Source organism: Vulpes lagopus, chromosome 17, assembly GCF_018345385.1.
Source record: "Vulpes lagopus strain Blue_001 chromosome 17, ASM1834538v1, whole genome shotgun sequence".
Classification (NCBI taxonomy): Eukaryota; Metazoa; Chordata; class Mammalia; order Carnivora; family Canidae; genus Vulpes; species Vulpes lagopus.
In genome coordinates this window covers 15,545,026-15,833,383 of record NC_054840.1, presented here as the reverse complement: position 1 = coordinate 15,833,383, position 288,358 = coordinate 15,545,026, and the positions used below count along the sequence as shown (strand labels likewise).

The 288,358-nt window shown below is 38.4% G+C and overlaps 4 protein-coding genes, 1 long non-coding RNA gene and 1 pseudogene across 18 annotated transcripts in view; 3 read left to right on the top strand and 3 right to left on the bottom strand.

Annotated features, from left to right (window-relative positions):
- The window catches only part of LOC121477517, a 67,956-nt gene extending 24,306 nt beyond the window's left edge, over nucleotides 1–43,650 (top strand). The window contains exons 3-5 of one of the 5 annotated variants that reach the window (XR_005984261.1): nucleotides 10,819–10,914; nucleotides 21,547–21,686; nucleotides 41,484–43,650. This is a non-coding gene — a long non-coding RNA (uncharacterized LOC121477517). Of the gene's footprint in view, nucleotides 1–783; nucleotides 2,831–10,818; nucleotides 10,915–13,873; nucleotides 13,925–21,546; nucleotides 24,156–41,483 lie in introns of those variants that run through there. The other 4 variants (XR_005984267.1, XR_005984264.1, XR_005984263.1 and 1 more) reach the window with 4 other exon arrangements.
- A 2,711-nt stretch (nucleotides 43,651–46,361) lies between these two features.
- On the top strand, nucleotides 46,362–50,329 carry C17H3orf80 (chromosome 17 C3orf80 homolog). Its single transcript, XM_041731463.1, has one exon. It carries the CDS (start codon nucleotides 46,436–46,438, stop codon nucleotides 47,120–47,122), a length of 687 nt encoding a protein of 228 aa, XP_041587397.1. The 5' UTR covers nucleotides 46,362–46,435; the 3' UTR covers nucleotides 47,123–50,329.
- A 20,381-nt stretch (nucleotides 50,330–70,710) lies between these two features.
- Nucleotides 70,711–198,458, bottom strand: IFT80 (intraflagellar transport 80). Of its 4 annotated transcripts, none has more exons than XM_041731667.1 (20): nucleotides 198,106–198,458; nucleotides 183,407–183,489; nucleotides 180,549–180,770; nucleotides 171,724–171,834; nucleotides 170,193–170,261; nucleotides 160,966–161,075; nucleotides 148,803–148,892; nucleotides 147,941–148,078; nucleotides 118,896–119,075; nucleotides 110,038–110,156; nucleotides 105,867–105,941; nucleotides 103,187–103,350; nucleotides 89,974–90,038; nucleotides 87,751–87,886; nucleotides 87,192–87,339; nucleotides 85,549–85,720; nucleotides 84,218–84,307; nucleotides 83,946–84,118; nucleotides 79,718–79,841; nucleotides 70,711–71,169 (listed from the first exon to the last, which is right to left on the bottom strand). In XM_041731667.1, exons 2-20 carry the CDS (start codon nucleotides 183,441–183,443, stop codon nucleotides 71,059–71,061), a joined length of 2,334 nt encoding a protein of 777 aa, XP_041587601.1. In that variant the 5' UTR covers nucleotides 183,444–183,489; nucleotides 198,106–198,458; the 3' UTR covers nucleotides 70,711–71,058. The 4 variants fall into 4 exon arrangements, with proteins under 4 accessions (XP_041587601.1, XP_041587600.1, XP_041587602.1 ...); XM_041731666.1 differs by having other exon boundaries at nucleotides 198,333–198,454; XM_041731668.1 differs by lacking the exon at nucleotides 198,106–198,458 and adding an exon at nucleotides 185,974–186,021.
- On the bottom strand, nucleotides 111,945–112,255 carry LOC121477414 (annotated as a pseudogene).
- Nucleotides 198,459–198,577: 119 nt separating the features above from the next.
- SMC4 (structural maintenance of chromosomes 4) lies at nucleotides 198,578–234,772 on the top strand. The gene is made up of 24 exons (XM_041731665.1): nucleotides 198,578–198,951; nucleotides 200,124–200,267; nucleotides 201,147–201,325; nucleotides 201,808–201,999; nucleotides 203,533–203,709; nucleotides 210,613–210,777; nucleotides 211,024–211,151; nucleotides 214,280–214,420; nucleotides 215,381–215,531; nucleotides 216,962–217,126; nucleotides 219,071–219,304; nucleotides 220,963–221,148; nucleotides 222,413–222,574; nucleotides 225,307–225,532; nucleotides 225,617–225,696; nucleotides 226,587–226,739; nucleotides 228,240–228,366; nucleotides 230,166–230,355; nucleotides 231,262–231,406; nucleotides 231,892–232,065; nucleotides 232,506–232,688; nucleotides 232,846–233,078; nucleotides 233,769–233,952; nucleotides 234,412–234,772. The coding sequence occupies exons 2-24, from the start codon at nucleotides 200,129–200,131 to the stop codon at nucleotides 234,562–234,564; spliced, it is 3,867 nt and encodes a 1,288-aa protein (XP_041587599.1). The 5' UTR covers nucleotides 198,578–198,951; nucleotides 200,124–200,128; the 3' UTR covers nucleotides 234,565–234,772.
- Nucleotides 234,773–235,090: 318 nt separating this feature from the next.
- On the bottom strand, nucleotides 235,091–282,465 carry TRIM59 (tripartite motif containing 59). 7 transcript variants are annotated; one of them, XM_041731671.1, is made up of 5 exons: nucleotides 281,799–282,441; nucleotides 280,520–280,573; nucleotides 254,497–254,859; nucleotides 253,664–253,920; nucleotides 235,091–239,617 (listed from the first exon to the last, which is right to left on the bottom strand). In XM_041731671.1, exon 5 carries the CDS (start codon nucleotides 239,612–239,614, stop codon nucleotides 238,400–238,402), a length of 1,215 nt encoding a protein of 404 aa, XP_041587605.1. In that variant the 5' UTR covers nucleotides 239,615–239,617; nucleotides 253,664–253,920; nucleotides 254,497–254,859; nucleotides 280,520–280,573; nucleotides 281,799–282,441; the 3' UTR covers nucleotides 235,091–238,399. The 7 variants fall into 7 exon arrangements, with proteins under 7 accessions (XP_041587605.1, XP_041587608.1, XP_041587609.1 ...); XM_041731674.1 differs by having other exon boundaries at nucleotides 253,664–254,859; nucleotides 282,360–282,465; XM_041731675.1 differs by lacking the exons at nucleotides 280,520–280,573; nucleotides 281,799–282,441 and adding exons at nucleotides 255,372–255,454; nucleotides 257,047–257,295 and having other exon boundaries at nucleotides 253,664–254,859.
- Between the last annotated feature and the right edge of the window lie 5,893 nt (nucleotides 282,466–288,358).

Here is a 288,358-nt window from a genome sequence, read left to right as displayed (position 1 = left end):
TCTCTTTTCCCTCCATTCTATCTGCTCCTACACCCTTGATAGAACAATTCTAAAAATTTCCTGGCCAATTCATCTATTTTTTAAAATACATCTGCATTTTTTATGTATATATGAAGTAACTCCATATAAATTCATAAGATTTTCCTCATACTAGACATTGTGCTCTACGACCAAAGAGAACGTAAAAATGAATGAGATATGAACTGTGGGAGAGCAGGGAACAATGGTGAAAAGATGTGAAATGTATAACTTTCATAAAAATTTTTAAAAACTCTTTTTTTTAAAGCCTTATTTATTTATTTTAGAGAGAGTGTGTGTGCAAGCGAAGGGGAAGGGCAGGAAAAGGGACAGAGAGAATCTCAAGCCAACTCTACACTGTGTGCAGAGCCCAACGTGGCACCCAGTCTCACAACCCTGACGTCATGACCTGAGCCGAAATCAACCATCAGACATTTAACTGACTGAGCCACCAGGCATCCCCAAAATAAAAACTTTCTGATAAGACACCAAATAGGCTTGTAAAAATTCAGAGAAGTCTTTCACAAAGGAAGAAGTGATAAGCCATGTCCAGTGAGTCTGAGAGGTCACAGAAGAGGAGGGCCAAGAATTGACCAAGAGGTAGCCATTGGTGACTGCATGAGGATGGTTGTAGGGAATGATGGAGATGAAAGGGGAATTGAACTGGAGGGGATTAAAGAGGGACTGGGAGGTAAGGAAGTAAGACATCAGCACAGGCATGTCGTTTAAAGGCATTTCTTTCTTTCTTTCTATTTTAATTTAAAGGCATTTCAACAAAGCAGAACAGAGAAGTGGGGCTACAGCTAGATGCAAATGTGATGCAAGCCTTTTCTTTTTATAAGATGAAAGATATTATCTAAAACATGTTTGGGTGCTGATGGGAGTGCTCCAGTGGAGAGGGGAAGATCTGAAGTGTGAGAGAGAGAGAGAAAAGACAATTGCAAGAGCAAAGTCTTGAATGTACTGGAGGGGATAGGATCCAGTGCACGAATGAACTAGCATCTAGTAGAAGCTTAATAAAAATGTGTTGAGTGAAAAAGAAATGGTAAGGAATGGACTCTTTCCTCAAGCTGATCAAGTCCAGAGGTGGAAGACAGGTGAGTGAAGCACACACCAGAGCACAAACACCACGGGATGAACTGTGGCTTCATGAGAATGCAAGAACTTTGAGGAAGAAGCAGCACCTTCTCAATGATGAGGCTTCTCAGAGCAGGTGGCATCGGCTGACCCTCGAAGATAAGAAAGTGAAGCAAAGGATTGTGAGAGAGAGAAAGGGCGTCAGTTCAGCCTAAAGAAATGTCAACAAAACCAGGGAGAGATGAAGTACATAGCTTGTGCTTTTGCTTCATAAAACTTTTTTTTACCACAGCCAATATCAAACACAGATGGAGTTTTCTCATAAATAGTTGTGCCTACAGATGCCTGCGTGGCTCAGTGGTTGAGCATCTGCCTTTGGCTCAGGTCATGGGATCAAGTCCCGCATCAGGCTCCCCACAGGGAGCCTGCTTCTCCCTCTGCCTATGCCTCTGCCTCTCTCTCTGTGCCCCTCATGAATAGATGAATAAAATCTTTAAAAATGTAGATAAATTAATAAATAAATACTGTGGCTAATGTTTATTGATGGCACTCTTAGTCCACAGCTACTGGAGGAAGACGACAGTTTCGGCTCCTATCTGGGAATATATCTTTGGTCTGTCCTGAAGAATTTAGTGTCGAATCCTTTCTTGCTGCTCTCATACATAAGCCCTGATTTCCTGACCACACTACATGCAGGGAGTGTTCTCATCTACACTCATCTACACAATGAAGGGGTGCTCCTTCATTGACTAGTGGACAGTAACTAGCAAATTATTTAAACTTTTCTGTCTTGGTTTCCTCATCTGCAAAGTAGGGATGGTAATATCTAGCTCGTAGAGTTTTGTGAGGATTAAAATAGACAATCTATGTGAAGTGCCTCCTCTATGTGCAGAACAGAATATGAGCTCAATAAATGGTTTCCTATTTTTGGTATTAAACATAGTGATAGTTACCGTGTACTGAGTTCTTATGGCATATCCAGCGTAGCTACTAAGTGCTTAGTAGGTATTAATTCACTGAATCCCCACTGCATCTTCTGAGGTAGACACTATCATTGCTTCTGGTCCCATAAATGAGAACAGCAAGGTAAGCAAGCAGTAAGGCAGGGATGGGAAATGAGGCAGGCTGGCCTCAGAGAGCCTTGTCTCTGCTCTACTAGGCCACACTGACTCTCTACTAATGGAATCACAGCAGTTCCAGAACCAAATCAATCTGTTATCCCAGATCCATTTCCCTTTTTAACAAGGAATCCAAGAAATAAGCCAGGGGGATTAGGAATTGTTTATGCTTTTCACAACTGTGAGGGCTGGCAAGAAGCGTGGAAAATGATCCACACATTTTATTCACATGCTTTAGTCTGACCAACTGCGTTCACTCACCAGTTATTACCCAATAATAAAATGCAACATACTTTGTTTTATTTTGCAGTTAAAAATTTAACATTATTCAGGAATAGGCAGAAATGTCTAGGGACTTATCCAGCCAAAAAACACAGGCCTATAAAAAATAGAAACAAAAATATTCATTGCTGTACATTTTATAATACTGAAATATTAGAAGCCACCCTAATATCCTTCAGTAGGGGTCTAATTAAAGTGTGGTACATGCACAACTTTTAACAAGACTATGGTCGGGCACCTGATGGCTCAGTGATTGAGCATCTGCCTTTGGTTCAGGTCATGATCCCAGGGTCCTGGGATCGAGTCCCGCATCAGGCTCCCTGCAGGGAGCCTGCTTCTCCCTCTGTCTATGCCTCTGCCTCTCTCTCTCTCTCTCTGTGTGTCTCTCATGAATAAATGAAAAAAATCTTTTTTAAAAAAGATTTATCTTTTTTAAAAAGATAAATTTAAAGATAAAAAATTCTCCTATGTAATGGGAAGTGAAAGAACGAGGTGCAGAACTTTGTGTCTAATTTGATTCTACTTTTGAAAACTAATGCTGGTAGGTTGGTACATGCATTTTAAAAATCTAGAGAAATAATCAACAAACCCTCATAACAGTAGTTATGAGGAAGGAATAACAAATGACTTTTGACTTCCTACATCATATATTTCTGGATTGTTTGAATTATTCACAAGCACCTATTCACAGAAGAAAACAATATATGTTTAAGTAGGGAGGAACACAGCCCGAAGCAGGGCTCTAATCTCTCAGTCTGTTAACTGCTGCCTCATTTCCTGGCAACAGAGTTTTATGACTGGCTGGCTCTCAACACATCCTTCTGCCAACAGGACACTGGTGAGCAGGGTCCTTAGAAATCTTCCTTGAGAGAACTCTAACACAAGCCCAAGAGGCATTACAACTTGGAAATATGGCCAAAGGGAAAAAATCCATAAAAAAACATCCACCCCTGAGTCTCTATCCACAGTAGGAAATGTGGCCATTAAGCCAATGAAGGGAATTAGGATCATGATGAAATCACACCGGTTTGGCTGTGGAAAAAAACGAGAGACGTTAAGTGCAATTCATCTTTAAAGAACCCCATCCTTCCCATCAGGCCTCGGGACCTACCTCGCCATAAAAGCAACAGAGATAAGATAAATAATCACTAAAATTGCTGGCATTTTTACAATGAGCCACAAATTGCAGTCTTTCACATCCATTTTATGCCACATTGTGTGGCTTTCCTATCCAGAAACTTTGGGAAGCAGGTTTTTCAGAATAGGAGGCGCTTTAGTAAGACACAGAAGGACCAGACCCCAGAATGTCCCATGCTCACCAGCAAAAGTGGTCATCCTAGAATTAACTGGCATAATAATGAATACAATTCATTTTTAGGCCAACATGCTGCTTCCCAAACAACCAAATGATGTATCCATCAAAGAAGAAACAGTGGTAGCAGGTGAACAATGCAGAAAATAGAAAATGCAAGGGAAACTGAGCCTCTGAATGAAACCATAGATGAGGGGAATCAGTGGTCAGCCCAGCTTTCTCCAAATCTTAGAGAGGGGTGTGGAGTACAATGATCAGGAGGGTCTTGGGTCTGTGGGCATGTAGTATGGTCCCCTCTCCATTCTGTCACCACCAAAGTGGTCCCGATACACAGTGAGGACAATGAGGATGCAGGGAAAGCAGCCCCTCCCCTGCCAGTCTGATTGAGGGGCCGCACCCTCCTCCCCTGGGAGCTAAGAAGCCATGGCTGGGCCTCTGGGATGGCCAGTGTTTGTTTCACAAAGGCAAAAATTGAAATGCAAAATCACTATGTAAATTTTTCAAGGTGATTGAGTGACAAAAATAAGAATAAAACTTACCTTTTCTCAACTCCAACTTCAGTGCCAGACCTCAAAATGGAGAGACATGAGGACTTGAATACAGCCCACAACCTCATTTTAATTCTCATCATATATACAAGCACAAACCTTACCATTGCTCTTTTTCTTATTGGCCACCTTTGCCTCCTTCCTGCTGCCACACTGAGCTGAATTCATTGCTCTATTAATTAAGCTAAAGAAGGAAGAGGAATAGATTGATAAAGTAAGGTAGATAAAGAGATGACTTAAATAGTTTCTAGGGGCTCTTGGGTGGTTAAGTTAGTTAAGCTAATTACTCTTGGTTTTGGCTCAAGGTATGATCTCAGGATTGTGAGATCAGGCTCCGAGTTGGGCTCCAAGCTCAGCGCAGAGTCCGCTTGGGACTCTCTCTCTCTCTCCCTCTGCCTCTCCCCACTGTGTGGACTCTCTTCTCCTCTCAAATAAATAAATAAGTAGTTTCTAAAATGGCTAGATATCATATTTTAAGACAGTTTGTTCTAATAGCTTTGGAACACATTATAGATACAAAACTAGTCTTTAAAAATTAGAAGAATAAAAAGAAACCTAGAAGAATATGTTTTCTTCTCAGTCTTTAGCAGGCCCTCTATGAAGGAAAGCCTCTCCCTTATCCACATTCCCAAGTAAGGCTTTAATAAATGGACATGCAGTTTGGAAATAAGAATGAAAAATATGGGATCCCTGGGTGGCGCAGCGGTTTAGCACCTGCCTTTGGCCCAGGGCACGATCCTGGAGACCTGGGATCCAATCCCACATCGGGCTCCTGGTGCATGGAGCCTGCTTCTCCTTCTGCCTATGTCTCTGCCTCTCTCTCTCTCTCTCTCTGTGACTATCATAAAAAAAAAAATAAAAAAAAAAGAATGAAAAATATTCTGAGTCTACTTATTCAAAGTGAATCCAGGTGTTCTTAGTGCTTTCTTTCTGCCAGCAAATGACACAGCCTGAAAACAGATCTGCAGAAACATGCGGTCTTTACAAATGAGGACTAGATTCTACAATAGGTAAAATCCATTATTCTTCCCTTAACCATGCAAGAACCATGGATTGACAAAATGTATGTGTACATTTATACAATGGAATACTACTCAGCAGTAAAAAGGAACCAAAATACTATTAACACTACAACATGAATGAACCTCCAAAGCATTATGTTAAGTGAAAGAAGACATTCACAAAAGACCACATCACATTATGCTTCCATTATATTAAATGTCTAAAATAAACAGATTCTAGAAATGGGAGGCAGATTAATGGCTGCCTGGAGCTGGGGTAAGCTGGAAATGAACAGTAAGCAGGCTCAAGAGATCTTCCTGCGGTGATGAAAATGATCTAAAACCAGAATGATGATGGCCACACACTTGCTAAACTTACTAACAGTCATTAAAATACTTAAGTGGGCATATTTTACACTATGTAAATTACATCTCAATAAAGTTGCTTTAAAAAATGCAAGAGTCCCCTGCAAGTCTCAGGTTGCCAGATTTAACTTAGCATTCTTGCTAGTGTTTGAACCACAAAATGACACACACAGTATCATTTTTGTAAAATTGTCCTGAAACTTACCACAGAAGAGCCCCAGAAGCAAATCCAAATAACAAAATCTCACTTTTTTTTTTCATTTAGCAAAGCTGATGATTATCTTCTTTATGCTTCCCCTTTGCTTGCTAAAGATGACTTTGGTTTGTTTACTTTTTATGAGAAGTTTCCTATTGCCTAAACACTAGTTTCACGTGAACTTGGCTGCAGAATCATTTCCTTTAGGTGGTCAGATGTGACATCCAAATGTTAGTCAGCATGGTGTCAAATCTATTTTAACTACGCCACTCAATCCTGTTTTTCTCATTTGGCTAAAAAGCAACTCAGAGGTTTTTCCAGTCTTAAAAAATTTATGGATAATTCTTCATTTTTATTTTACTTATATTTGTACTTCATGAAATCTAAGAGTATCAATTCATTCTTTCCTTTAAAAATATTATGCAGATGGAAGTATGTACAGGATTTCAGCTTTGGTAGCAGCAAAATATTGTTCACAAATAGGAAACTAGCTAAATTATTATACATCCAAACATGAAATAAATTACTATGTAGCTATTACAAATATGGATCAAAATCTATAGGTACTACGTCCTAGGTCTGGAATTACCTCCAAGATGTATTGTTAAGTAAAAAAAAAAAAGATGTGGAATAGCATGCTTATTATGCTACCCTTTATATTTTGTTTTTAAAATAATATATCTAAGCATAGATACACCAGATTGGTAAGAGTATGTTCTTGTAAGAAAGGGAATTGAATACGTGGGGGTTTGTCCTGATAGGGCCACTAACTTTTCAGTATATATTCTTTAATATTGTTGGAACATTTACTACGTATATTATTATCCACTGAAAAATTTTTTCATGGGACGGCCTGGGTGGCTCAGCGGTTGACCGTCTGCCTTTGGCTCAGGGCATGATCCTGGCGTCCTGGGATCGAGTCCCACATCGGGCTCCCTGCATGGAGCCTGCTTCTCCCTATGCCTGTATCTCTGCCTCTCTCTCTCTCTCTCTCTCTCTCTGTCTCTCATGAATAAATACATAAAATCTTTTTAAATTTTTTTGTGTGTTTTATGCCGTTACCCGTACATTTGATAAACCATAACAAGATGCAATTCAAATACTCTAACAACTTCTGTCCACATATAGTAGTAATGACATTTAATAAGAACTCTGTCCAGATTTTAATACATAAGTTGCTAAGAAATTTATTTAAAGACTTCAATTTCTCCCTCTATAAAACAGATATATTATTATGAAGTTAAGGGAATAACATTTGTAAGAGTTTATAAGATGCAAAGTCATCAAGATGGAGCTTTGCAGGGGCAGCTTACCCTTGGATATAAGTAAATTGAGTTCATCTATAGAAGCAATAGATCTCTCTGTACCGGACATTTGTTTCTTATTCATCATTGGATCATTCAAGTTGAATTGGACTTGACTTATGGTGATCAATTATGGCTTTTTGTATTACAGGACCAAATTCATTATCGGATCCTTGGAGACTAAGTTTAGCATTAAATATGTTTGCAGTGGCAGACAAATTCATAATCTGCCTGTCAATTCACTCCACTGCCTGGTCATTCTTCTGCCTATACAATTAATTTCACTGAAGAAACAGTAATAAACATATCTTAAAATCACGATGGCATATTATAGTTTGGAAAACACTTTTACATATTTTATTGTATTTGACAGTCTTAATAACCCTATAGGGGAGGTGAGACAGACATTATTATGTCTGTTTCGCAGACGGTTATAGATTAGCTAATCATTCAGGAAGCAGAGAGCTAATATCGGAAGCTGGGTTTCCCCCATCCCATTCCATCTAGCTATATGTATTTTATTGTATGTGTGTAAGAGTTCAGAAATGGATGTGTTTGTGTATAAATTCCATGCTTTATATTTGAACATATAGACAATCTTTCAATTTCATAGTTTCTGGGTTTTGTGAATGGAATTCATATAGACATTGTTTCACTTGCAGTTTGAACTTACCCTGACAATTATATCATTTAAATTCACACGGGTAGCCAGAGTGTTCTTGTGCGACAGTGACCATTCATTTTCATAGTCTCATTTATGACTCATGGATTTGTGTGGGTGTTGAAAAGACAAATCCAAAGAAAGAGGAATGGGAGAAGATTTCTTTCTATATTTAAATATAAATAATAGAAAGAGGCTGAGCTAAGTTATAAATAACGATGAAGTGAAATGTTCTCCGGAAAATCCATGGCAATAACATTAACTGCTGCCTGAGAAATGTGACTGCTTAAAACTCTGGTTTGGAAAACCTATTCATTGTAAAATAAATGCCTTTTTATTGCTATTATTACATCAGGTCATTCTTCTGAATTTTTTCCAGGCTTACAAATGTAATAATTGGTTTTATACATTTCAATGATTTAAGATATATGGTTTTTAATGTTTCATGTATTAGGAAAAGCAACTTGGGCTATCATCGGGTTATTGCTCTGGACTGAGGTGGCTTTTCAGTATTTTTTGCAGTGAAGTGTAAAGACATGTTTATTATTTTAAACATTAGCCAGTTATTGTATGACAAAAAAGTATTATTAGGTTCAGATAATCATTATTATTCTTACACACACCCACACACATTGATAAATACACTGAATAATAGTATACCCAAGGCCAGAATCTGGAAACTTACAATATCCATGGAATTGATGTGATTTTGTTGCAGTATTTTTCAAGATTTAATGAAGTTAAGTAATTTAGCTTGCTCTTGGATACTACTATCTTTAACTTGTTGGAAGAAATCACTAATCTGAGAAGGAAAGTATCACAATCTTGTGGAAGTGCTGAATCTGCCTTTCTTTGTAGCTTAAAAGGAAATAACTTGGTTGCAGCAGAATGTTTCACATCCCTTTTGTTTGGTTCCAATTTGCAGAGTCATCTTGCTTCTAAAATGGTTTCATAGCCAGAGATGAGAGGTTTCTAAGCCAGAAAGAAACTCCCCTCATCTTTGAATATGTGCCTTTATGTGAATCTCAAGGGCCAACTATGTAACTGAGATCTGATTTTTTTTTTTAAATTTCCATCAGATATTTTTAGCAAGACTTAAGCATCCATTTGAAGACTTGACAGGAACTATTCCAATAATCATGCTCCATATAAATAAATAACTTCTACCTCTTCCTACAGATGTTCTGATAGGGCTGCAGGGGAGGGACGGCTTAGGAAGACCCATTAAAGTACACATGGACTTCTGGATCTGTTTTTATTCTTCAAGACTGATTTAGCTAATCTAAGCTAAAGGAAAGCTGATTACCTTGTGTTTGAGTTAATGTGAGAGTTTACATTGTATTCTGAAATGTTAACCAGTCTCTGAGATAACCCTTTATTAGCCTGTTATTAAACATTTACATGTAGATGTACACATACATATCATTGTATCCAGCTTTTATCCTGAGTAAGGGTTATAGTGAGCAGGACTACTCTAGAGAAACGTTAACAATGAAAAAAAATAGGTAATATTAATGAAAATATAAATTATCATAGTCACAACATGCAAGAGATGAAAGTACACAAGCTTAAAAGGACATGCTGTTTTAAAAGGCCAGGTAACAGAAGAGATCAGAAATCCAGGCAGTTAATTCATAGAGAAGAGAAGTCAGGCGCTGAAGGTCTGAGAACCAGGGCAGGTAAGGATGAGCCAAGGCCCATGAGAATGGAGCAAGGACTACAGATATGATTCTGAGGCAAGGTCTCCTTCACACTCTCCAGGAAGATGAAAAATCTTCCACTCAAAGTCTGTGATCCTTTGACTGCCAAGTAGACTTATGATCACCTAAATGAATTTTGTTAACAAGATGGACTGAGTTACATATTATGGCTGTTCTCCTATGGCTTCCAAAGCTCAGTTCTCCTTAGCTAGAAACAAGTGGGAAAATTGAAAAACGCATGGGGACAGCTGATAGTTGTTTAAAAGTCAGAAGATAAGCACTCCATCCCACACCTCAGAGGTGGAATCAAGGTGCCTGAGTGCTTGACTCACAGGAATGCTGAAGAGGTTGCTATAGAAATGTTATCAAATTGCTGGAATCAGCTATGTATCTAACAGAACTTAAATTTCAAAGTCCACAGGAAGCATAGTTGAAAAGGACTTTCCTTGGCTGCTGTGTGTTTACAAGGCAGTTACTTAAAAGATCAAATTGCATGTGGCTAGCCATCTCTGAGAACCTGGGTAGGGAGGATAACATTACCACCCCTGCCATGCTTGCTCATTAACAAGGAGGGGACTGGAGATCCTAATAGTTAAGATAAGAGGAATTCAAGGGGGCACTTGCAGACACAGATCTTGGCCTCTATATAAGTGCAATACAATTTTTTCCAACTGTCATCTCAATAACCAGGGACTGTGGTTAGAACAGGGCTCACCCTGCAGATTTCAGGTTGAGAAATGTTGAACACTAAGGAAAGGGGAGGGGTTATCAGAGGTGGGGGAAAAACGGTTTGGGGGTAGGAGGGTGAGCAGAGCAGGACAAATCCAAGGTACGGAAATCCAAAACATGGGGGAAGTTCCCAAACTCAGGTTGTTGGATAACTTAAATATCAAATATGAGGCAAGCAAAGGGCAGAACAGAACAGATATTAGGATCGCAGTTCTGAGATGGAACCCTGTGTCTGATCCAAGGATTGCCTCAACCCACGTCTCCTCATTATTCTTTGATAAAAAACTACTGCCCCAGCATGAAGAGAGAGTTATACTTCACCAACAAGAGTGGATTCTGACAACGTATGTTGGAATTTACTGACGTCAAAATATGCCAGATACCTAGAGGTCAGCTTAAAATAAAAGGAAAAGGAAACATCTTTGTGTCTACTTCCATCAGCATCCATAGGAATTAGAGCTAAAAGAGACCTTGGAGATGTCCTAATCCAGAACTTCATTTTGCAGATGTGCAGCTGAGGTCCAGTGTGGCCAAGTGACTTGCTGGAGCACACACAGTGAGTGGCAGTGCTAGGACTGGAACTCGCACCTCCTGACATTCTGGTCAGTGTTCTTCCCATCGCCAGGTTTTTAACATTCACAGATACTCTGGATGAAAGGCTAAGTCTCCAGAACATCAGCAACCATCACATCATAAATTCAAAATCCCACGGAAGGAAGGAAGTGGAATACATCACCACCACCACCCGCCCCCACTGACAGTAGGAAGTTAAGTGAGAAAGAAGAGTCCTAGAAGTTTAGCAAAGACAATTTATATTTGCCCTGGAAAAACAGATGTATGATCTGGGATGTATTAGGAAAGCATGACCCCATTTGCTCTCCCTGATTATTTTCTGCTTTCACAGCAACTCCAAGGTATGACAGAAAAGCTCTTTTAATAAAGATAATAACAGGGTTTAAAACATCCAAATTGGGGATCCCTGGGTGGCGCAGCGGTTTGGCGCCTGCCTTTGGCCCAGGGCGCGATCCCGGAGACCCGGGATCGAATCCCACATCAGGCTCCTGGTGCATGGAGCCTGCTTCTCCCTCCGCCTGTGTCTCTGCCTCTCTCTCTCTCTCTGTGACTATCATAAATAAATAAAAAATTAAAAAAAAAAAAAACATCCAAATTGTAGACACATAGAAAGAGCTGAGATGGTCTTTAGTCCTGACTTTATTTTACAGTTCAAGAAACCGAAGGCCAGAGTGGTTAGGAGTCTTGATCGTGGTTAAACAACAAGCCAGTTGAATGTGGTCCCTTTCTAATTAGTTACTTTGGAGAGGCTTTATACTTATTCTAATGTTGCTGACACTACTCAAAACATCTCTACTCAAAAAATTCCTCAGATTTTCTCTTATTTTAGTAAAGGGGCTGCTAACACTAGAAAATTGAGCTCCTTTACTTTATAGCTGCCTTCTGTCTTCCTCCCTATACTCTACCCCTAACAAATAGCACTGTCCAGCTCACTCACTCATTAATTCAGTACAAATTCATTGAGCATGAGTACCCCAGATCTAGTGTATGACTTGGCTCCAGTGACTCCACATTATGTTGGAAAATCCAAATACACTCTTAGCTCCTTACATTCAGCTAACCATCCTTCACCTTGAACCACCCTCCCTCAATCATACTCAGGTTGGTTTATGAAACAAGCTGCCTATTACAGGTGGTTGTTCTAGAGTCAATGCAGTCCAATAGAACTTTTTGTAGTAATGTAAATATTCTATAATCTGTGCCATCCAAAACAGGAGTCACTAGCCACCTGTGGTTATTTAGCACTTACAATGTGGCCAGTGTGACTGAGAAACTGAATCTTTAAAAATTTATTTTAACTAATTTAAATTTAAATAGCCACATGTAGCTAATAGCTACCATATTGGATGGCACAGTTCTAGACTCTTCCTCCATTTCCTCCCCAACTCATTCCTCCTTATCTCTCAGGTACCAGGCTCAATCAAAATTTTGGTTTTTTTTTTTCAATCAAAATTTTGATGCATAGTTCTTTCCTCTTCTCTGCAATCCCATGTGGTTGCCTGGATCTCCTCTCTTCTCTGGCTCAACATTACTTTCTCTTCTTGGCAACTCCACAATTCAGAGGGATAAGCTCTGCTTTAGCCCTAGCTTCATAGACCCTCATGGATACCTTCCCCCTGCCTGATCACCACATGCAGGAGGGCCAGCAGATTCAGACATCTGCAGTCCCACTGAAGACATTCACGATAATGTTCTGAGGGCTCTTTGTCCTTTTGCCAAAAGAGAGTCACAAAATTAGAAAATTGCCCTCGGATGCCTTTATTCTTGAGGTAAAGTTTAGAGGCACTGCCACAAGTAGTCTGTGGGAACTCTTCCCTTCTGTGAGCATGCACCACTGAGAAAACAAGCCTGGATAATAATTCTTATTTTTGACACTCTAAAGCACCTCAATAATCAGTCATTCACTAGAATGAAGTATTTTCATGGAATAGTGATCCCATCCTTGGTGCTTTTAGTGGATATGCACTGGTTTGGAGAGGAAGGGTTCTTTCCCCTGTCACTGTTGGAATGTGAAATGCCAAAGGCTGGAGGCAGCATGTGGGCTCCTAAGGACAGGTTGCGCTTTCCAAAGATGACCACAATAGCTCCCTTCTCATAGTCATCTACCCTTGAATCTTGGAAGGCTTATGACTTAGGAAAGCAAGTGACTCACACTTGGAGCTCTAATCTACCATGTAACAAATCCAGCTTATTTCTGTGAGACTGCCATGCCATGAGGATGTGCAAGCCAAGAAGAGGCATGTAGATGTCCCGTTAGGAGTTAGTCTTCAAGTCCTTCCACTTAGGTATCAGACATGTGAGTGGGAGTTTCAGAACACCCTAGCCTTTCAATCCTCCCATCTAAGGCCCCAGACATGTGGAGCAGAAAAAAATCCATCAACGTTGTGCCAGTTTCACATTCTTACAGAATCTGTAAGCATAACAAAATGGCCATTGTTTTATGCCACTAAATCTGGGGCAATAATATCCACAATTGTTCTATAAGTCGCAAGAAATGAACAACCAACCATCAATTCCCACCTCCCCACCAGCAGTTCCCAAACAGAAAGCACTCATCACCCTTACCATGATTAACTCTGTCAACGACTGCCCTGGGGCAAGGTAAAGTGGGTCTGGAAGGACTTTTCTGACATGTCAAATCTCCAGGAGGGCTGACTTTTCTTAAGCCATGCAGCATGATAGGAGGTATATTAAAAGGAAGAAAATCATGATTGGATTGTTTGTTTCTTTGGTGTTGAGTTTAATAAGTTCTTTATAGATCTTGGAAACTAGCCCTTTATCTGATAGGTCATTTGCAAATATCTTCTCCCATTCTGTAGGTTGTCTTTTAGTTTTGTTGACTGTATCCTTTGCTGTGCAAAAGCTTCTTATCTTGATGAAGTCCCAATAGTTCATTTTTGCTTTTGTTTCTTTTGCCTTCATGGATGTATCTTGCAAGAAGTTACTGGGGCCGAGTTCAAAAAGGGTGTTGCCTGTGTTCTCCTCTAGGATTTTGCTGCTGGGGATTTACCCCAAAGATACAGATGCAATGAAACGCCGGGACACCTGCACCCCAATGTTTATAGCAGCAATGTCCAAAATAGCCAAACTGTGGAAGGAGCCTCGGTGTCCGTCGAAAGATGAATGGATAAAGAAGATGTGGTCTATGTATACAATGGAATATTACTCAGCCATTAGAAATGACAAATACCCACCATTTGCTTCAACGTGGATGGAACTGGAGGGTATTATGCTGAGTAAAATAAGTCAGTCGGAGAAGGACAAACATTATATGGTCTCATTCATTTGGGGACTATAAATAATAGTGAAAGGGAATAGAAGGGAAGGGAGAAGAAATGGGTAGGAAATATCAGGGAGGGAGACAGAACATGAAGACTCCTAACTCTGGGAAACGAACTAGGGGTGGTGGAAGGGGAGAAGGGTGGGAGGTGGGGGTGAATGGGTGACGGGCACTGAGGGGGGCACTTGATGGGATGAGCACTGGATGTTATTCTGTATGTTGGCAAATTGAATACCAATAAAAAAATAAATTAATTATTTAAAAAAATAAAAAATAAAAGGAAGAAAATCACTTTACTGCCTCAGACAGGAACATAGGCTCCCACAAAGAGGGTTTTCAGTGGCAAACTTATGATTATAAGCTGGTGAGAATTTAGACTGAAATGTTTTCCTGCCCCTGAAGCTTACTCAGTACTTCAGACATTACCCTTCAGGTAGAGGCCTCATTGATAAAATTACTAAATTCTCCAGGATTTAGCTCAAAGAAGCCTCCCTTCTAGGCAAAAGACACCCCAGGTTTGGACTTTCATCATAGAGATATCATGGACAGAAGGATTGGGAGTGAGGAGGAGGCTGCCTTTGGAGGGAGAATTGTGTTCATGAAGAGAAGTCACTCTCCTCCCCACCCTAGAGAGGAGAGGGAGTAGGTGCTGTTTTGTTCCTTTGGGATTGCTGATTGAGAGCTGAAGTTTAGAAAGGAGGTTCTCAAAAGACTTGCTCATAAAGTTTTATTCCAGAAAGAAAGACTGATGTCTTGCCCTTTGTCTGGTTATTTGCTTGGCCACTGAACTCCTATCCAAGGGCTTGCAAATTGGGCAAGGAGCACTGGGGAGAGGTGGCATGGTAGATGGGCTAGCAGGAGGGGTGCAAGGGGACCTCTCACATTCCCAGGCCTCAGAGAGCTAAAGGAGGGCTCTGATAGCTCTGCCAGTTTTGGAGTCTAGGCAAGGAAGAGGAGATTGAGGCTACTGGGTTACCAGATTGCTGAGCTTGGAAGAAAGATCCGTAGAGCTGAGGAGCCTGGGGAAAGGAATGTCTTGGAGATGCCACCAAGCCATAGATCGAGTGCCACGGGGGTGAGATGCTGCCGGCAGTGAAACTGGATCACTGTGACAACAATCAGAAAGGCGACCAAACTTCGAGGCAGGCTCTTGCTTAAGGAGACTTTCTTCTGTGCAGAAGTGTGGCAAGAGAAAATAGGTGGTGAAGGGAGAGGACCACACCTGGCCCCCACTCTAGGCCCTTGGAGCCACAAGCTTAGACTGAACTTAGGAAAGAAGGAAAGATTTGAATCAAATATGAGGTTGAGGGGCACCTGGGTAGCTCAGTGGTTGAGCATCTGCCTTTGACTCAGTTCGTGATCCCAGGACTCTGGGATCAAGTCTCGCATCAGGCTCCCTACAGGGAACCTGCTTCTCCCTCTGCCTATGTCCCTGCTTCTCTCTCTGTCTTTCATGAATAAATAAATAAAATCTTAAAAAAATATATAAGTTTGAAGTTCTAAAACAAGCAGAACTGAATTTTAACAACTAGGTCTCACTATTTTAGTAACTGAAATAATGCAGAATTACAGAAGTGGACTGAGATGGCATTAAAGAAAGCCCTCAATCCAGCTGCAGAGCATAGCTGGGGACAGGCTTTGGAAAAATAAAGCTCCTTAATAAATGCACCCCCATGGGTTCAATAACCAGCAGTCAAACTGGTTACACACTCAGGTGACTCCCAGGCAGAGACTACAGTGGGTAGGGTGCGTGTCCAGGATCTCACAGCCGGGGGTGAATGCTGCACTTTGCAGCTTGGTGAGCTTCAGCACATCAAGAGAAGTCCCTGAGCTCTCAGTTTCCTGTTTATGAAGGGCTAACAAATCCTATGCCCCAGATTTACGAGGTTTAAGTGAAATAATGTCTGTACACATCCAAGAATAAAAAGGAGTTGCTTTTTGCTATTTGCCCCTCTGTGTGTCAGCTTCCCAGTAAGGTGACCTCCTTAACTTTTCAGTTCTGTGGGTCACTGCTCCTCGCCTATCCATGGCTGAGCAGGTTTTCCTGTTCGCATGTCACTGACCACTGGTGAAGTAAGGTTCTTTTTTTTCTTTTTTTCTTTTTTTAAAGATTTTTTCATTTATTTATTAGAGAAAGAGAGAGAAACAGGCAGAGGGAGAAGCAGGCTCCATGCAGGGAGCCTGACGTGGGACTTGATCCCGGGTCTCCAGGATGGCGCCCTGGGCTGAAGGCAGGTGCTAAACTGCTAAGCACCTGCTTACAGGCCCAGGGCGCCAGGCTCACTGGGGCTGCCCTTTTTTTTTTTTTTTTTTAAGATTTTATTTATTTATTCATGAGAGACAGAGGGAGAGAGAGAGAGAGAAAGACAGAGACGAGACAGAGACACAGGCAGAGGGAGAACAGGCTCCATGCAGGGAGCCCGATGTGGGACTCGATCCCAGGACTCCGGGATCACACCCTGAGTGAAAGGCAAACGCTCAACCACTGAGCCACCCAGGAGTCCCAGTAAGGTTCTTTCCTACCCAGGGGTCCTCTCAGATCCCCCTCCATTCCACGATGGATAAGTTTCCCTTGCAGGCCCTCAGTGGTGACTACCAGACGCATCTTCTTTCTGCCTCAACAACAATCCTCTGTCCCTTTGAGAACCTGGGACCCCAGAGCTAGCGCTGCCCCCAGGGACTACCCATTCCCCTCTAAGAGGAGCTGATCCGGACCCTCTTCCAAGCTACTGACTCTTCTCAGCAATGTCAGCCTGGAACAGCTGGGCCCAGGTCACAGCACAGAGCCTTGCTAGCAGACATTTTTAAAAAATCAACACATAACTTATCTATGGTAAAGTGTACAGATCTTAAGTGTACAGCTTGATGAATTCTTACATATGGATACAGCCACGGAAGTACTTACCTGGTCAAAAACTTTAAAAAGTATATCACCCCAAAAGGCTTCCCATGCTCCTTCCCAGTCAATCACCACCTCTGCCAGAGGCAACCAACATTCTGACATTTAAGCCACAAATGTGTTCCGCCTGTGTCTGAACTCCTCCCTAGAATTGTACTGTATGTAGTCTCTACTCCCTGACTTACTTTGCTCCGCATGTCTTTGAGAGTCATCCATGGTGTAGCATGTATCCATAGCTTGTTCCTTTTCTTTTTTTTTAAAGATTTTATTTATTCATTCATGAGAGACACATAGAGAGAGGCAGAGACATAGGCGGAGGGAGAAGCAGGCTCCCTGTGGGGAGCCCGATGTGGGACTCGATCCTGGGATTGACCTGAGCCAAAGGCAGACACTCAATCACTGAGCCACCCAGGTGCCCCCATAGCTTATTCCTTTTCATTGCTGAGTGATATTCCATTGTATGAAGATAACTACAATTTGTCTATCCGTTCACCTTGATGGTCATTTGAGTTTGTTTTCAATTTGGGGCAATTGTGAATAAAGCTGCCATAAACATGCACCTAATATGTTTCCATAAACATATGCACTCACTTCTCTGGAGGAAACACCTAGGAGTGAAATTATGAGTAATGGGGTAGGTGTATGTTTAGCTTAAATAGATATAGTGGGCATTTAATGAATGCTGCCTGTTAGAATAAATGAGTGAATGAAAGGATGACACTCCAATGCTACTCTCAGATACTAAGAGAGGAATGTATGAATTTGGGGTAAAGAGGGCTTTGGGACGCCTGGGTGGCTCAGCAGTTTTGTACCTGGAGTCACAGGATCAAGTCCCAATCGGGCTCCCTGCATGGAGCCTGCTTCTCCCTCTGCCCGTGTCTGTGCCTCTCTCTCTCTCTCTCTCTCTGTGTGTGTGTGTGTGTCTCTCATGAATAAATAAAGAAAATCTTTAAAAAATCAAATTAAGTCCTTTGGCTGACAACGGTTTTAGGAATGAGCAGGAGGGGAGAGGGACTGCATGAGACCCCCTGGAAGAGCTAAGTCAGAGCTGGAGTGAGATGCGGGCTGGCAGGGGGTTCCCCTCAGTGCTGAGAGCATGGGCCCAGGACGGACACAGGATCCACACACAGCCGTGCCCACGAGGAGAGCAGTAGAATAAGCTTCTGCGGATTCTCCGTCATGGTCCCTAATTGGTTGCCTTCACCGTGGGAGTCTTTAGTCATAAAACATTTAGCTGCCAAAGCATTATCAATTCAGCCTATGGATAATGTATCAGCAATGGAATCCACAATTAGTGCAGCTGTCAGTCAAAGCCCCTCTGGGGAAGAGTAGGCCCAGAGGCCTGCCCCTCCCTTCCTATTCCAGCTTCCCCTCCATGCTGAGACCCTGGTGCCACCCAGCTTCTCCAAGCACCAGGGGGTCTGCTCTTAAAGCTTCACTCAGCCTTAGCTGCCATCACGTCAGAATCGGCAGCCCTCCCCTACTCCCAGGAGTACTGGAGTACCTCCTGCACCTCAACAGGGAATTATGGGAGAGGAAAAAGACTGCAATTAATGGTGAAATTTCAGACATGGGAAGGGGAATTGAGGAAAGAGCAATGGAGACATCCCAATCTCCCAAAGTCTCACCTGGTTTACCTTTACATGTGATGGGTCCTGCTGATAATACTTCTCTGCACTTCTGGCTTTACTATTAGGCTCAAATTAAAGATCCTTAATCTGCCTTAGGTGGCCCTTACTTAACTCCAGGCCTTTGCCCCCCTCCTACTTCCTTCATTCTGGCAACTCCAGCCCTCTCTCTGCCCTCCACACTCCACATTCTTGTTCTCAGAGACTCTGCAAACATGGCCCCAGCCTACTTGCACCCTCTTCCTATCTCCTACTTCTTGCCAATTCCCTTTATTCCTCCATCTCGACAGACCGTCATTCCTGGTCCTCCGTTCTATGGAAGGTCCCCCTCAGAGACTCAAGGACCCCTCAGAGACACAGGTGTCCTGCTTAACTCTTATGACTCTTGAGATTTTGAAAGTTACTTGTATGGTACTTGGTTGACATCTACCCACCCAGGCCCCCCAGGAACATAAACCACATTCACACATGGGTTTTCACTGCCTAACTCAAAGGCTGACACATATACGCTTAATCTAAACCTATGGCATTAAGGAAGGGAACAAATGGTCTTTATTCGTCTCCATGTCTTCAATTATAACTATCACCTTAAAGTAAAGTGGAACATCATTATCATTACTATCATTAATGGACCAAAGTCTTCAGTTATATGATCTCAATTGTACAAATTTGCTGGGGAACAAAAAAATGCTAGGTTTGTCTCCTCCCTTCGGAAAACAAACATTCTTTAAGATGATCTTGCCCAAGCACTGGAATCCAGTTAAAATTAGCCATTTAACCTTCAGGCTCAACTACCATTTCTGATATTGGAACCAGCAGGAGACTCTTGCCCGGTAGTTCTCAGTAGTGACTGTTCTGAATTAGCCTAAGTATCCAGTCTGTTGATCACTCAGCTCCTGGGCTTTCCTTTCTTCTCTCATCTTCTGTCTCTGGGTGACACTTGTTAAAACTCCCCCCACAGGGGCAGCCTGGGTGATGACCATAGAACTCTCAGTTGCCTAAGTGCTCAAGCCCCTCACAATACATCCAGGCATGAAGGAAGGAACCCCATGAAAATGACTCTGGCACTCCCTAACCAGGTTTTCCCACTCTGGGCACTGAAATATGGACTGGGGGCTCTCTGTTGAGGTGGCTCAAATCTATAGACAGATAAACCGTAGCTTTAGTCCCTGCTCTGGCACTTACTGGTCAGGTGCCCTTGATAAGATGCTTCATGTCACCCAGCCTTAGCTGACCCCTCTGAGTGACAGATGTTTATTTTAAAAACTATCTATCTCCAAGCAATGAGACTTAATTTGTTTAAAAGTTCTGTACCCTAGTTTCCTTATCTGCAAAATGAGGATAACAGTACTATCTATATCATGGAGTTAATCTGCAAAACTCTGCTTTAAAAAATGGGGTTGATTCTGGTGATGATGATGTTGTTACTAGTGATGGTTCTGGTGGTGGTTTCATAGCACTGTGATTAAGTATTACTTTGGAGTCAAACTTAAGTTCAAATCCCAGGTGTACAACCTTGAGGAAGTTACTCAATCTCTTTAAGTTTCCATTTCCTCTGTAAAATGGGATAATAAATCTGTAAAGTGGGATAATAATGAGATCCTCCCTTGTAGAGTGGTTGTGAAATTAGGGTTCAGCGCAGGTCCTGGCACATAGTAAGAGGTCAACAAATGGTAGCTATGGTCATTGTTGAAATCATTGCTATTACATCACACCTCAAGGGCATCTTTAACTTGAGACCTTGTAGAGATAGCAAAAGGATCTTTTGGAAATGTCTGAGCTAACAGTCTGTACTGATAATAGATAACTCACAAGACAAAGCCTAGGCGATGACCTATAAAAGAAACACAAGGATCTAATATTGATCTCTGGTTCCTCTTTGCTAAGCAGCGTCCTTAGCCAGGAGCAGTTGGGCTAACAGCCTCAGTGCTGGTCCTGGCCAGTCAGCGATTGGTGGGCCCATGCTGCCCTTGTGCCAAGCTGGCTGTTGACATCTGGAGCTGAGTCATTGCTTACGCTCCTAGCCAGGGAATGTTCTGAGGGAGGTTGGGTTTTACTTGTTGACAGGAGAAGAAGGACGGCAAAAGAGCTACTTTGTCCAGACTGTTTGTTCCATAGCACGTAGGGCATCCTCTGCTCTCTGCCAGGATACACAGCACATGAGGTGGGCTTCAAAGCCCATCTGAGAGTGGAGGTAGGAAGGTGGCCTTGAGTCTGCCTGAAAATCAATCCCCCATTTAAGCCACAACAAGATACTTCCTGTGACTATCAAACATTTCCCAGCAACAAGCCCCTGGAACAGCTTAGGTGAGCTTATCCCTGCTCATCACTGCTTAGTTACTTAGTGTCTAATATGTGGAGCAGCAGCTTCCCATCTGGTCCTCCTGCAATGCTCTGATGGAGACAGGATCTTGAGTTTACAGGTAAAATGATGGAGGCCAGGAGACAGGCTTTGCTCAGGGGCAGCCAATGATTAAGCAGAGAACCCATGCCTCCGTCTGTTTTTCTAAGTGTTAGCCCGTGTTTCTTTCCTCTTGGGGATGGCATGTCCCCTGCTGACCTCCACAAACACAGCTTATCTCCCACTGCTGCCACCCCTGGCCACCTTCCTGTTCTTCAGACAAATTAGCTCTTTCCTGCCTCTGGGCCTTTGCACTCCCTATGCTCCCTTGGCTTAGAAAGCACTTCTGTCACATTGGAAGTAGATGTTCCTTCAGTGTGCATGTCATTGCCTCTAAGAAGTCTTCCCTGGTTACTCTAAAGGAGCATTCACCAGTCACTCTGTATCTCATCATCCAGCTCAATGCCTTCACATTCCTTACCTCAGTCATTTTATTTTTGTTTCTTTCTTTAGGCAAAAGCCTCAGGAATTGTGTTTGCTACTGTCTCCCAGAACTTGGCACACAGTACCATCCTCAGACTCAGCAGCTAAGACCCTTGAACTGGCCCCAGAGGACCTGCCTTGGGCCCTTGAAGCTGTGCCCTCCCTGTGGGGTAAGGAGTTCACAGGGCCAAGCCCATCCAGAGCTACTGCCTCCCCTTCTAGACTACACCCTGGGGAACTCCAGAGCTGGGAGTTTCCTGGCCACGTGGCCCTAAAGTACTTCTAGGGCTTGTGTGAGATTCATCTTTTCAAGGGCAAATCACACCACTGGTATGAGACCTTGAAGCCTGAGGAGTGGCTAAGAAGAAGCATATGCAACTGAGGTTCCTCAAACCCTGAGGCAAACAGGGCAGGATGATGGGGGAAAAAGAGGGATTTCCAGCTAAGGGCTGGGGATATGGAGATGGTGAGGAAGCTCTCTGTGCCACCGAGTTTTAATGCAGAACTCCAGGAAGCCCTAGAACTGTACATTTGAACCTGGTCTTCCTGGTCATTATAAGGGTCTATTATTGAACGGTGTATTATTTTGATTTATAGCTTTGGGGGCTTCCAATTATTCTCTCACTCAGAGCCTGACAAATGTTAGGGATAGGCCTGTTAATATACAGCAGACAACCATTAAGCATTGGCTAACTAAATATGTAAGTGAATGATCAAATGAATGAATAAAGTTTAGGCCCCTACACCAAAGTTTCCATAGTGGCAGTTGGGTGAAGTTTCTAGAAAGAATGAAGCCGACCCTCTCATGGATATGCTTGCTCCTAACTAAGGAGCTTGTGCCAGAGTGGGTCAAATCAGTCTGCCTTGGTGATTGCTGTAGGACAGAGTCAGCCTCACTAATGAGATCAAATTAGAACCGTAGCCAAAATAACCAATTTCTAAGGTGGTCCAGAAGGCAGCTTTGAGTTTTTCTGTGGATTTAATTCCCCCCACTATGCCTTCCTTCAACCACTGACTGCATGTGTGGCATACAGCCAGCCCCATCCTATTTTTCTAGAAACTATGAAGTTTGTGGATAACTCCCACTAAGATAAGAGATTAACAAAAGAAGAAAGAAGAGTTAATTCTATAAAATGCAATAACTGCTAAGTCAACTCCTTTTAAAACATTTTAGAGATTTTAAGGTCAAGAATTAATGGTCCGCTTACTTCAAAGGAATCAATTTATTTCTTCAGTGTTCATTTTCAGAATCAATCATTTTGCGTCACCTAGAGAACTTAAGAAATTGAACTTGAGAGCACATTACCGTAAAACACTCATCGGTCTATGTATGACTTCCAGCTACTCCAAGTCTTTTTCACATAAATCCCAAAGATAGTTGATTTCTTGTTGCTTTGCTTTCAGTGTAATAGCTAGTAATAATGTAGTTCTGCAGCGGTGTTCTAAATAATGGGTAGCAAAGCGAAGGGCTTGCAGGGATCAATTCAAACCAATAAACATGCGGAGCAAACCTACACAGGCCAAGGATGTGCTAGGTTCTGAAAAGGGCTTCCAGTGTCATTGAGCAGCACCAGCAACCAATCCAGGAAATGCATATAGAAATATGTGTTTGCTTTGCCCTCCACTTAACTGAGTTAATCCCGCAAAATGGGATTAACTTGTTTGGGGTCCTGAATTACTTAACAATTTATACTGAAAACTTAGAGGGCAATAATTAGACGTCAATGTATCTTTGGTCACATTTGTTAGGTTTCTGCTGTATAAAAAAACATCCAATCAATTAAACCTAAAGGCAACTGCTATTTTCACAATGCTGGAGGTGAATCCCTCCACCTCCCCAAGCTTCAGCATGAATGGATGATCTGTAAGTCTGCCTCCAATACTAACAGTCTAGAAAATCCTGTGTTAATCAACATCACTACAGGTTCAGACATACCAGCTGTTGGGCTTTGGAAGATGGAACCTCCAGATGAATGAGGGGCATTTACTTTGGACTTTTTGGCAGTTGCACACCCAGTGAACATTGCTGAGAGCAGATTAGTAAGGGAGGCTGGCATAGAAAAGTCTTAATAATTCAAGCCCCTAAGCATCCTCTTTACTGAGAAGTGGCTCTGGATTAAACACACATTGAAATTACACACTCATACCAAATTAGATTTCAGGCTGAGTGTCATTACTGAAGTGGAGAAGAGACAGCTGCAGCCCAAGGTCACCTGCTCTCCTCAACCTTTAGTGCTAATTGGATCAAGGTTAAATTCTCCCAAACTGCCACACAGCTCACCCTGCATTTGTCTGGATATAATGAGAAACTTGGACGTGGTATAGGAGATACTGCTAGCTGGAGGGGTAGAGGGTGGGGTTGAGAACACCCAAACTGTTGACCAACTACATATTTGACCTTGAGAAAATTTTATTCTGTGATCACTAAGGTCCTGCCCACTTCTAACATTTTACAATCTATCACTCTTTTTTCATGAGAATCATGTCAAAAATTGATGCTTCGGACCTCCTTTCAAGTCCTCAGGTAAAAATGTAGCAGTGATTTCAGACATTGGCCACACTTTGAAATCACCTGAGAAGCTTTAACAATTAATGATGTTTAGTCCCACCCAGAGATTATAATTTAACTGGTCTGAGGGTAGGCTTTCTTTCTTTCTTTTTCTTTTATTCATTCACTCATGAGAGACACAGAGATATAGGCAGAGGGAGAAGCAGGCCCCATGCAGGGAGCCCAATGTGGGACTTGATCCCAGGACCCTGGGATCATGCCCTGAGCCGAAGGCAGATGCTCAACAACTGAGCCACACAGGCATCCCGGCTGGGCTTTAATTTTAGAAGCCCCCTAGGAATACTAAGGCACATCTAGACTGAGAACCCCTGGTTTGGGAGAAAACTTTTCTTTTCCTGCTCTACCATCTTAGTGTCTGCCACACACTGTTAGCTACCCAAAAGTCACCCATAGATCAATTTTCCCTTGTCTTCTTCTCATAAAAAGGCTAAAAAACTAAAATACTTTCCCTCCTGGGGGCATTTGATGGGATGAGCACTGGGTGTTATGCCATATGTTGGCAAATCGAACTCCAAATAAATAAATAAATAAATAAATAAATAAATAAATAAATAAAATAAAATAAAATACTTTCCCTCCTAGACTCCCTTGCAGCTAAGAGGCCCACACAACATAGGTCTGACCAATGAGATATAAGTGGAATTCCCTGGGTGGAGATCCCAGGAAAGCTTTTTAAAGGAAATTTATATGGCTGGTATACCCTTTGGTATGGTGGGAGTTGACCTTTGGGACAAGGAGAGGCACTTCCTCAACTGAAACAGGAGAGGAGGAAGGCTTATGTCAATAGATTTGTAAGTTTGGCTTCTATTTTCCTAATAAAATAGAAAATAAAGAGGTGCTTGGATGGCTCAGTCAGTTGAGTATCTGACTCTTGATTTTGGCTCAGGTCATGATCTCAGGGTCATGGTATTGAGCCCTAAGTCAGGTTCCATGCTGGACGTGGAGTCTTCCTGAGATTCTCCTCCTCTTCCTCTGCCCCTCACTCACTCATGCATGTGCATGCGCTCTCTCCCTCTCTCTCTGTCTCTCTCTTTAAAAAAAAAAAAGAAAAAAAGAAAATGAAATCCTCAGCTGAAAATATCAGTAGCAATAAGGGTATAGAAGGTTGAGAAAAAGGAGCTAGTTTCTGATATCCAATCAATCCACTCAGCCCATCAAACTGTCTTGTCTAATACCAACTCATGCAGAGATGGACATAGAGTTATTTTCTCACACTAGGTCAAAGTAAGTTCCTGCAATTCTTTTCTTTTTTTTTTTTTTTTTAAGATTTTATTTATTTATTCATGAGAGACACACACAGAGAGAGAGGCAGAGACACAGGCAGAGGGAGAAGCAGGCCCCCTGCTGGGAGCCCGATGTGGGACTTGCTCTCAGGACTCCAGGATCACGCTCTGAGCCAAAGGCAGGCGCCAAACCGCTGAGCCACCCAGGCATCCCTCTGCAATTATTTTCTATTCAGCATCACCCTTCCTACCTTTTTCCTGGCGATGGCAAGGGAAGGAGAGGCAGAGGGTCTAATTTGGGCTATAGGTGGTAAAATTTGAGAAATTCAGTGAAGTTAAAATGAGGCCTCCTAGAATCTAGAACATGGTAACTACGAGAAGCAAAGATTTAATAAGTAGTTCTGAGGTCTCTAGACATTCTTTGGCAAAGCTTCCAATGCTTATAGAAATAAAACTTACAGTAGAAACAAAAAATCTTAACATCCCAAGACTTTAGTAATTTTACCTTAGTCAGCCTCAAGCCATTCTACACAATGACATTAATAGAGATGTCCTAAAATATGGGGGTAGGAATATAGGAAGTAAGGAAGAAACTATGGGACAGTTTTCCCTTGAGATCCCACAAAATCTCTAGGAATACCTTCTGGCACACTGTTAGGAATCCTTCACCAGGCAGGGAAGAAGAGCATCTCCATAAAGGGGGTAGGTAGGAATTGGTTCCGGCCCAGAACCAGGAATGGGGAGGGACCTGAACTCCCATCTGATCCCAGGGAAACATGATTCTTAGCTTCACTTGTACACAAAGAGAAGGGTATGAGGCCCACGACTTGTATGCAGAACTGAGGAAAATATATTGACCAATATTATTTAGGATTTAGGAGAGTCCCATGCCTAGTCCCTGCTAATTCAGCAGCCACTATAATTCCCATCCTTTGTCTCCTTTGTGCTTCTTCCAGGCAGAACTTCTACATCTTCTTCCTTTTGTTCAAAGAGATCCCAGGGGAAAACAATCTAGATAATTCTGAATCTCAACACAAGTTTCAAATATTTTTTTAAAAGATTTTATTTAAGTTCAAGTTAATTAACATACAGTGCATTATCAGTTTCAGGGGTAGAATTTAGTGATTCATCAGTTGCATATAGCACCCTGTGTTCATTCCATCATGTGACCTCCTTAATGCCCATCACCCAATAACCCCATCCTCCCACCCACCTCCCCTCCAGCAACCCTCAGTTTGTTTCCTATAGTTAAAGAGTATCTTATGGTTTGCCTCCCTCTCTGTTTTTATCTTATTTCCCCCCTTTTCTTCCCCAATGTTTATCTCTTTTGTTTCTTAAATTCCACATATGAGTGAAATACTTTGGTACTTGTCTTTCTCTGACTTATTTCACTTAGCATACTACACTCTAGTTCCATCCATGTCTTTGCAAATGGCAAGATTTCATCCTTTTTGGTGGCTGATTGATAGTCCACTATATATATGTATACCACATCTTCACCCATTCATCTGTCAATGGACATCTGGGCTCTTTTCATATTTTGGCTATTGTGGACATTGCTGCTATAAACATTGGGGGGCATGTGTCCCTTTGAATCACTATGTTTGTGTCTTTTGGATAAATACCCAGGAGTGCAATTGCTGGGTCTTAGGGTAGTTCTATTTTTACCTTTTTGAGAACCTCTGTACTGTTTTCCAGAGTGGCTGCACCAGTTTGCATTCCCCCCAGTAGTATAAGAGGGTTCCCCTTTCCCTGTGTCTTTGTTTCCTGAGTTGTTCATTTTAGCCATTCTGACTGGTGTGACATGATATCCCATTGTGGTTTTGATTTGTAGTTCTCTGATAAATTGCAAATATTTGACCATGTCTCTTCTCCTGTCAAAGTGACTAACACTCATGACACTAGAAATTTGGTGTTTCTGTGGAACTAGAGTCTAATGGTGTCTTTGTAAAGCACTGACTTTAACATTGTGGAATTTTACCCGCTTAAAAGGACTGCTATTAGAAGCATTAAGATTAATGAGTTGACATGCTTTTACAATGGGAAAGGAGTTAGATAATTTTGAAATCCATAGTCAGCCTTCTTCTATTAAAATATAAAATCACATGGCAGAGCATCTAGATGGTCTCAAAGCAGTGATTGGCCAGAGTCTATGGGATTCAGTGACTTTTAGAAGTACACATTTATTTTTAAAGGAAAAAAATTTTTAAAGAATGTTAAACTGTAGGGGTGGTTATGCTGAGAAAATCTGCCTAGAGTGACCTGACATCATGGGAAACATCCTAGTTTATTAGAGGAAATCCAGTGCTTCCACCCAGGGTGGTAGGAGATAATTCTAAGGAACTTACACATATTTAAAAAAAAAAAAAAGTAAGAGAAGGCAAAAGTAGAGAGAAAACAACAAAGGATGTTGAGACCCCAAATCAGTATGCCCTTGGATCACAATTTTCTCTGCCACTGGGCATCTAACCACCCCTCTCTCATATCTATCAATTCACCCTTGACTCTCCAGTGATATCTATTGGATTGTGGTTAGAATCCTAACAGACCTTGTATGATGGTCTTCAATCAGGATCACAGTGAAAGACAAGCCAAGAACCTCATTTGCTCTTACTCTGTTTGGAATACCTCCACATTAACTCAACTTTCCCTTAATGACACTGACTTTGGACTTTTGGATAATGAATATAAGAAATTGGTTTTGTTAATCAAGCATCCTAAATAGCTCCTTGTGATCATCACCAAGATCTGAAGTTATGCGTTGTCTCTTTTGTGAGCTCATTAATCTCCATTTTCCAGGGAACCACACAATCCCAAAGAACTACTCAGTGGAGGTCTGTCACACCTGTCCAATTGCAGTGCCACCAGGCTGCAGGCACACTTGCCTGAGTGGACCAGGAATGCATAGTAAGGGCAGGCAGCTGGGGGTTTGAGCTAATCAAAGTACAAGGCTTGTTTAGAATTTATTGATGTTAAATGTGTTGCAGCTTTTCCTAGTATGATGGCTGTTTATTTATTGATTTTTCAAAAGAGCTTTCAATATTGTGGTTTGCTTATCATGGAGGTTTGAGCTGTTGAAAGTTGACCTCAAAATTGATATAATTAACTGGTTTCATTTGCTCTGTTTAATTGATGTTGAATTGCAGACAAAAAAGTGTGTGTGGGGTGAAGTGTCATTTTCTAGTTAGTTTGATGTTGTTTTTGGCTTTTAGAGTCTTCTGGTTACTTAACAATAACTTTCGAAATATTAGCTCCACTCTTATTATTAGCTTTATGATGATTACTTTGCCATTATGCCCAATCAACAGCTGTGCAGAAACTCATTTTAATCATATTTTTCCTGTTTAGAAATTAGCAGATGAAGGCTAATTACTACCAAAGAGCTCCACAGTTCTGACTGGCTGCCTCCTGTCTAACATTGTTGAAAATAAAAAATGAAAACAAACCTAAAGAAAATATAGAACTTTTATTTTTACTTCATAAATAATGTATGAACTCTTAGCTTTTTTTTTCCCCCATCTAGAGGCTGACAATAAGTTTCTTATTTCTCTATCCTGAAACCAACCATTTTTACCAGACTATGGTTATTTCATTAGCTAGATTAATTAAACTTAAGCAGCCACAGAGTTGTGAAGGATGGCAACATTTCTTAATTCCCTCTCCAGAATTTAAGAAACGAACTTTTTCTTTCTCCATGTTTTATAGAAGCCTCAGAACTTTGAACAAGACCAAGAATGGCTCAGAGAGACCATTTAATCCAGGGCTTGCTTATGGACCTGGGAGTGGATGTACCCCAGAGGGCTTCCAAAGATTCCCAAGGGGACCACGGCTCCAAAGAAGTTTAAGACTTACAGAACAAACCCAGCTCTTTCATTTTACAAAACTAGAAACCTAAAGAGTCTCAGAGTCAGTGGTGGCAGAGGTAGAACTGAGAAGCAAGGTCCTCAGGCTTCCTAAAGCTCCTGTGTCTCAGAAAAGCCACCTTCTCTAATTTTTAAAAAATATTTTATTTATTTATTCATGAGAGACAGAGAGAGAGAGAGGCAGAGGGAGAAGCATGCTCCATGCAGGGAGCCTAATGTGGGACTCCATCAGGGTCTCCAGGATCACGCCCTGGGCCAAAGGCAGGCGCTCAACCACTGAGCTACCCGGGGACCTCCCCGCCCCAGTACCACTAATTTTGAGTACAGGGAGGAATCTATGAGCCATGGCTTATAAAAATCCAGTTCTAAAATGAAAGAGCAAGTTTACATCGAGGACCAACCATGCAATTAAGTACTGGTCTTTAGATTTAAATGCTTTTGTGACCTCAAAGAACATCAGACTATTAACAATATCTGACTATTAACAATGGTTTGGAAACTGTTGAAAATATAATCCACATAACTGCATATAATTTCATTAGGTTTCAGAAATTATTGATATTTGATTATGAAATAATCCTACAACATTGGAACAAACACGGTAAGAATGGTGAAAACTTCATGGTCTAAAAAAAGAATATCTTTTTTTTAAAGATTTTATTTTTAAGTAATTTCTACACCCAGTGTGGGGCTCAAATTTACAACCCCAAGATCAAGAGTTACATGTTCCACCAGCTAAGCAAGCCAGGTGTCCCCATGGTTTAGGATATCCTACAGTCTGAACATCAAAACAAATAAAAAGCCTGCAGAACTGATATACTCCAAAACAATGGTTCTCAAACTTTGTGTTAGAATAACCTGGAGGGTTTGATAAAACACAGATTCCTGACCCCTACCCTGGAGGTTCTCATTCAGTAGATCTGACATAGGGCCAAGAATTTGCAAATGAGAATTTGCATTTGAAACTCTAACATGTTTCCAAATGAGCCTGATGCTGCTCATCCAGGGATTATACTTTAAGAGCCACATGTCTAAAGCTAATGATTATCAACCACTACTGGCTTTACAGCACCATCTTCACACTTACATAAACCATCGACACTTGAGTTAAATGCCTCTGAAATGCCCATCGCTTAGCAATCACCTGTCCACCTGCCTTACCTTCCATTATACATACGTCTGCCCCTTCCTCTTGTTGCCTCCCTGTCTCACGCCCCCCCACACCTTGCATTTCTTCAGGGCAGGGTCAAGGACAAGGGCAAAGTAGACTGAGTTCTTTTTTTGGGTCTCCCACAAATTTTAGCATAGTGTCTATAAAGCCTGTTGCCTTGATTTGCAATGGAACCAAATTTAAGATACGAGAGATGGTCTAAATAACTTTAAAAATCCATTCTAGCTCTAAGGTTTTATTATTCAAAGGTTACCTCTTCAACTTGGTATCTGTTTTTATCTCCATGGCAGGCACGAGCTAGCTGTTCACTAATTCCATTTTCCCCTGTTAATCTAGTGTAAGGACTCTCTCTCCCGGAGTAAGATATAGCCATGTGACTGATTTCTAGTCAATAGAAAGTGCATCACTTCTTGGCTTGACCCACAGTCCTGACCTACAAGAACCACCCACACAGGATCCTCCATGCTCTTCCCCCTCCACTAGCTCTAGGCAACTTAGCAGATAAAATGATGACGAAGGTCCCTAAGATGGATGCAGCCTGGGTTCTCAAATCACTGCTTGAAAAAGAACTGCTCCAATCAGAAGCTGTTTTGAACTTTTTGAGGGCTAGAAGTAAACATCTATTGTACAAGTCCACTGAGATTTCAGAGTGTCTGTCCATCCTAGCATTAGATAATTTCACAGCCACAGTTCTTATTTCACAGGTGCCTAGACCATGGAAATGGCATCAGTGGGGTCTTCTTGTTTCTGACTCTCTCCCTTTCTCTCTTCATTCATAAGCATCCATCTCATTGTGTCTTGATGTAAATGGCTTCATTATCATGATAAGAAACTCATCAAAGCCTTTAAGCCTGCCACCAACTGACAACCCTTACCCTGTATTCCATTACCCTGTATTCCATGTAGTTAACATTCTATGGCTAAGGAGACATGCTAACCATCTAAGTTAAGCACTTCTTTGAACACAGAACTGTTCATTAGGCATCCCCAATATGCCTACACAGTCCTGGACTTCTTCGGGAGAGGAGTCACAGAGAGGTCAGTGACCTGATGCCTGCAATCCTGCTGCATGAGTTTTATTTGTCTACCCTGGCATTTAGGGCCTCAAATTCCTTGGGGCCCTCATTCTGGCTGAGAACAAGGTTGGGACGTTTACTTCCTGCTTATTTATGCAAAAGAGTCTGGGAACTTTGCAGAGAATAAGTGGTCCCAACCCTGAAGATCCTAGCTAAGAGCCCTTGCAGACCCTTGTAAGAAAGAGGAACTAATTTTTTTGCAAGTATCTTATGTCCAGGTGTTGTACTGGACATTTTATGTGCATTTAAAAAATTTTTTTATTTATTTATGATAGTCACACAGAGAGAGAGAGAGGCAGAGACATAGGCAGAGGGAGAAGCAGGCTCCATGCACCGGGAGCCTGACATGGGATTCAATCCCGGGTCTCCAGGATCATGCCCTGGGCCAAAGGCAGGCGCTAAACCGCTGCGCCACCCAGGGATCCCCTTTAGGTGCATTTTTAAATTAACACAATACAACTCTTATAGTAGGGGATAATGAGACACAGAAAAGTGAGTCGTTTACCCATGTCACACAATAGTGCCTTGCCTGAGTTCTTCTAACTCCAAAGCTGGTGTTTTTTTTCTAGCATAGCATGTAGCCTCTCTAAAATCTGCCCAGGAATATGCCACACTGGGGACACTCCAAACTCCTTATAATAGACACTTTTTTTTTCCTGCAGATCCCAGTGTGATTTAGAATGTGCCCAACTACTAAACTACATATCCCAGATGCCTTGCAACTAGGGGGTGGATACACAATTCATCCTAGCCAATATGATATAAATAAAATTGTTTAGGTAGGGCTTAGCTCCTTAAGGCAGTAGCAGAAAACTATAATTTATTTTTTCTTTATTTGCATATGTTTTTTATATTTTATTGATCTCTCTTATTTTCTGCCTGAAACTCAGATGTCATCACATCTAGAGGTGGAGTTGATATATGGTAAGTCAACAAGATGACATCACAGAACTGCATACCAGCTCTGGGCTGCCTCCCTCTGGATTTCTTTTACATGGGAAAAAAATTAAAACACATACTTGTTTAAGCCACCATTTCTTCAGGTTTTCTGTTGCCTGCAGTCAGACAGGATTCTGATTGCTTCCCCCTTTGAACCAACCTACCATAGAAGTGGTAGGAGATCTCCTGGCTCTTCTTGCTAAAATCCGTACCAGGTCTTCTGGTTCCTCTTATTTCCCAAACCACATCCTCTAGAGTTTCTCTGGAGTGTCCCTAATGATGGGATCGTGGAGTATGCGGGCTGAGATCCCAGCACTGCATACGCACCAGCCAAAGGGGGATTGTCGCCTGTGGTTTGTACTGTGAATGGAACTTCACCCACACACTACAACTGGATCCTCCTACCCCAGGCTGAGCATGCGGCCAATTATGTATTCAAAAGGATACAGAACAGCACTGACATGCACGTGCCTAAACGACTAAATCATGGCATAGGTAATGGTCTTTCAGCTTCTTTCCAGCTTATTTCAAACAACTGTCAAGATTCTACAGCTATGTAGGAAGATTCTGCAGCTACATAGGAAGTTTCCTAAACTGGTTCTAGTCACACAAGAGCCCTTGCAATAGTGACAGTAGTGAGGTATTGTGCTTTGTATGGCTTCAACAGCAACCATTGCACAGGAAACAGACACGGACAGCATGAGAAGACTGCTCATGAGACACATTTGAAACGCCCCCAGGGATTCACAGAAATAACTGGGGAGAGACACTTGCTGTGATTACTATGGCTGTGTAGAAAGCCACCCAAAAACTTAAGAGACTTAGGACAACAAAAAGAATTCAGTTCCAGGAATTCAAATGGGGCACAGAAGGCTGGCTTGGCTCTGTTCCTCAGTGGCCATGGCCTCAGCTGGCAGACTCAAAGGCAGGAAGCTGGAATCATTGGAAGACTCATTCATTTACATGTCTGGTGGTTGATGCTGGCTATTGGCTGGGGGCCTAGGTTGGGCTGTCAGCTGGGGCATCCACATGAGGGCTCACCATGTGGCCTGAGTTTTCTCATAAAATGGTTCTAAGGGCAAGTGTCCCAAGGGAGAGCACCATGCTACCTTTCACAACCTAGCCTTGGAAGTCATCCTGAAGTCACGTCTGCTGCATTCTATTGGTTCAAAGGGAGGGATCTCCAGCTCTTGAAGGAGGCACGTTAATGTCACATTGTAAGAGCATATGAGATGGGATACACACATATACATATCAGTACAGTTATCTTTGGAAAATACAATCTGCCACAATGTTGAAGGAATTTGGATGCCCCACTTTTACACTGGGGGTGGGAGTTGGAAAAGACAGGCAAGAGGCACAGATATATGGTTATTGCCTAAGACCAAGGGAGACGTGAATTACCGATTCAATTTTATAGTCATACGTATTGTCAGGCCCTTGCTTTCTTAGTCAGCTCAGGCTGTTATAACAAAGTACCATAGACTTTGACTTATAAACAATAGAAATTTATTCATCACAGTTCTAGAAGCTGGAAAATCCAAGATCAGGGTGCCAGCACAGTCAGGTTTTGAGGAGGGCTTTCTTTGGGGTTGCTGACTGCCAACTTCTCATTTTATCCTCACGTGATGGAAGGAGTAAGAGAGCTCTCTGGGGTCCCTTTTATGAAAGCAGTTATCCCACCTATGAGAGCTCCACCCTTATGACCTAATCACCTCCTGAAGGGCTTATCTCCTAATCTTTTCACATTTTGGGTTGGAATCTCAAAACATTAATTTTGGGGTGGCACCAACATTTAATCCATTTCATGTGCATTTGCTTCATTCTTTAGACTGTAAGATCTGTTGTACACACTTTTTATTTTTATGGCTCACAGTTCTCAGTGTCTTCCTGTCCCAACTCCTCCTTCAAGCTCCAGCTCACATTTCCCTTCTTTGGTAGAGTTGTCCCCCACTCCCCTGGGAAGTGGGGGACAACTGCTCTTTGCCTTCCTCACCAGGCTCACAAAATTCAAGATATCATTTTTGTAACACTTAAATGCTTATATTACTCCCAATCAACGGTATAATATCAAACATCGATGGGGCATTACCCGACTTTTCCATTCTCTAGTGTTCTTTTAAGCATCTAATATTTAAGTGTAAATTTCCAATTATATCTAGGAGTATATATTGACTTACTGTAACTACAAACCCAAGACATGCTCGGAAGAGCTTGCCAAAATGTTACTTTTAAGAGCCTATTAAGGAGCTTTAATATTTTATTTTGGATTATGCAGATAAAGTTTATAAACAAGGTTGTTAAAAAATAATGGGGATGAGAAAGCCTTTCTATCTCTTTCTTTATATCTGGGTAGAGGGAATAAAATACAAATCTAACTCTCCACCCCACCGGGCAAAAACTAGGGCAATTCCTGTTCTCTCCAAATTGAGATGGAGGAGGTCTCCTAATCCCACATCACATCTCAACAATGACCAGCATCTGGGGCCCCTGAGTGGCTCAGTCGGTTGAGCCTCTGCCTTTGGCTCAGGTCATGATCCCAGGGTCCTCGGATTGGATTGGGTTCCGCATCAGGCTCCCTGTACCACAGGGAGCCTGCCCCTCCCTGTGCCTCCCTCTCCCTCTGTCTCTCATGAATAAATAAAATCTTTAAAACAAAACAAAACAAAACAATACAAAAAAATGACCAGCATCTAACAAGAGCTTATTGTGTACCAGCCACTTTAAGTATATCATCTCTCTGAATTTTGACAATGATCCTGAAAAGATACCATTATCCCAATTTCACAGAGCTAATAGATGGCACCACTTGGATATGAACTCACATCTGCCTAATTCTAAAGCTCTGTACTGTAGACTACCCTGCATACCCTCTCTATTGATGCTAGGGCAGGTCACATGCTAGAGCCTTGTTAGGTGGGGTCAGCAGGGAGTTCACCAGGTAGGCAGGGGATCTCCCAAGCTCTACTAGAAATATCAAGATCAGAGTTCAAATCTTAGCTTTTCTTTTCCTGCAACTTTGAACAAATCACTCGAGTTCATCTTCTTCTACATCCTCTAAAATTACTTACTGAACATTTACTATGCATCAAACACTTTGAATTATCTCCTTTAATCCTCACATAAGCTTATAAATTAGATTTCAGTATTACTCCCCCTTATAGGGAAGGAAACTGAGGTTTGGGATGGTTAGGTGACCTGCCCAAGGCTGTAGAACTAATGGTAGAGCCAGATAAGCCCAGGTCCATCTGATTCCATGGCTTGAACTCCTAACCACCCAGCATAATTATCCCTGTTAACACTTTACTCACCCATCTTGTTGTAACAAGTATGATATATATGTGTAAGCATTTTGTAAATGTTAAGTATGAAACAAGTGTTAGCTGATAAAATTCCCATTATGATAGGAAAACTGTGCTGGAAGAGAAAATAAATGTTCAAATAAACAGAAAAATCTGAAATTCTGAAGCCAGTACCCTCTGGAACCAAACAAAGACCAGCAGCCAGAATGCTGTATTATTAGATAGTTCCACTTAGCAGTATCCATTTGTTCAGCTTCAAGAAAGAGTAAATCACTGTATATGTCTTCCCAAACTACTTTAATTATAGATTAGCCTCATCAATCTTAATAAAATTGTGCCTCATGTTTGAGGTTTATATATGGAAAAGTGCTCAAAAGCAATTACTTTTATTTCCCACGTCTGTCATTTTAAAAATTCTTATATTCACAGCTTTATCCCCTTAACTTTATTCTTAGACTCATTTTTAATCTGCCTCTGTCTAAAACTAAATCATGGCCCCATGGTATCGAACAGCTTAAATGTCACATCAGTAACATGGTCATTGATTTTATATTTCTGTCCAGACTAGTAGACTTCAAGCAGAAAGCAGTGAGGACCGAGCACTAAAAATGTGCATTTCTTTCCAAATAGTCCAACTTTATTATTAAAATAGGATGAAGTTTTAAAATTAAGAAATCTTCCAGATTTGTGATTCTAAGGAATGCTCTTAATTGATGGTGGACAGCCCTTTCAGATTTGTGTGTGGACTTAATGAAAAAGTGGTACTTGCTTTGTTGCCGTGGCAAAACCCAGTCTATGGGGAAATTAGCCTATATTAAAGAACCCCATTTCTTAAAATATTAACTAGAGTTTCAGGTAAGAAAAAAAGTGGCTGTAGAGGAGTGTGGAGGATGTTCCTTGGTCACATAAGTTAGAAAAATGCTACCTTGGGGCACCTGGATGGCTCAATCGATTAAGCATCTGCCTTCAGCTCAGGTCGCGATCTCTGGGTCCTGGGATCAAACTCCACATTAGACTCCCTGCTCGGTGGGGAGCCTGCTTCTCCCTCTCCCTCTGACCCTCTTCCCCACTGTGCTCGCTCTCTGTCTCAAATAACTAAATAAAATCTTTTTAAGAATGCTACCTTATATTGTTCCCTCTTAGAGAATCACAATGTACCTTTACAAATTAAAGGCTCTGAAAAATCCTGAGGTAGTGAAGCTCACATAACTTTCTGTAACTGGTCATTTCCCAAACTTACTTGACCACGTTATTTTTCAAAATAACAATAGCATCACATAGAACTCTTCCTCTGTGAGACTTTGGTAAAGACTATTATAATTGGTTCTGAGTTTAAAAATGTCTGAGGCATGTAACCAAACCACTTGAACTTCCCAAGACATATTGTAGCTAAGAGAATAATTTTTTACAATGAGATTATATTCTAAAGGAATTCGGTGGTGCCTGCCGAGTAACATTGGAAAGCTCACAACATGCTCTAAAAACCCTACAAATTTAGCATTACTTATTTACATCGCAAATTTATTCCAGAAAGATTTGCTATAATTTATTATATAAATAGAAATAGCAAAATATGAATAAGACTCAGGCAAAAATAAAATTAATTAGAAAATCAAGGCTATATTGAAGAAGATACATTAATACAGAGGGAGAAAAGGAGGGACCAGCACACATGTCGCTAAACTTTAAATTTAGTTCTGAGCTCCCCAGCAACCACAGCAAAAGGGGATTTGTGACGATTTGCATAATTATCATGATGAAAAAGAGTAAAGTTTTGACAGGTCCAGTCCATAAGGAGAACAAGGCTTTTTTGGAATGATTTCCAAAAGTAATCATTCGAAGGGAGAATTTCATAGGAGACATAATGCTTCCAGCCATTTTCCAAATGCAGTAACAAATTTATGTGGCTAATTCTTATAGCATTGCCAATGATAAAGCTCAGGGCCAAATATTAAATTCTACAAAGTTAATGGGCTCCATTTGTCTTTGGCTGATTCAGGAAGACAAGTTACAAATCTAATAAAATCATGATAGCCCTAAGACAAATTAGCTTTGTACTTCACCATTTTCAGAATCAAACTAACAGGCAAGAAAAGATAATGCACTCTTTTTGGTTAAATAAGAATAGCTGGCACTTATATAGACCTCACTATATGCCAAGCACTGTTCTAAGCACTTTATATGTATCCATTCATCTAATCTTCATAGCTACTCCATAAGGTAGCTATTATATCCTTTAATTTACAGATGAGGATAAACAGACTCAGAGATCTGGTGCTCAAGGTCACAGAGCAGTACTAACTAACACTGTGTAGCAATTGAGGCCAACTTTTCTAGGCAGATGGGTGGGATAAATGTGATTAGTCTTAGGCAACAGAGGGGGAAATACTCCTCCCTTCAATCTATAGAATCAGAGGAATCATGTCATTTGTTATCGCTGCATCCCTTGAGCTATAGAAGGTGGTTCAGGGCCACTGTATTAATCAAGGTCCAACCAGAAAAAGAAATCATTCTGAATATTTAAAACAGAGGGAATTAAATTAAATACAAGAAATTGGGGTAGCCCCAGTGGCCCAGTGGTTTAGTGCCACCACCTTCAGCCTGGGGTGTGATCCTGGAGACCTGGGATTGAGTCCCATGTTGGGCTCCCTGCATGGAGCCTGCTTCTCCCTCTGCCTGTGTCTCTGCCTCTCTCTCTCTCTCTCTCTCTCTCTCTGTGTGTGTCTCATGAGTGAATAAATAAAATCTTTAAAAATAAATAAATACATGCATACATACATACATACATACAAGAAATTGGTTAAGCAGAAAGAGCTAAGAAACCCCCAGGAGAGTGTGAAGCAGCCCAGAGATTAATAACAATGGCAGGGAAGAAGTGGTTTTACAGGAGCCTGGGGGCTGGGGGACAGCAAACCTGTCCAGGGGAGCCATAGAAGAGCTCCAGGGCTCCCACCCCGGCTCCCACCTCCATTCCAATCTTCCACTGGCTGAACCCTGTCAGAATCCTGATACCCTCAAGGGATCAGCCCTTCTATAACAGGTTAGACCTTGGAAGGTTGAGCAGTGATCTAAAGCAAAAACGTTCTTGAGCACCTGCACAATTTTAAATAATAGAAATGTAGCTATCACAGATTTCCGTCTCCACCCTCAAAGGTAAATTGCAGGACAGATTGGTCAATCTGAAACACAATTGAGAATCAGAAAATAAAGTTTCTGTGTTGTTCAAATGTCATTAAAACCATGTTATTGCACACTAAAACCGTAAGAATGCAATTCCTCCATCCACTCCTTCAGGGGATAATGGTGAGGAAGTAAGGCTGGCTGTTAAGCTTGAATTTATATTATTTCATAATTATATAATGTTACATAATTTCAATAAACTTAAAATCTGGAAAAAAAATAAAGCAAAAACGTCCCAGACTGGCCCAGGTGCTAACAGTATAAATGTGAAATTCTATCTTCCAGTAGCTGGAGCATATGGGCCTCAGGAGACAAATTGCCAGTAAATAATGGCTTATTTTGCAAGGTAAAATACTTTATTCTGTAAAACCATGGAATAGTTACTTAGGAGAGGGGTACATGTTGAAAATACAAGCAGATTCATAAACTTAGGTAAATTAATTCCATAAAAATGCATTCAGCATCTATTGTCTACAAGTTGCCAAGGCAGAGTTTCCTGCATGGCATGGCCAACAGCCTTCTGAAGTTCTGGAAGTTCTTCATGGATGCACTCCCAACATTAACCAGTTCATGCTGTCTCAAGTGAGACCAATACATGGATGGAGATGCTTGTCTCACAGAGTGTTGAATGGAGTGGGTCCTGTGTGACTTGGGTGCAGCAGGATAAACTTTGCTAAATGACCTAACAGTAAATCGGGACTATAGAAAGATGGTGCGCTGTCAGGAACATTTGAGAACTTTGCCTCATGAATTTCTAATAGAGCACAGGCAGGCAGGGAGGAATTGCATTCAAATAACAGTGTGGCAATGGACAGGGAGGTAATGTGGGTGCAGGGCAACCCTTCAGGTGAACCTCCCAAAGTTGTCAAAAGGATGCCAGTATGCAGAAAAAAAACAGAAACCCACTGTTCTACAGAAGCACAGATCAAAGCCTAGTGCCGTGAACTGATTTCTAGAAACCTGACAATTAAGATAGCTACACAGCCTCCTGAAGTAGAGGTAGAAAATGAGAATTACCACGAATGGGAGATGGTGTTAAGGGGAGTCCTAGAAGAAAGAGACAACTTGTAAATGAGGCAGGTGGCTTTGGGGGTCAGTAGTGTAAAACATGAAGAGTAGGAGATATTGAAGCTACATCTTATATGGTTTTGACCCTGTGGAGATGGGAAAAGAGAATTCCTGGTGGAGGGCACAACCAAAGGGAAGGGACAACATCTCAAGCAGGGAGTCGAAGATCTATGTCAGGTAGTCATTTATTGAAGCAAAGGGTGCAGGGAAGGGAAGGAGTAGAAAATAAAAATGAAAAGGAAGATTAAGATCATATTCAAAAGGCCCTTTTAAAATTCATTTTTGGATAAATCTACAATGGAAATTGTTAACCCCAAATTTGGATATTTGGTCTATTTTCAGTCTTTCATCCATGTCAATTAACATTAGAAGCAGGAAGCCCTGTCCTGGGACTAATGGCTGGCTCAGAGTCATGCTACTTGACCCGACGCCCTGTAACTCTACAATCATGGGCAGGGTGCCAAGCAAGAACAAGCACTCCACACTCAATCCAGGTGTACAGAGAATATTCAGAAGAAAGAATTAACAACCAATTTTTCCTTGTAATGAAAGAGAGGTGAAGGGTATATTACTAGTTACAAGTTAAAATAATGGAGTGTAAAAATGTTTCACCTTATTCATTTCATGCTATATGATTTTTCTGCCAATGGAGCATTTGACTGGTATATCAGCCTACTGACAAATATATTCTAACTTCAACAATCTGACCATTTAAAAAAAGAATGAGTGAGAATGAATTCATTCAGCTGATATAACTGGAATTCTAATTTCAGATCTTCTTGGTTTCACTAAATATATCTCATCATATTTATGGTTTAGTTTTTATATCTCAAGCAAAAAAAGAGAAAGTTTGCCATGAGAAATTAACTGATAAACTGTTATAAAGCAAAATTTAAATCTAGAAGGCAAGTCTCTCATAAATAATATTGTTTCAGGACCCAATATATCCTTATTTTCCCAAGCATATAACTTAGCATACTGATGAGCATTGGATGGCTTAGTTCATGTATAAAGAATGGAACATAATGAAGGAAGGGAATTTATCTACTGTTTACAGAAATGAGTACAAAAATAGCTGGCCTGTCATTTTATTATCTAAATCATTATTAACGTGTTATGGAAAATGGCCACAAAAGTGACAGAAATTATTTCCTCAGAGGAATCTTGTATTCCTGGTCTAGAACACAGTCCAGCTCGACTCTCATTTTCCTTGTAAGTTGGCTGGTCTCTCAATGTGTCAGAAATTGTCAGCGAGAAGACAAGTGCCTCCCCCACAAGGGCCCCTTAAGCCAGGCCAAGTAGTGAGGGAGTAAGATGCTTACTCACACTTTTGAAAAAGCCTTAGATCCCATTTTCAGCACTGCCACCCTTTTGCTCTGGGATTCAGGTGCTTTTTAAACTGTCTTCACCTGGGAAAAGGGTAAGAATAACTTCAGCCCTTCTCACAGGAACGTAGTGAGGAGAAAACAAAACGATGCATGCAGAAGTGCTCTGAAAAGCTAAAAGAGCAAATACAAATGTAGGTATTATTTTCATAAGGTCCTGGATGTACTCAACCTTTTGTTTCTAATTTCAGGTCAGGAAGAAAGATTTCTATTTCCTTTTGCGCCTAATTTGAACAAAAGATAAAAACATCTCACTTTGACTTTTCTCCTACTTCAAGCATTTGGCTTGAAGAAGCTTTTGTCAGCAAGCTGCCAACTAATAGAGTTGAAAGGAAATCCAAACTCCACTCCAAGCCAGGGGTGTGGAGATGGAGAGAACAGGAAACATCGCTGGAACTTTCTTGGTCTCCAAGAAGAAACTGAACAGGACTGGAGAGGTAACTATAAATCACAAAACCTGTTACAGACCCTGCAGAGAACCAGATTTGGTTTAAAAATTGAACAACAGCAGAAGATGGCTTGACTCTAAAGCTAATCTAGGAGAGAAGTTCAAGTGTTGAGGCAGAAATGGCATAGGCTTTGCTCCAAGCATAAGAGATGACGAGTGAAGGGTCTTCCCACCTTGGGAATTTATCCCCATGCACTTTCCTCCACCTGGAACACCCCTTTCCTCTTCACCTTGTCTTTTCTTAGGGAACTGCTTCTTAGAGAAGCCTCTCCTGTTGAAACCCCCATCATACCCCATTCCAGATCATATCTGGTGTAAAAAATGTGAACAAGCTAAACTTCTTTATAATTGCTTATCATCGTTGGAATTAGTAATTCATCTGTGTAGCAGATTAGTGTCTGTTCTCCCTTCCTCAGTAAGCTCCCTGAGGACAGGGAAGAGTTTGATTTTTATAGAATCCCCAGGACAGAATTATAGTGTCCCCTAGCTCAAAGTGAGTCATTAAATATTTATTAAATAAGTGATGAAAGAAATACAATCTGAAAAGCACTTCAAAGCAGATTGTTTGAGATGGCAAATTACTTCTATTGAGGCACATTTATGTAAATACGAGGCACATTTATGTAAATACATGCTATTTACAATAAAACACTTACTTTACTGTTGCTTAGAGAGAACATATTGCAAATGGAGGGAAACCATAAAATGAGAAGGTTAATGAATCAATTTTAATGAAAAGTTAATAGTAGGGAAATAGGCTGCACACCCTGAATAAAGAGTTCTTACAGACTGGATGGTTTACAAGGTCCCAACTGCCCAGGTTTAGATGTTCTGAAGGAGGGATGTGAAAAATGGGCAGAACTATTGCTTCCCAGTCTTGAAGGCACAGCTCACAGTCAGTGGACATCAGAGAAAAATTCCCTTCTGGACCAGGCATCATGTGAAAGAACAAAAAGTCGCATGATGGGGCCATCCAGTCTTTCTCAAGCTACAAGGATGGCTCCCAGAAGCAAAAGTGAAACAGTAGCTGGTTTTGTTGCATTTTATTTACTTTCTTCTGTTCTAAAACTGTTGAAAAGTGTGGCTAATTTGGCATTCATTCATATGTGTGTAAATGAGGAAGATAAAATTCTCAAAAAATATTATTCAAGCTCTATGGCAAGTTAAAGCAATTAATAGTTTTTTTTTTTTTAAGATTTTATTTATTTGAGAGAGAGAGAGAGAGAGCATGCATGAGGTGGGGGGAGAGGCACAGAGAGAGGGAGAAGCAGGTTCCCCACTAAGGAGGGAGCACAACCCCAGGATCCCAGGATCATGACCCCTGCCAAAGGCAGATACTTAACACAGACACCTTGTAATTAGTATTCTTAAGTTCTATCAAGCTCTCCTCCCAGGTGCCCTGCAATCAATATTCTTAATTTCTATCAATCTATACTCCAAGAGACCATGTTTTTTTTTTTTTTTGTATAAAAGTCAGTCCCCATCCCCCTTCCACCTGTTTTTATCTCTCGCACACACTTTTAGTGCCAATGTTCAATAAAACAAGATTTATTTTTTAATTTTTACATTGTGATCTTCCTTTATCTTTCATTTATTCTATGGAACATATAATCATTTTCTATCTTCCTCGCTAAGTTGAATTTATGACTTTCTGTGAGCTAAGTCTACCCCATTCGTTTGTGTGTTAAGCAAATATAAATAATAAGGATGCTGAGTAATAAAGCTCAGATCTTTTTCTGGAGCTTTTAAAGCTGTAGTGTTTCTTTCCTTCGAAAGGTTGTACACTATAAATTACATTACAAATAAAAATGAATTAAGTGAGACTGAGAGGTCAGAGAAGAAATACAGAGGCGCCAGTTTCTGCGGAGGGTCTTTAATGGATGATACTTTGAGGCTATCAATTTGGAAAGAAAAAAATCAAATAAAAATCCATTTCATACTCATTTTGCAGACTTCATCCTTTTCGTTGTTTTCATATAAGTAACTCTGCCAACGTTTTATTTCATATAAGATCTATGTTGTTGTTCTACTCTGTCCTAATATTATGCAAACAAATTCCAACTCCTTAAAGGCAGATAGAAATTAAACCATTCAAATGCTGTTCATTTAGTAGTTTCAAAATAACAATAAGCAAGGCACTTTCATCTATGTGTCACCAAACATGCCACTCCTCATTTATTTTTGCCACTGTTCCTACTTCCACTAACAGAAATCCTGAAAGATCAGATAATGAAAACCAAAGAGGTCTTTATGCTTTTTCCAACTTCATAGTCAAAGCCCATCTCAAGCTATGAACTGCCTTCATCCTTGAGATTGTTTGAAACTTGTTAGTTTATTTTTTCTTTGGGAAAGTGAGAATAAGTTTTGACCAAAGAGGAAACTGCCACTTGTTGCCTTTTGTGGAGTCTGTTCTTTACTCCATTTAGTGGCAGCTGGGAGTGCAGACCTGGGCATATTCCATGCTAGGAAAAGAATCTCCCCCTCCCACCCCCCATAATGATGAACATCCAGCAGAGTTCCTTGAATATAGAAAATGTTCAATGTAAATTTGCCAAAAGAATGGGTTTAATAAAAAAAAAATGAGACAGTTTTCATTGTTTAAAAATTAATCACTTCCACTCCTTTATTGGACTAAGTTTGAAACCCCTTGATAATCAAGCTTTACAAAATAGGTTTAAAGTGTCCCAAGAGAGAAACAGACCGTGGCACAGAAAAACGTGGTGGCTTCAGGAGAGCTTAGAAAGAGGGGCCCGTGCTCAACCAAATTTCACATGAAGTAAGACACTTCCAGGCTTCTCCAGAAGAAGAAAGGCCACCGCCCCTAACATTGGTCCATTAGGCTATTAAGGTGATACGGTGTGAGTTACTTTGCAAGAAATCTGCTTTTATCTGACCTACATTTGAATCCCGATTGTCTCCATATTTCTCCTTTGCTTTTACTTTTTCCCCTCAAAGACTATGGAATTTGCTGTTGATTTCTCTCCAGGGGTCCTAGTGTTTAAAGGGTGTGGGAATGAATCCATGTTAATCCTAAGTAGCTATTGCCTCTTCCAATCTGCCTTCATGACAGCGCAACTCCCGGCTTCTCCATGCACAGCGTCGCTCTGAGAGGCCGCAGAAGGCCACAGCACCCGGGCGAGCCCTGCGGGTCCGGGGCCGCGGGCACTGCCCTCCCTCCCGCCTGCGCGGTGCGCCGTGCCCGGGAGTGGTGACTGCAGGGACCTGCCTTCCGCCCCCCGTGCTGAGTGAGGGCGCGGACTCCCTTTAAAAGCAAACTTTGCAAACAAGAATAACCTTGAGAAAGACCCTTCACGTACGCAGATCGATGCTCGGGACCTGTGTCGCGCCAAAGAGGCCTCCTTGTACCCCAAATCCCTGCTTTGTGCGGCGGGCGCAGTGGGGGCTCACGGATGCGCCGCTGGGGACACAGGTGTCCCCCGACCTGTCCTGGGTCGCGCGGAGTCAGCTCCGCCGCCCGCCGGGGCCGCTGCGGTCGCGCCGAGGCCCGAGTCCCTCGGGGCATTACCCGCTCCGGGGGGGCTCCTGGGCGCCGACCCCAGCCCCCCTGCGCCCGGGCCGTCGGGCGGTCCCCAGCCCCCGAGCTCCGAGGCGGCGGAGGCTGCGCTGCCCCTTAATGGCCATCATCCATTTTTAATCAGAAAGATCGCAAGAAAGCTGGTAGGCGAATGCAGCCCGAGCGCGTTTAAGTACAGCCCCGGGGAATCCAATCACTTCAGACCGAGGCTGCTACGCGAGCGAGAGCCCCCGCGCCCGCCGGGCGGGGAAGAGCGTCGCGGCTCAGCTCGGGCTCGGGGCTGGGGGCTCGGGGCTCGGGGGCTCGGGGGTTCGGGGGTTCGGGGCTGGGGGCTCGGGGTTCGGGGTTCGGGGGTTCGGGGCTGGGGGCTCGGGGTTCGGGGTTCGGGGGTTCGGGGCTGGGGGCTCGGGGCTGGGGGCTCGGGGTTCGGGGCTGGGGGCTCGGGGTTCGGGGGTTCGGGGCTGGGGGCTCGGGGCTCGGGGGCTCGGGGCTCGGGGCTCGGGGGCTCGGGGATTCGGGGTTCGGGGGCTCGGGGGCTCGGGGTTCGGGGGCTCGGGGGCTCGGGGCTCGGGGGCTCGGGGGCTCGGGGCTCGGGGGCTCGGGGCTCGGGGGCTCGGGGCTCGGGGGTTCGGGGCTCGGGGCTCGGGGGCTCGGGGGCTCGGGGGCTCGGGGCTCGGGGGCTCGGGGGCTCGGGGCTCGGGGCTCGGGGGCTCGGGGTTCGGGGGCTCGGGGCTCGGGGCTCGGGGGCTCGGGGCCCCGCGCGGAGCCTTAACCCTTCCAGCCCCGGAGGGCGGGGGGGGCGGGGGGGGGCGCCGGGGGGGGGGCGGGGGGGCGCGGCCCGCGGGTCCACGATGCCCTCGGCGGCCGCGCGCGGGCTGCCTCGGCCACACTGGGCGGCTCCGCGGGCGCGGGGTTAAGGTCGGGAGCTCCCGAGGCCGCTCCGGCGCGAGCCGCCGCCGCGCACGGCAGCCCCGCGCCTCGGGCTCCTCCTCCCGCCCGAGCGGGGCCGCGGGAGGACGGCTCCGGCCGCAGGGGGCGGGGGCGCGGCGGGCGGCGCGCGGGGCCCGGCGGAGCCCCGGGGAGGGGCCGGCGGCCGCGCGGACGGACGGAGCCCCCAGCCCCCGGCCCCCGGCCCCCGGCCCCGGCCCGCGGCGCGGGCCATGTGGGCGCCCGGGGCCAGCGCCGAGGGCCTGCCGGGGGCGCCGCCGCCGCTGCCGCTGCTGCTCCTGCTGCTGGCGCTGGCGGCGCCCTCGCGGGGCGGCGGGGGCTGCGCGGAGCTGGCGTGCGGCGAGCGGGAGCGCTGCTGCGACGCGGCCAACGCCACGGCCGTGCGCTGCTGCAAGCCGCCGCTGCACGCCTTCCTCGACAGCGTGGGCTGGTTCGTCCGCAAGCTCTCGGGGCTGCTCATCCTGCTCGTGCTCTTCGCCATCGGCTACTTCCTGCAGCGCATCATCTGCCCCAGCCCGCGCAGGTACCCGCGCGCCCAGGCCCGGCCGGGGCCGCCGGGGGCCGCGGGGCCGCCCGACCGCGGCGGCGACGACGACGACTCGCCCGCGCTCCTGCGCGACGAGGCGGCCGCGGGCTCCCAGGACTCGCTGCTGGACAGCGGCGGCGGCGTCGGCCGGGCCCGGGGGGGCGGGCGCGCGGCCCCCGCCTGCGCCTCGGAGCACGAGCTGCGCGTGGTCCCGCCGGGCTTCCTGCAGCTGCCCAGCTACGAGGAGGTCAAGTACCTGCCCACCTACGAGGAGTCCATGCGGCTGCAGCAGCCCAGCCCCGGGGAGGTCGTGCTGCCCGTGTCGGTGCTCGCGGAGCCCGACGGCGCCCAGGGCCGCTTCCCGCGCATCTGAGCGCCCGCGGCCGCCCGAGGACCGCGCGGACTGAGCGGGGCCGGGGGGCAGGACGGCCTCGGACCCCGCGGGCCCCCCCGCCCGGAGCCCGGTCGGAGCCCCGGGACCTGGAAGTTTCCCTACGTTGCATTCGGTTCAAGGACACGCTAGGCGCGCGCGGCGGGGCGACGGCCCAGGCCGGGGCGCCCCTCGGACCCAGCCCCTCGTAAGTGGCGGGTCCCCGAACGGGCGGGCACACGGCGCCGCGCAGCGCGTGGGGAGAAGGGCTGTGACCTTCAGGGACGCGGGGGACGCGGGGAGGGGGCGCCGCGCACGCCCCCCGCCCGGCCCCCGGGAGCGGAGGGCGACGAGCCTCGGAGCCGGCTGCGCTGGGGGGGGGCAGCGCCCGGCTCGGCCCACCCCCTCCCTTGCGGGGCAGCCGGACCCCCCCGCCCCCGCCCCCGCCCCCGTATCTTCTCCGCCGAGCAGAGTCACAGCTGATGGCTCAGCCGCATGGGGAGGGACCCCCGCGGCCCCCAGGGAGGTGCTGCACCTGTTGGAAGACGCGGCGCTTAGGCCTATCGAAGACCGCACTCGTCATAAGAGGTACAGGTGGACTTTTGATTTCTCAATAACCGAGAAGACGTTTATATTTAACTTGTCTTTTATTTTTATATTTTTGCCATGTATTGAACGTATCAGGAGTGTATTTGTGCAATCGATGACAAGATAATCGTCTTTTCCTCTTTTTTTTTTTTTTAAGGCCTTAATGGTCTGGAAATTGTCATTATTGTTTAATAAAATATTGGACATGATTTCATTTACCACTGGGGGGGGAAGGCATGGTCAAACAAGAAAACATGTGGCATAAAACACATGAAGGATATCTTATTTTCACTATTTGAGAAGAATATATTTTATTTTTAGTACTGTGGTATAATATATGACTTTTTGTAATAACTATAGGTTGTGTAGCCTAGGTCTTGATTGTATCATTCACCACATAGTTATATGTAGAAATGACTGATACATATATGCCATACCATGAAGCATGATGTCATGCACTTTCCCCTTTATTTTAAAGTACATTCCACAACATGATACAAAACAGAAGAACTTGTGACTTCTCTTCAAAGCCATAATTGTGCAAGCAATGTACTGTAGAAGGATTTAGTAAACCTCTCGAAAGAAAAAAATAAATGTCATTGTATCCGTTTTACCATTCTATGACATGGCCTTTAAGCAAATGGTAATATAAAATACCGTATTGAAATGCATTATGTATAATGTACATATGTGCATTGTCTATGTGCAAGATACACATTGTATACCATATAATTATTACAGTTTATGATTGCCATGAAAGGAAAAGAAAAGGTTTCTCTGCTTGGGGAAGGATGAGTGTTACATTAAGAAGGATTTTACACGTGAACCTCACCTATGTATCTAGAAACATTGTTCTTATGGTTGAAAAAGTTTGGCAGTCCTGAGATTATATTAGATGCAATGGATTTAATTAACTTGAGAAGTGATTTAATTGAGAAATTAATTTGAGAAAATGATTTAAACTTTTAAAAGTGAATATAAAAAGCCCGACAGTTCTAAGAAATCTTAAAATGTGTGAATAGTAATAGAAGAGAATGGTTTACTCTAAACTTCTAAAAGATAATGACCCTGTCATTAAAATCATTTGAAGTGTTATTAAAACATAGAAAAACATTAAAATATTTCTCTGTGCAAATTGTATCAGATGTGTGACTATGTGGCAATGTATTAAAATATGAAATGTGTATCTTTGTTACTTAAAAGCAATTGTAGGTTTTGAATGGCAAAACAATAAGGAAGTGAGACTTTAAATTGAGAATGGTACAAGATTTAATGAAATCATCATATTGAATAATTGCATATATTCATGTTATTCAAACACCATAAATTTTAGTTACATGTGACTGTTAATACCACCCACCAAACAAACAGGAGTATTGCCATAATCTTTCAAATTATTTATCCTTTGAGGGTGTACTGTTTTAGACACTTCTTAAAATTCACCCCTATCTGAAACATCAACATAAATATCCAAGTACCAGTATATAAAGTATATAGTCTATATGTTGTTGCTATTACTAGCATCTTGAGCTTTGCAACAAAAATCTTGTAAAAATACACTTATAAAGTGTATTTCCTTTGCATCAACTATGGAACATTTCTCTCCCTAAAATGCAGAATGTCTATAATGTAACACTTATCATTCAGTGAAGTTCTACTGAATTTTAAAGTTACCACAAATTTTACACTTGTTTTTTTCCTACACATCACTCAAGCTTTTATGCACATCTCTCATTTAATAAAAATGAGTTTGACTCTGGTTTTTTTTCTTATTTCTTTAAAAATTTTTTTTTTTTACTCTGGTTTTTTTCTTGCACTTCATTTACCAAGCACAAGTTTGTGGGGAAAAATTCTTAAAAACTATCCTTGTTATTGATAAGTGAACATGTTTCATGGTAACACACACACATATATAACACACTATGTTAATACACACAGAACCTATATATTCATAATGCTGGAATATCTGGATAGAAACATTTTTAAAATACTTAAGGGTGGTATCTAGGTGTATCAGTTTTATAAATTTCACCTGGAAGTTAACTATTACCTAGAACTAGTAGGAAACAGAAATGTAGAAAACATTAATATAGAAAAGTTATTCTCTCACCTAAAAATAATTCATGAAGAGATACAGATTTTACTTATTTTCAATATTTTTTATATTTAGGTGAGGGCACAGATTATATATATCTCTATATATAAAATCATCAGTTGCTTAAAAACATTCATATTTTTCAATTATAAATATTATATATGCATACACACACATATATAAAGTAATCTGTTGCATAAAAGCAGTTTGTTGGTGGTGTTCAATAACAAACAAGGGGAAAATGTCTTCTTGAGATAGAATGATAGTTTCAAGAGGCCATTAATTCAACCATGGAAAATGGCTCTGGCAATTATGCCAAAGGGCATGAGGTGTACTATATAAGGAAAACAAGATTCAATTGTAAAGGCTGAAGGGAATATTAAGGATATGGCCTCAACAGTTTAAAAGGCAGTATGCTAAGTACCTCAATGCTGTACTCGATGTATACAGTTTCAAGTGGAATTAATAAAGGAAAACAGTTCACAGCTGGAACTTATTACGTAATAAACATGAATACGGTGTTCAGATTTGCGGTGTTCAGATTTAAATAATGTTCTGCATTGATTTCTGTAAAAATTTCATAAACACAATTAATTTTAATTTCCAGATTGAAAGAAACAATAAGTTGTTTTATTTTGAATTAACCACCTTGCCAAACTGTAAGTTGCGGACAACCAACCAATCAGTAATAGAATATTTGGCAATTTGTATTTGACCTCACCAGTTTACAATTTACTTTTTCATTCTCCTTTCATTAGTTGGTAAAGAATAGTAGGCTAAGGGAAGGTATTTTATCAACAAAGAATGACCTAGCAATCAGCTAATTGTAAGAAATTAAGACATCCTTTCTTCCATAGAGATGGAAAGGATGTCTCTTTTTAAAATTTTTTGCCTGTAAAATAATCAAAAGTCGAATAAAACCAATACTTTGGTTGTATTTAAATACATATAGAACCTAATTTTATTTATTTTCTTTTACTTACAGAATTCGCTTTTAATTTTATGGCATAAATTATACGATGGAGGACATTTTGCTTGCCATCCAACTGAAGATTATCACTTTTATTTTCCTCTTCAGCTTCTTAGCTAAACACCTTCATTGTCTTGATCTCTTTTAGTTCTTATTTTCTTTGTATGTTGTTACCTTGCTTTGAATTGTATTAGTTTTCCCTAAAACACATCCCTCCCATCTGTCTCCAACTTGTTCTTTTCTGTGCTTTAATTAATCACTCTGGTTATGGCTTGGTCTTTTGAACAAAGTTTTTTCTTTTGGTAAACATTATTTTCCAAAGTGTGCTTTGTTTTCTGTTTGCATCTGCTTGTGTTGGTTTCCAGTTTTGAGCTTTTTTATCCACTCAGGGACTGTAAACGTATTTCTCGTTCTTAACCATAGAGATTTTCTATCTGAGCGAATAATCACTGAGCAAATGATCGTATCTTTGCAGCTCTCTAGCTAGAATTTTCATTTTTCTAGATCTCAAACAATAATTCTTGATTTGCCTTTTTATCTTTTTATTTCTTCACTTGAAATTCCTGGAGGGATTGTCAGCACTTTTCTCCCTACCTTTCCCTAAAAATGTGCTCTCTGCTGTGTTTATAAGGGCAAAGAATTAGACCCTTGCAACTTAGTAGTGACAGAGACCTTATTTTGTCTTCCAAACCTCAAGTATATTATTTTTCCATTGACTGCTGATCTTTAAGCTTCTAGATTTTTCTCACAGGCATCTTTGTAGTTTCCTCTGTGTCATTTTATCTGAGGAATGGTTAACTGTTCTCCTCTTATTCCTGCTCATAGATGTTCTATTTGTTATACTAGATAGGTGATCATATTCTTCTATCTTTATAGACAAGACCTTATTTGAGCCTCTAGACCTCAAGTATAGCTTGAGTTTCTACTGATCACTGTATCTTTGACATTCTTAAGAATTTTTGCATGGGCTCCTCCTCAACTTCTGTGTATTGTACCACTGTTTTACTGGGTACACTAGATGGCACCTCTAACTTTATGTTTCTTTTATTCTTGCTTCTAGATGAACTTGAAGAATTCCGTAGTGTATTGTTTAAAATTTTACCTGAGGACTGTGAGTAGTTTTATCTTCTGCCTCTTTGTTGGCTACATTTATTTTGTCACAGAAAGGACTGGAATCCTCCAGATTTATACCTCTTTTATTTTGGTTGGTGGGAGTTTTGTCTTCTGTATTGACACAAGATTTTACCAGATAAAAATTAATTTTTATTTTCCTGGGTCTTAAAAATATCTTTTCTTCATTTGTAGGTTTAGCTTTTTTCTTCCAAACTGTTCATTGGCTTGTCCCATTTCTCCATGTGCATAACCCCTGCTGAACTTGCCAAGTGATAGGATCCCTATAGATCTATACCAGTTTACCTCTTCCTCTAATGTTACAGTCTCTCTCTTTTTCCATAGTCCATCTTCTGAGTTTTTCTCTTGGAAGCTCTTCACAGTAATCTTTTCATTTTTTCTTCATTTGAGACTTTTCTGTTGATAGAAGCAATGAGACTCCTGAGTCCTAGATTATTTCAGTATTTGTGCCTGTGATATAGGGACAGTGCTGACTCAGCTCTGCTTGCAAATCAAGCTCATATTTCTTTACATTCATTTCTGCACATTATCTGTTGGACTAGGGAAATGTTTAGATTTTTGAAACTCGTATTTTTTAGAGTAGATCTTGTTCTTTGACTACCTCTATTTTGCATGTTCTTAGGCCACACCTCTTCAGGTTCAGAGGCATTAATTTGGGATTCATATTCACAAGGACTACAAGAGTTTTCTTGACTGAAATCTCCTGGCCTATCCTTATTTTTGTTCACTGAGTCAAACATTTCTTCAAATCCACTCTAGTCAACTTCCAAATATCATATCTTTTGTTTGAAGTCTTCAAATGAATTTTTCTTTTTTCCTGATGGTTTCAACAAAGTGCTAATAACTGCTGATTCTGGGTTTTCTTTTGGTGTTTTAAAAAAAATTGGGGGCAGCCCAGGTGGCTCAGCGGTTTAGTGCAGCCATCAGCCCAGGGTGTGATCCTGGAGACCCGGGATCAAGTCCCACGTCAGGCTCCCTGCATGGAGCCTGCTTCTCCCTCTGCCTGTGTCTCTGCCCCTCTTTCTCTGTGTGTGTGTGTGTTTCTCATGAATAAATAAATAAAATCTTTAAAAAAAATTTTTTTTTAGGGCAGTCCCGGTGGTGCAGTGGTTTGGCGCTGCCTACAGCCCCTGGGTGTGATCCTGGAGGCCCCGGGATGGAGTCCCACATTGGGCTCCCTGCATGGAGCCTGCTTCTCCCTCTGCTTGTGTCTCTGTCTCTCTGTCTCTCTCTCTCTCTCTCGGTGGGTCTCTATGAATAAATAAATAAAATCTTAAAAAAATTAAAATTAAAAAAATAAAAAATTTGCAAGGTCGTCTACATTTTCTTTTGATTGAAAAATATGTACATTCTGTATATTCTATTTTTTCTATTACTTGGTTTTCTGAGTAGTATTTTTCACATCTTTTATTATAAATATTTTAGGTTTTTCTTGTAATTTCTGTGATGCATCTTAATCCTTACTAAGTAAGGATGTGAGTAAGCTTTTAAAATTTGGAGTTGCTATACGTATTGTAATGTCTGCCAGATTTTCTCCTGGATGCACCTTAGCAGTTTTCCTAAGTTTTTTTTCATGCCTCTAGGGTTTTCTGTCAATTCCCATCTCTGCTTTGGAGGTGTCTGAGGTTCTTGACACTTGTCAAGTTCTTTTGCTAGGTGTTTTGTCTGTTGATGCCTGTTGCGTCTTCTCTGGGTTCAGTCTTTCCCACATAAGTTTTCAGAAGTTTCCCGATTGTTGTCAGTTCAGCAGATTCATATTTTTCCCTGGGAGCTGTCCTGAGCTGCTGCTTGATTGCCTTGTATTCTGGACTCCACCATTTGCTGTGTAGTTTTCATAAGGCCCTAGGTTCCTGTTGAATCTTCTACTGGGTCTAGTTATCTCTAGGCATTCCAAGGTGTCTCTATACCTGTGAGTGAGGTTTTCACCTTTTCTACATTTCCACTTGGGAGATAGGGAATTGATGTTACTTTCTGGTTGTAGTGCTTGCTTTGGGCGTTTCTGTAAGCTCTTTGATGCCTTTGGATCCTCTACAGACTCGACATTTGTCCCCAGCGAAAGAATCCTGAGTATTCTTACATTTTCTCATCATTCTGGTTTGTGCTTTGGACTGTTCTCAGCTTTTTTGTGGACATCACAACCATTTATTTATTTCTCTGGTTCTGTTGGTGTTTGCAGGAATTCTTTGATACCTGCCAGGTCTTCCAAGGGCTTTACTTTAGGTGTTTAGGTGTTTTCAGCAGCCTCCTGATTATGCCTGTTAGAATTTCTACTGGTTCTGGATTCTGCTTTCAAGTGTTCCTAAGCTTTTTGTGAACATTATCATCATTTGTTTGTTCCTCTGGATTTACAGGGGCTCTCTGATGGCTGCCAGGTCCTCCATGGGTTCTGGTTTTACTTTACGTGCTCTCAGCATTCCTGTGAGAATTCTTAATTTTTACTGAGTCTGGCTTGTGTTTTGGCATACTCCTGAAACTTAATCCCATTTATTTGTTCCTGTTTCTTTTAGTGGGAGCTCTCTGATACCAGTCAAGTCTTCCACAGGTTCTGCCTTTTTCTTAGTTTTTTTTTCAGCAGTTCCTTGAGTCTGAAAGTTTCTACAGGTTCTGGATTCTGTTTGGGGGTGCTCCTAAGCTTTTTGTGGGATACCTCGTTTTATTTTAGTCTTTTTAAAATTAATAATTTTGTAAGTTAATTCCTGAAATTTGTAGTACTGTGTGTGAGTTCTGGCAATTCGTTTTATACCTTAAATATAATTTCTAGTTCTGATTTAAAATTTGGCAGCAATTTCCATTGTAGCCGTCTTTCCAAAGAGTAAAATATAAATGTGCACAATTTTAGACGTAAGCTTGGCAGTTGCTGTGGAAGGTGGCACTCTTCACTTGCTACCATGATAATTATAACAATGATAACTATAATTCCTTGAATGCTTGCATATGCCAGGCACTGAACTAGGCATCTTACATTTAAAATTCATAACAGGAGGAGCTAAGGATTATTTTTTTAAAAGATTTTCTTTATTTACTTGAGAGAGTGCAAGAGCAAGCAGAGGGAGAAGCAAAGGGAGAGGGAGAGAATGAATCCTAAGCAGGTTCTGCAAAGTGTGGAGCCTGACCTTGAGTTTGATATTAAGACCCTGAGATCATGACCTGAGCCAAAATCAAGAGTCAGATGCCCAACCAACTGAGCCACCCAGGTGCCCCAAAAGGAACTAAGGATTATTAACCCCATTTTAAGATGAGAAAAAGTGCAGACAGGGAGGCTGAGTAGTGTGCCCAAAGTCACATGGGTGATAAGTAGAAGAGAAAGCAGATCCAGCTTGTTTGACTCCAGAGCTGGTACCCTTAACCACTAAACTTTCAACATGCAACAGATTTAACCTCACAGAATATCTTATCATTGGAGCTGTGGATGTAGCTCCATAGCATCACATTAGAATCACTTTTATTTTTCACAAGAAAAAATAAGGTAGCTATTATTTGTTACTTGCTGTTTATTATTTTTTTAAAGATTTTATTTATTTATTCATGAGATACACAGAGAGAGAGAGGCAGAGACACAGGCAGAGGGAGAAGCAGGCTCCATGCAGGGAGCCTGACATGGGACTCCATCCCAGGTCTCCAGCATCAGGCCCTGGACCGAAGGTGGCACTAAACCACTGAGCCACCCGGGCTGCCCGTTACTTGCTGTTTAAAGGAACTATTATTAAAAATATAATAGAATTTGGCCAGAAGTCTTTAATGACTCAAAAACTATTTGTGGAAATGCAGAAATTTTTTTTATAAAACCTGAAATGGTTAACAAAAGCAACACAAATAATTGTTTTGTTGTTGTTGTTGTTGGTTTGCATTTCATTCAGCCAATTCTTTCAACACCAATTGTGTCTCCTTCCTGGGTCTGACTTCATTAACTTTAAAAATTGAAAAACATTGCTTTAAAATAGTTGGTAAATTTTGTCCAACATCTTAAAAAACAATGGTTTTTGTATACTCAGCATAGAGAACCAAGAACTGTAGTGTCTAACACTATCACTAAATCCTCAGTGGCAGCTAATATAGAAATAGGGACAAAATAGCTTCCTAAATTAAGATTCTATTTAAATTCTTTTGGTAGAATATGAGTGTTTATTAAAACTTTATATAGAATAACATAATGATTTAGAGTTAGACTGCCCAAGTGAATCTCTAGATTTACTAGTTAAGACCTTAAGCAAGTTGTTTAACTTCTCTAAGGCTATTTTCTCTTTTGCAAAGTGGGGAGAGTATGTACTTCAGCTGGGCATAATATTAAGGTATGAATAGGAAGCACTTAACATTGTGGCTGGGACATAAAAATGTATCTCAAGTGCCAGTATACATACATTGGTCGACACTGGGTTCTTGGTATGAAATTCAGATAAATTTGTGGAAATTCAAAAACTTTACCAGTTAATCATGGACATTAATGATTCAAATTAAGAGTAGAAACACTTTTATAAAAAACAAAAAAATCTTCAGCTGGTTTCAATTGAGGTGATACACTCCGGGTTAAAGCTGGGGTAGGAAAGGAAAACTTAGATTTGGACAAACAAGGAGGGTATAGGAGTGGCAGACTAAATAAAATGGGAAGGGTTGAGAGTGTGGATATCTTGATGTCAAGGAGCAAGTGGAGTGGGAGACAGGTAAGAAGTGATAGAAAGCTAGGCCAGTAAAGTAGGAGATTGGAATCCTGGATCTTGAGAAGCTGTGGGTGAGAACAAAGTGGAAGCAGTGGTCTTGGAAGTGGGTCCTGGAGAGTGGACATGAGGGTTTTAGGAGTAGAGGAGGGTACAGGTTTGTGGGGGAACAAAAGGACAGGTAGAGAAAAGCAAGTCAATGAGAGCAAACACAGCCCAATGGACATTGAAACCGACCTCAGGTATAGTAGAACTGAGTCTGATATAAAAGTGTTTATATATATAGACTTTCCTCATTTTTAACCTGAAGAAGAGAAAGCCAAGGAATATAACTGTCATGAAATACTTAAAAGGCAAGTTAATAGGAGTTAATTGTTTTTTTTTTTTTAAACAGGGCTCCAGAAGGTAGAACCTAAAGGTTAAAAAAAAAAAATCAAACTACGAATACATTGATTTTCCCATCATCTGTCCACTCATCCATGTACTATTCATTGAGCCACCCACCAAAAAAACAGATTTTGGGTCATTTGTCAAAAAGGACACACACAAAACAAGATCCTCCAAAAATAAATGAAGGAACCAAGGCAAAGCTGCAAAAAAATGAGGTCATACCTTGGTTCTGAGCTTTATGACAGGAAATACAAAGAAGAGTTCAATTAAAGGATGTGGTGTTTATAAGTAAAAACCAGGCCAGGTGCTTGAGAGAAACACAGATCTTCCTGGTACTGAAATTTGGAAGAAGTTTCTCCTGGAAGAAACTTCTATAGAAAGAAAACACTATAGGGGCACCTGGTTGCTCAGTCAGAACTGAGGGACTCGATGTGGGGGGTCATAAGTTCACAGTGGGTATAGAGCTTAGTTAATAAAAAAAAAAGAAACTGTAATGTCAAGAATAAAATATTCAACCATTTTTACACTAAATATGTTCCATAGGGTTTATAAACATTAGATCCTCAGTATAGGTATAATATTATAGCTCAGTACAATTTTTCAAGGAGTCTAAATAATGCAGTACAGTAATTCTTAACTCCTAATCCTTTGGTCCAATCCCAAAATAGGTTATATTCTAGAGGAATGGATGACTATATAACTTTCAAATAATTCACCATAAATGTTATTTCCCTAAAGTGTTTTTTTAAAAAGATTTTATTTATATTCATGAGACACACACAGAGAGAGAAGCAGAGACATAGGTAGAGGAAGAAGCAGGCTCCAAACAGGGAGCCCAATGTGGGACTCGATCCTGGGACTCCAGGATCATGCCCTGAGCTGAAGGCAGGAGCTCAACCACTGAGCTATCTGGTGTCCCTCCCTAAAGTGCTTTAAAAGCCATTTTGTTGCTTTTTTTTAATGACAAAAATGATATTTAGACATACACATTGACCCTACAGACTCCACCAAAAAAACTGTTGGAACTGATAAATTCAGTAAAGTTGCAAGGCAGAAGATCAATATATAAAAATTATATGCACTAATAACAAACTATCAGAGAAATTAAGAAAACAGTCTCATAATTGAATCAAAAGAATAAAACAAATAAATTTAACCATAGAAGTGAAATATCTATACACTGAAAACTATAAGACATTGATGGAAGAAATTGAAAAAGACACAAATAAATGAAATGAATGATAGTCTGTGCTCATAGATTGGAAGAATTAATATTATTAAAATGTTAATTTTACCAAAGCAATGATTCAATGCAATTCCTATGAAATTCTAATGTCATTTTCACAGAAATAGGACAAAAAAAAATCCTAAAATTTTTATGGAATCACAGAAGACCTAAATAGCAAAAACAGTCTTAAGAAAGAAGAACAGGGATGCCTGGGTGGCTCAGTGGTTGAGCATCTGCCTTTGGCTCGGGGCGTGATCCTGGGGTCCCGGGATCGAGTACCGCATCGGGCTCCCCATAGGGAGCCTGCTTCTCCCTCTGCCTGTGTCTCTGCCTCTCTCTCTCTCTCTCTTTGTGTCTCTCATGAATAAATAAATAAAATCTTTAAAAAAAAAAAAAGAAAGAAGAACAAAGCTGGAGGTATCACACTTCCTGATTTCAAACTGTATTATAATAATAATCAAAACAGCTTGGTATTGGCATAAAAACAGACACATAGATCAATGCAACAAAATAGCCCAGAATAAAGCCATTAATTTATGATAAAGGAGCCAAAAATGTGCAATGGAGAAGGGCAGTCCCTTCAATAAAGGGTGTTGGGAAAACTGGACACATGCTACATGCAAAAGAATGAAACTGGACCACTATATTATAGCATACACAAATATAACTCCTATGGATTAAAGACTTGAACATACAACCTGAAACCATAAAACTTTTGGAAGAAAACACAGAGGTTAAACACCTAGACAGATTTAGGCAATGATATTTTTGGATTTGACACCAAAAGCAAAGTCAACAAAAGCAAAAATCAACAAGTAGAACTACATCAAACTAAAAAGCTTTCTGTACAGCAAAGAAAAACAATAAAATGAAAAGGCAACCTACAGAATGGGAAAAAAATATTGGCAAATCATATATCTGCTGAGGAGTTAATATCCAAAACATAAAAAGAACTCATACTAGTCAATAGAAAAAATATTCTATTTTAAAAATGGGCAGAGGACTTGAATAGACATTTTTCCAAAGAAGGCTTACAAACAGCCAACAGGTACCTGAAAAGGTGCTCAAGATCACTAATCATCAGGGAAATGCAAATCAAAACCATGAGATATCACCTCACACCTGTTAGAATACCTATTATCAAAATGACAAGAAATAAGAAGTGTTGGTGAGGAGCAGAAAAAAGAGAACACTTGAGCACTCATAGGAATGTAAATTGGTGCAGCCACTGCGGAAAACAGTATGGAGTCTCCTCAAAAAAATAAAAATAGAACAACCATATGATCAATTCCACTTAAGGGTATTTATCCAAGGGAAATGAAATCACTATTTTGAAAAAAATATCTTCACTCCCATGTTCATTGCAGCTTTATTTATAATAACCAAGACATGGAAACAACAGATGGATGGATGAGGAAATTGGGGTATATATATACACATATATATACACACACACACATATATATGATGGAATATTAATCAGTTACAAAGAAGAAGAAAATGCTACCATTTGTGATGGTACGGATAGACCTTTAGGGCATTATGCTAAATGAAATAGATGAGACAAAGATGAATACTGTATGATCTCACTTATATGCAAACCTAAAAAAAACAAACTCATAAATACGGAGAACAAAGTGGTGGTGGTCAGAGTTGAGGGGAGATGAAATGGGTAAAGTTGGTCAAAGGATACAAACTTCTAGTTATAAGATAAATAAGTCCTGATAATCTAAGGTACAGCATGGTGGCTATAGTTCATAACAGTGCATTGTATATTTGGAAGTTGCCAAGAGAGTAGATCTTAAAAATTTTCATTGAGAGAAAAAAAATTTTTTAACTATGTATGGTGATGGAGGTTAACTAGACCAATTGTGGTGATCAATTCACAACATTTTATGTCAATTATATCTCAATTAAAAAAAAAAAAAAACACTTCCAAAGAAGCAGTGGGCCAGGTTGTTGAGGCTTAAGACTCCAGATCCACTGCTTATTAGGGCTGTGATTTCAATTGAATTGTTTAACTTCTTTGTACCTCAATTTCTTCTTCTGAAAAGGAAGCTAAAGTAGTACGTCAGAGGGTGAAACTCTTAGAGCTTCACACCCAGTAAAATTTACCAAAGAGGGGATTGCATTATCCCTGCAAATGGATTTGAAAAACAAAGGGTCAAAGCTGACTTTGATGCAATGAAGGAGTTTTCTGTGTTGAGCTTTGAGGAATTCCAGAATTTGCCAGAAGCAGACTTTCAGTACTCACCAAAGTCTTAAAATATACATAACTTTGATTCAGCAGTTCCCCGCCTGAGAATCTATCCCATGGAAATAATCAAGGTCCTATGCAAAGATCTGATTACAAGAGATACCCTTTGAAGCACTGCTCTAATGGTGAAGAATTGAAAACTCCCTAATTATCCAAGAGTAGGACACTGATTAAATAAATTCTGCTCCATCATACAAAGACATTCTGCAGCTTTTTAAAAAAGATTTATTTATCTCAGTGAGAGAGAGAGAGTGCAGGGGGAGGGACAGAGGAAGAGGGAGAGAGAAAACCAAATAGACTCCATGCTGAGCTCAAAGCCTGATGCTGGGGGCTTGACTTCAGACCTGAACTAAAACCAAGAGTCAGAAGCTTAACCCACTGTGCCACCCAGAGACCCCCATTCTGCAACTTTTAAAATGAAGTGCCCAATCACCCAGTCACCCCCATCCCTCCACCCGCCTCCCCTTCCGCTACTCCTTGTTCGTTTCCCAGAGTTAGGAGTCTCTCATGTTTTGTCACCCTTTCTAATTTTCCCACTAATTTTCCCTTCTTTCCCCTATAATCCCTTTCACTATTTATTATATTCCCCGTATGAGTGAAACCATACAATTGTCCTTCTCCACTTGATGGGATGAGCACTGGGTATTATACTATATGTTGGCAAATCGAACTTCAATTTAAAAATAAATAAAATGAAGTGCTAAGACATCTATTAATATGGAAAAATGTCCATGATAAAATGTCATTAAATAAAAAAACCAGTAATATAATATATTACAAATAAACACACACGCAGACACATGGGAAAATTTTCTTGAGCAGCCCGAGTGGCTCAGCGGTTTAGCGCCACCTTCAGCCCAAGGCATGATCCTGGAGACCCAGGATCAAGTCCCACATCGGGCTTCCTGCATGGAGCCTGTGTCTCTGCCTCTCTCTGTCTCTGTGTCTCTCATGAATAAATAAAGTCTTTAAAAAAAGAGAAAATTTTCTTTTAAAACCTATATTCTATGCCACTACACTGAGATATTCCAACAAATGTATAGGATCTTTCATTCTTGTTTTGTTTAAATCTTCAATTACTCGGGTAATAACAAATATATCTTCCTTTAAAAAAAGAAAACATTACAACAAAATCCCCTCTAACACTCTTACCCTCAGTCCCTGGCCACTCCTTCAACTTGAGGTTTAACCACGGTGGGGTGGTTATATACAGAATATTCTCTATATATTTTTCCTACATGGATGTATTCATAGTAAATATATATTTTGTACCTACGGTTTTTGTTTCTATGCAATCTTATCATATGTGTAGCTTCGTGTGACCACCACCACAATCAAGATTCAGAATCTTTCCATTTTAACAGAGCTTCTCATGCCACTCTCTATAGTCTTATAACCACATGTACCCCCTCCAATTAATTCTTAACCCCTGGCATCCACTAGTCTGTTTTCCATCTCTATATTTGTTATTTTAAGAACATTATATAAATGGACTTGTACAGTAAATAACTTTTTGAGATTGGTGGGCATAATTCCCTAGAGATCTACTCAAGTTGTCGTGTGAAGCAATAGTTTTAACCACTGAATAGTATTTCATGATATGGATGTACCACAATTTGTTAAACCATTCACCGCATTCACCAGTGCAAAGATTGAAACATTTTGCATTGTTTTCAGTTCTTGGCTATTATGAATTCTGCTACTATGAACATCTGTGTACAGCTTTTTGCATGAACTTGTTTTCATTTCTCTCGGATAAACACCCAAGACTGTAATTGCTGGGTTATGTGGTATGTGCACGTTTAGTCTTGCAAGAAACTGCCAGTACTTCTGTTAGTGGCTGTAACATTTTACCTACCAGCAATATATGAGTGATCCAGTTTCTCTGCATCCTTGCCAGCATTTGGATTATCACCAGTTTTTGTTTTTGTTTTTAACCATTCTGATTTCTGGAGTTTCAATTAGCATTTTCCTAACGGCTAAGATGTTGAACACCTTTTCATGGGCCTAATTTGCCATCTGTATATCCTTTTTGGTAAAATGTCTTTCATGTCTTTTGCCCATTTTCTAATTGAATCCTTTGTTTTTTTACATTTAGATTTGAGAGTTCTTAGATTTCAGACTCTGGTGCAAGTCCTTTGTCAGATATGTTGTTTGCATACTTTCTCTTAAGCACTTTTTAAGAGTCTGTTTCTGTTTTTGTCAAAGTTTTTGCACATGGTAGGCAAATAGTTCTATGAGGCTGTGAAAAACAGCAGGACTAAGCTCCTTCTTCTCAATGTCCCTCTCTCTCCCCAGAAGCAGCCACTTCCAGGTCTTTTCACGGGCTCTTTTGCTATTTACTGCCACATCACTAAATAGCATGTTTATTATTTCCTGATTTTTTGTTTGAGGCATTATTTATTGCCTTTCCACTATGAAAAAAATGAACATTTTTTTTATCCTTCCCTTTATCCCCCTCCAGTATATGTTCCTAATTCCTCCAAAACAAACCCACAATCCTATATCCCCAATTCTAGATCCAAAATGTTGTTTCATAATTCACCCAACCTGAACTCATTTGGGAGTGAAATTGATGAATAACTACTAATTTTTATTGCTTAATGTAAATATTCATAATCAGCTGCAGAAATATTGATATGTTTGATTAGGGAGTGACAGCTAAGATCCTTCTGGAGATGTTCTATAATAAACTACCTATGTGCTATATTATAAAAAATTTTGAACATCCCTTGTATTCCTTAAACAAATTTGAATTCTGAAACATAGTTGGCCCAAGAGTTTCAGATATGGGATTATGGACCTGAATAATTATAATTTGGTTAGATAAATAATCAATGTTTACATTATTATGACTATATAAATAAATTCTATTCACAGATAAGCCATGTTATGTATGATTTATGATACTATTAATGTCAAAACCATGCGGAATTACTGTTATAGATTAGCACATTTTAAATTATGTTAGGATAAACACATAGAATAGGAATTTTATTTGATGGTTTTCCTATGTTATTCGGCAGAAATTTAAATTCAGCATCACTTTTAAGTGTTTGCTCATATTGTGCCTTCTCAGTGACACCTTCCCATTACTCTATTTTATATTTATTAATTAATTAATTAATTAATTATTTATTTATTTATTTATCAGAGTTAAAAATCTTTTTAATAACAAGGCAGGATCTGGGGTTAGTTTTTGTAGCTGTGGCTGGCCCTGAGTCCTCCAGCTAGCTCAAAAATGAAGATAAGCTTACAGCCACTTTATACTTGCCTTATTTCCATAGAATTATAAAGTGTTTCTACAATTAAACATTTTAATGTGAATGTTACTTTATAATAGAAGTTACTAGAAGAGCATTTTAGATCATCTAGAACATCTAGAAACATCTGAAAAGTTGAATTCCTCTAAATTGTTTTTAAATCATCTATTTTAGAAATCACTATATTTTAAAGATTATCCATAGTGCATGGTGAGCATAGATGTGATGTCCAGTAGCTCAAGCCAAGTTGTAGGGACAGAGTAGCTTTCGTGTAAAGCGGGCAGAATGAGAAAAAGGTATTACAGGCAATAGAAGGTGGTGAAAATCTACATTTTTTGGTTCAAAGATAACATTGAGCACTGAGTTGGAGATACTGATAATATACAGGGTGTGGCAAAGAAAAGGTAAAGGTGGGTCTTTTTAAAAGTATTGCTTCATCACCTTCTCTTTGACTTCTGCAGATGGTGTTTAAAGAAAGCTGACAACTGATTTTGCCACAATTCTATCTACAGATCAACAAATCTGCAGAACAAATAAAAATCCACATATTTTTACTATGGATATTACCTTTTTATACTGTATGCCTTGTAAATTCTGATGTTTTTTCAATGTTGGAATTCACAAGAAAAATATGTTTGAGATATTTATCTAAACAGGGTTTATATAATATACATTTTCAGAAATGAATGTATTTTCTGTGTGTACAAAATTACAGATATATGAATATATTCTTTCTTTGATACTCATAGTAACTGTTAAAGTAAACCATTTTCTAAAATATGTTTGCTTTAAAACTTGCTTGTTTTTTTTAATAACTTATGTTTCATATTATGTACCATACTCTCTGTGCCAAAGCATTTTTGGAGGATCAACATGCCCCCAACATGTCATTTGACTGCAATAGAGCCAGAACCCTAGGCATTCTCTGTAAACAATCTTCTTTATTTGATATTTATGAAATATACAAAATATTTATGCATACATAAAAAGCATTAAATTAGATCAAACCACCTAAAATGTATGAAATTATTAGTTTAAACCATTCAAGAATCTTCTATAATAGATATTTTTAATTTTTATTTATGTTTTAAAGATTTTAGCTATTTATTAGAGAGAGAACTAGCAGGGGGAGCAGCGAGAGAGGGAGGGAGAGCAACAGAGAGGGGGAGAAGCAGATTCCTCACTGAGCAGGGAGCCCAGTGTAGGACTCGATCCCATGACCCCGGGATCATGATCTGAGCTGAAGGCAGATGCCCAACCAGCTTAGCCACCCAGGTGCCCCTGATATTTTTTAAAGTGTAAGACAAAAGAACATAAATACACATTTGGTATGACTGTGAAAATGATATTGTGATATAATAAAGAATATCTTTGGTCTTTGGTCCTGGGTTTTGGGTACAGAGCTTCCAAAACCCTTGGAATTTCCTGAGAGATGGGCGTATGTTATACTAATAAAGTGACTCTAGGAGCCTTTAGTAGCTCGGGGTGTGGGGGGGCTTGGGGGGGTTGGGGTAGTCACTAGAAAGACTAGCCACGTGATTAGAGGGCTAGGCCTTTCAGCCACCTGACCTCTAGAGATGAATCATAAGATGAATCATCACAGTGATTCTATCAACATGCCTGTATAATGAAACTCTGATTTAAAACAACAACCAGTGTTATACTATATGTTGGCAAACTGAATTTAAATAAAAATTTTAAAATGATAAAAATAAAACAACCACAGCAAAACCTGGGACACTGAGACTAGGAGAACCTCCCTGGTTGGTAAGCACATTGATATGCTGGGAGAATGATGTGACCAGATTCCATGAGGCGAGGGAAGAGAAATGCAAGGGGTTGATGGGATTAAGGTGACAGTCTGGACAAAAACTGATAGATTTGAACAATCTTTATGTGAAGTGGTTATGACTCCTAATGAATTATGGTAAAGGATATTGTGTCTGATTGGGAAACATTACCTAGCATTGTGAAACAGAAGGCATGTAAATCCTTTTTTCAAGCCACAGTCATTAGATAAACTAAATGGGAATGACCAAGATCCCCCAGGCTTATGCAGTATAGAACAGAGAGGCTAGAGGGCTGGTATGGACAAATCCTCTGCACAACAGCCACATGTGGAGTATAAACTGGGGCTCGTGGCAAAAGCCCATAAGCACCTCCCAGCCATCCATGACTTATTGGTATTTTGGACTAGAGAATTTCCATTTGGAGGAGCAGTTACTAGCTTGCTATTAGACATTAATTGAAAGTCCCTCTGACTAAGGATATAAAATAATCTTGAAACCTGAAATACCCAGGATGTCTTGGGTGATGTCAGAGTAATTAGGAAGGCAGTGCCCAGAAAAATTCTATAATAAAACAGACATGGTGCGTGCAGAACACAACACCAAGGGAATGCATGGAGTTACACAGCATATCATGAGCAGTTAGACTCTCTTCCCCAGGAACGACCCTGGAACCGTGAGAAGAGCTGCAGGATTCTATCATGACTCGGGCAGAGCCTGTAAACAGCTCTCAACAGACCAACAAAACAGCTGCTTGGCTTATGGATGGCAGTTTCAACATGAACACACAGCATCCGGCTTGGAAGGCCACCACTCTGACTGAAAAAGGTAAACACAAATTGGCTCAGTGAGCTGCACTGCATGCTGTTTGTCCTCATGTTTGGATTTCTACCTACTCACAGGCAGTGGCCAATGGCTCGGCCACATGGTCAGGCAGAAGGGCAACGGAAGATTGGCTTATTAAAGGGGTGCCCTTCTGGGGCACGACCCTATGGAAATCACTATGGGAATCTGAAGGGTGCATTCAAGTAGGCCATGTCAGTGCCCGTGAGAAGAACCCCTTTCCAGCATCAGAAGATGCCTGGAATGGACGAGCAAGGGTGCTCACTTGAGGTAGCCACTTGGGTTAATGGAGTGAGTGGAACTGAAACAATGCAGAGAGACGTTGTATCTAGACATGCTCCTTTTGCACCCTCAGAGGCACAAAATGTCAACAGGAACTGTTTTGTCTGCCAACAAGAGAGATTTAGAGATTGCAGGTGGCTATGGGGAAGATTCCCTGGGGGGAGTCCTTGTACAGAGCTGGCAAGTCAGACTGATGCCGGTAGCCCTGCGGGGCTAAAAGTGGGTCCTGATGGGAGATAGACACTGGCTCTGAGTTGGGCTTTGCTTACCCAGTGGTAGATGCAAATGCTCAGAGTACTATCAAAGAACTGAAGCAGAAGATATTGCACTGATTTGGACCCTGAATAACATTTCTTCAGACCAAGGGACACACTTTACAGCCATCATGTCTTACAATGGGCAGAAAAGTACAGTAGGCCCCCTTTGTCCACACGGGTGTATGTTCTGGGACCCCAAGTGCATACCTAAAACTGCAGGTAGTATCAAACCTTATACTGCGTTCCCTCCTTTACATACATACCTATGATAAAGTTTATAACTTAAGCACAGTAAGAGATTAACAATAACTACTAATAAATATAACAATATACTACAATAAGAGGTGAATGTGGTGTCTCTCCCTCTCTTAAAATATCTTATTGTGCTGTACTCACCCTTCTTGCAATGATACGATAAAACGTCTATGTGATGAGATAAATGAGGTGAACGATGTGAGCATTGTGACATTAGGCTACTACTGACCTTCAGACAATAGATCAGAAGGGGGAATACTTGTTTCTGGACCTTGGTTGACCACATGTGACTGAAACTGTGGAAATCAACACCACAGATGAAAGGGGACTACTGTACCTTCCTCAGGGTAGTACTCTGGTAAGGAATTATGACAGGCAGACATTGGTTATCTAAGTGGTGGGGAGATGGAGGCAAGAAGGGCTGGCTTAAATGCCTTCATGAGTGTGTGCTCACACTCAACATGAGGCTAGGGGAGTGTTCCTACTACTCTGGATCTGGGGTGGAGGGGTTGGGGGAGGATGCTGGTATGCCAACTATACCTTTTTTTTTCCTTTTCCCACATCACCTTAACTTTCTTTTTCCTACCTGGCGCAGTGGCCCTTAGGCCAAGGCTGCAACTGTATTGCTGGAAGGAGGAGTGACTCCTAAGCAACAAACTATTATAAAATATTTATGTCAGAATTCCTAAGGGCCTGATGGGTGAGCTGTGCTTTCACTCTATCTGGTGATATTGAGGCTAACAATGAATGAATTATATTGCCTATTGGTAGAAATAGCCCACTAGGTTTGTACCTGCATAACCCTACCCTAGATGAATGGGAAGGGGAGGCACTTGCTAGACTCGTATTGTTGCTTGCAATCTAAACCAGCACAGTGGTTGAATCTAGGGTACCTTCCAAAGGTGAAAAGGTTTGGGTATAAATGCAGAGGAGGAATAGTGGTTAAGAATAAGGAACAAATAAATTTGTCATGCAATGAGAAAATTCCAGTATTAATCCTTAGAAAGAAGCTCAGAGCAAGACATGAGATTGTCTTTTAGCTCAATTATTCCAGATGCCTTCACGTGTGAAGCTGAGCCCACTCCTGCTTTGGGAACTTGACCAAATTAAATGGAAGGAAGCCTGCAAACCTATGTGCCCTCACTCTGTGTAACATTCTGGTCCTAGGATATAATGGACTAATTATTAGAGACTGGATGGGCTCTAGAAATGTGCCAGTGTCTTTTGACTCTTCTCTTACTTTTCGGGTTATGTCTGTCATAATGTGATATGCTATTACACACTGGCATTGTTAGAAAGATAATACTGATATTGATAATCAAATGTATTGGGGAATTGATCAATAGCTTCCTGTCCTTACCCCACACTGACTCTTGTTGCTATGTCTTTTATGCTCAGTCAGGTATGTACCTTGCCATAAAAGATCCCGTGGTCAAAGACCAGGGGATGACCTGTGACATAATAAAGGATATATCAGGTCTGAGGTGAGGTGTGTAGGGGGTAGCTGATACAGAGCTTCCAAAACTCTTTGAATTTCCTTAATGATAGGAGTATCTTTGTTATGCTAATGAGGTGTGTGTATGAGATGGGGACTAGATAGCCTCAGCATGAGGACTGGTCAGTGGGAAAACCACATGGTTGGAGGGCTAAAACTTTCAGCCACCTGATTTCCAGGGAGAGGAGGAGTTCAATCAAATGGTCAGTGATTTAATCAACTATACCCATGCAATAAAACCCATGGCCAGTGATTTAATCAATTATACCTATGTAATAAAACCCTGATAAAAAAAAATTCAGGACAGCAAGGCCTATGAGAGCTTCCTGCTTGGTGAGCACATCAATGTACCAAGAAGGTTGAAGACAGGGCATGGCAGCTCTATGCCTCCCCACTTTCCCCTCCAGACCTCTCCTTTCTCCTGGATCTGGCTCTATGCATCTCTTCGATTTGGCTGCTCCTGACTTGTATCTTTTATAATAAAACTGTAGTTGAAAGTAAAGCATTTCAGTGAACTCAGTGAGTCACTCTAATGAACTATCAAACCCAAAGGGGGCATGGTAGGAATCCCCAAATTTGCAGCCAAATTAGAAGTGTGGGTATCCTGGGGTCCCTGCATGTGGCTGGCACCTGAAATTAGAGCAGCCAAGTTGGGGATCTTGTCCTCTAATGTGTGAGACCTGACACTAACTCTGGGTAGTAGAACACCTTGTTATCAGAATTGTTAGAACGCAGACATATTTCATTATATTTTTTAAGTGTTTATTTTTTTTTATTTTTTTAACTGTTCAAATTGTAGTAAAATAAATATAAAATTTACCCTTTTAATCGTTTTTCTTTTTAAACTTTTTATTGAAATATAATATAAAACATATATAAATAAATACAATTTATAAGTAAACTGTTCAATCATATCTCCCAAACTGAATTCACTCTTATACCCAGCATCTGGGTGAAGAACAGAATATTTCAACATTCCAGAAAAGAAAAGAAGTATGTTGAAATGACAAACATTTTCATAAAAGAAACCTAAATATGTTAATTAAAATGGGAGTGAGAGAGGTAATCACTTTCCAATGCATATGCATATACCCAGTCTATTATCTACCTTTCCAAAATTTACTTCATGGAGGACTTTCTAAGTAGTATTTGTGTTACTATTATTATTATTTTTAATATTTTATTTATTTATTCATGAGAGACACAGAGAGAGGCAGAGACACAGAGGGAGAAGCAGGCTCCATCCAGGGAGCCCGATGTGGGACTCGATCCCAGGACTCCGAGATCATACCTTGAGCCAAAGGCAGACGCTCAACTGCTGAGCCACCCAGGCATCCCAGTATTTGTGTTATTAATGTTTGAAAGCTCCTGTGGCAATAATTTTAGGACATAACGAATCAAAGTAGTCCAACACGTTTATCATTTAAGTTTTTCATAAATTTAGACTCCAGGACCTAGTGCCTAAACATTCTCAAGTCAGGAGAGGAGTGAGAAGAATATTTCTTGCCCATTCTAGATATATTTCTAAAATAGTGGTAAGATATATATAACAAAAGTTACCATTTTAACCATTTTTAAGTGTATGATTTAGTGGCATTAAGTATATCACAATGCTGTGGAACCATCACCACTGTCCATTTCCAGACTCATTCATCTCAAACAGGAATTCTGTACTCATTAAAAAATAAAGCCCCATTTCCACCTCCCCACCTGCCTGGCAACCACTATTCCTTCTGGCTCAATGACCTTCCCTATTGCAGGCACCTCATATAAGTGGGGTACAATAGTCTGGCTTATTTCACTTAGCACAGTATTTTCAAGGTTCATCCATGTTGTAGTATGTGTCAGAATTTCCTTCCTTTTAAAGGCTGAATAATATTCCACTGTATTGTCTATACCACATTTTGTTTATCCATTCATCTGTTGACAGACATTTTTTGTCCATCTTTTTACTACTGTGAAATAATCCTGCTATGAACATTGATGTACAAATATATATACATTTCCATAAATCCATCCTCATGTATTTTTCTTGTATAAAAAAACTTTTGGAACATCTACAATTTAGAGGTCAAATAAAAACTAATGGTAACATATATTTTAAAGAGTCCAATGTTTTATTATCAGAGTTAGTATTTGTTCACGCTGAAGATTCAGGTATAAAATAATGGACAAAAAACTGGAACATAAGCAACACTACACAGGTGTGTCATAAACATATAAGGATATACTGCTAATTATTGGACTAAAATATATAAACGATGAAATTACATCAATTATTTTGTGGTTAGTCTTTCTGAATGTACTTTTAGTATTAAATACACAGCAAATGCTTATACTTAAAGATTCTGCTTTTTTTTTTTTTTAGCAATGAAAATATGATTATCCTTGGTTAATCAGAATTAGTTTCAAAAGGTAAAAAACTTCTTCAAGGTAAGCAAGAAATTTAGTGCCTTAGACCTACATTCTTGCTAGACTGGCTGCTTGATGAGCGCTCTCGTTCTTTAGTAATTTCCATCTCAATTTTGGCTCTGATTTTCTCCCAATCAATTTGGAGCTACAAAAGAAGAAAAGAATAAACATACTGATATAGTATAACATATTTTTGCTTAATTCAAGGTAACTAAGAGCAGAGAAAAATAGAATTGATGGCTTCTAAATCAGTAGGGAAAAGGAGAGCATGAAAGACAAATTAAGAAATAATGCTCCAACAAAAAAATACCTATAAGAATAAGACCAAATAGAACAATTACCACAATAAAAGGCAAAGACTCTCATTATGATTCAAAAGATCAAAATCTAGTTGTAGGTACATCTAAAGAGTCCCACAGAGTCTTAGGATTCTGCATGGGTGCCTCAGGGACAGGCGTGAGAAGGTGAAACAAGAGGAAAAATGGACAAGATTCTAGCCATGATGCCAGGTTTCAAATGGGTTAGTACTTCACCGCTTATATACTGAAGTTTCCATTAGATGCCTATGAGAAAAGATAGAGGAGCATTTTCTTCTCCTGAGCATTATCTGAAAAAGTGTTTTTTTCAACAATTTTTAAAGTAATATAGTTACGGTGATAGTTTAGACAATGATAGAAAGGTATTAAAGGTGGGTAGCAAGACCAAGACTGGTATTAAAGGTGGGTAGCAAGACATGCAAAAACAATCACTGAAAAGTGGTATCATTCTTGTTTCCCTTTTCTTTTTTTCTTTTTTTCGATTCCTATGCCTAACATGGGACTCAAACAAGATCAAGAGTCAACTGAGCACCCATGGTCCTTCCCTTTGATCCATTTGATTCATGATGCAATGCCCCCTGCCCTGCGTTTCTTTTCCCTAAACTCATTACACTTGGTGTTAGCAATGGACTCTGCTCTGAGTTCTATGAACAATTTCTTTAGGAAAAAGCATTCCATTGTTTCAAAAAAGTGTGGAGATCACTACTTTAGGAATGTGTGTTCTCTCAGGCAAGACATAGAAAAAGTGGGTCCTAGATTAAACCAACTCTGATTTACAATGAAATAAAACCAAAATGAAATAAACCCAAACTAAGACTGAGCCAAAGTGAATAGGTTTCACCTCCATATAGGGGAGCTGAGTGAAGTAAGTAGCACTACACCAGAATGAGGTACTACATTCTGCCTGAGCAGATTTATTTCCAGTAACTGGGAGATTAATTTAATCTTATCAGGACTTCATGCCTTTTTTTTTTTTTTTTTTTTTTTAAGATTTATTTGAGAAAGAGGGAGAAAGAGTACAGGGGCGAGGGGTAAAGGGAGAGAGAGAATCTCAAGCAGACTTCTCGCTGAGTGTGGAGCAAGAAGCAGGCCATTCCCGCAACCTTGAGATCATGACCTGAGCTGAAATCAAGAGCTAGAGCTTAAATGAGCCACACAGGCGCACTCATGCCTCTTTTATTTTGTGCTGGAAGTTGATGGCATTAAGCATGTGATTCTTTTTTATTCCAATATCCTTCAACTAAATTTCTGTACAGTAATTTGTGGATATTTTGGTCACTTTTTAAAAAATGATAATTCCACATACTTGTCTATAATATATAAAATAGATGAATTAAAAGAATCCCTCTTACTCATAGAAGATGAATGTCTATGGTAAGATGCAAGTGACAGTTCATTGCAAGGCAGAACAAATGTTAGATTATTTGAAAAACTAATTTTTCCATCGGGGCAGAACTTGATGTTTTTAAATGGCAAAATACTCATTTCTAGGTCTAACAAAACATTTGCAAAGAGAAAGACAAAACTTGATTAATGCCTTGGCGTTCTTCCAGCCTTAAATTGACTTATATGTTTCTCAAATCCATCAAAATAAAAATCATCTATTGACCATACACTAAACAACTGTTGCTCTGTTGCACCAGAAGTCCGTCAAGTAAATTGATGACGTCTATATTAGTCACTTGTTACAGTACAAATGAGAGTGTCAGTTGATAGCTATCCTATTGAAAATAAATGTTTCACTTTCATTTTGGCATTAATCCAGTTTTAGAATAGTGTTCTACTGATAATTTAGTTCTTAGAATATTTTTATGACTGGGTTTCAGATAAGGATGTACTCATGACAGCTTTCAAGTGACTGATTTCTACACTAAGACACATCTTTTTCTATTATAGGGAGTGTCAGTACTAGTTGGCACTTCTTATTCTAGTCCTTGGTAAATTCTTCTTATTCATGTAGAAGTCATTTCAAAATCATACCAAATAGCTTTCCATCCTCTCTTACACTCAGTTGAAAATCAGCTTCTTTACAGAAAATACAGTGGCTATCAGACATGAATTCATTTAATCCCCTTCTTCACACAAACTTACCTACATCCGTATCCATCTCTCTTTCCCTCTGTCCCAAGCCAACCTCTTCACATATGTCCCTGATCCCATCTTCCACTCACTGGGACATCTATCTGCAGTTATTACTTACATAATTCAACATCCGTCTCCTCACTGGCTGCTCATCATTCTTCCCCCTCAATTCTGTCTCCCTGCAAACTACCACCCTCTTTCTTCTTCTCATTCCTGACTCTTTCGCCCCAGAGCACTGTAATAATGACTGTGTTCCTACTATACTTCATAAACTTTTCACTCCTGCCACCATCAAGTGTCTTCATTTTTCATCCTATATATGATTCAATTATTCATTCAACAAATATCTGTGCTTATTATATGCCAAGGATTGTTCTAGGTGCAAGGATTCAGCGGTGAACAAAAAAATAAAAATCACTCTTCACAGAAAGATAAGCAAAGATAACAGTGGAGGATATAAAAATATATAAAATGTGAGAAATGGTAAGAGTTCTGAAAATATGGAAGGGTAATAGTGAGTGCCAGGGGTGGAGTGGGGGGGTGGGGAGAGAATGGATATTGTGTTTCAAATAGAGTGGTAAGAAAAGGCCTCCCTGAGAAGCTGACATGAAGACCTACAAGAGACAAGTAAGTCCATGGGTATCCAGGGAATAGCATGATGACAAAAGGGAAAAAAAAGGTCCTGATGTAGAAGCATTCTCTAGACCTTGTTGACCACAGCCCTTTGAAAAACCTCTCAGACTGTACAATACCATTCTCTTCTGGTTTGTGCTTTCCTTTCTAAATGTTCCTCCCAGTCATCTTTTTTTTCCCTCTTGTATCTTTTTCCCTAGACAACCTCTTAACTGTTAGTATTCACCAGGGTTCCAACCAGAACTTTTTTATACTTTCTCTAGGAGATCACATTAACTCACATAGCTTCAACTATGTGTACTTGGTCATGACCATAAATTTCTTTATCATGTCCTGATTCTTCCTTTGTCAATATCCTTCAGTGTTCACAATTATATTTCCAATTGCCCGTTAAGATAGCTCCATCTGGATACCCCACAGAGACTTCAACAAAAAATGTGTATTTTCATGTATTCCAACTCAAAAAAGTCTAAAACATGCATATTCTCATGTTATCTAGATTAATGGTACCCTTCCCATCTACCAGTCACTCACCCTAGAAATGTTCAAGCTGTTCTCAAATGTCTTGCCTAACCAATTTAACCACCTCTCCTCCCACCCCCAATCACAGTGTTCTCTTGATTTTACAACCAATTTTTTTCTTGCATAATAATTTAACCCCCTTTCCATCTCCTGGTGGAACTATTATAGTAACCTCCTGACTAGTCTCCTAGTCACTATTCTTACCTAAAATCCATCTTCTACATCAGAAGTTATCTTTCAAATCTTTCTCTGGATTGCAAAGTTCCAAGTCTTCCCTTGTCTACATTGTGAAGTCTACTCTCTTAACATAGTATTAAGACTCTTCAATGTCTGGTTGCAACCAATATTCCAACTACTCAGAACCCAAGATCCAGAGTGGTTACTAGGGACTCCTTTCCCATTCTTTCAACACTTCATGCATTTGCTCTTATTATCATATCCTTTCACTGACTGACAAAATCCTACTCAAGATAATTTTGTAGAAAACTCATTTTTCCATTTATTTTGAGGAATCAGGATTTTAAAAGGGAAAAGCAATCATGTTCCTTCATTTCAGTGATTTCATATATGTCTTAGGATAAAGACCAATATCCTTAATTTGCCCTATGAAACCCTTAAGTCAATCTCCCTTTGTTCTTTACTGTTTCTCACCTAAGATCCTTTCCTCTGCTTGGGACATGTCCACCCCTACTTTCTCTTCCCCTCTCACCCCAGTCAGCTTCTACTCTTTATTTTTGAGAGCTCAGTGCAAATATTGTTTGCCTTGCTTAGAAAGTCTTTGCTAGTCCCCACCAATCTAGGTCAGTTTCCCCACCCATAAAGTTTTATGGCACCTTCAAGGCAATTATCACAATTGAAATTAGCAACTGTATAATTATCACTTCCATTGCATATAAGCTTCCTAAGGCTGGGGTCAGTGTCTGCCATGTTTACTTTTATATTCAAAGTAGCAAGAGGAGTACATTATCTGCCAGAAGTGCTCAATAAATATTGAATGAATAAGAGGTAACTACCTAGCAGATGAGCTATCACCTAACAATTTCTCTTGGGTTTTGTGTCTCAGACCTCATAAGATTATAAGGCTGTAAAACCTGCAAAAGAGCTTAGATAGTAGCTATGCCTAGAGTGATTTGTCTGAACTAGAGTGTTGGCTCTTCTGGATCTTCTTCAAAATTCTATACTTTCTGAAATTCTGCTCCCAAGCAGTTGGTTTGTTATATTTCCACTATTTTCTTTCTACTAGAATAAAATTTTAAACATCTGGTTTTTCTACTTTTCTTCTTGTACAGAATATATTCAGTAGATTGAATATATTCAAGCATATTTTATTTGCCAGAATTGAAAATTATTTTACAAATTTTACTGAACACTATTGTAGGCCAGGTAGAATGACTCTGGTAGTTGGGGTGGGATCTCAGAAGACAGTCCATCTTGTATGAATCCCACGTTTCCATATTTGAAACTAGAAATGCCCAAATAACATTTCAGGGATCATTAATACAAATGTATATGAAACTTTTAACTTCTTATAAGCTTTCGCATTATGCCATGTGAGCCCACCAGAATTCATCACATATCTAGAATATCTCAGTTTTTAAAAAGATTTATTCATTTTGTGTGTGTGTGAGAGAGAGAGAGAGAGCATATGAGTGCAGGGGGAGGGGCAAAGGGAGAGGGAGAGAAAGAATCTCAAGCAGGCTCCATGTTCAGAGAGGAGCCTGAGGTGGGGCTCAATCTCACGACCCTGAGATCAGGACCTGAGCCAAAACCAAGAGTTGGATGCTCAACTGACTGAGCCACCCAGGCTCCCCTAATATCTCAGTTTTTAATAATGGTCTCTTTAAGTCTTAGTTCTCAACTAAAAAGTTTATATAATCAAAATTTTGGATTAGATAAATAGTGGGAAATTTTTAAGTAAAAAATAATTTTCTTCTTAAAATACTGCTTTGTAATTTCTAGATAGCTTTCAAATTATATTAATGAAGAAAGAAAGGAGGAAAGTCAAAGTAACCTATATAGTTTCAGGATTAAAAAAAAAAACCCTCAAATACCCCAAAAAGTATATGTTGTTCTGGTTATCCCATTTTGAAGATTTTTGCCACTCTTGTGATTGGTAACAGTTGAATACATAGTAAGAAAGAAGATAAAAATGTTAAGTTGTTGCTATCTAAAATATCATTTTAATTATAATATAAGATATAATTATAAATTTGAGGGTAAGAATTATACTTTCTTTTAAGATTTTATTTATTTAAAAGAGAGAGAAGAGCACAAGCAGGGGGAGGGGCAAAGGGAGAGGGAGAAGCAGGCTCCCCGTTGAGCAGCATATTTTCTCTGTGCTCCAAAGCACCTAATGTGAAAATAATGAAAAAAACATTGATGGCAAGGATGATGAAGAAACACAGTAGCATGAATCTGCTTAAAAATTATGCAATAAATAAATTTAATATGGTTGCTCAGTTTTAACATATATTTTCAAAACCATGATAAAAAAGATCAAGTAATCAGTGATTCTCTGGGCTGCTTAGCACTGTAGTGGTGGTGGCTGCTGTCATATTTTATGAATTAGAGTGTAATCCTCAGAGGTCTCAGTGACTCTGAGTTTGTCCCAATAGTAGAGCAAGCTCTTATAGCCCAAACTCTCAGAGGATTCATTTTCAGTACTGAACTTCCAAATGAAAAAAAAAAAAAAAAAAGTCTGCAGAGCATCTATAAAATGCACCCCTTCTTGGGGTACCTGGATGGCTCAGTCAGTTAAGTGTCTGCTTTTAGCTCAGGTCAGAATCTGGGGGTCCTAGGATCGAGCCCCGCATTGGGCTCCCTGCTCAGGGGGGAGTCTGCTTCTTCGTCTCCCTCTGCCCCTCCTCCTGCACATGCACACTCTCTCAAATAAATAAATAAAATCTTTTTAAAAAAACATACACCCCTTCCTATCAAGAAACAGACAACTTGTGTCTATCCTGGATCCAGATGTTGAAGTTGCACTGCAGAACTCATAAGAATGGCCCCAAAGGCTTTACTACCTCGAGAACTGTTTGAAGCCCAAACATGTAGATCACAACATTCAGTATTCTAAATATGGTGTGAGATAATAGAAAATATATATATTGGTTTCTGCTCCAAGTTCCTGGCACAGAACTCCTGAAATTCTTGTAATTTCCTAAGTGATAAGAAGACTAGGGGCATCTTTTGTTCTAATATTTGGTCTTTGACCTCAGTTACTGACACAGGGCTCCTGAAATCTTTATAATTTCCTGAGTGATAGGAGCATTTTTGTCTTAAAGAGACAACTACAGTTGAGTTCTTGGATGGCTCCTGGATGAGGGCTGGTCACCAGAAAGACCAAGCCATGATTAGAAGCTTGGAATTTTCAGTCCTGCCCCCCATCCTCTTGAGAAGGGAGATGTGCTGAAAATGGAGTTAATGATCTATCATACCTATGTAATGAAGCCTCCATAAAATTCCAAACCACAGGGTTCAGAGAGCTTCTGGGTTGATGAACATACTGGGAGGGTGACTCACACCAACCCCCCAAAAAACAAGAGCTCCTGAGGTTAGGGCCTTTCCAAACCTTGCCCTAAGTATATTTTCATCTGGTTGTTCATCTGTATTCTTTATCATATCCTTTAATAAACTTATGTTTTAAATAAACATAAGTAAATGTTTTCCCTTAGTTCTGTGAGCTACTCCAGCAAATTAAATCAAACCGGAAAGTGAACATGGGAACCTCTGATTTATAGTCAGTCAGTCAGTCAGTCAGTCAGTCAGAAGTATAGCTAACAACCTGGACTTGTGGCTAATAGCTGAAACCTAGGCCAGGGTTACTAGGATCTCTGATCTATATCTGGTCAGTCAGAAGCCCAGGTGATAACCTGGGCTTGCAACCACATCTGATGGGGGTGGGAAGCAATCCTGTGGGACTGAGCCCTTTATTTGTGGAATCTGATGCTATCTCTGGGTAGGTAGTATCAGAATTGAGTTAAATTATAGGACACCCAGCTGGTGTTAGAGAATTGGTTGGCATGGGGAAAAACCTCCACACAATAGGTGACCAGAAGCAAAGTATTCTGTGTGAATAATAAAGGAGACTCGTGAAAGACTCATAGTAGGGAAGAACTATGTTTTTCTCTATAAGGAGAAAGACTGAGTTTTTCAAGTCATCTGGTAAATGATAATGTTGGCTTTAGCAGAAACTGTAGGTACTTTCTTTCCTTTTCCCAGGTTTCCTCTAATTTACCCTGCCCTTTAGGACAGGTCAGGACATTCCATTTTATTCTATCTCCAAGGAGCAGCACTCCCATATAGTCTATAAGCTCCTCAAAAACAGAAACCATATCTGACTAGGCATCCAGCATAGTATCTGGCCCAGAGTGAGCACTCATAAACGTTTTTTGAATAAGTGAATGAATAAAAGGCTAAAAAAAAAATCAACTAGTTCACAGAGCTGGGAGCAAGGTTGCCCCTGTCTTGGGATTACAAGGCTCTTGGGTCTGCATGGCTAGAGGGGAACTCTGTTTCTGTTGTCTGAGCCTAGAAGGATCTAAGCAGGTGACTACAACAGTCCTGCTCTAGGCACTTGGGCAAACTGCTCCACCCTTCTTGTGGGCTGATATGTACTAGGATGACTTTCTTCTAAATATAAAGATAAAACCTGAGATTTTGGTAGGGATTTGAAAGGCAAAGGCTTAGCCTTCTTTGGTTCTAGGCAGTGAAGTCTCCCTGAGCTAGGCTCCTCTCCCTAGAATTTTGCGAAGTGACAAAGTATCTATTTTTCTGGCCAGTGCTCTATGTGTTTATGTATTTCCCCTGGAGCAGAAAGGGCAGCTGGTAGAAGACAAAATTCAGGAGTCAGAAACCTGTATCCCAGCCATTTATATTGTTTACATAAAAATATCAATTAGCACCCAACTTTAACACAAATTAAATATTATGAAAACAGACTTAATCAAAACATAGCTTTAAGATTCCAGAAAAGAAATCAGTAATAAAACTATATAGTCAAAATATAATATCATAAGGCAAAAAGTTATTTTTTGGAGATTATGGCAAGAGTTATTCCAGTTTTGTCTTGTTAAGATGAATATTACATATAACTTATAAAGCATAGACAATATCATAAAAATACTGTATAATACTTACACCTTCTGCATACTGCAAGTATCGTTTATTAGTTTCCTGTTTACCAAATGTCTCCAAAAACTTTTGACGGTAAGCAAGAACTGTATCAACATGTGTTTTGTATTTTACAGCCAATTCAAGTGCCCTATAATGAGAAACAAAACAGATTATCATCATTGCTTATATTAGCCTGTATATGCAGTAGAGTTTTGGGGTAAGGGAATGGAACAAATGGTCTATGTTGTTTCCTCTCTACTCATCTCTCAATACAGAACACCATTCCCTACCTCATTCATCTTGCAAATTCCTACTTATACTTCAAGGTTCAGATCAGATATGATCTCTTCTCTCTGACCAGCTCCCTTTATAGAAATAAATGACCATTATCTTATCTGTGTCCCATAACATTTTATGCTTACTATTATTACTATGAGCACTGCTTACAGTATATCATAATTATTATTTATGAGTCTGTCTCCTTCTTATCCTATAATTTATTGAAGGGAAATCTGGGTCTCATTTCTCTTTGGTGAGTACTCCCAGAGTGTGTGTATGGTAAATGTTCATTGAAAAATTCATTAAAATCATAATAAAATCCAAGTGAATGAACTCCCCCCCCCCTTGTAAGTGGTTCAACTATCTTGACCATTTTTTAGTCTATAATTTATTCTGCTCTAGAATTTATTTTTCTAAAGTCTAGAATTTATTGTGCTCAATATTCAATTAAATACTGATATCCTTTATAATACAGAAAATTTAAAATATTATAAAACTAAAATTTATGGGTAACAAAAATCTGACAAAATGCCCTTTGCCATTCAAGTCTTAGAAAAAGTTAATAGCCACTTAAATTTTATAATCCAATTAATATCTGTCAATATAACTAAGTTATTTTTAAGGTAATATTTTCTTTAAATATCAGGCAAGTACTAAATGAACTGCTGGTAGTATAACAGCAAAGACTTAAAATCTATATATTGGTAATTTGGAGGGAAATGAAAAGATTAACCCTCATTTTTTGGCCTATGTGTGTATATAGATTTTGGTCAGCATCTCAGCCCATGATCCTCTGCATAATTCATATTAGTTGAGTCAAGAACAATCCAGTACAGTATAGCTCTCCACTGTTCACTGTAATCCTGTTTTTAAGTTTGGGGTTAAAGCACATTCTTTTTTCAAGTTCCCTTGCTTTCTAATGACATATGACTGACTTCTGAATAGGCCAGTCATGATTTATTTATCAGAACCAGCTATTGTAAATCTGTTGTTTTAGAAAAAATCAACTACTACCTAGATTTTTTGAAACATGTGACCCTTCAGTAGGAAAATCTGTTTCATTCTTAGCATGCTTTGATTTGACCTAAATACTTTAAAAAGTATCTTAGATATACCATGTGTATTAATTGACAACTGAGAAATAAAGACAATATAAAAAATTACCAATGTAAGTCATGTGTAATACAAATGATAATGCCAAAATTAGCATAATTATTTCTTATAAAAATATATTTACATAAACCACATGGCTAACTCCAAGGATCAGTATTTGTTACTCATCACAAATTCCTCACAAAGTTCCCTCATTCCTCTGTGACTTTAAGTCTTTCAGATTTACACAGAAAAGAATGTAGAAGTACTGCAACAGAGAGGAACAAAAGTGAAATGTAAGAAGGCAAAAACTAATTCACAGAAACTCAAAAAATGAGAAATAGAAGTAAAGATGTTTTAATCCTTCTAATCCTCTCCCATATCACCCTTTCTATATCCCTAAGACTCTGATTCCAGTGTGGATGTGTGAGTGGAGATTCTGGTGAACCAGCTCTCTGGCACCTGAAATATGCCATTTTCTGTTTCTTTTTTATGACTGAACATCATTGTGGAAGGAATTCTTGATTGTGCAAAACTATAAGTATCCCAAGTGGAGAATACATAAGCATCTATTTTGGGTTGGACTTTTCAAAAAGAAAACTATCTCCAAAGAGATAATTTGTTATGGTACATCATACATTTATTTATGTAGAAAGGATAAAATATGGTATCTAATACTGCATTTAGATACTAGATGACAAGTATTAGCTACATGATAGTCATTATAAGATATGTATTAATTATCTGATTAAAGAGCAATAGCTAAAGGTAAACATTCAAGTTATATGTGCTACTTTAAATGTTCTCTAAAAGCACACACTGGGTAAAAAATGTTTTTTTATCATACAGAGGAGGGAATTCACTCCAATTATATAAAGGTTATGGGAACAGCATGTCTCTAGCTTTAAAATGGTTATTTGGCAACCAAACAAATGTGACATTAGATTATGGGGCTGGAATAAATCCATGTATCCTCTCTGATTTTAAATAGAAGGAAGTTATATAAAAAGATTTTATAACTTCAAAATATGATCTTTTACATAACTTGAATGAAGCAAAATCACTTTATATAACTGGTAGAAGTAGAGAAATTATTTTTTATTAGTACTTACATAAAGTTGCTAATTTCTATCTCTCTTAACTACAATTTTTGAGAACAGACTACCACCAAATGTCCAAAGTGAACAGCAAATAGGTGACTTGCTTACCTAAAACTCTTCCAGGGCTGTAACTTATTAGGTTGCAAGTAATTTTTAAATTCAAATATGAATGACAAAAGCACAAACCAGCAAGGCTGTGCTTCTCAAATGGAATAACACATATTATCAAAATGAAATCTATTCCCTTCTAAAGGATTTAAACAAATATAGAAATTTATTTTAGGGATCTTAAAAGCAATCTAATATATTTATCATCCAATAACTACATCCTATCTTTCTAGAATTCTAATTAATTAACGGATCTGGGCAATGAACACCAATGGCTACTAACATCACAAAAATATAGGCAACCAGTCATTGTGAAAATATATTAATCACCTCCTCTGATACAACCTTACCAAGAGGGGAAAAAAAAAGTTAAACATAAATCTAATCAAGTTTCTAGATTCAATACCAATTTATGGCGAATTCAAGGGGCAAAGGAATGTGTCAAACAACACCACAAAGATGTAATCAACAAAATCCAGACTATGGGAAACTCTATCGGCCTAGTTTCTGCAGTGGGAAAATTACAAGAAAACACAAGAAAGAGGAACCTACAGATTAAAAGAAATTTGAGAACATATCAACCAATCATCATGTACAGACCTTTTTTGGATCCTGAATCAAACAAACAAACCATAAAACAAAACAAAACAAAACATTATGAGATAATCAGAAAAATAACACTGAATAAAATTGTTAACTCTTTAAAGTGTGATCATATTACTGTGGCTAGATTTTTAAAAACCTTGATACAGAAACTGAAATATTTACAGATAAAATGGTATGATGACTAGGATCTGGTTTTAAAAATATGGTAGGGTATGAATAGAGAGACAAAGATTATGAAAGACACTTCAAACCTGGAAAAATCAGCATGCCAACTTTATAACATAGTAATTTTGGTGGGTATAAGCACTATAGCCTTTTTCACTGAGAAACATGTACCTGAGAGATTGAGGGGAAAAATCTAATATGTCATAGAGAAAAGTAGCATGCCACTCTCTCTCAGAAAGCACTCTGTGTCAAAGCCTAATATAGTGGAGAAGGCTACTACTGAGCACTCCTCATTTCAAATCCTGCAGCCTTTCTTCCTTAGCATCACAAATCTCTCATGGTTCTTTCTGTCTGACTGCTTTCTGCCAATCTTTCAGCAGATTTCTCTTCTTCCACCCATAAATGTAGTTGATGTATTCTCACTCCACACATTCCTCAACCAATTGGTTCCATTCTTCTAGCTTCAATTGCCATCTATTTGCTGATGACTCCTAAATCTACATCCCTAGCTCATATCTGTCTCATGAGCTCTGGGTTCATTTATCTACTATTATCATGTATCTGTTTCTTCACAAACATTTCAAATCTAACATGCCTAACACTGAACTCACTATATTCCCTTCCAAATCTGCTAATAGCATCGTCTATCCAGTTATTTAAATCAGAAATTCAGGAGACACCCTAGCTCTTTTCTTCTTCACTTGAACTTCTAATCAATCACAAGTTCAGAGAAGGCATAAATCTTCAAAGGCAAACTCCTCACAAATAGAAATGTGAACAAATTCTTCTGTGATGTTAGGAAACTATTAAGTACAGTGGAAAATGTAATTTACCAAGTGGTAGATAGAAGACTACATTAAGATCAGTAGGGTTTTAGAATTGATGAAAAACATTTTTATTACCTTTCCCAGTTATAGAGATTAATATTGATCTGGATCGCTTGATAAACAAGGCCAGCCTGAAGAAGTACCATTTCAGCCTCCTGTATGTTCCCACTGAACATTAATATGTGGGCCATTTTTGATTCTTTAGACGGAAGGTCTTTTATAGAATTGATGTATTGAACCTTATCAATCTAAAAAAAGAAAAAAATACATGAAGTGGATAGTGACAGAAATATAAAAAATTATGGTAAGAAAAACCACAAACGTATAGGTAAGTAAACATTATTTACTTCACCAATTGCTGCGTAGGCTATTTCTGCAGTAGTCATATCTCTGTTAGCAACTGCCATAGCAGCTAGGCAAGCCCACATAGTTTGTTCCTAAAGTGAAATAGGGGAACAATTATTTCAATTACAAGCAGAACTGCCTTAAAATAAGCAGTTATTTAAAATATAATAAAGTTATATTTTTAATGAAAAAATTAAACATTCCTGAGCATGGCACTGAAAAAAACTACTAATTTAATAAATTAATGATGTGGAAATTTCATGTGAATACTTTGTTAAAATATATTAATAACATATAAAGACTTCTTTTGAATAAAATTTATTTTTGAACTTCTGATATACTATTAAGGTAATTCAAAGTTATAAACCCTCCAGTCTTTTTGATCAGGTCAAAGAATGTAACTTACAAGGAACCAGAGAAATAGTGAGGTTCTCAGACAGTGCTATTATTGAAAGTTGCCATCAACTCATTGTAAGGGAAAGCAACTAAAAGTCACTTTAAAGGTGTATTTCAGGGACACCTGGTGGCTCAGTGGTTGAGCATCTGCCTAAGGCTCACGTCATGTTCTCCGTGTTCTGGGATTGAGTCTACATCAACCTCCCCTTGGGGAGCCTGCTTCTCCCTCTGCCTGTGTCTCTGCCTCTCTCTGTGTCTCTCATGAATAAATAGCTTTTTTTTTTTTTTTTTTTTAAAAAAGTGTATTCTAAGGGCTGCTAAGCCAGGTAAAGTTAAAAAGTTCTGTGGTCGGGACACCTGAATGGCTCAGTGGAGCCACCCAGAAGTCCTGGGATCGAGAACCACATTGGGCTTCCCGCAGGGATCCTGCTTTTTCCTCTGCCCATGTCTCTGCCTCTCATGAATAAATAAAACCCTTAAAAAATAAGTAAATAAAAAGTTCTGTGATCAAATATGCTTGGAGAAAGCTGGATTCAACCAACCTGGGAAATGCTGATCTAAAGTAAAGTATAACCTTAGGTGTATAAATCACCTGAGGAATTTTAAAAATAAGCCTAGGATTCATCCCAGATTGAATAAATTAGAATCTCTGTGGGAGTCAACTTGGGAATCTGACTTTTTAGAAAAAGCTCCAGAGAAGATTTTTATATGTGCCAGTATAGAGAAACTACTCATTTAAATTACAGCTTCTTCAAAAATAAATCACATAGCAATATCTATCTCCCTGCATGGCTTATGTCTTTACTTATTAAAAAGAGACATGATTTCATTTGCAATTTTTCCAGCCCTTAGTTGTTACCATTTCTTATCTTGCACAAAGATATGTGTCAACTAATACTCAATATATACACAACTATGGATCTGAAATGTAAAGTACCTTCACAAAGCGACAAAGTCTTACAGCATCTTCCCATTTTGAACCGCTTACATATTCATGGAGAATAGCAGGATATGGTGATATGCTGATGTGAACCAGCGAGCCATCAGCTCTTCTTATAGTTACTTGATTTCCGACAAAACTTACAATATGAGGATTTTTACTAAATTCACTGTTGAAAAAAAGCAAAATATAATTTATGCTCTGAGCAAAATCTTTCATACGTACTAAATGTGGGGAGTTGACCCTTGACACAGATATCAAGTCTCCAAGTGTCCAAAACTGACCCCCAAAAAAGTTAACTCCAGGGAGAAAGTATATATTTAAATAAACATTCAAATCTAATCTGCTATATGCTTGGAGCTTAATGTGACAAAAATTAACACATACTTGAGAGCTATGCCTAAAAGCATTTGAAATAATCTTTTTCACCTAAGTCTTAAGGTAAATTACACAAATGATTAAAAAACTCAGGGGCAGCCTGGGTGGCTCAGCGGTTTAGCACTGCCTTCAGTCCAGGGCCTGATCCCGAAAACCCAGGATCGAGTCCCACATCAGGCTCCCTGCATGGAGCCTGCTTCTCCCTCTGCCCGTGTCTCTGTTCTCTCTCTCTCTCTCTCTCTCTCTCTCTGTCTGTCTCTCATGAATAAATATAATCTTTAAAGAAAAAAAAATTTAGCATTAGCTTTTGAAAGTATAAACCAGTAAAAAATTAAGATGATTCCAAGACTATTTTCTCATAATAAAAAGAGGTGAACTTTAAGAGACTAACTTCTCTTTATTAGTTTAAATACTTTTAAAATGATGCCTCTTGGGATGCCTGGGTGGCTCAGTGGTTAAGCGTCTACCTTCAGCTCAGGGCGTGACACTGGGATCTGGAATCAAGTCCTGCATCAGGCTCCTTGTGGGAGGCCTGCTTCTCCCTGCTTCTCCTTCTGCCTGTATCTCTGCCTCTCTGTGTGTCTCTCATAAGTAAATAAATAAATCTTTTAAAAAAATGATGCCTCTCTGGTCTTGCAAGAGTTATGAATATTAAAGTGAACTCAAAATAGATTTGAAAGTTAAGGTTTGGAGTTAAGAAGCTTTGCATTCTTATTTTGTCAAGAGTGAGAGATCTTGTTATTTCTTAGAGAACTTAGGGATATACAATTATTTTCTAAAGCATGTAAAATTAAACTCTTCAGTTACCACATATTTTTAATCTTTAGTATTACTTTAAAAATTCAATTCTAGAGACCTATACGGTCCTATAAGTATAGTAATTAGTGATTTATGATAATTCGAGAAAGAATAAAGGTTGACACACATTGTATATCACTGAAAAAAATCTAAAAAATGTCCATATTAAAATCACTAAACCACACTGAAAAAAAGCTACCTGAGTTTCATTAAATAACATTAGGCTTAAAATTATATTCATATAAGGAAAATTATGTCCATAGAAGGAATAAATATAGTAGTATTATACGACACTTTCAATTTGACCCCAACACTTAAATCTAATCTCATTAAGCTAGCTTTAGCTGAACAATTTCGTTGACTGAGTAGAGTGAAAGGTACCTTGCAGGATTAAAATCAGAGGCAAAAACATGACACTTTAGAGTCATTTATTACAATAAACAATTCCAACAGTAAAATGTTACCTTGCATCCCTTTCGTATAATGTTTTAGGCAAAATGTCTCTGTCCACATAAACTGTATTAGGATAATACCACACTGTAAATCGAGTATCTTGAAGTCCACAAAGGATATTACATGTATCACTCCATGCCAAAGTATGCACCATTGTTCCTTATTTTAAAAAGAATGTTAATGTACTATTAGTTCCACTATAATAAGCATTAAAAATATTTTAATAATCAACATACAAGACCCCTTCTAAATTCTGGTAGGTGTGCCTCTGTTTTCTGATTGTATAATGGTGAAAACATGTACAAAAACTCATTTAAAAATATATGGAAATATTTGAGTATTTGACCTGGAGCCATTATGTTTTAATTTCTAAGTCTTTCAATGCTAATGTGGCTATAGCAGCTAAAGACTTGCTATTTAAGTGGTGTTAAATAATTAAGAAAAGTTATGAGACCGAAGCATGATTCGCAGATTAATTTGAGCAAGTATGCTATTTAGTATAATATATGACAGAGTAGATCTAAGAAAATTCAAAGTAATCAAATTTTAAATGTATTATAATTTTTTTACCAAGTTTGATAATCTGTTCTTCCTTCCCAAATCGTTTCACTGAAGTGATATAGAGATCTCTATTTTTATCAATGAACGCAATTTTTCTATCATTGGTAAGTCCCTTTTGATCCAGAGCAATTTCCAAGATTTCATTCTAAAATTTAGAAAAATGAAAATACTGCATTAGTTTTAGTGCTTGATATCAGATCACTTAAGTTATTTAATTACAAGAATATTTGTTTATTTAAAGATCAATTAAATATCACCCCCTACTTAGAACGATAAAATGTCTCTGTTAACTACTGATATAATTCAAAAGCTAAAGTACAGTTACCTTTTTTTTAATTTACAAGGGAAAGATGCCCTGTAAAACACTAAAATGTATATTTTTTTGAAACTTCATAAGCTAGGAAACATTCCTTTTTTTTTTTTTAAGATTTAGTTACTTATATGAGAGAGAGTATGTGTACAGTGGGAGAGGGGGCAGAGGGAGAGAATCATCAGGCAGATTTATGAAAATACCTTATGTTTTTAGAGTCTTAAATTTTATACATTATTTTCAGATTCAATTCCTATGAAACAGGAAACTATCTTGTGCTATCGGTATTACTATACTTGCTTTATAGACAAGAAGACTGAGCTGCATAGACATTAAGTGATTTTTGCTCAGAAAAAGCTGGTAACAAGCACATCTAAAATTTAAAGTCCGGATCTCTAACTTAAGATTAGTGTTCTGTCTATATAACAAAGCATTTCTGGCATACTGCATTAATCTATTATATTATTATAATAGCTTGTGAAATGAATTTCCTTATAACTTGGAAATGGTTTAGTGTGGATTCATTTCAACTCAATCAAAGAGTTGAAATACTATTTACTGCTTACTATCTTAAGACTTGCTAGGACTTTTTTTTTAGACTTGCTAGAATTTGCTTTATTTTTTGAAGGTGTCACAATAATACCTTAAATGTCCATCGTTTGGGCACAGGTTAAATAAATTCTGATATATCCATAAAATGTTATACTGTATGGGGGGGAAGAAAAGGATTGGGAAAGCACTTTATGTACTGATATAGAAAGATATCTAGGAATAGTGTTATGGAAGAAAAGCAATGTACAAAGTCATATGTTACATTTTTGTAAAAGGGGGAAAATAACATATATCTGTTTTATTTATATATATACATTAAAATATACATGTTATTTATATATAGAAGTATTTATATATATATATATATATATACACACATATATATACACATTAAAAAAATCTCTGGAAGGAAAAAGGAGTTTAATAATGGTGGTTATTTTTTGGTAGAACAGAATTGTACTGATAAGAAACAGATGTAGTAGGGAGACTTTTTCCTTGTATACTTTTTTATGCTTTTTCTGAATCTTATGAATGTATTTGTTATTCAAATTCAAACTAATAAACATATAAAGAAGAAAATAAAGTATAGAGTAGTGTTTTAGTAGTGGCATTGAGTGATAAAGTTAAAAACATCTTTAGACCTTAATATATCTCTATTAGAATAAATAAAATGTGCTCCTTTGCTTATTTTAATGCTAAAAATCAGAAACCAATAAACACTTCACAATTCAAGATCTTTTTGTACTTCTATATAATTTTTTTCAGTTTAACTAGTGTTAAAACCTAAAGAAAATGGTGGCTAAGGATAGGTCAATGGGAAAACTGCAAGATGTTTAGGAATACAAAACATTTTTATTTCCTGATAGGTGATAAAAGTTTAACCAAGATAGAACATTTTATTGAAAACCAGTAAACAGCCTGGATAATGACATGTAACTCAGATTCTTTTATCCAATTAATTAGTATATATAGCTTTCTATTACAGAGTTTACTAGTGCTTAGTCTTGATGACATTTTTAGGTAAAATACTCTATATAGAATGCACATTGGGTTTAAATATAAAACTAATTTCTAGGGGTGCCTGGCTGGCTCGGTCAGAAGGGGCATGTAACTCTTGATTTTGGAGTCATGAGTTCAAGTCACATGCTGGGTATAGGGATTACTTAAAATGAATAAATAAATTAAAACTTTAAAAAATAAAATAAAAATAAAGTGGAGGATTGAGATAACTATTGCAAAAAAGCCTATTTTTTTTGTTAAAAATCTAAACTAATTTCTGTTTTTTTTTACCTTAAAATGAGAACATTATTTTTAAAAAGGAAGTAAATAAATAGTGGCTATTTACATCAGAAATAGCTAAGGTCCATTACCTTATGAGAAAGAAGCTTCCCATCACCTAGTGGTTTTCCAGTTGATGCCTCAAAAAGGAAGATTACTTGAAAAAAAAAAGTAAAGCATTAGTTAATATGTTATATTAGAATTTTTATTGGTAAACTTCAATGGAATTATCATATCCTGATGAGAAATTATTTAACTCTTTGGACCACAGAATATCTATCAGCATAGAAGAGCAGCAGCATCAAATTCCTACTTATTAACGGGGTCATATTTCTTAGAAAATGGTGGAACTGAATCTTCTTCCTAAAACATATTCCCTAATTAGAATAGTTATTAATGGCATGGCTTCACTCCTCCATTGGATCTATAATGATAAACCCAAGTCCAGATGTAATTTGTAATTTTCAGAACTCTGATTTGGATGAATAACTTATGAGTGTTATACTCAAACAATCATATTTCACAAAAGAAAAATGGGCCAAGTGCCTACTATAATATCAGGCAATGTGTTATGTATTGTTCAGTTCTCTGGGGTCAGTACACAGCTCCCTATAGTATAATTAGTAATTTGTCTGGCTTTTGTCCTGAGTTCCTGGCAGGGAGCTTCAACAACCCTTGTAATTTCCTGAGTGATTAGGAGTATCTTAGTTATGCTAGTGGGGAGACTCTTGGTGGGCCCCTAGATAGTTTCAGAATGGGGGATGGTCACCAGCTCCTTGACCTCTGGGGATAGGGAGGTTGGGGGGGAGGGGGCTGGAAATTGAGTTCAATCATGTGGCCAATAATTTAGTTAATCATGCCCATGTAGTAAAAATCCCATAAAAACTTAGCATTGTTTCCTCATTGGTGAACATACTGGTATACCGGGAGAGTGACATGCCCTAATTTCATGAGAGGGCACCGAAGTTCTGCATTCTTTCCTAGGCTTCACCCTAATGTTTCCTTTATAATAAAATCATAATTCTGAGTATTGCACCTTCCTGAGATCTGTGAGTCATTCTAGCAAATTAACCAACTTGAGGGCGCCATAGGAGTCCCTGAATTTGTAGCCAGTCAGTCAGCAAAGTGGGTTGGCCTGGGGACTCCCTGAGACTTCCTTACAACTAGTGTCTAAAGTGAGGGCAGTCTTGAGGAGAATTTTGCTTTTAAGCCCTGGAGTCCATGCTAACTATAAGTTAATAGTATTAGAAACTAATTGCAGGGGATCCCTGGGTGGCGCAGCGGTTTAGCGCCTGCCTTTGGCCCAGGGCGCGATCCTGGAGACCCGGGATCGAATCCCACGTCGGGCTCCCGGTGCATGGAGCCTGCTTCTCCCTCTGCCTATGTCTCTGCCTCTCTCTCTCACTGTGTGCCTATCATAAATAAATAAAAATAAATAAAGTTGTTAAAAAAAAAAAAGAAACTAATTGCAATATACTGGTTAAGGTAAAAACGGAATAGTTGGTGTCAGAAAGGGTGAGATTCACTGGACCAACCATGACTCATTGAAACATGTGGTTTGGGAATAGAAAGGATGAGAGAACAGGGAATGAGGAACCTCTAACTCTTAGAGGCAACAGGGTCACTAACAGTAAGAAACAGCAGCTAACTGCAATCAGCTATAAGGTAAAAGTCACCTACAGAATTTTGAGATGACGGATCCATCTTCTGGGCAGTTGGTTTACTAGATGCATAAGAAAATGCAAATATGAAAAAGGAAAAATATACAATCCCGTGGTTATTATAATCGGTAATAGGTAAGATGAAAGTAAGAGATGGGCCAAATATAGATTCTAGCCAGTATCAATTACAGCCTCTAGGCCCAGGACCCCCACTGAAAGAATATGTTGGAGAATATCCTGATTCCGGTCAGCCTGAGGTACAGCTACTATCCTCAGAGCCATTACCCAAGGAAAATGTTATGTTAAAACAAATAATGAGAAAGACTAAAATAATTAGAGATAGACAGGCGAGGAGCATCAAGGCTTTCATTCCCGCAGATTGAAAATCTTAAGAAATGAGATGAATAAAGCAAATATTGATAGGGAAAAAAGTAGAAGTTGGATGGATCAATAGGAATCTCTGTTGGTCCCCCAACATTGAAGGTCTTTTTTTTTTTTTTTTTTCAACATTGAAGGTCTTTAAACAAATTTGCTTTATTCATCCTAGTTTGGAGGAATTTAGAAAGCTATACAGCAAGATAGCAAAAAGAAATCTCACCTCCAATTGCCTGGGATGATGGTTCCCCAATTTAATCAAGAGATGGACTGATAAAAGAGCCATGGTTCCTTGGCTCAACACTCTACTGGGGACCTAAGGCCTTATGCACAGGAGTGGATAAAATGGTCAGGGGGCTGAAGAGAGAAGTTTGTAGGACTTCTTGATATGAGAGTCCCATGCACTATGGTACCAAAGTCCATTGGTGAAGTTCTAATGAGGACTACAATTAAATTGAGAGAACACAGGAAAACAAGGGTTAATATGATTAAGGTGAAGTTTGAATGAAACTTGGAGTGTTTAAATGGGCTTTATGTCAAGAGGCTATGTCTCTACTTGAATGTTGAATGGGACTGGATATTATATCTGACTGAGGAAATACTAGCTAGTGCTTTAAAACTAAAACCCGTTGGCAAAGTCCTACTGATGATCAACTAGAATGAGAGGATAAAGAAATACAAGAATTAATGGGATTAAGGTGAACGTTTAAATGAAAATTAGTATACTTGAAGAAGCTTCATATGAAATGGTTGTGACTCTTATCTGAATGTATTACAGGGATGGATATTGTGCCTAGCTGGGGAATGTTTCCCTTATCAAGTACTGTAAAACAAAAGGCATGAAAAATCCACCCCTCAAATATTAATTGGACATACAAAGTGGGAATCAGTGAGACTGCTGGAACACACAGGTGTTCTATCAAATGCTGTGAAATAGAAGCTGGAGTGCTAATTAGGATACATTCTCTGTACAGCAGTCTTGTGTGGAATGTAGACTGGGGCTAATTGACAAAAGTCTGTGAGCACCTTCCAGTGATAGCTACTAGAACTCTAGATAAGACAACTTCCATTTGGAGGAGCAATTGCTAGCTTGCTATCAGATATTAATTGAAACTGCCTCTGTGGGCAGCCCCAGTGGCCCAGCAGTTTGGGGCCACCCTCAGCCTGGGGTGTGATCCTGGAGACCTGGGATCGAGTCCCGCATCAGGCTCCCTGCACGGAGCCTGCTTCTCCCTCTGCCTATGTCTCTGCCTCTCTCTCTATGTGTGTGTGTGTCTCTATGAATAAATAAATAAAATCTTAAAAAGAAAGAAGGAAAGAAACTGCCTCTGACTAAAAAGCATAAAATAAGGATGTCTTGGGTGATGTCAGAGAAATGCTCTAATGAGGAAGGCAGTGCCCAGAAAAGTTCTATAATAAAACAGACATGGTGCGTGCAGAACACACCACCAAGGGAATGCATGGAGTTACACAGCATATCATGAGCAGTTAGACTCTCTTCCCCAGGAACGACCCTGGAACCGTGAGAAGAGCTGCAGGATTCTATCATGACTCGGGCAGAACCTGTAAACAGCTCTCAACAGACCAACAAACAGCTGCTTGGCTTATGGATGGCAGTTTCAACATGAACACACAGCATCCGGCTTGGAAGGCCACCACTCTGACTGAAAAAGGTAAACACAAATTGGCTCAGTGAGCTGCACTGCATGCTGTTTGCCCTCATGTTTGGATTTTGACCTACTCACAGGCAGTGGCCAATGGCTCGGCCACATGGTCAGGCAGAAGGGCAACGGAAGATTGGCCTATTAAAGGGGTGCCCTTCTGGGGCACGACCCTATGGAAATCACTATGGGAATCTGAAGGGTGCATTCAAGTAGGCCATGTCAGTGCCCGTGAGAAGAACCCCTTTCCAGCATCAGAAGATGCCTGGAATGGACGAGCAAGGGTGCTCACTTGAGGTAGCCACTTGGGTTAATGGAGTGAGTGGAACTGAAACAATGCAGAGAGACGTTGTATCTAGACATGCTCCTTTTGCACCCTCAGAGGCACAAAATGTCAACAGGAACTGTTTTGTCTGCCAACAAGAGAGATTTAGAGATTGCAGGTGGCTATGGGGAAGATTCCCTGGGGGGAGTCCTTGTACAGAGCTGGCAAGTCAGACTGATGCCGGTAGCCCTGCGGGGCTAAAAGTGGGTCCTGATGGGAGATAGACACTGGCTCTGAGTTGGGCTTTGCTTACACAGTAGTAGATGCAAATGCCCAGAGTACTATCAAAGAACTGGAGCGGAAGATATTGCACTGATTTGGACCACTGAATCACATTTCTTCAGAACAAGGGACATACTTTACAGCCATCATGTCCAACAATGGCAGAGAGATGCTTTTTGGGAGTAATAGTTTGGTAAAGAATTAGAATGGGCAATGAAAATAATGATTGTTTAAAATGAGGAGAGAGGGAATACAGGCATGAAGAACCAGCTTACAAGCATTCATAAGTGTATACTGACATTCCATATAAAGGGAGCAAAGAGTGTGTCCACACTAGATAAATTCCCCTGCAATTTCACTGGAAATAGGAAATAAGGGCTAAAGAAGATGCTAGTACGACTGCAATTATTCTCACAATGGGAGAATCTGGTATGATGGCTATACTTTTCCCTTTCTCTCCCATATCACCTCAACTTTCTTCTTCTTACTAAATACAGTGGTCTCAGGGCCAAGGTTGCAACTACAATTATCAAAAGCAGAGATGATTCCTAGGCAAGAAACTATTAACTTTTAGGTCAGAATTTCTAAGGACCTGATGGAGTGGGTTGTACTTCACTCCAACTAGCAAATATGGGGTCAAATGTGAATGCAGTTATATTGCCCAGTGGTAGAAACAGCCCACCAGTTCTTTACAAATAGAGAAAAGGAGAAATATTACCTGAGAAAAACAATATAGGCCTACCTCAAGTAGCAAGAAAAAATCTCAAAACAACCTAACTTTATACCTAACAGCTAAAAAAAGAAAAGCAAAGCCCAAAGCCTGTAAAAGGAAGAAAATAATAAAGATTAGAGCACAAATATATGAAACAGAGACTAAAAAAACACAATAGAACAGATCAATGAAGTCAGGAGCTGGTTCTTTGAAAAGATCAACAAAATTGATAAACCTCTAGCCAGACTCATTAAAAAAAAAAAAAAAAACAGAGACAGAGAGGACTCATATAAATGAAAGCAGAAATGAAAAGAGAAATAACAACTGACACTACAGAAATACAAATAATTATAAGAGAATATTTTGAAAAATTATATATCAAAAATTGGACAACCTAGAAGAAATGCATCAATTCCTAGAAACATGTAACTTTCTAAAACTGAAGCAGGAAGAAATAGAAAACTTGGATAGACTGATTAATAGCCATGAAATTGAATCAGGAATATAAAACCTCCCCAAAACCAAAAGTTCAGGACCAGATGGCCTCACAGGTGATTTCTACATTTAAAGTGTTGTTAATACCTATTCTTCTCAAATTATTCCAAAAAATACAAGAGGAAGTAAAGATTCCAAATTCACTCTATGAGGTCAGCATTATCCTGATACCCAATACAGATAAAGACATTACCTAAAAGAGAACTACAGGCCAATATCTCTGATGAAGATAGATGCAAAATTCTTCAACTAAATATTAGCAAACCAAATCCAACAATACATTATAAACATTATTCACCACAATCAAATGGGATGTATTCCAGGGATGTAAGTGTGGCTCAATATTTGCAAATCAATCAATGTGATAAATCACATTAGTAAGAAAGAGAATAAAAACCATATGATCATTTTAATAGATGCAGAAAAAGCATTTGACAAACTACAACATTCATTCATTTAAACTCTCAATAAAGTAGGTTTATTTTTTTGTTTGTTTTTTTTTTTAATAAAGTAGGTTTGGAGGGAACATAACCCAACATAATAAAGGCCACATAGGAAAAAGCATGGCTAACATTATACTCAATGGTGAAAAACTGAGAGCTTTTCCTTCTAAAATCAGGAATACAAGGATGTACACTCCCATTACTATTATCCAACATAGTTCCGCAAGTCCTAGCTGTAGCAATCAGACAAGAAAAAGTAATAAAAGGCATCCAAATTGGTAAGGAAGAAGTAAAACTCACTATTTGCACATGACATGATATTAAATATAGAAAACCCTGAGGACCTCACCAAAAACTATCAGAACTGATAAGTGAATTCAATTCAGTAAAGCTACAGGAGACAAAATACACAGAACTCGGTTGCATTTCTATATATTAATAATGGAGTATCAGACAGAGAAATGAAGAAAACAATCTCACAACTGCCAAAAATAATAAAATACTAGGAATAAACTTAACCAAGGAGGTAAAGACCTATACTCTGAAAACTATAAAACACAAATTTAAGAAACTGAAGATGACACAAATGGGAAGATCCCTGCTCATGGATTAGAAGAACAAATATTATTAAAATGCCCATTCAACTCAAAGCAAGGTAGAGATTTAACGCAATCTCTATCAAAATGCCAATGGCATCTTTCACATAACTAGAATAATCTTAAAATTTGTATGGAACCACAAAATACCCCCAAATAGCCAAAGCAATCTTGAAAAAGAACAAAACTGGAGGTATCACAATCCCAGATATCTTTTTTTTTAAATTTTTTTATTGGAGTTCAATTTGCCAACATTTAGCAAAACACCCAGTGCTCATCCCGCCAAGTGCCCCCCTCAGTGTCCATCACCCAGGCACCCCAACCCCCCACCCACCTCCCCTTCTACTACCCCTTGTTCATTTCCCAGAGTTAGGTGTCTCTCATGTTTTGTCAACAATCCCAGATTTCAAGATATACCACAAAGCTGTAGTAATAAAAACTATGGTACTGGCACAAAAATAGATCAATGGAACAGAACAGAGTTCAAAAATAAATGCATGCTTTTATGATCAATATATGACAAAGGAGGCATGTATATACAATGGGAAGAATATAGTCTTTTCAATAAGTGGTGTTGGGAAACTGGCCATCTACATGCAAAAGAATGACACTGGACCACTTTCTTACTCTATGCACAAAAGATACATTTGAAATGGGTTAAAGACCTGGATGTGAGACCTGAGACCATTCAATTCCTAGAAGAAAACATAGGCGGTAATTTCTTTGACATCAGCCATAGAAACATTTTTCTAGATATGTCTCCTCTGGCAAGAAAAACAAAAGCAAAATTACACTATTGGGACTACACCAAAATAAGAAGCTTTTGCACAGTGAAGGAAACCATTAACAAAACAAAAAGACAACCTGCTAAATGGGAGAAAATATTTACAAATGATGTATTTGATAAGGGAAAGAGGTTAATATACAAAATTATATAAAGAATTTATACACCCCCTCCAAGATAATCCAATTAAAAATGGGCAGAGGACATGAATACACATTTTCCCAAATAAGACATACAGATGGCCAACAGACACATGAAAAGATGTTCAACCTCACTAATTGTCGGGGACACACAAATCAAAATTATACTTTTCAAAATGGCTAGAGTCAAAAACACAAGAAACAAGTGTTGCTGGGGCTGTGGAGAAAAAAACTTTCATGCACTGTTGGCGGAAATGCAAACTGATGCAGCCACTGTGGAAAACGGTATAAAGGTTCCTCAAAAAATTAAAACAGAATTGCCAAATGACCCAGTAAATTCCCCTACTGGGTATTTACCCAAAGAACATGAAAACACTAATTCAAAAAGGTGCATCCTTATGTTCACTACAGCATTATTTACACTAACCAAGATATGGAAGCAACTCAAGTGTCCACTCACAGATGAATGTAAAAAAAGGTGTGAGATTTATATATATATAATGGAATATTACTCAATCATTAAAAAGAATGAAATCTTACCATTTGCAACAACATGAATGGATGGAGACTGTATAAATGCTAAGTGAAATAAATCAGTCTGAGAAAGACAAATACCATATGATTTCACTCATGTGTGGAATTTAAAAAATAAAACAAATGAATTTTAAAAAGAGAGAGAGACAAAAAAAAAAGTCTTAAATATAGAGAACTGGTGGTGGCCAGAGAAGGAGTGGGTGGGGAGATGGCGGAGGGGGAAATAGGTGAAGGTGATTAAAAGTACACTTATGATGAGCACTGGGTAATGAACAGAATTGTTGAATCATTATATAGTATACCTGAAACTAATATAACACTGTATGTTAATTATACTTGGCTAAAAAAAGAAAAAAGAAAAAATGAAGCTATATATTGCTGAGAACCCACCTGCTTTTGCAACCTGACAAGATTAAATGGAATTCTATATACTTGGGTGGCTTTGCCTTGGAAGACATTTTGATTATACAACGTGATGATGGCATGGACTAATTACTAAGGACTAGAGTGACTCTAGGAAAGTAAGTGTCTTTTGACTCTTTCTTTTCAAGATTTATCTATTTTAGAGAGACAGAGCACTGGAGAGTGCGGAGGGGGCAGAGGGAGAGAGATAATCTCAAGCAGACTCTGAGATCTCAAGCAGATGCTGAGATTAGAGCCCCACTCAGGGCTTGAACTCACAACCCTGAGATCATGACCTAAGCTAAAATGAAGAGATGCTCAACCAAATGAGCCACCCAGGCACCCCTTGACTCATTTTTCAATATAGTAAACACTGGCATTGTTGGTGTGATTATAATAATACTGATATTGATGGTCAAATATATTGGAAATTTCTGAGTTAAAAGCCTCCTATCCCTGGTCTACACTGATTCCTCCAAATTTTAGGCATGTTCATACTATTTTGGGGGATGACCTTTTGCTATCAGGGATCCATAGTCAAAGACCAGGAATGGCCTGTGGTATAAAATATAATTTCTTTGGTCTTTGTACTGAATTCTTGGGACACAAAAGCCTTGGAATCTCCCAAATGATGGAAGTGTCACTGTTACACTAATGAGTGACTCTTGGTGGGCCCCTTAGATAGCTTCAGGAAGGGGCTGGTCACCAGAAAGTTCAATCATTAGGGGGTTGGGATTTTTAGCTCTCCCCCAACCCTGCCCTCTGGGGATGGAGACTGAGTTCAATCACATAGTCATTGATGTTAGTAATCATGCCTAATTAGCCATGTAATAAGCCAAAAATACTCTGGACACCAAAGCTCACTGGAGCTTCCTGGTTGGTGAACACGTGTATATTCTGGGAGGGTGACCACTTTAATTTCATGAGAAGAGGGCACAGAAGTTCCCAGGCATCATACTATGTGTATCCTTCATAATAAAACTGTAGTCATATATATAGAACTTTCCTGAGTTGAGGTCATTCTAACAAGTTATTGAACCTGAAAGGATCATGGAAACCCCTGTATATGTAGCCAATTGGTCAGAAGTACAGGTGGTCTGGGGATCCACCAAGACTTGTATTTGACATCTGAAGTCAAGGCAATCTTTTGGAGGACTCTCACCTTAACATCAGATTTGTAGTGTAGTATATCTCACTGAGGGGTAAGAACAGATTATCTACTAACAACTGAAAATCTCTTTAAGTAATCAATATTATTTTACACATTCATATTCATGACCTTACTATAGAATATTCAAAGTTCTATAGTATCAAAATTTTTGGTTTCCCTCAGAATTTTTTTTAAAAGTATGCTCTACATCCAACATGAATTATTCAACAAGAGTTGAATGCTCTACTGACTGAGCCAGCCAGGTGTCCCTCCCTCAGAACTATGTATTCGGAGTTGGAGAGGTCTCTTTAAGAACCTGTATTTGTCAAAAACATTTGATTTGGGAGTTCAGCTAACTTCCAGCCCGAGAATTTCCCTGAACTCCTGAGGAAAAGGTTCCAGAACTGTCTTCTCCATATCCCCAGAACACCCCTTAATTTTTAGAGTTATGTTAGGGGAATGAATACATGCAAATAAGATGCAGTCTGTAAAGTAATTATTTTTTAATTGTATCACCATTATTTTAGCATTAAATCTAAATTATTTTTCTTTTTGAGGGCTGTTAACAATGATTTGTCTTGCTAACCAATAGCTGAGGGAAATAAATATACTATCGAAACAGAGCAGATATTTTGAAATAAATGTTTTCCATAGGTTATCAAGAGTTGGTCTTAAGACAGACAAAACATTTGTTTGGAAACCACAAAATACATATGAAATATTCAAGGAGATAATGTAAAATTAAAATTTTTCTATATAGGGGCAGACCGGGTGGCTCAGCAGTTTAGCATCACCTTCTGCCCAGGGCCTGGTCCTGGAGACCAGGGATCGAGTCCCACGTCAGGCTCCCTGCATGGAGTCTGCTTCTCCCTCTGTCTGTGTCACTGTTCTCTCTCTCTCTCTCTCTCTCTCTCTCTCTCTCTCTCTGTGTCTCTCATGAATAAATGAATAAAATCTTAAAAAAAATTTTTGCTATATAAAAACGAAACCTTTGGTAACCTACAACAGTTGAATTTCCCTCCAAGTTATCTTCAACCCTTAGTCCTGGTCCTTATCTTACATGCTCTGATTTCAGGTGAATGGGTATCTAGTACTCATACTACTTCACCTTGACCACATTCTTTACCTATACATTGTCATTCTACCTTCCCAGCTTTCTCTAAGATACAATCCTATCAACTATTACCACTTTCTCCTGCACCTTTACCTGCACCTTTTCATCCGATTCATTCTTAGTACTACAAACATTTTGAAGTTGCCTTTGTTAAAAAAAAAAAATTCTTCCCCACTGGAATAATCTCTATTAATTCCTTGTCTCTCTTAATGCTAGACTTCCTGAAACAACAGGCTTTCAACTTTTACAACTCCTATCTATGTTCTACATGATGCAATGACTCCTGCATGGATCACCGATGACTGCTATGTTGCCCATTCAAAGAGTCTACTTTCCATTTTGACTTCCCAGCAGCACTGGGTGCTCCTCACCATTCTCTTTCTTGAAACTCTTACACAGGCTACATATAACAGTTTTCTCCTGATTCTCTCCTATTTTGGACCATCTCTCATTCACTTTTGCTAATTACTCTTCATCTGGTGACCCCTGTTCCTAAGCTTCTGTTTTAGGTCATCTTTTCACAGTACCTACTTTCTCTGATTTCATGTACTTTCATGACATCAAGCATTATCTAAATAATGATAATTCAAGTTCTGTATTTCCAACCCCAGCTTTCTCTGATGTTCTGAAGCAGACCAAGTTGTAAAAATTACAGGAGATATTGTATTGAAGCAGCCAAGAGGAAATTCTGCCTTTGTCCCCTTCTCTGTTTCACCAAAGAATTACTCTAGTCTCAAACATGACAGTGGTATAAAGAAAAGTGTTGTTTCTCTTTTAAAAAGATTGTTGCGGGGGTGCTGGAACAGTCAGTTAAGCGTCAGCCTTTGCTTGGGTCATGCTCTCAGGGTCATGGTATCCAGCCCCATGTTGGGCTCCCTGCTCAGCAAGGAATCTGCTTCTCTCTTCTCTCTGCCCCTCCCCATACCACTTGTGCTTTCTATCTCTCTCTCTCTAAAATAAATAAATAAAATCTTTTTAAAAATTAAAAATAAATAAATAAAAAGATTGTTAGGGGATGAGGGGAAGATTGTTGGAGTGTTTGCTTTGTTTTGGTTATTCTCTTTAAATAATTCCCAAATTACTCTACAATTCATCACAAATGGAGTAATTTTATATGACCAAACATGCACAAGGTTTACAAAAATGAAAAGAGAAATGGCATGAAAAGACAGTAGTGGCATATGTAGTCAGCCAAAAAGTTTGAATAATTTATACAGATCGTAAAAATGCTGAAATATGTATAACATGACATTTAAATTCCAGAGGATCACACTTCTAGTATATTGATTATTAGCTGTTATTAAACTTTAGGAATGTTAAGTCTGAGGTCAGTGGCTATATTCACAGAAGAAATAATATTGTAACAATAAATTATGCTTTAAAATTGGCAATTTTGCTCAGAAAAAATGAAAAAGAAAAACACTATAACAAAAGTTTTAATTAAGCATAGCAAGAAAAATTTCAAAAATTTGGCTTCTATTACAAAATGCTTTGGGCTTGGCCTAAACTCAGTTTTTTTTATAGTGATGCAAACTAATAACTTTTTTAAAAAAGATTTTATTTATCTTGAGAGTGAAAGTGTATGCGAACTGGGAGAGAGGCAGAGAGAGAGAGAATCTCAAGCAGACACTGCACTGAGCATGAAGCCTGATGTAGGGCTCAATATCATGACCTGAGCCAAAATAAAGAGTTGGATGCTTAACTGACTAAGCCACGCAGGTGCCCCCAGACTAATAACTTTTTAAAAAATAAAAGCATTCCATCCTTTTGCTGATTGTACATATTATAAAGAGATGGAGGTATATGGATGGACTTGTCTACTTCTTTCTACAACTGTAAGTGGCCATGAACTATGGGAGGCTGAACTTGTATTTTAGTGTTAGTATGTAGCAGAAACTGGTAGAAAGAACAACTAAGAAGCTGTGGACTATAAGAGTTGCTTCTAAACATAAGTAAATTGCTCTCTAATTTCTACTCTCCCCATACCCAGACATTTGTTTCAAATAGTCACCCACACTAATATCATAGGATACTCGTGCAAGTGTTTGAGGAGAAGAAGGAAGTCAAAAGCACTAGTACCTCTACTACTTAATCAGTCACTTAAAGTTGTAGATTACCGTACTTGGTGCAAGTATCCTGCTTATATGGGAGCGCCCAAATTAGGAAGAAACCAGTGGTTTCATATGGGCCCCCTTGAAGGAAAATTTCATAGGTTAGCAATTCTAGGTACTTCAATTGTGTTTTCTATTGTTAGCATATACCTCTATTTAACCATCAATGAATACTAGTTTCTTTTAAAAGGAACATAAGGAAAATATTTTCCAGCTCATTTTATATCAGTTTACAATAATAATTTTATTTTGGTTTTTCTGATTTTCTGTTTACAGCAAAACAGAATTGCATGATTATCTTGTTCAACAATCAAAACTTATGTAAGTAAAACAGATAATTTATTGGCAGATAAATCCACATTTCTGAAAATGCAGATAATTCTAACTCTAAAATTCTATGAATTACCAAAGAATTAAAGTTCTTTAATTCATGCTTAGGACAAATTAGGAAGCTCATAATTCTTTCATAGAAAGTTAACATATTAATGGATAAAAAAGTGAAATTTAATTTATGGAAACTTAATAGTGTTAACAAATTTCATGAAATTTGGAAAATGGAAAATTATAAAAATTCACTTACTTTTTTCATCAGCTTTGTCTTTTATTGCTATGGTATCATTACTCAGAGATACAGTCTGTGCATTCAGAATATCTGTTCTCATTCCAGGAAATTTTGGAGAAGAAATGAAGCGGCCTTCATAAGAATATAAATAGATACCACCACCATCTACAAGAAGAAAATGTCTAAAAAAAAAAAGAATAAAATTAAATTTTCAAATAGAAGCTTACTATATTTTCATTTTTATATTAGAGAATATTCTTTGGAAAAATCTAATTCTTTCCTTTGAAAGCTTATGGCATTTCAACAAATAATTCAAACAATAAAGAGAAAGCAAAATATCTTTTGCAATCCTATCTCTATAGATATAACTTAGGGCAAAGTATGGGTATATTGTTTATTTTTATTATTTTATTAACTCATTCCCAATAGACATTTATGTTAAATCATTCACTGTTTTAAACAATGTATACATACATCTCTGCATATCTACCTTACTTATTTCCTTAGTATAACTTCTAAAAATGCAATAATTGGATCAAAGGGCACATACTTACAAAATTTTAATATAGACTGTTAAACTGCCCTTTGAAAGGTTGTAATAATTTACATTCATACTACTGCTCTTTTGGAGTACTTGTTTCCTCAATGCTGAACACATAAACCCATAATATCCTTGATTCAGGAATTGCTAAGGGTTCTTTCTTGCCATGGAAACAAATATATACATTTTAATTAAATTAATACTTGAATATTGGTGTGTAGTTTAATTGAAGGGTTTGGCCCTTACACATTAGAGTATGAAAACAACAGTTGCTAATGTTGACAAAGTGACACATCATATTAGTATACGTTCTTTCTTTGTTTCAATACTAAAACCTTTTTCTTTCCTAAACAAGACACTATAAGCTTTTAACCTCCTTGTGAGTAAACATCGTGTTTCAGAGGGCAAATAATTCTAAGTGTAGAAATAGGACAAGCATTAGGAAGTAAATTATTCTTTAATTGCTTAATCAGTTATGCCATTAACATATGCCTTTATTAAGAGCATATTCAATACACTTATATGTATAAATAAATTTATTTGGTATTGTTCAAGTAAAAAGAATTCCAGAAATACAGTTTTTTAGATAGCTGAGATCTTATCTTTTAAGTGGCAAAGATGTCTTTTTGTATTAAAATTTATGATATAACAAAATAATACATTTCAGTTTTATTTAACAAATGATAAAAATTTGACACAATTTTCTCAATCACTCAAGGTCATCAATATGATGATCATACTCTTCAGTAACTGTTTAACTGACGGCTTTGGTACTGAGAATGGTAGATGAGAATCTGTTGGTGCATCAGAATAATTAAGCTATTCAGTTATACAGTTGGGTGCTTTTAGTTTTCTCTATGCTGCCTTGCCAGGCAGTTACTTTTCTTTCTGCCCTTGTGCCAGCCTTGAACAGCTCACCAGCATTCCTCTTCTGGTTTATTATTCATAAAAGGCTGTAGGTAAGAAAACCTAATAATAACACTACTAAAAGATTGCCTACGTGGTAAGTAAAGCAATAAAGAATAAAATACATGGTTTTAGTGCAAAGATTTCATGGGTAGCTATTTTAGGTAATTGTTGATTCTATTTTCAAACTTCATTCCTGGTTTTGTTGGGTTGTAGTTTTCTAAGACTGACCTCTGATTCAGTAGGATATCACTATACTTGACAGACTGATTGATGATAGTTTTCATGGAAAAGTGTGGGTTCCTGAGGAATAGCTATTCCCACTTTACTCCAGTTTGTTGGCCTGGAGTTTCATCATCCTGTATACACTGAAAGTGTGGATAAAGAATATTATTTTCCAAACTTCAGGTCACAGCCTAGCAGTGGCTCATAAAATCAATGTGTTTCAACCAATACTTAAAACCAAAAGCAAGAACAGAACAGAATAGAAAATAAAGGGCCCTGAGGTCAAAACGATCTCTTTGTAACTCCTCCATTCTTTTGGTTTTTTTTTTTTTTAAAAGATTTATTTATTTATTTATTTAAGAGAGAGAGAGAGAGAGAGAGAACATGAGCAAGAGGAAGGGCAAAGGGAGAAGGAGAAGCAGACTCCCCGCTGAGCACAGAGCCTAACCTGGTGCTTGATCCCAGGACCCCAGGACCATGACCTGAGCTGAAGTCAGAAGCTTAACCAACTGAGCCACTCAGGTGCCCCAACTCGCCCATTTCCTCAGATTACTACTTTGATCTTTGCTTGTAATAAATTTAGCCTCATCATTCTTAATAAATGAATATCTTTTACATTTCTCAGTTTAAATTTTTAGGATAGTAAATGCTGATATATATAATCTATATGTAACCCTCAAGAACTTTTTAAGAGTGTAGAGTGGGGTGCCTGGGTGACTTAGTCAGTTAACCGTCCAACTCAGGATCTGAGCTCAGGTCTTGATCTCAGGGTCACTGGTTCAAGCTCCATGTTGGGCTCCATGCTGGATGGAGACTACTTAAAAAAAAAAAAAAAAAAAAGAAAATTTGAGACCAAGAAGTTTCAGAACCGTTGACCTAACAGCTTATTCTTACTTTTTTTCTTTAAAGTAAATAGATTCCGAATGACAAGTGCACCACTCTAAATGGCATGCTTTAAAGAGTGCTTAACTGCAATCTGAAATATTTTAACCCCAAATTCAATAGTCAAATATGATACACAAATACCTTTCTGCCTGCAGTATTAAACTAACAGTTCCTTCTTTGAGATCAAATATAAGTGGCGTATTCCAGTTCTTCGTACTAAAAGACAAATAAAATGGATATTAACATTTAAAATACCAATAAGTACTCATTTTAAGTAGTGTCACCAGCTTCATAGTAACTGTATATATTTATATTATAGCACTTGGTACATTGTTCTAAAGTCATTCACTTACATGTCTGTATCCCTGACTAGAAATCAAACTCTGTATAAGTAATAAGTATTCAATAGTAAACATTCAACAAATGTTTATTCTAGATATCACAGTATATGAATTGAGGAATCCTAAGTCCAAGTTCTGTCATTTATTACCTCTGTGATTTGGGCAAGTCATTTTATGTTTCTTATCTGATAAATAGTAGCAGCATGGCATAGTGAAGAAAGGACACATTTTTGGCTAAACAAATCACAATTAGCAATCTGGTTTCACCACCTGTCAGTCATATGATCTTAATAAGTTTAACCTCCTAAGCAACAGTTTCCTTATTTGTAAAATGGAGATAATGGAAACTCATCTAAAGTGTCTAGCTAACTCCCTGTTATATAGTAGATACTGAACAAACTATAATAACAATAATGTTATGAACATGAATATTTTTCCTATAGGTCTCCCAATGTTATTGTTGGTCTGAGGGAAGATTTCTGTGAAGCAATCTATAAACTGCAAAATACTATATAAATGTAAGCTGTTGACCATGCTTATTGAATAAATGAACAAAAAACTCCTTTGGTTTCTATAGTGAATTATGATTCAAAGATAGGAAAAGGGAAGAGAACATTTACAAACTGAAAACCCACCCCAATCACCAAAGTTTCACAGTTTAAAATGTTTTCTTACTCTTGTATATTCTGAATTCCTCTCAATTACCTTCATGGAACCAATTCTTAAATCAGATTAAATCTCATATACAGATCCAGAAAATGAGAGAAGGGGAAGATTGCAGTAAGTGGGCACACTGTGGGAAACTAATATTGGCTAATGCAAAGAGTCTGACACCCATTTCAATAAGTAAATTCATACACAAAGCAAAACAATGAATAAACTACTAATAATTAATAAGTCTGATGTTCAGAGGTATGATAAAGATATGTGCTTTGTACTTTAGAAAAGATATAGCATGCTTCATTTATTTAGTCATTAAAATTAATCTTCATTCTTTGATAAGAATAGTGATTATGAGGTTTTTTAAATGTCACCTTGGAAAACATCTGATATTTATGACAACTGGGATAGAATATGCCTGCTTTGGAAATATAAACTCCCTCAGCCATACTGGTGAATAGAGTGAGGGTATTTTTCTATACAATTATTTGAAAAATCAAATGAAAATTTAAGAGAATATTTATATACTATTCTTTTTTTCTGGAACTTCTTTTCATACAAACCACTATATTGCTTATATGCTAGTTTTAAAAAGTTTATTTTTATTACTAAAAAAGGGATTAACAGTTATTAAGAACATGGAGTTAAACTCCAGCTCTTTCTTCAGCAAGGAAGTTAAGTAATTTGACCTAGGGTGAGTTACTGATATACTCTGTGTGCCCTTTAGTTTCTTCATCTTGTAAAATGGGAATAATAATAATACTTAACACACAGGGCAAATTCGACCATGACCATAAAAGATAGTATAATAGTGCTCAATAAATGATAGTTGCCATTATCTAAAATACTAGTAGGTTTTTTGGGGCCTCTGGCTGGCTCAGTTGGTAGAGCATGCAACTCTTGATCTCATAGTTGTGAGTTTGAGCCCCATGGTGTAGAGATTACTTAAAAATAAAATCTTTAATACAGAAATAAATAAAATAAAAATACTAGTAGGTTTTTTTAATTTGATGCAATATATTTGGTTGATGATAGGCCTCAGCACTACCTCATTTCCACTACTACTTCCTGGTATTTCACTTTAATGAATATTTTGTACCTTAATAAATGTCTTGACAAGAGAGGGAGGCAAGACTAAGCCAGAAAAGAAGAAAGTAATCTTATATTTTGCCATATATTAACTAGTAGGTGAAAAGTAGAGTGACAAAAAAATTAAATAACAGCTGCTAAACTTTTGGTAAGCATTTTAAAAAGCAATCTCTAATATGAGTAACATATGATACTAATCCTATGGATTCAAACATTATGTCATTGCCACCAAAACTAGCAGAATAAACCCTTCAATTTGGGGTGGTTAAGAACCCTACCTTTTTCAAACAGACCATTAAACTGAAAATATCTTCTGTATTTTTCCTCAACTCCATGAAAATTAATTATTCAAATGACTATGTGCACTAAGTGATTGTGAAATTTCTTCACTTTCTATAATCCCTTCCCTATATAGCAACTGTTCAACTTGGTATGTTTCTTGACTTTTCCCAAATTCTTACTGTTGCTCCTTCTCTTTCATGTAAGAAAAAATTTCACCTAAATTGAGCCACCTGTTTCTTTATCCCCTCTCTTCTCTGCTTCCTCCATTTAGTTTTCAGCTGCTGTCCAAAGTTGCAGATTCTGATTAGTAGCTGATTAGTAGTGAGTGAGAATTTTTGATAAATAGTTGTAGGAATTGTTGTTGTTAATCAAATTGGATACCTTTGTGTTGTGTTATTACTGGGCTTAGGAATCCAAGATACCACTATAGTTCGTTTTTGTTTTTTTAAGATTTTATTTATTTATTTATGAGAGACACAGAGAAAGAGAGAGAGAGAGAGAGAGAGAGAGGGAGAGAGAGAGAGAGAGAGGCAGAGACACAGGTAGAGGGAGAAGCAAGGCTCCATGCAGGGAGTCCAATGTGGGACTCAATCCCAGGTCTCTAGGATCACGCCCTGGGCTGAAGGCAGCGCTAAACCGCTGAGCCACCCAGGCTGCCCTATATTTCGTTTTTTGATTAATTTATTCATACAAAAATATTTTTTTATTAAGGCCCTACTACATGTTGAACACTGTGCTGGGCACTGGGTGTACAGTTCTGAATAAGACACATGTAGTCTTCATATTTTCAATTTTATATTCAATGGTTAAATTATAACCACATAATGTAATATAAGCACAGAATATAAAAAACCCTTAACTATTTACAACTCTTGAAAGTAACATAGTGGTTACTTGAGTTTTCTGGAAAGTTGAGAAGTCAGCTGGTAGCATGTTAGAGCTAGCTTGTATCAAGTGGTATATTTTCAGGAATTTTGCAAGCTGACTGTTAAATAGAGCTATTATTTAAAATTAAATTATAAACATATAATTAAGAGAATTATATTCAAAACAAAGATAATAAGTACTCCACCTATTAGTACTTCCAGTCGATTTTTATTACATTTTACTGTTATTTATGCACTTGAGAGTATTTACATCTGTTGTATCTGTATGGTAGCAATTCTATATAATGGTGTGCTACTATCATCTCTTTTCAATTCTGCCTTCAGTGACATCATATTGGTATTCTGAAATCAGCCTTAGAAGTATTTACATCATAGAAATAGGCAAACACTGCAAATCAAGCTGGTTGGTTGGTTTTCAGAAAGCTGGTTCAACAATTGTCAGCACGTACTGAGTTAAATTTTGAAAAATACCAAGTATGTTTGTTTTAGGCACAAGTTTCCTGGAGGTACTGAATTATTCCCTGCTTTCTAATACAAAGTAGATTGAATATATTTTCTTTCATCATTTCTGGACAACTCTGGATTTTCAATATAAATCTTCATGATTACCCAAGGTTACAATATTAAGCCTGAATATCTCCTTGTGTCCTTACTGAACATCTTTCAGCCTGTTGTCGGGCTGCTAGCTGTCCCCTCTCTTCTAGTGGCTAGGTGGGTCCTTTTCCCATCATTTATCAGCAGCTTCTCTGGGCTTTGAAATCAAGTTATACTGAATTCCTTAGAACTGTGAGTAAAGTAAGAGTAAAACCTATCTCAGAGGAAGTATCTTCCATAATTAAAATGGTTATTAACCTCTGATGTACAAACTTTATTAGATTTCTTTTCACTGCCTATTAGCTAATTTTTAAATCACTTCCTGGCTGGGAGTAAATTCAGGATGTTAGGTTTTAAGAAAGTAAGTTTAAAATGAAACCATGCTGATATGAAAGCTTGAAAATAAATTCCTCATCAACAGACAAAATTCTGGATTTTTAAGAAATGCAAGATGCTTACGAGAACACATAACATTGAAGAGATGTTGAAACAACTAAGTGTGCATAGTTCAAAGATGCTTTAATGACTCTGTCACGGAATTCCAGTAAATCCACTGCATCATTAAGAACGTTACGAACCTAAACAAGGAAAAATGAAATACCAACAAACAACATTAAAATACACCAAAATTTTAATTAAGTAAGTTAGCAAGATTTTGAAGCATAAAATAAATTCAATGCACTCTGGATTACCTATAAGAAAGAATTCAATAGGAACTAGGCATAAGATGACATATTGGAGTATAAAAATCAACCAACAAAAGAAAGACATAGAAAACTTCTTAGAACTAAGTAGATTTCTAACCCAAAAGCTAATCTGAATGATGTAGCAATGAAGAAATAATTTGAAAAATGCTATAACATCGAGATAGAGTAAAAAATATAAATGGCATATAGTTAGAAAGAGACTGTATGATTTCTGCCCAAATGTAAGAATATCTCTTTTTAGAGCTAGGTTACATCTTAAAATTTAAGTTCTAAAAAAAGAGATATAATAATTTTTAAAAATAAAAATGGAGTTGGAGGTATGAGTATAGACACCAAGTGCGTAGTGACATCAAGCTGCACAGAGGGGCACAAGTATTTCCATATGTTAAAACACACATGAAATCTAAGAAAGCTAAGCACAAAGTAACAAATAAATAAAAAATTTACTTATGATAGTTAAACAGTTATAAAAGTAACAGAATAAAGTTAGCAAGGATCTCAATACTTGGCAGTATCTGCTAACAACCTTGAAGTTGATGGATGATCTGCAACAAACTAGAAAAATGTTGAGCAAGTTAAATGTATCTAATCTCTTGTCAATACCAGAATTGGTAGGACATTGTAGTAAGACGGGAAAGCAGGAAAAAAAGAGATTAATTGTACTTCAAAGTTAGCATTTCTTTAAATTCCCCTCAAAATGTTATCATCTTTCTAAATACACTGTGACAATCAATTATAGTATTCAGGAAGAATGAAAAGGTATGAAAACAAAGATAAAAAGATAAAGTCAAACTTCTTTTAAGAACTTCTTCCAAGCACTTACACCTATAAGGCACGTTATATTTTTATTATCTACTCTCCAGTTCCCAACCCCACGAAACTACCACAACAGAGAAAGCAAAATTATTCCTTGACCTAGCAGTGCTATTTCTAGAATTCTATCACAAAGATAAGCAAAATCATGAAATAACACACACATGAAAGGTTATTACTATATACAGCACTATTGGTAATAGCACAAGGCTGGAAACAGCCCAAATGTCTATCAACAAGTGACAGACTAAATAAACTATGACATATTCACATAGTGGAATACTATACAGCTCTAAAAAGAAATAAGATCTACAGAGTGATCTCTAGGATATAGTATAAGGTGAAAATGCAAGATGCAAAACAATGTGTATAATATAATACCTTTTATCTACTAAACGGAAGGACGCGAAGTATATAGATTTTTTTTTAATTTTTATTTATTTATGATAGTCACAGAGAGAGAGAGAGAGAGAGAGAGAGGCAGAGACACAGGCAGAGGGGGCTCCATGCACCGGGAGCCCGACGTGGGATTAGATCCCGGGTCTCCAGGATCGCGCCCTGGTCCAAGGCAGGCGCCAAACCGCTGCGCCACCCAGGGATCCCCGATTTGTTTTTTTTTTTTTTTTTAACGTATACTTTAATCAGTATATAAACAATTAGATAAGCTTATGGAGAAGCTGACCAAAATATATATATTAGGAGATATAAGTGTCCACCTAAATTTTGTATATTTCATTTTTTTTACAGATTATTTATTCAAGTTGTTTACTGTATAAATTCTCATGTGCCATTTCAGAAGTCCTTTATTGTAAAGACTATTCTTTTGTCTGATGACACTGTCAGTCATTATTCTGGACCTCCATATTGGATAAATTCAATTTCTTCTTGAGACACAAGTTTCCTTCTGTATTTCTGAGGTAATGTTTTTATTATTTTTGTAGTGTCTGGTGGACCCCAATGCATCAGCAAATCAGGTGGTTTGCTTTCTTTAGAATGCTGTGAAACTGAAGATAAGTGAGATAGTGGTCCTACTGATTTGAAAACTTCTGATCACTGGGTTTAAGATTGTCTCTTCTGTCAAGGTACCATATTAACAGAGTATGCAGGTTGACTACTTGAACCACCCTGCTGACAGATGCCCTCTTGTCGTCCATCATGAACCCAAGATGGGGCAGCGTCCGGGATGCTTGCTAGGTGTAGAGATAACAGGAGTCCTGGGCAGTTGGGGTGGGCCCTGTCTATGATATGTTATAAAATCAAAACAAGAAATCTAAAACAGTATTCAGTAACATAATTATTAGAATAATATTAATGTTGCTATTTTAAACTATATTTTGGGATATACTTTAATATATATGTATGCATGATAGATATGTGTGTGTATGTATATATGCGTGTAGGTAGGTGTGTGTGTGTGTGTGTGTGTGTGTGTATGTGTGTGTGTGTATGATAGTTAAAAAGGCCAAAGATGGGGACCATTTTAGCATTAAAAAGAATAATGACTGCAACGGATTGAAACACATAAAAATGTTAAAATCTGCAAATTTATAATGATAATATCATCATCAACAACAACAAAACTCATTGGGAAATCAACTCATTATTTGAAAACCGGTAAATACATAAAGTACTTCAGAATTGTCTCACTTCAGGACAACCAAATGGTTGAAAAGTCAGTGTTTTACGTAAGAACTTTAGCTAATAATGCAGAAGGAATGGTAGAATGACAAGATTACCATTTTGCAAATGTCAGTGAAACATGGTTCTAGACAAGTATTATCAATGGCTGCTAAAAATATAAAAGTAAAAGCCTAAAGAGCTTTTCAGGCCCATAACATCACTAAAAGAGAGATAAGCAGACTATGTGTCTCTTGACATGATGCAATAGGAAGTCCACAGCATTACTTACAGTGAGTTCTTTTTTTTTTTTTTTAATTATTTATTTATTCATTAGAGACACAGAGAGAGAGCCAGAGACAGAGGCAGAGGGAGAAGCAGGCTCCACGCAGGGAGCCCGATGCGGGACTCAATCCTGGGATACCAGGTCACTCCCTAAGCCAAAGGCAGATGCTCAACCGCTGAGCCACCCAGGCATCCCCAATGAGTTCTTTATACTCATCAAGGCTCTAAATCTAATAACCAGTCTGCAGGAAATACAGGGGCTAGATGAACATGTTAAATGGAATCATACCATAGGGATGCAAACAGGAAACAGAAAAATTCAGCAAAACAAACCACCTGATTTCTTAAGCAAATAAGGAGAAGAAATTGCTTCTTCAGATTTAAAAAGACTGAAGAGACAAATTAACTAAATGCAACGAGGAACTTTGTTTCCTGATATAAACTAACTATATAAATATATATTTAGAAAATAAGTAGAGAAGTGGGACCTATTATCAAAGAAATGTATATTTAGGCAGCAACTAAAGAAATGTGAAATGCTACTATGGTTATGTTAAAACATAGTTTCATCTTTTAGACACTTTTTAAAAGTCTTAATTAAAAAGAGTGATGCTGGACTAATGTTAAAGAAAAAGACACTGATATGTTTGCTTCACTCTTCAGTGAGCAGATGAAATGATTACAAAAGGGGGAGTAGTCTGATGGTAGGTACTTCAAAGAACCAGTGTTGTTTAAGGAAGAAAAAATGATTGTGGCTTGAAATCAGCAATAAGGGAGACACTCACCCAATCTCCGGACCCTGTAATACCTGGCATAAAGAAGAAAAACACTCCTATTTGAGAAGGTTGTAGAAGCAACACTGGTCTCAGAAATCACCCAGTTTTTACTCAAAACAAAAATGTGAAGAGTACTTTCAGTGAGAAGGCTGAGTTGCATCTGCAAAGCCATGGATGAGTGTGCAGCAGGTTATATACTACACGACTCCAGGGCTAAGTGAATGGGTCTCCCAGAACCGAGAAGGCCATGACTGCAAGTGGCAGCTCTGCAAGTCTCTCCTTAAATCCAAGACTTTTTGAGGTCTTTCATGAAGGGGAGAAGACAACTAACCTTACAGATTCCCATGCTCTCATTATAAAGAGACCTAAAACAGGCCACTCGCCTCACTTCAAGTACTTTTAGCTAGCAGAGCCACTCTCTTTGCTGCCTTTGCCTCCCTGCTTCTGGACCAGGAGTCAAGCAGGTCAGAGAATTCACACTCTCCATTTTTGTGCCATTTCTGCTCCACAGAGATGTTTATCTTGTTTTTGAGTCCAGATAAGTCTTTCTAAAAATACATATATTTCATATAGTATTGATCTCTTTAGAGCCAAAGGTATGTCTCTTTCTTCCAAGTGTGAACTTATGACACCATCTTCACCAGAAGTCTAGGTTCCCAGAGACTTTTTTAAAGGCCCAAAATACCATCATCTTAAGAATATTTTAAAAGCTAATGGAATGAAATGAAAAATTTTAAAGGAAGTTAAATGATAGTTTCTTTACAGCAACATGATACACAGTGAAACAAGCCGGCCATTAATATAAGTTTAGGGAAATTCAATATTTAACAGTATGATTGTATAAGCTTCTGCCATTATTCAAATTATAAACAGATTTCTTAAAATTCATATTTGCCTAAAGCTTCCCATGGGGGAACTTCCTTTTTTGTGAATCTGGAACACTAGATAGAACTAAACAGGTATAAAACATCTCAGCCATAAAAACAAAACTAAAGACACTGATAGTTATGGTTATAATTTCAAAACTATGGTAAATCCCACACCAGAAATGTCTTGTGCTGAATTTTATATTTTTTTAAAGATTTATTTACTTATTTGAGAGACTAGGGAGAGGCAGAGGTAGAGGCAGAAAATCCTCAAGGAGACTACCCACTGAGCTTAGGGCCTAAGGCAGGACTTGAGTCCAGAACCCGGAGATCATGACCTGAGCCAAAATCAAGAGTTAGACACCCTTGAGATGCCTGGGTGGCTCAGTTGGTTAAGCATCAACTTTCGGATCAGGTCATGATCTCAGGGTCCCAGGATCAAGCCCTGCCTTAGACTCCATGCTCAGTAGGTAATCTGCTTCTCCCTCTGTTCCTCCACTCACTTGTGCTTGCTCTCTCTCTCTCTCACTCTCTCTCTCAAATTAAAAAAAAAAAAAAAAAAAAAAAAGAAGGAGTTGGATGCTCAACCAACTGAGCCACTCAGGTGCCCCTAAGTGCTGAGTTTTAAAATGCACCCATTTACTTTGTTCAATTCAGGGCACTTCCAAGATTAACCTCTTGATACTTGTATCATCTAATACTTCTACCTGACTATAATATTTAGACTCCTCAGATTGACATAAGCCCCAAAATTCTGTTTCCACATTTCCAAAATATTCATTTAATCCTATACATAGATATAATCATAGCAATACTTACCATTTATTTTTTTACATATATCATTTCATTCAAAGCCCTGGCCAAAACCTTGATTGTGCCCTTGTGAGAGACTCTAAGCCAGAAAATCTATCTAAACTATGCCTAGATTCCTGACCCACAGAAACTTAGAAATAACAAATGTTGCTGCCTTAAGCCACTAAGTTTTAAGGTGATTTATTATGCAATTATAGATAAATAGTACAGTATGGTCGCTAAATAGCCAAAGGATAAACCATAGCGGATATGCTGGTTTTTGTCTTCCCAGAATCAAATGTTATTTTCTGGCTAAACATGCCTTAGTTTTCTTTTGGGGAACTATTCTCTCCATTATTCTCAGTATCCAAGAGGGTTAGATGGGGTTGACTCATCCTCCCTTACAACTAAATACTCTCAACCTAAACTTGACACATGAGACCAGATGCTGAGACTTCTGTTGGAATTACTGTGGGGAGTAAAGCATTCCTCTTGTTGGACTTGAAGTTGATAGAATATAAGCCTGGAACTATCAAAGCCATAAACGAGGGAGAAGTTTTGGAAAAATAAAACCAATACAGAGAAAAGGAAAGTCAAGGAAAAGAAAATGATGAAATCCTGTTGACATTTAATCCAACAATGCCTCAAGTCTATCTCTTGATTTCAAATGAAGAAATAAGCTTCTTTCTTCATTGTTTACCTTAAATCAATTTGAGATGAATTTATGAAAAAAAGAAAGAAAGATTTTCAACATACTAAATCTAGGAGGTTCCATGAGAACAGGGACCCAATTTGTTTCATCACAACTGTATATCCCATTGCCTAGCTCAATGCTTGGCAAGTAGAGATCACTAAATATCTGTTGAATGTGTGAATGAAAGTATTCTAAGAAAAAAATAATGAATAGGCCCAACTTAGGAAAAATGCAATACAAATGTTTTATAATCACTAAGGGATTAAAATAAAGCACCTTAAAAAAATTAAAATAGGGGCTACTGGGGATCCCTGGGTGGCTCAGAGGTTTGGCGCCTGCCTTTGGCCCAGGGCGTGATCCTGGAATCCTGGGATCGAGTCCCGCGTCAGGCTCCCTGCATGGAGCCTGCTTCTCCCCCTCTGCCTGTGTCTCTGCCTCTCTCTCTCTATCATGAATAAATGAAAAATTAAAAAAAAATAGGGGCTACTGGGTGGCTCAGCCAGTTAATTGTCTGCCTTCGGCTCAGGTCATGATCCCAGGACTCTGGGCTCCCTGATCAGAAGAAGTCTGCTCTCTCGCTCTCTGTCAAATAAATAAATAAAACCTTTAAAAAAATTAGTGTTCTAGTTCTAAACCTTTGAAAGATCATTTAAAAATATTATTTTAAGTATAAAGACAATTTGGATTAGATAAATTATTTAAGCACACCCAGTGTTCATTTTAACTCATGTAAAAATTCTCTAATCTCTAGGATGACACCTTTTTATTGTGAAAGAAAAATTCCTCTTTTTAGATATATTCTCATCTTGGGATATTTTTGAAATTAAGGTTAGAATTTGTTTGAGCAATACTATATTAGCTAGTTCCCCAAGCACTATTCTGAATAAAAAAATCATGTCCTCAAATCAAATGATTAGAATTCACAATGCAAGTCTTTGTCATAGATACAATACTATAAATACTGTTTTGGATCTCAGGTTAATTTACAGAAATATCTATTTATACATAACATCATCTAGATACAAAAATTAATTTATAGGAAATACAGAAGACAGAAGAGTATTTCAAACTACACCATAGGGATACATTTAGTAAAGTCCAGACCGTGGGAAACTGCTGGACAATTTGGTTTCTTCAACAAATAAATTGCACGGGTGAAAACAGAGATGGAAGGAGAACCAATAGATTAAGATACTTAAAACATGTCAGCCAACTGCATGCAACATGTAAACCATTTTGGATCCTGATTCAAACAAACAAACTGTAAAAAATGTGACATGTAGAAAACAACTGAAAATTTGAACACTTCCTGGATATTTGATAAATTTTTTTAAAGATTTTATTTATTTATTCATGAGAGAGAGAGAGAGAGAGGCAGAGACACAGGCAGAGAGAAGCAGGCACCATGCAGGGAGCCCAATGTGGGGCTCAATCCTGAGACTCCAAGATTACGCCCTGGGCCGAAGGCAGGTGCTCGACCACTGAGCCACCCAGGCATCCCTGATATTTGATAATATTAAGGAATTATTATTTTTAAGGTACAAAAACGGTATTGCGGTTATGTTGAGTCCTTACCTTTTAGCTGTATTCTGAAAATTTTACAGATAAAATATGATATCTGAATTGAATTCAAAATAATTGGGAAGGGAGGAAGATATGAATATGGATGGGGCAGGCTTGATCATGGATTGTTGGTTGTTAGGGCTGGGTGATGTGTACCCTAAAGATTCATTGTGCTATTCTAATTCTGTGTATGTATTAAAATTCTTCATAATAAAAAGTATAAAAATTTAAAAATAAGTAAACAGAACAAAGAAAAACTATACTGTACCTAATTATTATGAATCTAATGATCATATCCAAATTAAAAAATCTGGATACTTAGGCTAAAGAGTATTTGGATAAATCTAGAAATTATAAGATATATGCTTCCAAATAATTATAATAATCTGAAGTCTGAATATGAAGACAGAGGCAACTGATACAGACAGGCAGAAGAGTTAGAAGGTACAGTTCCTCTTTCTCTGGCAGAGGGTTTGCCACTGGTACATTGTCTATAGCTTCTTCCTCCTACCTTTTGTCAACTTTTAAAATATTTGTTGAGCGTTCATTATATGTAAGACACTGGGCTTGAAGTATAGTACTGTGCCCTTAAGAATCTTACAATTACACAAATAATCCCCCCCCTGGAGTTCTCTGACCTGAACATTTCCATCTACCTCTACTGCCACATCCCAACCTTCCAGGCTTCTTATACTACAAAAGTACCCGTTTTTCTCTTCCTAACTCCCAGTAAGAACTTCCTATCATCTTCCCACTTTGGCTTGCCTTAGGTAATTCTTAAAAGGAAAAAAAAAACTTTTTAAATCAGGTTAAATAAGCTTATACAATTATAAATAAATACAATAACGTAAGCCTAATAGTGACTAGCAGGCTAGGCCTGCCATGGGGTCAGCCCCAAGACTTAGATCTAACTTGTCACAATTTCTTCCCTCCTTCCTCAACCGAATCCACATATTTGCTAATGTTTCAAGTTTCACCATCCCTGCCTCAACCTCACAACCACAGTAGCTGTGGGTACTTGGGTTCCATATCACTGAAAGGTTCTTACCTTATGTCATGAAAAAGTTACTAATGGCATAGTTAAAATATTTCTAAATTTTTATAAACCTGATTTAAATATAATTGGTGAAGATAATTTCATATTCTGTATAGTGAGCTACTGTGAAAAGAAGCAGGCTTAATCAACCATGAAACATAATGATACCTGCATGGTTCTTCGTTTAGTTAATGTCACTTGGAAATTTTTCCACTCCCAACGTTGTTCCACCACATGTGCAAAAACAACATGCCCATTTCCACAGGCTCCAGCGATCTGAGTGCCATCAATTGACCACGCAATGTTAAATATGCTGCCAGTGTTGGGCTTTTCTAAAGCATATGACCACTAGGGAAGAAAAAATGAGAGAAGAATCAATATACTGAAAAAAATTTTAAAGAAGTTTTAGATTGAGCATACATTAACATTTTAAGGTAATTTTTTAAAAGAATGTGTCTTTATCCTAGAATTAATATTTTTCATAATAAAATGTATACTGAACAGAAGATACAGATGTAATTTTTAAAGTACAAGCAAAATATGAAAGAAGTGTATAAAATCTCTTAAGAACTGCAAAAACACCATTTCCATTCAAATCATTATTTTTAAGTAACAATACTGAATAGGCAAATACAAAGATTCTGCAGGAAAAAAAAGACACCTTAGTATTCTTAAGGATCTCTATAGTCTCTACATCTGAAAAACTGATTATAACATTTCAATAATGTCACTAAAAACTGAAACTAAACACACAATATAACTAAGACATCTCTGATAGACATTTTAAATAGTGAAAGCCTAGGTTAATGGATCTTCTTTTCTTGTTTTATTTTTTCATAATGTAGTAAATATAAGTTCTTCTAGAGTCTACCTATCTTTTTGAGAAAGTTATCTAAAGGTATCAATAAGCACCCACAGGGACAACAGAGACGTGTGTGTGTGTGTGTGTGTGTGTGTGTGTGTATGTGAATAAGACAGTAAGAAACATATTTGCTAGGATGATTTATTTGACTACATTTATATATATTCTCTTTCCATTCTTCCAACCTTACAGCCTAATGTCAAATTAAGTCTTGAGTTTTTGGTTGCTCTTGGGTGGGTATTTATTTTGTCGTACATTATTGTTGTTTCAAATATGTTCATTGTTAGCTATGGGCTCACTTACAAAAAAAATGTGGAGAAAATGGGAAAAAATGTAGAAAAAGATTAATTCACACTACTATCAAAAAAGACTTTAAATTCTCAATAAAGTTCATATATACAATAAAAATGCTGAATGACTCTTACTACTCACTGACATGTTTTTCAGCTCCCTTCCACCATCCTTCAGACCTCTACCTGTTGCTTAAGTAAAAGGGCTAAAAAAAGTTATCAAGGAGGAGGTAATAAGCAAACTTTCGCTTCATTAGCAGCATGAAAATGTTAGAAACTTCTTTTTTGAAATTAAGAAGAGTAAGTTCAAAAGTAGAATATATGTAATAGTTGAAGTCACCTTTTTAAAAATAAGTAAAGACAAACAACATCAAGGATACAAACAATGTGCTTCTGGCAATAAAATGAAATTAACTCATTTGTGTTTGACAAACAGAATTATGAAATACTGTATGACTACTATTTTGCATAAAAATTAAGTGGTTAGTATAGACAAATGAGACTTATTATTAATATACAATACTTAATAGATTGAACTAAGCTTATGGCACATCCGTCATCCTAAATCTAGTCTATTCTCATGTTGTAGATGCAACAGAGATCTTATTTTAAATTGTATTTTAAAACCACAGATTCATATTTTAAAACTATTTACTTTTTTTTGAGAGATAGTATATGAGAGCAGGGAGTGAGGATGGCAAAGAGGGGCAGAAGGAGAGAAAGAATCTTAAGCAGGCTCCATGCCCAGAGTGAAACCTGACACGGGACTCAATCTCATGACCCTGAAATCATGACCTGAGCTGAAATCAAGAGTTGGATGCTTAAACGACTGAGCCACCCAGGTGCCCCTTAAAACTATTTACTTTAAAGTATGATCTTAAAATACCCAAAGAACCAAATCAGCGAGAAAGACACATCTTACTAAAATTAAACATAGAAAAATGTATCTAAGAACTCCTGGATACCTGATCCTAGCTAAGAGGAGAACATGGAAAGAGATGTTTAGGTAATACTATCATCACCCTATCTTTGTCTGATTTCTTTCAGAGTCCTGTATGGTTCATCAACAATGAAATCTGCAATATGCAACTTATCCCTAAAAACAAACTTCAAAGAATTTAACAGTACCGTGATATTAAAGCTATATTAAAATTTTACATTTTATTTAAAATTAAGAAGTGATTTCTTTTAGATGACTCTAGTTTGAAAAATAATACAAGCACAAGCAAATCATCAGAGAATGGTTCTTTAATAGTCATGGAGGTGGAGGTTGGGAGATAAGGTTATTTTGTCCAGTCAGTAAATTTTAATAATTACTGTTAAGTCAAAAAGATCTATTTATAATCTGTGCTTTAAACAGACTTTTAGGGATGCCTGGGTGGCTCAGTCAGTTAGGTGTCATTAAGTGTCCTACTCCTTTTTTTTTTTTAAGTGTCCTACTCTTGATTTCAGCTTGGGTCATGGTCTCTGAGTCGTGGGATTGAACTCCACATTGGGCTCCATGCTCAGCAGGGAGTCTGCCTGAGATTCTCTCTCTCCTTCTCCTTCTGTCCCACCCCCACTCCATGCTTTCTCAAATAAATAAATAAATCTTTAAAACTGCAAATAAATAAATAAATAGATTTTTAACAATCTAAGTCTCTTTTCTTCCCCAAATAAGCCATGGAATACTCACATTTGTCTTTCCAACTCTAGAAAGAAATGAGGCAGCTTCCCTAGATGTAATTTAGTGATACTAAGTAAAATCATGAAGATGGATTTTTAAATATCCCTCTTACTTAATACATCACTTGCTTTAACCCAACTATCCCTTACTTTAGGATATCCTCAGGCCAGCAGCATCTACATTGTCTGTCATCTTGTTAGAAGTGCAAATTAATGGGCCCAACTGCAATCCTATTGAATATGACCCTCTGGGGATATGAGGGCCAGGAAACTTTTAATGAGCTCTTCCGGGAATTCTTAAGCATGGAAAAGTTAGGACACTGGTTCTTAACTCTGGTTGCACATTAGAGTCACCTGGGATGCTTTTATAAAAGATACCAAAACCCAGGAATCCAATCAATTAAATCCAAGAAATTCTTGGGATGGGATCTGGGTATATTTTTTAAAGTTCTATATGTGGTTTTAACATACAGCCACTGTTCTACAAGGAAAGCAAAATCTGCAATTTGGTTTAAGACTATCATTAACAACTGGCTCAGTGTTAATACGCTGCCAGTTCATCTGCCAACTCTTGAGAAAATTACATGACTGGTGTCTTAGCCTCTAATCCAGCTTCTCATAGTTATGTGTAAACTTGGGTTTTTACATTTGTTACCAAGTCCATGCTTGTTCTGCTCACCGCATGATAGGCCAAAGAGTGGAGAGGCTGGATATTGGGGGCAAGGAAAGTGACTTACTTTGGAAAGTCAGCAAATCAAGGAGATGTAGGGCTTTTGAACCAAAGAATCATCTTCCCACTGCATGAGATTTGAGCTTCTCATTTCATGTTAAGAGAGGGAAGTGGGAATTTGCAAATCTTATCTGTAACTTACCTGAATGAAGGGCTAAGCAGAACTTTGATTTCTTAGTCATTGCTAGGATTGGTCCTGAATTGCAGTTACAAAGATGCAGTTTTCTATTACTGTTATAACAAATTACCACAAACTTAGAGTCTTTTCTAAGTCATAACTCCAACATGGTTTTCACTGAGCTAAAATCAAGGTATTATTGGCAAGGCTACATTTCCTTTTGAAGGCTCTACAGGAGGACCCATTTCCTTGATCATTCAGGGTGTTAGCAGAATTCAGTCTTTTATAGTTGTAGGACAAGGAGGTTCTCATTTCTGTGCTGGCCACAGGTAACTTCTAGGGGCCACCTGCTGTGGTGGCCTTTCTCCATCTTTAAAGCCAACAACAGGGGATCCCTGGGTGGCTCAGCAGTTTAGTACCTGCCTTTGACCCAGGATGTGATCCTAGGATCGAGTCCCACATCAGGCTCCCTGCATGGAGCCTACTTCTCTCACTGCCTGTGTGCCTCTCTCTTTGTGTCTCTCATGAATAAATATTAAAAAAAAAAAAAAAGCCAGTAACAGCAGAATAAGTTGCTTTTACTTTCAGTCTCCTCCTCCTTCATCCTTTAACCCAGCTGGGAAAGATTCTCAGCTTTTAAGGATTTGTGATTAGACTGGGCCAATCTGAATAATCCAGGATAGTCTTACCACCTAAAAGTTCATACCCTTAATCACATCTACAAGTTCCTTTTGCCTTTTAAGGTAACATATTCACAGGTTCTGGGGATTAGGGAATGGACATCTTTGGGGTCCTATTATTTGACGACCTACTGTAAAATTATAGCAGTTTGGGGATTTTATTATTTTTTATTTTTAAAAAAGATTTTATTTATTTATTTGAATGAGAGCACACAAGTGAACGAGCATGAAGGGGGGAGGGGCAAAGGGAGACGGAGAGGCAGATGCCCTGATGAGCAGGAAGCTTAACTGTAGCTGGACCCCAGGACCCTGGGATCATGACCCAAATAGAAGACAGTTACTTAGCTGACTGAGCCACTCAGGTGTCTCAATTTGGAGATTTTTAAAGTTTTTTTTTTTTTTCCCTAATGATTCAAATTCAGATATGAGCATGAATCATGATTCATTCATATATAAGCATGAAACAAATGAACCAGTGCTTTTACCACTTTTTAGTAGTTTGGGGTTTGTATTTTTGGCTTTCAAAAGGTTTATTCACAATTAAAAAGAAACTAAACAATAATCTCATCATGTTGTCACCAAGTGGTAGTAGGATCTTGGTACTGTTCACATAGTATTGAATTATCAAGGATATCCAAAAGGAAACATTAAAAAATTATTGAACAAGTTACTTTTAGAAAGAAAAAAATGGGTTTATGAAATCAAAGAAAATATGCATTTAATAGTCTATCATGCAAATTGTATAGAAAGTATTGAAATCATACAGGCATACCTTATTTTATTGCACTTCACTTTATTGCACTTTGTAGATACTACATTTTTTACAAATTGAAGTTTTGTGGCTATCTGCATCAAGCAAGTCTATTGACCCTATTTTTCCAACAGTATCTTCTAACTTCATGTCTCTGTGTCACAATTAGGTAATTCTTGCAATATTTCAACATTCTTCATTATTATCATATGTGTTATGGTGATCTGGGATCAGTGATGTTATTATTGTAATTGTTCTGGGGCACCATGAACCATGTCCGTATAAAACAGCAACCACAACCTTAATCAGTTGGCAGCCATCCACACTAAGGCAAAACCTTCCACTAGCAAAAAGATTACAACTCACTGAAAGCTCAGATGGTGGTTAGCATTTTTTAGCAAGGAAGTATTTTTAATTAAGGTATACATTGCTTTTTTAGACATAATGCTATTGTATACTTAATAAAGTATAATATTGTGCAAACATAATTTTTATATGCACTAGGAAATAAAAAAAATTCAACTTGCTTGCTTTATTGTGATATTTGCTTTATTGCAGTGGTCTGGAACCAAGCCCACAAAATCTCTGAGGCATGTATGAATTAAGAAAAAGCAAGCTATTATTTTTTATGAATACTTCCTGATAGTATAAAAAAATTATACTGAGATAGAACTTTCCTTAGAGAAAATATGAACATCTTAGAATCCTGAAGGGAAATCCTTAAGGATCAATTTTAAGTTATTAAATCTATGGCTCCTAAACAGATGATACTGCAAATAATTAGGTATGGCCTAATGGTCTGGAAAAAAAAATCTATAGAATTTCTTTAAAAGGGAAGGAGGTGCAGAAGGGAAAGTTAATTTAAAAATGATGAAATAAAAGGAAATAACATCTTTCCTTAAATCAAAATAAAGGACTTAAACATTTTTACATGATTGGTATCTCTGGCATTGACAAATCAGAATGTGTAAATATTGAAGTTTATTTTATGAGATATTTATATATGTAGGAAATAATATGAGAGAGATTTTAGAAGAGGAAATTGTACCGCTTAACCCCCAAATGGAGGGTGGAAGAGCAATGACATATCGTGTATAAGGAGTTATAGGTGGATTGGTCCACATGTAATGGGAGCTTTTGCATGATTTTAGCATATGTATACCTAAAAAACATTTGTCAACAGAAGTAAAGTTCTATACTTCTAGACATAGATAATTAAATTTAAATCTTTAGGTACTGAAATCAGAAAAAAGCAAATTCAAATTTGTGCTTCGTGGTTAAAAAAAAAATCTCTAGTCATTAAAAAAAATATTTGGGGGGAAGCCTGGGTGGCTCAGTGATAGAGCACCTGCCTTCAGCTCAGGGTGTGATCCCAGGGTCCTGGGATGAGTCCCATATCCAGTTCTTTGTTGGGAGCCTACTTCTTCCTCTGCCTGTCTCTGCCTCTCTGTGTGTGTGTGTCTCTTATGAATAAATAAATAAAGTTAAAATTTTTAACTTAGATTAAAATTTTTTAAATGTTTTTAAGTTATTTGACCAGAGAGGAAGTTTACTTCAACCAAGTTTAGTCTTATCCTAAATAAAGACATATCTAAAAGTTCACCATTATTCTATTCCTTCTCTATTTTCCCATGATTATAACCTTTGCCATTAAATAACTGTTACTTAATTATCTGTTTACAAGCTTTGCACAGTGGCAGTACCAGAGCCAATGAGATTTATCCAAAGCACGATTATTGCTAATTATCTGTTTACTTATCAGTACTCCTTCCTAGAGAACACATATTATTCTTTGACTAGCTAGAGTATCATAAAGAGCTTAGACACATCAATATTTGTTAAATGAATTAATGAATGAATTAATGAATGAGTAAGCCTGTGTCCTTAGGAAAGAATTCCTTCCCAGAGCTCAACCATGACTTCAACCTTTTTAAAATTAAAAAAAAAAAAATCCAAGTAACAAATTAAAAGCCAAAAATTTAGAAATTTTAAAGTAGTCTTCTCAAAAACATCAACCAAACTGATTAAATGGACCAATTCTACTAATGACCTAGTCAAAATGCTGCAATGTACATCAAGTTACTGTGTTAAGTAAATGTAAGTCATTAAAAACCAAAACAATCTCTTTTGTCTGTACGATGATCCATTAAAATATGATATTTATGTAATACCTGCTATGTGTTAGGTATTGATTTCTAGAAGATTAAAAGTTAGTTCTATAATAGAACCCTGATTTTGTTATGCTTGGTGAATTTCTCAATTCTGATAGCAGGGTCTCATACTGTAAAGGAAGGACAGTTCCTTGACCTGGCTTCTGGAAGATATCCCTGTAACCTTGTAGTCAATTCTTTTTGCTTAATGGTTTCTGCTACTTGTATCCAACTATAATAAAATGTAGAATAAGTATGAATTATAGGATCAGCCACACTTCTCTAGCACTACTTGAGTTTTTCCCATTTCTAGTATACCATGTGCTGTGCTGCCTCTTCCTATATAGCAACCTTATATCTACAACAAAGAAACAGGGCAGCCCGGGTAGCTCAGCGGTTTAGCGCCACCTTCAGCCCAGGGCGTGATCCTGGAGACCCCTGATCAAGTCCCACGTAGGGCTCCCTGCATGGAGCCTGCTTCTCCCTCTGCCTGTGTATCTGCCTCTCTCTCTCTCTCTGTGTCTCACGAATAAATAAAATCTTAAAAAAAAAAAAACACAAAGAAACAAACAACACTGTACTACTAGTTATGAAAGGAAGCAAGCAGTATGTCCAATGGCCATGGAAGGGATATCATAGAACGGTGGAGTTAAAAGGAAAGAAGCGATCACTTAGCCCATTTAACTTTGTAAATTTATCACTGAAGTCTTAACTCTAGGGATCTACAACCATGTCAATACTACTCGTACATTAAAATACAATACAATATAGGGCGCCCGGGTGGCTCAGTGGGTTAAGTGTCTGACTCTTGATTTCAGCTCAGGTCATGACCTCAGGGTGGTGGAATCAAGCCCCCTGTCTAGCTTTGCACTTAGTGCAGAGTCTGCCCGAGATTTTCTCTCTATGCCCCCCGCCCCCGCCCCTGCAGCTCATGCTCTCTCTCTAAAAACTAAAATCATAAAAAAAAAAAAACACACCATCACACTGGACAGCACAATATGGAGAACAACTGAGAACGCGCCTATAAAGGATGTTTCATCTCTCTAAGAAAAGAGACCTTTGGGATCCCTGGGTGGTGCAGCGGTTTGGCGCCTGCCTTTGGCCCAGGGCGCGATCCTGGAGACCCGGGATCGAGTCCCATGTCGGGCTCCCGGTGCATGGAGCCTGCTTCTCCCTCTGCCTTGTCTCTGCCTCTCTCTATATATATGACTATCATAAATAAATAATAAAAAAAAATTAAAAAAGAAAAGAGACCTTTTTTCCCCTGTATTCTCCCAAACTTCTTAGGCATATAGTTCCTCACCAAGGAATCAAGAGATATGTATACTAAAAACCATGACTTGACTATAATAACTTACAAAAGTACCTCCCAAATGCCAACATCACCCTTTTCTTTACTGCTGCTATATATATATTTATAAATATATATAAATACACTAGTTTAAAAGAATTCTCAACAGGGATCCCTGGGTGGCTCAGTGGTTTAGCGCCTGCCTTCGGCCCAGGGCATGATCCTAGAGTCCCGGGATTGAGTACGGCATCAGGCTCTCTACATGGAGCCTGCTTCTCCCTCTGCCTGTGTCTCTGCCTTTCTCTCTCTCTGTAGCTTTCATGAATAAATAAATAAAATCTTAAAAAAAAAAAAAAAAGAATTCTCAAAAACATATCTTTAGCCAAGTTGGATGAATTCAATTCATAAAAGCATGTGTTCACAAATCAAGTTTAGGAGGGAGAGACGACAGATGCAAAGTTTCTCACATTTCTTTGTTACACTAATGATTTTTAAAATTAATATTCTCTCCCACATACCAGGAATTAGGAAATTGCAGGCTATCTTAAATTACATGTGTTGACATACATAATTGACAAAGAGAAGTTACATATAGCAGTAAGACCAGTTACTAAAGATGATGAATCATTGCAATTATTGTAACTGAATGGAAGAATGAATGAACAGAGGGTCTTTTTATTAGAATGACTGCATATTTGCGAACAGAAGGAAAGAAAAAAATGGCAAAAGTTCTCTTATACAAGCAATAGCACCACCTGCTGATTAATAAAAGCAACAACATCAGTTAATTTTAAAATTTGGCCAAAGGTACCTTATATATTCAGATTTTTTTCCCTTGAATTCTGTTCCATTTAATATGATATAATACAATTCGTTAGTATATTCTGTATATTTATTTACAATAACTGATTTGATTTGAAAGTTTCTACTTCACATTATTTGAATCATGCATTTCTCAAAAATCAAAAGTAAAAATAAAATTTATTATGAAATCAAGGGAAAAATTACGGTACGATGACTTTTAATTTTTATTCCACAAGTAATTTACATGTACCATAATTTATTTTACTAACCACTCAATAATATATATTTAATTTGTGTCTGATATTCCCTGACCACCTCACCTAAAATGACATCTTCCTTACCCAATCTTATTTTTTATGTCATTTATTATCATTTAATATATTATAAATTCATTTTGTTTGTGTATAGCTTTTCATCTGCTAGAATGAAAACTCTCAAGAGCAGGTATTTATTTTGTTTACTGCTGTTTCTTTAACACCTAGGGCAAGTGCCTGGCATATAATAGACTCAAAAAATATTCATGAAGGAATCAATGAACATGAAAATAGATGACCAGGGATCCCTGGGTGGCGCAGCGGTTTAGTGCCTGCCTTTGGCCCAGGGCCTGATCCTGGAGACCCGGGATCGAATCCCACATCGGGCTCCCAGTGCATGAAGCCTGCTTCTCCCTCTGCCTGTGTCTCTGCCTCTCTCTCTCTCTGTGTAACTATCATAAATAAATAAAAATTAAAAAAAAAAAGAAAATAGATGAACAAATGAATATGCAATGCATCTTTAAACTTCCTTGAAAGGATAATAGCTGTGTTAAAGTTTCAAGGATCTTGATAGATTTTGCCAAATTATACTTGAGAAAAGTTGTACCAATTAATACTCCTTTTGTTGCTTTTTGAGGAGGCCCATTTTCCCATTTTTCAATGAGTGGAAAATGGCATTATACTGTGATTTTTATTTGTATGATGAAGAGACTGATCATATTTTTGGGTTCTGGGGGCATTTACAATATACCTCTTTTTTTTTTTTTTTTGCTCATGTTTTTTTAGTTCAAGACTTTCTATTTGATTCCTTTTCTGTAATTTCTATTTATTGATATTTTCTATTTCTTCAGACCTTGTTCTTTTGGTTTCTTTTTTTTAAAGATTTATTTATTTTATTTCAGAGAGAGAGTGAGTGCACATGGGGGGTGTGGGGTGGAGCAAAGAGATAGGGAGAGAGATAATCCCAAGAAGACTCCCCGCTGAGCATGGAACAGGATGTGGGGCTTTGATCTCACCATTCTGTGATCATGACCTGAGCTGAAACTAAGAGTCAGATGCACAACCAACTGCGCCACCCAGACAGCCCTGGTTTCTTTTTGATCTTTACCTATGGTTTTCTTTAGCACTTTAAGCATATTTAAAGTCTTTATCTAATAAATCCAATGCTAGGCTTCCTTAGGGATAGTTTTTTTTTTGTTTGTTTTTTTTTTTTGCAAATGGGCCATACTTTCCTGCCTCTTTTGTATGCCTTGTAATTTTTTGTTGAAAATGGATGTTTTGGGATCCCTGGGTGGCGCAGCGGTTTGGCGCCTGCCTTTGGCCCAGGGCGCGATCCTGGAGACCCAGGATCGAATCCCACATCGGGCTCCCGGTGCATGGAGCCTGTTTCTCCCTCTGCCTGTGTCTCTGCCTCTCTCTCTCTCTCTCTCTCTCTCTCTCTCTATCATAAATAAAAAAAGAAAGAAAGAAAATGGATGTTTTGAATATTATAACATGGTAACTCTGGAAATTAGATTGTCCTCCCTCCCCAGGGTTTGCTATTGTTTTCTTAGGGCTACAGTAATTTCTTGTGTTTTTTTTAAGATTTCATTTATTTATTTGAAAGAGAGAGAAAGCATGAGCAAGGGAGAGGGGGAGAGAGAGAGAGAGGGAGAAGTAGACTCCTCACTGAGCAGGGAGCTCAACTCCAGGCTCCATCCTAGGACTCCGGGATCATGACCTGAGTCGAAGGCAGACGCTTAACTGACTAAACCACCCAGGTGCCCCTGAAGAACTTTTTAAAAACCTGTAATGGTCAGCCCTGGTGGCATCAGCAGTTTAGCACCGCCTTCAGCCCAGGGTGGGATCCTGGAGATCCGGGATCGGGTCCCATGTCGGGCTCCCTGCATGGAGCCTGCTTCTCCCTCTGCCTGTGTCTCTGCCTCTTCCTCTCTCTCTCTATGTCTCTCATGAACAAATAAATAAAATTAAGGAAAAAAAACCTTTATTGATCTGTACAATTGATAAATAGTCATTAAGAAAAGTTCACACTAAACAAAATCATATAAAGAAGGAAAAGATGACCCAAATATAGTACTGGGTACACCTTTATCTGCATAGTTAGACATATGAGTATACAATTTTATACAGGTGGAATCACAGAATAACATGTTCTCCTATAAACGTGGTCTTTTCACTAAATAACCATGGATATCTTTCTAGGTTATTAAACATAATAGCTCTTCCCTATTTTAAATGAATTAAGGGTATTCCATTTTAGGTATAATCAAATAATAACCTGAGGAATGGATAAGCAAAATGTGTCATATTCATATATTGGAATATTATTTGTTCAAAAAAAGGAATGAAGTACCAATATATGAAACGACATGGATGAACCTTGAAAACATAGTAAGTCAAAGAAGCTAGTCACAGGAGGCCACATACTGTATTATTCCATTTATATGAAATGGCATGAATAGGGAAATCCATAGGAAAACAAAGGTGATTAGTAGTTGCCAAAGGCTGGGTGTTGGGGAGGGAGAAATAGGAATTAATAGTAAATGAGTATGCGATTCCTTTTAGAGGGGAGGAACATGTTCTAAAATTAGAGTGTGGTGGTCATACAACCCTATGAATACATTTAAAAATACTGAATTATATACTTTAAATGCGTAAAATGTATAGGATATAAATTACGTCTCAAAAAGCTGTTTAAAAAAAGCAGGCAGAAACTTAAGAAGAGACACTGGATGAAAAAGGGAAAATAGGGATCCCTGGGTGGCGCAGCGGTTTGGCACCTGCCTTTGGCCCAGGGCGCGATCCTGGAGACCCAGGATCAAATCCCATGTCGGACTCCCGGTGCATGGAGCCTGCTTCTACTTCTGCCTGTGTCTCTGCCTCTCTTTCTCTGTGTGTGTGTGACTATCATAAATAAAAAAAAAAGGGGGGGGGGGAATGGTATTGAGTGAATTTCCATTTTTTACAACCTTTTATCAGAGCAGACCCTAGTTGGTGCCAAGCATTGTGGCTAAACCTCAGATAGAAACTTGCTGTCACTGACAGAGAAATCAGAGGATAAAGTTCAGGCTGATCATGCAGTTGGAAACTGAGGGGGGAAAATCCGAAAAGAGAAACAGAGAATTCATCTTTCCTCCAGAAAGAAGACAGAGCCTGAAGTCTGAGTTCAGTCAAGTTAACTCCCTGTTAACAAACACAGAAAAATCAGTGCTCTTTAGTGAAACATAACAAAATCCAGACTCATTACTATGTATTGCTCACAATGTTCAGAATACAATTCAAAATTACTAATTATACAAACACACAAGAAAAATGGCCCAAGAGAAAAGGCAATTGATGACAAAATGCTAGAATTAACAGAAAATTATTTTAAAGAACCTATTATAACCAAGGCCTTAATGGAAAATATGATTTTGAACATATTAATAACAGAAAATCTCAGAAAATAAGAACTATGAAAAAATAACCCAATGGAAGTTCTAGATGTGAAAAATATATGTGAAATTAAAACTCACTGGATGGGCTTATGAAAAGATCAGAGATAATTAATGAAAGAACTACTAAATGAAGATAGATCAACAAAAATTATCCAATTAGAAATCTGAGAAGAAAAAAGATTGGAAAAATTTGAATAGAGCTTTGTTGACCTGTGGGATAATATCAAAAGTCTAAAAACATTCACAACTGTGTTCCAGCAGGGAAGGGAAGAAAGAATAGGACAGGAAAAAATGTGAAAAAATGGCCAAAACTTACCCAACTTAGGTGAAATCATAAATTTATATATTCAGGAAATGTACAGAAGCCCAAACAAAACAAATACAAAGAATACTATACACTATCAAACTGCAGGAAACCAAAGACAAAGAGAAAATCTGTAAAGCAGCCAGAGCTAAATGCCACTTTATAATCAGAACAATGATACAGAGAGTTATTTTTTATCAAAAGGACCAAAAGAAAGTGGGACAATATTTTTAAAGTGCTCAGAGGAAAAAATAAAACTCTGTCAACTCAGAATTCTAAACCCAGTGAAGAAGTCCTACAAGAATGAAATGGAAACAGACATTTTTTAGATAAACAAAAAGTAAGAAAATTTTTAACCAGCACATGTATCCTGAGATACACCTAAAGGACAATTTTTAAGCTGAAGGCAAATTATATCAGGTGAAAACTAGAATCTTCAGGAAGCAATGAAGAGCACTAGAAATGCAGAACATGTAGGTAAATATAAAAGACTACTTTTATTCTCTTAATTTCTTTAAAATGATTATGACTTTGATTTTTTTAATAAATTAATTTTTATTGGTGTTCAATTTACCAACCTAGAGAATAACACCCAGTGCTCATCCCGTCAAGTGTCCCCCTCAGTGACCGTCACCCATTCACCCCCACCGCCCGCCCTCCTCCCCTTCCACAACCCCTAGTTCATTTCCCAGAGTTAGGAGTCTTTATGTTCTGTCTCCCTTCCTGATATTTCCCACACATTTCTTCTCCCTTCCTTTCTATTCCCTTTCATTATTATTTATATTCCCCAAATGAATGAGGACATACATTGTTTGTCCTTCTCCGATTGACTTACTTCACTCAGCATAATACCCTCCAGTTCCATCCACGTTGAAGCAAATGGTGGGTATTTGTCGTTTCTAATGGCTGAGTAATATTCCATTGTATACATAAACCACATCTTCTTTATTCATTCATCTTTCGATGGACACCGAGGCTCCTTCCACAGTTTGGCTATTGTGGACATTGCTGCTAGAAAGTTCGGGGTGCAGGTGTCCCGGCGTTTCATTGCATCTGAATCTTTGGGGTAAATCCCCAACAGTGCAATTGCTGGGTCGTAGGGCAGGTCTATTTTTAACTCTTTGAGGAACCTCCAAACAGTTTTCCAGAGTGGCGGCACCAGTTCACATTCCCACCAACAGTGTAAGAGGGTTCCCTTTTCTCCGCGTCCTCTCCAACATTTGTGGTTTCCTGCCTTGTTAATTTTCCCCATTCTCACTGGTGTGAGGTGGTATCTCATTGTGGTTTTGATTTGTATTTCCCTGATGGCAAGTGATGCATTTTCTCATGTGCATGTTGGCCATGTCCATGTCTTCCTCTGTGAGATTTCTCTTCATGTCTTTTGCCCATTTCATGATTGGATTGTTTGTTTCTTTGGTGTTGAGGTTAATAAGTTCTTTATAGATTTTGGAAACTAGTCCTTTATCTGATAGGTCATTTGCAAATATCCTCTCCCATTCTGTAGGTTGTCTTTTAGTTTTGTTGACTGTATCCTTTGCTGTGCAAAAGCTACTTATCTTGATGAAGTCCCAATAGTTCATTTTTGCTTTGGTTTCTTTTGCCTTTGTGGATGTATCTTGTAAGAAGTTACTGTGGCCAAGTTCAAAAAGGGTGTTGCCTGTGTTCTCCTCTAGGATTTTGATGGAATCTTGTCTCACATTTAGATCCTTCATCCATTTTGAGTTTATCTTTGTGTATGGTGAAAGACAGTGGTCCAGTTTCATTCTTCTGCATGTGGATGTCCAATTGTCCCAGCACCATTTATTGAAGAGACTGTCTTTCTTCCAATGGATAGTCTTTCCTCCTTTCTCGAATATTAGTTGACCATAAAGTTCAGGGTCCACTTCTGGGTTCTCTATTCTGTTCCATTGATCTATGTGTCTGTTTTTGTGCCAGTACCACACTGTCTTGATGACCACAGCTTTGTAGTACAACCTGAAATCTGGCGTTGTGATGCCCCCAGATATGGTTTTCCTTTTTAAAATTCCCCTGGCTATTCGGGGTCTTTTCTTATTCCACACAAATCTTAAAATAATTTGTTCTAACTCTCTGAAGAAAGTCCATGGTATTTTGATAGGGATTGCATTAAACGTGTAAATTGCCCTGGATAACATTGACATTTTCACAATATTAATTCTGTAAATCCATGAGCACGGAATATTTTTCCATCTCTTTGTGTCTTCCTCAATTTCCTTCAGAAGTGTTCTATAGTTTTTAGGGTATAGATCCTTTACCTCTTCGGTTAGGTTTATTCCTAGGTATCTTATGCTTTGGGGTGCAATTGTAAATGGGATTGACTCCTTAATTTCTCTTTCTTCAGTCTCATTGTTAGTGTATAGAAATGCCATTGATTTCTGGGCATTGATTTTGTATCCTGCCACGCTACCAAATTGCTGTATGAGTTCTAGCAATCTTGGGGTGGAGGCTTTTGGGTTTTCTATGTAGAGTGTCATGTCATTGGCGAAGAGGGAGAGTTTGACTTCTTCTTTGCCAATTTGAATGCCTTTAATGTCTTTTTGTTGTCTGATTGCTGAGGCGAGGACTTCCAGTACTATGTTGAATAGCAGTGGTGAGAGTGGACATCCCTGTCTTGTTCCTGATCGTAGGGGAAAGGCTCCCAGTGCTTCCCCATTGAGAATGATATTTGCTGTGGGCTTTTCATAGATGGCTTTTAAGATATCGAGGAATATTCCCTCTATCCCTACACTCTGAAGAGTTTTGATCAGGAATGGATGCTGTATTTTGTCAAATGCTTTCTCTGCATCTAATGAGAGGATCATATGGTTCTTGGTTTTTCTCTTGCTGATATGATGAATCACACTGATTGTTTTACGAGGGTTGAACCAGCCTTGTGTCCCGGGGATAAATCCTACTTGGTCATGGTGAATAATTTTCTTAATGTACTGTTGGATCCTATTGGCTAGTATCTTGTTGAGAATTTTTGCATCCATGTTCATTGTTCATCAGGGATATTGGTCCGTAATTCTCCTTTTTGGTGGGGTCTTTGTCTGGTTTCGGAATTAAGGTGATGCTGGCCTCATAGAACGAATTTGGAAGTACTCCATCTCTTTCTATCTTTCCGAACAGCTTTAGTAGAATAGGTATGGTTTCTTCTTTAAACGTTTGATAGAATTCCCCTGGGAAGCCATCTGGCCCTGGACTTTTGTGTCTTGGGAGGTTTTTGATGACTGCTTCAATTTCCTCCCTGGTTATTGGCCTGTTCAGGTTTTCTATTTCTTCCTGTTCCAGTTTTGGTAGTTTGTGGCTTTCCAGAAATACGTCCGTTTCTCTAGATTGCCTAATTTATTGGCATACAGCTGTTCATAATATGTTTTTAAAATCGTTTGTTTGTATTTCCTTGGTGTTGGTAGTGATCTCTCCTTTCTCATTCATGATTTTATTAATTTGAGTCTTCTCTCTCTTCTTTTTAATAAGGTTGGCTAATGGTTTATCTATCTTATTAATTCTTTCAAAGAACCAACTCCTGGTTTTGTTGATCTGTTCCACAGTTCTTCTGGTCTCGATTTCGTTGAGTTCTGCTCGAATCTTTTTTTTTTTTCGAATCTTTAACTCTCTTCTTCTGCTGGGTGTAGGATCTATTTGCTGTTTTTCTCTAGCTCCTTTAGGTGTAAGGTTAGCTTTTGTATTTGAGTTCTTTCCAGGTTTTGAATGGATGGTTGTGTTGTGATGTATTTACCCCTCAGGACTGCTTTTGCTACATCCCAAAGATTTTGAATGGTTGTATCTTCATTCTCATTAGTTTCCATGAAATCTTTTTAATTCTTCCTTAATTTCCTGGTTGACCCTTTCATCTTTTAGCAGGATGGTCCTTAACCTCCACGTGTTTGAGGTCCTTCCAAAATTCTTGTTGTGATTTAGTTCTAATTTCAAGGCATTATGGTCTGAGAATATGCAGGGGACGATCCCAATCTTTTGGTATCAGTTCAGACCCGATTTGTGACCCAGTATGTGGTCTATTCTGGAGAAGGTTCCATGTGCACTTGAGAAGAATGTGTATTCAGTTGAGTTTGGATGTAAAGTTCTGTAGATATCTGTGAAATCCATGTGGTCCAGTGTATCATTTAAAGCTCTCGTGTCTTTGGAGATGTTGTGCTTAGAAGACCTATCGAGTGTAGAAAGCGCTAGACTGAAGTCACCAAGTATAAGTGTATTATTATCTAAGTATGTCTTGACTTTGGTTATTAATTGATTGATATATTTGGCAGCTCCCGCATTCGGGGCATATATATTGAGGATTGTTACGTCCTCTTGTTGGATAGATCCTTTGAGTATGATATAGTGTCCCTCTTCATCTCTCACTATAGACTTCGGGGTAAATTTTAGTTTATCTGATATAAGGATGGCTACCCCTGCTTTCTTTGGGGACCATTTGAATGGTAAATGGTTCTCCAACCTTTTATTTCCAGGCTGTAGGTGTCCTTCTGTCTAAAATGAGTCTCTTGTAGACAGCAAATAGATGGGTCCTGCTTTTTTATCCAGTCTGAAACCCTGCACCTTTTGATGGGGTCATTAAGCCCGTTCACGTTCAGATTTACTATTGACAGATATGAGTTTAGAGTCATCATGATACCTATTCTGTCCTTGTTTTTGTGGATTGTTCCACTGGACTTCTTCTTAAAGGGGAATTTTAAGAGTCCCCCTTAAAATTTCTTGCAGAGCTGGTTTGGAGGTTACATATTCTTTCAGTTCCTGCCTGTCTTGGAAGCTCTTTATCTCTCCTTCCATTCTGGTGAGAGCCTGAGAGCCTTGCTGGATAAAGTATTCTTGGTTGCATATTCTTCTCATTTAGGACCCTGAATATATCCTGCCAGCCCTTTCTGGCCTGCCAGGTCTCTGTGGAGAGGTCTGCTGTTACCCTAATACTCCTCCCCATAAAAGTCAGGGACTTTTTGTCTCTTGCTGCTTTAAAGATCTTCTCCTTATCTTTGGAATTTGCAAGCTTCACTATGAAATGTCGAGGTGTTGAACGGTTTTTATTGATTTTAGGGGGGGGAGGATCTATTTCCTGGATCTGAATGCCTGTTTCCCTTCCCAGATTAGGAAAGTTTTCAGCTATGATTTGTTCAAATACATATTCTGGCCCTCTGTCCCTTTTGGCGCCCTCGGGAACCCCAATTAAACGTAGGTTTTTCTTCTTCAGGCTGTCGTTTATTTCCCTTAATCTGTCTTCATGGTCTGTTAATTGTCTGCCTCTTTTTTCCTCAGTTTCCCTCTTTGCCATCAACTTGTCTTCTATGGTACTCACTCGTTCTTCCACCTTGTTAACCCTCGCCGTTAGGACTTCTAGTTTGGATTGCATCTCATTCAATTGATTTTTAATTTCTGCCTGATTAGATCTAAATTCTGCAGTCATGAAGTCTCTTGAGTCCTTTATGCTTTTTTCTAGAGCCACCAGTAGCTGTATAATAGTGCTTCTGAATTGGCTTTCTGACATTGAATTGTAATCCAGATTTTGTAACTCTGTGGGAGAGAGGACTGTTTCTGATTGATTCTTTCGAGGTGAGGTTTTCCTTCTAGTCATTTTGCTCAGTGCAGAGTGGCCAAAAACAAATTGTATTGGGAAAAGGAGAAAAAGAGAGAGAGAGAAGGAAAGAAAAGAGAAAAAGAAAAAAGAGAAAGAATTAAAAAAGGGAAAAAGAGAAGAAAAAGAGAAAGAGAAAGAAAGGTGAAAAAAAGGGGGTGGGGGAAGCAATCAGAAATCAAAAAGAAAGAAAAAAAAAACACAAAACAAAACCAAAAAACAAAAACCACGGGGGAGTATCTTCTGATTCTGTATACTCTGAGTCCCTTGACTTCCCCTGGAACTGGTCCGTGTCGCTGGTCTTCTGGGGGAGGGGCCTGCTGTGCTGATTTTCAGGTGTTAGCACTTGGGGGAGCTGCTCTGCCCCTGCCTGGTGCAGGGCTCAGTGGGGGTTGTTCACCCCGTGAGGCCCCGGGAGGAAGGCACAGTGGCGGGGGCAGCTCTGGAAACCTGGATTCAGCTCCCACAGTAGCTCCGGGGCTCTCCGCCTGCAGGGCCTGGAGGCTCCGGGGCGGGGCCGCTGATCTGCTCAGCTCGGGGCAGGAGCGTCCTCGCTGTCCTGGGCCCTCCCGGCCTCTGCCTGTCCCGGGGGAGGCCGGATCCTGGGCTGTGTCCCGGCGCCCTGTGCTCCGGGGCCTGCGCTGTTGGATTCGCCCCCGCCCCGCAGCCCCCTCCGCGGAGCTCCGGGTCCCGCCGTGCGCGCTGCAGCCCTTAGGGAGCTCGGGGCGCTCTCCCGGGTGCAGGAGTCTGTTAGTGTCCCAGGGAGACCGAGGGCATCCCCGCCCTCCTGGGTCCTGCTCCACCTCCCTGCAGGCCCCTTTCCGCGGGGAAGGTCGGTGCAGCTCCTGCTCCTCCGGGACGGGGCTCTCCTGTCCTGGGGACACTCGCCCCGGCCTCAGCCCGGCTCCTCGGGGCCCCTCCGCCTTGGAGGCCTTTTGTTCCTTTATTTCTTTTTCCCCGTCTTCCTACCTTGATAGAAGCGCGAACTCTTCTCACTGTAGCATTCCAGCTGGCCTCTCTTTAAATCTCAGGCTGAATTCGTAGATTTTCAGGATGATTTGAAGGTTATCTAGGTAATTTGTTGGGGACAGGTGACTTGGGGACCCTGCTCTTCCGCCATCTTGCCCCTCCTCTGATTATGACTTTTAATTTTTTTTTTTTTTTTTATGATAGTCACAGAGAGAGAGAGAGAGGCAGAGACACAGGCAGAGGGAGAAGCAGGCTCCATGCACCGGGAGCCTGATGTGGGATTCGATCCCGGGTCTCCATATTCGCGCCCTGGGCCAAAGGCAGGCGCCAAACCGCTGCGCCACCCAGGGATCCCTGATTATGACTTTTAAAGCAAAAATTATAACATGCTGTGTGATGTAATACTAATAATAACTATAGCATAAAGGAGAGGTAGATAAATGGAGTTATGTAGATAGAAAGTTCTTATATTTTACACAAAATAGTATAATATTAACTCCAAGTAGTATATGAGACAAAATAAGCCTCAAGTAATGCCCTTTCTCTCTGGGTAAAGGACCACGTAGAAGGGGGCCCTGGTAAGCTAGAACCCTTTTGACATAACTACCCTAACTCCAGGCACTCACCATGAAAGAAGCCATAGCACCCTCTCCAGTAGACATGGAATGCTGTGGAGACAGCGGATAGAACGCTATGAATCATTCCACCCTGTACTCAAAGAGCAGAGGTCACACCCCTCCTCTTCCCTACATGGTGCTGCCAAGGCTATGAGGTACACCATTCCAGCCCTACAATACTGAAGCAGTGGTCCTCCTTGATCAGCACTGCGAAAACCAACAAGTGGGACCCTCTCTACCATCCCCAGTTTGCACTAATGACAGGAAAGAGGCACCCAGCTCCTCTCAATAAGAGTTGGAGTAGGATTATGGAGAGAAGGGAGCCACAGAAAGGTGTTAAAGCTTTAAGTCTGTGTATGAAGCCTCTTGAACCCCATCAAGCAGCCCATACATGCAACCCACTAGAATCAACAGAGTAACACTATGACAATTGTACTGCAGTGTGGAGGAAATACCACTTAGGTTTCAAATTTGCCTTGGGGTTAAAAACAGGGCAGACCAGAATAGCACTGCAATGGCTTTAATTTTTTTTTTAATTTTTAAAAAAATTTATTTATGATAGTCACACACACAGAGAGAGAGAGAGAGAGAGAGAGGCAGAGACACAGGCAGAGGGAGAAACAGGCTCCATGCACTGGGAGCCCGATTTGGGACCCGATCCCGGGTCTCCAGGATCGCGTCCTGGGCCAAAGGCAGGTGCCAAACTGCTGCGCCACCCAGGGATCCCACTGCAACGGCTTTAAAAAGGAAACTGATATCTGAACCACGGTCCTCAAAAGTGAAGCAGGACATGGGTTCTCAATCCATATAGGTAACTAACTGCCTGACTAAAGAGAAGCTATAAATAGAAACCAGGGTTATATATCAGCTTAGTGAGAGTCTTTTAAAAATAGCTAATCTTATAATGAAAGTTAATGGCAATATTAAATTTATTGTATAACAGCTGAGTTAGAGTAACATATCTATTCATAAATATATAAAATTTCTGCTTTTTCATCATAGGGAATACAGTTGATAGTATCATAATAGTACTGTATGGTGACAGATGATAGCTACACTTGTGGTGAGCACACTGATACATATGGACTTGTCAAATCTCTATGCTGCGCATTTGAAACTAATGTAACACTGTGTGTCAACTATACTTTCATTTAAAAATCTCCTTTTCTGGGGTGGCCTGGGTGGCTCAGCCATTTAGTGCCGCCTTCGGCCCAGGGCCTGACCCTGGAGACCCGAGATCGAGTCCCAGGGTAGGCTCCCTGCATGGAGCTTGCTCCTCCCTCTGTCTGTGGCTCGGCCTCTCTCTTTCTCTCTCTCTGTGTCTCTCATGAATAAATAAATAAATTCTTTTTTAAAAAATCAGCTTTTTCAATATTCCTGTCATCAATCTAGTTACATACTTGCACAGTAAGAAAGGTATTCAAACCAAAACCTCATCTATCATTAGCTACCTCCAACCAAGCATTTGAGCTTGTTCCTCTCCACTAGAAATATTAAAAGAAAATGTTTTAAAAATCGTATTTTTCTACATTTAATATTTCTCAGATAACCAGAAAGTTTACATTACCATCATTCTTTGAAGCTTATTTTGTAAAATTACCATCTAATTTTTGTCAAGGAAGCCTAGATAAGAATTTTTAATAAAATGTTAAGAAACACTGCATTCAACTAAAAATTTGTGAAGAGCTCTCAAAATAGAAATCTAATAATATGTAGTAAGTGCTGGGGTACATATCATTCCTGAGGACCAGATTCTTACATCTAGTATTGAAATTCTTCCAAAAACTCTGGCTCTGGATAAATGATTACTACTACTTAAACTTTCAGTTGCAGGTTATGAGAGAAAAAAAGAAATGAGCTACATTTAAGAGTAACATTTCCAGGTTAAAGAGAACATCTACTTCCTTCTTAAAAGAAGCCTTAGCAGGTCTTTTCAAGAGATAAACAAATGTGTGAGAAAAGCATCCAATATCAGCTGACTGAAATTTTTGGTTATTTTTTTTTTAAGATTTTATTTATTTACTCATGAAAGACAGAGAGAGAGACAGAGACACAGGCAGAGGGAGAAGCAGGCTCCATGCAGGAAGCCCGATGTGGGACTCGATCCCAGGACTCCAGGATCATGTCCTGGGCCAAAGGCAGATGCCCAACTGCTGAGCCACCCAATCATCCCTCAATTTTTGGTTCTAAGTTGATATCACTTACTTGTTAAGTAGAAAAGATGAAGAATCTCAATAAGCATTGCCTTCTTACATTTCATCACACTAAAATGCCTTGATCCTCCAAATAGATTAGTTCCCATTTCTAGGAACAGCCTATACCTCCTAGTAAAATGTATTGCAACTGTAATTAAATAAGTGTGTAATCCATCCTTTAATATCTATCTTAGTAACAAGAAAATAAACTCCACAGGACCACTTGTTTTTGTTTTTGTTTTTTTAGATTTTATTAATTTATTTGAGAGAGCATAGAAGGAGAGAGAGGGAGAAGCAGACTCCCCACTGAGCTGAGGGCCCAACACGGGGCTCAATCCCAGGACCCCAAGATCATGACCTGAGCTGAAGATAGATGCCTAACCAACTGAGCCACCCAGACACCCATTTTTCTTTTCTTTCTTTTTTTTAAATTTTATTTGAGAGAGAGAGACAGAGACTTGGCATTTTTTTTTTTTTTAAGATGTGCAGAAAGTACTTATACAGGTAATTTGGTTTTGACTCAAAATGCTTACAGCATTTATACCTTAGGAAAGAAAATTATTCCTCAAGAAACATGTAATGATTGCATAAAAGGGTTCCAAATAATTTTTGTGAAAATATGCAAGGCAAAAATAAAAACAAATCCACTGAATTCCCATTGACAATTCAATGAATATAAAAACTCCAATGGTATTTACAACTAGTTATTCTGGGTTAGTTTAGAAAATTAGGAGACAATATAATCACATACATTATTCATATACTATAAACTTTTTCCCAATAGCAAAATGATAAAGAGTATAGATTATTCTTGAAAACTAGATTTTTACATATCTAATACTGAAATTTGGCCACGGAATAGCCCCTGGGTAAATGATGACTACTAGTAATTACACAATTTAAGTTACAGATTATGAGAGAGACAAAATATTATATCCCCAAAGTAATTTTAAATGAGACAGATGCTAAAGAAGAATCAGAAGAATAAGTTACATGAATTTTTTTTAAAAAACTTAGTCTTTTCAATTAGACTACTCTTTTGGTATCATCTTCATTATCATTTCTTCTTTCACCTCCAAAAATAAAGCATTTGTTCTATAACAGGCCAAGCATTAACACTTTCAGAACTCAGAAGGAATAATCAAACATCTTACACGTTTTACTTAAATATTCCCTGAAGTGTGGTCTGAGGACCACCTAATAAAGGTAACCAGGGAACTTCTTAAAAATACAACTCCTTGGACCTCATTCTACTGAGATTTTGGTTTATCACATTATAAATAGGGACCCCAGAATATATAGTTTAGCAATACCCAGGTGATACTTATGAACACTGAAATTTAGGTAATTTGATATATCGTTGTAATGACCGCACAGGGATCCAATAAAATTATATCACACAAAGCCAGTACAAATTATATCACACCACTTTTCTGCCCCTGGACGCCACCGAGTAAGCATCGTTAAAGTCTCCCCTCCCACCACCGTCATGTCTAAGTCAGAGTCTCCCAAAGAGCCTGAGCAGCTGCAGAAGCTCTTCATTGAGCTTTGAAAAAACTGATGGAAGTCTGAAGAGCCATTTTGAGCAATGGGGAACGCTTACGGACTATGTGGTAATGAGATCAAATACCAAGCGCTCCAGAGGCTTTGGGTTTGTCACATATGCCACCGTGGAGGAGGTGGATGCAGCTATGAATGCAAGGTCACACAAGGTGAATGGAAGAGTTGTGGAACCAAAGAGGACTGTCTCAAGAGAAGATTCTCAAAGACCTGGTGCCCACTTAACTGTGAAAAAGCTTTTTGTTGGTGGCATTAAAGAAGACACTGAAGAGCATCATCTAAGAGATTATTTTGAACAGTATGGGAAAATTGAAGTGATTGAGATCATGACTGACCGAGGCAGTGGCAAAAAGAGAGGTTTTGCTTTGTGACATTGATGACCATGACTCTGTAGACAAGACTGTCATTCAAAAATACCATACTATGAATAGGGTAGCCCGAGTGGCTCGGTGGTTTAATACCGCCTTCAGCCCAGGGTGTGATCCTGGAGTCCCAGGGTGGAGTCCCACGTCAGGCTCTCTGCATGGAGCCTGCTTCTCCCTCTGCCTGTGTCTCTGCCTCTCTCTTTCTCTCTCTCTCTTTCGTAAATAAATAAATTTAAAAAAAAAATACCATACTGTGAATGGTCACAACTGTGAAGTAAGGAAAGCCCTATGGAAGCAAGAGGTGTCTAGAGCTTCATCCAGCCAAAGAGGCCGAAGTGGTTCTGGAAACTTTGGTGGTGGTTATGGAGGTGGTTTGGGTGGGAATAACAACTTTGGTCATGGAGGGAACTTCAGTGGTTGAGGTGGCTTCAGTGGCAGTCGAGGTGGTGGTGGACAGGGTGGCAGTAGGGATGGCTATAACAGATTTGGTAATGATAGAAGGAACTTTGGAGGTGGTGAAAGCTATAACGATTTTGGCAATGAAAACAATCAATCCTCAAATTTTGGACCCATGAAAAGAGGAAATTTTGGAGGCAGAAGCTCTGGCCCCTATGGTGGTGGAGGCCAATACTTTGCTGAACCACAAAACCAAGGTGGCTATGGCAGTTCCAGCTGCAGCAGCAGCTATGGCAGTGGCAGAAGGTTTTAATACTGCCAGGAAACAAAGCTTAGCAGGAGAGGAGAGCCAGAGAAGTGCCAGGGAGCTACAGGTTACACCAAATTTGTGAACTCAGCCAAGCACAGTGGTGGCAGGGCCTAGCTGCTACAAAGAAGACATGTTTTAGACAATACTCATGTGTATGAGCAAAAAACTTGAGGACTGTATTTGTGACTAATTGTATAACAGGTTATTTTAGTTTCTGTTCTGTGGAAAGCGTAAAGCATTACAACAAAGGGTTTTAATGTAGATTTTTTTTTGCACCCATGCTTTTGATTGCTAAATATAATAGTCTGATCATGACACTACATATATGTGTCTTAAAAAAAAAAAAATTATACCACACCATAAGATGCTATCCTCAGGCCAGCAACCCAGACAGTAAGGTATTCAAATTGAAATCCAGGTAATTATTCTTGACTCCTCCCACTTATTTTTTCAAAAGATTTTATTTATTTATTCATGAGAGACACACACAGAGAGAAAGGCAGAGACACAGGCAGAGGGAAGAGCAGGCTCCTGGCAAGGAGCCCGATGCAGAACTTGATCCCGGATCCTGGGCCAAAGGCAGACGCTCAACTGCTGAGCCACCCAGGCCTCCCTCTTCCCACTGTTTATAGCAAGAGTTTATCTCCTGAACCTGCCCACTTCTTCCCATCCCCACTGCTATTCCCTATTATTCAGGACAACATCACTTACTTGTACTCTGCAAAAGCCTCTATTTAGCCATCCTGCCTACAGTCTACTGTCCCTCTAATCCTGCTGACCTCAGAGTACACGTCCCTAAAAATGCAAAATCTAATAAGGTCACTACTTAAAATGGACCAGTGGCTCACTACTGCCTGAGGATAAAATCCAAACTTTTAATTTTTCTAACAGACTAATTCCTTGCCTTTACATGTTCTGTTCCCTCTCTTGTACCACAGTTCCTTTGATACCAAAGCAATATTTCCAATATTTGAATATTACCATGTTACTAGCCACCATCCATGGCTTTCTAATCACTAACACACCAGTTTTCCAATTTGACTGTTTCAGCTATTCAAAGGAAATCTTATACTGGATGCTTAAACAATAAAACTGATTAATGCAGAGCTTTTCTGGTTGCCATTGGAGATGACCAGGAGGCTCAACCCCCTTACCTCCTTTCTACCCTATAGCAACTTTTAAGAGTGCTTCAAAGAAAGTAATTCGATTTTTTTTTCTTAAAAGATTTTATTCATTTATTCATGAGACACAGAGACACAGGCAGAGGGAGAAGCAGGCTCCTCGCAGGGAGCCAGATGTGGAACTCGATCCCGGGACCGAAGATCACTCCCTGAGCTGAAAGCAGACATTCAACTGCTGAGCCACCCAGGTGTCGCAGTAATTTGGTTTTTAAAAGCTAGACTCTCTTACGTGGCAAACACAGATCTGGTCCAAGAGCATCTTTTCTGCACAAAGGTACCATACATGGATACCCAAAAGTTCCTTCTGACTGCAACTCTCTTCCCCCAACTTTTCTCCTTAAAGAACTACTAATTCTTCAAGCTTCAGCTCTCCAGTCAATATTCACAGGCAGAATTAAGCTCTGCCACACCTTCACAGTGCTTGCATAAAATAAACCTCCTGTATAGCATTTATCAGATTGTACTATGAGTCTTATAGCCTGATTCTCTACTAGATTGTCAACAACTTGAGTAAAAATCTTTACATCAGGATCCCTGGGTGGCACAGCGGTTTGGCGCCTGCCTTTGGCCCAGGGCGCGGTCCTGGAGACCCGGGATCGAATCCTACGTCGGGCTCCCGGTGCATGGAGCCTGCTTCTTCCTCTGCCTGTGTCTCTGCCTCTCTCTCTCTCTCTCTGTGACTATCATAAATAAAAAAAAATTTAAAAAAAAATCTTTACATCTCTCTATCCCCCCCAGTTTCTAAAATACTCTGATGAATAATATACATATGATGTCTATTGAATAAAAGAAAAAAATATATATAAATGTTAATCTCAAGTCCTTAAAAAATTATTACAATGTCTTCAGTCTATTCAATGAAATAAGGTAAAAGAAAATCCTTTTCCAGAATAGTTAACATTCTAATAATAGGTTTGGTGTTTAATGAAATAAAACTTTATTTATTTTTAAAGATTTTATTTATTTATTCATGAGAGACACAGAGAGAGAGAGAGGCGAGACATAGAGGGAGGAGCAGGCCCCTTGCAGGGAGCCCGATGCAGGACTCGATCCCTGGACCTGGGATCATACCCTGAGCCAAAGGTAGATGCTCAACCCACCCTGGCATCCCTGAAGTAAATCTTTAGTTCAGTTATTTGGATTAATCCAATGGCCCACATTCTTAAATTTTTAAGTATTTCCATAAAAATTGTAATTTAAAGATTATTTATTTTAAAGAGAAAAAGAGAGCACACATGCACAAGCAGGGGAAGAGGGGAGAGGGAGAGAGAGAATCCTCAAGCAGAATGCTGCTGAGCTTGCAACCAACATGAGGCTTGATCCCAGGACCCTGAGATCATGACCTGAGCTGAAACCAAGAGTCAGATGCTCAACTGACTGAGCCATCCAGGTACCCCAATATGGCAATTTAAAATTATCTTGCTTAAATTGATTTATTAGTGAATTATTGAGTATCTACTGTGTTATATAGATGATAGAGAACCATTAAGCTAAGGGATCTTACAGGCTATCTAGGTAGTCAATAATAATGTACATAAATGGAAGTGGAAAATGTAAGAATGAATAACAGTCTATAGACTTAGAATCATTGCTGAAAAATTAGATGAAAATGAGATTGTGATAGAACATCTTGATGTTATAACTAAAAAAGAAGACCTTACATAAGAGGAAGTTAGAAAAAGAAATACCTATGGAAGGTATCAGGAAAGGAAGTCAAACAGGAGATGGGCCTTAAAGAATGGATAGAATTCAGTTAAGACAGTGGTGAGAGTAATCCATGAAAGGAAAAGTTGAGTAAGGATGTTAGTAAGGATCAGAGAAGATTCATGAGCCTGATGAGCAGAGATACAAATTAGGGAGTTGTGAGGAAAAAAGACTGAATGGATTTTATGGCATCAGGGTTCAGAGAGCTTCTAAAGCCAGGAAAAAGACTTCATATTTTATGTGATAGAAACCAAGTAACCAGAAAGCTTAATAGATCATTTATAAAGCTTTAATAATTCTAAATTAATTGTCTTATTTTGCATTCGAGGAAAATAAGCCACAGAACAATTATGTGATTTCCTCTTAGTTAGGAATAATACAGAGTAACCCCACTTATCACTCGGTTGCTTCTGGAACACTTTGATGAAGTAACTCCTCATTCAAGTATAATGGGTAAATGCAGTTGAGCTTGGCTATTTGCCTAGGTTCTAAACAGAATTTGTATCAAGAAGGGCATACTCTCTTGTGAGAAAAAAGTCCTTCATGTATTCAAACATGAATTCTTGACAAAACCCAACTCCTTTGGTTTTAAAATGATGATTTAAAAAATTTACTAATTCCATACCAAAAACAAGCAAGAACAATTTCTCTATTAAATATATTGACAGTTAAAAGAAAGGTTTAAAAACTGAACTCTCCATATTGGTTGGGTATAAATTTTAATACTTTAACTACTTCACCATCTTAAATCATACTTAAAATAAGTATTTCCAGAAAGACAAATAATAGAGAATGTACCCATTCTTCAAACTGAACTTAAAGAGTTTATATGGTCCCATAAATCTGGAATTGATTGAACCAGTATATTCAGAAGACAAATCAGAAAGATGCAGTCAAATACATTCATTGAAAATATTTTTTAAAGATTGAGAACCAGGTGTGTTGTGCATAGCCACATTTATGACAGCACATCTGTGGTTGTTCACCGTCATAGCTTACCCCAGTTTTATCACACAAGCGTAAAGTATGAAACGATCCAACAGCAAATAATTCTCCATCTGGAGCCCAGGCAACTGAGGTAATAGGATGCTCATGAGGTAGTGAATTGTACAAAGGGCGGCCATAACTATCCCATACCTAAAAAAGTATATTTAAAAAAATCTTTTATAATGGTTGTCACATTATTACAAACAAGTTTGTCCTACAATAAGGTATCAATTAAAGATTTAGAAATCATCACTTTATAATAGTAGTAATTAAAGTCTTTACTATCATACAAAAGCTGTACTCTTTAAAACTCAAGTATCTCAAAAAAATTTATACCATTGTATAATTTTCCAATTTCACTAAATCTTTGATTAATCATATAGCCTACACATTGAGTCCTTTTAAGTTTAACAATAGTTTTGAGATACTCAGTTTTTTGCTTAAAATTTTTGCTCAGTAAGTGTTCTATCAACTTTCCCTATAAATATTTATTTCAATTAAATTTCCTCTAATTTCAGTTATATTAAATCTTATTTTTAGTATAAATTATTTTGGTCTGAAGCTGAGCAATGTTTAATAAATCAGTAAGATTGATTTCTAAAACTTCAACTGAGTTGATTTAAACAGTCAGTAAAACTAGGAGTTTTATTTATGTTCCTATTCATTAAATCAAATTCTATAGCTAGTGAGATAGGTCAATGAGAAAGTCAACACCTTAAAATACTACTTTAAATTATAAAATAACAATTTGCCAAAGTATTAGATATAAAAGATAATTGCTAAAGTGAAAGACTGAAGAATATTCTTATATGCTAAATACTTTTCAGCTAAATTTAATTCTTTCAGCCAGGTGATATATTCAAACATCACATACCTTATATTTACAATCCTCACCAGCAGACAAAATTAAATCATTGACAGAGTTCCAATCTACTTTTAGAATAATGCCATCATGAGCTTTCCACTATGAGAAAAAAATAAGAAATTAAATATAACTGTAAGAGCACTGAAAAGTTTTGGGGTTTTTTTTGTTTGTTTTTTGTTTTTAAGAAAAGACATTTTGCCTCTCTAATGATTCTCTTGTCCTGTCCTTGGAGATTCCTATCTTCCTAGCATAGCTGTTATGCATAACCTTATCTGTTTGTTTCATTTCTAATTTAAAGTAATGAAAACACTTAGCATTATGACATCTACTATATAGCTTTACCTCCTTATAAATCTCCTCTATTGCCTGGACTCCAGATGGAAAATCTCTTGCTATTAAACTATTTATTCCAAGCTTGATGTGTGTGTGTGATAACTCTGGACTGAATCCAAATCTTGCTCTCTTTTATAGCTGATCCAATTAAAGATAATGCTTTCATTCTTATTTACTAATTCTTTTCTTTTTAAAAAACTTTTATCACATAACCATCTTCCTTAGTACTCTGTTCATTCTCTTCTGCATATTATCCTAAGCCTCATTCTCTTTACCTTCATGTCTCTAGTCACTGAACTCTGTAAGACACCTCTGCTGCATTTACCATATAACAAAAGGATGTTTTCCACAGATATGTACATATTCTATACATATATATATATATAGAATGCATACATATATCTATTACCCAGAAACTGGCAATCTAGAATGTAAGCATGGATCCCTTCTTGCTTTTAAATACAATCAATTCATTTAGCACATGAATTTTACCATGTTTAGGCAGAATAGTATAACTGAAAAACAATTAATTTTCTTTGAAGACCATAGGTATGTTTTAATGTCTAAGCCAATTAACTTCACATCAAAGAGTAAACCATGTTAAAGGCTCTCTATAGACAATTCCCAACCTACTGTTCCTTTTTCTTTTTAATTTCAAGATTTTACTTAAATTCAAATTAGTTAACACATAGTGTAGTATTAATTTCAGGAGTAGAATTTGGTGATTCATCACTTGCATATAACCCAACACTCATTACATCAAGTGCCCTCCTTAATGCCCATCACCCAGTGACCCCATCCCCCCAACCACCCCCCCTCCAGAAACCCTCAGTTTTATTCCCTATAGTTAAGAGTCTCTTATGGTTTGCCTCCTTCTCTGTTTTTATCTTATTTTTCCTTCCCTTCCTCTATGTTCACCTATTTTGTTTCTTAGATTCCTCATATGAATGATATCATATGGTATTTGTCTTTCTCTGACTTATTCACTTAGCATAATACCCTTTAGTTCCATCCACGTCATTGCAAATGGCAATATTTCACTCTTTTTGATGGTAGTATTCCATTGTATATATTATACATATATATCACATTTTATATATATATATATATATATATACATATATATATATATATACCACATTTTCTTTACCCTTTCATCAGCTGATGGGCATTTAGGCTATTCCCATATTTTGGCTATTGTAGACATTGCTGCTATAAACATTGGGGTGCATATGCCCCTTTGAGTCACTCTTTTTGTATCCTTTGAATAAATACTTAGTAGTGCATTGCTGGATCATAGAGCAGTTCTATTTTTAACTTTTTGAGGAACCACTTTACTGTTTTCTAGAGTAGCTGCATCAGCTTGCATTCCTACCAACATGTTATTTCCTGAGTTGTTCAATTTAGCCACTTTGATTGGTGTGAGGTAGTATCTCATTCTGGTTTTGATTTGTAATTCCCTGATGATGAGTGATGTTGAGCATCTTTTCATGTGTCTGTTAGCATTTCTAGGTTTTCTTTGGAGAAATGTCTGTTCATGTCTTCTATTTCTTTTTTTTTATTTTCTTTTTTTCAATAATAAATTTATTTTTATTGGTGTTCAATTTGCCAACATACAGAATAACACCAGGTGCTTGTCCCGTCAAGTGCCCCCCTCAGTGCCAGTCACCCATTCACCCCCACCCCCCGCCCTCCTCCCCTTCCACCACCCCTAGTTCATTTCCCAGAGTTAGGAGTCTTTATGTTCTCTCTCCCTTTCTGATATTTCCTACCCATTTCTTCTCCCTTCCCTTCTATTCCCTTTCACTATTATTTATATTCCCCAAATGAATGAGAACATAAAATGTTTGACCTTCTCTGATTGACTTATTTCACTCAGCATAATACCCTCCAGTTCCATCAACATTGAAGCAAATGATGGGTATTTGTCATTTCTAATGGCAGAGTAATATTCCATTGTATACATAAACCACATCTTCTTTATCCATTTATCTTTCGACAGACACCGAGGCTCCTTCCACAGTTTGGCTATTGTGGACATTGCTGCTAGAAACATCGGAGTGAAGGTATCCCAGCGTTTTATTGCATCTGTATCTTTGGGGTAAATCCCCAACAGTGCAATTGCTGGGTCATAGGGCAGGTCTATTTTTAACTCTTTGAGGAACCTCCCACAGTTTTCCAGAGTGGCTGCACCAGTTCACATTCCCACCAACAGTGTAAGGGGGTTCCCTTTTCTCCATATCCTCTCCAACATTTGTGGTTTCCTGCCTTGTTAATTTTCCCTAGTCTCACTGATGTGAGGTGGTATCTCATTGTGGTTTTGATTTGTATTTCCCTGATGGGAAGTGAAGCAGAGCATTTTCTCATGTGTGTGTTGGCCATGTTTATGTCTTCCTCTGTGAGACGTCTGTTCATGTCTTTTGCCCATTTCATGATTGGATTGTTTATTTCTTTGCTGTTGAGTTGAATAAGTTCTTTATACATCTTGGAAACTAACACTTTATCTGATATGTCATTTGCAAATATCGTCTCCCATTCTGTAGGTTGTCTTTTAGTTTTGTTGACCTGTATCCTTTGCTATGCAAAAGCTTCTTGATGAAGTTCCAATAGTTCATTTTTGCTTTTGTTTCTTTTGCCTTTGTGGATGTATCTTGTAAGAAGTTACTGTAGCCAAATTCAAAAAGGGTGTTGCCTGCGTTCTCCTCTAGGATTTTAATGGAATCTTGTCGCACATTTAGATCCTTCATCCATTTTGAGTTTATATTTGTGTATGGTGAAAGAGAGTGGTCATTCTTCTGCATGTGGACATCCAATTTTCCAAGCACCGTTTATTGAAGAGACTGTCTTTCTTCCAATGGATAGTCTTTCCTCCTTTATCGAATATTAGTTGACCATAAAGTTCAGGGTCCACTTCTGGATTCTCTATTCTGTTCCATTATCTATGTGTCTGTTTTTGTGCCAGTACCACATTGTGCCAGTACAGCTTTGTAGTACAACCTGAAATGTGGCGTTGTGATGCCCCCAGATATGGTTTTCCTTTTTTAAAATTCCCCTGGCTATTCGGGGTCTTTTCTGATCCACACAAATCTTAAAATAATTTGTCCTAACTCTTTGAAGAAAGTCCATGGTATTTTGATAGGGATTGCATTAAACGTGTAAATTGCCCTGGGTAACATTGACATTTTCACAATATTAATTCTGTCAATCCATGAGCACGGAATATTTTTCCATCTCTCTGTGTCTTCCTCAATTTCCTTCAGAAGTGTTCTATAGTTTTTAGGGTATAGATCCTTTACCTCTTTGGTTAGGTTTATTCCTAGGTATCTTATGCTTTGGGGTGCAATTGTAAATGGGATTGACTCCTTAATTTCTCTTTCTTCAGTCTCATTGTTAGTGTATAGAAATGCCACTGATTTCTGGGCATTGATTTTGTATCCTGCCACACTACCAAATTGCTGTATGACTTCTAGCAATCTTGGGGTGGAGGCTTTTGGGTTTTCTATGTAGAGTATCACGTCATTGGCGAAGAGGGAGAGTTTGACTTCTTCTTTGCCAATTTGAATGCCTTTAATGTCTTTTTGTTGTCTGATTGCTGAGGCGAGGACTTCCAGTACTATGTTGAATAGCAGTGGTGAGACTGGACATCCCTGTCTTGTTCCTGATCGTAGGGGAAAGGCTCCCAGTGCTTCCCCATTGAGAATGATATTTGCTGTGGGCTTTTCACAGATGGCTTTTAAGATGTCGAGGAAAGTTCCCTCTATCCCAACACTCTGAAGAGTTTTGATCAGGAATGGATGCTGTATTTTGTCAAATGCTTTCTCTGCATCTAATGAGAGGATCATATGGTTCTTGGTTTTTCTCTTGCTGATATGATGAATCACACTGATTGTTTTACGAGGGTTGAACCAGCCTTGTGTCCCGGGGATAAATCCTACTTGGTCATGGTGAATAATTTTCTTAATGTTCTGTTGGATCCTATTGGCTAGTATCTTGTTGAGAATTTTTGCATCCATGTTCATTGTTCATCAGGGATATTGGTCTGTAATTCTCCTTTTTGGTGGGGTCTTTGTCTGGTTTCGGAATTAAGGTGATGCTGGCCTCATAGAACGAATTTGGAAGTACTCCATCTCTTTCTATCTTTCCAAACAGCTTTAGTAGAATAGGTATGGTTTCTTCTTTAAACGTTTGATAGAATTCCCCAGGGAAGCCATCTGGCCCTGGACTTTTGTGTCTTGGGAGGTTTTTTTTTTTTTTTTTTTTTTTTAAATTTTTAAGTCTTTCTATTATCCTATCATATTATCTCACCTTATTTTGTTTCGATTTGAACTTATCTGATTCATTTATTTGTTTATTTATTGTCTGTCTTCTCTCTTGTTGGTCAGAATCCTTGTGGGAAAGGCATGCTTAAAACTGGATAATTTTGGGGCACCTGGATGACTCAGTTGGTGAAGCATCTACCCTTTGCTCTTTTTTCTTTTTTTTTTTTAATTTTTATTTATTTATGATAGTCACACAGAGAGAGAGAGAGAGGCAGAGACACAGGCAGAGGGAGAAGCAGGCTCCATGCACCAGGAGCCCGATGTGGGATTCGATCCGGGGTCTCCAGGATCACGCCCTGGGCCAAAGGCAGGCGCCAAACTGCTGCGCCACCCAGGGATCCCAGTCTTAGGAGGTTTTTGATGACTGCTTCAATTTCCTCCTTGGTTATTGGCCTGTTCAGGTTTTCTATTTCTTCCTGTTCCAGTTTTGGTAGTTTGTGGCTTTCCAGAAATACGTCCGTTTCTTCTAGATTTCCTAATTTATTGGCATACAGCTGTTCATATGTTTTTAAAATCGTTTGTTTGTATTTCCTTGGTGTTGGTAGTGATCTCTCCTTTCTCATTCATGATTTTATTAATTTGAGTCTTCTCTCTCTTCTTTTTAATAAGGTTGGCTAATGGTTTATCTATCTTATTAATTCTTTCAAAGAACCAAATCCTGGTTTTGTTGATCTGTTCCACAGTTCTTCTGGTCTCGATTTCATTGAGTTCTGCTCGAATCTTTATTAACTCTCTTCTTCTGCTGGGTGTAGGATCTATTTGCTGTTTTTTCTCTAGCTCCTTTAGGTGTAAGGTTAGCTTTTGTATTTGAGTTCTTTCCAGGTTTTGAATGGATGGTTGTGTTGCGATGTATTTACCCCTCAGGACTGCTTTTGCTACATCCCAAAGATTTTGAACGGTTGTATCTTCATTCTCATTAGTTTCCATGAATCTTTTTAATTCTTCCTTAATTTCCTGGTTGACCCTTTCATCCTTTAGCAGGATGGTCCTTAACCTCCACGTGTTTGAAAAATTCTTCCAAAATTCTTGTTGTGATTTAGTTCTAATTTCAAGGCATTATGGTCTGAGAATATGCAGGGGACGATCCCAATCTTTTGGTATCGGTTCAGACCCGATTTGTGACCCAGTATGTGGTCTATTCTGGAGAAGGTTCCATGTGCACTTGGGAAGAATGTGTATTCAGTTGAGTTTGGATGTAAAGTTCTGTAGATATCTGTGAAATCCATGTGGTCCAGTGTATCATTTAAAGCTCTCGTGTCTTTGGAGATGTTGTGCTTAGAAGACCTATCTAGTATAGAGAGAGCTAGACTGAAGTCACCAAGTATAAGTGTATTATTATCTAAGTATGTCTTAACTTTGGTTATTAATTGATTGATATATTTGGCAGCTCCCGCATTCAGGGCATATATATTGAGGATTGTTACGTCCTCTTGTTGGATAGATCCTTTAAGTATGATATAGTGTCCCTCTTCATCTCTCACTATAGTCTTCGGGGTAAATTTTAGTTTATCCGATATAAGGATGGCTACCCCTGCTTTCTTTTGAGGACCATTTGAATGGTAACTGGTTCTCCAACCTTTTATTTCCAGGCTGTAGGTGTCCTTCTGTCTAAAATGAGTCTCTTGTAGACAGCAAATAGATGGATCCTGCTTTTTTACCCAGTCTGAAACCCTGCGCCTTTTGATGGGGTCATTAAGCCCGTTCACGTTCAGATTTACTATTGACAGATATGAGTTTAGAGTCATCATGATACGTATTCTGTCCTTGTTTTTGTGGATTGTTCCACTGGACTTCTTCTTAAAGGGGAATTTTAAGAGTCCCCCTTAAAATTTCTTGGCAGAGCTGGTTTGGAGGTCACATATTCTTTCAGTTCCTGCCTGTCTTGGAAGCTCTTTATCTCTCCTTCCATTCTGGTGAGAGCCTGAGAGCCTTGCTAGATAAAGTATTCTTGGTTGCATGTTCTTCTCATTTAGGACCCTGAATATATTCTGCCAGCTCTTTCTGGCCTGCCAGGTCTCTGTGGAGAGGTCTGCTATTACCCTAATACTCCTCCCCATAAAAGTCAGGGATTTCTTGTCTCTTGCTGCTTTAAGGATCTTCTCCTTATCTTTGGAATTTGCAAGCTTCACTATTAAATGTTGAGGTGTTGAACAGTTTTTATTGATTTTAGGGGGGATCTCTCTATTTCCTGGATCTGAATGCCTGTTTCCCTTCCCAGATTAGGAAAGTTTTCAGCTATGATTTATTCAAATACATATTCTGGACCTCTGTTCCTTTCGGCACCTTCGGGAACCCCAATTAAACATAGGTTTTTCTTCCCCAGGCTGTCATTTATTTCCCTTAATCTATCCTCATGGTCTTTTAATTGTCTCTTTTGTCATCAGTTTCCCTCTTTGCCCTCAACTTGTTTTCTATGTCACTCACTCGTTCTTCCACCTCATTAACCCTCGTTGTTAGGACTTCTAGTTTGGATTGCATCTCATTCAATTGATTTTTAATTTCTGCCTGATTAGATCTAAATTCTGCAGTCATGAAGTCTCTTGAGTCCTTTATGCTTTTTCTAGAGCCACCAGTAGCTTTATAATAGTGCTTCTGAATTGGCTTTCTGACATTGAATTATAATCCAAATTTTGTAACCCTGTGGGAGAGAGGACTGTTTCTGATTCTTTCTTTTGAGGTGAGGTTTCCCTTCTAGTCATTTTGCTCAGTGCAGAGTGGCCAAAAACAAGTTGTATTGGGAAAAGGAGAAAAAGAGAGGAGAGAAAGAAGGAAAGAAAAGAGAAAAAGAAAAAAGAAAAAAGGAAGAAAAAAAGAGAGGAAAAAGAGAAAGAAAAAAGGGTGGGGGAAGCAAACAGAAATCAAAAAGCAAAACAAAACAAAAACATGGGGGAGTATCTTCTGATTCTGTATACTCTGAGTCCCTTGACTTCCCCTGGAACTTGTCCGTCTCGCTGGTCTTCTGGGGGAGGGGCCTGTTTTGCTGATTTTTAGGTGTTAGCACTTGGGGGAGCTGCTCTGCCCCTGCCTGGTGCAGGGCTCAGTGGGGGTTGTTCACCCCGTGAGGCCACAGGAGGAACAACCACAGCGGCGGTGGCAGCTCTGGAGCCCTGAATTCAGCCCCCGCAGTAACGCCGGGGTTCCCCGCCTGCAGGGCCTGGAGGCTCCGGGGCGGGGCCGCTGATCTGCTCAGCTCGGGGCAGGAGCGTCCTCGCTGTCCTGGGCCCTCCTGGTCTCTGCCTGTCCCGGGGGGAGGCCGGATCCTGGGCTGTGTCCTGGCGCCCTGTGCTCCCGGGCCTGTGCTTTGGTTTCGCGCTCCCGCCCCGCAGCCCCCTCCGCGGAGCCGCCGCCCGAGCCCCTCCGAGCTGCTCCGGGTCCCGCTGTGTGCGCTGCAGCCCTTCGGGAGCTCGGCGCACTCTCCCCGGGGCACAGGTGCCTGTTAGTGTCCCCGGGAGCCCGAGGGCATCCCCGCCCTCCTGGGGTCCTCCTCTAACTCCCTGTGAGCGCCTTTCTCCGGGTGGTGATTTCCTGTCCTGGGGACACTCCCCCGGCCTCAGCCCGGCTCCTCGCGGGGCCCCTCCCGCTTGGGGGCCTTTTGTTTATTTCTGCCCTGCCTCCCCCGTCTTCCTACCTTGATAGAAGCGTGAACTCTTCTCACTGTAGCATTCCAGCTGTTCTCTCTTTAAATCTTAGGCCGAATTCATAGATTTTCAGGATGATTTGAAGGTTATCTAGGTAATTTGTTGGGGACAGGTGACTTGGGGACCCTACTCTTCTGCCATCTTGCCCCTCCCCTCTTCTATTTCTTGACTGGATTTTTTTTTGGGGGGGGGGGTGTTGAGTTTGATAAGTTCTTTATAGATTTTGGATACTAGCCCTTTATCTGATATGTCATTTGCAAATATCTTCTTCCATTTTGTTGGTTGCCTTTTAGTTTTGTTGTTTCCTTTGCTGTGCAGAAGCTAAAATTATCTTGATCAAGTCCCAACAGTTCATTTTTACTTTTGTTTCCCTTGACTTTAGAGACATGTCTAGTAAGAAGTGGTGGTGGCCAAAGTCAAAGAGGTTGCTGCCTGTGTTTTCCTCTAGGATTTTGATGGATTTCTGTCTCACATTTCGGTCTTTCATCCATTTTTAACTTATTTCTGTGTATGGTATAAGAAAGTGGTACAGTTTAATTCTTCTGCATGTGGCTGTCCAGTTTACCATTTGTTGAAGAGACTGTCTTTTTTCCGTTGGATATTATTTCTTGCTTTGTTGAAGATTAGTTGACCATAGAGTTGAGGGTTCATTTCTGGGTTCTCTATTTGTTTCACTGATCTATGTGTCTGTTTTTGTGCCAGTACAATACTGTCTTAATGATTACGGTTTTGTAATACATCTTGAAGTCCAGGATTGTGATGTCTCCAACTTTGGTTTTCTTTTTCAACATTACTTTGGCTATTTAGGATCTTTTCTGGTTCCCTACAAATTTTAGAATTGTTTGTTCTAGTTCTGTGAAAAATGTTGGTATTATTTTGATAGGGGTTACACTGAATGTGTAGATTGCTTCAGGTAGTACAGACATTTTAACAATATTTGTTCTTCCAATCCATGAGCATGAAATGTTTGTCTATTTCTTTGCATCTTCCTCAATTTCTTTCACAAGTGTTCTATAGTTTTCAGAGTACAGATCTTTTACCTCTTTGGTTAGATTTATTCCTAGATATCTTATGGTTTTTAGAGCAATTATAAAAGGGATCAATTCCTTGATTTCTCTTTCTGCTGCTTCATTATTGCTGTATAGAAATGCAACAGATGTCTATGCACTGATTTTATATCCTGCAACTTTGCTGAATTCCTGTATCAGTTCTAGCAATTTTTTGCTGGAGTGTTTCAGGTTTTTTACATAGAGTATCATGTCATCTGCGAAGAATAAAAGTTTGACTTATTTCTTGCCTATTTGGATGCCTTTTATTTCTTTTTGTTGTCTGATTGCTGATGCTACGACTTCTAGCACTATGTTGAACAACAGCCCAACCTTTCGCTCTTAATGTACACAGAGTAAAATATTAAATTAGGGTCAAATAAGTTCTAAGAATAAGCAATAATCATAGCTTGCTTTACTCAAAATATATAAAAATATATACTCTCAAAAACAAATTTTGATAATATACTTTAAAAAGCATTCACACAATTTACCACCAAATTAATATGATATTTTGAAATAATCTTCAAGGACAAAAATAACAATACATAAACACAGATATATATATATATATATATATATACACACACACACACACACACACACACACATACACACACATACATAGAGATTCTCAAGAGTCTCATTTCAAAGCTACAAAAATAAATTTTTGCATATTCAAAAGTTAGGGACAAAATACAATTTAAACTTTCCTTATACTATGATTTAGGATTATTTATATACTACTTATATTTATATATTATACATAAGCCATAGAAAGTTATCAATTATTTCTCAATGAACCAAACATTTTGTAAAATTCCTTTGAACAACAAGCTCCTTGAGGGCCAGAACCATGTTCTGTTTCATTTTGTGTTATCTCTCACGTGGCATAGTATCTGGTATATAGTATGTATATACTACATTTTCACTGAATGAATAAATAAACAAAAGTCTCCTTACTATAAAACCAAGTTCTGGGTCTCTAGAAGAGTCCCTAGAGCTTTTAAGGGAAATCAGGTATATACTTTTGAACTGTATTTTACAAGCAAGAATACAGTTTGTATTTTTTTGTGGACAATCTAAATCTGAATATGTGTTTATGCCCAGGTAAACTGCTACAGCTTTAGTTTACCAAAAAGAAAAAAAAAAAGAAAATTTGCATTAAGTTACTAATTATACTTTAACTCCTCTTCCACTCTAGTTGAATTTTAGCAATGTGTACTTTTTTTTTTCTTTCTTTTTTTTTTTAATGGGTACTTTTCTTTCACTCCACTCTGTGCTAGCCCAAAGGTTCTACCTAAACCACTAAACTATAATTTACTAATGGTAATATATTGTATCTTTCTGAGTTTCATTATATAAGCCTAATTTTAGGTATCTCAATAAATCACATAACTATAAACTGAAAGATTTATCTTTCCTGGTTCTGCAGATTTTTGGAGTTTAAAGGTATGGAAGGATTTAGGTATGGAAGGATTTTGACTACAGGCAAGCAGGACTAGTTCTCTTTCAGTTTCTTCCATTTGCCCAAATTCTTTACCTTAGCTGCCTAAGAGCAAGTAAGGACTTGTATCTTCTTTTCTTGTTTGTCCCACAGTTCTTAGCAGAGTGTTCTGCATGCAGTAAAAATGTAAATGCATATTGACTTTATGAAATATATATAATATAATCTACACAGAAATTATAAATATGGAAATTCAATGTCATTTCTATCTCCTTACACCCCAAAATCTCTACCTAATCAACTGTTAAATCTGATACTTCTTCTTTAAATACTTTTATACCCTTTGTAGCTGTTTAATCTCCAGCACCAAATCCCTTACTTAGGACTCAGTCATTCTACATTTTTTTTCTGGTCTCTTTGGCTCTAATTTATTAAGGACTGATTAAAAGGTTGAGATGACATAATAACTCACATAGTAATATCTATAGTAACAACTCTGTATTGAATGCTTACTGTATACACTCAATATGCTTTTTGTACATACCGTCATATGCACTTTGCAATTTAACTCATTTAATCCTCACAACAATCCTATAAATAGGAATTAGCATCACAACTAAGAGATGAGAAAGCTGAGAATCAAAGATACTTTTTAACTTGCCTAAAGTTATGTTCAGGTAAATAAGTGAACTTTTGAAACCAAGTGACTAACTCTGAAGCCTGTATTTTTATTATCCACACTACCGTGTCATTATCAAAATATGAAGAAAATGATTCTGCCTTTTAACACTGAAATCAAACATCAAAAATCCTGAATACAGGCTTAAAAGTTTTCCATTAATTTGTCATACTCTGACCTGTCTTAACTGTCACCATTGTTTTGCTTCTATATAGTTAGTTAAATTATATACACCTAATTTGTTCTAAACATTACACTGACAACCTCTCCACTCTAAAAATTCTAAAATAAGGTCTTAGAGAAAACTTAAGTGTATTGAAGAGGAGGAGGATGCTAGTTATAGTGATAAAAAACAGTCTAAACAAGCTTTTAAAGTTTTATGATTTTGTCCTGTTTTGTCTCAAATCTATACATGTGAGGCTGACTCCGCTAAATTCAAAGATGCCTATCATGCCAAATCATGTGACAATTTAGTAACTCAAAACACATTTATGATTTACTGGTATAATGTAAGTTGAAATAAGGAGGAAGTAAACCTTGTTAGAAACATAACCAGATATCCCCTATTCTGTAATAAAGGCCAATAAAAACACACACTTAAAAGCCTCAGACAAAAAGACCACCCAGAAAAAAGGGACTCTTAAGAAAGTGACCTCTCACTTAGCAGTCCAGCAGATCCTGATAACAGTTTACAAATGCCTGAAAAGTACCTGTAAAACTTTAGCATTTGGTTGAAGAGGTTTAATGATCAACTGCTTGCCTGCTGTGTAAAGAACCTTTTCTGAATCAGGGCCCCATGCTACTGAATATACTGGTGTTCCTGTAAAAAGGAAAAGAAAAAAAAACAATAGATTTTCATTATTATGCCTTATAATAAGAGATTTAAAAGGATCAAAAAAGCAATGTAGAGTGTCATTTTGTTTCCTTCTTATTCAATGGCCCTTTCAAATTGGACCATAGCCTGACACTGAAACACAGACTGAGTTAATATTGACCATTGAAAATCTACTGTAAACAACTGATAAACTATTTTTAACTAATTTTGATCTTGCTGAGAAAATATGATAGGTGTTTTTAGGAATTCAGTATAGTGTGCTATTGAAATATAAAACATAAAATAAATACATTTCATTATTTTAGGGTATAAAGAAGTATCAGAAAAGTCATGAGTTATCATTTCCCACCAACAGCCATCTATGCTTAAACGGACTCTATGCATAAGATGACTTAAATTTTCCATACAAAAATATATATGGTATATTCACCTTATTGATTAATTCCCATTACTGAGGTTACTACAAGAAATAGACCTATACTCATCTGCTGCTTTAAGCAGTTCTCTAATGGACACAAATACCCTACCCCAAAATGATCTATCCTTCCTACCTATGAATTTATAAATGGCAAATTAAATATTAGATTAGGGAAAGTTTTGCTATAGTGTGGCTTTGGCCTGAAAGCTAAGCTAAGAAGGTTTCAGACACCATATAACCAGGATGAAGGTGACTTACACTTTCAGGGGAAAAGTACATGTTTGATTCACGTGCCATTCTATAAATTACTTTAAATCTCCTAGGATAGGAATTTAGAGAAGGTATTTTTTAACTGCACGCCTTTCTATATTATCTAATATCTTCTAGAAGACTGTACTTTACTTGAGCCTTTTAAAAAAATGATTATTACAGCTACCTAAACCATTAAACAATCTGTACCCCACTGTCTGACCCAGTTATTATCCATTAGGAAGCTGAATCAAGGTCATACAATTAATCTATGAAATATTAATCCATTTATATTTCTAAAGCCAAGTTTTCAAAAATTGTCTTGAGCTCCTAAGTCAGACTACTGTAGCAGTCAACTTTCGTGAATGAATAAGACATTCTTAGTAAAATGAAATCTGAATCTGAGCATTTATGGGCAATCAATAGATTTAATTGTTAATTTAAGTGGGAAACCCAACCCATGCTAATCAACAGGGAGTAACCCTCAGTAAGATAGCTGGAAGCCTCAGTAAGATAAAGGCTTGTGTTCAAGTGGTACCCTACTTCTTTCATTCCATTTTCTTCCCAATCAGAATACAATTCAACTGTGAGCAAGTCTCAGTGGTTTAAGTGATTCAGAAAGTCTAGTTTAGACCTAGTCCAAAAAATCCTGAAGCATGCCTTTCATGATCTAGTTTAAATATTATATTGGGTCTAAATATGCTATACAGTCGATGACATCTAGGATTTTTCTGTATCAGAGGAACCCACAGATGCCCAACCTCACTCAGAAGGCACTTCTTTGGTACTTGGTAAGTACATTCTCTTGGAATATTCTCTGGAAGTAGCCAGAAGCTGACCTGGATTTCACAAGTAAATCGTCAACAGAATTCAACTCTAATAAACTCCTCAGAAAATGTAAATCAAAATTTCAGATATATCAAATGTGGCTCCTCTGGAGTACTGGAAGGGAATATGGGTGGAAAACTTATTTGATAGGGTAGAAAGCTTATATTATAGGTACCTTATTTCCATTACTTCAGTTGTAATTATTGTACAAAAAAAGTAAATTAATATATTTTAATTAAAGACTATCAAACCATCATGAATACTAAAATACTTTCTGGGGTTTACACTAACCTAAGACAAACAACTACCCCCAAGGAAATAATTCAGTAAATACAACTCCCATTGAGTTATACAGGATGTGACTCTAGCCCTTTAGTTGTGGTAAAAGGCACAGCTGGGGTATAGGATGAGGAGCTAGGGACTCTTTTGTCCTCTTTAACATAGAATTTGTGGCCTCATTAAGTCAGCTGTGTCACCATTTCCTTGCTTATAAATCTTATAAATCTTCAAAATACTTTTCTTCCCTGTTGGGACTTGGGAGTTTATTCATTTCCTGTTTATAAAATATTTTAAAACAATACCAATGTCAAAAAAAGTATAAGAACTTATAGTATAAAACAAAATAAGCTTATAGAGGAAAAGTTAAGCAATTCCTTAGCTATATAACATGTGGCTTTTAATCACATTGGTTCAATCAAAGAACAAATATAGGGTTATGAGAGATAAGATAATAGCTAAGTCTCATTAGTTTAATCTTCCTGTTAATATTCAAAATGGATATAAAACATCAAGAACTAGAAGTCTTCATTATATTCATCTCCTATATTTACAATAAAATGTTAAGTGTGAAACTACTGTATGTATGTTTTCTTTTCCAAAAGGAGATACATTATACAACTTCCAATTTTGATGAAGATCATTATTGAAAGTGAAAAGTTAGCTTCATAAAGAAAATAATCATTTCCTTTATGATGAAATCCATCCCACTTCCATTTCAAACAAATCTGTAATACTTTAAAAAAATTTTAAATATGCTTATTAAAGCACTGAATTACTCTCAATGCTACACTTCACCTTGCAAAGTCAATATGAAAATAACAACTATAGCCTTCAGATTAAATAAGTTTTCAATAAAAAGTTTAGCAAATAATGTAATGTTATTAATTCCAACATTAACCCCCCAAAATGGACAAAAAACAAAAGTAGTTTCATAATAATTAAATAATTTCTTGCTTTTTATATTGGGAATTTTTATTTATGTTCCATTTCAGTTAAGACACTCAAAAAGATCTTGTTTTTCTGACTTTGTACACTAAGATCATGTGACCTTTTTGACATTTTTTAAGAAACCACATGCACCTGGGGTTGTGTTAAATGTCAGACCCTTATCTCTCTGTAAAACAAATTATCTAAATTCTTTCAACCTGTTGAAGGCATTTTAAACCACAGAAGAGGAGACAAAAATGTATTTCGATTGTTTTAAGGAAGTACATGGCCAAATATACCATGTTTTTCACACTTATACTAAAAAGTAGCCCCTAAAAATGTTTTTGCATGTTTTTAAGAATGCTTTTGAAACAAACTCTTCACTATAACAATGAAGTATTAGCTATCTTTGCCTTGAATGCAATATAAGTCTACACTGGGTGAATATAAGGAAAGTAGTTAGAGCAAGCAGAGTCTGATACAATATAAGCACTATCTATTACCTACTACTACTGGAAATTACTTTGTAATGCAATGCAATAAGCAACCAGTTATTTATTGTGTTGTTCATCATGATAGTAGGAACTCTTTTTTTTTTTTTTTGGTTGCCAAATCATCAAGAATGAAATAACCAAGAATTATTTCATTCTACTTGTAGTGATATACTAACAGTAAGTAATCAAGTGAGATTTATTCCACAAAAAAAGCAACTTTTTCATTGTATACGTCACTGGGTCAGTACAGAGTAAAAACTTAAATGAATGCCTTTGTATTTTTAGTTTCTATCCTCAGCCATGTCTCCCTTGGGGATTTCAACTTCCCCTATAGCTTCACCCTTGACCTTTCTATAACTGACTCTGACAACAATATTTTAGCCTTTACCTCTAAGCCCTCATGCAGTATTTCCACTTGCCCCAAAGACTTCTTCAAACTCTACACATTCAAAACTATCATCACTCTACACATATCCCCTAGTTTATTCTTCTCTCTGAATTATTTATACCTCTTAGAGGATATCCATTCCTTTCAGCCTGTAAGAACTATTCACTTCTTTTCAACTGTAATCACTGCCTCTGTTCAAGCTTTAATGCATGCTAGTACAGAACATTCCAGTAACCTCCTTACTGGTCACCCCCATTTTTTTCATTTTTGTTATTATTTTTATTTTTTTTGTTTAGTTGACACACAATGTTACATTAGTTTCAGGTGTACAACATAGTGATTCAACTTCTCTATGTATTATGCTATGTTCACCACAAATGTAGCTGCCATCTGTCATCATACAATGCTATTACAATATCATTGACTATATTCCCTATTTTGTGCCTTGTTCCTGTGACTGACTCATTCCATAACTGGAAGCCTGTATCTTCCACTCCCCTTCTCCCATTTTACCATATCCCTACCCACTTCCCTCTACCATCAGTTTGTTATAAGGTCAGATTCTACTTTTTGTTTATTCGTTTGGTTTTTAGATTCCACATATGAATGAAATCATATGGTATTTGTCTCTCTCTGACTTACTTCACTTAGCATGATACCCTCTAGACCCATCCATGTTGTCTCAAGTGACATGATCTCATCCTTTTTATGGCTGCATGATATTCTATTGTACATATATATCACATTTTCTTTATCCATTCATCTATTGATGGACACTTAGGTTGCATCTATATCATGACTATTGTAAATAAGGCTGCAATAAACATAGGGGTGCATATGTCTTTCTGAATTAGAGTTTTCGTTTTGTTTGGGTAAATACCCAATAGTAGAATTACTGGATCATATGGCATTTCTGTTTTTAAGAACCTCTATACTGTTTTCCACAGTGGCTATACTAACTTACATTCCTACCAACAGCGCATGAGGATTCCTTGTTCTCCACATCCTCACCCACACTTGTTTCTTATCTTTTTTATTTTAGCCATTCTGACAGGTGTAAGGTGAAATCCCACCGTGATTTTGAATTGCATTTCCCTGATGGTGAGTGATGTTGAGATCTTTTGATGTGTCTGTTGCTGGCCACCCCATTTAATATCTATTTCCTCTAATTTATCCTACATATTACTGCTAAGTTTATGTTTCTAAGATATCTTTTTATCTCTTATTCTCCTGCTTATTTTTTTAAATTTGGTATGCTTATAGAATAAAATCAAAACCGATTCATTTAGCATCCAACATCATCAATGTCTTGGTGTCTCTGGTAATACTATCCCTCATACAGTCTACCCTCTAGCCCAAGGGTCTGCTCCCATTCACCTGACTTTCATGCCTTATGCTGTTCTGCCTCTATACCTCTGATCATCTAACTTCCTCCACAGCTCCACTCCATTGCCAACAATACCACTTCCTTCCATGATTTCTTTATCCTTCAAAACCAAATCAAAAGATATTCTAGGGGCACCTGGGTGGCTCAGTCAGTTGAGCGTCCGATTCTTGGTTTCAGCTCAGATCATGATCTTGGGATTGTGAGATCAAGCCCCACATTGGACTCTGTGCTGAACATGGAGTTTGTTTAAGATTCTCTCTCCTTTTCCCCTGTCTCCCTCTCAGAGAGAGGAGAAAAAAAAAAAAAAAGATATCCCGATATTTGCCAAGAAGCCTTTCTGATACTTTCTCTCCCCTCAAAGCAATAATCTCTGCTTTCCTGTCCTTTCACAGGACCTTAGAGTAACAAAAACATCCTGCCTATGTTACAGTTATTTATATTTCCAGTTTACCTCCTTTACTAAATTCATTATAGATAGGTTCCATTTTTCTCATTCCATTCTTCCTTTTGAATACAGTGAGGGGGAAATGTCCTCAAAGGTTTATAGTATAACTCTATTCCAATTTTAGCCTATAATTAACATACACAATATAACACAATTTAGCCCATAATTAAAATACACAATGCTACACAATTTTATATATATTACACACAATTACAATTACCTCTGGTGCATATGTTATTTTTATAAGGGAAAATAACTCCTCATAGGTACCAGTAAGAATTGTTTTTAAACTAAGTCAAATTTTTTAAAAAACACAACTTGAGATTAATGCTTTCTCTGTATTAGGGGAGAAGGTGATGACCATGACTTTTTCTATCTATATATCTGGCTCCAATCATTAAAAAATGAATTCGGAGAGTGCTTGGGTGGCTAAATCAGTTAAGTTTCCAACTCTTGGTTCAGGTCAGGTCATGATCTCTTGGGTCATGAGATAGAGCCCTATGATGGACTCCATGCTCAGTGGGGAGTCTGCCTGAAGATTCTCTCCCTCTGCCCCTCCTCCTACTCATATAAATGTGTTCTCTCTCTCTAAAGTAAATGAATAAATCTCTAAAAACAAACAAATAAACAAATAAATAAAATGCATATTTCTAAAAAAATGAATTCAGGAATTTTCTATTCATCAAAAAATATAATTAACACAAATGTAGTAAAAATTACAAGAATACTTTCAACATTGTTCACTGAATTCTAAGTTTTACAATAACTCAAGCTTATATCATTTTATTTTTTGCCAAAATTTAAAATTTTTCCCCTAAAAGGAGGCAGGAGTCCCCTAACCCACCTCCTTTGGCCTCCTTACTTGAGTCTTTAGCATCCAGCTCTCAGTAGTTCACAATCAGCCCTCAAAAGTTGTAATCTCTAATAAATCAAATAAACCTTATAAATAACCACAGATTTTTTTTCCTTCCATGTTAAGATCATTATAACTTAATTTTTCCAATGATTTTTCCCAGAGATAAAACAGGAAAAGTCCATGCCTTATTAGGGAAGTGTGAGTGGCACCCACAATCAAAAACCCCAAAATCAGATGCATAGTTCTATAGTAAGTCTGTAATTCTTTTTTTTAAGCTTTTATTTATTTATTCATGAGAGACACAGAGAGAGACAGAGAGGCAGAGACATAGGGAGAAGCAGGCTCCATGTAGGAAGCCCGATGTGGGACTCGATCCCAGGACTCTGGGATCACATCCTGAGCCAAAGGCAGATGCTCAACCTCTAAGCCACCCAGGCATCCTGTAAATCTGTAATTCTGAGTCTAAAAAAAGATATCTGATTATCTTGAAATACCAATAGGCTAACTAAAATAAGAAAATCTATATAATTTAATTTTTCTCATGAATCTCATAATTAATATAAGCCATGAATGAGGAGAATAAGTAAGATTCAAATAAGATAAAAATGATCAGCCCTGGGCAGACCGGTGGCTCAGTGGTTTAGCGCTGCCTTCAGCCGAGGGCCTGATCCTGGAGACCCGGGATTGAGTCCCATGTCGGGCTCCCTGCATGGAGCCTGTTTCTCCCTCTGCCTCTGTCTCTCTCTGTGTCTCTCATGAATAAACAAATAAAATCTTTAAAAAAAAAAAAAAAGATCAGCCCTTTCAAAGCCATTTGATGCTAAGAAAATTACAGCAATGTAGCATGCCAATGGAAAATATCATTACATGATATGATGAAGACATAATAAAATTACCTATATCATATGACCTAATCAGTATTTTAGCTTTTTAAGAGAACTTATTTACCCATCTATTTGGAAGGAAGAAAAAAGGGTATCATCCATCCCTCTCCAAAATAAACATCATATACAAAAACTAATTCAAAATGGATTGTAGGGGATCCCTGGGTGGCTCAGTGGTGTGGCGCCTGCCTTCAGCACAGGGCATGATCCTGGATTCCCAGGATCAAGTCCCACATCGGCTCCCTGCATGGAGCCTGCTTCTCCCTCTGCCTGTGTGTGTGTGTGTGTGTGTGTGTGTGTGTGTGTGTCTCTGTGTCTCTCATGAATAAATGAATAAAATCTTTGAAAAAAAAATGGATTGTAAACCTAAATGTGAACACTGAAACTATAAAACTGTTAAAAGAAAATAGAGGTCTAAATCTTCATGACCTTCAATTAGGCAATGGATTCTTAGATATGACACCAAAAGCAGAAGCAGAGAAAAAAAATGGATAAATTGAATTTCATCAACATTTTTGTGCTTCAAATATTAACCTCAGGAGATAACTACTACCAGGTATTATTTATGGTTACCTAGATAACCACTACCTAGTATTTATGGTTACCCTTTGCTAAAATTTAGCTAATGTGTAGCTAAAGAAATATAACTATTTCAACACTATCCTAAGAGTAAACATGACTTAAAAAATGAAATCTGGAAATTTTTGGAAGTCTGTTACTAGAGATGCTTCACAATATGACTTTATCATATAATTCTGAAGAATAATCTGCTACCTATCTATGAAGATCAACTGATACATGTTCAGGTCAAAATGAAAACTGCTTTACTATTCCCACAGAAAATCTAATTAGGAAAATAAATCTGCTACATACACAGGGGCACCTGAGTGGTTCAGTCAGTTAAGTGGCTGCCTTCAGCTCAGGTCATGATCCCAAGGTCTTGGGATGGAGCCCTGCATTGGGTACCCTACTAGATGGCCAGCCTGCTTTTCTCTCTCTCACCACTTGTAGTCTCTAGCATGCTCTCTCTCTCTCTCTCTCTCTCTCTCAAAATAAAATCTTTAATAAAATAAATCTGCTACACACACACACACACACACACAAACAAAAAACCCTTATGTAATCTGAATCCCAATAGGAATGACCACCAGATTGACTTTATGGACATTTCTTTCCAACTAACATGGAAAACTGAGACCCTGCTCTAAGTAGTTATACTCTACCAAGTTTTGGATCATCAGGGTATCTGCTCCCCTCCATTAGTATAGATATCGAATATATAATACAATGCAGAAAGGGTGATAATATTATGAGGTTATTAGGACTTTTTAAATTAGGAGTTACTTTCAATATTTCTATTACTATTATTTACTTAACTATACATTCCATCCTATTCCAGAGATGCTATATGTTCATAATACATGCATGTATATGCTCATAAGGATTCAGAATAATTTTGAAAAGAATCCTCAGCCTTTAACTGCATTTATATACTCACTAAAATAGAATAAGCCCTTGAGTGTTTCTTATATTTCTTGACTCAAATAATACAGTTACCATGGAATATCAGGCAACATGGAAAATAAAAGGAAAAAGAATAAACAGAAACGAGAGATTTCAAGATGCCTAGGGTGGCTTAGTTGGTTAAGCATCCAACTCTTGATTTCAACTCAGGTCATGATCTCCAAGACATGAGATCAAGCCCTGAGTCAGGCTTCCTGCTCAGTGGGGAGTCTGCTGGGATTCTCTCCTTCTCCCTCTGCCCCTCCCCTCTGTTCATGTGCATGCATGCATGGTTTCTCTCAAATAAGTAAATAAATAAAATCTTAAAAAAAAAAAAAAGGAGAGAGAGATTTCAAGTTTTGAATCTTACCTAAATCAGTCTTAGGAACTATAATAGTTTTTAAAGGGAACTATTAAGATATCTTATTTGATTATTACACATACCTTGCTGAGCTAAAGTTGATCTTAGCATCCCAGTCTTTGACCAGATTTTTATTTGTCCATCTTCTCCAACTATAAGGAGAAAAATAATTGATATTTTTATCTATAGGAAATAAATTTAAACATGAAATTCACATATAAAAATCAGTATATCTATATTAATAAATATTTAAAATTCAGACACAATTTACTCATTAGGTGACAGTGCTTCATAACTGTAGAATTTAATTGAAATTGCTTTGAAATAATTTTACCAGAGAAGCCTAACTCCCATGCCAAAAATTTTTATCTTTTTCCTTTAATCTTAGATTTATGAGTATATTATTCAAATAATGCTATCATTTTCACTGAAATCTTCATCCTAGAATTCTAAGAAAAGTGCTTTCAGTACAATAAGAAGAGTTGCAGGCAAATTCTCCAGTGAGTTAAGCTATCCAACATTTTGAATCTGAGACAGAACCACCCAGCTAAATAAAGTTGTTCCTTGTTCCACAGAAACTGTGAGATAATACATGTTTATTATCTTAAGCCATTATCTTTTAGGGTTATTTGTTAGACAACATTAGATAAATAATACCACAGCTGAAGATGAGACTACTTACAACAGGGCAGGAGGTGGGAGAATGATGGAATGAAGGTAAAGTTCAGTTAAATAAGAATATTTTGATATTTAAAATTTAAAGAACGACAACTTTCATTTACCCCATAATTAGCCATTTCAAAAGCCTTGACAGAACATTCTCCATAAGTCATAAATGAAAACTAATAATTAATATGACTTTCTGAATTATAACATTACCTACCAGCTTAGTTCAATGCTGTGCCAATTATATGTTCTTAAACAATGAAATACATTATTACTAAAGAAAATATTCTGATTCTGTGAAAAATTTTCTTTAAAAAATGTACTTAAAGGATGCCTAGATAGATCAGTGGTTGGGCGCCTGCCTTAGGCCCAGGGTGTGACCCTGGAATCCTGGGATTGAGTCCTACATCGGGCTCCCTGCATGGAGCCTGCTTCTCCCTCTGCCTATGTCTCTGCCTCTCTCTTTCTGTGTCTCTCATGAATAAATAAATAAAATCTTTAAAAAAATAAAATTAAAAATGTATTTAAAATGTCATTTTTGGGGATCCCTGGGTGGCGTAGCGGTTTGGCGCCTGCCTTTGGCCCAGGGCGCGATCCTGGAGACCCGGGATCGAATCCCACGTCGGGCTTCTGGTGCATGGAGCCTGCTTCTCCCTCTGCCTGTGTCTCTGCCTCTCTCTCTCTCTCTGTGACTATCATAAATAAATTAAAAAAAAAAAAAAGCTTGGGGATCCCTGGGTGGCGCAGCGGTTTGGCGCCTGCCTTTGGCCCAGGGCGCGATCCTGGAGACCCGGGATCGAATCCCACATCAGGCTCCCGGCGCATGGAGCCTGCTTCTCCCTCTGCCTGTGTCTCTGCCTCTCTCTCTCTCTCTCTCTGTGACTATCATAAATAAATTTAAAAAAAAAAAAAGCTTTAAAAAAAATGTCATTTTTGCAGACAGCTTACCTGTAACTAATGCTGTTCCTTCATAATTCCATCTTCCTGCAAGAACTGCTCCACAGTGAGCTTCTACGCTCTTTTCCACTCTTCCTAACTTAGAAATTAGATGAAATTTACCTAAAAGAAATTATACTTGAGAAATCTATTTGAATTTACTCAATCAAAACGAATGAGGGGTGGTAGAAAGGGAGGTGGGCGGGGGGTGGGGGTGACTGGGTGACAGGCACTGAGGGGGGCACTTGATGGGATGAGCACTGGGTGTTATGCTGTATGTTGGCAAATGGAACTCCAATAAAAATAAATTTAAAAAAAAAAGAATTTACTCAATCAACAAGTATCTGTTGAGTGCCTACTACTAGACTAGTTAGCATAGTGCTAGGCACTGGAGACTAAGGACAAATAATATTCCTATTCAAATAATTGTTCCTACTCTCAAGGAAAAAATAAATCCATTGGAAAATAGGCAGGAAAACAAAATTATAAAACCTTGAAACAAGTGGTGTAATAAAGTATGTATATGATGCTACAGTAGATCAGAAAAACAATAAATCTCTTCTGGGATATGGTCAGAGGGGCTGAGAAGCAGAGTTTTGCAATCTTGGTGGGGTGTGTTTGTGGTTTTTCTTGGCAAGCTATAGAAAAGCTGGAAAAGGTGTAGAGAATAGGAACTAGGAAAGTTAAATGGTGTTAAAAAATAAACTGAGGCAAGGGCACCTGGGTGGCTCAGTGGGTTAAGTATCTGACTCTTGATTTCAGCTCAGGTCATGATCTCAGGATCATAAACTGAGTCCTACATTGGGCTCTATCCTTGGCCTGGAGCCTCCTTAAGATTCTCTCTCTCTACTCCTCCTCCCCACCTCCAATCTCATTTAAAAAAAAAGATTCTCTCTTTCTCTATGCCCCTCCTCTCCTTTCTCCCTCTCTAAAAATAAAAAATAAATAAACTAAGGCCTACCAAAAAATTTTAAGTTTATTTGAACAAAAATTTTCCAATTGGGCAATACTAAACCATAAGTGGTAAAGAAGGGGCTTTATCAATAGGAGTTCAGGGAGAGACTTTTATAGAGAAAAGGTAGAAGCAAAGTAAGGAAATTATTGATTGGCTATAGCCTAAGGCCTAGTTGGCTATTTGTGACTGGTTGTCCTTAGGTTTCAATTTCAAAACCTTGAAGCATTTACAGACTGAGATTTTGATTTGCTCACACTGGCCAAAGGCTTTAGGGCCATCTGTTTAATGGCCATGTTGTTTAACTAATTTAACAATTTATAATTCCAAATTTTATAATACTTGCCTTAAAAGATTTCATATTGTGCCAGGCTCTAGGTAGAAAAAAAGGAGCAGGCTACTTGGTTGCTAGCCTCAAAAAGTTCACACACATATAGGTAAAAAGTAAAAACTTACAACTGTAAAGGACTTAAGCAAACTAAGGATTCTCAATGGGACAAATCAACTGTGCAAAGAATAAATGCTACATAAAGCTGAGAAAAGATCAGTGTAGTTTTAAATAATCATGAAATCTAGGAATATATAGCTCATAATAAAATAACTAAGTACAGTGAAATTAGAAACTTCCCCCAAATCAATATATATATATGTTTTAATATATATACTTTAATATAATTATACTTTAATATATATACTTTGATATATATATATCAAAACAGTATAATATATATACTGTTTTAATATATATACTTACACATATATATTAAAACATATATATAGATATACATATATATTAAAAATATATATATTTCAAAGTAAAAAAATAATGTGGCTATCTCATCAAATTTTGAATTTATTTTGTTTGAATTCACTTTCAACCTAAGGCTTTTCAAGACTGGCTTAATATTAACACTTCATTAAAAATATATCTAAGTCAGATGCTTGAGATAGCTTTAAAACATTTCTCTGGAAAACTCTTACAGAGTAAGATACAGATGGCTTTGAAACATTTAACACCCAGCACCCTGTGGTTATTTCTGTAACCATCTACCCATTCTTACTAACAAAGTCATTACCTCTTTTTTTTACACACAGTGCAAATTATTTGCAGCTCTGTTGGCTATGATCCCTGATCTGTATCAGGGCAGGGGGCCATGTCTTAGTCATATTTTTATTTGCAATAGTGTGTTTACATAATCAGCATTTGTTAAATTTAACCAACTCAGTAACTATCTCCTAACTTAAAATAAATAAATAAATAAATAAATAAATAAATAAATAAATAAATAATAAAAAAGACTGCACTGACATTCTTTTTTTCTCATTCCATGCAATAGCTTTCTTTTCTCATCATTCATTTTCTAGGCTCTCTACAATAAGCTACTCTTCTCCTTCATCTAACTACCCACTAGCAGCATCTACTTTTCCTCATACCTTCCTTTTAACTTTATATTTATTGCTGGGTCATTTTTTAATGTAATGAGATTACTATGAGTTCAACTGTTATTACTTAACTGTTATTATTCAACTCTGAATAAGATTACGCTGAATTCAATGTTATTATATAATAGTATTATTATATTCTGAATTCAACTTGAAATTAATTGGGATATACTTTTTTAATGCATTGCTTTACAGAGAAAACGCAAGGGGGAAAAAATCTCAAAAGAGGAAACTAAAGATGACATAGAGTAAGAGGAAAGCTAATCCTGTGGCCATTGTTTACTTTATCCAGGTCTGTTCTCACTAAATGTTAGCATATTGCCTAGCACAGAATATCCACATAATAAACAACTGTTGCATAAAATGAATGAGTCCATCACCAAAGAGATTAACCAATTAACTCTTAAATCAGAAATGAAAGATCCAGAAATTTCCTTTCAATTTATTCCACATTTGAGAAATTGTATTTATTTAGATCATTGATTTTTTTTTGATTTTTTTTTATCCTAAATTACCTAATACTGATTTTCTGATAAGTGCTAAAATTATTCTTGCTTCCTATGACCTCACAGAAGACACATACTACGACAGCTAGGGTCAGCTCTTTGCATAGATTTGGCACTCAATAAATCTATTTTGTCTAGGTACATATTGCTTGAGTACTACACCCACCAAAAAGCATAAATATAAAATTACATATATCAGTATTTTTATTTATTAAAAAATGTTCTAAGTAGTATTCATACCCAAAGTGGGTCTTGAACCCAAGATCCTGATCAAGAGTTGTAAGCTCTACCAACTGAACTGGCCAGGTGCTCCCATGTTGTAAATATTTTAAGCCCTAAATTATCCATTTAAATATTTTGTTTCTTCTCTCCAACTTTTCTATAATCTTTAAAAGTGCAAGACTCAAACTACAATTTATTTCTAATTATTTGCAGGAGTGGTGTTGAGAAGAGAATATAATTGATACAGTTATATTAATATATTGATTTATTGAACAAAAAATAGATTTAGAAAACAAACATGGATATTTAAATTCTGAGGTACAAAATTAACCTTTTGTTCGTTAAAGAAAACAAAACTTTTTTAAAAGAGGGAAATGTTATAAAAGAGAAAAAGAACAGAGGAAACATTAAAATTATATAAAACACATTTCTTAAGGTTAGAAATGCCTTAGGAAATGTCCATGGAAACATGAAAGGGCTTGGAATAGGGTGTTAGGAAAAAGGACACAAGAGCACTTTTGCAGACTGTTTAATAGCAGAAATGATTTGGCAGATGGTTGCAAAAAGCCACAGAGATCTGTAACAAACTACTAACTTATGATAAAAAGAAATGAACACACAAATTCTTTTTAAAGTGGGATTTTTAAGTAGACATATTAACTAATACAATATGGGACTTATTTTAAGATATCTAATACAATGTATTAAAAAAACTCATCCATCTTTCAGTAAATATAATGTAAGGAGAATTTAGCAGCTTTACAAAAGATTTTATACCAGAATTCCTTTACATGGCAGCTCCTCTAACGCATTTTACATAATTCAATTATTTTTTAAATGTAAATCTTTTACTACAGTGTCAACTATCTCTTCTAAAAAGTAATATACAGCTGCATGAAATATTCAAAAAGTAGTAGTAATGTTGGAGAGAATTATTGGTAAGACAAAATACTTGGCAAAAGTCTATGTATTTCAAGACCTTCCATCAACTCTCAGGGATCTCTTTTAGAATGTTACACTGTACAGAAGAGGGACTCAAAAACTGTAACCCTTTTGTGCGGACTTTGGGGAAGAAAAATCAAGAGAAGAAAGTTGGTGGCAACTAGAAAAGAGAACCTCCTGAGCAGTAAATTAAATTCTGAGGAAAAATTTAAGAATTGGGTTATCATACAAAATGAAAAAAGTCCTAGAGATCTGCTGTACAATGTTGTGTTATAGTTAGTAATACCACACTATATATTTAAAAACTTATTAATAGGCTAGATTTTTTGTTATGTGTTTTTTTAACCAGAACAGTATTTTTTTTTAAGTACTGGGTTATCAAAGAATACAGCTGTGATATATAAAATGACTTCAGATGTTTATCCGGCAGCAAACACCTTGACCACCTCCCACTACTTTCTTCTGTCTTAAACATTTCTTTTTTTATTTCTGGATGCTCTTTTCTACCTTATCCATTTCTTTTTTTTGATCTATCATACTTTTTCCAGTCTATCACAAGTTCCTAGATATCCCTCATCCTAGCTTAGAAGAAAATACTCAACTATTCTGCTTTGGTTCTCAGGTCTTCCCACATCTAGCTGTGGCATGTAATGTTATTTGTTTTTTTATGCAATAAAAATTAAATTAAATTCTATAGTTTCTCAAGAGTCATAGGGGCACCTGGGTGGTTCAGTCAGTTGGCATCAGCTCATGATCCCACTGTTTTGGGATCTAGCCCCCTATCCAGCTCCATGTTCAGTGGGGAGTCTGCTTCTCCCTTTCCCTCTGTTCTGACCCACCCCACCCTGCTCCTGTGTGCTCTTTCATATGTACTCTCTCATGCTCTGCTCTCTCTCTCTCTCTCAAATAAATAAATAAAATCTTATTTTTAAGTCAATATATTTATACTTATATATTTAAATAAATTTCACAAATTTATCTTTTAAATTACATGCTTACATTAAATATTTTCCCTAGCAGAAAGTGTTTTCTCTAAGGCCAATTTGAAATAGAGACCCAAGCAATTATTCTTTAGTTGAGTGTAATTAAGTGATCTTAATTCAGAGAAACACTCAGACAACATAAATTATCAAGACTTATAACATTTATTGTCCATATGCACCAGATAAAAGTCAATTCTCACATACTATTAAGTTTAAAAAGGAAAATGCAAAGAAAATATATGGTATGACTCTGTGTAATACAGAAGATGAAATGAGAAAATATGCCTGTATCTGTTTATTTTTGCCAAAAGAAACACAGAAAGGATAAACCAGAACCAAAGAGATTGTTTACCTACAGGGAGTAAACAGAAATAGGGTGTATGGGATTGAGTGGGTAGGAGTGGTGACAGAGCTTTGAGTATTTTTTTTAATATAGCATTGTCTTTGTGGAACCATCCCTGTTAATGTTTTACATATTCAAAAATAATCAAATCAACAAGGATGGAGGAGAAAGGAAAACTTAAGTAAAAAACAAACACAAATAATACATTTAACTATATTCTAGATGAATAACATGACAGTTAAGGAAGGGGGAAATGCAAGTAACTTTTGAACACAGGACTTTGACTCTTTATACTCAGTATAAAGATAAAAGCAAAAGTTAATAATATTAAACTAAAAAATAATAATAATATTAAACTCCAGTTTTTTGAAGTAGTATAATTAGCTATTCTGAAGCGACCTATGTGTATTATAGAATTGAACAAGTGAGTAAATATATTGAGAATAACAGGCTCCCTCACTGTTTCTAAGTATGGAAAAGAGAAAGACTAGAATTAACCCTGTGATGTTGAATTGGTGGCATCAGAATGAACTCATGGTTTTTAGTATGGAAAGGAAGCAAGGAGAAAGGGGGAAGAAAGGAAAAGGAAGGAAAGAAAAGGGAGGGGGAAAAGGGAGGAAGAAAGAGAAAGAAATAGCTGTAGATATATTTCTTAATATATATTTATATCCCTATTTCTTAGCTCTCTGAAGGACCTTGATATACAGCATTGTTAGCATTCTCATCTTGTTTTTAAAATACTAATAAGCACCAAGAAAAGAACAGGTCTTCTTGGAGAAATGGATGATTTAAGGGCTGGAACTGGGAAAACACAAGATAAGCCCTAAACATCTTGTGCCAGCAAAGAAGTGCTCAAAAATGATGAGGAAACATTACCCCACCTCCAAAAAATTCACTGGAGCTGGCTAGATGGGGTTCCACTGGCCAAATCTGGGACAATTTTCACAACAAAATCAAAAAATTATAACAGCAGGATACTAAAAAAAATAAAATAAATATCTATGAGTCTAATCTGACATGATTAAACAAAAAAATGGGTAGGAGAGGGGAGACTCTTCCTTGCAGCAGAACATCAACTAATCAATATGGAAAGAATTACGGAGTTTGAAAAAAAAAAAAATCCCACCATTTGGCAACCATCTGAGTAATAATGATTCAGCCGAATATCAACAATAGATGCTAAAATAGTAGGAGGAAGTTTAAGGAGGAAGAGAATATTTTTACATAGTTTGAAAGTATCTGTTCACAAATTTTTTATGGAAAGGTAAAAATAGTAACTTCACAGTGGATTAATTTAGTGAATACAACCTTCCAAAGTAATCAAAGTTAACATCACTAATAATGGGTCAAACCAGCATCATTAATCTCTCAATCTGATGCCCTAATTATTGCTTTAAAAAATGTGCAAGCAAAACCTAATTATGAGGAAATATCAGACAAACACAAATTGCGGGACTCTCTATAAAGAAAAAACAGGGTTTGTTTTTTTTTTTTGAAAAAACAGGTTTGTATTATTCAAAACTGTCAAGGTCATAAAAGAAAGACTGAGGAGACTCCAGATTAAAGAAAGTTAGAGAGATATGCCAAAAGCAATGTGTTATTCTGTACCAGAAAAAAACAAATTTCTATAAAAGATGTTATTAGGACAATTGTTAAATTTTTATATGAACTGTACATTTAATATAACATCAATGTTAAATTTCCTGATTTTGATCAATGTTTTGTAGTTATATAACAGAAAATCCTCGGGGTGCTTGGGTGGCTCAATCAGTTAAGCATCTGTGTTCAGCTCAGGTCATGATCCCAGGGTCCTGGGATCAAGCCCTGCATCAGACTCCCAGCTCAGCATGGGAGCCTGCTTCTCTCTCTCCCTCTGTCCCTGCTTGTGTATTCTCTCTCTTGCTCACTCTCAATCTCTCAAATAAATAAATAAAATCTTTAAAAAAAAAAAAAAAACCAGAAAATCCTCATTCTTGGGAAATGCACTTAAGTATTTATGGTAAAAGGGGCATGTCACACGTCTATAAGTCTATAAATTACCCTTAAATATTTAGGAGGAAAATATGTGTGTGTGTGTGTGTGTGTGTGTGTAGAGAAGAGGGGTAGGGAAAGAGGCAGAGAGCCACTGATAAAGTACATGGGATAAAATGCTAACAATTAATGAATTTGGATAAAGGATATGCAGGATTTATTTGTATAATCTGTACTACCTTTCGGTAAATGTGAAATTATATAAAAAGTTTCGTGTTTTTTTTTTAAGTCAACCTTTCATTTTATCATCTGAGATAAGCCAAATTCTAGCTAGATTGACTCTAGCTCACTTAGAGTCAATCTTCTAAGTGCCAAATGCTTTCACACACTATCTCACTTAATCAAGACTCAGAAAAATCAGGTTAAAAAAAACTATGGTAAATTCTATCTCCAAAGAAGTGGAATCTGATTTGATACTTTGCCATAACATCCCTTCTCTCTTCTGGTTACAAAAGCCCTCTTCTCTCTTTCCCTTTCCATGGTGGCCTGAGGCCTGCTATGCTCAGTCAATGTCTCATTCCCTTGACTAAAATGATTCTCTCATGGGCATATAACCGAAGCTCGATCAGGACTCTCTGAAACTTGTCTGCAAGAGATACTGAGGAAGAAGCACTTTCTCTGCTGACATTTCTTTTCTAGGATGAGCCTTGGGCTCCTGGCTGCTACTATGCTCACCTTGGATGGAGAGAGCCCATCCAAGAGATGGTGAGAACGGGAGCTAATGCAGCTGTATTTGGAGATCTACCCCTGGAGTTACGTGAACCCAAAAAACCCCATCTGTGCATATATTACCCAAGTAAGTTTCCATTACTTTTGATGGATGTATCAAATCGACATAGTAGATATAATGTAATACAGACAAAAACAGCTCACATTATTTCTAAAATAAAATCATTCCCTCAAAAAAGAAGAAAAATAATGCTTTTTATTCAACAGTAATAAAGCTACAGTCATATTAAATAAATCTCCAACTATGTTAAGTGGAAATCAACATGTACTAGAAAATAAAGACAATATCTAATGGCTTACTAAATGTTGCATGGTGTCCATATTTTCACGTGGTTTCCAATTTTTTTAGTGTGGTTATGTTATAAAGTAAAATTTGATGAAATTAGAAACTAAAACTGAGAAAAGCTTAATAACTATTTTCTGTGAGATGACCGAAAAAGTAAAGCTGAAAGCTCAGATTAAATCCCAGGATATGCCAGTTTAATTCACTTCCTTCCATGACCATATAGCTTTATAGCCTAAACACAAACCAAATGACTACAAAGAATATAGATTAAATATGTGTAGATGAAGGTATGCAGATCTAGAAATACTGGCTTTGTAAAACAACTAAAAGCATAAGTCATACTAATAGACTATGTCTTTTAAATACAAAGATGAGTGTATGATATTTATTAAAAACTTACCATCAGAACTTGTGAGGACAAAGCTTTCTGCTTGAGTTTGTTTCTTTATGCCTAAACTTTTTGGAAACCAGTGAAGATCTATTGGGTAAATATCATCAGGAAGCTTTACTATTTGACTTGTTTCACCAGTTAACAAGTTCCACTTCACTATCTGATGATCATCACTACATGAATACAGTTCTTCAGCAGTAGTCCAGCCCACACAGCTTACTAATTCTTGATGTGTCACCGTGTTAAGGAGACATAAAATGAAAAAGCCTTAAATCTTAATAAATAAAATAATTTGCAGATGTAGGTTATAAGAATAAGATAAAATAGGGTCAAATATTTCAAGCTTCTAAATATGCTTTTCATTTCATGACTTTCATATTTTTCCCATATAAAGGAAAATAACATCAAGACAGTTGTAAGAAGAATGGAGAGCAAGAAATCCACATGGCAAAGAGGGAAAAAAGAAAGATCTGGCAACATGAAAAATCTTAAGTTGTGTTACAAAATATTCCATAAATAAGGTGAAAAGATACACAAAAACACCTAACAAATCGAAAGGTATGAAAGAATATACACTTAACTGTTGGGAGATAGGTGAAAAGAAAAGGGAACTATAGTTTTTAAATCTACGTAGATCCATAATATTTAAGTCATTAGAATAAATATGTATTATTTTGATAAGTTAAAACAATCAAAGTGTTAAAAGAAGACTGAATTCTAACAGTAATATACCTGCTTAAATCATACATTATAATCACAATTTACCTAGGAAAAAACCTACAGCTTAACTGCCAAAACTAAAATCTTACCATACTTTTTGACATTAAACTCAGGAAACAATTCAACTATAATTTACTACATCTACATGATGCACAGCAGTGGATAAGGTATGAACTCTAAAATTCCTACTTTATTTAACCTATTTTTCTCGGTCTCTGATTTATCAGAATTTCTAGAAATTGAGGAGCTCAACTAGCCCTCTCTTCCTCCACCAGAACTGGCTGGTTACCCTAGCAGAACCGTGTGTATTGAGAAGGCAATTCAGTTTGTCATTTACGAGGAACCTTTCTCTTGTTTATATCTGGGTATCTATATTACCAGCTCATTCCTAGTTGGGTTGTTTGTTCTCCTGTTGTTTTTGTATAATCCTTTTACTTCCTTCTCCTCACTAGTGCTTTCTACTGGCTTATTTCAGCAATCAAAAAACTCTAAGGAAAAAGAAAGAAACGATGTGCCCTAGTATTCTGGAATGTTCTAAGATTTGTTTAATACTTCAAAATGATAGATTAAGCAAATAACCAAAAAGGTAAAAGAGAAATTATAGGCAGATCTTAAAAGTCTGCAAAAATAGATAATAAAGTAGCATTGGAATATTCAGCATATAATCTAAACAAAAGGACTGCAATATCCTGAGACCATTACTGAAAAATTGTTCCAATATAATTGCTATAACCTAAACAATGCTAAGTAAAACCTAACATTAGAAAGGGAGAATGTTAGATAAAACCAAGAAAGGAAAAAATATACAGGCACATACACACACACACACACACATAACACACATCCATTCCAAAACAAAAAACAGCATGTTTATCCTTACATAAATTGCTGTAAGTACATATCACATGTGTGTGATGTATCTTATGGCTAAGATATCTTAGTCATATCTAAGACTATGGGAGAAATGAGGGACTCGCAGATTAAGAAAGTTGAAAAAACTGCTATTATTCTTCAAGTTGAAATGGTAAAAGCAGACAATGGACACAGCTGAAATCTGTAAGGGGGATGCCTGGGTGGCTCAGTGGTTGAGTGTCTGCCTTCGGCTCAGGGCGTGATCCCAGAGTTCTGGGCTCCCTGCTCTGCTTCTCCCTCTGCCTATGTCTCTGCCTTCTCTCATGAATAAATAAATAAAATCTTAAAAAAAAAAGAAATCTGTAAGACTGTATATGGCATGAGGGCACTTTTGGAAAAGACAGTAAATATGATATAAGGAGAATTAAAAGGAATTAGATTTTCACTCTAAGGGTAAAATAAGTAAGATAAGATAATATAAATTTTAAAACTTTGATCAAACGTCTAAACAGTGCTTTGTTATCTCCTATGAAGGACCACATTTTTCTCTATTTCAAATATATCGCAGATCAACATATTATAAGATAAAATAAAAATGAATTATTAGAAAAATGATCTTATATTTGGGTGTTGTGACAATGTCAAATTGCTACCAAAATTTCTTACCTCTTACTTTCTAATTTCTGTACTTTACCTTCACAGACCTGAAGTCTACAGTTGATTCTTACAGAAGCACTAATCTAAATAACTAAGAATGAAGGTAGAGAGACCTGTCATATCTTCTTGACACATAATTAGGTATTCCTGTTACCAAAATATAGGGTCGTGCATTTGAGAAAATATTTACAATAGCTACCTTCCCACATGAAATAATAGAGGCCTGACTGCTCAGATTTCCCCAGCTTATCCTCCACTTTATCGTGAGTATGAAGAAATAGAGCAGAACTCAATGAAAACACACTAGATCGCATTAGCAAAGAAATTATTTGGTTTAAAAAAAAAATCTGCTCTTTAAGATCCTAGTAGACTAAACAAAAACTATGTTTTATGTACTTAAGCACAGTACTTAAGTAGAGTAAGAAAAATGTCAATAAGAATTTGAAAGTAAGATTTAGAGCAAATAGTTTGCTTTGGAAAATTACCTCTAACACATGATCTCAAATATTTCAAAAACAATTGGCTAAATTACCATTAAAAGGATGAAAAAAATCCACTAACTAGAATACAAAATAGAAAACTTTAACAATACTCTAGTAAGATGATCACAATAAGGTTTATAAGCATTAAAAGGATATGTTTTGGTTCTTTTAAAAGAGATATCTTCAGTCTCATGTCTCCACTTTCAGCAATATTTTAAAATGCAACTTGATTGTATTCACTGTAAAAATAAAAGGGGAAAAATATAAAATCTTCATTACAAACACCTGTACACAAAAAAATAAAGGCAAGCAAAACATCTTAGCACTCCAAAGACAATGAAACACCTTTATCACTGTTGGCATTAAATACATGGAAAGAATAAAACTAGTCAGTGTGTTAATCCTGCCAAGGAGTGACTGGAAGCCTTGGGTTGCACTCCAGAGGTCCTCTACAACCTGCCTGAAAACAGTTTCACAAGTGCAGAACACCACTACATCTAATCAGGTAAATAATTTCCAAAGACTGTCCAGGAGCCAAATCAAAAGACTCTATAAACTGGGAAACCCTTAATGGCAGATCAACATTGGTCCTATTGAATGGTTATATGTTGGAATAAATTCCCAAGATCTAATCAAGGGATCAAGGCCTTAATTTTAAGGGCCTCAATTCTGGAGCCTACATGTCAAAATTATGACATCATCAATCTGAGGTTTGTGGGAAGTAGATAACTGCCCAACAGGTATGTTAACCATGGTGGCAATGTAAAAATAAGTGAGTTATTTAAGGAAAAGGTAATAAATCTCTTATAAAAATTATTAAAAAATCACAATGTAATTGTCAAATAAAAATATGGAAAAAGAAGAGTAATATTCCCCCAAATAACCATGTCATCAGAAGATATAAATCAAATGGAGTTTCTGCAAAGAAATTAAAAATAGAACTACCCTACAATCCAGTAATCACACTACTGGGTATTTACCCAAAGAATACAAAACCACTAATTCAGAAGGATATTATGTACCCCTATATTTATTGCACCATTATTTTCAATAGCCAAATTATGGATAAAGAAGAGGTGATAGGGACTCATGGGTGGCTCAGCAGTTGAGCATCTGTCTTCAGCTCAGAGCATGATCCTGGGGCCCTGGGATCAAGTCCTGCATCGGGCTCGCCACAGGGAGCCTGGTTCTCCCTCTGCCTATATCTCTGCCTCTCTGTGTCTCTCATGAATAAATAAATAAAATCCTAAAAAAAAAAAAGAAGAGGTGATATATATGTATCTATATCTATCTATATATATATATGAAGAACAAACATGATTACCAGAGCGTCAGTGGGTGAGGATGAAATAGGTCATAAGATTAAAGAATACACTTAACACAAAGAGTACTGAGTAATGTATAAAATTGTTGAATCACTATATTGTACACCTAAAACTAATATAACACTGTATGTCACTGGAGTGAAAGTAAAAAACTTAAAAGTATATATAAACTGGGGTGCCTGGGCAGGTCAGTTAGTTAAGCGTCAGACTCTTGATTTCAGCTCAGGTTATGATCTCAGGGTAATGAGACTGAGCCCTGGTTCTGGCTCTGCGCTCAATAAGGAATCTGCCTGAGATTCTTTCTCTCTCTCTCTCCCTCTATAGTCCCCTCCCCCCAAATCACGTGCACACATGCACACCCTCTCTTTCCCTCTCTTTTAAATAAATAAATATATTTTTTAAAAATCCTCTTGGGAGCACCTAGGTAGCTCAGTGGGTTAAGCACTTGACTCTTGATTTTGGCTTAGATAATAATCCCTGAGGTCCTGATATTGAGCCCGGGGTCAGGTTCCCAGCTCAGCAGGGAGTCTGCTTGTCTCCCTCTTCCCTTCCCCCTGCTCACTCACTCTCAAGTAAATAAATAAATCTTCAAAACAAATTTTATAAATAAATTACTCTTATTTAAAATATATATATATATAAACCAAGAAAATTGCTAAATTGTCTGAATCTAATTTATAGTTACAGAATTCTTTCTGAGTAATATCACTAGCCAAAAAAGAAAAAAACAAATGAAAGTGTAATTAAAGGAAAAAAAGTCTTTTCCCCCAATAGAAAATTACTGCTAACTACATCAAAGGAGGTGCTGAGCATAGGCAAGTATTCAGTGGGTGTCCCTTAGATATTTCTCATTCTCCCAAATCCAAGAAGACTTTTAGATCAGCAAAGTGCTAAATACAACTGTATTTCAAAACACCTTTTCCACTTATTCTGCTCATAAATTTGTTAGACTGGTGGGGGTGGAGACTGTTAAAACCACAGAAAAAAATCTGAAGTTTTATAGTCAACCAATATGCAACTTGGGTCAGAAACATTTATCTTCCAGTTAGTTCACTTAGGGAGACCTTTGTTTTTCTTAAAAAGTATCAACCTAGCCAGAGCAAGAATACACTCTCTTCTAGGCACACCTTCCAAGGCTTACTTTTTGGTCCTTAGGAACACCTTTAGCGCCTTTCTCAAAACTCCTCCTCCCTTCCATCAGACCTTCTCCAATTACAGGGGAGGAAAAAAGAGCAAAAGTATTTACAAAATGCTCCATTTCCAAATAATTCAAATTCACCAAGCTTATAAGGATTTTAAAACAATAAAGGCAGACAAATTGTTGCTTCTGGAAATGACAATACAATAGATAAGAAAACATATAGGGATCCCTGGGTGGCGGAGCGGTTTAGCGCCTGCCTTTGGCCCAGGGCGCGATCCTGGAGACCCGGGATCGAATCCCACGTCGGGCTCCCAGTGCATGGAGCCTGCTTCTCCCTCTGCCTGTGTCTCTGCTGTGTCTCTGCCTTTCTCTCTCTCTCTCCGTGTGACTATCATAAAAAAAAAAAGAAAGAAAAGAAAAAAAGAAAACATATATAAAATCTGAATATACAATTATAATCAGAAACTTAAAAGATCTTTAGCAAAGGCATGATAAATTGGTTTTGGTCCAGTATAGGTCAACATTTGTGGGGGTTAAGAGGAAAAAATGTGCCAGCAAACCCTGACAGTCCAACTATCAAAATATATTCCAAATCTGGTCACTTCTTAGTACCTCCATCACAGTACCAAGCCACCATCATCCTCTGCCTTCATTACTATAGCAGACCCAGAGCTGATCTTCCTGCTCCTACACTTAACCACTTCAAGCTCTCCTAAATACAGCAGCCAGTAAGGCTTTTAAGCTTAAGTCAGATTATAAAAGCCAGTATGGTTAATACACAGTGAAGGAAGGAAGTGGACTGAAATTGGGAAAGAAGAGGGACACAAATCACATAGGGGCTTGGAAAACCACAATAAAAGCTTTTATTTTTTTCTTCTAAATGAATGGAGAAACAAGTGGAAGGTTGTGAGCAAAGAAGCAATATGATCTCACTTATATTATTAAAGTATCAGTATGGATAGTATTAAAAAAAAAAAAAACAGCAAGGATAAGCAAGACTGGAAGAAGAGAAGCCAGTTAGGATTTCAGTAATCCAGAAAAGAAATCAAAGTAGTCTGGATGAGGAGGTCAGTAATGCCACAAATGATATGAAGTGAGCATATTCTGAATATATTTGGAAGAAGAATTCACAGGATTTGTGGTTGAATTGAGCTTATAAGAGGAGTCAAATATGACTCTAAAGTTTCAACAGGTAGAATGGAGTTGTCATTTACTAAGATGATGAAGATGAAGACTAAGGAGAAACAGGTTGGAAGGAAGGATATCAAAAATTCTATCTTGGGGAACCTGGATGGCTCAGTCAGTTAAGCATCTGACTCATTGTTTCATGAGTTCATGAGTTCAAGAGTTGAACTCATGAGGTCATGAGTTCAAGCCCCACACTGGGCTCCAGTTGGGCCTGGAGGCTACTTAAAAAAAAAAAAAATCTGTCTTGAATATGTTCAGCTCAAGGTGTCCATTATACATCCACGTGGAGAATTCAAGAAGAAAATGGATATCCAAGTTTGGAGTCAACAGGTCAGAGCTGGAGATCTGAATGAGACATCACTTCGTGGGTTGTCAGCACAAAGATCATACTCAAAACCATGGGATAAGATAAGACTACCTAGCAGAACATGAAAATGTGGTAGCTTCAATGGCCTAGAAGTCCTACTGAAGTCTGAAGAACTGTCAACATTAAGATTCTAGAGGGAGAAAACTAAGTGGAGACATATAATGGGATGCTTAAAACAGGTTTTGAGAGAGAGGGTAGATATTGGTAATGATAAAGTAGGTTAAGACTATGCAAGTGGGTATATGAGGTCAAGGAACTAAGAGGCCAGGGAATAGAATGGAATGATTTGTCAATATTAAATCACTGAGAATAACAACAGTGAAGCGGTAGAGAATAAAGACAGCTAGCCAGGTGCTAAAATATTCAATGAATGAGGAAAAATAGCAAAGAGATCTGCAGCTGACTGCAAAAAGACAGGATAGAGAATGGTTTAATTTGGTAGGATTTGTTTTAAAGGGACTAGGAAATTATAAAGAAGAAGAGAAAGATAATCAATTGTCCAGATACATCATTGAGAAACAAGACCTTTTAACACACGGGATCCTGGGAGGCAAAACAGCTTCCACTTGAAGGGGCCCATGGGGAAAGCAATTTCCTTAGGAAACAACCAGATTTAAGTTAGATTACCAAGGTAAAGGGATCACTCAGAATAAAGGCTGAGAATGTAGATTTGGCCAATGACATACTATAAGTTCCAAAGACAGAGTGGCAGGATTTAGATGGGGAGGAGCTAAGAGTTTGGGACAGATGGTAGAAATGACTGGCTGTCCTCCAATATTCTTTCAACCTTGCTTCTGTGGTAGTAAAATCTGAATTTTTGCTGTACACCTGGCCACCTAGAATAAAACTGTTTCCCAGATGACTTTGAAACTAAGTGTGAAAAAAAAAAAAAAAAAAAGAAAAGAAAAGAAACTAGGTGTGGCCAAATAGGGCATTAACAATTCTGAAACCCATGTAGAGATATTACAACATCATTAACATACTGGCCCGATCTGGGATTTACTTTCTGTGGGGGTTAGATAACACTTCCCAACAGTTGTGGTTAACCACAGCAGCAATATGAAAAGTTAATGAGTTACCTAAAGAAACCATTTTATTAACTCTTATAAAAATTTTGTAAATCACACCATAATTGACAAAAACTTAGAAAATAAGAGTGATACTCTCCATGCCATGTCAAGGCCATGCATAAAACAGCAACAAGATAGAAGGAACCAAGATTTTTGATGTTGTGAAGCCATATTGGTCTTGTACCACTTATTCAGTGATAGAGAAAAAAGTTTGTCATATTATCATCAACAGCTAAACTTAATAATGAACTAACACAAGGAATTAAGAGTCTTGAATGTGGAGATTGAGGTAAACATGGATGTAAGGCATGCTGGAATAGTCCCAATGGTCTCTCAAAGCAAAGTGGATAATCAATTTAAATTGTAGCCTTCTTCCTGGAACTGGTCTCTTAGGTAGTTTGTAGCGTTGATGCTGAGTTTTATAAGGGAGGAAGAGGCAATCCTCATAAGAGCACAGGAACTCTGTGGGATTCCTACCCAATCTGTTATGGGTGTTAGACTTCAATTCAATGGGCAGTTTAGAGAGGGATAGGAATTGCAGAGTTATAGAGGGAATAAATTTCACCACCCTTTTGTCCTAATTTTCCCAAACTTAAACTTTGGGCTCAGTTCTTGTACCTCTTCTATATCTACACTCACTGCCATTGGTATCACCCAGTTTCATGGCTTAATATAAATACAAACAATATTGACTACATAGCGACAACTTCCAACTTGATATCTCCAGTTCAGACCTCTTCAATGAACCTGACTTTTATATCTGAGTATTCGACAATTTATCTGAAATGTCTAACAGATATTCAAACTTGAGATCCAAATCAAACCTCTGATCGTTCCTCTAACTTCACCCTTCTCGTAGCCTTACCCATCTCAGCAAATGGTAATTCCTTTCTTCCAGCTGCACAGGCTAAAAAACCTTAGAATGATTACTGACCCTCCTCTCACATCCCAAATCTAACTTTTGAAAACCAAAACTTTTACGCTCTATCTTTAGAATATCTGATTTTTGCCACCCCACTGTTATGACCCCGGTTCAATATGCTATCATTTGTTAACCTGGATTAGAATAGAATCCTAATTGGCCTCTAACCCCTCATGATCTATACTTACCACAGCAGGCAGAGAGACTTTTGAAATAGATCATGGCACTTCTCTGCTCAAAATACTACAACAGCTTCCTATCTCACTCAGAGTTAAAAACAAAGTTCTTGGGATCCCTGGGTGGCGCAGCGGCTTAGCACCTGCCTTTGGCTCAGGGCGCGATCCTGGAGACCCAGGATCGAATCCCACGTCGGGCTCCCGGTGCATGGAGCCTGCTTCTCCCTCTGCCTGTGTCTCTGCCTCTCTCTCTCTGTGACTATCATAAATAAATAAATAAATAAATAAATAAATAAATAAAAAACAAAGTTCTTGCAATGGTGTTCAAAGCTTTTATCAACCTGGACTACTCTACTGTAATGGTTAATTTTATGTGTTAACCTGGCTACACAAATGGTGCCCAGTCATTTCGACAAACACTAGTCTAAATGTTGCTGTAATGTATTTTTTTAAGATTTTATTTATTTATTCATGAGAGACACAGAGAGAGAGAGAGAGGCAGAGACATAGGCAAAGGGAGAAGCAGGCTCCATGCAGGGAGCCCGACGTGGGACTTGATCCCGGGTCTCCAGGATCACGCCCTGGGCTGAAGGTGGCGCTAAACTGCTAAGCTACCCAGGGGTCCCAGTAAATGTATTTTTTAGAAGTAATTAACAAGGGTGCCTGGGTGGCTCAGTTGGTTAAGCGCCTGACTCTTGGTTTCTACTCAAGTCATGATCTTGAGGTCATGAAATGGAACCCTGCATCAGGCTCCACACCCAGCAGCCTGCTTCAGATTCTCTCTGAATCCCCCTCTACTTTCCCCCTCTCTACATTCCCCCTGCTCATGCTCTCTCTCTAAAATAAATAAATAAGATCTTTGAAAAAAAAACAGAAGTGATTAACATCTATAATCAGTCGACTTACAGTACAGCAGATAACCCTGCATATGAGTGGGTTCCATCTAATCAGTTAAAGGCCTTGTGAGCAAAGACCACAGTTTCCTAAAGAAGGAATTCTGCCTTCAGACTGCAACACAGAAATTTTGCCTGAGTTTCCATCTTTGGACTCAAGACTACAACATCAACTCTTCTCTGGAGGGTCATCTGTTATACTATGCATTTCACTTACCATTCCCCTTTCTAAGATGTAAGCTTCATAAGTGCAAGAATTTTTGCCTCTTTTGTTCATTCCTATATTCTCTGCAACTAGAATCATCCTTGCATACCCTAAAATGGAATCAGCAGGCATAGCTCATAAGTGTAGAAGTTAAAGGTGTACAAGTGTATGTATAAAGATATAAAGATATTTAAGTGTAGAGAAGTTAAAGGAAGAAATAGAATAGTAGCTATAAAGGCCTTTTAAACTAGAGTAGACCTCTAGTATGTTTGGGGACTAAAGAGAAGGGATCAGTAGAGAGGGATAGATTAACAATACTATAGAAGCAGAGAATAAGAAAGCATGGTCACTCACGAAGTAATTTGATCAAGGGCACCAATAAACATAAAAGAACAGTTCACAGAAACATAAACAAGTGGTCAGTGAGCAATCAAAAATATGAAACAATGCCTAGCCTCAATTATAATTAAGGAAATAAAAATTCAAACAACTAGATGCCATTTTTCTGTTATCAGAGTGGTCAAATGCAAAATACCCACGACCCAGTGCTGGTGTATAGAGAAACAGATACTTCCATACATTACTGAAGGGCAGGTAAATTACTGCTAATGGTCATTTATTCTTTTGCCCTCCACCACAAAACCTTTGACTGCCTTTTCTATACTTGGGGAATCCCCTATCTTAGGAGTCCTTTTCCCATTATAAGAAACATTATTTCCTCTCTAGGCTTCCTTTCCTCTAGAAAGAAGCAAATAGCCTAGGCTCTACCAATCTGACACATATGTACTATGCTTTGAGTTAGATGCTACTGATTCAATGGAAGTATTATATAATACTAGGAAGAATTCCTAGTCACAGAAATTTATCACATACATATAAATGTACACCAAAATATATATGCAACTTATAAGCTTGTTTATTACAGAACTCTGTATAGTTCTATCAAAAACTAAATTTAGGAGCACCTGAGTGGCTCAGTCAGTTAAGTGTCTGCCTTTGGCTCAGGTTATGATCCCAAGGCCCTAGGATAGAGCCAGCCCAGCAGGGAGTCTGTGTCCCCGCCCCCCCCAACAACCGCCCCCCCCCCACCTCTCCCTCGGCTTGTGCTCGCTCTCTCTCTCTCTCTCTCTCACTCTCTTCAATAAAACCTAAAAAAACAAAACAAAACAAAACAAAAAACAACCCTAAATTTAAAAGTTCATCATATATTACACACTCAGGTTGTGGATATATGTTTTTATAATGTGGAACAGAGTTAGAACCAAGAAACTAAATTAAGAACTAACGTTAAGGGCAGCCCTGGTGGCTCAGCAGTTTAGCACTGCCTTCAGCCCAGGGCCTGATCCTGGAGACCCCGGTTTGAGTCCTGCATCGGGCTCCCTGCATGGCGCCTGCTTCTCTGTCTCTCTCTGTCTCTCATAAATAAATAAATAAAATTTAAAGAAAAAGAAAAAAAAGAACCAATGTTAAGAATTAGACTTAACATTATGCTAATTGAAATAATCCAGTCAAAAAAGGACAGTATCTGTCCTTATATCTGTATATTCCACTTATATGAAGTACTAGAGTAGCCAAATTCATAGAGAGAGAAAGTAGGGTGGTGGTTGCCAGGGGCTGGGGCAGGGGAAGGAAAAATGGGGAGTTATTATTTAATGGGTACAGAGTTTCAGTTCTGCAAGATGAAAGAGTTCTGTGGATAGATGGAGGTAATAGTAGTGTAACAATATAAATGTACTTATGCCACTTTGGTTAAATGGTTTACAAGATGAGAAAAAATTAAATTTAAGAATTAAAAGTAAAAGGTGCACCTGGGTAGCTAAGTCTATTGAGCATCTGACTCTCGATTTCAGCTCAGATGGTGATTTCAGGGTCATGAAATTGGGCCCCACATTTCACATTGACCTCTGGGCTCCATGCTCAGTGCAGTCTGCTTGAGATTCTCTCCCTCTCCCTCTGCTGCTTCCCCTGCTCTCTCTCTCTCTCTCTCTCTCTCTCTCAAATAAATAAAATAAAATCTTGTTTTAAAAAGAGAATTAAAACTAAGAGGTAGAAGCACTAACAGATGAGAAAAATTTTAGGCAGGCAAGAGGGAAGGCATAACTTAACTTATAGATAAGAAATAGCAGACAAGCCTCAGAAGTGAACAAGAATGTGAAGAATAAATGAATCACAAGAACTAGATCATAAATACATTTATACCAAGTTCTGTTTGGATCATTTGCATATTGGCTAACCCTTGGGTATGGATATCAAAATTAATGGTTTGCTTATGACTTACCCAAGGCCCTATTTTTTAAAGTGCAATTTTTATGAACAGTTTTCTAAATTGATAGTTCTGTAACTCTTTCCCAGAAGAGAAAGGAGGGAAAGAAAGGCAGGCAGATCTTTTACACCAATTGTCTTGTCATAAAATCACTTGCAAACTAGAGCTGGGATCTCTTACATGGCAGGGAAGAGAGAGGCAGGCTCACCATTTCCAGAGACATTCAAAGACAAAACAAGCAAAGCAAACAGGCTTGTGAAAGCCAGTATATTTCAATTACTGAAGATCTCCTACCCCCATCCCACTCCAATGCCTGGATGCCATTTACTGCAATATATGTATATGCTATGCTTTTTATATTTCCCTGTAGTTCAAGCCATGATTATATCTAGATCTTGCCAACCAGACTTTAAATATTATACCTATTTGCTGTATTTATAATCCTTTTGCAAGGTGGCCTAATAAATTCTAGCCAATAAACCATGTGATTCTCAAATCTGAAATAAGTAGTCATCTTTAATTCATCCTTTTAATTCATCAACTAGCATAAAAGAATACTCATACTCAAAATGCTTGAGTGCTGCAGAATTAAAAAATGAAATGAATCTGTGCATTGAATCTCTATGTGCTGATAAAGATATCTATAATGTTAAATGACAAAAGTGTATAGCAGTGTAATATAACTCGACTCTTTGTGTCAATAAAAAAGGATATATATTTAAGCTAGAGGATTCTAAAACATCTTTCTGGGAAGATAAGTTAGACAATGGAGATCTTTTTGAGGGAAGGTACACTGGGATGAGAAGGAAGCTTTTAATTATCATTTTATGTTTCTGTACTGTTGAAGTTTTTACCATGCTCATAGTATTTTATTTATCTATACATTTGTATATATAGCATAGGACTATCTGAGTGATAGGCTTATGGCCAAATTTTGTCTTCTTCTCTATGCATTTCTGCATTTGAAAAAACCTAATACATGTTATTTTCCTCATAAGATCATCATTCTCATTTTCTTCAGTCTCTACTGCACTTGACACTCTTCTTATTGAAACTTTCACCTATGATCTTCCAGATACTGTATTGTTTTCTTCCTCATGTCAAATGGGTCTATACCTATTTCACAGATTATGATGATTAAATGTATGTAAAATGTTCAGTAAAGAGCCTAAAACATAGTAAAAACTGAGTAATTGTTAGCTATTCAGAGTGAAAATTCGTGTTTTTGTCACTCTACATATATTCATTCTCCTCTTAGCTACAAAGAATTTTTCTCTTTGGAACACCCACTTCCCCACTTTTAGCCCATGTGGCTTCAATGAAGCCAGCATGAGAGAGACTTAAGTCAATTAGAACATTCCATTCTCTTTGGACAGAGACTGTTTCACAGGTGGCCCAGGACTTTTATTTAAATAAATGATGGGGAAGAAAAAGTTTTTACTCAAGACAATTTAGATTAGGTTTTCTGTTACCTATAATCTAGAATCCTACCTGAGACATTACTATTTCTTCCTCCTAGATTTTAACAATGGACATTTTCTGGTGCTATCTTCATTTTACACCCTTAAAAAACTAATCTATGTTTATGTTTCAACATTCATATAGCACTATCTCATCCTATTTTCTTATATTCCTTGCCTCTGCTGCCCACTGGATCTATCTTTTCTAATCCCGACCTACATGAATAAAAGCAAGCTTTTTTCAAGTCTTTCCCCATACTGTTCCATTTCCTCATTATTTTTTCTGTGTTAGGATAGGTGAGAATTTCAATAACATTCATGTACTAATATGTAATCTAATATGTATTCATGTACATGTTACATGGATGTATATATCTGTAATATGTAAAATGTATAATACATAAATGTATAATATATAAATGAATAGCATTATATTATCAAGAGGAATATTCCATATTATGTCCTGTTCTACAGCCTATTTATTAATCTTTTTTTTTCCTAAGATTTTATTTTTAAGTAATCTCTACACCCAATATGGGGCTCAAACCCACAACCCTGAGATAGAGTCACATGTTCCACCAATGAAGCCAGCTAGGCGCACCAACCGATCTATTAATCTTGAGCAACATTCTCTAAGTATTTGTTCATTACTTATATAAATTCATGCTTATTTTATTCATTATTATTAGTTAATATCTAATCCAATTATTTGCAATTAACTAAAAACTTGATTAATATTTTTAAAGATTTATCCACAAATCTAATATTAGACTTCATGAAATGTTGAAACCACATTATAAGAGACAAAAATATATATATTATGGGCAGCCCAGGTGGTTCAGCAGTTTAGCACCTGCCTTCAGCCCAGGGCCTGATCCTGGAGACCCGGGATCAAGTCCCACGTCGGGCTCCCTACATGGGGCCTGCTTCTCCCTCTGCCTGTGTCTCTGCCTCTCTCTCTTTCTGTCTCTGTATCTCTCATGAATAAATAAATAAAATCTTTTTAAAAAGACATTATGATGACAAAATTTATGTGTGCAGTTAAAGAATTGCAAATGTGGATCTGAATTCTAATTCCAAATATTCTCTTTTAATTCATTCTTATTTCTTACTATGAGGCAAAATTTCACTTTTAAAATGTAAAAAGAGTTCTCTTCTCAGACTACTTGAAATCACACAATTGTTAGCAGATGATTTCATATCAGAATGAGACTTGGTTATACTTTCCCAAATGACTGTAAGTCCATCCCCTTTTTTTTTTTTTTAAGACTTTATCTATTCATGAGAGGCACACAGAAAAAGACAGAGAGGGGCAGAGACACAGGCAGAGGGAGAAGCAGGCTCCATACAGGGAGCCTGACGTGGGACTCGATCCCAGGATCCCAGGATCCCAGGATCACACCCTGGGCTGAAGGTGGCGCTAAACCGCTGAGCCACCAGCTGCCCTGTAAGTCCATCCCAATCTGACCAGCTTCTTTTTATAATTATACTCTATCACTTTCGTGAGAAGTATTCAAAGTATCGGAAGGGATCAATCAAGTTGTTTTCTTGTGACCCTAATCTCTTCTCACATCACTTCTTCACTTGTTCTAAGCATCCTACTTTCACTTTAGATTCATGTCTACTCTGTAGCTGTTATGTCTTTTCTACATTATACAAGCTGGTTTAAGAATATTTTGAAAATGGGATCCCTGGGTGGCGCAGCGGTTTGGCGCCTGCCTTTGGCCCAGGGCGCGATCCTGGAGACCCGGGATCGAATCCCACGTCGGGCTCCCGGTGCATGGAGCCTGCTTCTCCCTCTGCCTGTGTCTCTGCCTCTCTCTCTCTCTCTCTGTGACTATCATAAAAAAAAAAAAAAGAATATTTTGAAAATATGTGTTCTAAGTGGAGCATAGTTAGGTTCAACTAAATCTAAAGCCATAGGTCACTTAACTGATTTATTGAAATTACATTTCTTTCTCATCTGTCATTAAGGCCTACTGTTACTAATAGTAATCATCAAAGGCAGTAAAACTAGGAATTATCAGTTTTTCTTTCTATCCCTTCATCACTAGCTTAGGGATTCACCAACAAAGAATAGTATCTGGCTGACTTTAGGTATTCAGACTCTTAACCATTAAAATCTATAAAAGCTATAGATTTTCCCCCCAAAATGTGCCTGGATTTTTTCCATTCTACTGTGTAGGCATTTCTCCTTCCACATGGAGGATTGTTCAGTAATAATCTAATACAGCCATGTCTGATCTAAGTCTTTTTTCCTCTTTAACACATCCCACTTAACTACTGTTATTTTTTTTTCTTTTTTACCAAGTCATTCCTTGTATCAAAATTTTTCTAATAAGTGGTTCCTCTGTATCATATTTAACATCTTCAGTCAGTCTGGCTTTCAAGACCCTTGATAAGCTGACCTTCTAACTCGCCATCCCATTATTCATCCTTAATACATACCCTAATAAAATCAGTGTCGTAAACACAGTAACATCAAATGCTTAGCATGTGTGGTAGACAATTACAGACAATTCTATGGGGCAGACAGTATATACTAATTTTATAACAAATATTTTCAGAGAGATTGATAAATTGGGTAAGTTGTCCAAGTATGCAGCTAAAAAAAATGATGGGATTTGGGATTTTGTTATCTGTTAACATCTTTTAATTACATTGTCTCCATGACCCTTCTGTCCCACTCAATTTGGCCTAGTCTTTGCTTATTTTCATGGTTGATACCTCTCCATCCCCAGTTTTGTAGTGTTTTACAAACTTTGAAAATCCAAAGGTTTCCAGAAGCTTTGAAAGAGAATCATTACGTTTTCTTAATACGCCTACCAGCCAAAAAATTTTTTTCATTGACTTTGTCTGTAGCTTATCTTAGGAAAACAATAGCTATTTTTTTTTCAGCTTTGAAAGAAAAGGCATATTATTGGGTGATAGGCATTAAGGAGGCACTTGATGTAACACTGTTACATGCAAATGATGAATCACTAAATTGGACTAAATTCTACCCCTGAAACTAATAACTCAATATGTTAACTAACTTGAATTTAAATAAAAATAAATAAATGTGGGTTATACACCCGAATCAATGTTCTGGCAAACCACATCAGTCTCTGAACTTCACCAAATTCTTAAGAGTTGTCAGGGAGTGTCTCCTCCACATCCCTTTGAGAATCACTGAACTTTACTTCATACTCCCGGCGCAAGATTCGTACTACTTACTTAGAATGGTAACATAAATTCATTTATAAAGCAGATTTCTCCCTGCTTTAGTATGCCAGGCGCTAAGTATACAAAAGTCAAAGGGAGGGCAGGGCTCCCAGTTCTCAATGACAATTTCCTAAGTGTCGCTGAATGCATACTTATTGGGGGCAGTGCTTAACATAATAGGTGATTAGGACCACGTTTGAGAATCTAATCAAAGTTCTGAGGAAACTAACTCCCCAGGAAAATGAACAAACACACAGAATTCCGTTTACCGTTTCAGCTGGGGGCGGCGGGGGGGGGGGGAGCATCATGAATTCCACTGAATCTCAATCGCCCCACCAAGAGGACCACGGACTCCACGTTAAAAATCGACTAACAAAACTAAGTTCTCTGGAAACAGGAATACCTGCTTAGTAATTCACAGTACAACGTATTCAAAAGTTACCGAAGGAATACTTTCCGATCGATAATTTCCTCGTGGAGATAACCAGATGACATCAACCAATCATTTCTTCCATTACGGAATCTCAATCAAATCATCGTAAAAGCCCGAAATTCCCCTTTCGCTAGTGACACGAATGACCTGACACCAAAAAAATTCCAAACTATTTTGCTATTTACGTATAGACTATGCAATCATTCACCGATCCAGGTGTTTCTGTTCTTCGTCTTGTCCTTCTACTCCTTCCAAACTCAGGGCTTCCTGCTTCGCATCCCAAAAGCTTCGTCCAGCGCCCGGCTCGCTGCCTGCAGGGCGGACGCAGCAGATGCTCTGTGCCGCATACGCTATTACAGTAGGTACGGTGGGATCCGAAGGTGGCCACAATTTCCAAACCCCTTCCTCACCACGTCCGGAGGCGAAGAGATTTACCTTAAAGTTCCAGGAAAGCGGTGGCGATTGCTCCCGGAGCTAGGACCAGTTACCAAGAAGCCTCCCGACCTCCCTGTCACCATAGTGACGCCTACGAGCCTCGCACACTCCCTCTTCTCGCGATACTTCCCCCTCCGCGGGTCACCCGATCCCGCCCTCCCCTGAAGGGACGTTAGTAGGCGACGGAGCCTTCCTCCAGCTGTGGGTGGAGCCCTCCGGGGCTGTTTTTTTTTTTCTCTAGTTCAAAACTCTCTCTAGATTGGGATTTATTTTCTTTTTTTTTTTTCTTGGTATTTTTTAAGAGTACTGTTGCCGTAGGCCTAAAACAAAACAGCGCTTCGCTCCGCCTTTTCACTTACTACAGACGAGCCCGGCCGCCAGGGTCCCGCCAGGAGTTCGCGCATGCGTGCAAGCGACCAGAAGATGGCGGTGGCAAGCGCCGCATTTTTTTCAAATTAGTGGTTCCCAGAAAGCATTGCGCGCATTTGTAACGAATTTCCGTTCGAGTTTGTATTTTAGGCGCCATTTTCGAGTGAAGGACCCGGAGCCGAAACACCGGTAGGAGCGGGGGGTGCTATACAACGGTCTCCGGCTTTGGTGCGAGTGGCCTGCTCCGCAGGTAAAGTACTTCTTTTCCTGACCAGGTTGTCACACTCTTCCTTCCTGGCCGGTCCGCGGGCGCCGGGAAAGTAGAGGCCTCGAGCGGGAGCCGCCGAAGTCCGCTCTGGGCTGAGGCAGCCGCCGGGAGGTTTCTTTCGCTGTCACCCCTCCCCCCTCGGCCGCCTCCCGGCGGTCGGGGCTCCCGCGCGCTCCTCGCGGGCGCCACTTCTCTGAGCTACTTAAGCGCCTCGGGGCGGGGGGGGGCGCGGGGGACGCGGACTCTTAAGCCTCGCAGATCTCTTCTCGGAAATCCTGGTCTCTGTCGGGGAAAGGGCGTCTCCCCTGCCCCGGCCCCCTGACCTCCTCTCTTCCCCCGAGGGACTGCTCACCGAGTCTGAGCCCTTCGTGATGACCTTTCGTAGCGGATTGTCCAGCGAGGCCCCACGGGGGGGTCGGAGGGGACAGACCCCCGCCACCCCCTAGATGACTGACCCGGACCAGGCGCTGCTAGGTCTGGTCTTGGAAATCGGGAGTGGTCGACCCCCGTCTCCGGGTCGGACGGCAGCGAGGGAGACCTGGACGCCCCCGGGGCCGTCAGCGGCGCCCGGAGCCAAATGGCGGGGAAAGTGGGCGGCGAGTCGCCCGTTAGTCGTCGCTCCTCAGGAGGAGTTGAGAGTCCCTCAGACCTGAAGCGGATACAAAACTCTGCTCGACCAAAGTCTTTTGCGCTCGCTTCGCTAACCCCAGAGCGTGGGAATACCAGCAAATGCCGCCGCGCAGGAATTACTTCGCTAGGAAATTAGAGGATTGTTAGACCCTTCTGCCGTGGGAGGACGGGGGTGGGGAGGCATTAAGAAAATGGAACGCGGGTCGTTCTGCCCTCTGCTTGGTGGCCAGGCACGTCTAGGTTTGCCCCGTTGCTTCGGGCTTAAGAAAACGCATCTCGCCTTTTTTGGCACTTGGGGTCGTGTGTGCGTGTGTGTGTGTGTTTGTGCGCCTTTCTTTACCGAGCACCCGCCGGCGTCCGGCGGCGTTATCTAAAATGGGTTCTCGGAAACGGGTGGACGGAGTTTTCCCCGAGTGGGATGGGGTGGGGGCTGAGCTCATCCGACGCGGTGGCCGGCGGGGAGTGTACCCGCGCGGCCCTGCGGCCCAGCGGACTGACTCGCCCCTGCTCTCCCCCGGCCCCAGCGACCATGCCCCGAAAGGGCACCCAACCTTCCACCGCCCGGCGCCCGAGGGAAGAGCCGCCGCAGTCCCCGGACGGCCCCAGCAGCGACGCGGAGCCTGAACCCCCGCCTGGCCGCGCGGGCAGCTCGGCCCCTGCTTCCACAGGTAAGTACCTCGCCGCTCCTCCGCTGGAGAACGCGCGGGGCGGCCAGCGTGGGTCCGCGCCCAACCCGGGACTGGCGGGTGTTTGGGGGCGCGGAGCTGAGGGGCTGCGGAGCTGGCGACTGTCGGTCCCGTAGTGCTCGAGAAAGCGATGTGGCGATTTTCGGTGGTCGGAGTCTTCGTGCAATTTCGGTGTTACGGTGTTGGAGGGGATTGGGGCAAGTGCGTGGCTACATTTACGATTTTATTTGTGGCCTTGTATTTCCGCGGAGATCGGCGTGATCAGCCAATAGCTAGTGGACTGTTTTCTAGGCAGAATTAACATGATTGTATCTTAAAAGTGACATGGCCCTAACTTAACCTCTCTGGTCTAACTGGCGTTTAAAAAGATAACGATAATTTATTTGAAACTACCGTAGCTTTTTTGTGAGTACAGGAATTGGGTGACATTAGGAAGCCCCGTGACAGAGTCGCTGGAGCTCTTGACTGTCCAAAGTTAAGGTTCCAGGTGCTCAGAGATTGGGAGAAAGTTAGATCTAGAGCCTTAGGATTTAACCACCTGTTTAGGCGAGGAACAGAGAATCAGGTTGTTGTGGTTTTCCCAGATTTTGCTTTATGGTGTAGTATTTTGACTCCTAAGAGACGTATTTTTGTAGGATTTTGTGACTGGTGGTCATTTCTTTAAGAATTTCTATTTTTATAAAATCAAGCTGAAAGATTTTCATTTCTTCTTAGTAAAATACATTTTAGTGGAAAATACTGATTCCTAGGTTTCATAAGTAACATTTTTCCAAAGATTAGCAGGCAGTAGTCCTCCGAACTAATTGCACTAATGCAGGCTTTCTTTTTCCTCTTGCTTTCCCTTCCCTTTGACTGACTTAGAGACACCAAGTGAGGAAATTGATAATAGAAGTTTAGAAGAGATTTTGAATAGCATCCCTCCTCCCCCGCCTCCAGCAATGGCCAATGAAGCTGGAGCTCCTCGGCTTATGATAACTCATATTGTAAACCAGAACTTCAAATCCTATGCTGGGGAAAAAATTTTGGGACCTTTTCATAAGGTATTTGATCATTTTAAATAACTATTATAGGGTAATGTGTTTTTATTACAAGGTATTTCAGTTTTATCCTGTTTATCCTCACTGATAATACATGGTATGTTTCCTGTGTTTTTAACAACTGAAATTAGTTTTTGTTTATCCTGGTTATCGTTGGTACCTCTTTAGCTGTTAAGTTTTCCACACAGAGTAGAATTGGTGAGGGGTTTTTTTTTTGTTTGTTTGTTTGGAGGAAGTATTTTTTCTATTTCTATTTTCTATTAGAATTCATTCTATTAGAATGAATTTTTGTAAAAGTGATTTAGACTATAGTCTTAAAATGTTGAAGCTTGTTATAAAGGAGAATATAATGTAGGAAAACAAGTTGAAATGAAAATTTTAAATAGTTTTGCTGCAAGTAAAAAAGGCAAGCGGTTTAAATTAAAATCAGTTATATGGTATGACCTTTTTCACTTCAATTTTTTTTTCCTGTTCTTTTTATGCAGCGCTTTTCCTGTATTATTGGCCCAAATGGCAGTGGCAAATCCAATGTTATTGATTCTATGCTTTTTGTGTTTGGCTATCGAGCACAAAAAATAAGATCTAAAAAACTTTCGGTACTAATACACAATTCTGATGAACACAAGGATATTCAGAGTTGTACTGTAGAAGTTCATTTTCAGAAGATAATTGATAAGGTAAGGGATTTGGGAGTATTTCGTTATTTGCAACTTCCAAGTATGGAACATAATTTCCATACATTGCACAATTATTATTTTTCGCTTAAATTGGTTTTTAAAAATCAGTGTATGTTCAAAGCAGAATAGATAATGATTTTATTACCCCCTAGATGCTAATTTCATTATCTCCAAAACCGTATTTTCTTTTTTGAGTAGTGGGGGTGGCAGCTGTTAAAATATTAAAATTTTTAGCCAGTGGAATGAATTATAAGTAGCTCATCATAGTGCCTACCTTTTTAGAATAAAACATTGAGCAGTTTTGGTATCCTAAGTGCCAACTAGGTATTCTTTAACTGTAATTTTGGGTTCATTTTTAAAGTTCTGTTTTTATTGCTTTCAGATAAATTACCTAAATTTGAAAATATAACAGATGACTAATTTTATTATCCCCGTTATTTTAATTCATATTAATGTTATTAGTTTGGAATATGAAAGAGCTCTGCTTCAGTTTAAACCAACCTTTGTAAATAAATAAACTACCCTTTTAAATTGGGAAAGGTTAAGTTAATATGTTTATTTTCTAGAAAAGGAAACAATTTTAGGTAAAACGTCAAGATTATTTAAATGGTTCTATTGTATTTTTTCTCTCGTCTTTTGAATAGCTAACTTTGGGGATTCATGGCTTAAAAATCACTGATTGGAACCTAAGAATATAGAAAACTGCATAATGAAGCAAGGATGTGACTTGGCTTCTAAGTTTTGTTTTTTAGATTTTTTTTTTTAATATGAAGTGCTTTAATTAAATTTACCTGGTGGCATCTATTTTAATTTTGTTTCTTAGTGCTTTTCTGTCATATAATTTAGGTTGGAAAATGATTGCCAGTAAATCCGGTTTGATTTCTTTGCTTATTTTAATTATGTTTGATGCACATAAATTTTTAAAAGCCATAATTTCAAAATGACAAAACTTTTAAAGGAAAGCAAGTTTTATATCAAAGTAGATTTATACTTCATTCTTTAAAGTCCATTTTATTTTATTTTTTTAGAAATTGGGAGGAATGTAGTTGTCAATTCTTTGCAATTCTTTATACCTTCCGTTAACATGGCATATTGTTTACCAAAAAAAAAAACAAAAGAAAAACTAAGCCATGTTACGCCATTACTACCTTCTTTTCCTTGGATCATCTCTTGTAGCTTTTTTAATGGACTGGTAATTTAATGTCAACATTATTTAATAATTTGGGTAAGTTTGTTTCAGATAATGTGAGATTCTTGTCCCCCTTCAAGTGCTCTTTTTTCAATCAAATATATTTTTAGACTTGTTTGGAGGTGGGCTTTTTGTTTTTGTGATCTATAAGGAAGGGATCAAAACTTGGAAACTATTCTTTGCTAAAAGGGTTATTTCTGAGAACTATTGCCAGTTTATATGCATATCCAATTGAAGTTTTTTAATCCATAGAATTAGCTTGAATATGGATAGAGTGAAATTTGGTGCAGACCTGTGACTTAATACCAACAATTGTTTTCTGGTTTTGTTTTTCTGCAAAACAGGAAGGGGATGATTATGAAGTCATTCCTAACAGTAACTTCTATGTATCCAGAACTGCCTACAGAGATAATACATCTGTCTATCACATAAGTGGGAAAAAGACAACATTTAAGGATGTTGGCAATCTTCTTCGAAGCCATGGGATTGACCTGGACCATAATAGATTTTTAATCTTGCAGGTAAGTTTATTAAAGACTTCAGTGATTCTCTTTTCTTACTTCTTTTTTTCAATAAAGTTTAGAGGGGTTTCCCCCTGTTGGATGAATCCTGTGTTTTATGAGGCCTTAAAGTACTGTAGCAGCACATCATGGTTTACATACTACAGTCAAGATGCGAATCATTATTTGCTGCTCTAGAAATTTAAGGAAATTCATTCAAAACTGCTTTTACCATGAGATGCTCATTTTATATTTGGATGACTGACGTACTTGTTCCGCTCTAGCAGCACGTAAATATTGGCGTAGTGAAATAAAAATTAAACACCAATATTATTGTGCTGCTTTAGCGTGACAGGAATATAACAGCTATTTATTGTGCTATTCTCCTTTAAGATAACATTTTAAATGAGATTATCTTTTAGTAGTCCTTTACTTTTGTTCTTATCTCTAATACAAGCACAAAAATGAAAAGAACTTTGTATACTTGGTGTCTGAAATTTTTACTTAAGCGCCTTACTACTATTTTTTTTTTTCCTAAACACTTAGCATGGTTAACTAAAAGCCAATTTTTGTTTTGGTTAGAATGGCCTCCTTGAACCATTCCCATGTTGAAAGACAGAAAGTAACTCGTATATCATTCTGAAGTATCACAGTTCTTAGTCTTTTTAGAGGGAGAATAGAACTAACTACCTGATGTTAAGTTAAATTTTATTAGAAACCCTGTGTTCTTTGAGTAAAGATAGGTTTTACCTACCAACCCTTGCTTAGTAGGAAGAATACCTTCTGTCTACCTTTCAAGATGTTATTATTGTAAAACATGGCTTTGTCAGATACATTAAAATTCCTTTTTGATTTGAAGCTACTTTCTTTTCCTGTGTTCTATCCAGAATCTCCCAGGAGTATGATAGTTAAAACTATATTGTGATGTGAAATAGCTGCTGATATTCTTTAATGTTTTATGCTACTGATTTTAAACTAAGTTGGAAATTTTGATTTGATGCTGAAAGTTTCGTTAGGATATCTGAGTGTTCTCAGTCAGTTCCCATTGTCCTAGAATTACTTATATTACTGTCTTTTGTTACCAGGCATGGTACATTTGTAATACTTCTGTAACCCAGACTTATTTAAAAGTTGGGAGAAATCAGCTCCAGATATATTTCTAAACAGAATTTGAATTTACATAGATGTGAAATTAAAGCTGTGTATTTGTGTCACGTGGACTTTCATATTCTGGGATTTGGTTTGGTGAATAAGTTGAATTATAAGTTACTTCACTCTAATATTATATTTGATAACACCATTTTGTATGAACCTACACTTGTGTTTATCTTTTGTTTAGTATTGTCTATTTACTGTCATCCTGGGATAATTGGTCAAAATTTTACACCTGTGCCACGATTCCTCAAAACAAAGTGGACTGCATTTTAACCCTTCTAAGAGCAATTTTTTTTTCCCTTGGTGCAGCCTCTATATAATTCCATAATAAAGGAGGCCAAATAAAATCATAACTTCCAAAAGAAGTAAATTTTTTAATTGTCAACTTTGTGTTAAATGTGTACTTCTGAAGTACCTAAACTTAAGCTGTTTGTGCTCATGTAATCACAACCTTTTTCTGTTCTTTTAACAAATTATTGAAAACATTTTTAATATCAAGGTAAACATTTAAGTTTACAGATAGGAAGGAACCTTAGGAATTCACCTGTTAGGAAGAAGAAACAGGGATTAGACTAGGTAGAACTAATGATGCCCTATTTAAAAGCTTGAGGGATAGTGACAGTGATTTATATGGATGTTTAATTCCTTTTCAAAAGCTTAGGCTCCTGCACTAGCTTTAAAGCAGTTGAAGGTAAGTAAAAATATGATTTTTTAAAAAATTCTCTCCCATATAACATTTCTGCTTTGAATAAAATTTATACATTGGCCAGTAGTAGTGTTTAACAGCCTAAGTAATCTAAGTAGAGTGAAATTTTATTTTTTAAGATTAAACAGCATTAAATTTTAGAAGTCCATGAGGATAAAAAAATTTTTTGCATTGATTATATTGACTTAGTAGTTTTTGAAGTAGATATTTCTAGTATTTGAATTCATTTTAAATTTCATCTGTTGATTCAAATGAGTACCTAATGAGGCACTATGCTAAGATGGTATAAATGATGCAGAAATGGTTGAGCCCTGTTTATGTCCTTAGAGGCACTTACACATGCCTTCAGAAAGTGTTAGATTGGGTTACCTGGGTGGCTCAGTGGTTGAGCATCTGCCTTCCGCTTAGGTCATGATCCTGGGGTCCTGGGATCGAGTTCTGCATCGATCCCCCCCTGTAGGGAGCCTACTTCTCCCTCTGCCTCTCCTGTGTCTTTCATGAATAAGTGAATAAAAAAGTTTTTTTCAATAAAGTGTTAGATTATAATTGGCCATTGTAGTCATGTTTATACATGTCCCCATTTATATATACCTTAATTTCAAAGCCTTTCTCCCCTTGTAATAACTGTTGGTGTAAATAAGTAGGATTTTATTAGGTCTCCATAGCATTTCATGGTAACTAGATTTAATTGGTGTGGTTGCATTTGCTCCAAAGTTAGAAGAATGAGAACCTTAATGTTTTTCTGATGGTTCAAAATTACATTAATGATTGCCGTCTCAGGAGTGATTTTGTAAATTCCTAAAAGCTACAACTACTAAGGCAGTTTTAGTTTTGTCAAAGTTTTCAATTTCATGTACTTTTTGTCTTCATTATTATAAAACCTGAATTAGAATTAGAATTTTAACTAGGAACCAAGATTCTTTTTCTTATTGTTTAGTAATTTGGAAATTGGATTAACCTACGTCCAAGTTACTTCTTGATCTCTTCTTCCTTTTTCTTCCCAGTATACTTCTCCTAAGCTTGGCATGTCATACAAAGTATGTGAGTTACCGTCTTTCAGCCTGTAGAAGTGAGCCTGTGCCATATCAAAAGACTTTTTAGCTCTATCAGTATCCAGACGTGTGTAATTCAACAGTCTCAGCTATGAAAGAAAATAGGAAGCTACCCCTAAGCAACCAGAATAGACATCAAGCAGTCCACCCACTAAAGCATTGTCCTTTCTATTTATGTATTTATTTTAGGTAGATACTAACTTGTCATTTGGTTTCTTGGTCTCTGGCAGCTGACAAAGAGCAAATTAGAATAAAAATTTATTAGCAGAACATAAAGGATAATGTAGTACAGTGGAAAGTAAAAAGATTATCAAGACAATATAAAAATATTATCAAGACACTATAAAAATTCAAAGCCTCAGGGCGCCTTGGTGGCTCAGTTGGTTGAGCATCCCACTCTTGGTTTCTGCTCAGGTAATGATCTCAGGGTGGAAAGCTCCAACCCTGCATCTAGCCTGTGCTCCGCAGGGGGTGTACTTGTACCTCTCCCACCTCTGCCCTTTCCAGTGTGTGCGGGTGCTCTTGCTCCCTCTTAAACAAATAATAAAATCTATATATGTATATATACATATATACCGTAGAGACCAGTAAATTAGGGCCATTTAGTTCTAATGCAAACATCCGTATTTCTTAGAAGAGCCCTTCAGGCCTTATTAGGAAAAAAAATTTTTTAATATAGCTATGCATTTGAGTTTCTTGTGGTTCATTCTTGCTAAAATTTGGATTCCATGTGAATAAGAATAAAGAGCGTCATAGCTGTTTATTTCTTAGATTTTTAAACTATTTCTGTAAAATAGATTATCAAAGAATGGTGTAACTGAATCTCAATATCCTGATTTGCCACCTATTTTAGTAAGTTAAGATTTAAGCCCTTGGTATTAATACGTATTTTTTTGAAATATATTTGCAATTTTTGTTACTCTTGAAAAACCATACTTCGTATTTTATACAGTTGCTTAATGTCTCTGATATAATTTAAAGGAAGTTTGTAGTAAATAAGACAAAAAAAATGTTTAAAACCATATTCAGTCTGCTGAAGGTATAGAAGCTAGAGATAATTGTAGAGGACTATGGCCTTTTCCTGGCTTCGGATGCTAGCGTTAAGCAATTTGAAATATTTTTATGTCTTTGTGCTACCATGATATGTGATTTGGAGCCTTAATATGGAAGGGTTATTTTAAATTTATGATGATGCTTTAAAATTATTTATTTCTGAAATGTGTGGAGCTTATTGCCCTAACTTAAAACTATATTGTATAATTTCACATGGGATAGGTGTGTTTTGGGGGGGGTGGGGAGTGATCTTTCAAGCATAGACTGAACTCTAAGTATATATGAAATGGTGTAAAATGGAAAAAGAAGAAAGCACATAGTAGCAGGTGGTAAGGCAGGCAAAGAACATTGAGGAACAGAGAGCCAAAACAAAGGTCCTAAGTTGTCATTAGAATACCACAGTAAGTCAAGTGACAGGTAGAGAGGCCTAAATGTTCTAATAGCCTGTTGAATCTGTGGTACTAATCTGATAATACTAACTGGCTGGAAAAAAAAGAGTGCCATGAAACAATCTAAAACTGAATGTTATGTGATGTTTGTAATGGAACTATTTTGATTCATAATGTCATTGTCTTCATTTTAGCATTTTTATTTTCAACAGTCTGCAACATTGTTAGAATGAAAAGAAATCATAGCTGAATAGCCATCATTTTAACTGAGGAAAGAGGAACAAGTAACCCAAAGAAGTAACTGCTGTGCTTTACCCAAAGCTAGGCAATCTCCTAATAGTGTTGTTCCATTTCTTCAGTAATTTGGCCAGGAAAAGTGTGATGCCTTTAGGAATATTTTTGTCAGCGTAAACTGCTACACTGAATCCTAACTTCTGGCTGTCTGAAAACTATATACTCAAGTAATAATATCTTATGCCCATTTGACTAAGATGTAAGTTCTCTTGGCATAGTTTTTCGGCCTTCTAAAACAGGCAGTAAATTAGAATATCAGATGTCAGATATTTTGTGTTTGGATTATAAACCCAAAAAAAGTTAAACTACTACCTCAACATCCAGTTGTTCTCAGCTGAATATAGTTTTGCATCCTTATGCCCCCAGGACATTGAACATTGTCTGGAGACATTTTGAGTTGTTACAGCTGGGGGGTTAGGGGGTAGTATGCTTCTGGCCTCTAGTGCTTAGAGGTCAGAGATGTTAAACATCCTATGATGCCCAGCATAGCTCCCCATACCAAAGAATATCCAGCCCAAAATGTCAGTGGTGTGGCTGTTGATAAACCCTACCTAGTTAACTTTGAATAAGACTCTGCTTCTTAAAAAAAAAAAAAAAAAAAAAAAAGACTGCTTCTTCAAGGACTGACTTTGCCCTGCTGTAATCCAAAACTTTGGACGTTATTCCAGGTTTTAAATCCTAAGACTTTTTAATACTGCGAACATTTGGAAGGACCTGATAATTGGAAGCAGAATAAAATGTTTCATGTAAATATCTACATATTTTAGTTTAAACGCTAACTTAATTAAAACAATAACTTAAACACACTGAAGGTGACAGAGAAATGAAAAATAAGCTCTTTGGATAACCTTTTACTTTGTGTTTGATAATCATGTTCTGTTGTATGGTCAAACTACAGAAGAGTGATAGTATACAAAAATACTAAAGTTATTCAATTCAAAGCTTTTTCAATTGTTAGATTTGAAGAATTGTTGAGCTGTTTTTAAGTTTATGGGGGGGTTTTGTTGTTTTTTGGTTTGAGGTTTTTTGTTTTGTTTTTAAGTAGGCTCCATGCCCACCATGGGGCTTGAACTCACAGCCCTGAGATTAAGATGGCATGTTCTACCGACTGAGCTAGCCAGGTGCCCCGATTTTTTTCCTACTTTATATTTATGTGGGAGCTCTTGGTAAATATGACTCTTAGTCATTACATTAGCAAGGTTTACCTTGCCCTTGTAGATTTTTTGAGGTTTATTCATAAATAAATATTTTAAATATTTAAATTGAAGGAGTAACATGCTTTTTAATGTGTATTTTTTGTTTTTCTTTTCACCCTTGCTATTTTGCTGAAATAAAGGCATATTATATATTTTTTTCTACTTGCTTATTCCTTTTCTTTTGTTGTAATAGCATAAGCAGGCTACTCCTGTGAAGTAAAGTAGCAGCGCTTTGCCTGAGCATGTTCAGACAAAATTTTCTCCACCATGAAACTAAATGGCTGCCTGGCAGTCAGCCTTGAAGGTTACTGATTGTGCATTCTTTTTCTTTGTAATTAAATTGCATAAATACAAATAATATGTTAATCTGAGAATTTTAATTGCACTTCAAAGCTGTTATATTAACGATTGCAAAAAAGGTTTCCAAATTTATATGTACCATGATCTTTAGTTTTCTGTCAGTTGGATATCTTGTTATCATAAGAAATAGGTAATTTTCTTTATTTAATGGTCTTGATTTTAGAAAGTTAGAACATTAAGTTTGAGATATCCTTATAAAGTCTAGCACTTGTTAAGGAACTCAGAACACCAGGTTTATACAGAAAGTTTAATAATACACCATCTTGGGGCAGGATTCCTACTATAGTTGAGCTGTGAAGGATTTTTTTGAAAATTCTTTTTCAGAATAAGAGCTCTACTTAATGTTATTAATAATTGATAATGTTACCAAAGTAATTGTAAATTAAATTCTTTTGCTGAGTTTTATTTCATAGAAAAGTTAATATTTTTTTATATTGAATGAACTTTTTAGATTGGGAATCTTTCTTTGGCTCTGATATGTGTATGTGACTGTATATTATAATTTTGTAAGAGTATAAACATACGTTTCTTACCACCTGTGAAAATGAAAAACCCTAACATCAGTGGAGAAAACATTTTTATTTGTATCTTATTAAATCCCGTTAAACTACTGCTTTACATCATTTACTTGTTACTATTGGATTTAATTGTTTCTAATTCTTAAGAGTGATGAGGCTAAAAGGTACACAGTAAGTGTGTAATACAACTTTTCTTTTAAGGGTGAAGTTGAACAAATCGCTATGATGAAACCAAAAGGCCAGACTGAACATGATGAGGGTATGCTTGAATATTTAGAAGATATAATTGGTTGCGGACGGCTAAATGAGCCTATTAAAATCTTGTGTCGGAGAGTTGAAATATTAAATGAACACAGAGGAGAGAAGGTGAATATTCCATAGACTCTTCTTGCAAATTAGACTATTTTGTATATTGAACAAATTCTGAGTCAAATACTAAAGTTAGAATTATTAAATCTTTACTGTTTAGATTTAATTTTATATTTCTTATTGACATTTAAATAACCCATTTTTTATTAATATAGTTAATTTTGTTTAATGTGAGTACATTTGAAATTGATGCTATCCATAAAAAGTACATTTGAACAATCTGTACATTTTAAATTTTTATAGTTAAACAGAGTAAAGCTGGTGGAAAAGGAAAAGGATGCCTTAGAAGGAGAGAAAAACATAGCCATTGAATTTCTTACCTTGGAAAATGAAATATTTAGAAAAAAGAATCATGTCTGCCAATATTACGTGTAAGTACATTAATTTATCAGTTTTTATTAGTTTCTGACATTTAGCTGTTTTTCCTGTGTTTAAGAAAAATAAAGACTGAAGTAGAGAAAAATTCTAAAAATTACTTTATATAACAAATTCATTAAATTAGGGGTTTTTACCATAGTATTAAAGTTGATGCTTATTTTTATATCATTTTAATTCCAATATAATCATCTTAGTTTTAGGTATACACTGTAGTAATTCAACAATTTTATATTTAGTGCTCTTCCTTTTAATCCACTTCACGTCTTTTGCCCATTCTGCCACCCACATCCCCTCTTGGGTAACCATCAGTTTGTTCTCTGTAGTTAAAAAAGATCTCTCTTGGTTTGTCTTTCTTTGTTCCTTTGTTTTGTTTCATTCCGTATGTTCGTGAAATGATATTTGTCTTTTTCTAACCTATTTCACTTAGGCACTCTAGATACATCCATGTTGCTACAAATGGCAAGATTTCATTCTTATGGATGACTAATATTTCATTGTATGTATATGTACTATATTTTCTTTTAAATACTTTGAGAGTAAACACACTTGAGCCAGAGGAAGGGGCAGAGGGGGAGGAAGAAGCAGACTCCCCCTACTGAGCTGGGAGACTGACCCTGGAGCTTGATCCCAGGATGCTGGGATCATGACCTGAATGGAAGGCAGACACTTAACTGTGACTGAGCCACCCAGGCATCCCATACCACATTTTCTTTATCCATTCATGTGTCGCTGGACACTTAGGCTGTTTCCATAGTTTGGCTATTGTAAATCTGCAGGAAACATAGGGGTTGATACACCTTTTTGAATTCATGTTTTCATATACTTTGGATAAATTCCAGTAGTGGAATTACTGGATCATACGGCAATTCTATTTTTCAGTTTCCTTCCCCAGATTCGAGAAATTTTCAGTATTATTTCTTCAAATACAATTTCTGCCCCCATGTTTCTCTCTTTTCCTGAGATTCCTATAACCTATGTTTTTTTAAATTTTTTATTTATTTATTTATGATAGTCACAGAGGGAGAGGCAGAGACACAGGCAGAGGGACAAGCAGGCTCCATGCACTGGGAGCCCGGTGTGGGATTCGATCTCGGGTCTCCAGGACCGCGCCCTGGGCCAAAGGCAGGCGCTAAACCACTGCGCCACCCAGGGATCCTGAGATTCCTATAACCTAAATGTTATTACATTTAATGGGAACTAAGTCTCTTTTTTTTTCCTTTTCAACTTGATTGCTTTCCATTATTCTTATCATCCACGTCATAGATCCATTCTTTTACTGCTTCTATTTATTCCCTCCAGTGTATTTTTAATTTGAGTTGTTGAGTTCTTCATCTCCATCTGGCACTTATTTTTACGTTTTTTTGTTTCTTTGTTGAATGTCTCAATGAGATCCTCCACTGTTTTTCTCAAGTTCAATCAGGACCTTTATGACCATTACTTTAAGTTATCTATCAAACATACTGCTTATCTCTGTTCTATTTACCTCTCATGAGTTTTTTCCTGTTCTTTCATTTAGGACATACTCCTCTGTCTTCTCATTTTGTCCAACTCTGTTTATCTGTGTGTTAGGAAGGTCAGCTTTGTCTCCTGCTCTTGATAGTAGTTGCCTTATAAAGAAGAGGTCCTGTAGTGTCCTGCAGTGCAACAGAATTTGACACCACAGGGGTGTCTCCTATGTGTATTGCATGTGTCTCACTAATGTGGTTGAGCATTTGCCTTCATTCAGTCCAGTCATCTGCAATGGTTCTCTCTGCCTTTTGGGCAAGGTTTGTTCCCTGTGTTGTTAGTGAGCCAATCTGGGGACACTTCGGGCTTGACTTGAATCAGACGAGGCATTTGCCAGAGATACCGTGGCACTGAACTGCAGGGCAGTTACCCTGTTGTCCCTTGAGAAGCTTTCATTGGTAGGTAGAGCCTGCAGCCAGACTAGATGTCTGTTCCCAACCCATTGCTGGGGTTTAGTCAGACTGGTGTGTGTGATAGCCAGGCCAGACGTCACTTTGGAGTGGTGCTTGTTCCTATCTGTACTGTTTGTACATTGCCAGGCTTATAGCACTGCTTTGGATGGACTCTGGCCAAGGGCATATTGGAAGGGGCAGGACTGCAAGAGAATTCGGGGGTGGAGGGTCATGCTCTTTGCAAGGTAAGTGGAGAGTGTTGGCACTGCCCTGGTTCACATAGGTGTCCCCTATATGTAGGCTGGAAGATAGAGGAGGGAAATGGCGCCTGCCAGCTTCTTTGTTCCTGATAGAGTCTCTTAAAGGTATCTGCCTCCAGCATGTTCTCTGAGATTAGTAGATAAAACTCCTTTTGCGTATATCCCAATTTTTCAAACTGTTCCTTCTGTGCTCTATCTCCATGGGAACTTTTTGTTGTGCTGTCTCTTTAAGGGTCAGATCTCCATTTCCTCTCCTCCATTTCTGACTGCTGATTTTGAAAGTTTCAGGTATGACACCTCACTGTTTATAAGAGCTCTTGAAATTAGGCCCTCTAGTTTTCAGAGCCATACGTATTAGGCATTCGTCTTTTCCCATTCCTGGGATTCTTGATGTGAGGGTCTGTTCCACTCTTTTTTTCATGTTCATGACACCTCTCACTTCCAAGGACATTCTCGTGGATCCCTTTAGTCCCAGCCACATCTCTACCCTTCCTGCCATCACTGTGGCCGGCCTCTTTGTTACATGTAGCCCTGGGGCGTGTCCTGCCAGTCTTTGCAGTTACTGGGTTTACATTGATGTGGGTGTTATCTAGTTATATCCTTAGGACAAGGTGAACCTAGGATCTTCCTACTCTGCCGCCCATCCCTGAAGTCCTCAGAGTTGATGTTTAAGTATCCTACTTTAAGTTGGGAAGTGGGTTCACAGCTGTTCATTAATGTTAATAATTCTACATAATTATTGCCTATAATTCTATAATAGCCGATCTTATTTTGTCCTAATTCTAGCTTTGACCCTGAGTTAGGTGTGTGCTGCAGGGCTCCCTGTCTCTCCCCCCAAAGCCCTAGGTAATTGTAAGTTGACTGCAGTTAAGAATACTTTAGAAACAGCTAATTTTACCAAAACTTACTACACAATTTTAGAAATGGCATTTTGGAATCTCTGATTCTTTTTTTTCCTTCTAGTTATGATCTACAAAAACGAATTGCTGAAATGGAAACTCAGAAGGAAAAAATTCACGAAGATACCAAAGAAATTAATGAGAAGAGCAGTATATTGTCAGATGAAATGAAAGCTAAGAATAAAGCTGTAAAAGATGTAGAGAAGTAATAACCTTTTGGAAAGTACTAAAAGTATTTGGGTTGAGTTCATGATTTTACATGTGTGTTTATATATAAACTTACTGCTAGCACATAAGTATAATGGATTTTCCGGCATATAAAATGGTTTCCTTTTTCAAACAAAAAAAATTTTTTTAATTTTTTTTTTTTTTTATTGGAGTTCAATTTGCCAACACACAGCATAACACCCAGTGCTCATCCCATCAGGTGCCACCCTCAGTGCCCGTCACCCAGTCACCCCATCCCCCCACCCACCTCCCTTTCCACCACCCCTTGTTCATTTCCCAGAGTTAGGAGTCTCTCATCAAACAATTTAATTGCCCTGCATCCAGTTGATTATTACAAATAGAATGTCCAACACTGGTCTTAAAAATAGCAGAGGATGCTGCCACCTAGCGGCAGAACACAATAACAAAATATCACAGCAAAAATTAACATTTATTTTTTTTTTTTTTTTCAAAAATTAACATTTAACCTGACAGGTTAGTTGTCTTGATAGTCCACACATCTAACTGAGGTAGAACTCGGTTACTCTAGGTAGTTTTGTGGGGTTGGTGTTTTTTTGGGTTTTGTTTTGTTTTAAGTTTTATCCCGACTTTCTCTGTGTCAGTATGTGGTGACACCAATATCTCTCACCTATGTGATTTTTTTTTTCCCTTTAAAATGAGTTTTACTTAAATTTATGCTAAACTCTTCCTATACCTTGACATTATAGTCATTGGAAAATGTAGTATTTCCTATTTAGTTTAGACAAAGCAACTCATAATCACATCTTAACAGCTCTCTCAAATTTAGTGGGAGGTGAGGCTCAGTTTGAAAATGGATAGCTATAGGATCTGCTCTTCTCTGTAAGAGTTTAGTTACATTTACAGCAGCAGGGTCCCAGGCAGAACATGGCTTTAAATGGATATCCAAAATAGTGACCTAATTCTCTTTCTTTGCTAGAAAACTGAATAAAATTACAAAATTTATTGAGGAAAACAAACAAAAATTTACACAGCTAGATTTGGAAGATGTTCAAGTTCGTGAAAAATTAAAACATGCTTCAAGTAAAGCCAAAAAACTGGAGAAACAACTTCAAAAAGATAAAGAAAAGGTAGGTTTTGAAGGGGTTGATCAAATCTAATTTTCATTATTTTTCATGGAACTGTCAGTCCCTTATTTGTTAAGAAAGTGAGTTGGGATCCTGAATATTAAATGTTTTAGGATTTATATCTGAACGTGATTTTTTTTTTTTCTCCACAGGTAAATCTTGGCATTCATTGGCTTTGAAATTTAGAGCTTATTTTTCTGTGGCATATATTATTAGGGAAATATTTGCGAGATTAGTAACACTATTTGATGGTAAAATAGTTTTCTTTTTCTTAGGGTAATGGTTTAAAGAGATGTTTTTGGTTATGTATTTTGGACTATTAAAATTACCTGCCTTCTGTTTGTTCAAGTAAAGAGTATCAGAGTAGGAGTTCCCTCTTAGAAAGGAGGGAAGGGAAAGCTTAAAATCTAAAAGCTTATTGGCAATTATGAGGCTTTAAAAAGAATTAAGTTTGACAGGCAGCCCCGGTGGCCCAGCAGTTTGGTGCCTTCGGCCCGGGGTGTGATCCTAGAGACCTGGGATCAAGTCCCACATTAAGCTCCCTGCATGGAGCCTGCTTCTCTCCCTCTGCCTGTGTCTCTGCCTCTCTCTCTCTCTCTTTCTGTGTCTGTCATGAATAAATAAAATCTTTTAAAAAAAAATTAAGTTTGGACCAGAATGCCTAACTTCCTGGGAATCGGTCCCTAATTATCAGTTGGGAGTCTTTCATTTGTATTTTCCCAAATGGAGTTTGTTTGCAAAATTCTTTCTGTTCACTATGGGAATAAATCTTGTGTGAATCAGTGTTTGAGGGTCATCATTTTAGGAAATGTTGAACTCTGGTACTAGATTAATCAGGATAAACAAAATAACATGGGTTTGATAGTAACCCTTAAATTGGAGAGACTAAGCCAGTTGTAACTTATTTATTAGCCTTTAGGCATCAAATGTCAATGAGTGGTTATTACCAAAAAGTATTAGTGGAATAAGATATTAGTCCTATATGGTGACTCAGGAATCTGAAAGATTTTAGGATTTCAGGGATCCCAAGAGGTATAAAAGTAATCTGAGGTAAGTTGCAATATTCCTTGAAGGGACAGTCTAGGAAATTCCATGTAGTCCAAATGTATTAATTGGTGAGAAGGGTAATAACAGCCTGAAAATGGAGCAGAAGGAAGAAAGACCTGATGGCCAGCTAGGAAGAATTTTTGTCCTAAACAAATGAAAAATTAATAGAATTAACTTTTCTATTAAACTAAAAGCACAAAAATGGTATAAATGGTTAAGGAAGTATTTGCTAAAACCAGGTATTCAAGTCTGATTACAAAGGAGAAAAGCACAAAGATCTACCTGGAGGACACCAAGAAATGCTTTTAAAAAATAAGTCAAATATTGATGATGGTGGATAGTCCAAAGGTATATTCTCGTGTAAGTTTAATTTATTTTACAATCAGGTTGAAGAATTTAAGAGTATACCTGCCAAGAGTGAAAAGATCATCACTGAGACAACAACTCGAAACAGTGCCCTTGAGAAGGAAAAAGAGAAAGAAGAAAAAAAGTTAAAAGAAGTCATGGATAGCCTTAAACAGGAAACACAAGGGCTTCAGAGAGAAAAAGAAGTAAGATTCTTTATCAGTTGCTATTTATTTTTAACTTAAAGAATGTTTTTGTGTAGTAATAGTAAAAACTGAACTATTGGAAAAACTTTGGACTTCTAATATCTAATGTTCCTAAAAACAGCCTAGACTCGCCCCTTTGTGTTTTCTACTTTCCCATTAAAAAAAAAAAAAAGTTAACAATCTGTGGTGATGGCAGGAAATAGGTCATGTCAAATACTTTGTTGTATATGTCATTCTTTAAGTCTTTTGATTTCATCAAATACTTTTGTCTTCCCTTAAGTTACCAAGAAAATAATTTAATTGGTTAACACCTATAAAATCATGGAACCACACTAACCACAGGTTGATATCTACCTTTCTCTTCTCCTGTAGCAATTGTGTAATAGTTAAAACCATGCCTCTTGGGTCAGGGTCATTTATCATTTCTGATCTTGCATGGGGTGTTATACCTCCAAGTCTTCTCAAAATGGAAAAAAATACTAATCTTGTAAATCTTCGTGAACATAAAATGTGCATTTTCTTACATAAAATGCCTAGAAAGTAAGAAATGATACAAGCATTGGCTATTTTAGCGCCTCATTAATAAAACAAGAGTGTGAAGTAGTAATATTGATGTCTTATCTGCCCAAAAAAAATATAATGCAGGAAGCTTAGCTTTCCTTGTTTATATTCACCACAGCCTTTGGCAAGACTGAGTCTGTTGAGTAGAAATTATAATAGTAATTGAGTTGAATTGACTTATGTTATATAAATGAATTATGTAAGGCTTATATATATGTTAAAGATTTTTGTACAAGCTTTATATACCTCAGTAAAGTTTTGTTGGGTTGTGGGGGGTTTTGGGGGTTTTTGTTTGTTTGTTTTGTTTGTTTGTTTTTGAAAGTTACAGATTTAGTAGATTCTGTTCTGGAATAGGGGCATTTTCTAATACCACACTACAAAACTTCACAAGTAGGATGCCCATGTGGTAAAAAGGCAATAGATAATGCAGTAGCTTTCATGATATAGTACTTTATGGATACAGATGTTCACTTTTGCTTGTCTGATATATATTGAATACTACTATGGTCTTGGCACCTTGGGATGATGACAAAGCCAGGACACACATCCAAGTGTCTTCATTCCTCAATATAGTAGCTGAAAACAGGAGTTCTGCCACTTAAGAGTGATTGCATGACTTGGAGGAAGTTATTTAAACTGATTCATTTTCCTCAAAATAAGCATGATGATAGTATTTACCTCGTGAGATTGTTAATGTTAAAGAATTCATACATAACATCCAGAATAGGCCTAGAACATTATGAGCAGTGTGTGAATATTAGTGTTCATCATTTTCACCATCAGACATTTAAACTGACAATCTCATGACTGCACATAACCCCTGGGCCTGGGCCTCTTCCCTTATGTGTGAGAGGAAAGAATTGAGCTTTTATAAAGGCCTTTCTTATGCCACTATTGTAATATATAGGTCCTTTCTACACAATTACAGTGGCCCAAAATTTCTGCTCACTTGTCACATAACTAGTGTTGAGGATTACCTGGCCTTACTTAATAAAATTTACAAAGATTCTCAACATAAATATACTTGAGGAAACTTTCTGCTGAATAGTCCTTATACCTTACCATTTCAGGTAAAGTTGTGAAAGACCATGGATCTAGAGTTGAGACTCCAATGTTTCTTCCTTAAACCAGTCTTTTCTTGTTATAATCTCCAAAATGAGGTTAAGTTCATTAAACTCTTGTAAAATTAATAGGAAGAGACTTTATGTACAATGAACATTGGCAACTAGGCAGAAACTACTGATATGACTCAAATCGTAAAAATTATTTTATATATATATATGTAGAATCTCTTTAAAGTTGAATTCAACGTGTACGGTTTCTATTTCAGCTTAGATTTGAAAACGTATTTCAGATTTAATGGAGTCCATCATATTTTAACAGAGTCGAGAGAAAGAACTTATGGGTTTTAGCAAATCGGTGAATGAAGCACGTTCAAAGATGGATGTAGCCCAATCAGAACTTGATATCTATCTCAGTCGTCATAATACTGCAGTGTCTCAATTAAATAAGGCCAAGGAAGCTCTAATTGCAGCTTCTGAGACTCTCAAAGAAAGGAAAGCTGCAATCAGAGATATAGAGGCAAAACTCCCTCAATCTGAGCTGGAATTAAAAGAGGTAAATCTTTATTTCATCTGAATATTGTTTATCAACCCTTGTTTTCAATTTTTATCTTTATATATATTTTTTCGAATCTAAACATGTGACTGATATATTTAGATTTACTTTTTTCATTTAGTGTAATCTTCCCTAAAAGAATGGAATTGGTTTCAGTATTCAGTATAATATTAATTGAGACTATCAAGGAACTATATTCTCCCCAGAAGTGTCAAACAGTAAATAACACTACCACCGTTATTTTCCACAGAAATAATTTTTAAAAAAAGTTTGTGGAAAGTTTGTGTTTCTTTAAATATAAGTGTAAACAGCTTCTGCAAAGATAAATGAAAAAGCTAAATATATGTGTAAGAATGAACATAGAAACCAACTATCAAAAAAAGGAAAAAGAACAACTGTCTTAGTGTATTTTTTCTGATTTTGAACTTCCAGAGTTTGTTGTTGAGGCTGCATACTGTTTTAAACTAATCAATGTATCTAACTTAGCTCGTTAGGTTCCCCTCCTTATTCTTGAGTGAATTAGGTCTCTGAAGGAATTTCACAACTTTAATTTCCAGAGCCTCATTAGTTAAGATGGCAACAGAAATTATACTGAAAAGAAACTCTTTGTCATTTTAGTAAATATATACTATTGATCATTAGGAAATTTCATGACCAATTAGAATTAATTTAAATTTAAATTCTGTCCAGTGACCACTTCTATCTTGTTGGTGATTCATTTTATTTGGGGATAAATTATATTTGTAACTTGAGCTTTTATCTGATACTGTGACTGATAATACAGGTAATAATTCAAAGCCAGTAGATAGGGAGAATGCCAGTTAGGGGGGAAAAAAGTGACTGCTCTAAAAGATTGAGAAACTGAAAGTTTGGGGGTTAATGTGCAGGTGTATATGCTTCCTCTTTTTGGCACCCTGACATTTTTCTATAGCAATAGTACTGTTTGTTCACTTACCATGTTCCCTTTCATTTCAAAGCTGTGTTGTTGTTGTTTTTTAGGGTGCTTGGGCGTCTCAGTTGAGTGTCCAGCTCTTGGTTTTAGCTCTGGTTGTGATCTTAGGCATCATGGGATGGAGCCCCAAGTCTGGGGGGTGGGTGCACGCTCACCAGGGAGTCTACTTGAAGATTCTCTCCCTCTCCCTGGCCCCTACTCGTGTACATACTTTCTAAAAAAAATTTTTTGTTTAGAAAACTTTTTTTTTTTAATTACATATATAATAATAAATATAAATATCTTTCATTATTTAGAATGCAAAGTACAGTATAACCATAGTCCTGCCTGGTCACCCATATTCTGAGTCCTGTACCAAGGTCCATTTTTGATTAGTTGCAGACCTTAATTCAGACACCCTCAATACATAACTATGTGGTATCAAACTGGGATATCCACAGCTGTAGCTCAGCTCATTCTATCAATCAGTGTACTATGAGAACCATACTTCACTTACGTTCCTTATTATTGATCCATATAATTTATTATGTTCCTTTAAAGTAGAAAACCCATGCATATTTTCGAGTCTGACCCAACAGTTCGAGATGGAAGTTTAGTTCTAGTTCAAGTATTTATTGTCTTTCCTTTTATGAGGCATTGCAACTAATTCTATGCTATGGTTGGGCATATGCTTCTGGGGATTCATTTTCTCTACTCACACTTTCAGAAAGAAAAAGAACTTCAAGAACTTACACAAGAAGAAATAAAATTAAAAGGTTTGGTTCGTGATCTTTTCCAAAAAGTTGAAGAAGCAAAGAGCTCCTTAGCAATGAATCGAAGTAGAGGGAAAGTCCTTGATGCAATAATTCAAGAAAAAAAATCTGGCAGGATTCCAGGAATATATGGCAGATTGGTAAAGTAGATTTATTTGGAAAATGAATATGTATTTTTCTTAAGAAAGATGCTGTAAATAATTTTTTTTCCTTTGACTTAATTGTAATACTAAGTTACTGTGCATGAAATAACATTTATTTTAGTTTTAAAAAGACATTCATTTTTAAACACTTTGCTCTTCAGGCATGATAAAATTCTTAGTGGTATGGGTTATGTCATATTAAAAGTGTTTTAGTTTGGGGGGGTTGAGTGTTTTGTTTTTGTTTTTATTTTAGATAACTATCATTTTTTTGTACCAAAAAAAAACCTAATAGTGATAAGGAAATTTAACAAAACCACTTTATTCTTTAAAAAATAAGACTGATAAATTCTGGATTTTATACCAATACACTAAAGGTTGTGGGTAGAATTTAGGGAAATCAACAAGGGATAATAGAGAAACCCAGGGCTAGCAATAGTGGAGACCATTACTGCACCTGAACTTGAAGAGGGAAGAGAGCTTAGCCACAGCTAGAGGCTGGCCAGAAAAAAATGAGGAAACTATTTCAACCCCATTCATCTCCTGTCCTGCCACCTCTAGTTGATGCCTCACATTCTCTAAAGCTAGAGAACCAAGGGAGCCAATTAGTATAGTTCTTGAGTCAGCTTTCCAGAGAAGGAAGCAGAAAGAGAATGTTTCGTAAGGACAAATGAAAATTATGCCGCAGAGTTGCTTCTGTGTCATGTCAGGTGACTTCTGCCTTATTTTCTTAGAAGATAAAGTGATTCTATTCTTTGGTCTCATGGAAAAAATAAAGCTAGCCTGTAAAAGTTGCTTTCATGGCTAAGTAATAAGTAAGTAAGCCAATGTGTTTTATCAGGGTTTACATAATCTTAGCTGGCTGGCTTTCAATAATTAAAAATTTTTATTTTTTTAGAAGTTATTTTGCGTATGCCATAGTACTTTTAAGGTTGAATTTAAAATCTTCACATTATATATTTTCATGCAGTGAACAGTTCTCTGATTTTGTGCTTTCATTAAAAATTCAAATTCTGCATACCTATACATTTTTTAAAAGATATACATTAAAAACTAGTGATTGCCCTTGCAGAAGGGGAAGGTTGAGAGGAACACATATTTTTTATTGTGTACCCTTTATGTGTTTTTTTAAACCATCCGTAAGTATAGTTTTTCAAGTAAAAGTAATGAAAAATCTGTAGGAATCGTAATGAAATGATCTTGTGCCTAATTTCTTAATGATTGTGCATTGATTTTTTTTTTCCCCCTTCCTCTTAATTATTAGGGGGATTTAGGAGCAATTGATGAAAAATACGATGTTGCTATTTCATCCTGTTGTCATGCATTAGACTACATTGTTGTTGACTCTATTGATACAGCCCAAGATTGTGTGAACTTCCTTAAAAGACAAAATATTGGAGTTGCAACCTTTATAGGTTTGGATAAGGTGGGTATTCATAATAAGCTACCTATAATTTAATTTTAAGTGCTAAATTTAGTTGATTTGAACCCTAGCTTTTTTTTTTCTTTCTAGTTATTTAAATAACACCTGATACGTTTTGAGTATTTTGGGTCATAAGGTCAAAGAGTTGTAGGAAGAAACTTTGTAATGCCTTCCTGAAGGAATACAAATTCCAATATTGGAGTGACTGTAGCTTAAGTTTTTAATTTCCACCATCAATAACTACTTTAAAAAAAAAAAAGACTTTATGGAGATAGAATTCACATACCATAAAATTCACCATTTTAAACTGTAGAGTTCGGGGATCCCCGGGTGGCTCAGCGGTAGTGCCTGCCTTCGGACCAGGGCCTGATCCTAGAGACCTGGGATCAAGTCCCACTTCGGGCTCCCTGCATGGAGCCTGCTTCTCCCTTTGCCTGTGTCTCTGCCTCTCTCTCTCTCTCTGTGTCTCATGAATAAATAAAATCTTTAAAAAAAAAAATGTGTAGAGTTCAGGGACACCTGGGTGGCTCAGTGGTTGAGCGTCTGCCTTTGGCTTAGGGCGTGATCCCACAGTCCTGGGATTTAGTCCCACAGCAGGCTCCCCACACAGAGTGTGCTTCTCCGTCTGCCTGTGTCTCTGCCTCTCCAAGTGTGTCTCATGAATAAAATAAATAAGATCTTTTTGGGGAAAAAAAAAAAGTGTAGAGTTTTCAGTGGGTTTTAGTGTATCAATAAGATCACTAATTCCAGAAAATTTTCATCACCCCTAAAAGAAATCTCATACTCATTCACAATCACTACCTATCTCCCACCTCCCACAACTTAAAATCTCTATTAGCCTATTCTGGACATTTTGTATAAATGGAATCATACAATATGTAGGTTTTTATGTGTATCTTAGGTTTTCAAAATTTACCCATGTCCCATGTTGTAGCATTAATCAGTTCATTCCTTTTTATTGCCAGTGTTCCATTTGTTTGAATATATCACATTTTGTTTATCCATCCATCAGTAATGAACATTTATGTTGTTTCTGCGTTTTGGCTATATGAGTAATACTGCTATGAACATTCACGTATAGACTTTCATGCAGACCCAGGTTTTCAGCTCTTTGATTAATACCTAGGATTAAAATTCCTGGGTCACCTGTTAACTGTTTAACTTTGCCACTATGGCTACCCCATGTCCACAATGTATAAAGCTTCCAGTTTCTTTAATAGTCTCCATATCCTGTGTGGAGCCCAACCATGGGGCTTGACTCAGGACTATGAGATCAAAACCTGAACTGAGATCAAGAATGGAACACTTAACCAACTGAGCCACCCAGGAGCCCCTCTCACTGTGGGTTTTTTTTTGTTTGTTTGTTTTTTTATGTATTTTGGCTGCAAATCTCTTGTCAGATATATGATTTGCAAATGTTTCCTCCCATTCTGTGGGGTTTTGTCCCTTGGTTTCTTCTGAAGCACAGATTTTTTTTTTCAATTTGATAAAGTCCATTTTTTAAAAAATTTGATTTCTTAATGTTTTGTGTATCATATCTAAGAAGTTACTACATAATCCAAAGGTACGGTGATTGTCCTCCTGTTTTCTTCTAAGAGTTTTGTGACTTTAGTTTTTACACTTAGGCTTTTAATCCATGTTAATTTTATAATACAGTGTAAAGAATCTAATTCTACTCTTGCATATGGATGTCCAGTTGTTCCAGCACCGTTTGTTGGAAAGACTGTGCTTTCCCCCATTGAATTTTCTTGGCATCCTTGTCAAAAATCAACTGACCATAAATGTGTAAGGGCTTACTTCTGGACTCATTTATCTGTAGGTTTATCCTTGAATTAGTACCACACTGTCTTAATTACTGTTGTTTTGTTATAAGGTTTGAAATCAGGAATCCTCTAATTTTGCCCCCCCCCCCCCTTTTTTTAAGTAGGCTCCACCTCCAGCATGGAGCCCAACTCAGGGCTTGAACTCACAACCCTGAGGTCCAGAGTTGGATGCTTAACCGACTGGTTCACCCAGGCACCCTGAATTTTGTTCTTTGATAGCAAGATTCCTTTGTTCTGAATCCCTGTAATTACCATATGAAATTTAAGATAAGCTTGTCAGTTTTGGGGGTGGGGAGGAGGCAGCTGGGATTTTGATGCAGGTTGCATTGAATCTGTAGATCAATTTGCATAGTATTGCCATCTTAATAATTGTAAACCTTAACAGCCCATAAACCAGGGATTTCTTCCAGTTAATCTCATTCTTAGGTTATTACTGGTGTATAGAAATACAATTAATTATTGTACATTGATCTTGTATCTTACAGCTTCACTGAAATATTAGGTTTAATTTTGTATGTGTGCATTCCCTAGGATTTTATATATCATCTGTGAATAGAATTATAAGTATTATTTAAAGATTTTATTTATTTGAGAGTGAGAGAAAGTGCACACACACACACCCCCATGTGCAGGGGGTGGCAGAAGCAGACTAACCACTAGGCAGGAAGCCCCCACGCAGGGCTGGATCCCAGGACCCTAGGATCATGAACGACCCTAGCCAAAGGCAGGCACTTAAGCAACTAAGCCACCCAGGCACCCCTACAGTAACTCTTTTAAGTAACAGTAAAATTATGCTCAATTATGCAGATATTCAGAACCTTGTATACATGGTCTTATATGATACACACGTATGTATATTATGTAAATGGTACCTGAAAGAAATGATACTGTTTTTCTTTTCTTAACTTTTAGATGGCAGTATGGGCGAATAAAATGGCCAAAATTCAGACTCCTGAAAATACTCCTCGGTTATTTGATTTAGTAAAAGTAAAAGATGAAAAAATTCGCCAAGCTTTTTACTTTGCTTTACGGGATACATTAGTTGCTGACAACTTAGATCAAGCCACAAGAGTAGCATATCAAAAAGATAGAAGATGGAGAGTGGTGACACTACAAGGGCAAATCATAGAACAGTCAGGTAATAATCATTTTTTTCCTCTGCTGTTGAGTTTATTTAATCTTACTGGGGGAGACAATTAAGTCTGACTTCTCTGTTCTGTAGGTACAATGACTGGTGGTGGAAGCAAAGTAATGAAAGGAAGGATGGGTTCATCAGTTGTTGTTGAAATCTCAGAAGAAGAGGTCAGCATATATAAAATTATAGTCAGACTCTTTAAAACTTATTGATGTGTAACATACGTACTGTAAAATTCAGCCTTTTTAAATATACTCAGATTTTAAATTAACAGATTGGGTTTTGTATAAATGACATAAGCTATGGGATTTTTTTAAAAATATAAAACCCTTTGAAGTTCTAAAAATAAAACATGTTAATTAGAAAGTATATGCTCAACATATGTATCTTTCTAGTAATATATTTGGATCATATGGATATTTCATAATTTATCCACTGTTTGACATTTAATGTTTTTTCACATACAATTATTGTTCCAATGCAAAACTTTTTTCTATTTCAAAATAGTTTAAGTATAGCAAAGACTTCTGATGCCTATTTCCAAATTTTATTTGAAAATATTTTGCCTGACCACAAGTCTGTGAGAATGTCAAAATGTCTAGAGAAAACTTCCATGTTCTGTCACCCCATCAGAACACTATACTTTTTTAATACTTAAAAATACATACTTCGATGTCCTGGATACTGAACTTTTTCCAAAGAGGTGTACCTTGTGGTTTTTTGGTTTGCTGGGTGGGGTTTTTTTGTTGTTTTTTTGTTTGTTTTGCTTGTTTTTCATATTTTGAAATAGTTGCTGTCCTTCCACTTAAATTCTTATGCCATAATAGATGAATACAGCACTTAAAATTGTCTTACGATTTGATCCTGTGATGCAGAAATTAGCTTGACCATCTCTTAAGCTTTAGGGTTAGGAATTGGAACTGGGTTTTTGGTTTTATTCTAGTCTTTAAAATTAGAAGTTTGGGGTGTTTTTTTTTTTTTTTTTTTCATAAGTTGATTTGGCTATTTATCTGAAATGACTGTTGGCGTAAATTTATTTCACTGGTATTCTTTATAGGTAAATAGAATGGAATCACAGTTGCAGAGAGACTCTCAAAAAGCACTGCAAATCCAGGAACAGAAAGTACAACTGGAAGAAGCAGTAGTTAAGTTAAGGCATAATGAACGAGAAATGAGGAATACATTGGAAAAGTTTACTGCAAGCATCCAGGTACCCTTTTGTCAGTATTAACTAAAACTTTTGGAATTCAGTAGCATTTGGCAGAAGCATTTTGTTGTTTGCTTACGGTTTTAGAATATAAGGAAGAGGAATGGGTCCCTAGATGGAAATCATGTGTCTTGATTTCATTTCCCTGAATACTAACGGATAAATGCTTTGTTGAATGAATTTTGCTCCAGCTACAACTATTCTTTTCCATTTATACCCCATGGAGTCTTCCCTTAATGTGACCCTTTATTTTCATTCTCTTTTCAAAGTAGAATGCTTCTTAATTAGGAAAAGGCAGTACATACCTACTATTGTAGCTCAGCAGTTTAGCCCGCCTTCAGCCCAGGGCTTGATCCTGGAGACTTGGGATCAAGTCCCATGTCAGAAACCCTGCATGGAGCCTACTGCTCCCTCTGCCTGTGTGTCTGCCTCTCTCTCTCTCTCTCTCTCTCTCTCTCTCTCTCAAATAAATAAATAAATAAATAAATAAATAAATAAATTCTTTAAAAAACACAATTTGCAGATTGCTACCCTTAATTTTTATGTATATCCTTCAAATTTTTAATATAAATACCTAGTCTTTGTGTGTTTTTGGTAGATACGAATTTATGCATAGGTTTTTGTTTTTTTTTTAAGATTTATTTATTTTTTTATTTTTTTATTCATGAGAGACACAGAGAGAGAGGCAGAGACATAGGCAGAGGGGAAAGCAGGCTCCATACAGGAAGCCTGATGTGGGACTCGATCCTGGGTCTCCAGGATCACACCCCAGGCTGCAGGCGGCGCCAAACCACAGCGCCACCAGGGCTGCCCTATGCATAGGTTTTTAATGAGTCATACTAAACCTTCCTTAGTATTCTTTCCAGACCAACATAAATTTACTTTGCAGCTGCATTTAAACATTTTCTTCATATCACAATTTGATAAATGCTTTTCCACATTATGAATATTGCTGTGTTTAAAATATTCTTGTTAGGTGCACCTGGCCGGCTCAGTCAGTGGAGCATGAGACTTTTGATCCTTGTCAAGGTTGTGAGTTCAAGTGCCAGGTTGAGTGTAGGGATTACTTAAATTGTCTTTAAACAAAATATCCTTCTTAGGTATATCCTTATAACTCATCCAATTATTTCCTTAGGTTAGATTCATAAAATTGTGGTTTATTACCCATTGTGTGTACAGTGTTTGAGGCATTATTGGATAATGCCTAATGGTCCTCAAAAAGATTGGTCTGATTCGTTTACTTTTAGTGGCAAATGCAAGTAATAATTTTTCCAAGTCTGAACACTAGGTGTAATCATTAGTGAATTGTAAGTTTGCTGATCTGCACAAAAAAACAGCATTTTAACCTGTTTTTGTGATGAATTACAAATTTCATGTGTGTGTTGGCCATTTTTCATGTTTTATATTAAAGATTTTAAGTGTTTTTTTTTTCAAAGTGTTTAAGGCAAATGTTATTGTTAGTAAGTTAAAATATTGACCTGTAATGTTAAAACATTTCTATAGCGTTTATCAGAGCAAGAAGAATATTTGAACATCCAAGTTAAGGAACTTGAAGCTAATGTACTTGCTACAGCCCCTGACAAAAAAAAGCAGAAATTACTAGAAGAAAATGTTAGTGTTTTCAAAACAGGTATGTTTAAGGATACATGCTTATACATCTTCTTCCTTTTTTTCTTTTGAGATTGTTAAAAATAAGTTTTAATGTTTATGTAAGTGTTCCACCAATATTATAAAGCAAGAAAGGGAATTCATAGACTTATAGCTAGATTGGCTTTGAAATTGAAATCCACTAATCATGTACTTGAGCAGCCCTGCTTCTCTTTGCATATTAGCTGCAATCAAACATAGATGTGCATCTTCTTGGAGGAAGAAGGAATAACGGGGTTAAAATGACCCCTTCCTGGCTGATGGTATTTTAGCTAGTGAATCCAGCAAACACAGTGAGCCTTTTATAACATCCTAAAGAAAGACCCCTGTTGGGGCACCTGGGTGGCTCACTGGTTGTGCCATCTGCATTTGGCTCAGGGCATGATCCCAGACTCCTGGGATCAAGTCCCACATTGGGCTCCCTGCAGGAAGCCTGCTTCTCCCTCTGCCTATGTCTCTGCCTCTCCATGTCTCTCATGAATAAATAAAATCTTTAAAAAAAAAAAGAAAGACTCCTGTTACGGTTCTGTTTGTGAGGAGGGTAAATACTGATGGTCCAATAAAAAAACTAATTGGGGTGATCTTGTAATTATCCAAATGCTCCAAAAAGAGGTAAAAAGCTGTTAAGTAGACACGTCCACTGTGTACATTGAATATTCACCAGTACCCACATTAACTTTATTTTTGTCTGAATTTTTATTATTAAGAACTCAGGGGCCCCTGGGTGGCACAGTTGGTTAAGCATCTACCTTTGGCTTAGGTCATGATCCCATGGTCCCCTTCCTATATTGTATAATGATTAGAAGTCATATATGACGGGCGCCTGAGTGGCTCAGTTGATTAAGCATCTAACTCTAGATTTTGGCTCAGGTCATGATCTCGGAATAATGAGATTGAGCCCTGTATCAGGCTCTAAGGTGGGCATGGAACCTGCTTGAGATTATCTCTCTTCCTCTGCAGCCCCACACCACTCCCCCCACCCAATGCACGCTATTCTAGCTAGTCTACAAAACCATCAAAGGATCTATCCTGCCTCTTAAACCACTGTGGAAAGTCCTCTCAAATTGGGAAGATGACATCATAGCTATCAACAGAAGCAGCACATTGCACCTACTGTAACTCACACCAAGTTTGTGTTACTGTCTGTCAATGTTCACAAAGCTTTTGACTGGATTACAGAATTTCTAATGCCACCAAGAAAATGCAAATTTCTCTGCTTGTCAGTAGAAACATGTCCAATTCATCATGTATGCCTTTCAAATTATGTGAATTCTTTCCATTGAATGGCCCCAAAATCTGTCTGAATCCTAGAAATGAGTAAATCTGGGAAAGGTAACTTAGTTTTCTGTGCTACAGAGGAAAGTGCCACTTCATCCTGTCTCCCCCACTTGGTTACAACATGTGAGTTAGAACTGTTAGGCTAGCAAAATAATGATACAGTATTTTATTACCACAGGCAAGTTAATAGGCATATAGTCTGAGGGTAAAAATCATTATGAGACCAATAGTCAAGGAAGTACCTAAGAAAAAGTTGCAAAGATTTTTGAAAAAAGCCTAAGGGCATGAAGCCATTTAGAAATCAGTGGATTATGCTGTGGCTAATTTAACAATGTGAGATTATAATACCATTTGTTTGACGTAGGGTATTGTTTTTAAATACACTTTCACCCAAATGTGAAAATTTCTTTTGTGTGCATCAGGTTAAGTTATATGACTAAAGAAATTTACATGTAACAAGTGATATGTGTGAACCTAGAAACATGAATTCTTTTTTTATTTCAGAATATGACAATGTGGCTGAGAGAGCTGGTAAAGTAGAAGCTGAGGTTAAAAGATTACACAATATCATCGTAGAAATCAATAACCATAAACTGAAGGCCCAACAAGACAAACTTGATAAAATAAATAAGCAATTAGATGAATGTGCTTCTGCTATTACTAAAGCCCAAGTAGCAATCAAGACTGCTGACAGGTGTGGTATCCTAACCTCTTTTCTTCCTGCCTCCATGTTGGAAAAGGGGTTTATATTTAAATTTAATGTTCTTTAAACATTTTTGCTGTTACTTATTAAGCCTGTCCGACATGTTTTTATCTAATAGGACTTAACTAAAGGGAAACCTATAAATATTTATGATGATTATTTGTGTGTGTTTTAAGTGGTAAACAGATGTGCCTTGGTAAAGTGTAGTTGTGTGCACATAAAAATCCATTTTGTTTCTCTGGCTTAGAGTAAATGGTTATTAATTTAAATAGATCTAGATCTTAGGCAAATAAGTAAGAATGAAACCTCTTAGTAAAATTGCCTTGGTAACCTACTTTTTAGTTAATTGGATTATTCTATTGTCCCAACTCAGAAAAGTTCTTAACCATTCATAGGTCTTGTTTTTAAATTAACTTTTAGAATATTGGCATTTCTAGATCATTAAAGCTAAATATGTATACAAAATGTTAAAACTGAACAACTGTTTTATCTTAAAATTAGACTGAGAATTAATCTAAGTTACTCTAGTGTCTGGCTCAAAGGTGTACAAAGCACTAATAAGCCATTTGTTTGTTAGGAGAAGTTTACTTAAACACACAGGTCAAAGTAAAAGTAACTTCATTAAGGGAAAAAATAGTTATTGTTCCCTTCCCAAAGTTACCATGGGAAACACGTTGCCCTAACTGGGAGGTATTATTTATAATATAACTTGAGGTATAACTTCATGGGTTGAGAAATTTAAGAATCTGCAATTTATGTATAACATAAAAACGATTCCAAGGGCAGTTTAATCATAAATCTTAAAAATCTGTGATAGTAAAATCTGTTTTTTTTGTTGTTTTCATAAGAATAACAAATCACATGTTACATGTTTAATATATCATTTTGCTTGTTTAGAAATCTTAAAAAAGCTCAAGACTCGGTCTTCCGCACAGAGGAAGAAATAAAAGACACTGAGAAAGAAGTAAAGGATTTAACAGCAGAACTAAAAAGTGTTGAGGACAAAGCAGCAGAGGTCTATCAGAATACAACTGCCGCAGAGGTAAGACTTGGAGATGGGTGTGAATGGTTTTTGAAGTAATTTAAAGAGTTGGATTTATGACATTTATACCTTGCATAGTAAGCACTCATTAGCTCAAAACTTCTATAAGTAACATTTGTACAATGAAAATATGAGTACTGGGGGCAGCCCGGGTGGCTCAGAGGTTGAGCATCTGTCTTCAGCCCAGGGCCTGATCCTGGAGACCCGGGATTGAGTCCCACGTTGAGCTCCCTGCATGGAGCCTACTTCTCCTTCTGTCTGTGTCTCTGCTTCTCTTGCCTTTCATGAATAAATAAAATCTTTTTAAAAAGAAAAAAGAAAAAAAATAAATAAAAAATAAAAAAGGGTACTGTAACTTTTCTGTAAATAGACTTAAAATGGAAGGGGCAAAGGGACTGAGCATTTACTTCATCTCTGTAATGTAAATATACCTGTTCTTTCCATGTGGGAAGATCCTATCTGTAGTAGTTCTTCTTGGTTTTTAGGAGTCCTTACCAGAGATCCAGAAAGAACATCGTAATCTACTTCAAGAATTAAAAATAATTCAAGAAAATGAACATGCTCTTCAAAAAGATGCACTTAGTATTAAGTTGAAACTTGAACAAATAGATGGTCACATTGCTGAACATAATTCTAAGATAAAATATTGGCAAAAAGAGGTAAGATTGTTACCATTTAGTTAAATATCATTTTAAAATACCCCTTATGAAAGAGTTATGTTTCTTATTTCTATTTTGTATTTTTGAGAGGTTGTGGTTCTTAATTTCAAGAGATAATCATTTCTCAGGTATATAGGGGATATAATGAACAATATATAGTAATTGTTATATACAGAAAAATCTGGGTAATGGTTCCATTAGTCAACATTTTCACTGCAGAGCTGATTCAGAGATTTTAACAAAAGTCTGTATGAACACTTTGGAACACTACAACTATTTTTCTTGATGTCCTTTGAAAAATAATTGCTAGAGAAATTAGCCACAGTTCTTTAGTATATATTTAGTAGATAAGTAATTTGTCATATTGTGAATGGATTTTTTAAAATAATGAATTATATAGTTCTGTGCCTTCCCTAACACTCATCGAATTGAACTTTTAGATTGCAAAAATATCCCTGCATCCCATAGAAAATAATCCTCTTGAAGAGATTGCAGTCCTAAGCCCAGAGGATCTTGAAGCAATCAAAAATCCAGATTCTATAATAAATCAAATTGCACTTTTAGAAGCCCAGTGTCATGAAATGAAACCAAACCTTGGTGCCATTGCAGAGTATAAAAAGAAGGTATGAATAAACTGTTAATAATTTAATCTATTTCTTTTTTAGTCCTTAGCCTAAGTTGTGAGCTTTAATTTTAAATTAGTGTAAATAAATAAAGAAGCGAGCAGTGTTAACTCTTAAATGAGTAAATGAATAGATATTTTTCTCAATCTTTTCATAGGAAGAATTATACTTACAGCGAGTAGCAGAACTGGACAAAATTACTTGTGAAAGAGATCATTTTAGACAGGCATATGAAGATCTTCGGAAACAAAGGCTTAATGAATTCATGGCAGGTTTTTATATAATAACAAATAAACTAAAGGAAAACTACCAAATGCTAACTCTGGGAGGTGATGCTGAACTGGAACTTGTAGACAGCTTGGATCCTTTCTCTGAAGGAATCATGTTCAGGTTTGTAATTATGTACTGAGTTTTGGATCTTCTTGTTATAGATCTCTACATATTCTCCAGACTCTCAGTATTTCTTAAGAGTGAGGTGAAGGGCAGCCCCTGTGGCGCAGCGGTTTGGCGCCACCTGCAGCCCAGGGCGTGATCCTGGAGAACCTGGATCGAGTCCCATATCGGGCTCTCTGCATGGAGCCTGCTTCTCCCTCTGCCTGTGTCTCTGTCTCTATGAATAAATAAATAAAATCTTAAAAAAAAAAAAAAAAAAGGTGAGAGGTGAAGATTAGATTTATAGTTTATTTGATGGTAAATAGTAATTACATACTGGCAGTTTACAGCATAAATTCTGGGCAAGCAGTAAATGTTTTGCGCAGTTATTTGTGTAGTTTATCTTTTTTAAATTTTTGAGCCATTTCAGTTTAACATCGGGACTTTTAAAATTGCAAAGCCAAATAATGCACTGGAAATGGAGAACAGCAAGAAGTGTTTACTGGCTTGCTGTTTAAATCTTAAAATTTTGGCAGGTGTGCTGTGTTTTGACTCTCCAGTAAGATTTTTATAAAGTAACCCCAAAGAAGTTTAGATTTGTGAAAGCAAATTAGAACTCCAAGAAAGATAGAAGCCAGTTACAGAAAACAAATCATGAAACTTTAGTTTTTCAAGTAATTTGACTAATAAGAGATTTTCTTAATACAGTGTTCGACCACCTAAGAAAAGTTGGAAGAAGATCTTCAATCTTTCAGGAGGAGAGAAAACACTTAGTTCATTGGCTTTAGTATTTGCTCTTCACCACTACAAACCCACTCCTCTGTACTTCATGGATGAGATCGATGCAGCCCTTGATTTTAAAAACGTGTCCATTGTTGCATTTTATATATATGTAAGTAATCAGTTAGAGGTTTTCATTCTGAGAATTTTATAGGTTCCCCTAATGATACACGTGGAATTTGTTGACTGACTTTTGAGCTTTCCCCCTATACTCTAATGCCATGTCCTATGTATCAAAGACCAAGTCCTTTATTTGAAATAAATATTCCCAATTTGGACATGTAAAGTATAAATCGATGGTATAAATTAGTAGCAGAAACACAACTAGAATCTCTAGTCTCCTGCTTAGATCTTTTTTCCACTAGAAGACGTCTGGGCCACTCTGCTTCTTCCAAAAATACCCAAATTCCTCTCAGACTCAAATATTGTGTCATGAATTATACCCATGCCATCATTCCTGTTCATGTTAATTATCAAAGTAATGTTGAATTTATTGCCCAGAAAAAACATTTCAGGTAAGTTTAGGTGTTTACTTGATAATACTTCTAACCTATTTTTTCTTTCTCCTTAGGAACAAACAAAAAATGCCCAGTTCATAATAATTTCTCTTCGAAATAATATGTTTGAGATTTCAGACAGACTTATTGGAATATACAAGACATACAATATAACAAAAAGTGTTGCAGTAAACCCAAAACAAATTGCATCTAAAGGACTTTGTTGAATTTGTTTATACTCCAGATTCCTCAAATTGGATCAGTATAAATTCAGCATATTGTATTATTGAGATTTTCTATTTGTAAAGGATTATAAATTATGTAAAATATATATTCCTAAACTGGATCATGTAATTAACTGGTTTCTATTTTATGCTATTAGGAAAGACAAAGTCTAATAAAATATTCTATATACCCGCTTCTAGGAGACTGTAAGAATCTGACAATTTTTTTTTTTTAATTTTTTTTTTTTTATTTATGATAGAGAGAGAGAGAGAGGCAGAGACACAGGCAGAGGGAGAAGCAGGCTCCATGCACCGGGAGCCTGATGTGGGATTCGATCCCGGGTCTCCAGGATCGCGCCCCGGGCCAAAGACAGGCGCCAAACCGCTGCGCCACCCAGGGATCCCAGAATCTGACAATTTTATAAGCAGCAGGCTATGGAGAAAATAAGATGCCTAGGAGGGTCAGGTGATTTGTCCTTAGTTCCAGGTTGTTACCAGCAGAGTTAAAAGAAGTGTGTTAATTCATGAACAGTAAAGTTCTAAGCTAGATCATGTTGTCGCAGCATACCATCATGGATCTTGAAAAGCCTGCCAACTACTACTGAATAAATTCTTAAGATAGTCCCATTTGGGGGATCCCTGGGTGGCTCAGTGGTTCGAGTCCCACGTCAGGCTCCTGGCATGGAGCCTGCTTCTCCCTCCTCCTTTGTCTCTGCCTCTCTCTCTCATAAATAAATAAATCTTTAAAAAAAAAAAAAAAGATAGTCCCGTTTGTTTTAGTAGTTCAGTCATTGTATTTATTACCTAACACTGGGAACTTTTTTTTGAGGGCCAGAAAACGGAGATGATCTGAAAATGAATGACTATAAGATACTCGTTGGTTAAAAAGGAATAATACCTACTGTCATTGCCTCATAAGAAGAAATAAGTATGTCCCCCCTGCAAACTAAGACGGAGTGTTTTTCCTCTTCTGCACTGCATCAGCTCAATGTTAACAGTGTTACTGGAACTTGGCAGCCACTTGGTTTTTTTTTTTTTTTTAATATTTTATTTATTCATGAGAGAGAGAGGCACAGAGACACAGGCAGAGAGAGGGGCAGGCTCCATGCAGGGAGCCTGACTTGGGACTCGATCCTAGGTCTCCAGGATCACGCCCTGGGCCAAAGTTGGCGCTAAACCGCTGAGCCACCAGGGCTGCCCAACCACTTGGTTTTCAGGATGAGTTCGGGTATGGTATCAGGTCTTTGCCTTAGCTATTTGATTTCTAGATCTTGATCCTAAGGAATTAAAAGTTACTGGGTTCAATATTCAGCGGCCATTGTTTAAGTACTAAAAAGATCCAATAAAGGTGGCTTGTATCATAGCACAGTCTGTAAATACGTTAGCATGCACTTAAATAAAGATTTGAACTCAAGTATGGTTGTTTTAAATCCAGATTATATAAAGAAAAGAGTAAAGATACAATCAAGTGTTTTCAATGGTGAGAATAGTGATAAATGGAATTTTTAATACTCTTGGTACTAAAGCTCTCCATTATTAAAATGTAATAAATTTTAAAGAGTTTAGGTAAAAAAGTTTAGGTAATTCCCATAACCCATATGAAAATTCCAAAGCTGCTACTACTGAATTTGAGTTCCTTATCAAGCCACTCAGTGCAAATAGCAAAATAAGTTTATTAAAATATATAGTTACACAAAATTTAGAAACATTTCAAGATTATATACTTTAAATTTTACAATTTCATCCTCCTGGTAAAAATCACAGAACGGAACAGCATGTATTAAGAATTGGTTATCTATATTAACTATATTCATGCACCACATAAAATTCATAGTTTTGTCTACTAAGAACTGGCAACTTACAAAATGGTAATGTCAAACCTAAAATGTATTAATAAGTATTGCTTCAATTTTTAGCTATAAATGATTCTAAGACATAGATTAGCCCTAACTAAATAAAAAACTTGGCTTAAAGTTTTGGTAGCATGACAGCAGGAACTCTGAACATACACAGAATTTCCCATATGCTGGCTGTATGGCCTTGGGCAAATTACTTTTGGTTCTGTTTCCTTACCTACAAAAATAAAAGTTAATATCTACTTCAGAAACTTAAGTGCTTGACACATAATAGCTAACAAATTTCAGTGCTTATCATTTTCATATTGACACTAAACAACCTCAGTCTAAATTTTATATTTCGGTGCTTTAATATACAGTATTAGTTACCTGGATATTAGCTGAATATTAATATTCAGTGTAAAGTTAATATGTTGTATTTATATTCAATACCTTAGTATTCATCCCCACACACAGACCTCTATTAATAATCTCCAAATGAAAAAAAAATAATAATCTCCAAATGTTCTTTATCCACACCGGTGATTGTGCTAGATATATTCTGATTCTGGTCATAAATTTGACTTAAATCAGCTAGCCATTTTTGTGTTAAGACATCCTCAGTAGATAAGACAGTAGGAGCATTTTAGAACTATATCCATTTTAATTCATTGTAATTTATATGTAATAGAGGACCTAGAACATTCCCTAATATGAACTGACAATCTCTGAACTAGGTAGGGCTCCTAGGAAACAGATCCAAGAGCAGCAACCAATTTGGAATTTCTAGAAAACAAGTGACATTTTACTTAGTTTCCATGTGACAAAAGGGCCAAAAGTCCTACCACAAGCACCACAATTCCAGTCCCTGTTAACAGGGAACTAATCGAAGAGATCTCAGTAGCTACAAAGGCTGCCATGTAAGCAAAATTCAAGAAAATTAAATTGATACTTTGTTTTTTTTTTGTTTGTTTTTTTTTAATTTTTATTTATTTATGATAGTCACAGAGAGAGAGAGGCAGAGACACAGGCAGAGGAAGAAGCAGGCTCCATGCACCGGGAGCCTGATGTGGGATTCGATCCCGGGTCTCTAGGATCGCGCCCTGGGCCAAAGGCAGGCGCCAAACCGCTGCGCCACCCAGGGATCCCTAAATTGATACTTTGATATAAGCATAAGCAAATGGCAGAAAAAAAATTTTAAGACAAATACAGTTTACATGATGCCACCTAAATCTAATGTGGATGGACTATATCAACAACATACTATGCCAGTAACATGTTTTTAATTTTTATCCAAGAAGTAATTTGGCAAGACTGAAGCCCTGACCAAAAAGTCCAATTTGCACAAACCATAAAACCATTTGAAAAGGTCACTGTTGATCCCCTAACACTTAAATCTCCAAAAGCAATAGCTTTGTCAGGAATGAATGCTGATGAACACTGTAGGGCTCTTAAATCTAAGATATATCAATGTATCAGGTGTTTGGTCAAAGTCAAAAATATCCTTAATGTAAACAATCCCTTAGTACTTTTAGACTGCTGCTTGAATTTAAAACCTCTACTCACCATCCTTATTTGGCCAAAGGCTTCAAGCCGCATCAAAATAAAGGCATATATGGCAAAATTAGGATTTTGCCATTTTAAAAAACTACATATACATAAAGAACTGCAACACTAACCACTGCAGTAATATACTAAGAAGAAAAATAATGCTAAAGACTGTATTGGTACAGAAATATTTCAACATCACAGCCATAAAGTCAACCTCAAGCAAATAAAATGGGATAATGTATTAAGTTAACTAGATATTCTGGTTTAGACACCTTATGTTATCATTTCTGACATTTCCACCATCTAAGCAGAATGGATGTTTTAACAGATTTCTATATATTTGTTGTAATAACTCAGTTTGCTATTTTATTTAGCCATCCTACCTTTCTCTCCCTTTCATAATGGTTTAGTCTGCTATACAGAATAAGCCTATTTAATACAGATTTGGATTTTCAACGAGAAACTAGTATCTTCCACAGGAATTCCTTAAGTAAATATAAAGTGTGACATAGCATATTCTTTAAATCATGCATATTGTTAGATAAACTTTGGTAAACAGATAGAAAGACTTCAGAAAAACATATTGAAGTGATTTCATTTAAAAAGGTTATTATGTGTTGGTTAAAAAAGAGGATCAACATCAGTATCACTGAAATTAAAGTAACTATAACAATGTTTAAAATCTTAAAAAATTCAACTTCATTTTCATCTTTATCAGGCCAGGAACATGGCATCCTCTTTGAAGAAATTTTCATTTCAGGAATGAGAAGTTTCTTAATTTGTCCAATTTCTGTTCTGCTCCAATCTTCTTTTAATATTTGGCTTACTCGAGGATAAATTTCAACAGGTTGGACTTCAGGAAGTGGTCTTTGTTTCAAAATCTGCACATGTTGGCGGATATCATCAACTTTTTCAAGAAATTTAAGTGGAGACTCTTCCTGTAAAGATGTTGTCAGGGTCATTAATTCAAGTTGCTGCTCTCTCATTTCCTTCATTCTTTCAATTTGTGGAGTATATTCTTGATTAATCAGATTGCTAACATCACAAAGAGCAGCTAGGAAAATTTTTTTTTTCTGTTCTAATGTATCACTAAGCTCCTTAAAATACTGGAGAACAAGTTCCTTATCACTTTGAACCATTTTTTCTGAATTAGATTTCTGTTCTTCCAGCTTTTCAATAAGACGAGTAAGATCTGTCCAGTGTGTGTCAGTTAACTGTTCAAGCAGTTTTTGAGGTGTGTCCTTTTCTTTTAGATAGGCACTCTGAAGATCATCTATGGGATGACCATGATGTTGACCTATGGTAAGGCAATGACCACAAACTAATTTTTTATCTAGGAGACAGTAAACATTTAACGGTTGTCTGTAATGTTCAGGACAGGTGACAATATCTGGATGGTCTTCTTGCTGGTACTTTTCAATAATAGCCCTTAATGCAAAATTAACAGGTAAAGATTCAATACCAGTTGGAGCAATCTCAATAATACTTCTGCAATTGGGGCACTTGAGTGGAATTCGTAAAGGTCTCCATATATAAAAGTTCCCAGATGCCTGAAGAACGTTTTCCAAGCAATTTCTACAAAATGTATGAGAGCATGGTAGTACACGAGGATCTTCAAAAATACTGTAGCAAATGGGACATGTTAATTCATCCTCAAAATTGTGCATTTCCTGTCAAGATAAAAAAGTATTTTAACACTACATATATATAATAAAGACACTTGTATATACTATATAAAGTTTTAGGTATTAACCACAAAACTATCAATATACTGTGCTTGTTATTTAAAAAAGATAATTAAGGTGTTTAAGGTTTTTTATATGCAGCTTTTTAAGTACAATTCCTAATATATAATATATAGATATCATTTTTATGAGCTTACTTTGGGACAAAAAGGTTAAATAATTCTAATTTGCAGTAAAGACTTCAAATTATCTGTTTGCCTTTCTGCAAAAGTAAAATTCAGTGTTCTGTTTAAGTCTACTTAATGATAACCTGTGCAACTTTTTACATTCTAAGCACTATAATCAAAACTATGCACAAAAACTGGAAGTCCTAGCCACAGTAGATAAGAAAAAAAAAGGCATGTACATTGGTGTAAAAAAAAAAAAAACTGTCCCTATTTGCAGACAGGATACTTTATATAGAAAACCCTAAAGACCCACCAAAAAACTCTTAGAACAAATGAAGATTCTGTAAATTAATCTGTTGCATTTCTATACACTTAGTAGCAGGAAGAAATTAACAACCACATTTACCAGAACAAAATACCTAAGAGTAAACTAAGGAGGTAAAAGACCTGTACTCTGAAGACTATTCAACACTGATGGAAGAAACCGAAGACAAACAGGTTGAAAAACACGCCATATCTCCTGGATTGGAAGAATATTGTTAAAATGTCTATACTGGGGCAGCCCGGGTGGCTCAGCAGTTTAGCACCGCCTTCGGCCCAGGGCCTGATCCTAGAGACCCTGGATCGAGTCCCACATCGGGCTCGGAGCCTGCTTCTCCCTCTGCCTGTGTCTCTGCCTCTCCCTTTCTCTCTGAATAAATAAAAAATCTTTTTTTTTTTTTTTAAGAACTACACCAAAATAAAAATTTATGCCAAGCACATGAAAAGGCAATGAGAGATTATTTGCAAATGATATCTGATAAGGGGTTAATATCCAAAATATATAAGGAACTTTTAACCCAACACGAAAACCAATACAATCCAATTAAAAAATGGGCAGAGGACCTGAGTAAACACTGATCACTGGAAACATCAAAACTACAAGATACCACCTTACTTTTGTCAGAATGGCTAGTAACAGACAAAGTGTTAGCAAGGATATGGAAAAAAAGGAATCCTATACTGTTAGTGGAGTGTAAATTGGTGCAATCACTAGAAAATGGTATGGAGGGTCCTCAAAAAACTAAAAATAGAAAAAACCATACAACCCCATAATTCCACTACTAGATATTTAACAAAAAAAGGTAACACTAATTCCAAAAGATGTATGCACCCCATGTTCACTGCAGCATTTTTGCCATAGCCCAAGATATGGAGGAAACACATGTCCTCCATATCATATGTCAATAGATGAATGGATGAGATCTGGTGTGTATGTGTTTATGTGTATGTGTTTATATATGTACATGTATAATAAAGAGACATGATGAAATAATCGTCAGCCATAGAAAAATGAGATCTTGTATCTGAAATAACATGGACAGACCTGGAGGGTATTATGCCAAGCAAGTAAGACAGAGAAAGACTTAATACCGTATGATTTCACTTAGATGTGCTATCTAAACAAATGAGCAGGGCTGCCTCAGTGACTCACTCAGTTGAGTGTCCAATTCTTGGTTTCAGCTCAGGTCATGATCTCAGGATCATGGGATCAAGTCCCACATCAGGCTCCTTCCTTAGCACAGTCTGCTTGAGCTTCTCTCTCTCCCTCTTCTGCTGTCCTTCCCCCCACCAGTGCTTACTCTTTAGCTTTAAAGTAAATTAATTAAATCTTTTTTAAAAATTAAACAAATGAGCAAACAAAAACACCAAAACAGATCCCTAAATACAGAGAACAAACATGATTGTGGGACAGGGGTGGGTGAGGCTGGTGAAATGGGAATTTTATAATACTTTCCTATACATTAGGATATAAGCCTACAATAAGGACAGGAATTGTGTCTAAACAGAAATTGAAGGGCTCCTGGGTGGCTCAGTCAGTTAAGTGTCCAACTCTTGGTTTTGGCCCAGGTTATAATCTCAGGGTCATAGGACTGAGACCTACACCAGGCTCCACACTTGGCATGGAGTCTCCTTGAGATTCTCTCCCTTTCTCCATGCCCCTCCCCCTGCTTGCTCACATGCTCTCTCTGAAATGTTTTTTAAAAAATTAACATAGAACTTGACACAGGTATTCACTCAACGTTGGTTGAATAAACACTACCCCTTAAGAAACGAATATTAATAAAATGTCAGATCTTAGTTTTTTGTTTTTTAAATAGCAAAATCTAATTTGTTTAGAAAAAGCTATGACAGGAGAGACTATCAAAAAATACTCCATTCAGACTGACAATATTCAGAACCCTTATGAGCCAAGATGTATCACATAGATACTAACCTTGAACTGTGAAGCATTCCAGGAAACTAAAGTAATTGGGCAACAGTACAGAAGATGATATTCACTGCAGGTAAGTGCAAGTGAATGCACACTAGGGGGACTCCATGACTTTACCCCATACCTACAGAGAGCTCTGTAATCACACAAAAACAACCCATGAAAAACAAATATGTTTCTCAGAGGACTTTAGTGATGTCAGAATTCATAATGAAGGAAGAAACAAAACACTTTATAGGTTAAAAAAATAACCTTTGAGCAGTGGACATATGTTCAGTTTAGATTTAATATTAGAGCTTTTTAATGTTTAATTACCAAAATCAGGCCTAAAACAGAATCTAACCTTTCCCTCTAAAGTCCTCTATTTGTCAAAATGCTAGAAAACATTACTCCCTGAGGACTCATTTAGAGACCTCAAAAGTTCAACTTTGTTTAGAATGAAGAAATTTACAATGATATTGAAAGAAAACGTCATCTCCTGAGCTCATATAAAATAAAAGCAAATACGGTCCCAAACGTTAACTTTCAGCATATAAAAAAATTTAATACGATTTAGTTAGAACTTTGTGGATAATTTGAAAATCAGAAATAAAATCCTACTCTTGGATGACCCTCTTATTTGCTGAGTTATTAAAAACATTTTAGGCAATACATTTATGACAAGACAGAACTGGTGAACATAAACTAGCCTGGTTGAAAATAACTCTGTAAGGCCAGGAACTTTCTGACTCTGGTTATTCCCTAAGAAACAAGATATAGGTAGTTATCATGCTTAAAAGTTCTTCCAGTAACTACAATGAAATTTTATACAGAAGTTTTCCGTATCCAGCTCAGTTTTGAGAGGAAAAAAAAAGGAGCAAACCACTTGACCTATGTATATTTTCTAGTATGAATACCTTGGATTTAGGTATGTTACATGTATGCAACAACACTGAAAACTAGGATCAGTGAAGCAATGTCCGGAATATTCCAGGAAAAAAATGGCTTCCAACCTAAAATTCCATACTCCGAAAAATAAATTTTGAGGGTAGAATGAAGATAGTTGACATGAGAGGTCTAAAAATGAACACTCACCCACCTATTCTAAAGAAGCTACTGCAGGGAGAAACGAAAGGCATTCTCACCAGATTAATGGGGAAATTAAATTCAAGACAACTGTGCAAGTCTAGAGGACAAGTACTCTGGAAAAAGATGACATATCCAAAAAGAATGTCAACTGACATTATTTCATGTGTCTGAACATACTGAAAGGTGATGACAAAATTAGTTTGGGAAAAGTGATGGAATCATGAAATGAGAGGAAATATATAGCTCATTTATCATATTAGTCATAATATTAAATATTGATTTTACCAAAAACATGACTTAGGGACCGAATGCCTGTCCCCCCAAAATTCATGTTGAAATCCTAACAGTTAATGTGATGGTATCAGGAAGTACAGCCCTCTGCCCTCATGAATGCTATTAGTGCCCTTACAGGAGACATGATGGCCTGCTCCCTCTCTTTCTCAGCTCTCCAACACTTAAGGACAACAGCATTAAGATAGCCATCTGCTAACCAGAAAGGGAGCTCTAACCAGAATCCAACTATGCTGGCATCCAGATCTTGGACTTCTCAGCCTCCAAAACTATGAGAAGTATCTGTTCTTTAGGTGACTTAGTCCATGGTATTTTTAACAGCCCAGACTAAGAAAATGATAATTATACTGGCCAGAGGGAATAAAGGAAGAAAAGTGTTTAAGAATTAAATCTTTTTTAAATATAAGATTATTTAAGAAAGAGAGCACGAGTGGTCGGGGGGAAGCAAACTCCTCACCAAGCAGAGAGCTGGACAGAGGGCTCAATCCCAGAACCCTGGGATCATGACCTAAACTGAAGCCAGAGGCTTAATCAACTGAGCCACCCAAGCAACTCAAGAACTAAATCTTAATCTTCCCTAATAAGAAGTCAACACATACCTAAAAGTAAAAAAAAAAAAAAAAAAAAAGTGTGTGTGTGTATATATATATTCCATACTAATTAATAATATATATATATTATACACACACACACACATATCCCAAGTAATCACATTAAAAGCATATTATTTAAAAATCTAGAAGCAGGTGCATCTGAGTAGCTCAGTCGGGTAAGCATCTGCCTTTGGCTCAGGTCATGATCCTGGAGTCCCAGGACCAAGCCCCACATTGGGCTCCCTGCTCAGCAGTCTGCTTGTCCCTCTGCCTCTCACCCCACTCATGCACGCTCTCTCTCTCTCTCTCTCTCTCTCTCGCTCATTCTCTCAAATAAATAAATAAAATCTTAAAAAAAAAACAAAACCTAGAAGCAAATACCAAAAGAAATCATTAAATGAAAGTGGTTGTTTCTGGAGAATAGGAATCAGGAGTGGGGAAAGTGAGGGCAGGCGGCTGATATTTTTCATTATTAACCTACATAATGCTATTTTATTTTCAACTATTAACATCTAATTAAAAAGATAAAATTTTAGAGCGAGACACTACTAGAAGCATCCAGGCAAAAAAGCAAGCTATTGAATAAAAAGGAAAAAAAAAACAATGGTCTCAGAATTCTGCTCTGGGAGACTGTAATTTCTAAAAAGGGACACAATTATCTCCCACATATGCTCCTCTGCAGTGTGGCTTTGGTGATACTCCTCCATCAAAAGATGAAATCTCCTCCCCACAAAAAAACACAGGTAGGCCATGTGGCTGCTTTGATCAACAGAATGAAGTACCAGCAATGCTATGACCGTTCTGGATATAGCCCTTAATTAGCCAGGTAAGGTTATTGCCTCTAAGAGTCATGAATCACTATGTAAAAAGTCCAGGCTACTCTGCCAGCAGGAGGGAAAAGTAGAGAAGCAATGAAGTACCAGACACGTTAATGAAAAAGTCATCATGAACATGCAGCCAGTCAAGCCTTTAGATATTTTTTACATGGTGGTACATATAACCAGAATAAGCAACAAGGAATGCTGAAAGATCATATAGCAGTGTCCACAGGGTCTAAAAAGGAAAGGATATGATCTAAGAATTCTTTACCCAGCCAAGACGTAATTTATTCATGTGAAACAAAAATACTCCTAGGAAAATCTATAGGGTTTTTAAAAAAAATTCTAAAGAGCAGAGCTGAAGTTATACGCTTTCATTACTAAACAAAAGGAATACAAAAATGATTCCTCTAAAGGAAAAGAGTTAAAAAAAAGAAAGGAAAACCAACCTAGGAAAAGCAGAAGAAAACAATACAAATAAAGGTGGCAATGAATTAGAAAACAAAATTGTAAGAATCGATAAACCCAAGAGCTGTCTCTTTAAATAAGCCATTAGCAGGCAGCCCAGGCGGCTCAGCGCCACCGGTCCAGGGCGTGATCCTGGAGACCTGGGATCGAGTCCCACGTCAGGTTCCCTGTGTGGAGCCTGCTTCTCCCTCTGCCTGTGACTCTGCCTCTCTCTGTCTCTATGAATAAATAAATAAAATCTTAAAAAAAAAAAAATAGGCCATTAGCTATCTGGGATAGACAGCCTCCAAATGGCCCCCAATAACCTCCACTTCCTAGTTAGTCATGTCCTTTTAGAATACCTTTCCCTTAAAAAACAAACAAACCCTTTCCCTTGAGTGTAGCCTGGACCTAGTGACTCCCTTTTTTTTTTTTTTTTTTTTAAGATTTTGAGAATGCACAAGCAGGTGGGGGCTGGGGGGTGTGCAGAGGAAGAGGGAAAAGCAGACTTCCCACTGAGCAGAGAGCCTGACAAGAGACTCAATCCCAGGACCCTGGAATTATGACCTAAGCCGAAGGCAGATGCTTTAACAGACTGAGCCACCGAGGTGACGCCCTAGTAACTCCTTTCTAACAAATGAATACAGGAGAAATGACAGGATATTACTTCCAAGGTTTTATAATAAAAGACCATGATTTCCATCAGGAATGATCTGGCTCTCTTCACATCTCTTGGATCACTGTCACTGAGAGAATCAAGAGGCCATGTTGTGAACAGATGAGGGTCCACTCAATATGGCAAGGAACTACAGCCCTCAGTCTAACAGCCCCCTAGAAACTGGAAGCCTACCACGACTACATAAGTGAGCTTAGAAGCAAGATACTTCAGGGCCAGTGAAATCCTGCAATGACTGCAGCCTCAGCCAACAACTTGACTGCAACCTCATGAAAGACCTTAGGCTGGAGGCACTCAGCCAAGCTGCTCCTAGATTCCTGATCCACAGAAATTGTACTTTAATATTTTAAAATTGTATTTTAATATTTTAAACTGCTAAATTTTGGAACAATTTTTATGTAGCAATAGATTAATACACTATCCTAGTCAAGAGGGAAAAGAAAGAAGTAACAAATATACAAAGTTAGCAGTGAAAAAAGCAAATAAACCAAATATAGAAAAAGCCAAAATTATAATATAATACCTTGCATAATTCTATGCTATATTTGAGGAACTACAAAAAATGAATTATTCTCTATAGCAGTTCAAATGCCAAACTGATCAGAAAATATAAAGCAAAATATGAGAGAAATTCAAAATCAGGAAAGTGCTACTTCAAAAAAAAGAGGAGAGGGGAAGACAAGCTTCTCTGGGGGAGTTCTTTAATTTTTAAGAGGCAATTTCTCGTTTAACTGTTCGAGAATACAAAGATAGGGAGTTTGCAAAACGTTTTGAAAACAGTATAACATGATTCCAAAATCTAACAAAGACAAACTAAAAATAGACTAATTTCAAAAATGGACACTGATATAAAATCCTGAACATGGTATTAGCAAAAACAAATCCAGAGTACATCAAAAGAATACAGTACAAAGAAAGAAAAAAAAAGAATACAGTACAATGACCAAAATGAGGTTCTTCCCAGAAATGTAAAGTTAATTTAATAACAAAAAATTGGGATCCCTGGGTGGCGCAGCGGTTTGGCGCCTGCCTTTGGCCCAGGGCGCGATCCTGGAGACCCGGGATCGAGTCCCACGTCGGGCTCCCGGTGCATGGAGCCTGCTTCTCCCTCTATGTCTCTGCCTCTCTCTCTCTATCTCTGTGACTATCATAAATAAATAAATTAAAAAAAAAAAATTACTCAATTAGGTCAATCGAGAAAAACTGTATGATTGCAAAAGATACGGAAAATGCGTATAATATAAAAATTAGTAAGCAACCCACAAAGACAGAAAGTGAAATGGGGCTAGAGGGAGAGGAGATGGAGAGTTATTGTTTAGTTCTAAGTTTGGGAAGATGGAAAATGTTCTGGAGGCAGATGGGTATTGACAGTTGCACAATAATGTGAATGTACTTAATGACAGTAAATTGCACACTTAATGGTTATAATAGTACATTTTATGTCTAATTTCAAAACAATAACTTTTTAAAAAAAAATTAAGTGCCTTTCCTATTGTCTTTCCTCTGCCAAATTAATTGTAGAATCAACTTTCATTATCTTATGTTTTTAGAAAGCAAAGAAGTAAAATAAGTCACCCATGTAAAATGTTATTTTCCTCCTGTGAGTACTAAAAGCCCAAGTAAACATTGATAATTTTTTTTTTAAAGATTTATTTATCTATTCATTCAGAGAGCGAGAGAGAGAGACACAGGCAGAGAGAGAAGCAGGCCCCATGCAGGAAGCCCGATGTGGGACCCGATCCCGGGTCTCCAGGATCACACCCCAGGCTGCAGGCGGCACTAAACCACTGAGCCACCGGGGCTGCCCCAAACATTGATAATTTATATCAAGATTTCCTGTTATCCTTTTTAAAGTCCTCAAGATATGAGTATAAAAAATAAAGCTGAGGATAATCATCCACTTATAACTTATTTCACAAAATTCTTGTGTTTAAGTGTCAAAAACAAATACACTTCTGAATATCTAAACTTTTTATATAGTCTTTCTCCAGAAAACGGACTTTCTACAGAACCTCCACTATGTCTAACTAGATAGTCAGTACTGATTATAGATTATGGAGAATTAAACAGTACAAAAAAAAAAATCATTACCCATTCTACTACAGAGTAGTGTGTAAACTATGTTTTAAGTTTTAATTCACGAATAATGCCTTTCATCTCTAAACATGAGTAGTAATAAAACATTCATTACATTTTACAACCTCTGAAGAAAATTATGTTTACCACATTATAGAGTTAAGTGACTTGCTCTAGGAGTTACAGTGTGAGTCAGCTGAAAGTCTGGGAAAATTCTGATTGGGTCTCACATCTTTGTGGCCCTAACTGATATACAGCACATTTTATGCAATTCAAGATTACTTTAGAAATACTACAACTGTGCCGTCCATATACATAAAGCAAGATTTTAAAAATGCTTTTGTATGTATAAATATACAAAAATTCTGTATGAATAAATATTTTGTATAAATATACAAAAATAATGATCACCATAACTTTTTTTTTTTTTACTTTCAAAAAAAAAAATCCTATGGTCAGATAGGACTTTAAGTCTGTCCATTTGCACGGTTCTTGCATCCTGACATCAATCTATTTCCCCAAACTAAGAAAGAAACTACCTATGTGATCTAACCAGGAACTTGTGAGAAATTCAGGTTTTCATTGCTTTTTCTTCAGTATTTTTCACAGTGAAAATATATTCAGCAATATGTTTGCTGAAAGGCAATGTTAAAACTAACATTATCTAAAAATCCAAATTTCACCTTGCCAGACTGAAGTATGGTACCTTCCTTCAAAGGATAGCTACACAAGTCATCAAAGAAAAAAAAAAAAGCAAATCAGTATGTAAATACATAGTAAAAAGGTAGCCAGGTAATTTAAGTAATAAATGCAACCTGCAGGTCTGTATGCATAAAATGATACCATTTGTGTGTTCAGATGCACACAAATCCTTGTAAAATTTCTTAAAGGATATACAAAAGTGACTAACTGCAAGGTATAGGTCAGATGAGGGAGCTGTTTTCACTTCATGCTCCGCCCAGATGGCTTGAATTTTATACATCAAACATGTCTTTTTTTCAGATTTAAAAGCCTCATCTTCCACTTTAACCATTCACTTGGAAAAATTTACCAAGAACTTCCTCTGTATTCACTTAATCTTTCAGAGCTTACCTACTTTGCTGATCTTCCCCCTTGGCGACTGAGTATATTCTCCAACTTTTTCAGTTTCTTTTATTCGTATTCTAAAATTAATGCAGGATACCCAGCCAAGACGTAATTTATTCATGTGAAACAAAAATACTCCTAGGAAAATCTATAGGGTTTTTAAAAAAAATTTATCCTAATGTTTTAGATTTACATTCTCAAAAAAAAAAAAAAAACATTAAAATGACATCACAGGAATAGCTATATCACCCTTGGAGGTTTATCTCCCCATGCCTCAGGGCGTTTTTACAAAAATGGTGACAAATATCAACAGTTGTTGGTGCAGGCGAGGTACCACTTGTACACTGCATATCCCAACAAGCCTGTGACCAAATAGTCACAAAGGACCTCTTTTTCGTAGCGTCAAGTTATTTTACGGGCTCTTGAAAATATCAGCCAACAACGGCGATGACAGAGCAAACATTCACGCGCACTTTTGACTTAGTAAAAGTTAACTTGAGGACCAGAACCATCCATGGCAGTGAAAGATTTTGCCAGACTAAAATGATAAACACCGACTGAGGTTATTCCCACCAGCACGTCAGTACATCTCTCAGTCCTGCCACGGAGTGTTGTGGGACCCTGGGTCGGTGTGTGCCAGCGCCTCTGAGCCGCGGTTTCACCTGTAAAATGGGCACGGTCCCTGACGGGCTTCCTTCCCCCTCCGAGGTGGAGGGCAAATCCCCCCGAGCCTCCTCCGAAGGCGCCTCCACCGGAGCCCGCGCGAGGGCCGAGTCCCGCTCGTGTCCCCCTCAGCCCCACGCCGGGCCCGCCTGCTCACAGAAAGCGGCTCCACAGCCGAGGGAGGAAAACGGCGGCCCGCGCACTCCTCACACCCGGACGAGCCGGCACAGGCGCAGGACCCAGGCCGCCCCCTCCGTCCCCGCGCACACCCGGCATCCCAGCCGGCGCTTACGGGCGAAGAAGAGGGGCCCACAGACGCCTTCTCCGACCCGAGGAGACGCTCCTTAGACTCACCGCGGGGACTCCGAGACCGCCCTCCTCCACAGCCCGAAACAGCTCTACGGCCTCCGCACGCCGCGTCCCGGGGATGCTTGGCGTCCCCGCCCTCCTCCGCCCCGAGGGAGTTCAGGTGCCCAGACGGGGCGGGGCCTCGCGGAGCCCCACGGCGCAGGCGCGGTCTCCGCGCAACATTCAACTGCGCGGCGTCCGCCAATGGGAGAGAGCGCGGGGCAGCCGTTCAAAAGTAAACGGCCGGCGGCGCCTGCGGGGGCGGGGGCGGAAGGGCGGGGCGGGGCGGGGCTCCAGGCCAGGCCGGAGGGGGGGGGGCAGCGTCCTGCACCTGCGCACTAGCCGCCGGCCGCCTCTCGGAGGCGCGGGGGGCGCGCGGCCCGAGGTGCTTCCGGAAGCCGCGGCGTTCGGGTGGGCGGCCCCCGGGCGAGCGAGCCGGGTGGGCCTGGCGGCGGCCGACGACCCCCCCAGGAGCCTTCCGCAGCCTGATTTTCTTCTTGGCGCGCAGCCGGCAGGTGCGGGTTCCTACCGTTACCTCACAGGTTCCGCCGCGGGACGTCTCCGCCGGCCCCGAGGGCACACGCACCCCGGCGGCGCGCGCGTCCTCCCCGACTCCGAGTTTCCTCGTGGGGGCGAAACGTGGACGCCTGGACCGGCCAGAGTACGTGACGGGGTGCAGGGGAGGGGGCCTCCGTTCTCTACAGTTTGGGGGAACGTCCTCTGTGGCAGCTGCTGGGACCTCAGGCCCCTTCAGGAGCATCCCTCTCCTCTCCCTCCTTTTCCAACCTGAAATGATCACCTAGAGATGACCCCTGTTGCTCAAATTCCTGAGTTCTGATTCAATCTCTTCACCCTGTTTTTCACCTAGTTAAACCCCCTAGAATCAGAAAACAGTTCAGTTTTCCTTTTCCCTTTTTTTTTTTTTTTTCTTGAGAAACTTTATCCAGCTGTATCAAGATTCCTCACAGTTTCCATCTCTTACCTATACTGGAAAATCCTTTAACGCTGTGCTAAATAGAACTGCGCCTTGGTATGCGGGATATTGCCAGTTCCTTCAGGTACTAGTCTGCTGCAGTAAATTATAAAAAAATAATAAACGTGGGGATCCCTGGGTGGCGCAGCGGTTTAGCGCCTGCCTTTGACCCAGGATCGAATCCCACATCGGGCTCCCAGTGCATGGAGCCTGCTTCTCCCTCTGCCTGTGTCTCCGCCTCTATCTCTCTCTGTGTGACTATCATAAATAAATAAATAAATAAAAATTAAAAATAGTAATAATAATAAACGTGACGTGAAACAAGGTAATATCAGAGAGTCCTCAGTCCATTTCAGATGTCCTCACCAATTCAAGTTACTGAAAACCTTGCTTAGAATTTGTGGATTCTGTCGATATCCCAAGATTCCCGCTGTGACATGATGGTACAGATCCATTTCAGCTTTCTTATGCGTATACATTTTCTTAAACATTGGATTCATCCTGATAGATTTTTAATTTCCTCTCAAAGTAATACGGATATCTTTCCATGGCAGTAAGTGCACTATATCTATCTAATAATTATTCCCTTAAAAAAAAAAAAGTGAACCAGTGATGTTACTATGGATATTGGGTGATTGTGAAGTATCTGTGTAGATTCCTCACTTGTAATCAGCGTACTGTTGCAGGACCTGTGGAATGCAAAGGCCCAGAAAGAATTTTTGAGACATTGTGTGGTACAGCTTCCGAAGTTTATTTAAGTAGTACAGGGACAGGACCTGTGGGCAAAAAAGAGCTGCACTTTTTTTTTAAGAGCTGCACTTCTGCTGTATGAAGTTGGTAGTTAATATGCTTAGTGTGCCCAAGGAGGGGGTGAAGGGGGGGATATGCGGGGAGTATGAGATCATAAATGTTTTGAGTTTCTACTCATAAAACCACTTTCCTGGGACACCTGGGTGGCTCAGCGGTTGAGCATCTGCCTTCTGCTCAGGGAGGGATCCTGGGATCGAGTCCCGCATCAGGCTCCCTGCAGGGACCCTGCTTCTCCCTCTGCCTATGTCTCTACCTCTCTCTGTGTGTCTCTCATGAATAAATAAATAAAATATTTAAAAAAAAAAAAAAACTTCCTGAGGTTTTTTTGGGCACCAGCAGCTGGCTCAGAAAAGCGTGTGGTTCTTGATCTTGGGGTCATTTGGGGACACACCAACAATATAAGAAAACTGTCATTTTAACAGAGAAAAGCAGAATTTCAATCTTATACCAGTGTACTTTAAAAATCCATTCATTTCAACTTTAGTCCTAACCACATATAAAATTATTTTCTAAAAATTTCCCTTCACAAATCTACAACTTTCTTTTCATTCAGATTTTGTCCTAAGCCTTTTCTCTCCAAATAACCAGCCTCATTTTAGGGCCAAATTACTTTCTTTTTCCCTCAACAAAATGTATTCCCATTCCTGGTATCTTTCTTATTAAAAACATCTTTTCGGGGGATCCCTGGGTGGCTCAGCGGTTTGGCGCCTGCCTTTGGCCCAGGGCGTGATCCTGGAGTCCTGGGATCAAGTCCGGCATTGGGCTCCAGGCATGGAGCCTGCTTCTCCCTCTGCCTGTGACTCTGTCTCTGCCTCTCTCTCTCTCTCTCTCTCTCTCTCTCTCTCTCTCTCTGTCATAAATAAATAAATAAATCTTTAACAATAAATAAAAACATCTTTTCTCGCATACAGAATTCCTTCCCTAATTTCCATCAGTCTTCATTACATTTAGCAGAGTTTTAACTCTTAGCAACCTTAATCTCGAGTGAAAAATTAAGTAGTAATCAATTGTGAACTGTTACACCAGAATTCTTTAGATCTGAAATTTATATTTCAGAGTTTCAAAAGACATGTTTTTTCATACTATAATTTTTCAATAAAGCAGAAAGCATGATTACCAATAACCCCAAGTATCCTCAGTCTCTAAAATAAGCCAAAAGCAGATGAACCTAGGTTCAGTAATCAATGATTTAGTATACTATCTTATTTGGAAAAGACTTAGATATCCAATAAGTTTAACCCAATTTGTCACCTAATTTAGAGGAACTTTAAAGGTTCAGGTTACAAAGATTTTAAAAGCTTTTTTAACTTTAAAACAAAGTTACCCATGAGAACTTTTAGACAGACAAAATTAACCATCATATTGAGCCATCTTTTGCTGACAAATTGCAACAGATAACATGAGCTTATTTGACCTTTAGTAAGCTTTGGTAGAATAAAAGTTTTAATGCTACTAACTCAAAACACATGTCGTCTTTTTTTTTTTTTTTTTTTTAAGTAGGCTCCCTGCCCAGCATGAAACCCAGTGCAGGGCTTAAACTCACAACCCTGAGATTAAGACCTGAAATGAGAACAAAAGTTAGATGCTTAACCCACTGAGCCACCCAAGCACCCCCAGACATCTCTATCTTAATTAAACTAACAAATTAAAAAATAAAAATAAAAAATAAAAATAAACTAACAAATTAGTCTAAATACCAAATATGTTGCACCTGGGTCCACTTTAAAGTTCATCAAGTTGTTCCCCACTGCCAATTTTTACCTGGGGAGCCGTAGGGATATGAAGTGTGCAGTTTCAGTCCAGGGAGAGATGCTCTTTGCTCCTTTGCTGGCAAAGGGTAGGAGGAGAAGGATCCAATAGCACCAGAGGCATGGAGGCCAGGCATTATTACAAAAGAAGATGAGGCACTTTCTTCCTTCAATCCTGTTGTCCAAATTGACTCCAGTGTGTTAGGAGACAGGCCAAAGGGGAATCCTCTGGGTTTGAGGATGTTGATTCCTTAGTCAATTCCTACAAAACTAGGAGAGTACATTAACTAACTAGGAGCCCATTACCAAAATCCCCCTCAGCTCCTGATGGTATCCCATCAAGAATACTGCTAGTTTCCGGGATTCCAAGTGGCAGGAGATGTCCTTCTTTCTCAACAACTCTGATACCTTTGTAATACCTGAGAAGGGGTGTCGACCTCCCTTTGCTCCCCCACTGCATCCCATGCTACAATAGATGCTGGTAAATGGACTGAAACACCATAGAGATTAGGGCTGCCTCTTTCCATTTTGGGGGTTCTATATGTTTGGTGACCAAGAATCATACCCTTTGTAAGCTTGGGTCTAGTATTAATGGATGGGGTAGAGGCCCTAGCCTTGGCCAAGAAAGGGCAGCTATTTTATATCATATGAAGCATCATATATCTAAGCTAGAAGTACTTTCAACCAGAGAGCAAGACCAATAATGCCAAACAAACCATAAGACAAATGGGAGACATATTAAAAAAAAGAAGTATGGAACTCCTGTCTAATCCAGGCAACTTTCTCATGGGCTTTAGCCATGATCTAACGCCAAGGGAGTAGTCACCTATTGGTTGAGCGCCCCACCTGGGTAATAGCTCCAGCTGTGCTTTCCTTTTGGGAACCACACAGTTAGCCATATCTTGGATTTCATGCTCAGTGAGGGATCATGCCAGGATACTTAGGAGGTAACCTTACACAGGAGTCTTAGAATGACCATCCTAATAACATTATGTGGCCATCCCATGCCTGAAGAGAATATATGCAGCAAAAGAACAGGAAAAATAAGGAGAATCTGATTTCTTAGCTCAACACTGTTATGGCTGAGGTAATAGTGTCCAGTCAAGCATCAGGAGTCCACCCCTCCCTGTAGTGTAGCCACTGGCAAGAGGTTCTCTCTTGAGCACTCAGGCAGGACATGTTCGAAGGTTCATACTATTCAGGTCATCTCTGAAAAAGAAAAAGAACAGATAAGAAACAAAGACCAGGAGTAAAGAAGACTTACCAAGTCACTGACTCAGTTCACTCCATTGTCCCCATACGGGTCCCCATACGGGCCACCAAAAATGTGGGATTATGGAGCACAATGGCCAAGAAAGATTTATTGAAACATTGTATGGTACAACTTAGAAAGTTTATCTAAGTAGTATGGGGACAGGACCCACAGCTCTAGGTCAGCATACTGGGCTAAAGGTGAACATTTTTCTGCTTCTATTTCCCATCAGTAACACTCTGGTAGAGGATGTTGGTAATGGGGGAGGCATGCAGTGCAGAAAATAAATGAGAAATCTCTGTACCTTTCCTTCAATGTTGCTGTGAACCTAAACTTTAAAAAAAAAAAAAAGGTCTTTACAAATTTTTAAAACTTTTTAGTATAATTGCTTCCAGAATTAGTTGATACGGCTGAATAATGCTTTGAGCTATTATATTTTCTACCTGTGTCTTCTCCTCTACCTTCTTACCTGAACACAGTTCTGTAGCAAGATAGGTGAAGTAGCTCTCACGAGATTTAACTGGCTTCTGTTTTCCAAAAAGCCTCAGCCCACTGAGGAAAAGAATATATAAGGGAAAAGGCTGAATGTTTGGGAGAGGCAGAAGGAGAGAAGTCTGATAGCCACTTCAGACTAGAGATTTCAGCTCCTAGTGGAGGAAACCATCACACCTAACAGGAAGGGCTGCATCGGTTTCTAGTGGGAGACTGGCTTCGAGGCCAACTCCGTCATGGCCTTTTGTGACCCAGCATGACCAGGAAGTGGCAGAGAGCTTCCGGAGCCTACACAAAGAGTGGCAGCCTCAGCAGTGACAGTCAACTTGCCCCTACTTGGGTTTGTGGGCTGTGATTCGGCACTCTACAGAAGATAGTGTTGGCCTGGAAAGGTCGGACGGAAGACAACATCCAGATGCAGGAGTACACACTTAAAATCCATAAGCTTGGGCAGCCCAGGTGGCAGCAGTTTAGCGCCACCTTCAGCCCAGGGCCTGATCCTGGAGACCTGGGATCGAGTCCCATGTCAGGCTCCCTGCATAGAGCCTTTTTCTCCCTCTGCCTGTGTCTCTGCCTCTCTCTCTCTCTCTCTCCCCTTCATGAATAAATAAATATTTTTTTAAAAATCCATAAACTTAAAAATCTGAGGTGCTCAGGTGCTCGGCTACCCCCAAAGAGGAAGGGAGAGGGGAACATCAGCTGCTTTGTGGCTCTGTCTATATACTGGAGCCAGTATATAGAATATCAAACAAGGAAAAGGGAAAAGGAAAAGAAAAAAAGATGATAAACTTTGGTAGTTATTAACAGATTATATGAAGAGGAGGCAATAAAACATGAATTTTATGGCAATCTCTGGTGCTCGGGTCAGACTACCTGCTTACACATTCTCTGGCTCCAACACCAGAAGAGAAGGCCTGAGTCACAGAGAAGAGCCTCTAGGCAAGCTAAAACACTTGCTGGTTTGGGGGTTGAATAGCTACAGACCTCAACAGCCTCTGTTGTCTCCCATCACATTGTCCTCATCGGAATTATAATACAGACAACCTGTGATTTTCCAAAGCTGGAAGACACCTGTGGCTCATTTCTAGGACTTCAAAGAAAACACAGCAGCAACAGCTCCCGTGATTACAGTCCCAGTGCATTGAGGACAATGAGCCAGGAGGATTTCCTAATATTTCGTAGAAGTTCATTTCAGCTGCAAAAAAGCACCTAACTATATGATAGAGTAGAGCTCACAGACTCAGAGGAAATCTAGAAAAACCTCTACCCACCATGTTGCCTTAATGCTGAATTTGAGCCCAAATTTGATATTACTACCTAAAAATATATAAGCTACGCAATTTCATTTTGGGGTGGGGGGAGGACAGAGCTAGAGGGAGAAGGAGACTCCCCGCTGAGCAGGGTGTCAGCTGTGGGACTCGACCCCTGGACCCTGAGCCAAAGGCAGATGCCTAACCAATTAATCCATCCAAGCTCCCCAAGATCTCCTTTTTATGGCTGAATAATATTCCATTATATATATATTGCTATATCTCACAACTTCTTTATCCATTATCCATCAGTGGATATTTAGTTTGCAGCCATATCCTGGCTACTGTAAATAATGCTGCAGTGAACGGGCTTTGGTGGTCCTTGTGTCATTTCCCACTCACCTCCCCACCTGGTCTCCTGGGTGTTGTCACCAGACCTGAACCCGCGAGAGGACAGGGAACCCAGTGCCCTTCCCGCCGGCCTCTCGTGGCCTCTCTGCCTCCCTGTCTCCTGTCTCCTCTCTCCCTTGGGCTCTGATGAAAAATTGCTGACTGTAGGAGTTTAGTTCTTAGAACCGTAGACGATTTCAGTTCTAGGAAAATAAAACCCGTTGATTACTAAAAAAACAAAAACAAAAACAAAACAAAACCTGAACTAAGTCATTCATTCTCTCACTTAATCCTCACAACCACCCTATAAAAGAGTTACTATTTTTTAAACTTTTAAATGAAGCATAAAAAAAAAAAAAAAAAAACAGTGTCAGGGCACCTGGGTGGCTCAGTGGTTGAGCGTCTGCCTTCAGCTCAGGGCATGATCCCAGGGTCCTGGGATTGAGTTTTGCATCGGGCTTCCCTCAGGGGCCTGCTTCTCCCTCTGCTTTTGTCTCTTCCTTTCTCTCTGTGTCTCTCATGAATAAATAAAACCTTTAAAAAAATCTCTATTTTTATCCTTATTTTACAAAGGAAGGAACTAAACACTAGCAAGTTTAAATAACTCTCTCAAACCAATGGGGTTTTCTGATTCCAAAGCAGGTGTCTCCACTGCTGGGCTGTGTGCTTTCATTGTCTTTCTCACCTTCTGTATTAGCTTCCTAGGGTTGCCATAAAAAATTACCATAAATTTGATGACTTGAAACAGCAGAAATTTATTCTCTCAAAGCTTGGGAAGACAAAAGTCCAAAACCAGGGTGATGGCAGGGTTGCATTCCCTGCGAAGTCTCTAGGAGAACCTGTCCTTGACCTTTCAGCTCCTGGTGGATCCAGGGCTTCCTCAGCTTGTGGCTGTGTGACTCCTGCTACAGCCTCTGCTTTACATGGCCTTGTCCCCTGTGTGTCTGTCTTCTCTTTTTCTGTCTCACATAAGGACACTTGTCATTGGATTTAGGGTCAACCTGAGTAATTCAGGAAGATATTATCTCAAGATTCTTATTTACACCTGCAAAGACCCTTTTTCTGAATGTGGTCACATTTCACAGGTTCCGAGACACATCTTTTGGATGACCACCATTTAATCCACCACGTCTTTCTAATACAATCCCTGAACAAAAAAAAAAAAAACAAAAAAAAAAATCGGTGGCATGGTCCATAAAGCAACCGACTCCTTCAGTCTCAGGGTCATGGGATTGAGTCCTGAGTTGGGCTCAGTCTGCTTGGGATTCTCTTTCTCTGTCTTCCCCTCTGCCTCCCCTCCCCCTCCACCCAGTGCTCTCTCTTAAGTAAATAAATAAATCTTTAAAAAGAAAAAAAAAGATCCCTGAACATTGTTCTTGTCACATAGACAGTGTTAAGGGCTTCACAGACTTATGAAAAAGTAGATAATGAATCCCAGACATCTCACTTTCAGCAGAATATGCTGAGGCCCAAAACAGAGGTGCTTTGGTCAAGGCGACACAGTAAGTTCACAGCAGATTCAAGGCCACACTTAAACTTCCTGATGCTGTATCCAAAGGCCATTTCACATCATGAGAGGATGATTAATATATATCACTGTATGATTAAAAATGTTTTCATTTGTCAAACAGTCACAATTAGAAACAATAATGTCTTTGTGTGGCAAATTTCTCTCAGATCTCAGGCCCAGGAAGGTTTTTTTCTTCCCCAGCTAGACTACAGTACACATACCTGTGAAAGCTACGTAATTATCTCTATCGCTGGCTGGCTGCTAAAGTACTAGATTTGAATCTCAGAATCTGACCAATTTCCTTCTCCCAGGCCAAATAAATTACTTTTCCTCAGATGACCTTTGTATTAAAATTTTGAGTTACAGCTTCAAAATACAAGATACCAAATACCAAAGTGAACCAGGAGGCAGACCAGTGTCTGCCTAGAGAATAGGAGGATGCAGCCTAGAGAATAGTGTGGGGGGAGCTTTGAGAACTGGTAGGGGGTGTTAAGCTCTCACCTCTGGAGCAGGTATGCAGGGCTGGGAGAGAATTCATGACGGCTCCTTTTGTAAAGGTTTATGGGGGTGCCTTCAATACTGCCTCTCTCCCCCAGGGTCTGCCCCTCACCTCAAGGCTGCTGAGAAGAGCTCAGCTCGCCTGCCCTGCCCAGAGGGATGGCGTGGCCTGGCATTTACCAAGTCCCATGGAAATCTAAGAGGGGACTGCCAGCATGAGAATTGGCCTGCACTCTCAGAGTTGGGGGGTGCTGCAGAAGCACGTGTATCCCCAAGGATCAGATGAGCCAGGACAGGGTGGACTAAGGTCCTGCCCACTATGCCAACAGGCCTCTGATCGAAATGCTGGAAGTATCCTAACACTCTAAAGGCTGCAGAAAGAGTAAACAAGGAGCTGGAGGGGAGCACATCCCCTGGTCCAAGCAAACTGCAGGTTAGAAGTCCCCAAGGATAGGGACACCTGGGTGGCTCAGTGGTTGAGTGTCTGCTTTGGCTCAGGGCGTGATCCCGGGGTTCTGGGATAGTCCCACATCGGCTCCTTGCATGGAGGCTGCTTTTCCTCCCTCTGCCTGTGTCTCTGCCTCTCTCTGTGTCTCTCATGAATAAATAAATAAAATCTTTAAAAAAAAAAAAAGAGAGAGAGAGAGAAGTACCCAAGACTAGATGCCAAGGAACCCAGGAAAGAACGCCAAAGAGCTCCAAAGAGCTGCAGAAGAGCCTCCTGAAAAACAAGTCAGCTTCACACATCACATGATCTCCCAGGCCCAGAGAATTCTAACTGGGCTTCCAGAACTTTCCCTCCCCTCCACCCTCTGTCCTAAGGCAGGAGAGATTAGAGACAGTGGGTAGCTTGGGGTGGGTGGGGTGGGTGGAGGGGAGGTAGTTTAGAAAGAAGCCAGCCCTGTACTTGCCCCAGGAATCAGCAACCAACCCCCCTAGAGCAGGCCTTATCCGAGGGAGAGGGAGTAGCTTATAGTCTCAAGGGAAGTTGAAGCTTAGACAATGGGACTAATTTCTGAAAGGAGACTGTGTTTTGCAATTTAAAGGGGCCTCAGGACTTTGTGTACCAAACTGTGTGTATAGCCAACCAAAAAAGCCAGGCCTGTTGGCATTTTCAATCCAAGATCTTGGAAAGAACTTTCCTCACAGTTATTTATTTTAAAGGGCCCTTCCTCAAAGAACAGAATTTTAAAGTTGCTATGTAGTTGATAGGTTCCTGTTCAAATTATCACTCACATTGCGTTGAAAACAAAAGTCACCATCTCCACCACCTATCCATGAACAATTGGAGATCTATTATTCTTAAACAAAAAGATGTTTGTTACAGTAGGACAATGTTGGCAGAGATGGGTCCCAGCTCGTGATGACTTCAACAGCCTGCCCCGTTCACTGGAGGACCTTGCCTCCCTGGTTTCACTGGACCTCGAGCCAGGAGACTCAAGGAACAAAACACAATCGACTCACTTTTGCATAGAGAGCAACTTAGCCATATCTTATTATATAAGCTTCTGACTTCCATACTCACAGGGTCAAATGTTTCCTACAAGGAGGGATAAAATGTTCCTTCTCTAAAACTAATTCCGGCATCAACTGAAGAGACACCATGGTTTTCATCCTGTTCCCACTCGATGGCAAGCAAAAGTGAGTCATGCATTTATAAAAAATAACCTACTGTGTTATGTGCATTTGTGCACATAACCTACTGTGTTGTGTGCATTTATAAAGATAACTGTAATTTTTCCCAAAATTACATAGCTGTCAAAACCATGAAACTCATATATGGTGAGGCCATAATTGACTGCAGTTCAGCATTTTGTTTCCTAACAGTTCTCAGAGAATTAGAAACTTCATATTCATGCACAACTTCTGAATTTCTGTTCATACAGCCTACTCTATCCAGCTACAGGATTCACAAAAGGTAGTATTGCCAGATTAACGATCAGGTTACCAACAATGATTAGCTCACATTTCCAAAAGAACAAAGATCTGGATCTCATAAAACTGGGAAGCTTTCTGGTATTTAAAACTATTCACCTGAAGAATGTTCTGCTAAATAAGTCAGAGATGATTGACAGGATTATTTTTATAACTCAAATGATCTCAGCTTATAAAGAATTATGTGTTATTTGCAGTTGACAAGTTGGTTACCACGGGGGAAAAAACTACCTCCTGGAACTACTCCTAACTCTGGTTGTAATACCCCAGAATGTTTCAAATTCCCTCAGTAGTTATTAGAACATTTCAAAATATTTTCTCAGAAAAATCTTTTTTACTTCAGTTTTTAAAATACGTATGGAAAAGTTGTAACCATACAGTAAGTTGTAGGATGTAACTTTTTAACAATCCACACTGCATTTCAGATCAGTGCAATGCCTCTAGGTGGTAAGACATGGGGGGACTGGAAAGATTATATTATTGGTCAAAGCATCTGTGGAATAATTCTTCAGAAACTATCTTTAAAGTTATTGTATGAACCAGACTAAAACCCAAAAACAAGCAGAATTGAAATAGGCACATTATTTCATTGGTCTATCTTATATATATATTTTTAAGATTTTATTTATTTATGCATGAAAGACACAGAGAGAGAGAGAGAGAGGCAGAGACACAGGCAAAGTAAGAAGCAAACTCCCTGTGGGGAGCCTGATTCGAGACTCGATCCCAGGACCCCAGGATCACGCCCTGAGCCAAAGGCAGCTGCTCAACCACTGAGCCACCCAGGCGTCCCTATCTTATATTTCTTTTTAAAAAGAATTGAACAAAGGGAAACTAGCCCTATCGGACCTTACGGCATACTAAACAACCTCTATATTAAAAGAACGAGTTACTGATACAAAAATAGATAAACAGACTAGTGGGATAAACCAGAGGTGACAGGAATGCAGATCCCTTTGGAGCAGAATGTGGCAATACCTAACAAGACTACATAAGCACTTCTGTTTTGATCTAGTAGTCCTAGGAATTTACTCCAAGAGACACCTCCAACAATATAAAAATTCATACGCACAAGGCTATATGTCACAGCACATTTGCAGCTGTTGGTGTTTGCAAGACCCTAGAAACCACCTCAATGCCTATTCACAGGAGAGTGCTTGAATAGCCAAAGGTGGGCCTCTCTCGGGGCCCTACTCAGTCCTATACAAGGAGAGGAAGCTCTTTACGAGCCTGGTACGCAGTGCATTCCAGGATATGCCACCACGTAGAAAGAGCAGAGTTCAGAAGAATATCTACAGCACACTACTTTTCAGGAAAGAAGGAAAAGGATCTAGGAAGAGACCTGTCTCTTCTCAGCTGTGCCCAGAGAACACCAGAAGTGTAGTTCAGAAGCTAGGCCGCAGGTCATCCACGGGGCAAGGGTGAGGAAGGAGGAAGAGAGTGGGGGATGGCAAATGCAGGCCAAGCCCTGTTTCTCCAAGGATGCCTTGCTTTGTAGTTGTGATGCTTGCACTGCCAATGTAGAGTTTTAAAAATACATTTACAGGGGTGCCCAGGTGGCCCAATGGGTTAAGTGTCAGCTCTTGGTTTTGGCTCAGGTCATGGTGTCAGGGTGGTGGGATGGGGCCGCATCAGGCTCCGAGCTCAGCAGGGAACCTGCTTGGGAGTCTCTCTCTCTCTCCCTCTCCTTCAGCCCCTCCCCCACCATGCTCTCTTTCTCTCTAAAATAAATAAAACACCTCCAAAAGGGATCCCTAGGTGGCGCAGCGGTTTGGCGCCTGCCTTTGGCCCAGGGTGCGATCCTGGAGACCCAGGATCGAATCCCATGTCGAGCTCCCGGTGCATGGAGCCTGCTTCTCCCTCTGCCTATGTCTCTGCCTCTCTCTCTCTCTCTCTCTGTGTGTGTGACTATCATAAATTAAAACAAAATAAAAATAAAGAAAGAAAGAAAGAAAGAATGTTAAAAAAAAAACACCTCCAAAAAATACACGTACATAAAACATATCTTACAAATGCCATGGAAATAACAGTGATTCTTGAAAGAAAGCTAGTCACTCTATGAATGAGACAATGTCTGGACTTCTGATAAAGAAATGAGATAACGGAACCAATTTTGTTACTTACAAGAGAATGTTGAAAATTTCAATTTGAAGGAGTTGGAAATACAAAGAGCAAATTCGGCACAGTCCCTGCTTGAACTGGGCTTATATGCACTAACTGTCTCATGGCAGAACCATGTTAATTAGCAGTTTGGAATGTTACTGAAATGTTCCCATCCCTGCTAGCAACCAGCCCTGACCTGTGCATGGATGAGCTGAAGTCCTCGCAGGTGCGGGGGTTGTGGGGGAACCGCCTCGGAGAAGGGCTGTCTGTGTGCCCACACAGCCCCAGTCATCACAGGTTTCTGTCAGAAGCTTATTAAAAGAAACTTGTTACAAAACAGGTTAGTTCAGTTCAATTCCAAATACACACTCGCAAGGTGCTCACCTGTATCTGCTGAGTATCAACATGGTAAAGGTAAACTTTGTTTCATCTTTTCTTGATAAAGCTGTTTTACCCTTTTTCCCTTTTCAAGTGAGAAAATCTCCAGGATCATGAGATGACTGGAGACCTAGGTATGATATAAAATCTGCTTTCTGACAATATTTCTGATTATAAAAATAATGAAACATCTTATTTAAAAAAAAAAAAAGCATGGGTGCGGAAGTGCAGTAGAAAATGTAATAATCCTACCCTTCCGAGTAACCACTGTTAATGGTATGTATGATATGTATAGAAATCTCCTCACTTGTGGACATTCACCAATAAGGCAAAAAGTTAACTCAGGATAGAAAACTCATTGCCTCTCCCAGTCACCAAAGGATGCAGTTAGTGGAGACTTGCATAGTAATGTCACTTTGGACTTAATGAACACGTGGCCTTATTAAAAGTTTTAAAATCCTTTCCTGTTATAAGTCGAGCAGACTCTGTGTTTTCTATGTATCTCTCTGTATTCTATGCATTTGCTGACATTGGATGTTGCGAAATTATTAGCCTTTATCACCTCTTTCTCATGAATGTATAATGTTCTCTTCTTCCAGAAGCTTTCTTTCTCCCCAGCAAGTACTTCTTCCTAGAATACATGCAGTATATAGATCAGCTGAGGTACTAATCACTCCCCCGTCCCTTGAATTTTATTTATTTGCTTATTTATTTATTTATTTATTTATCCCTTGGATTTCAAAGTGCAATTCGTTTAAACTGCCTTCCATCTTCAGTTTCCAACACCTGGGAAAATTCTCAGGGGTTTCTCAAGACTTCTGAAAACTTCCCTGGATTTAGCTTGAAGTCCCCTTGGCCCCGCACGTGATGTCTCTATGTCACCTCCCATGTCATCCCAGAAGGCGGAGCTCAACCGCATTTCCAGTTTCCACGAGAAATTTCTTCCCACAAAGCAGGTTGTGGGGAAGTCCTTCCCAGAGTCTGGAGGACAGCCTGCCACAGGTCCTAGCATTCCACCACCCGCCCAGCCTCCCTCCGCCCTCCTCTTCCCTGGGAGCCCCCTTCCCCTGGCGCCAAAGTCTTCCCCTCAGCTATTCAGGAAATCTCCTCTTTCTTGGGAGCCAATGGTTCCCAAAATTTGGAAAAGCCAGATTCTTCCCTTCAAGCTCTTAAACAGAGCTCGGTGCTTTTCAAGCCACTAGAGGATGGTCCTGAAGCTGCACCCCTCCGCCCCCCACCGCCCACTGGCCTGTGGGCCCCGCCAGTCAGTGGCCCTCAGTGGAAGTGAGGCCCGGTCTCCAACCCTGTGCCCCGTAGACCCCAGAGTCTCCCAGGTCCCTCATTATCCGGGCCTACAGCTTCTACCTGAACCTCTCAGGGTCGCCAGCACCACCCAGAAATGTGCTAGAAATGCAAACTCTCAGGCCCTACCCCAGATCTATCACATCAGAAGCTAGGAGAAGGGGCTACTAGTTTGTTTTTAACAAGCCCTCCAGGGGTTTTGATGCATGCTGAAGTTGAAGACTTCCGGCATTCACATCCAGGGTTTAAACCTACTCCTTATGGGCTTGTCAAGTTATTTTGTGAATGAAGGAGCACCCCCCTGCCCCAGGCATTTTCACACCAGCTACTGAGACAGGAAGTACGTCCCTCTCTCACTATATTTCATATCCATTATAATACATCTGCTTCTTGCTTTTCTCACTCTTCCTCTCTGATGGGACACTTTTCCTGCCTTGTGAGGGGACACAGAGGTGGAACCCGAGATGGAGCCTTCCCTTTGACCACAGCCTGATTCACCGAGTCACCAAGCCACTCCAGGGTAACCTGAGTGGGTCCAGCCTGTGGGTGTCTGAAAGGTAGAGGATTCACAATGGGACACTTAGGTCCTCATGTGTAAGACCGTGTGAGTGTAAGATGTGCATTGAATTAACTAGCAAACACCAAACTCTAAGATGAGAGGTTGAAAGGCTAATATAAATTAGGAGCACTCCCACTAGCTAACAGGTAATTAACTTAAAGGCTTTGAGTTATTTGGGGGGAGCAGAGGAGATACAGGAAGTGAAGAGTACCCAGTCCCTACTCACTCTGCCCTGCAAGCTTATTTATGGACCAGGTCAGAAAGAAATTCTCCCAAGAGAGGGGAGGGAGGCCTACAGCTTCTACCTGAACCTCTCAGGGTCTCCATTTTCTTCATCTTTCTCCATCTCTTCCATACACCCAAACGACAATGTCTTTTCCTTGAGATATAACTCACAAATAATATTGTGTAAGTGTAAGGTGTATAAAGTGATGACTTGACACGTATATATTGCAAAATGATTATTGCAAAAAGGCTTAGTTAACAACATACATCACCTTACATAGTACTTTTTATTTTTCCTTTTTCAGACAAAAAAAAAAAAAAGTTAATATCATCCATGCATATTGAGAATACAAATGAATTCCAGAGGATGGGGGTTATTTACAGCCCACATGCAAGCTCTGGCCTCATTTTATACCTTTAAGCATCTCTATCTTCTAGAAAGGCCCTCAGTTTTGCTTTCAGGATGCCACATGCTTTGATCTAACTCCTTCTCCCTGGCTATGTCTTCTCTTTTGGGAATCCTTTTCTATGCCTGTGTCTACATATTGATGTTCCTTTCTTGGGTCCCACTTCCCTTTCACTCCACATATTTCTCTCTGCTAACCACATTTATTGTCACAGCTTCAGTTACCATGGGTAGGCTGAGGATTGGCTAATCTACAGCTTTAGTCTAGACTCCCATGTCTGCCCTAGAGCCCCATATTTTCCTGCTCATTGGACATCTATCTCTTCTTGGATGTCTTCCGGATATCTTATCATCAGTCCTAACTCACAGCCCTACCCCATATCCTAACTCTTTACCTACATTCCCCATCTCTGCAAATGGCACCATCACCCAACACCTTGACCTCTACTCCTCACTTTACAAACCAGTGAACTACAAAGTCAAGAGTCAAATCCTGACCTCATGATTCAGGTCAATATGATTCCCTCTGGGATATCCTATGTAATGGGACTCCCCACCTAGAATTTTGCTCTCCTCCTCTCCACACAGGCAGAGGGAGAAGCAGGTTCCATGCAGAGAGCCTGACGTGGGACTCATCCAGGGTCTCCAGGATCACGCCCTGGGCTGCAGGCAGCGCTAAACCGCTGCGCCACCGGGGCTGCCCTCCAATCTGTTTCTTATCATAGGACTCACAGAAAATGACAACTTTTGTACAACACACTGGGATACCCATTTGAGGATTCTGAAAGAAGCCACTAGGTTTTGCCTGTTATCTCAGAGGCTAAGGGGTTCATAATCTGGGCTCTCTTCAAAGCCATTCACACCACCCTGGGAGCCTCTGGACTAATTCCTTCACCCTGCTGCAGTAGAGGGGCTTTCCAATGCACAGACCTTACCAGGTCACTGTTCTCCTTAGACTCCTTCTGTGGCTTCCTGCCAGCTTGCATGGCTCTACAAGGTCTGACCCTGCCTCCCTCACCAGCCTCCTTCCTCCTTCTTGCTTTCTCCTCACATTCCCTTCCTCATGTCCCAGTCACACCAAAATGACTTGCAGTTGTTTCCTAGAGAGGCCTGTGAGCTTCTGCTTCTAGATTTCCCTGCCCTTCCCACAGCAGCCTGTACTCCCCTAAGGCTGGCACTCACTACTGTCCAATATGGAAATTCACAGAGGGCAGAACTCTGACAAGAACCATGTCTGGCATTGAGTGAGAACCCAAACATTTCTTGAAGAGTGAGCAAAGGAATGAGTCAGCTTTTGTGATAAAGCACCAAACCAGGGGGTAGAAACTTGGGTCCCTGGTGTGCCTCCAGCCCACTGACCCACTCCAGATACTCCTGTCTGGGCCTCAGTCTTCTTGCCCATCAAGTGAGAGGACTGGTCTCTGAAATCCTCTTCAGGGTAAAGGCCTGTGTTCCCTGGGGCTCTTTGGATCCCAGCAATTCTACAAAACGTTGTAACTCTTGATCTTTGCAAACAACTGGGGTTAAATTTGTAACAATTGCTACAAATTTCCTCACCAGCAGAAATTGAAAAGTAACTAAATGTAAACCAGTATATTTTTAATAATACCTTTTTTTTTTTAAAGTAGGCTCCATGCCTAGCACAGAGCCCAGCAGGGGGCTTGCACTCATGACCCTGAGATCAAGACCCAAGCTGAGATCAAGAGTCAGATGTTCAACGGATGAGCTATCCAGGTGCCCCAATTTTTAATGATAATTTTTTTGAGTTCCACATTTGGGAAAGATAGCAAACTTGGCTTAACCCTACCACCCTAGGCCCCATTCCTAGTGTTTGGTGTTTGGCTTGAGGAGGTAAGGTCATGACTGTGGAGGAGGGAAGGTTTCATAGTCCCTGTGCCTCCTTTCTTTTGGCTTTCATTCCCTTCTCCCTCCTCCACCTAGTTCACTTGGTTGGAGGAAGGAACAGATACACTGTTTCAAGGCTGACTGTAAAATAAGGTCCAAGTGAAGGAGATGAAGAGCTAAGTAACACAAGGTCTGCAACAGGCTCTTCAGCAAGTCCTTTTAAGATTATATTTTTTCCCAGACTGTAGTCACCAAGCAAAAAGCTTTAGTCATCAGGAGGAAAATGGGTTGCATTCATGCTACACTTTATATGGCGCAGTGACTCCAAATGAAAATGAAGCTAATAAATGACCCAATTCAAGAAGAAAGAAAAGAAAGGTCAATATTTCAAGGGAAGAGAAACTAAGCAACTCTGCCAGTTTATGGGCCTTTCCTCCTGAAATTTGCTTTTAATGTGTTTAAGGCTAAAATCAAGTCTCAAACCATATGAATTGCTCCTATAAGGGTTTCTGCTGGGTGGAAATACTACAGTTGAAAGACCTGGCTAATAAGTGCTAATCAGCATAATATTGGTCATCAAATGCTGAACCATTGAGTTATTGGTTTTTTAAAAATATTTTATTTATTTATTCATGGGAGACACAGAGAGAAAGAGAGAGGTAGAGACATAGGCAGAGCGAGAAGCAGGCTCCATTCAGGGAGCCCGATGTGGGACTCGATCCCGGGACTCCAGGATCACGCCCTGGGCCGAAGGCAGGCGCTGAACCGGTGAGCCACCCAGGGGTCCCACCATTGAGTTATTGTATCTATTATGGGCAGTCTGAGGCCTATGCTACATGTTCTTGTTCATTTATATATTTGTTCTTTGAGAGAAGCTATTGCAATTCTAACCACATACGCATATGCACACACAGCCCCTCTGGAGTATAATCTAAATCTGCATCCTAATGATAGTTTTTATTTCTATAGTTCTTTTATGCTTTTAAAAAATATATACTTATTTCCTTTCGGTGGTGGGGGGCAGCGCATGGGGCGGAGGGAGAAGAGAGTGGGGAATCTCAAGCAGACTCTGCTCAGTGCAGAACCCAACATGGGGCTCAGTCTCACAGTCAGAGATCATGATCTGAGCTGAAACCAAGAGTCGGACACTTAACCAACTGAGCTACCTAGGCGCCCCGAGTTCTTTTACTTTTATAGGCACGTATTATTTTACCTTCATTCACATTTGCTTCTTTAAAATTTTTCTAGGGGCGCCTGGGTGGCTCAGCGGTTGAGTGTCTGCCTTTGGCTCAGGGCGTGATTCTGGAATTCCTGGGATGGAGTCCCGCGTCGGGCTCCCTGCATGGGGCCTGCTTCTCCCTTTGCCTGTATCTGCTTCTCTCTTTCTCTCTGTGTCTCTCATGAATAAATAAATAAAATGTTTAAAATAAATAAATAAAATCTTTAAAAAAATAAAAATTTTTTATTTTTACACCAGATAGAGTAGTTGATAGAACTTGAGATTTGAATGGAGTGATAAGGAAGGAAGTGCAAATTAAAATATGTTCTTGCTTCAGCAGCTTATCATTTTGCATAACGTCCCCTGTAGATAAAATGATTTTTCTTCTGGCTTTACAGTGAGAAGTACCAGGGCTGTTTCGATAGGCCTGCCTCTTGAGAGTGGCTGCTTGCAGGAGAATGGGCCCAGAGCTCTGTTTCTCATGAGGTAGGGTCATCAGTCCCCTGGGTTTCCAGGGGTGGAACTGACTGACCCTAGAAAGAATGGAACAGTGGTTTTGGTCCAGCAGGGGTGAATGCCAGAACACAGCTTCCAATGTGGGGAATGTCCCTCATGGGTCCCACAGAGATGAGCCCTCTGGGTTGGCACCCTGGGAGCTGACCCCAAGTGAGGCCCTTCTTTGGCTAAGCCGAGTGCTGAGGGAAGGAGTGTCCTGCTTCAAAGGATCACTTAGTCTTATGCCCCACCTGGTTCCATGGGGCCAACAGATATTGTCTATAATAATGGAGGACCAGCCTCAAAAAGTGACACTAAATACCAGTGAGACACCATGGCCATAGTGGCCAGCCATACCAAGCAGACATGAGTGCTTTTCTAGCTGAGGGACTGACATCCTTTTAAACATGTCAGGCCCTGAGATTTTTGGCAAATTGGGAGGGCAAAGATTTAGCTCGTCTTCAGATAGAGAGTTCTTTTAAGGTTTCAGGTTCTTCTTGCCTGTCACACTATAAACAATCTATTTGAACAGAAAAACTCTGTGATGACCCTGGCTGTAAGGCTGGAGGTGAGGGTGACATCAGAGAGGAAGCAGTCTGGAGTGACTTTTATCATATACCTCATTTTATCACAGATAAATACCATTCTCTGTTTAAACGGGGAAAAGGACAAGGACTCTGGAGAGAGCCCTGTGGCCACCTGAACCCTAGGGGGGCCAACTGGGGTCAACCAGGGGCCTTCACCTTCTCACCCTTTGGTAAGCTTCTTCATGGATCCGGTGATTAAGCCTCAAGGAAACCACTCACTGTAACAAAGACAGAAACACTGTAAACAGTAAAACTTGCCCTGAATTTCTGCTTGTTCTCTCTTCCTCTACCCTGTTTTGGAGGGGTTAATGGATCAGTTATCATGATTTTGTTTGAAAGTAAGTAATTGTAATAATCATTTTAAAAGACATTTAAAAAAAAATCTCAGCTGGGTTCTCGGTCCTGTAGCTCTGAGGTGACTGTCCTCATGGAATTTAGAGCCTCATGGCAAAATAAGAATAATGCAAGTGTATTTACTAGGAAATGGATTAATTCTACTTATTTTTTCATGTACTGAATACCTACAAATTGCAGGTATAAAAAGATGACTAAAGGTCTATGAAGATAAATAAGAATATGAGTTCTTTGAACCTAGGGAGAAAATTCCCAACTTCCAAATGGGCGTATTTCAGATGTTTTTTTAAAATGTTTGGAAGTCAAAATTTATTGTCCTACACTTGATCTTAACCAAAAGGCCGAGAAGGAATAAAATGTATTTTCCTACAGATGTGGCAAGAACTAGACAAATGAGGAAAGGAACATCATAAAAAAAAAAAAGTGAGTAAGTTTTAGCACTGGTTGGGGTTAACAATTTCCTGTTATGGAATTTGAGAGAAAGAAAGGGAACAATGGAAGGGTGGGAGCCATTCTCAGGGCAGGTCATAAAGCACAGAAGAGCTTGATTACTTCCCAGAATAATGGTTTTGCATGGGGGCCAGGTAGCCAGCTCCTTCATCTGTTGTCACACAAAGGTCTTTTATACCTCAGATTTCTGTCCCTTGGTCATCACTGCATGCACAATCCAAAATCCCTGTTCTAATCTCCAATGTGATTAAACTTGATACTGGATCTCTTCTTTAGTCTCATACATTGCCCAGGAGCTTCATCTATGAACAACCTCCTCCTTTATCTTTGGCACAGTCACTTTCTCCTTTAGGATACAATAGAAATCTCACTTTTATAGAAAGAACCTTTTTGTCTCAGGCTAGAGGAATGTCTCTACCATCATATTTTTTTACTCTACTTAGAGAGAGGTAATCTCTATTTTTGTACATATTGCTTAGGCACTCCTTGTGCTTCTTCTAATCTATATGGCCTCAGAGTGCCCTTGAAAGCTTTTTTTGCATTCTGGAGCCATTTAAATTAGGTGAGCTTTCAAAGAAGACAGGATTTTTTTAATGGAACCATTATTGTGTTGAATTTTTTTTTCTAAAATTAACTTCATTTCAAAGGCAAGTATTAAAGGTTGTTTAGTGTCTCAAACTATCATTCATTATTTACTTATGATTAAAAATAATCTTTTAGGCTAAATACACTGTGGAGGGAGTGGATAGATTTATCCAAGGCTGCTATGAATAGATAACAATTATTATGAATTATAAGAATAGCATTTAGAAAAACCAATCATGCTAGTCATCACTCTATTTAATGGCAACACATTGGTTTATTTAATAGCTAATGGTTTCTTCATATTCCATCACACAAAAGAATAAAAGCTCATAAGTATATGCAGTGAGTGGATTCCTCATTAAATTGGATCCAAGGTTAATTAGGGACTCACTATGTGTAGTTTTATTTACAGGAAAAAATCAAACGAGTAACTCCATCACTCCTGTCTATCCGTTGTTTGAGAGTATGAAGAAGCTGAAAACTACATAAAGGTTTACAAATGGACTTTAGTTTTAGTAATGAATAGCTGCTGACTTAACTTTGGATAAAACAAATCTTAGTTGGTGCTAAAGGACCAAGGCCAGGGGTTTGACATCTACTCGATGCTCATTACGCAGAGATTTTTTTTTTTTAATAATCATTGTCCCTCTGAATTGTTGCTTCAGAAGTATGTGTCTGTGGTCAAGGGAAGCCAGCAGTGAAAAGCATGAAGGTGACTGAGAGATAAGTCCAAGTATACATCTTCTTGAATGAGTAGCCTTTGATGTCTCCCTACATGAAGAGCAAGTTATTTTGGTTCTTTTCATGTATGTGGAAATCCCATCTCATTTCACAAAGGGTTTAAGGCAAATCACCATCCCTAACCCACAATTTAGAAACTGATTCTTGAGAAATCCATAAATGATGAAGGAAATCATCTATGAAAACAATTTTAAAAGTTGAACTATCTAGTATGTGACTGCCGTGTTCCCCCTTGGATACGATTCCCTCCCTCGAGTGTAGGTGGTACCTGCGATTTGCTTCTAATCAAAAGATTATGGCAAATGGGATGGGATGGCACTCCTGTGATTACATTAGGTTTTTAAGATTCCAACTTGCTAGCAGTCTTGCTCTCGCTCTCCTGCTGGCTTTGAAGAAGCAAGCACCCAGGTTGTGAACTGCCTGTGAAGGGACTCACATGGCAAGGATCTGCAGGTACCTTGTAGGAGGGCTGACAGCTTCAAGGAACTGAAGTCTGCCAACAATCTGTGAGCCTCAAAGTGGACCCTTTCCCAGTCAAACTGCAAAATGAGATTACAACCCCACCAATACCTTGGTTGGAGTCTGGTAAGACCCTGAAGCAGAGAACCCAGTTCAACCACACCTGGACTCTTGACCCACAGAAACTGAGATATAAACGTATGTTGTGTTTAAGGCTTCAAAAAACAAAAATAAATAAATAAACATTTAACTAGGAGTATTTTATTTTTCAGCAACTCTATATGCAGAAGGATTTTAAGTCCAGCAATTCTCCCCTGCCGATTTCCTAAAAACCTTAAGGCCTACATTATCCAAGAGGAGGAAAGTTTTAAGAAAGGAAATCAAGGGCTCAGCAGTTTAGCGCCGCCTTCAGCCTGGAGCATGATACTGGAGACCTGGGATCAAGTCCCACATCGGGCTCCCTGCATGGAGCCTGCTTCTCCCTCTCCCTGTGTCTCTGCCTCTCTCTCTCTGTGTCTCTCATGAATAAATAAATAAATCTTTAAAAAAAAATTTTTTTTAAAAGAAAGGAAGTCAAAATGTCAAATATAGAAGGCAAGTTTAGCAGTAATATTTTAAGACATTAAGGAGACAGAACTTGCTAGGAGGGATTCTAGTAGACTGCAGTCTAGCAGTCTAGCAGTGAGAAGACTGACCATGGTCATTCTTGGTAGCCGCCTTTTGCTATGTTTTTTCCTTTTTCTTTTCTTTCCTACTTCTATGTTCCAAAAAGGATGTTTGACACTTTACACATATTACCTCATTAATCCTACCAGGAAAAAAAAATCCTACCAGGAGATAGAACGCATGTTTTTTTTTTGTTTTGTTTTGTTTTTTGTTTGTTTGGTTTTTTAACAAACTAAGGCTTAGATTGATTAAGTAGTTTTTCTCATCTAGTAAACAAGGCAGAGGTAGGTCTCAAACCCAGGCCTGCTGAACACAGATGCCCGTGTTCTTTCCACCACACTAAGACCTCAGGAGGAGAACAGAAAGTCTTAGTGTCTACAAATGCACAGGGCTTGGTAGACAGTCTCTACTTCCTTGGAAGCTACTTTTTTCTCTTTTTCTTCCTTCCTTTTCTCCCTTTTTTTTCTTTCTTCCCTCCCTCCCTCCCTTCCTCTCTCTTTTCTTTCCTATCTATAAGCACTTTATAATGATTCTGCCTTCAAGCCAAGATTGTGTTGGAATAAGGATTGTTGAATGCAAAAGTCACTTCAAAAGGAATTTATAAGAGCACATATTTATAACTGAAACAGTATTTTCAAAATGACTAATATACATTATACCTTGCCTTTGTGAATGAATAACATGAACATTAGTTACCATTGGATCCATCTGCTTTGAAGAGAAATTAGGAATACTAGCTTCTGACTTTCAAAACTAAATTCTGAAACAACATAATAGCCTTGAAGATATGCTACACTATTGTCTTGAGAAAAGAGCATCTACAAATTTTTTATGTCCTCTATTAGTGTATCAAGGATCACACTTGGCCAGTTTTGTGACTAGGAGGTCCAGAGAGGAAGAGGAAGGACAAAACGGACCTCTTCCCACATCAGGGTTAAAAAAGCATCTCTGATGCTTCAGTCTGTGTATCAACTTGCCTAGGGCGTGGGATATTCAGATATCCAGTTAAACATTATTTCTGAGTATGTCTGTGAGGATGTTTCCAGGAGAGAATTGGCATTTGAATCAGCAGCCTGAGTGAAGCCGACTGTCCTCCCCAGTGTTGGTATGCCTCATCCGGCCCACTGGGGGCCTGAATAGAACAAAAAGGGGAGGGAAGAATTTACCCTGCCTCATTGCTTGAGCTGCAACTTCAGTATTCTCCTGTGTTCAGACCGGGATTTATACAATTGGCTGCTGGTTCTCAGGCTTCAGGCTTGGACTAGAACTAAACTGTGGGCTTTCCAGAGCCTCCAGCTTGCAAGCAATGGATCATGGGACTTCTCCGCCTCCATAATCCTTTGAGCCAATACTTTTCTTTTCTTTTTTTTTTTCTTTTAAAGATTTTATTTATTTATTCATGAGAGACACAGAGAGAGGGAGAGAGGCAGAGACACAGGTAGAGAGAGAAGCAGGCTCCATGTAGGGAGCCTGATGTGGGACTCGATCCTGGGACTCCAGGATCATGCCCTTGGCTGAAGGCAGGCACTCAACCGCTGAGCCACCCAGGGATCCCTGAGCCAATTCTTCATAATAAACCTCTCTTTACATATGTGCATGTCTGTACATATATGTATTTATGTATGTATATATGTACGCGTACACTATTGGTTCTGTTTCTTTGGAGAACCCTAATATAGCATCAACAACTTGTAATATGCAGAGAAAATGTATGTTCTCTATTTAATCTCTTGCTGATCTAGCAGACCTGGTGATCTTCCCAATGAGCTTCTACTCACAAATTCTTAGCAAAACAATGTTTGGAAATAAAATTCCAATTTGAAGTTTGTAATTTAAAATGTCTCTTTAGGGCAGCCTGGGTGGCCCAACAGTTTAGCACCGCCTTCAGTGCAGGGTGTGATCCTGGAGACCCGGGATCAAGTCCCACATCAGGCTCACTGCATGGAGCCTGCTCCTCCCTCTGCCTGTGTCTCTGCCTCTCTCTCTCTGTGTCTCTCATTCTCTCTCTCTCTCTGTCTCTCATGAATAAATAAATAAAATCTTTTTTTTTTAAAGTCTCTTTAGGTAGACTTGTGGAAACAATTGCTGAGGCTCTTTCTCTCTCTTAAGCGAGACTAGATGAGAGATGATCCTCTGTGACTCTGGACAGTTGGTTGGGGGAAGGCAAGGTCCTTAGAACCATGCTCAGTTTTTGCTTTTGTACCTGGAGGCTGCACAAAATCCATCATCTACTCAGTCCCTCTCTGTGCTGCAGGACTTCATGGCTGGAGTCTGAGGCTGGTGTGATGGGGACTGGACTCTCTCCATGTGGGCAGTGCTCCCAGTGGCTCCCCTAGCAGCCTGGCTTTCCCAGACTCCTGCTACCCGCAGTCCCCTGCATCTGCCATATTCTCTCTCTGGTCTTTAGCTTTGTTCTTCACCCTAGTCTCTGGGTGAGGGTGAATTGCTTGCTCTGCCTCACTGGGCCTCAGCATAGACCTGCTGCTCCCACTTCACAGTCTGTACTGCGTGGAAGCTGTGAGTGGCAGCTAACGTGAGGGCCTCCTGTCCAACCATACTCCATCACTACATGGATATGGAAGCTCCCTTGTCACGATAGGCAGCCTGAGGGACACCTGGGTGGCTCAGTGGTTGAGCATCTGCCTTTGGTTCAGGGCATAATCCTGGGGTCCCGGGATCAAGTCCCACATCAGGTTCCCTATAGGGAGCCTGCTTCTCCCTCTACCTGTGTCTCTGCCTCTCTCTGTGTGTCTCTCATGAATAAATAAATAAAATCTTAAAAAAAAAAGGATAGGCAGCCTAAAAGGGGGTGCTTTCAATGAGTCTGAAAGAAGGTGCATGTCCATCTTCCTCCCTCCCTAGTTCTGACTTAAAGGAAAGCAGTAGTAATAAAGACCAGTGTAGCCAGGAGACTGTCCTTGTTCTCGGTTTCTAAACAGCTTTTAGGCAAACTGCCAGGAAGCAATGTTAGGGAGCCTTCATTAAGTTTCAGAATCAAACCCAAGACATCACAGGATCTGACTAACTGAAATACCCATTGAAAAAAGAGAACTGCGGTTCTAAGGAAAGGCCTGCAGGAAGAAGATGGGACATGAAGAGAGGTGAGCAGGTGGTCCTGAGGTGCTGCTACTCTTCATGCTATCCCTTTGGCATTCATGGCAAGTTCAGAAGAGCAGGACCATAGCTGCCAGCATAAACAATGACCCTATGCTAACCCTGTCAAGTTCTTCCTCAGACCCTTCACACTCATGGGCCTGGATTTAGACTTACAACTGCAGCCTAATAATTAATGTACCTGATATATATTATAAATGAAATATAAATCATATATAAAAAACGGTCCTGTTATAATCAGCTTGAATATAAGCTCTATGAGAACAAAAACTTTCTCTCATTTTATTTACTACTGGCCGAGGGCCCAGGACAGAACCCAGCACATAGGAGGTGCTCAGGAAACACTGGTGACCTAATTAACTCATTATTGTGTGACATGTTGAAAATCTTTTCTCAGCATGTCTTATGTTGAAGGCAGTAATTCTTTATGGCTTACTTAAAAATTTCCAAGTAATAGTTACATTTTGAAGGTACACATTAGGTATATAACAACCTTTATCACAATGATAGTTTCCACCCATTAAAAGATGCTTTTACGGGCTGTGTGCATGAATGTGCTTTCTGTAATCAAAACATGTCATCCTACAACTATAACAAAAATATAAATGTTCACATTTCAAATATCAAATAAGGTACTGAGAACAAAGTTATTAATATTGGTTTGGTCTACTATATGTTATCTTTTGCCATTCAATTTGCCAAATATTTATGAAGCATAATTGTTAATAAGAGAAGTGAAATATTTGACATTGAATGCAGCCCTTCTATGTGGGGAGCTAGGAAACCTGCACCCTTAGGAAAGAGCTAAGTAACAATACAGTGAATACGTGATGAAATGCTCCAATGAGCATTATCAACGGTGAATATTCTGGGAGCATGAAAAGCAAAGGTGAGGTCTTTGTGAACTACAAGAGACAAAGGAGGCTTCGGGAGGAAGTCAAGTCTGAGCTGGAATAGAAATAGCTCCACCTTGGCCCCTTGCTTACAGGGTCTGCTCTGGTCCTTCTTAAGACACATTCCACCACAAGAGTGAGGGGTCTGTAAGGAAATGTCCACCCTGAGCCTACATCCCCCATCTCTTCTGGACCATGTTCTGTGTACTAGGACCCCAGAATTCTGGTTAAACACTCTGAGCCCACTTCCAGGGCCCACTCAGTGCCTCTCCTGCTGGCAGCCACAGGCAGGTAAAGGACTGAGTAGAAGGTGAAAAAGCAGCAGGGTGTGCCAAGGGCCTGAGGCTGAGGACCAGGGGCTAGCTGCTTCTTTACCACCACATTCTGTCATAGAACAAGAATTCTAAATTAGGACTCAACCTTCTAGGTTATTATGGAGGTCAATGGAGGGAGAATGCAGGCGCCAAACCGCTGCGCCACCCAGGGATCCCAGCCATGAGCAATATTGATTCAAGTTTGTACTTTGGTTCCAGGCCTGACAAAGATTAGGGGCAAGCCTGACCAGGAAGAATGGGGAAGGTGTAGAAGAACTGGTATTTTAGGAGATCAGAACATCTAGGAGAAGTGCTGAGTGAGCTCCATGTGAGAGGTTAGAATGTGTCTCTCATAGTACTCGGGAAGATGGATAGTAGATGGATGCTTTTCGATGAATAAGAGAAGCTCTTACCTGAATCTGTGTACACAAAAGTTAATAAATCATAAGCTCATATGACTTATGGTGATTCTATGGGCTATTTTCTTTCAATAAATTCCTTGTTGCTTAAATCAAACAGAGTACACTTCTGAATTGCAATTAAGACTGGTATAACAAAGGCCAGGGACGATATGCTCTATAATAACAAATTAAAAAACAAATAAACAAAGCTGGCACCAAGCAAAATGCCTAGCAGAATTAGTAAGTAAATTGTGGTTTATCCATATACCAAAATACTATGTAGGCATTAAAAGCCATGGAGTAAAAAAAAAAAAAAGGGTAGAAAATAATTTTGTAACCTGGGAAACTGCTCATGAGGTAAGTGAAAAGAGCAAGATATAAAACTGTACATGGTATGATACCAAGTTTGTTTTTTAAAAATACACCATATGGGGATCCCTGGGTGGCTCAGCGGTTTGGCACATGCCTTCGGCCCAGGGTGTGATCCTGGAGACCCGGGATTGAGTTCCACATTGGGCTCCCTGCATGAAGCCTGCTTCTCCCTCTGCCTGTGTCTCTGTCTCTCTCTCTCTCTCTCTCTCTCTGTGTCTCTCATGAATAAATAAATTCAAAAAAAAAATTAAAACACACCATATGCATACTGAAAAGCCTGAAAAAAAATACATCATAATGGGAACAATAATTATTTCTGTTTGGTGGATTATAGAAGCTTATTTTCCCTTATTGCCATATTTTATAGGTTGAATGTATATTACAATTATAAACGACTGTTATAAACACATATACCCACATGCACATACACCTAAGATCTGGGGAAAGGATATAAAGAGCAAAATTAAGAGTTAGCACCAGAAAATTCCATTCCAGTATGGTGATGAAATGTGTATTTTCTGTATTTCCATATGAGAATGTGTTGAAATGAAAATGTAGAAGAGCAAGAGGGTAAACCCTTAACAGTAAGGAGAACAGGTAAAGGTGTAAAACCCTAGAAGGGAGGTGTCAAGTGATTTCAGAAAAATGAGCAGCAGATAGGAGCAGGCTGAGCAGAGTGGAGGGTGCCCATAAGTACAAGAGACTGGAGTGGAGATGAGGGTGGACTGGAGTGATGGAAAGCTGAAGAGGCTCCAGACCAGGAGTGAGGGGGCAGATGGATGAGAAAGGGTCTGAAAACAAGGATAAACTGAAGGTTAACAATTGGCCCCTTAAACTGTGCTCTCTACCCTTATGTGCATACAAAACAATTGACATTTATCTTGAAGGCAAAAAAAGGAAAAGAAAAACAAGTGGGCTCTAGCCAAAGAAAATGATCTGCTTAGAGAGCACTAAGGCTTCCTCTCTCCTATTTGGAAATGTTGAGGATGTCAGTCTGATGATCAGCATCCTGTCCACACACTGTAAAGCAAAGTCGGCAGTCAATAAGAACTCAACAAAGTATGCAGAATTCTGAGTCTTGTCAGTTTAAGGAAAGCCTCTTGCATTTAAGGAATGCAACAGCAGAGAAAACTCACATTAACTGCCTGGCTTAATCAAGCTGATCCTCCATTCTTAAAGAGGAACAGAAAGCCAAGGATCGCTGCACACATGAAGACCAGTGGCAAGGAAGGTGAGGATCAAGCTAAGCAAAACACCTGACCACAGAGAAAACAATGCAATTCAGGGAACAGATGGTGGGGTAAATATCCTTCAAATTAATATTTAGAGAGATTTAAGAAGTCAGTAACCCATGAAACAAGAATAGATTGCAAAGGAATATTCAGGAACACAAATGAAGCTACTGAAAATGGAAAAAAAAAAAAGGTTGCCAAGGTTAAAATAGATATTCATAGAAGGACTATTAGATAAAGTAAAAAAAATAAACAAACAAAAACCCTCTTAGAATGTTAAGCAAAAAAAGGCAAAGGGATGAAAAGTAGCAACTAAGTTTCAGCATTTATGTTCCAAAAAAAGAGAAGAGAGAAAATGGAGAAGAAATTATCAAAAAAAGTACAAAACATTTCCAAGACCTGAAGGAAGACATGACTCTGCCATATGTGATAAAATAAGCAAGATTCATGCTAGATATATCATCAAGTTTCAGAATACCTAATATAAAGAGATCATTAAAAGGCTCAGAGAGGAAAGGAGGATAAACAGACTACCAATAAAGCAATGAGAATCCAATTGTCATGAAAATTATCAGCAGTAATATTAGGTGTCAGAAGACAATGAAATAATTATTTTAACACTCTGAGAATTCTAGATTCAAATGCAGAATTCTATACCTTGTCAAATGTTCGTGAAGGTAAAAATAAAGACATTTTTAGATGTGCAAAGACTTCAAAAATTTACCTCCATGAGCCATTTCTGAGGGAAGTTACCTGAAGATAAGTATCTATAAAACAAAAGGAATAAACAAGAAAGAGAAAACCAAGGGATCGATAAAGGAATTGATCAATTCCTGGCTTACCACTTGCAGGGAATCTACATTACAGCAGACAGTGGAAGACTCTGGAAGGGATGCCTTGGGAGTAAAAAGGAGAGAATATTAATCCCAGCACACTACTTTGCTCTGTAGTGAGCAACATGTTCATAGTAATGTAACCTTATTCATTACTTTTCAACTTTTAGAATCAATCCAGAGTCAAGACAGGTAAAACAATTATGGTTACAGAATAAGATGAAAAATAAATTGAACAGTTTACAGTAACATTAGTCATAATAGCAAAAAAAAAAAAAAAAAAAAAAGAGTGGAAACAACCAAAATGTCCATCAGTTGAGACAGACCAATAAAATGAGCTATATCCACACATTGGGATATTGTTCAATCATAAAAAGGAATGAGATACTAATATACGCTAAAACATGGGTGACCCTCAAAAACATTATGCTAAGAAAGTCACAAAAGACCATATATTGTATGACTCCATTTATCTGAAGTGCCTAGGAGAGGTAAATCTATAAAGACAGAAAGCAGATAAGTAGTTGTGCATGGCTGGAGGAGTTGTGGGGAAATGAGAAGTGGCTGCTGATGGGAACAGGACTTCTTTTTGGAGTAATGGACATGTTCTGAAATTAGATTATGGTGATGGCTGTACAACTCTGTTGTGCATTAAAACCATTGAATTCTACACTTCAAATGCATGGACTTCATAGCATACAAATTATATCTCAACCAAAAAAAATTTTTTTAAAGCAAATCTAACAAAAGTTGGGAGGTGGAAGAGGGGCACAGGGGTGAAAAGAAGAGTTGAAGTGATAATACTCTCATCTTACATACCAGGGGCTTAAGAGATAATGTTGAAAACTTACAGAATAAGGAATGGGGGGGGGGGTTAATGAACAAAGTATAAAGCTACCCATTAGAGGAATTCAAAAATAATTTATCAAAATTGGGAAGAGAATGAGAAAAATGAAAGGGGAAGGTGTTGGTGAGCTACGTTTTTGTCTTTCATATTACGGGTAGCATATACTTTTTAACGTTGATAAAATAAAAAGTAGACACATATGCATATTATTTAAAGTGTTGGGGGGGGAACCTCAGTATCAATAAAAGGTAGTTTTGGGGAATGGGAGTGGGGGAGAGAGGAAGACTGGTATCTTGCGACAAGTAACTTTTGTGCTGTGTTTTTGTTTTGAACCACAAGCTGATAGTGCAAAAAATAAAAAAATAAAAAAATAAAAAAAATAAAGCAAAAAAGAAAACAAAATAAGACTATGATTATAAAATTAGGAGAATATTCACATACCTCTCCAAATACGTGATCTGGTATGAAAATGCACTGCCTATATTTTCAATCTCCAACTGGATCCTTGAAAATTTCAAGCTAAGTGAAAAATTTCTGTCCTGAGAGGAATTTTTTTTTCTATTTTTTTTTTTTCTGAGAGGAATTTCAATACTGCCTTCCTCCACACAGCCTTGGGCCTGCCACCTTGTGGCGGCGAGAGTGAAACTTTATGTGATAACTACACGTTTGTTTATTACTATTCACGTGGCTGGAAAAAAATCCGAAAAATAGATCTTAAAATATCATTTAACTAAAACTTGTCTCCAACACTGTCCTTCAGAAAGTAGGCTCTTCTCCACAGAGAATCCAATTTGAGTAGTTTCTTGTGAATATTATTCCGGAGCATATTAAGCTTATGGAAGCAAACGTGTAGCTATATATATATATATATATATATATTTTTTTTTTTTTAACACAGATATAGGATACTATACACATTTTGCATTTTCACTCAAAAGAATTGGAGGGGGTTTTCTACGTTAATTTTTTAATGAATTACTTTTTTTAAAAAAAAGATCTTACTTAGGGGCGCCCGGGGGGCCCAGCGGGGTGAGCGTCCGCCTCCAGCTCGGGGCTCCACCCCGGTGTCCCGCGGGCTCCTCGCTCCCGCGCCCGCCGCTCCACCGGGGGCGCCTCTCAGATTCTTGGGAGATTTTCTCAGCTCTTGAGAGGGCGCATGCGCGCGCGGGGGTGCGCATGCGCAGGGGGAGGCGCTGCGCGTCCTCCTCAGTACCCAGGACTGGTGATGTTGAGCGTCTGTTCCTGGGTTTGCCACGCGTGTATCATCTTTCATGACCTGTCTGTGCACTTTTTTCTCATCTATTTTTTTCTCATTTTAAATTGGGCTGTTTTCTTATTGAATTTTGAGAGCTTATTTATTTATGATTTTATTTATTTATTCATCACAGACAACAGGCAGAGGGAGAAGCAGGCTCCACGCAGGGAGCCCGACGCGGGACTCGACCCGGGTCTCCAGGGTCACGCCCTGCCTGGGCCGAAGGCGGCGCTAAGCCGCTGAGCCACCCGGGCTGCCCGAAAGCTTTTTTATTTTGAGGTTACACGGATTTCCCACATAAGCATCTTAAGTCCTCTTCGCCTTCATCTGGCAGACTTCTTATAGAGTTTACTCCTCGGATAAAATTTCGACCGTAAATATATTTTTACCGTATCTTTTATTTTTTCTTGGAGGGGGGGGGGCGGCAGAGGGAGGGTGGAGTCCTAAGCAGGCTTCAGGCCCAGCCCAGCGTGAGGCGGACGCAGGCTCGACCCCACCACCCTGGGCTCGCGACCTGAGCCGACATCAGGAGTCGGACGCTTGCGGAGCGGCCCAGGGGCCCCGCCCTATCTTCTGTAGGACACACACACGCTGCTGCGGAAGGGGCCTGGCGGAGCTGCTCGGGGACAGCGGCCGTGTGGAGAGGGCATGGCCTGAGGGCACAGCAGGAACTGGTGTGAAGGTCACTAGGCTCCAGTGGTAAATAAAATGGACACATGGCATCCAAAACTGTCTTCCTCCCACATAGTTTTGTGAGGTCACTCCGGTTTGCTCTATGGACGAAGCCGAACAGTGTGCCAGCTGGTAATGGAAAAATGTTTACATGGTCTACCTCCAGCAAAGTCGTGCAAAGAAGGGTGGATTTGGAGCTAAGAGACAACTGTTTTGTTTTTTTTTTTTTAATTTTTATTTATTTTTGATAGTCACAGAGAGAGAGAGAGGCAGAGACATAGGCAGAGGGAGAAGCAGGCTCCATGCACCGGGAGCCCGACGTGGGATTCGATCCCAGGTCTCCAGGACCAAAGGCAGGTGCTAAACCGCTGCGCCACCCAGGGATCCCGAGACAACTGTTAGTAGATATGCCTTGAAATACTTTAGGCTATTTCCTCTTTTCTATTTCTACCATGTACTGCCCTATTCAGGACCTCCTTATCTCATGCTCAATTGCTCTGAAAGCTTCCCAGTTAGCCTTCCTGGCTCTATTCCTACCTTCCTGAAATCCATGTTCAACAAAGTTGACAGTGATGTATTTAAAAAGTTGAAAAGGATCCTCTCTCACTGAAAGTCGCTAAATCCCTCTCCCTAAATAAAGCATCTTATGTGTTGCTTGTTCTGGTTCCTTCCCGCCACTCCCTGATGGAAACCTTTAGAGTTAAAACGATTACAGGCATACCTTGAAGATACCGCAGGTTTAGTTCCAGACCAACTCAATAGAGTTGAATGGATTTTTTGGTTTCCCACTGCATATAAAAGTTGTTTATACTATTCTGTCCTCTATCTGTGCAATAGCATTGTATCTAAAATGTACATACCTTAATTTAAAAATGCTCTGTAGTTAAAAAATGCTAACCATTATCTGAGTTTTAGCTAATCCTAATGTTTTTGCTCGTGGAGGCCCTTGCCTCAATGTTGATGCTGTTGACTGCTCAGGGTGGTGGTTGCTAAGGGTGGACTGGCTATGGCAATTTCTTAAAACAAGACAATACTAAAGATTGCTGCATTGACTGAGTTCTTCCTTTCACAAATGATTTCTCTGTGACATGCTATGATGTTTGCATTTTACAGCAGAACTTTCAAAATTGGGAGTCAAACCTCTCAAACCCTACTGCTGCTTTATCAAGTTAAGTTCATGTAATTTTCTAAATCCCTTGTTGTGATTTCAATCTACAGTGTCTTCACCAGAAGTAGATTCCAGCTCAAGAAAGCACATTTTTTTTTAAAATTTAATTTTTTTAAAAGATTTTATTTGAGAGAGTGAGTGCAAGTGAGAACAGGCCTGGAGAGGCAGAGGGAGACGGAGAATCAGGCTCCCTGCTGAGCAGGGAGCCCTAAAGAGTTTGAGAGAGGGAGAAAGAGAGAGAGAAAATGAGCACACAGGGGGGTGGCATAGGGAGAAGAGAGAGACAGAGGGAGAGGGAGAAGCAGGCTTCCACTGAGTATGGAGCCTGATGCCAGGCTTGATCTCATGACCCTGAGATCATGACCTGAGCTGAAACCAAGAGTCAGATGCTTAAACGACAGAGCCACCCAGGCGCCATAACACTTTCTTTGTTCATCTATAAAAAGCAACTCCTCATCCATTCAGTCCCATCTTCAGGCTCCACTTCTAATTCTAGTTCTCTTGCTATTTTCATATCTGCAGTTACTTTCTCCACTGAAGTCTTGAATTCCTCAAAGTCACTCATAAGGGTTGGATTCAACTTCTTCCAAACTCCTGATAATGTTGATATTTTGACCTCTTTCCATAAATCACTGATGGTCTTAATGGTATCTAGAATGGTGAATCCTCTCCAGAAGGTTTTGTTTACTTTGCCCAGATCCATCAGAAAAATCACCACTACGGCCTTACAAATTGTATTTTTTAAATAATAAGACTTAAAAGTTATTCCTTGAAATTATTCCTTGATCCATGGGGTGCAGAATGGATATTGTATTCACAGGCATGAAAACAACATTAATATCATTGTACATCTCCATCAGAGCTCTTGGATGCTCTGTCAATGGGCAGTCATATTTTGATAGGAATCTTTTTTCCTCCTGAGCAGTAGGCCTCAACAGTGGACTTAAAATATTCAACAAAGTTGAATATTTTAACAAGTTATAAACAGATGCACTATCATCCAAGCTTTGTTGTTGCACTTAGAGAACACAGGCAGAGTAGACTTAGTATATTTCTTAAGGGCCCTAGGATTTTCAGAATGGCCAATAAGCACTGGCTTCAGCTTAAAGTCATGTTTCATTCGCTCCTAACAAGAATAAGCCTGTCCTTTGAAATTTTGAAGCCAGGCACTGACTTCTCCTCTCTAGCAATAAAAAGTCTAGATGGCATCTTCTTTCAATGGAAGGCTATTTCATCTATTGAAAATCTATTGTTTAGGGTAGCCACTTTTATTACTTGGCTAGTTTTTCTGGATAATATGCTGCAGGCTCTCTATCACAACTTGCTGCTTCATCTTGCACTTTATGTTATGGAGATGCTTCTTTCCCTAACACTCATGTGCCATTACCTGTTAGCACAAACTTTTCTTCTGCAGCTTCCTTACCTCTCTCAGCCTTCTTAGAACTGAAGGGAGTTAGGATCCTGCTCCAGATTAGGCTTTGACTTAAGGGAGTTGTGGTTGGTTTGATCTTCTATCAAGACCACTAAAACTTTCTCCATATCAGCAATAAGGCTGTTTGCTTTCTTATCATTTGTGTGTTCCCTGGCATAGCATTTCTAATTTCCTTCAAGAACTTTTCCTTTGTATTCACACCTTGACTAACTGTTGCAAGGACCTTGTACAAGAATAATATGAAAATTTTATGCCAAAAAATTGGACAACCTAGAAGAAATGGATAAATTCCTAGAAATATATAACCTACCAAAACTGAAGCAGGAAGAAACAGAAAATGTGAACAGACCAATTACCAACAGTGAAATTGAATCAATAAAAAACTACCAACAAACAAAAGTCTAGGACCAGACAGCTTCACAGGCAAGTTCTACCAAACATTTAAAGAAGAGTTAATACCTATTCTCAAACTGTTCCAAAAAATGGAAGAAAAAGGAAGACTTCCAAATTTATTCTATGAGGCCAGTATCATCCTGATCCAAAACCAAAGACACCACCAAAAGAGAACTACAGGGAGTACCTCTGATGAACACAGATGCAAAAATCTTCAACAGAATACTAACAAACTGATCCAACAATACATTTTAAAAAATCATTCATCACAATCCAGTAGGATTTATTCCCAGGATACAAGGGTTTTGTTTTTTGCAAGAGTGGTTCAGTATTCACAAAGCAGTCAGCATGATGCATCACATCAATAAAGGAAAGGAGAAAAAACATATGACCATTTCAATACATGCAGAAAAAGCATTTGACAAAGCACAACATCCATTCATGATAAAAACCTTCAATAAAGTAGGTCTCAAGGGAACATAACTAACCATAATAAAGGCCGTATGTGAAAAACCCACAGCAAACCGCATACCCAATGGGGAAAAACAGAGCTTCCCCCCTAAGTTCAGGAACAAGACAAGGATACGTACTTTCATGTTTATTCAACATAGTACTAGAAGTCCTAGCCAAAGCAATCAGACAAGAAAAAGAGGTAAGAAGCATCCAAATTAGTAAAGAAGTAAAACTTTCACTATTTGTAAAAGACAAAAATCCTAAAGATTCCATCCCCAAATTACTGGAACTGAAAAATGAATTTGGTAAAGTTGCAGGATACAAAAATCAATGTACAGAAATTTGTTGCATTCCTATACACTAATAATAAAGGAGCAGAAAGTGAAATTAAGAGAACACCACTTAAAATTGCACCAAAAGTAATAAACTATCTAGGAATAAACTTAACCAAAGATGTGAAAGACCTGTACTCTGAAAACTATAAGACAATGATGAAAAAAATTCAAGATGATGCAAAGATATGAAAAGATGGGGCACTTGTGTGACTCAGTTAAGTGTCTGCCTTTGGCTGGGGTCATTGATCCCAGGTTCCTGGAACCAAGCCCCACATCAGGCTCCCTGCTCAGTGGGAAGCCTGCTTTTCCCTCTCCCTCTGTCTGCCACTCCCCTAGCTTGTACTGTCAAGTAAATAAAATCTTAAAAAAAAAAAAAAAAAAAGAAAAAGAAAAAGAAAAGACACTCTGTGCTTATGGACTGGAAGCAAAATGTCTATACTACCCAAAGCAATCTACAGATTTAGTGCAATTTCTATCAAAATGCCAAGATTTCTTACAGAACTAGAACAAACAATCCTAAAATTGTATTGAACCAATAAAGGCCCTGAAAGGCCAAAGTAATCTTGAAAAACAAAACTGGAGGTATCACAATTCCAGATTTCAAGTTATAGTACAAAGCTGTAGTAATCAAAACAGTATGGTACTGACACAAAAATAGACATATAGATCAACAGAATAGAAAACCCAAAAATGAACTCACAATTATATGGTCAATCTTCAACAAAGGAGGAAAGGATATGCAATGGCAACTAGGAGGCAAAATGGTGATTTCAGAGAAAGTTGACACTAGATTGAGGATCAATGGACATGTCATAGATGATTGTTTGAGTGTGACCACTGTGTCCATATAAATTAAAGGGGGTTTAGGGTGAAAGTAGAATCTAGGTCTAGAATTAAACCCTTAAAGCATTTAATGACCAGGAAAAAAGATGTACTAGAAAAGAGACAATGCTGGTTAAGGGCCTGGGGCAGCATGAGAGGAGGCAGCAATGATCAAAGAGGACAAACAATAAAATATTGTGAAAAATCTAGCGGTCAAGTATCTAATGTTTCTGAGTCAAGATAAAGAGAAAAAAAAAAAGCCCACTTATTGAACTATAGGTATTGGTGATTTTTCAAGGGCTTTATAGAATGACAGGGCAAATGAGATTGTAATGGGTTAAGTGAATGAGACTTGAACAATATGAGGGCACAAGCAAACTTCTCAAGAGAACTTTGGCTTTGATGGTAAAGGGAGGATGGTTTAGTAGCTGGGAGTGCTGTACTGCCATTTTAAGATAGGAAATAATTCAA

Bases quoted from the DNA above. Each gene is read 5' to 3' on its own strand.
- TRIM59 (XM_041731674.1), bottom strand. From the start codon at position 239,614: ATGCACAATTTTGAGGATGAATTAACATGTCCCATTTGCTACAGTATT.
- SMC4 (XM_041731665.1), top strand. From the start codon at position 200,129: ATGCCCCGAAAGGGCACCCAACCTTCCACCGCCCGGCGCCCGAGGGAA. The intron at 202,000-203,532 runs GTAAGGGATTTG...TCTGCAAAACAG, and splicing joins TTCAGAAGATAATTGATAAG to GAAGGGGATGATTATGAAGT. The intron at 221,149-222,412 runs GTAAAGTAGATT...CTTAATTATTAG, and splicing joins CAGGAATATATGGCAGATTG to GGGGATTTAGGAGCAATTGA.
- C17H3orf80 (XM_041731463.1), top strand. From the start codon at position 46,436: ATGTGGGCGCCCGGGGCCAGCGCCGAGGGCCTGCCGGGGGCGCCGCCG.
- IFT80 (XM_041731667.1), bottom strand. From the start codon at position 183,443: ATGAGACTGAAGATATCTCTTTTAAAAGAACCAAAAC. The intron at 105,942-110,037 runs GTAAGCATCTTG...TTTGTCTTTTAG, and splicing joins CTTCAATGTTATGTGTTCTC to TACGAAGAACTGGAATACGC. The intron at 103,351-105,866 runs GTATTTGTGTAT...TTTTTTTTTTAG, and splicing joins TTAATACTGCAGGCAGAAAG to ACATTTTCTTCTTGTAGATG.